The following is a 288,358-nucleotide window of genomic DNA, read 5'->3' on the forward strand; positions in this document are numbered from 1 at the left end:
GGGTTCAAACCCAGATCTCCTGCTTACTAGACAGATGCACTGACTACTACACTATCCAGACACAGTGGTCATAGTCACATGGACTACCCTAGCACGCCTCCCACCAGACTCAAAACTCAAGTCACGACGCACTACTGATGTAGTGCCCCGCAAATTAACCTTCAAGAGAACACACAACACAGATATACAATTAAGGCAATGGTGGCCATTGATCCCTTCAATGAAGATGAACAGCAAGTTGAAACTCTTGTTGGAATTGGCGAGATGCTGCAAGTAATGAGGCTAATGAACAGGGGCACTACATCAGTAGTGCGTGGTATAACTTGAGAATTTGGATCTGACAGGAATGTGCTAGGGTAATATGCCAAAAATCCGCCTCAGCTGCGAAATGTTACTGGTCTTTACCCAGGTTTTGCCTAGAGTAATCTAGCCTTCTTCAGAAGCACAAAATAAACTAATACATGCCAGAATAAGGCACGATCAATGTAGCGTCCGCGGCTAACCGACCGCATTCCATGGAGTGGGGCTGGGACTGTTCCTCAGCTAAGTAACATAGCTTGATATGGTACCATGGTACTTTAGTTTTTTAAGTTTTACTGTGCCTTATTCTGGCATGTATTAGTTCATTTTATGCTTCTGAAGAAGGCTAGATTACTCTAGCTGAAAATTGAGTAAAGACCAGTAACATTTCGCAACTGAGGCGGATTTTTGACATATTAATTTTTCACAGTTGCTGACAGGGCTGTAACATGTTAAAAATTCTTATATGTGCTAGGGTAGTCTGTGTTGTTATGTTGACCACTGTGTCTGGATGGAACAGACGTCAGTGTGTCTGCCTAGTAAGTACAAGATGCAAGTTCAAATCCCAACGTAGTACAAATTTTCAACTTACCCCACTGATATAAATCAGTGCCCACAGGCAGATAATATCTTTGATTCCTTTGTGTCTTGACTCATAGAAGCTGCAGGATAAAAAATGGTGCTCATCCATTTGGACATGTCTTTTTAACCACATTCAAAACCTCTTGGAATAAGTTCAAAGTCTGCAGCGAAATTTTTGCAAAAATAGCTGGGTAATTTTTTGAACAGAAGTGCATAGATATATGGCAAAATGTGTTTATCCTGTGTTGAAATAGTCTCAGACCAATGATAGAAATGGGACTTCACAGGTTAGAGATTTTTAAAAATACGTATTTCAAGCAGTTTTCATTTTTCAATTACAAGCTGAGAGCAGAGCAGATGGAATCCCAGCTAGAAATATTTGAGAGAGTATTTCCAGTTCTTACATTTGCCACACAACTGTGGAAAACCAAGGGATTTGAACGATTTTTAATTTATTTCTTGGATGATAAATCTTATACAAAAAACAGAAGACTTGGTGAGTATCCACATATGTGTTTAAGACAGGACTTGCTTGTCATGTGCATTGATCTGATGAGGGACTTATTTTTCTCTGTTGTTATTACAACTCCCCATGAGGGCATGGCTTGACACTGGATAAAATTGCTCTTCTGCTAAAGGTTTTACATGTTAAACAAAAGTTTCAATTACAGTGCCTGACAAAAAAATTGAAGTACCAAGAAGACACAGACAGATGTCAATACATGTGCAGTTCATTGGGACATATGTAAATAGTTAGAGTTGCAGTTCTCTGTGACAGGTAGAATGGCCACTGGAGCATTGTTAATCTTTAGCGTTGTTACCAGCCCTGGAAGGGTATACGGGAAATGAACAGTGTCAGATCTTGAGTGATCACAGTGTAGGAAACTGTGATGTTATATACTCCTGTGAGACAGTACATGACAGAGTATGAAAGGGGCCTCATTGTTTATCTCCATTTGACTGTCTGGTTGAATGGTACAGTATCTACATTAATCTGGCATTGAAATGGGACAGTGGCCCAATATTGGAGAGCATGAGAATGTGAGGACAAACATATTTGTCATCAAGTTTCCGATCGTGTCTGAGAAGTAGAAGGGACTCGCCACATTGTGCATGAAGCATATCACAACCCCTTTACATCTGTGCCAATCGACCAAGAACAATTAATGGACTCCCTGCAACATTTTGTATCATCCTGCACGACTGGTTGTTGACTAGCAGCAGCCGTACTAGCAAACTAATGTCCCATGGCGTAGCCTGCCATTAACATAACAACACAAATGACTGTATTTGAAGTAGATATTGACTGGGAAGCATGGACTGTTGGTGAATGGCATCACATTGTGTTCAGGAATGAAACATAATTCTGCACTATCCCAGATGACTACTGTTGGCAAGTATTTACATGGTCTGTGGGGAGGTCCCATTTTACAGTATTTCAGAGAGGTACTGTGGTGTACTCCTGGCATCATGGTGCAAGGAGCCATTGGGTATGCTTTCAGGTCATGGCTGGTAATGGCTGAGGGAACAGCACAACAGTACATCACAGACATCCTGCATCATTATGTGTTAACTCTCATGAGACAGAACCACAGCACCATTTTTCAAGAGGATCACGCCCATTCACACATGGTATGGTCTCTACGGACTGTCTTCATGATGTTGAAATACTCTCATGGCAAGCAAGATCACCAGGTCTATCCCCGATAGAATACCTGTGGAACCAGCTTGGACACCAATTCCATACCAGTGCCAGCATTGAGGATATCAAGGATCAGTAGCAACAGCTGTGTGACAGCCTGCCTCAGGAGATGATACAATATCTTTATTATAGCATTCGTGAGCAAATTGGTGTGTGTGCCCAGACCAGAGGGGATGTGGCATGATATTGATGAGCAGACTCATACTGCAAAGTTTTTTGTAAATATCATTAAGTTTTTTATAATCACTGAAATAACATCACATATCGTTTCAATCAGTGCTTTTTTTCTAAATAAAGTTTGAGGGTACTCCGACATTGGATATAATGCAGCGAAAATTACTTATAACTGAAGCATGGGATACCACCCATCTGCTTTTAGCCATGATGTCATCAACATGTCAAACTACAAAAAAAAATGGTATTGGACTCTTCAATTGACTTTACTACAGCTCAAATGAAGCAGGCGGTACCGAGAAACACCCAAACATACAAGAGAATGTGGTATCGAACGCTTCAGTTTCCATCACCTCAAATAAACCATGCGATTCCCATCAACCCCTGAACAATAAAAGAAAATGGTATCGTATACTTCAATCGACCTATAATACAACTCAAATGAAACAGGTGAGTCCAATCAATCAGTGCTCAGGTCTACAGTTTCACCTTCATCATCCACTGATGAACTTCCTGGCTTTTCACTCACACACGAATTACTGACAGTTTTTGGTTTTTTATATGCAGGAGAACAAGTAAAATAGTTTGTTAGTTTTCTGCTCATCTCTCACCTCCAACTTAACTTTCAAGTTGCAACGAAAGACAGGACATATTGTAAAACTTTGCACAACCGACAAGCATGGAACAGCAAACGCAAATGAATAAAGAACAACAAAAAAAAGATGGCAATGAGTCTAGCAGGATCATGGTAGTGGGACCATAGAGACCTTTATCAGTAGCTCGGCATTTGAGCGTACGCATATCCGTTTAGCACTACCATCACCCACTATTAACGGGTGAGGGCACTACATGCTTGTCGAACTGGCTGCCAGCGATTCAGTTGTCGAGAATGGTTGCCGCAGCTTCGAAATGCTTGAAACAGTCAATGACATCGCTTTTCCCACCAAAAACTGCACTAGTATCGTTCGTATTGCAATTACTAACACGAAAAAATGAAATAAAACATTTACGTCCGTGAAGTGGCACTCGTCTAAGTTCTCAACATCGTAAAAAAATTACTTTGTCGACGAAAACGTTTAGGGGCACGCATCCCCCAGCGTTCCCCCAGAAAAACAGCACTGCTTTCAATCCATAAACTTTCATTTCATTTCCTCCTCCCCTTCTTCATGCTTCACTTTTTTGTCATGCAGAATATACAAGAAATATGAAGTAAATTCTTTTTGTGAAGACGTAGATTGGTGAACATTTTTACAGTTTTCAATTTTTAGATGATTTTACATATCACTTAAAATGATGTAGGAGATGATGATAGTGACACTACTATGATATAACGGTGATGAATGAAAATGATAACGTTGGTGTGACAATTGTGTGAAATCAGTAGTGGGGAAGGCAAATAGAAGATTTAGATTTATTGGGGAAATGCAATCAATCTTTAAAGAAGTCTCATACAAGACTCCACTGCAACAAATTTTAGAGAATTCATCCAATATTTAGAGTCACTATCAAGTAGACTACACAAGACGTAGCCAACAAATTTAGAGACAAGCTATTAGGAGCGTCACGGAGTGGGACAGCACACACAAAAGTGTAATAGAAATGCCAGAGAGCTTAAAAGGTAATCCTTTAAAATGTGAAATTCTGCACTGCAAAAACAAGAAAGCATGGTACTCTTGTCTACGATATCAAAGAGTCTAAATTGGAATTAGTCAAGTCATACAAACTCCTGACTGAAAATTTCTAGACTTGCTCAAGTGTGTAGGACCCATGCCAAATGGGACTAACAGGGAATACTGAACATATGCAAAGAAGAGCAGATATGGAAGGTACTGAAAATTAAACATGGCAAACACTTGAAAATGGACATAAACAACAGACAGTGAAAGCGTAATTAGAAAGTTTCAAGAATCAGTTTTAAGAGACGAACTTAGGAATATACTAAAACCGCCTAACCTTCTATTTATCACTCCCACACAGATCGTGAAGACAAGTTTAATTTAATTAAGGTGTGCATGCAGATGTTTAAGTAACAATTCTTCCTGCACTCCCTATGTGAAGGGAATGGGAAGAAGCCTTAATAAATTGTACAATAGGAAGTACTTGTGGTGTCACCGCCAGACGCCACACTTGCTAGGTGGTAGCCTTTAAATCGGCCGCGGTACGTTAGTATACGTCGGACCCGCGTGTCGCCACTGTCAGTGATTGCAGACCGAGCGCCACCACACGGCAGGTCTAGAGAGAGACTTACTAGCACTCGCCCCAGTTGTACAGCCGACTTTGCTAGCGAAGCTGCACTGACCAATACGCTCTCATTAGCCGAGACGATAGTTAGCTTAGCCTTCAGCTACGTCATTTGCTACGACCTAGCAAGGCGCCATTACCAGTTTATATTCAGTGTCATAATGTCTAAACAAGAGCGATGTTCTCCAATTGTGGATTAAAGTTAAGTATTCCAAGAACTACGTTCTTTTCTTTATAGGCTAATTACTTTACCTTGTTCCAGACCTCACGCCAATCTGCGTGAGCTTAACGCATGCCTTTCGGCTACCTCCGAGTGGCTTGGCTGTCTTGCCACACCACTACAGTTGGCGACGAGCTAAATCGCGTTTGTACCAATTGATCTTGCCTTAATTTACTTGTGTCATGGCTTCGCCACAATCTCCAGATGTACTGTCCGAATTTTATCGCTTGCAGAATCAGCAGACGCAGGCCTTATTGGATGCCCTTGGACAGCTCGTCCAGGGTCAACGTGCACTGCAAAACGATGCAGCAGCCGCCCCTCCACCGCTACCGCAGCCACAACATGCAGTTGCACCACCTTTTTGTCCTTTTGATGCGGCACTGGAAAGCTGGACGGAGTGGTCACGCCAATTTGGATTCCATCTCGCCGCCTACAGAATTCAAGGTAACGAGCGGCAGCCTTTTTTGTTAGCATCCGTCGGGGTGCACACGTACCGAGTGATAGTGAAATTATTTCCCCGACGCGACGTAGCAACGCTGTCCTACGACGAAATTTTGTCTGCATTAGATGCACATTTCAAAGAATCAGTCAATGTAGTTGCCAAACGGTATACGTTCTTTCGTACCAAACGTACGGCCGGTCAAACTAATCGGGAGTGGGTTGCAACTTTGCAAGGCCTTACTAGGGATTGTGCTTTTGAGTGTGAATGTGGACTCCCTTATTCAGATACCATGGTACGTGATGCAATTGCACAGAACGCTTCTGATGTTCGTATAAGGGAACAGATTTTGAAACTAGTCAATCCCTCCCTTCAACAAGTGATGGACATATTTGATCGGCAAGACACACTTGACTTTGCTCAGGAATCATTTGAAACTTCGCCAGCCGTGTGTCACGTTAACCGGCCCGCCGGGCGCGCTGCACGGAACACTAAACAGCCCTCGCGCCCGTCCACGCAGCTGCTGCCAAGCTCTCCGCTAAGTGTGCCGCGCAAGCAGGCAAATGCAGTGCTAAAATCATGCCCGCGGTGTGCTACTAGACATTCATGTGAGAATTGCCCATCACGCCAGGCTATTTGCTTTTTCTGTAATAGAAAAGGACATGTTCAAAGTGTTTGCCAGAAAAAGCTCAGATCGGACACTAACAACCATTCCAGGCCCTTTGCTTCGCGCCGGAATCGGAGTCGTACCAAGAATACTCAGGCTCGTGAACCTTCGCCCATGGAAATTCATGTAGTTAATTCCACTCCGCCCAGTGCCACTCTCTCTAACAGTGACTGTGTTCGTCCCACAAATAGTGTGCGTCGTCATCGACGGAAATCCCGTCCAGTCGCAAGTGCTTCTGTACCAGTGTCCGTTCACGTTGCACGAGACAGTCGCTCTTGTTGTCAACAGGACAATAAACTTTTTGTGGACTTGCATATTAATGGCAATGTGGTCCCATTCCAGCTCGATACCGGAGCTGCAGTTTCATTGATCAATAAAAACACGTACAAACAACTGGGCACACCTCCGTTGTGTGCCGCAAATGTTAAGTTAACTAGCTATTCCGGTCAGAATATCCCTGTGTTAGGACAGTGCAGCCTTCTTGCAACATACAAGGGACAAACAAAACTTGTGTCTTTTTACATCCTTCGTTCTTCTTCTGCTGTGAACTTGTTTGGTTTAGATTTATTTTAGTTGTTTAACTTGTCTATAGTCAATCAGGTCCTATCAGTGAACCAGACTGTGCCTTCAGCCAGTTTTTCTTGTCTATGTGAAGAATTTGCAGACGTTTTTGCACCGGGCCTAGGTTGCGCTAAGAACAATAAAGCACATTTGGAACTGAAAGTCAACGCGCAACCAAAATTTTTCAGAGCGCGCAATGATCCCCACACATTGCGTGATGAGGTCACAAGAACATTACACGATTTGGAATCACAAGGTGTGACTGAACGTGTGCAGGCTTCTCTCTGGGCATCACCCTTAGTAATTTTGCCGAAACCTTCCGGAAAATTGAGACTTTGTGTGGACTTCAAGGCAACAGTGAATCCACAACTAGTGATTGCAACTTTTCCTTTACCCCGCCCGGAAGATCTTTTTGACAAACTGTGCCCGGGTAAATATTTTTCTAAGTTGGACCTCGCCGATGCGTACTTGCAAATACCGGTGGCCGAAGAATCCCAGCGTGTTTTGGTGGTTAACACGCATCTTGGTTTGTATCGATTCAAAAGACTGCCATTCGGGTGTGCATCCGCCCCTGCATTGTTTCATCAATATCTGCAAACTGTTTGTGCGTCTGTCCCTACTGCAGCAAACTATTTGGACAATATCGTGATCTCCGGAAAGACAGAAGAAGAACATTTAGCCAATCTCCGAACATTATTTCAGGTCTTGCGACAATATGGTCTTCGCTTGCGGAAGGACAAATGTGTGTTTTTTGTTCGGGACTTACCCTATCTGGGCCATGTACTCAATGCCCAAGGCATACATCCCAGTCCCGAGCATCTCCGTGCCATACAAGACTTGCCTTCGCCGCAGCATTTGAAGCAGCTACAGAGTGTGTTGGGAAAAATGAATTATTACCATCGCTATGTGCGCCACGCCTCTTCTATTTCAGCTCCGCTTCATCGCTTATGCCGTAAGGGTGTTCCGTTCGTCTGGACGACGGAATGCGAACGCGCCTTTCGCCAGTTGAAATCGGCGTTGCTTTCTAATACTTGCCTTACGCCATTCGATCCCCAGAAACCCCTTTTGTTGATGGTAGATGCATCGGATTTCGGGATCGGTGCTGTGCTTGCGCACAAAGATGGATCGCATGATCGCCCTATTGCCTTTGCGTCCAAATTGCTCTCGTCTGCGCAAAGAAATTATTCACAGATCGAGAAAGAAGCCTTGGCTCTCGTATTTGGTGTTACTAAGTTTCATGATTCCTTGTATGGTCGTCACTTTACAATCATCACAGACCACAAACCTTTGACGTCCCTTTTTCATCCGAACAAGCCTGTACCTCCACGTACAGTGCATAAATTCATTCGCTGGTCTCTTTTCCTCTCACAGTACCGCTACGATATCTTGTATCGGTCCACTGCTAAGCACGGAAACGCTGATGCGTTGTCCCTTTTGCTTGTTGCTGAGGATAGAGCATTCGATTCCTCCGAACTTGCTTGCATGTTCATTGATTCGGAAACCGATGACGTGGTCGAATCGTTTCCGATTGATTTTCGTCGTGTAGCTACAGCCACAGCTGCTGACCCTGTCCTTGCTACCGTTTTGCGTTTTGTTGCTACACAATGGCCCTTGTCAAAGTCACAGATCAAGGATCCGTTGGTTCACCGATTTTTTGCTCACAAGGAGAGACTTTGTACGACGTGGTGTTTTGCTGTTGCGTTCTGATAATGATCAGTCCAGGGTCGTGGTCCCACGTTCGTTACAGTCCTCTGTTTTACTGCTTCTCCACCAAGGGCATTGGGGTATAGTGAGAATGAAACAACTTGGTCGTCAGCACTGTACTTGGTTCGGAATCGATGCTGCGATTACGAATATGTGCTCTTCTTGCATGGCGTGTGCCGAACAACAATCCGCACCGCCGCGGAAATTCTTTGCATGGCCGAAAGCCACTTCCCCTTGGCAACGCTTACACATCGATTTTGCTGGTCCATTCTGGAATGCTCGATGGTTGGTTCTGGTCGATTCATTCAGTAATTTTCCTTTTGTTGTCCGGATGTCTTCCACTATTGGTCCGGACTTTCAAGTCACAGATGAAGTTGAAAGAGTCGCATTCTCGGGAGGACGCGTTATTGCTCTTTTTGTCCTCGTATCGCTCTCAGCCCGGAGATGGTCGCTCGCCGGCTGAGTTGCTTCACGGTCGTCCTCATCGAACCTTGATGTCTTTGCTGCATCCGCCGCATCAGGTTCCTGTGCTGCGGCAGCCACCTGCTTTTGCTCCAGGCGACGTTGTACACTGTCGCAACTATCGAGGTTCACGGCGTTGGCTCGCAGGGCGCATTCTTCGCTGCCTCGGCCGCGCTATGTATCTGGTTTTGGGGGCCTCCGGTGAGGTGCGTCGGCATCTCAATCAGCTGCGCCTCTGTCGTCGCACGGGTTCTGCCACTCCGCGTCTGCTTTCAGCGACAGTGCCGTCCAGTCAGTGCCCTGGGGACCCATCTACTGGCTCGCCTCATCCCCAGGTGTTCCCGACGCTGCCTTCCATTTTGCCCCATGACGACGCGCCGCCGCCGCCTGTTCTCCCGCCGGCGACGCCCGAAGTGGACGCGTCGCTGCAACCGCCGTGTGCCTCCCTGGGTCACGCGCCGCCGATCGCTTCCCGTGACCAGCTGTCCTCCGACATGGGACTCTTGCCCGCTCTGGACCAGATGTCGTCTTCGCCCGTCGGGTGCCCCGACGCGATGGAGGTCGACCCTACGGCCCCTCCTGTCTCTTTACGGGCGCATACACCGCATGTTGGCGTGCACCCTGGACTAGGTTTTCAGGCGTTTCCTAGCTCCCCTCGGACCGAATGGCAGGGTGCGGGTGGCACGGCCTCGCCTGTTGTTAGGCTCCCCACCTCGTCGCATACGTCAACATGGGGTCCTCCCCACGGCGGGCGGAAACCTTATAACACAACCGTACGCCGATTTGCGGGGGAGGAATGTGGTGTCACCGCCAGACACCACACTAGCCAGGTGGTAGCATTTAAATCGGCCGCGGTCCGTTAGTATACGTCGGACCCGCGTGTCGCCACTGTCAGTGATTGCAGACTGAGCGCCACCACACGGCAGGTCTAGAGAGAGACTTACTAGCACTCGCCCCAGTTGTACAGCCGACTTTGCTAGCGAAGCTACACTGAGCAATACGCTCTCATTTGCCGAGACGATAGTTAGCTTAGCCTTCAGCTACGTCATTTGCTACGACCTAGCAAGGCGCCATTACCAGTTTATATTCAGTGTCATAATGTCTAAGCAAGAGCGATGTTCTCCAATTGCGGATTAAAGTTAAGTATTCCAAGAACTACGTTCTTTTCTTTATAGGATAATTACTTTACCTTGTTCCAGACCTCACGCCAATCTGCGTGAGCTTAACGCGTGCCTTTCGGCTACCTCCGAGTGGCTTGGCTGTCTTGCCACACCACTACAGTACTCTCTGTTGTGCAATTTACCGTGCTTTTCAGAGTATATATGTATATGTAATGTGCCAATCTCAATGCTATTTAGCTTGCAAGTAATTGTAAACTTGTTACTGGAGCTGTTGGTGGCATGTGAGAGTGTCTGTCCTGTATATAAAGGTATTCCTCTGTAGAGACAATGGGATTCTTGGAAGACATAAAGAGCACTTGGAGACGCAGGAGATGACCATGGTAGGTAGTTCAGAATGGGATATGATTGGTAATTGATTTGTGTTGATGTGTTGTTGGAAAGCAGCCTTAGACTAAAATCATGCCTTTCAGTTAGGTTGCAGATTTGAACACAGTAGGTAATCCGGTCAGCATGTGTATGTCGCCGATTAGTCAGAGTGGATAATAAAGTGGAGGTTATGGGTGGGATCTGGAGAGGGACAGATAGGTGATCACTCCAAGTAGGATCCCGGTCTTGTGTTTTGCATGAAGAGGTTTACTATCAGGAGTGGTATGTACGTCAGGTATGGTGTGGGCATGGATTTGGATTCCATAGCCAGTGAGGATATCAGTCAACTGATACCACCATTGTTTCGCAGCAGGGGGCTGAGAGTGCAGGCCAAGATCAGTATCAATAATGAACGTGAAGGTATGTTCTGGAGACTGGGTTTGTGTTATCCGAGGGTTTTGCTAAGGAGACATTTGTTGGAGTGAAGAGACCGATGTTTTGGTATAAGATGCCGTCTGTCTCTTGCGCCATTTTCAGTCAATGAGCGGGTTTTTGAATGTTAGATTTAAGTTTGTACTTTGAAATGGTTCAATAAGTGGGCTTGATTTTGACGCAGATGGAGAGGGTTTTTTTGCTGTTGGGTGTGCGATTTTTTGAATGGATGGATACTCTGGAGAACTATGGTTGTGAAATGGGTGTTATCTTCTTTGGTAGATGGAAGAAAAAGGTTACTGGTACGAAATGACATGTCTACTGTAGTACCGCAAAATGGGGTCACTTAAAACACTTTCGAATTTATAATGCTTAAAGCTTTCCCAGCGTACTGATTGTTCCATAAAAACACGGGAGAACTGCCGGATATCAGTAACGTCCTGCCACAAAGTGTTTCAGAGTTACTGATATCCGGCAGTTCTCCTGTGTTTTTATGGAACTTTCGAATTTCCTCAACATCTTGCTTTTTCAATTTTACAAAAATAATGAGTTAATCAACTTTAAAGTGCAGGTGACATTGCAGTGAAGATCTTGCTGGCAGAAAAAAACTATTTCTTAAATTTCTTTATGCTGATTTTTTACAAAAATGTTGGTGTTTCAAGTTCCCCCATAGGAGGGTGTTACTAGAAACACCACTGATTTCATACTGAAAACTTGCAGTTTGAACTACTGTGGGGTACTTACAACAGTGAACTAACTACAAAAGAAGATATGTGACATATTTTCATATACCAAAAATACAAAACTGGGTACAAATTGTAAACATTAATGAAAAGTCTTATAGATGTAAATTTCAACTGGAATACATGAGGGTGAAATGAAGTACAAAATGCAAAATAATGATAGAAGTACCTCCAAATTAAAGTACAAAGTTATATTTCCAATGGCAAACAGTAACGTCCTCTTCCTTCAAATAACCACATGGATAGCGCTTTTTATGGTAATGGAGCCTATATCCTCTTCTTGAGGAAAAATATACAGGGTTATTACAAATGATTGAAGCGATTTCACAGCTCTACAATAACTTTATTATTTGAGATATTTTCACAATGCTTTGCACACACATACAAAAACTCAAAAAGTTTTTTAGGCATTCACAAATGTTCGATATGTGCCCCTTTAGTGATTCGGCAGACATCAAGCCGATAATCAAGTTCCTCACACACTCGATGCAGCATGTCCCCATCAATGAGTTCTAAAGCACCGTTGATGCGAGCTCGCAGTTCTGGCACGTTTCTTGGTAGAGGAGTTTTAAACACTGAATCTTTCACATAACCCCACAGAAAGAAATTGCATGGGGTTAAGTCGGGAGAGCATGGAGGCCATGACATGAATTGCTGATCATGATCTCCACCACGACCGATCCATCGGTTTTCCAATCTCCTGTTTAAGAAATGCCGAACATCATGTGGAAGTGCGGTGGAGCACCATCCTGTGGTACGTTTAGCTCCCTACTTGTTTTATTCGTCGACTTCCGCGGGCTACGCGTGAAACTTGCCCGCACGTGTTCAACCGTTTCTTTGCTCACTGCAGGCCGACCCGTTGATTTCCCCTTACAGAGGCATCCAGAAGCTTTAAACTGCGCATACCATCGCCGAATGGAGTTAGCAGTTGGTGGATCTTTGTTGAACTTCGTCCTGAAGTGTCATTGCACTGTTATGACTGACTGATTTGAGTGCATTTCAAGCACGACATACGATTTCTCGGCTCCTGTCGCCATTTTGTCTCACTGCGCTCTCGAGCGCTCTGGCGGCAGAAACCTGAAGTGCGGCTTCAGCCGAACAAAACTTTATGAGTTTTTCTACGTATCTGTAGTGTGTCGCGACCATATGTCAATGAATGGAGCTACAGTGAATTTATGAAATCACTTCAATCATTTGTAATAGCCCTGTATATATGTATGTTTGATGCGTTTGTTTATTTTCTCAAGAATTTCACATTATATTTGTCACCATTAATGCTCTGTATTTGAGCCACAAAGTGCTTCAGAGTCTGTTTTTTTGTCCCTTCATCATATATAAGACACATTAAGATGAAATCATTTGGCTTTAGCTGTCTGTGGTCAATATTTCCAGGGCCTGCAGTTGCATGTGTTGTATGCTGATGAAACTGATTCTCATACTTGTCCTGGTAGTAATATTCTTCAGTTTCATGTTCAGGAGAACTACCAGCAAGGTCTATGTCACTGTTAGAGTCATGCACAGAATAATCAACAGCATCACTGCTGCCGTCACTGACAGTACAAATCACCTTTGGTCTATTCTGTCCCCTCCTTTTATTAGTGTTCTTGACCTGATGTTGTCCAGATTGCATTTGTTGCTCCTTAGATGGGTTATTCAGTCTTCTCTTCTTCTGTTTGCCAGTGCTGGGACCAGAAGGCTGCAAGTTTTTCATGTCAGTGTGCTGTAGCTACTCGGGTAGCAGAGTACTTGTGGCGTGCACATGGGTTTTTTTAGGCTAGGCAGTAGTGCGACGTGTCCTGATGAACACTCACCAGTCGACATGCAGGCAGGGAAGTCAGGACGTGCTCAGTGTAAAGATACTTCAGCTATCAAGATATTAGCAGTAAATTTTCAGAGTGTTCGGAATAAAGTTCCTGAATTTACTGCCCTCCAGGAAGCGTGTGGTGCGCAAATTATTGTCAGGACTGAGACCTGGCTGAACCCTGAGATAGGAAGTTCTGAAATATTTAGTGAGGGTTGGAACGTGTATCGGAAAGACAGATTAGACACCGTATGAGGTGGTGTCTTCATTACAGTTGACAAAAATAATTTGTCTACTGAGGTCGAAGTAGAGTGTGATTGTGAAGTTATCTTGACACGTTTAACAGGGCTAGGAGAAATAAAGTTAATTGTTCGGTGTTATTACCGGCCACCAGGTTCCACCGTGACAGTTCTATAATCACTCAAAGGGAGTCTACACTGTATATCGCGGAAGTACCCGGATCATGCTATATTAGTCGGAGGCGACGTCAACCTAGCTAGTATAGACTGGGATGTCTATGAATTCATTACAGGCGGTACAGACAAGCCGTCGCGTGAATTACTTTTGAACACATTATCCGAAAACTGTCTTGAGCAGCTAAATCGACAGCCAACGCGTAATGGAAATATTTTAGATCTGGTAGCCACGAACAGACCAGACCTCATCGACCGTGTCAGTGTTGAGGCAGGGATTAGAGATCATGATGTTTTCATTAGGACTATGGTTACGAAAGTTAAAAAGTCGGTCAAGAAAGTAGGGAGAGTATTCTTACAAGGAAGAGCAGATAAGCAGTTGTTAGCATCCCACTCAGTAAATGAATCGACTACATTTACTTCCGGTACGATGGACGTGGAAGAATTATGGGCAAATATTAAAATTAAACACATTGTAAATCACGTATTGGACAAGTATGTGCCGAAAAAGTGGGTTACGGACGGAAAAGACCAACCGTGGTTTACCAGCGCAATTCGGAGAATGCTCAGGAAGCAAAGACAGTTGCACTCGCGGTACAAGAAAGATCGGGAGAATGAGGACAGGCAAAAGATAGCAGAGATTCGTGCTGCTGTAAAAAGATCGATGCGCGAAGCGTACAACCACTACCACTGTCATACCTCAGCAAAAGATCTTGCTGAAAAGCCAAGGAAATTCTGGTCTTACATAAAATCGGTAAGCGGGTCGAAGGCTTCCATCCAGTCACTCACTGATTAGTCTGTCCTGGCAACGGAAGACAGAAAAACGAAAGGTGAAATTTTAAATTTAGCATTTGAGAAATCTTTCACGCAGGAGGATCGTACAAACATACCGCTGTTTGAGTCTCGTACAGATTCCCGTATGGAGGACATAGTGATAGACATCCCTGGGGCTGTGAAGCAGCTGAATGGGTTGAAAATGTATAAACCGCCAGGTCCTGATGGGATTCCAATTCGGTTTTACAGAGAGTACTCTACTGCATTGGCTCCTTACTTAGCTTGCATTTATCGCGAATCTCATACCCAACGTAAAGTCCCGAGCGACTGAAAAAAAGCGCAGGTGACGCCTGTATATAGGAAGGGTACAAGGACGGATCCTTAAAATTACAGACCAATATCCTTAACATCGGTTTGTTGCAGAATTCACGAACATATTCTCAGTTCGAATGTAATGAATTTCCTTGAGGCAGAGAAGTTGCTGTCCATGCATCAGCATGGCTTTAGAAAGCATCTCTCCTGCGAAACGCCACTCACCCTTTTTTCACATGATATCTTGCGAACCATGGATGAAGGGTATCAGACGGATGCCATATTCCTTGACTTCCGGAAAGCGTTTGACTCGGTGCCCCACTGCAGACTCCTAACTAAGGTACGAGCATATGGGATGGCGCGAGTGGCTCGAAGACTTCTTAAGTAATAGAACCCAGTACGTTGTTCTCGATGGTGAGTGTTCATAGGATGTGAGGGTATCATCTGGAGTGCCCCAGGGAAGTGTGGTAGGTCCGCTGTTGTTTTCTGTCTGCATAAATGATCTTTTGGATAGGGTTGATAGCAATGTGCGGCTGTTTGCTGATGATGCTGTGGTGTACGGGAAGGTGTCGTCGTTGAGTGACTCTAGGAGGATACAAGATGACTTGGACAGGATTTGTGATTGGTGTAAAGAATGGCAGCTAACTCTAAATATAGATAAATGTAAATTAATACAGATGCATAGGAAAAAGAATCCCGTAATGTTTGAATACTCCATTAGTAGTGTAGCACTTGACACAGTCACGTCGATTAAATATTTGGGCGTAACATTGAAGAGCGATATGAAGTGGGACAAGTATGCAATGGCAGTTGTGGGGAAGGTTCATTGGCAGAATGTTGGGAAGATGTGGTTCATCTGTAAAGGAGACCACTTATAAAACACTAATACGACCTATTCCTGAGTAGTGCTCGAGCGTTTGGGATCCCTATCAGGTCGGATTGAGGGAGGACATAGAAGCAATTCAGAGGCGGTTGCTATATTTGTTACTGGTAGGTTTGATCATCACGCGAGTGTTACGGAAATGCTTCAGGAACTCGGATGGGAGTCTCTAGACGTAAGGACGCGTTCTTTTCGTGAATCGCTACTGAGGAACTTTAGAGAACCAGCATTTGAGGCTGACTGCAGTACAATTTCACTGCCGCCAACTTATATTTCGTGGAAAGACCACAAATATAAGAGAGATTAGGGCTCGTGCAGAGGCATATAGGTAGTCATTTTTCCCTCGTTCTGTTTGGGAGTGGAACAGGGAGAGAAGATGCTAGTTGTGGTACGAGGTACCCTCCGCCACGCACTGTATGGTGGATTGCGGAGTATGTATGTAGATGTAGATGTAGTTTCTGAACATCATCCACCGAAACACTTCTTCCTGGTGTTATAGCAAGGCACTTCTTCTTCCTGGACTGGGGTTTGGAGCACTGGCTGACTGAAGGTTTAGCACTGGTTTGTGAGGTTTCAGATGTCTTAAATTCCTCCCAAAACTCTTTTAAGCTGTCAGACCAAGATTCAACATCTTCAGTATCTTCATTTCATTTTGGTACGTTTTTCAGAACCTAATCTTTAGTCAAAGGCATGACGCCTGTGGCCTCAAACCCTGCCATCAGGTTTTGCTTAGATGAATCATCTTTTTCTAATTGAGTCAAACACTTCTTCAGCAGATGAGGGAAACAATCTTTTGGAATGGCTCCTCTGTGCTTTGTCTTATATCCATCGAGAACCTTCCACCAAGACCTCTTAAGAGGCCTGAAATATGCTACATCCAGAGGTTGACACAAATGGTCAGTGTTTGGGGGAAGATGAGCAAAACGAATGTTGTTCTCTTTGCACTCACTGATAACTGTCAAAGAAATGTGGCTGCTGAGATTATCTCCAGTGAGTACTTTAGCGAGTCTTTATCAAACTTCTTGAAGCATGGCAAGGCAACACTTTGAAACCAGTCCTCAAAAACAATTCAATTGAACCACCCATTTTTAGATCCGCTGTATCGAGAGCCAGTAGGGCCCCCTTCAGTCCATGAGTCATACATGTGTTGAGCTTTGTAACAAACATTGATTGCTAGAAGAACTCCTGAGGCTGAAGCACTAAACATTACAGACACACTAGACTTTGAGTGATCAATTATTCGGTCTGGATGCTTATATCCCCTGTGAGTAGTAACTATTTTTTTTTGTGGGTCATCAGTCATGTTGCTCTCACCATAATTTACAATTGCATCTTGAGCCACCCCATCCAGTGATTTTCTCAGTCCCTCAAAATACTCTACAATCATTTCTGCAGTGAGAGCTGCTCTTGCTTGAGTTATATTCTGGCTCAAACGCTATGACAGTACTGATCGATGTCTATCAAGGAACCCTCTGACCTAATCAAGGCCAGGCATATTGTTTGTTAAGCGATTCTCTACAATGCCTCTTCCATCTAAAACCACTTTCACAATGAGACGAACGTCTAAATGAATCAACAGAAACCTCAATTCACTTGCCAGACTCTCTGCAAGACCTTTTTCATCCTCAGGTGTCAATATTGTTGGTTGGCCAACATTTTATTGCATGTTTTCCAAATAACTTTGTGCTAAGAGTTCCTGCAGAGATTCTGTACTTTTGTGGTGCCTTATTCAATGAAATAACACCACTCTGTATTTCCTTCAAAGCCTCCTGTAAGGTTTCTTCTGAAAATTTCTGTATTTTCGAGAACCAGGGGTAGTTTTATACACTCTTGACATCTTGGACTGAAATAAACCAAAAGAAAAATATAAAATCACCATATTCTGTCTATCTAGCTATGTAATTACAGGGTGAAAAGGTATTTACATCTCTGCCTGGGGGAGCTTGAAATGTATAGGGATACTTGAAACACCCATTCAAGTTACCCCACTCCTGTCATTAAAAATTAAAATGAAATATATATAAAAAAGATGGAGAGCTATTGAAAGATTGATACTGTAGCGATTTTGACAATAAATGACGTTAGACGGCCTCAGAGTTTCAATAATCTTACTTCTCTGTGTTTCGTTTTACGGCAGAAGTTTACAGAGGTCTATTTTTAGGTTAAGAAATGTCCCTGTGATTAAAATTTCTTAAAAAGTACCTAAGGTAGTAGTTTATGACAAATTTATTCCAGACATCACATACAAAACTTCCTTCAACTGTCTGAACAAATGAAATACACTACAAATCTGCGTTGCCAAGAATGTAGAAGCAAGATATGACACAAGTATTTCAAGTAACCCCACTATTTCAAGTGACCCCATTTGACGATATATGATTCAAGTTTTTGGGGAGGGCGTTTGGATTTTAACTTGTGGGAGTAGCTATGTAGCAGGTAGGTGAGAATTTTTAGGTTTGGGCATTATTTATGAAGGTGATGTTGCTTAAGGAGAAAATAAGTATGCACCTTTGGCATTTGCAATTAGTCCCTGCGTCTACCCGCTTATATGCGGGCAGTCGTAATACACTTCTTGATTCCTACCATACAAGAAACCGCGAAGGATAGAAAACTGTGAAGAAATAAATATACGCTTCACATCCGTTTGAATCATTATTTCAACAACGTTTTACTTATCGCAATATTTTCACAGAATACCACAACATAGCATCGGAAATACTACTTCCTAAAACAAGTATATTAACTAAAGCATTAATAATAGCGCTATTGACACGAATGATCACCACTTTAAAGACTAAAGACGAAGTGTTGTTCGGCTTGGCTACTTTACTTTACAAACAATGCGATATACAAAATTATTAGTTATGAAATCAAGTACGTTTCTCTTTCTCAAGAAAAAACCCTGAAATATAATCTAATAACTGTCATGCTCTACTCATAATCCGGTACCAACTACATGCGCCTCTTGCGTGTGCAATGAAAATAAATAAATATGAGGGCAGGTTTCTTAAATCCATAAACTTACAGAAACGTTGGCAGCACTGTTGTAGTCACCATGTAGTTTCTACTTTTTTTTGTGCTACTTGAGAACAATTGACGACTAGCTTGTAAACATAATTTTATACGATGTTTGTGAAAGTTAGAGGACCTGGTAAACGAGTCGAAACTGTAACAACCACTTTGTCGATGCAGATAAAAGAATTGAAAGAAAAACTTGCCAATATTTTCTCTGTGGATCCAGAAGATCAACGTCTGACACATAGACGGAAACAGGTACAATGTAATTCTTTTGTGTGTGTGCGTATATACGTGTTCTCGTTTGACAGGTGTGTGGTTTTTTTCTAGTTAAAATAACATACCATTGTCCATTCCAGTTAGAAGACCAATATCAATTATTCGATTATGGTGTGAAAATTGGTGACCTGGTGTTGTTAACTGTAAACCGAATAGTAATTCAGAAAGAAGCTGTGACAGAAACCAAAGAACCTCTCAGTATAGAGAAACGTGTAAGTATAGCTTTTAACAGAACGTTGCTTTCGCTTTATTTCATTTGACAGCGGCAGTTGCGAAACAGCAAGAGAAATCATAACCGTTAAAATAATCGTTCACAGGAAGTACCCCCTCCCCGCCAGTAGCAATAGTTATTTTTCGCTGCTATTTGAACAAAAGCATGGACATGTGCTGCTGAGGACCGAAATATTGAAGATGTTTGGTTGGATTTCATTTTTGTATCTAATTTATTGATGGGCTGTAAGCACTGTTGTAGCCTATGTTCTTAAAATGTTTAGTTCTTTGTATTTTGTAGTTAGTTCAGCTAGAATTTTATATATACTAGACTTTGCTCAGACTACACTGTTTTTCAATGGCATCAACGGTGATAATTTGTGGGAACATGAAAATAAGGAATTATTCAAACGTTACTGACTGTAATGCCCAATGTACCTTGGGGTGAGTGAATGTTGTTTGTCATGTTTCATAGGTTTTTACATTTATCAGGACCTTTTTTTTAAGCACATGTTATAATTGTAAAATAATATAACAGTTGTGTTCATAGGCTAGGCATACAGCCAAAGGTAAGCATATAGTGACTTTCTGGTAAGCAAAATTCTTTTATTTAATTATGTACACACACATTATTGTATAGCACAAAGCTGGCCGGAAGAAATTACATTCACATTGAGAAGTTATGTATAGCACTGACATGTACTAACTCCCACCTGTCAGTTTATGCTGGAAATAATTCTTTTTTGAATATTTCGCAGAAACGATTCTGTCAGTATGTATGTATATTCCCAGATGACACAGCATGTTTTGTGCAAATGAAATACATCTCTGTTGCTTACACGCCATGTTTTATGCAAATGAAATACATTTTTGTTGCTTATAAATCCTCTCCAATAGTGACTGTATGGGAGTAGTTAGTTTCTAGGTGGTTTCTATAGCTTAGCGATGGATATGCAGACAGACCACACAGACAACCTCTGGATTGACTTGAGATGATGTAAGAATTTTACCTCAAGAGACAGAATCATTGCTATACTTGCCTATATCTGCATTGCACAACATGAGATATTCTTCAATTACGATTGTGTTCTCTTAATTTCCCACATTGGAGATGACAGTATTGTGGCTAGATATGGAAGTGTGTTAGCTGAAATGCACTTAGTGCCAGCAACTCTTGCGTAACATGTTGAATCGGGTGATAGTATAGGTAACCGACTAGAACCACTGGTGCTAGTGATTTCTTTCAACAGATGATACAAATTGATTACATTTGTTTTTAACATGAGGAGCAGCAGAGTAGCTTTTACTGACCTGGCTGTTATGAATTTTGAGGTTGGTTACAGATTTTCATATTTATTTGATGAAGGCGAAAGCAGGATGTGCTGAGAGACTGATCTGTATTGACGCTCAAGGCCTAGGTGAGGCTGGAATGTGAAAATTTGCATTAGAGTTGGTGAGGGCAATGAATCTGAACATGACAATAAGAGTACCTGAATAGATTGCTGTGTAGAGTAGTCCGAGATATATGTTTGACTTCGAAATTACCTATTTGAATGCCTTATTTCCGATTTTGTTGAAAATTATGACTCTGTGATTAAATTCTAACATGAAGGAACAAAATATATCTACACTTACATGACTGTTCTGTATGTCACCTGAAGTTTTTGGCAGAGGGTTCAGTAAGTCACCTTCTTGATATTCCTATACCATCCAACTCTTAGTCTGCAGGAAAAATGAATGCTTAAGTATTTCTGTCCTACTCCTGATTTTTCTTATCTTATTATGATTATCATTTCTTCCTATGTAGCTGGGAATCAGAAAAATATCTTTGCATTTGCAGGTGATTGAAATTTCATGAAAAGACCTTGCTGCAACAAAAAACACCTTTTTATTAGTGATAACCACCCCAGCTCACTTATTGTGTCTATGACCCTCTCCCCTACTTCATAATAATACAAAAGGAGCAGCCCTTCTTTGAATTTTTACAATGCCCTCCAGCTAACTTGATTTAAGGACTGCAGAAACTTACAAACAAATGTTTTGATTCTCTACTGACTGCCTTGTTCATCACACAAATTGTTATCAACATTGACATGAAACACAGCAGCTGCCAACCCCGTAAATGCTCTTTCACCAATTGTGTCGCAAACGGTGGCAACTTCTGTAAGGCATAATGCAACCTTTCGAAACTCAGAGGCTACAACTTCTGCTTATCCGTGTGGTAGTTTTCTGGTGGGTAGATACTGCCTTCAACAAGCAATGTGACAATATTGATGAACAATGACAATATTTCTTTCCTGCCCAAAATAGTTTTTGAAATGTAGGTTGCAGTGACAGACTGATCTGTAGACTAGCCCGAGGACTAAGTTAGGTTGGAGGGGGACAGTTTGATTGTGAGTAGGTGAAACCAACAAATGTGAGTATGAAATTTCAGATGTGACAACTTACTGAAGTGTGGCATTGTCAGAGGTCTAGGTTAGATTGAAAGGTGACAGTTTGGTTGTGAGTTGGCACACCGGTATCGAATTCTGCTGTTAATTCTTCATTTCAGTGCTGCTGATCAGAAAAAATTCCTTCAAAATCTCTGTCGATGGGAATGGACTACATTTTGTTGTGAGATATATCATAGCTCTATATATTGTAGGAATACCTTAGTTTTACACTCTTAATTGTGTGTCAAATGGTTGGTGACCAGCTTTAGTTATATGTAATAATCACCTTTAGATTGAGTGTCCGCCATTGTTGATTGTTGGGAATCTTGTTGTAAGTACCTTGTTTGGACCTGCAATATGAATTGATTGTAATAATGTATAATGTATTTACCAAGGATGTGATGTATTAGACTTATTTCTTGTATAATTTTGGGCTGATGATTTTTACCAGAAGATGTTGACCAGTTGCCAGTGATGAGTGCTCAAATCTGAAGATCAGTCTTTTGTTTGTGGTATACAACTGTAAAAATAAGCATTTCTTATTATTTGTACAGAATGTTCAGTACCTGTACTGATATGACATGATTTTTTTGCAGTAATATGTTGTGTAAAATGCTTTACTCACATTTGAGCGTTTTTACTTTCCATTAGTGCCATCCAATAAATCGTTAGTTAAATGACTATAAGCACAATATGTGCATACGTAACTTAGAAATAGATAACCGTGATATAACCAAGCAACTTAAGTGACTCAGTAAAGATAGATCTTCCGGTCCTGATTTTGTACCATTTGATTCCTTTCGGAGTATTCTTATGAAACAGTTCTATTTTTAGCAACCATGTGTGACCACTGGCTCAGTGAATGATCTGTACCTAAAGACTGGGAAATTGCTCAGGTGACACCACTACACAAGAAAGGAAATAGGAATAAGCCGCTGAATTATTGACCCACATCACTGACATTGATTTGTAGTAGGATTTTTGAACTTATACTGTATTCAAACATTACAACATAAACACCCCCCCCCCCCCCCCCCCCCCAAAAAAAAAATCTATTGACATAACCGGGATGGTTTCAGAAAATATCATTCTTGTGAAACTCGGCAGGCTCTTTATTCACACAAATTCATGAGGGCTATCAACCGGGGATCTCAAGTTGATTCAATATTTCTATACTTCCAGAAGACTTTTCCTCAAAAGTGACTTCTAATTGTATTGCCTGCCTATGGGGTATCATCTCAGTTGTCGACTGTATTTGTCATTTCCTGTCATCTGGTGGGATGGATGTGATGAATGCAGGCCACAACAATGTATTGACTGTCATATATGCATTACAGTTAATGTTTACTCACTCTGTGCAATGTTAGCCATGTTATGTATCTCACATACGCCCTCATATCATGTAATACGATGATAAATGTTATTTCAATTATGATAATGTGTCATGAGGGTAGGTCGGGCATTTTGACATTTCATCTTGCGCTTGAGAAAGGCTATAAAGATGAAATTGTGATTGCGTGAAAGAAATGAATTTGAATTTACAGTCAAATGTCGAAAATTTATTTCAAAATGGAAGGTCACAGTTCGTAGTAATCAACAGGAAGTCATAGAGTGAAAAAATGATGATATCTGGGGGTTCACAAGGAAGTGTTACAGGTGCTCTGCTGTTCTTAATCTATGTCAAAGACTTAGGGGACAATCTGAGCGGTCCTCTTACATTGTTTTCAGATGATGCTGTCAAGTACAATCTACTAAAGTCATAAGAAGATCAAAAGAAATTGCAAAATGACATAGACGAAATATCTTTATGGTGTGAACATTGGCAGTTGACCTGGAAGTAATAAAAAGTGTCAGGTCCTACACGTGAGTACTAAACAGGACCCATTAAATTTCAGTTATATGAGAAATCACAAAAATTTAAAATTTGTTGATTGAATCAAATGTTTAGGGATTAAATTGATGAACAACTTAGCCAGAATGAGATTTTCACTCTGCAGCGGAGTGTGCGCTGATATGAAACTTCCTGGCAGATTAAAACTGTGTGCCGGACCGAGACTCGAACTCGGGACCTTTGCCTTTCGCAGGCAAGTGCTCTACCAACTGAGCTACCCAAGCACGACTCACACCCCGCCCCGCCCCACCCTCACAGGAGACGAGATACTGGCAGAAGTAAAGCTGTGAGGGCGGAGCATGAGTCATGCTTGGGTAGCTCAGTTGGTAGAGCACTTGGGCGCGAAAGGCAAAGGTCCCGAGTTTGAGTCTCGGTCCGGCACACAGTTCTAATCTGCCAGGAAGTTTCAACTTAAATTAGAACGATCATGTAGATAATGTGGGGAAGGTGAACCACTGACTGTGTTTTATTGGTAGAATGCTTAGAAAATGCAACAGATCAACTAAAGAGAGTGCCTTCACTGTGCTTGTCCATCATATTTTGGAATATCGCTATGCCGTATGGGATCCTTACCAGACAGGAATGACACAGGGGGAAGTTCAGAAAAGGGCACAAGGTTTTGTATGTTGCGAGATGGGAGGGAGTGCATCACAGATGTGATAAGTGAGTTGGTGTGGCACTCAGTGAAACAATGGCATTTTTTGTTGCGGCAAGATTTTCAATCACAAGCATTATCCTCTGACTAGTATGTCAAAATATTTTATAGACTCCCACCTCCATAGGGCGAAATGACAGTTGTAATAAGAAAAATCAGAGCTTGCACAGAAGAATTTGTGTGTTCATTTTTCCCACATGCTGTTAGAAAATGGAGTGGTCCAAAAACAATCTGGAAGTGGTTCGATGAATCTGCCGCCAAGCTGTTAAGTGTGGATTGTGGAGTAGTTGTGTAGATATAGATGTAGACACAATAGTTAGCATTCTGTGTGGATGCAGATACTTGTGGATATATCAGCAGTAGTAATTACTTTGCAGATAAAATCCAACACAGATGTGGATATCCATAGATATGTTTGTGAATATCTGCAGTGATAATTACTATGTGGTTTTTGGAATGGACAGTTTGTTGGTAAACATAGATGTGTTATATATGCAGTGTCTAAACATGGTGACATGCTCTTCTTCCTGCTTTTCCACACATTTACACATGAAGGTAAATCTTATTATCCGCTATAGTTTTGATCCACAGAATATCTACACATATCGAGTTCACGTCAATCAAGAGCAATTTTATATATAAAATATGCGCTTAGGTTCTTGTTTACTGACATATTAACTTTAAGATAGCACAGTTTCTAAGTATTTCTTGTCAAAAATAAACCTTGCTGTCTTCCTGGAACATATATTAAAGCAAAATATAGACACTTTAAAAAATTTATCACTGAAACAAACAATAATGCGCTGTTATCAGAACCCTTCATTACCCTAGGATTTTCACAGACCATAAAGGGTTTTAATTTGCAATACCCTGCAGCGTTTCCTTCAAAAAGATATGTGCATCTGTCCTTGGTAGTCTTAAACCCAAGTGCTGTGTTTTCTTCTATAGAGCAATAGAAATGAGCATGCGGCTAGGCATTGGATTCCAAAATAAGCCCCTTCTTCAATTCCTTGGCTCCAACTTCATTTGCCACAGCTGCCTCTCTTGTCATTTTAATGTTGTAGAAGTCAGAACTATGCATCAATCAATCAGTCCAATCCAACCTGAGCTGGCCAAGAAAGGTGCTGGATTGTCCTCTTTTTTCATCATATCTGCATCCGAGCTCGTGGCTTTAGTTTGAATAGCAGCCCCAGAGAGAGGCATATGCTTTTGTTGTGGTGCTCAGTCCAATGGCTTACATTTTTTCCATTCTACTCATCGCCTCCGAGTGAGATTTGCTATCTCTAGTCACACTTAATTTAGTTGAGATTGAGCATTTTTTCGAACTGATACCACATTATCATGACTAGTTGTTACAGTGGAGTCACTAAGTCCTAAAGCATGCTGGAATGTGAATATGCTCATATTTTTCATACTGGTCCAGAAGTTCTATCTTCGTTTCTAATGAATAGGACCTTCATACGTGTTTTTTTTTTCTCTTGGCAAGCACACTTTCTTTCCTTTTATGTGACACTTTAAGTATAGACCCTGTCAAGTGCAACTTCACAGCACTACTGACCTGAACTAGTAATTTACATTTCATCAAACACTACAGAAGATGTGCATCAAGACGCGCTAATGCATTATTGCTTCCACATGTTGTTAACGGATTGCAGCACTGGACTTAAATCTAAAATCACATATATGCCAAAATGTGGTTGACAAATCCACACAATGCAGTCTGCCTGTACCTCCTGCTTCTGTAGTACTAGTATCTCACATAATACTAGGTACAAAAAGCTGGCTGAAACCTGAAATTGATAACAGTAAGATTTTTGGGTAAAATTTAAGTGTACATCAAAGGGGTAGGCAAATGGGAAATGAGGTGGTGTTTTGGTCATAGTAGACAAGAAACTCGAATCCACAGCAATAGAAATTGAAGCTGCATGTCAGACTGATTGGGCAAGGCTCAGTATCAGTGGTGGGCATAAAATAATAATTGGATCCTTCTGTCACCCATCAGGTTCATCTCCTGATGTAACTGAAATTTTTAGAGAAAACCTCAGTTCACTTGTATGTTAAGTTCCCCAATCATACTGTAATCATTGATGGAGACTTTCATCATCCAACAATTAATTAGAAAAATTACAGTTTTGTTGGTGGTGGGCATCCTGTGAAACATTACTAAATGCCTTCTCTGAAAACAACCTGGAATAGATAGTTGGGAACCTCACTCATAGTGCAAATATATTGGGTCTAAAAGCAGCATCCCTTTGAGGATGTCCAAATCGAAACTAGTATCAGTGACCACGAAGCGGTTGTGGGAACAATTACACTAGACTCTCGCTAATCCGGCCATTTCTTGTACGTATGGGTGCCGGATTAGCGGAAGTGCCATATTATTCAGAGTGTCTTAAATTTAGTGTAAAATAGGTGTAATACTGATCCAGAGACACATTCATTTTCATAGAAAACAAAGTTTTTGAGAGTGTTCTTATATGGTAATATCCCTCACTATGAAACATGTCCCAAATTTTATTTGTCACAATGAAGACACTCGACGGCAGTATGCTTTACCACGCAATGACTTTACAAGCATTACATCAGTATTGGACATTGGTAATCAAGGAAGATGTCTGCAGCTTTAGCTCCAACAGTGTGAGATTTCTTCATGGCCTCTCCTCCTGTGTCCCCTCCTTCATCACTTTCATCATAACTTTTCTGCACGCTTTTTATCTTTTTAGTTTTGTCGCAAATAGTTGCATCGCAACATTGTACTCAGCAACAGTGGCTTCCTGTGAAGAACCTCAGTTCACCTTGTGTCTGATTTCGAGTTTCTATTTGACATCTAACATAAGGTGCTTTTTTTCAGAAGCCTTGACAATGAACAGTAAAAAAGTGACAATTTCAAACATGTGTAGTATTGTTTAACATTGTATTTAATGATAATGTTGTTACACATTAGAACTCAGTATTGTATGCATCATCATTTCTGCTTGAGCAACTAGAAGCTGGATGCGAGCCGGATTACTGAGAGGCTGGACTACTGAGGGTCGCATTAGCGAGAGTCTAGGTTATTACCAAAGTACAAAGGACAACTAAAACAAGCTGAAACATATATATGTTCAGTAAATTAAATAAAAATATCAAAAGTGTCGTATCTCAATGAGGAACTTGAAACTACCAGCACAAATCCGGAGCATTTTGAGCAACTTTGGCTCAACTTTAAAAGAAAAGTTGACCCTGCTCTGGCTAGATATATACCCAGTAGAACAGTTCACAATGGAAGGGAACCTCCATGTTATACAGTCACTATAAAGAAACTTTTAAAGAAAGAGACATTATTGTATAATATGTGTAAAACAAAATGTTGAACTATAGATACAGAAATGCTGGATGAAACTTGTTTAGCTGTCAAGAGAGCAATGTGTGATGCCTTCAATGACCACTCTAGCAGTAAATTGCCGAATGACATTTCACAAAATCCAAAACAATTCTGGGCTGTGTAAAGGCTGTTAGTGGTACCAAATTTAGTGTCCATTCCCTAACGAACGAGGCAGGAACTGAAATTGAGGGTAACAAAGCAAGAAATGAGATGCTGAACTCATGTTTTCAATCATTCCATTACAAAGGAAAACCCAGAAGAATTACCCCAATTAAATCCTCATGACACTGAAATGATGACAGAAATAAGTATTAGTGTCATGGTGTTGAAAACGGCTGAAATCGTTAAAATAGAGTAAAGCTCCAGGCCTCGATGTAATCCCTGTCAGATTCTATATTGACTTTGTGGCTGAGTTATCTCCTCTGCTAAATATAATCTATCATAAATCCCTCAAACAAAAAATTGTGCCTAGTTCTTAAAAAAAAAAAAGCACAGGCCACACCCATCTACAAGTAGAAGTGATCCATAAAACTACTGTCCACTATCCTTATCATCAATATGCTGTAGAATCTTGGAACATATTCTGAGCTTAAACATAATGGGGTATCTTGGAACAGAATGACATTGTCAATAGCAACCAGCACGGATTTCGAAAACATCAATTATGTGAAACCCAACTCACATTTTCTCACATGACATACTGAAAGCTTTGGATCAAGGTAAATATGTAGTGTTTCTTGATTTCCAAAAAGCATTTGACTCAATACCACACCTACACTTATTGTCAAAAGTATGATCATATGGGGTATCAAGAGATATTTGTGACAGGATTGAGGACTTTTTGGTACGGAGGACACAGCACGTTATCATGGATGGAGAGTCAGTGTCGGATGTAGTAATAACTTCGGGTGTGCCCCAGGGAGAGTGCTTGGATGCTTGCTGTTCATGTTGTGTATTAATTACCTTGTAGACAATATTAATAGTAAAATCTGGCTTTTTGCAGGTGATACAATTATCTATAATGAAGTACTATCTGAAAGAAGCTACATAAATATTGAGTCAGATCTTTATAAGATTTCAGTGTGGTGCTGAGTTTGACAGCTGGCTCTAAATCTTCAGAAATGTAAAATTTTGCTCTTCACAAACTGAAGAAACATAGTATGAGCCACTGTTTGAATCAGCCAACTCATGCAAATACCTGCGTGTAACACTTTCTAGGGATATGAAGTGGAATGATCACATAGGTCCTGTCATGGGTCAAGCAGGTGCTAGTCTTCAGTTTCGATCCCTTCTTCTAGTCAAGTTGTGCCACAAACTCCTCTTCTCCCCAATTCTATTCAATACCTCCTCATTAGTTATGTGATCTACCCATCTAATCTTCAGCATTCTTCTGTAGCACCACATTTCGAAAGCTTCTATTCTCTTCTTGTCCAAACTATTTATCGTCCATGTTTCACTTCCATACATGTCTACACTCCATACAAATACTTTCAGAAATGACTTCCTGACAATTAAATCTATACTCGATGTTAATAAATTTCTCTTCTTCAGAAATGCTTTCCTTGCCATTGCCAGTCTACATTTTATATCCTCTCTACTTCGACCATCATCGGTTATTTTGCTCCCCAAATAGCAAAACTCATTTACTACTTTAAGTGTCTCATTTCCTAATCTAATTCCCTCAGCATCACCCGACTTAATTTGACTACATTCCATTATCCTCGTTTTGCTTTTGTTGATGTTCATCTTATATCCGCCTTTCAAGACACTGTCCATTCCGTTCAACTGCTCTTCCAAGTGCTTAGCTGTCTCTGACAGAATTACAATGTCATCAGCAAACCTCAAAGTTTTTATTTCTTCTCCCCGGATTTTAATACCTGCTTCGAACTTTTCTTTTGTTTCCTTTACTGTTTGCTTAATATACAGATTGAATAGCTTCGGGGAGAGGCTACAACCCTGTCTCACTCCCTTCCCAACCACTGCTTCCCTTTCACGCCCCTCGATTCTTATAACTGCCATCTGGTTTCTGTACATATTGTAAATAGCCTTTCACTCCCTGTATTTTACCCCTGCCACCTTTAGAATTTGAAAGAGACTATTCCAGTCAACGTCGTCAAAAGCTTTCTCTAAGTCTACAAATGCTAGAAACGTAGATTTGCCCTTCTTTAATCTTTCTTCTGAGATAAGTCGTAAGGTCAGTATTGCCTCACGTGTTCCAACATTTCTAAAGAATATAAACTTATCTTTCCCGAGGTCGGCTTCTACCAGTTTTTCCATTTGTCTGTAAAGAATTCGTGTTAGTACTTTGCAGCTGTGACTTATTAAACTGATAGTTTGGTAATTTTCGCATCTGTCAACACCTGCTTTCTTTGAGATTGGAATTGTTATATTCTTCTTGAAGTCTGAGGGTATTTCACCTGTCTCATGCATGTCGCTCACCAGATGGTAGAGTTTTGTCAGGACTGGCTCTCCCAAGGCTGTCAGTAGTTCTAATGGAATGTTGTCTACTCTGGGGGCCTTGTTTCGACTCAGGTCTTTCAGTGCTCTGTCGAACTCTTCACGCAGTATCGTATCTCCCATTTCATCTTCATCTACATCCTCTTCCATTTCTATAATATTATCCTCAAGTACATCATCCTTGTATAGACCCTCTATATACTCCTTCCACCTTTCTGCTTTCCCTTCTTTGCTTAAAACTGGGTTTCCATCTGAGCTCTTGATATTCATACAAGTGGCTCTCTTTTCTCCAAAGGCCTCTTTAATTTTCCTGTAGGCAGTATCTATCTCGCCTCTAGTGAGATAAGCCTCTACATCCTTACATTTGTCCTCTAGCCACCCCTGCTTAGCCATTTTGCACTTCCTGTCGATCTCATTTTTGAGACATTTGTATTCCTTTTTGCCTGCTTCATTTACTGCATTTTTATATTTTCTCCTTTCATAATTAAATTCAATATTTCTTCTGTTACCGAAGGATTTCTACTAGCCCTCATCTTTTTACCTACTTGATCCTCTGCTGCCTTCACTATTTCATCCCTCAAAGCTACCCATTCTTCTTCTACTGTATTTCTTTCCCCCATTCCTGTCAATTGTTCCCTTATGCTCTCCCTGAAACTCCGTACAACCTCTGGTTTAGCCAGTTTATCCAGGTCTCATCTCCTTAAATTCCCACCTTTTTGCAGTTTCTTCAGTTTTAATCTACAGTTCACAACCAATAGATTGTGGTCAGAGTCCACATCTGCCCCTGGAAATGTCTTACAAGTTAAAACCTGGTTGCTAAATCTCTCTCTTACCATTATATAATCTATCTGATACCTACTAGTATCTCCAGGGTTCTTCCATGTATACACCCTTCTTTCATGATTCTTGAACCAAGTGTTAGGTATGATTTAGTTGTGCTCTGTGCAAAATTCTACCAGACGGCTTCCTCTTTCATTTCTTAACCCCAATCCATATTCACCTACTATGTTTCCTTCTCTCCCTTTTCCTACTCTCGAATTCCAGTCACCCATGACTATTAAATTTTTGTCTCCCTTCACTACCTGAATAATTTCTTTTATCTCATCATACATTTCATCAATTTCTTCATCGTCTGCAGACCTAGTTGGCATATAAACTTGTACTACTGTAGTAGGCATGGGCTTCGTGTCTATCTTAGCCACAATAATGCGTTCACTATGCTGTTTGTAGTAGCTTACCCGCACTCCTATTTTTTTATTCATTATTGAACCTACTCCTGCATTACCTCTATTTGATATTGTATTTATAACCCTGTATTCACCTGACCAAAAGTCTTGTTCGTCCTGCCACTATATCTAACTTTAACCTATCCATTTCCCTTTTTAAATTTCTAACCTACCTGCCCGATTAAGGGATCTGACATTCCACACTCCAATCCGTAGAATGCCAGTTTTTTTTCCTGATAACGACGTCCTCTTGAGTAGTCCCCGCCCGGAGATCTGAATGGGTGGCTATTTTACCTCCGGAATATTTTATCCAAGAGGACACCATCATCATTTAACCATACAGTAAAGCTGCATGCCCTCGGAAAAAATTACGGCTGTAGTTTCCCCTTGCTTTCAGCCGTTCGCAGTACCAGCACAGCGAGGTCGTTTTGGTTAGTGTTACAAGGCCAGATCAGTCAATCATCCAGACTGTTGCCCCTGCAACTACTGAAAAGGCTGCTGCCCCTCTTCGGGAACCACACGTTTGTCTGGTTTTTCAACAGATACCCCTCCGTTGTGGTTGCACCTATGGTATGGCCATCTGTATCGCTGAGGCATGCAAGCCTCTCAACCAACGGCAAGGTCTATGGTTCATGGGGGGGGGGGGGGGGGGGGGAGTCGCAGTTAGGTGCAACAAAAAGACTGTCTCAAATAAAAAGCTTCCAGTGGTTAAGGCCTTTATCAACAATAGACGTGCGCGCACACACACACACACACACACACACACACACACACACACACACACACACACACACGTGCGCTCAAACGCAACTCTCACACATAACCGCAATCTCAGGCAACTGAAACCACACTGCGAGCAGCAGGACCAGTGCACAGGGGGCATAAAGGAGCGTTCTCCTCGTAACTCAGTACCACCCATGACTGGAGCAACTGAATTACCTTCTCTGCCAGGGTTTAGACTACCTGTAGTCGTGGCCTAAAATGAGAAATATCCTGCCCACTATCCTTCCCACCCCTCCCACAGTGGTATTCTGCCGTCCACTGAACCTACACAATATACTCATCCATCCTTACAAACCCCTGCTCCCAACCTGTACCTCATGTCTCATACCGCTGTAATAGACCTAGATTCAAGACCTGTTTCATACATCCTCCCACGACCACCTACTTCAGTCTGGTCACGAACTTCACGTATCCGGTCAAAGGCAGGGCTACATGTGAAACCAGTCATGTGATCTAAAAGCTAAGCTACAATCACTGTGCTGCATTCTATGCACAAGCTGTCTGTGTGCATGAATGGCCACCGACAAACTGTGGAAAAGAAATGAGTGGACCACCCTGTTGCTGAACATGCTGCCGGACATGACATCCTTCATTTCAATGACTGCTTCAAAGTCTGTGCCATATGGATCTTTCCCACCAACACCAGCTTCTCTGAATTGCACAGGTGGGAACTCTCCCTGCAGTACATCCCACGTTCCCATAACCGTTCTGGCCTCAACCTTCGTTAGTCACTGTCCTAACTCATCCGGCCCCTTCCCTGTTCCCATTCCAACACTACACAACCATCATTCCACCGTTACACTCAGTCTTTTTATTTCTCTCGTTTCCCACTACTTACTCCTCTTCCGCCCCCCCCCCCCCCCCTCCCGACCTCTTTCCTACCCTCCGTCTAACCTGCAGCACTTCACTGTCCACTATCCCCACCATACTATCCTCCCTCCTCTCCGCCCCAGCCTCCTCCTTACCCCCACCCAGTCTCCACTTCCATCGTGCACTGGTGCCGCTGCTTGCAGTGTGGTTTCAGTTTCAGTTGCCTAAGGCTGCAGTTTGTGTTGTGTTGTGTGTGTGTGTGTGTGTGTGTGTGTGTGTGTGTGTGTGTGTGTGTGTGTTTGTTTCTACTGTTGATGAAGGCCTTAATGGCCAAAAGCTTTATTTATATGTGGCAGTCTTTTTGTTGTGCCCATCTGCGACTCGGCACCTCCACTATATGGTGAGTAACAACTTTACGCTTCATAATGTTGTTACATCTAGATACAGATGTAGATAAACTTGTCCTCTTTATGACCCCTCCATATTCCTTCAACCTTGTGTACTGCTTTCTGATAGTTGGATGTTATGGTGGTGTGCTTCAGTAACGTGTCCAGAAGTTCTACTGAATCTTTGTGTCAGATTTGGTCTCTTTCAATCGTTCCACAGTGTTCCATTTGATAGTGAGGAAGGAGGAGACATTTAACCTGTAAAAACAGAAATAAAACCTCAGGAGAGTGTGTGAGGGGGGAGGGGAGGGGAGGGAGGGGGGGGGAGAGAAAAAGTTTTGAAAAGGTTTGAAATTATGTCTTAAATTTGTTGGGCATCAGTAAGTGCTCTCATTCTCAACTACAGCTGTTTACTTACTGCTGCTTAGGCCTAATTTTTCGAGTGTGCATATTTCGCGTTATACCGCAGTTGTAATTGCATTTGCTATAACTGATTAAATATGTCCATTAGGGTGCTTTTGAAGCTCACCATTAAAAGTTTTTCTTTTATTTGTGTATTGTTCCAGTAATCGCGAAAAGTTCTTTTCTTTACATTTTGCGGCTTTGCCTTACTTTCCGAGTGTGCGTACTTAGCGTTATACCGCAATCTTAAGTGCATTTGCTATAGATTAACTGATTAAATACGTTCATTAATGTGCTCTTCAAGCTTGCCATTAAAGGTTTTTCTTTTATTTTCATATTCTTCCAGTAATTGCAAAAAGTTCATTTTGGTTACATTCGGCTGTTTAGGCCTAGTTTTTGAACGTGCTTATTTAGCATTATACCACAAATTTAAGTGCATTTGCTAATAGTTTACTTACATGTTAGTTTCCAAAACATATTTAGTGTCCTTTTACATCCGTATTTAATAATTACCGTTGTCACTTAGTAAATCTCTTAACTAATTTCCAAACTACCATGGATACTAAATGTGTGAGCTGCAGTAGGAAAGTTAGTTCAGGGGTTTTGTGCACCTGTTGTGACAGGTGGTTTCATTGGGGAAATTGTAGCGGCATGGGAATTGGGGAAGCAAACGAGACTCTTCCATTATTTTGCAGGGTTTGTTAAAGAGATAGGATTGTAGCTGAACAGGAGGAGAAAATTAGAGCTCTTCAGGCTGATTTGGACAGTGTGTGGGAGGAACTGAAGAGGTTAAGGGGGGGAGGAGGGTAAACAGTGGTGGGAAGTGGTAGCTGGTAACAGGAGCCACAGAAAGAGAACAGTGTCTGACAGTTTCCCAATTGGCACAGCCAATAGATTTACCTTGCTACCACAGTTAAGTAAGAAAGAGGCTCCAGTAGAAGTAGATGATGTTAAGATGCAACACAATCTCACTAGGAAACCAACTGTATCAAAAAGAGTAGAAAGTAAGAGGAAAGCTCTGTTGCTAGGTAGCAGCCATGGAAGAGGTGTGGGCCAGATTTTGCAGGAAAAATTAGGTGACAGGTACCAGGTCACAAACTTTTTCAAGCCAAGTGCATGTCTTACCCAGGTGGTAGAGAATATAGGTTCCTTGTGCAGGGGTTTCTCAAAGCAGGATCATATGATGACAGTGGGTGGAGTGGGAAACAGTATTGATAGGGATCAGGGCTACAGTATTGAGTGTGACCTGGTGAAAATAGCCTCTGCAACGACCCATACCAATGTTGGGCTGGTGCCCGCTTTCGTGCGGCATGATAAGCCCCAGTTGAACCACTCTGTTAGGAGGGTAAATATAGAGTTGGATCAGTTGTGTAGGGCGGCTACTCTGTCAGACATTGGATCGGTTCCTGTCGAGGCTATTGATAGGGGGGATTTCACAAGGCATGGCCTAAACCTCAGTAGAAAAGGAAAGGGTAAACTGGCAGGGTTGTTAGCAAAATCCATAAGGGGGGGATACTATTACTCATGGATATACCTCTTTTTTAGACTAATATCAGTGTCCAATGAGAAGTTCAGGCAGGCAGGTGCTAAAGAGGTCCAAATCTCACAAGATTCTCACGGCAGTAAAGTAAATAATAATGTTACCATATTTAACCAAAATATTGGTAGATTAAAGAAAAAGTAGATTCTCACAAAAGTAAAGTAAAAAATAATGTTACCATTTTTCACCAAAATATTGCGGGATTGAAGAATAAAGTAGATGAACTCCTGGTTTGTTTAGATGACATTGAATCTGATAATGTAATAGATATACTATGCCTGTCTGAGCATCACATTGTGTCTGATATGGAAAAGGTAAATATCAGTGGTTATAAACTAGCTGCACGTATGTGTAGAGAGAATAAGGTGAGAGGAGGAGTTGCCATGTATGTCAAAAGTTATCACTGTGTAAAAAGCTTAGATGCAAAAAAGTTTTGTCTAGAGCAACATATGTAAGCATGTGCCTGTCAACTTAAACTGAAGGAGGGCTCTTTGATAATTGTAACAGTATATAGGTCCCCTTCAAGAAACTTTCATTTATTCCTGGAAAACTTGGATGCCTTGTTGTGCTATTTGTCAGATAGGGGAAAGCAAATTATTATTTGTGGGGACTTCATTGTTGATTCACTGAAAGAGTGTAATAGGAAGAATGACCTGCAAGTCTTGCTTGGTTCTTTCAATTTGACATCTGTCTTGATTTTCCTACTCGGGTAGTAAAGGACAGCAGCACATTGGTAGATAACACTTTTATAGACCAAGATAAGTTTTAAAACATAAATTCATGTCCTGTTGAGAATGGCCTTCCTGATCATGGTGCTCATCTAGTTACAGTATATGACATAGCTCCATTCAGTAATTCAAAACTACTCTCCAAAGTTGTGCTTTCAATTAATGACTCAACAATTAGAAATTTCAGGCAAAATCTTCAGCAGTTAGACTGGGATGAGGTGTACAAGGAACCCAATGCTAATTTAAAATATAGCTTATTTCATGATACACTTGTAAGAGAATTTGAAAACTGTTTCCCCAAGAAAGTAGTCGAATCTAATTATAAGAAACCATGCAAAAAACCTTGGCTTACTAAAGAACTAAAAATATATTGTAACCACAAAAGGGAACTGTATCTAACAACAAGAAAGAGTAATGACCCAGAACCAGCCAAATATTATAAAAACTACTGTGCTACATAAAGAAAGGTTATTAAAAAGTCCAGAAGCACATGAATCATGTCTGAGATTAATACCCCTGATAACAAAATCAAAACAATTTGGAATATTATTACAAGGGAGACAGGGCAACCAAGAGTACAGGATGACGGCATTACCATCAAAGCGAATGGAAACTTGACAGACAACAAACCGGAAGTCAAAAACATTTTGAATAATCCTCTTTTAAATGTTGTAGGGAAAATAGGATCTAAATATTCATTAGAAGATGCAAGGCAGTTAATGGAAGACGCCTTACCCACACCATTTGATACAGTTGAAATTCCACCCACCTTTTCTTGTGAAATTAGGAAGATGATAAACTCTCTCAAGAATAAGAGCCCACATGGAATTGATGGGATTTCCAGCAGGATAATACAAGCTTGTTCCCGAGAAATAAGTGGGATTCTTAGCCACATATGTAATAGCTCTCTGAAGCAGGGTATTTTCCCAGATAGACTGAAGTATGCCATTGTTCAACCACTGCATAAAAAAGGGGATATGTCTGATGTCAACAACTATAGTCCAATCTCTCTTCTGGCTGCTTTATCCAGAATTCTTGAAAAAGCTTCACACCTTTGTAAAAATAACATTTTAACAAATTGTCAGTTTGGTTTCCAGAAAGGTTTTTCAATGGAAAATGCTATATATATTTTCGCTAATGAAATATTAAATGCTCTGAGTAACTGGAAGTCACCCGTTGGCATTTTTTGTGATCTCTCAAAGGCTTTTGATTGTGTAAATCATGGAATACTTGTAGATAAGCTGAAGTACTATACCAAACTGGAAGAGTGCAGAAAGTTCACATAATATGCAAAAAACTGGTGATTTCTCAATCAGGGGAACAATCAAGAATGGGGTGCCGCAGGGTTCGGTCTTGGGTCCTCTGCTGTTTTTAATATATATTAATGACTTACCATTCTATGTTCACAAACATGCAAAGCTGGTACTTTTTGCCGATGATAAAAGCATAGCTATCACACCCAACATACAAGAATTAACTGATGAAATTGTAAATGATGATTTTCAGAAAATCATTAAGTGGTTCTCTGCAAATGGGCTCTCATTAAACTTTGACAAAACGCAGTATATACAGTTCCACACAGTAAATGGAATGACACCATTGAAAATATAGACTTCGATCAGAAATCGGTAGCTAAGGTAGAATATTCAAAATTTCTCGGTGTATGCATTGATGAGGGGTTGAACTGGAAAAAACACACTGAAGATCTGCTGAAACGTCTGAGTTCAGCTACATATGTTATTAGGGTCATTGCAAATTTTGGCAATATACAGCTCAGTAAATTAGCTTACCACACCTATTTTCATTCTCTGCTTTCGTGTGGCATCATATTCTGGGGTAACTCATCATTGAGTAAAAGAGTGTTCATTGGACAAGAGTGAGTAATCAGAGTAATTGCTGGAGCTCATCCAAGATCATCCTGCAGACACTTATTTAAAGAGCTAGAAATCTTCACTGTAGCCTCACAATATATATATTCACTTATGAAATTTGTTATTAACAATCTAAACGAATCCAAAAGTAATAGGAGTGCACATGGCTACAACACTTGGAGAAATGATGATCTTCACTACTCAAGGTTAAATCTAACTTTGGCTCAGAAGGGGGAAAATTATGCTGCCACAAAAGTCTTTGGTCACTTACCTAATAGCATCAAAAGTGCGACAGATAGCCATATAACATTTAAAAGGAAATTAAAAGAATTTCTGAATGGCAACTCCTTCTACTCATTAGATGCATTTTTGGATATAGTAAGTGGGTAATCTCCCCCCCCCCCCCCCCAAAAAAAAAAAAAGAAATTAAAAAATATTAAGTGTCATGTAATATTTTGTGTAATGTAATATCTTGTATAGACACCTTTTATTAACCTGACACGTTTCACAACATTACGAAGTGTTGTATTCATGATCTATGGAACAAGTACTAATCTAATCTACTGGATATATCAGGTTTGCCACAAAACAAACACAGTTTCAAACTGTGATATTTGCCTTTTTGTGTTAAACTTTTAATACAAGATTATAGCTGTTAAGGAGTAGATTATAACAGCATTTTTAAATTTGGTCAGTAATCATATGAAATATTGAAAATCAAATTTTTGTTGCCAGTGGAAGCCATTAGGTAGATGCCCAGCAACTGGCACTAGATTCTGGGTTCTAGGGTAGTCACTTAGTAATTACACTGAAGTGCCAAAGAAACTGGTGTAGACATGTGTTTTCAAATACAGAGAGATGAAAACCAGCAGAATACAGCATTCTGGTCAGCAACACCTATATGAGAAAATAAGTGTCTGGAGCAGTTGTTAGATCAGTTACTGCTGCAGCAATGGCAGGTTAATCAAGATTAAAGTGAGTTTGAGTGTGATGTTACAGTAGGTGCATGAGCGATAGGACACCTCTTCAAGGTACTGATGAAGTGGGGATTTTTCCGTGTGACCATTTCACGAGTGTATAGTGAATATCAGGAATCTGGAAAACATCTAATCTCTGACATCGCTATGGCTGGAAAAAGATCCTGCAAGAATGGGACCAACAATGATTGAAGAATCGTTGAATGTGACAGAAGTGCAACCCTTCCGTAAATTGCTGCAGATTTCAATGCTGGGCCACCAGCAAGTGTCAGCGCCCGAACCATTCAACGAAACATCATCGATATGGGCTTTCAGAGTCGAAGGCCCACTCATGTACCCTTGATGACTGCACGACACAAAGCTTTACACCTCACCTGGACCCATCAACATCGGCATTAGACTATTGATAACATGAAACATGTTGCCTGCTTGGACAAGTCTTGTTTCAAATTGTGTGGGTGTGGAGACAACCTCATGAATTTGAGGACCCTGCATGTCAGCAGGGGAGTGTTCAAGCTTGTGGAGGCACTGTAATGGTAATGGTGAGGGGCATGTGTAGTTGGAGTAATATGGGACCCCTGACATGTCTAGATAAGACTCTGACAAGTGACACATATGTAAGCATCCTTTCTGATCACCTACATCCATTCATGTCCATTGTACATTCAGATGGACATGGGCAATCCTAGCAGTTCGATGTGACACCCCATATGTTCAGAATTGCTACAGAGTGGCTTCAAGAACACTCATCTGAGTTTAAACACTTCAGCTCGCCACCAAACTCCCAAGACATGACCATTATTGAGTATACCTGGGATCCCTTGCAACATGCTGTTCAGAGGAGATCTCCACTCAGTCGTACGCTTACAGATTTGTGGACAGCCCTGCAGGATTCATGGTGTCACTTCCCTTCAGCACTACTTCAGACGCCGGCCGGAGTGGCCGAGCGATTCTAGGCGCTACAGTCTGGAACCACGCGACCGCTACGGTCGCAGGTTCGAATCTTGCCTCGGGCACGGATGTGTGTGCTGTCCTTCGGTTAGTTAGGTTTAGGTAGTTCTAAGTTCTAGGGGACTGATGACCTCTGAAGTTAAGTCCCATAGTGCTCAGAGCCAACCAACCAACTACTTCAGACATTAAGTCGAGTCCATGCCACATCGTGTTGCAGCACTTCTGTGTGCTAGCTAGGGCCCTACGTGATATTAGGCAGGTGTACCAGTTTCTTTGGCTCTTAAGGGTATATGTGATTGATTTAACATTTCCAGCTTTAATAATACAAATTTACACAAGATATCATTCATTTTTGACAAGGTTTATATTTCAGAATAAAAACAGCCTTGGTTGCAAAATGATTTAATATAAGTGACATGTTTCACCCTTTTGGGCATCATCATATTGTGTAAAAATAGCTGGATATGTAACTCATCCATCATAAAGTCATACAAAATGGAGAATGGATGTAACAGTATGTGGATATGTAATCCATCTATCATGAAATACAAGGTCGACCTTGACTACACTGACTGACTCCACCATAGCAGTACAAAATAGGGCCACACTTACAAAGCATATGCAGTATGAATTGCATGCAGCACAATGTCCATTTATATTACTGAATTTATTGCTTAATTATAAATAAAATTTTTTATATGAGATATCAAAGCTGTTGCGTATTATTAATTTTTGTGTACCACTTTTAATTCTTACCGTACTTGTTTTGTTGCAGTTGAGGGCTTTGCCTCAGATATCAGAGAGTAAACACTTCAAGGTGAGTGCTGTTACTTGAGTTTTGCTAGAATGTATTTTTCTTGTTGTTGCTGTAATTGGTGGTGGTGGTGGTGGTGGTGGTGGTCTGTACATTAATCTGTTCTGTGGAACAGATCCACTTCATCAGTAACTCGAAGATGATGTGTCCTATCACTCGTGCGCCTACTATAACATCACGCTCAAACTCGCTTAAATCTTGATAACCTGCCATTGCTGCAGCAGTAACCGATCTAACAACTGCGCCAGACACTTACTGTCTTATATAGGTGTAGCTGACCGCAGTGCCGTCCTATTAACAGCTTCCTTCTTTAAGTCAAGTGTGCCGTAACACTCCTTTTCCCCCAATTTGATTTAGTACCTTTTCATTAGTTACATGATGTACTCATCTAATTTTCAGCTTTCTTCTATAGCACAACATTTCAAAAGCATCTGTTCTATTCTTGCCCGAATTACTGACTGTCTGTGTTTCACTTCCATGCAATCCTACACTCCTAACAAATACCTACAGAAAAGACTTACAAACACTTAAATTTATAGTAGATGTTAAAAATTTTATAGTTTCCACAAATCAAACAATGGAAACTCCTGGGTGGAATATCAGCGGTGTAAGGAAAAGATTGCTGCTTACCATAAAAATGACACAGTAAGTTGCAGACAGACACAACTAAACGACACATGCATTCATAAAAGCAACCACATCTCACACACATGTGACTGTCGTCTCCATCAGCTCAGTCTGGAGTTAGGTAAGAGCGTAGGGAAGGAGATAGGACAGACAGGTACACTGGAACAGAATGGAACACAAAAAGAGGATGAGGAAATGTGGAAGGTGTAGGGACAATAGGTTGCAGTGGGTTGAGGCCAGGATAATTTCGCCCGCACCTCGTGGTCGTGCGGTAGCGTTCTCGCTTCCCACGCCCGGGTTCCCGGGTTTGATTCCCGGCGGGGTCAGGGATTTTCTCTGCCTCGTGATGGCTGGGTGTTGTGTGTTGTCCTTAGGTTAGTTAGGTTTAAGTAGTTCTAAGTTCTAGGGGACTGATGACCATAGATGTTAAGTCCCATAGTGCTCAGAGCCATTTGAACCATTTGAACCAGGATAATTTCAAGGGTGGATAATTTATTCTTAGGACAACTTCCATCTGTGCAGTTCAGGAAAGCTTGTGGTGGAAGGGGGCCATCTGGATCTTCTCCTCCACCACCAGCTTTTCTGAAATGCATAGATGCGAGTTATCCTAACAAAACATTCTCCACTCCTGATATTATCCCTACCTCAACCTACGGTAATCTACTGCCCCCACACCCTCCACCCAACAGTTTCTGCCCCTTTGTCATATCGCCTCCTCCCATCTTGCATTCCCTCATCCTCTTTGTGTGTGTCACCCTCCTCTCCTTTTCTGCTCCAGTCCACTCCACTCCCTGCCCTTCCCCTCCTTTTCCGCTGTTCCCTCCTTTTCCGCTGTCCCCGTCTTTCGCTCCCTGTTCCTTTGTCTTTTTCTTAAATGCTTTTCTTGCTATTGTGAGTCTGCATTCTATATCTACTTCAGTCATCATCTGTTATTTTGCTTCCAAATTTGTAAAAACTGTTATTTTAGTGATTAAATTATATATCCTGATATAATGTGACTGTATACTGTTACCTTTCTCACATTTTATGAGCATTTCATATCCTCTTCTAACTGTTCTTCCAAGTCATTTCCCACATCTGATAAAATTACAATGTTGTTTGTAAATTTTAAAAGTCGTCCTCCCCTCTACCTACCCCAGTTTCTCCTAGGTTTCTTTCACAGCTTGTCCATTGTAAAGATTGAATAACACCAAGGACTGTCTACAAACCTGTGTCATTCCCCCTCCACTACTGCTTCCCTTTCATGTCCTTGACCCCTTATAACTGTAGTCTTGTTTGTGTACAAGTTGTAAATAATGTTTGACTCCCTGTATTTTATCCATGCTACCTTTACAATTTCAATTAGTGTGTTCCAATAAACAATGTTAAAAGCTTTCTCTTAACATACAAATGCTATGCGCATTTGTTTGCATAGAATGCTGCATGCATAACATCTGCGCTGGACAACAACAAAAGAGTGGAATACACTGAAGGGAAGGAGGAAACTAAATTCAACTTCCAGGGTTGAGAGGGTATGGGATGTTATTTCAGTGGTTACAAAATTGAGTCAGTTTGACAGTGAGCTTGGCAGTATGAGCCCATTTATTAATATAATGTCGCACCCCTTTGTCCTGGATGCACGGGCTGGTTTGGTTGTGAAGGGTGTCATGACGCCATTTTAGCCTCTCGTGAGGCAAGCTGGCCCACAACTGTTGTAACTTTTCCACAATGTCCTGGGGATACTGGTACAGGGATGGAGTTGATGTCCAAGCTGGCCCCACCTCAACATCAAGGAAACAGTCCAAGGCAAAACTTGTCATATGTGGATGAGCATTGTCCTATTGAAAAATACATCATGATACTGTCACACGAGAGGTAAGACATGAGGATGCGGGATGTACTCGACATACTGCTGTGCCATCAGAGTTCCCTCAGTGACTACCAGCCGTGACCTGAGGTCATACCCGATGGCTCCCTACACCGTGATGCCAGGTGCGACTCTGCAAATCATTGGAACACTGGGACCTCTGCCCGGTGTCACTGTCATACTCACCAACGATGCCGATCTGGGGTAGTGCAGAACCACAATTTCTCACTTAACACAATGTGACACCATTCACTAGCAGTCCTCACTTCCCATACTTCCCGGTCATGACACCGCTCCAAACTCCAGCCATTTGTGTTATGGTGCAACGGGACCTATGCTAGGGATAATAATTACCTAGTCTGCTAGTATCTAATGGTGGTGTGGGGTGACACAGAATGTTGTGTGAAGGTTCCAATGACTACCATAGTAGAATATTACCAAATGATCATTCACAAAATCCAAAGAAATTCTAGCCATAGTTAATGGCTGTTAGTGGCATCAAAGTTAGTGTCCAGTCACTCAAAATGTTCCTTTACAAAGCTGTGTTGAGAAACAGCTGAAAGTGTTAAAATTGAACAAAGTCCCAGGGCCTGATAGAATCCCTATCATATTCTACACTCAGTTTGCGGCTGAGTTAGCCCCTGTCTTAACTGTAATCTATTGTAGATGTGTCGAACGAGAATTTGTGCACAGTAGCTGGAAGAAATGATAGGTTACAACTGTCTACAAGAAGTGTAGCAGAAGTGATCTGCAAAACTAACGCCCAATATCCTTGACAGCTTTGTTGCAGAATCTTGGAACATTTTTAAGGCCAAACACAATGGCCTCATACATGCCAACATCGTGCGAAACCCAACTCACACTTTTCGCACCTGGCATTCTGAAAGCTGTTGGTCAAAGCAGTCGGGTAGATGCAGTATTTCTTGATTTCCAAAAGGCATTTGACTCAGTATTGCATCTATGCTTATTATCAAAAGTATGATGATGTGGGTTATCAGTTGAAATATGTGAGTGGATTAAGGATTTCTTGGTAGGAAGGACACAGCATGTTATCTAGGATGGAAAGTCATTGACAGATGTAGAAGTAATTTCAGCTGTACCCCAGCGAAACATGTTGAGCCCCTTGATGTTAGTGTTATACATAATGATCTTGCCAACAGTATTAATAGTCACTTCAGACTTTTTGCACCTGATGCAGTTATCTAGAATGAAGTGCAGTCAGACTGAAGCTGTACAAATATTCAGTCAAACCTTGATAAGGTTTCAAAGTGGTGTAGTGATTAGCAATTTGCTTTAAATGTTCAAAAATGTAAAACTGGGCACTTCGCAAAATGATAACATACAGTAGCCATTGAATATAATATTAATGAGTCAAAGTTGGAATCTGTAAACTCATACCTCATTGTAACACTTGGTAGGGACATGAAGTAGAATGATCACATAGGCTCAGTCATGGGTTTATTGGTAGGTTACTGGGGAAGTGAAATCAGTCTACAAAGGAGATTGCTTACGAATCAGTTGTGCGACACATCCTAAGATATTGCTCAAGCATGTGGGACCTGTACTAGGACTAGCAAGGCATATTGAGTGTATACAGAGAAGGGCAGCATGAATGGTCACAAGTCTGTTTGACCCATGTGAGAGTGTCACTGAGATGTTGAAAGAACTGAACTTGTATACTCTTGAAAATAGACAGAAACTATACCAAGAAAGTGTGCCAACAAAGTTTCGGGCTCCAGCTTTAAATGTTGAGTCCAGGAATATACTAGAAGTTCAACATATGGCTTCCATAGGGATCATGAGGGTAAGATTAGATTAATTACAACATGCACAGAAGCATTTAAACCATCATTTTTCCTGCCCTCCAAATGTGAATGGAACAAGAAAAAGCCCTAATAACTGATACAGTGGGCTGTACCTTGTGCCATGCACTTCACAGTAGGTCATAGAGCGTGGATGTGGATGTAGATGTGGATGTGGACATAGATGTAGAGGTAGATACAGAGTCCATTACTGGCTCATGGATGGCAAGCAGATTTGGAGGGGTTACCGTGTGCTCAGTGCATAATACAGTGATCTTCCCATGTGGTGGTCAGAGGTATTCTACTGGAACCTCAATGATGAGTTTTCCTGCTGTCAATATCCCACACAATATATCTTAAAGCCACTGTCACATCTGAATCCCCCACAAATCTGAATATTGCACAGTTAAACCTGCCAGCCAAATGGAGGCCCACAATGAGGTCCTTTTCAAGCTACGTCAGCAGTTCTGTCTCACAAGAGTACATGAAATCTCTGTCTCTCTCACAGTAATCACTCGAGGCCTGATGCTGTTCACACCCTGTATATACCCTTATGGGCCTGGTAGCAACACTAAACATGAACACCACTAATATACTCCGATGCTCGTTTTACGTGTTACGGAAAATTGCACTATTTATGGGCGTTGGTTGGCTTTACTAGATATACAGGGAGCAGTACCTCACAACAAACTTAGTTTCGGTGCGGGCAGTGGCAGGTTAGACCTAAGCTGTTTTAGCTTCCCTGTTAAAATCAAATAACCGTTCTAGACGGGTCAAGTCCACTTGTAACAGACAACAGACTCAAGTGGCGAGTTTTCCATTACAATGGGGAGGGGAGAGATTCGTGAGTCAAGGCTCCGAGCACCCTGAAACAGTGAGTTCAGAGATAATGTCACAGGACTATCTGGTAAGTATATGGATCTCACTTATGTATTTATATGATTTAAACACACAATATGATTTAAACACACACACACACACACACACACACACACACACACACACACACACACACACACACACACACACAGCTACTGTCATCTCCGGATGTTGAAGTGCAAATGTGGTGCACAGCTGTCAGGTTTGGGGTGAGTAGTATAGGGTATAGAACAGAGTTGGGGCGGGGAGGGATAGCAGGTAGAGGTTTGGGAAGGCACTGTAGGGCTTGCCTGTAGTAGAGTGCTTGGACATGACAGGGATCTGTGAGAGAGGAGGCAACTGGAGAAGAGGTAAGGGCTGTGCAAGTGAGTCAGGGTGATAGCAGGTGTGAGTGAGGCTGGATTGGGAGCAGGGAAGGAGATAGAGGCAGTTGGGGACAGGATCTGGCAAAGTTTGAAGCCAGGAAGGTTACTCGAATGAATCGTGTGTTGTAGGGAGAGTTACAACTGGTGCAGTTCAGAAAAGGTAATGATAGTGGGAAGAATCCGGATGACACACAGGCTGTGTAGCAATTGTTGAAGTCGTGCCCACCGTGCTGTGCAACGTATGCCTACATATATACTCCGCAAGCCACTGTGCAGTGCGTGGCGGAGGGTACCCTGTACCATTACAAATAAAAAGAATGTTGGCAGCCGTGGAATTGTTCTGCAGTCAGCTTCAAATGCCAGTTCTCTAAATATTCTCAACAGTGTTTCTCAAAAAGAAAGTCACCTTCCCACCCATTTGAGTTCCCAGAGCATCTCCGTAATACTTATGTGTTGTTCGAACCTACTGGTAACAAATCTAGCAGCCTGTCTCTGAATTGCTTTCGTGTGTACCTTTACGAGGTGGCATCCAAAATTTTCGGGACTGGTGCTGCCATCTGGAAAGTAGGAGTAGTAGATCTTTTCACTGCTAAATGGCGCGAGCTGCATATCTGATGGGTCAGAGTGTGGAGTGGTATTCAGCTGGGAGGATGTGTTGCATGTCCACAGTGATTTCCGTAATAATCTGTGTTTGGTGTGTGCGATTTTACAATGGATCTGTGTACAGAACAGCGTGTGTGTATCAAATTCTGTGCGAATCTCGGGAAAAGTGCTACGGAGACCCTTGCAATGACTCAACAAGTGTTTGGGAGACAGAGCATGAGCTGTACGTGTGTGTTTGAGTGGCATGCTCAGTTCAGGCCGGCAGCACAGATGTCAAAGATGATGCTCACACTGGAAGGCCCGTTAGCCACACAACACCAGACATTGTTGCCAAATTTCTACAATTGGTTCGTGCGGATCGACTTCGAACAATTCGAGACCTTGCGGATGAAGTGGGTATTTGTTATGGGACATGTCAACGAATGTTGACTGATGAATTGGGTGTGCATCGTGTTGCTGTTTGTGCCAAGGATCTTAACTGCCGATCAGAAGGCACAGCATGCTGGAGTGTGCACGGACCTTCGTCAGACCACATCTGATGATCCAACCTTCTTGTCATGGGTTATCACCAGTGACAGGAGCTGGATTTACGGTTATGACCCAGAGACAAAGCAACACCTGGGATCAGTGGAAGAGCCTGGGCTCTCCAAGACCCAAAAAAGTGAGACAGGTGAAGAGCAATGTGAAGAGCATGATCATAGTTTTCTTTGATACCAAGGGAATTGTGCACAAAGAATTCATCCCACCCAACCAAACGGTGAATTCCGTGTACTACTGTGATGTTTTGCAACAGCTCTGTGAAAATGTGTGGCAACGACGGCTTGAACTTTGGCGTCAAAGGAACTGGCTGCTGCATCACGACAATGTACCCTGTCACAGGTCCTTGCTCACCAGGACCTTTTTGGCAAAAAACAATATGGCGGTTGTACCTCACTCACCGTACTTGCCAGATTTGGCACCTTGCGACTTCGCGCTATTCCCAAAACTGAAACTCAAGTTGAAAGGCCGCCGGTTTGACACTCTAGAGAGGATTCGAGAAGCATCACTGGCAGTGATAAACACCCTCAAAGAACAGGACTTCCAGAAAATGTTTGACCAGTGACAGAAGCGTTGGGACCAATGTGTACGTGCGGATGGGAACTTCTTCGAGGGTGATGGTGACCATTAGTCCAAAGGTAATGTTTTCGACAAATGGCAGCACCAGTCCCGAAAATTTTGGATAGCACTTCGTAATTCTATAGGGCACTGATCCTAAATGCTTGAGCAGTACTCACAAATAGGTCGTAGTACTGTCCTATGTGCTGTCTTCTTTATAGATGAACCACACTTTCCCAAAATTCTCCCAGTAAACCCAAGATCATCAACCATTAGCATTCCCTACAACAATCCTCACATGCTCGTTTCATTTGATATTGCTTTCCAACGTTATGCCCAACTTTGTAAATGTCATGACTGTGTCAAGCAGCACTCTGACAGTGTTGTATTCGATCATTATGGGATTGTTTTCCCTACTCATCTGTATTAACTTACATTTTTCTAGGTTTAGAGCTAGGTGCCATTCGTGACACAAACTAGAAATTTTGTCAAGTCATCTAGTATCCTCCTACAGTCACTCAACTACTAAATGTTCGTGTACACCACAGCATCATCAGCAAACTGCTCCAGATTGCTGCTCACCCTGTCCAGCAGATCATTTATGTATACAGAAAATAATAGCAGTCCTTTGACATTTCCCTGAAGCACTCCTGATGATAACCTTGTCTCTGAACACTTGCCGTTGAGGACAACATTCGAATCACTCGCACATCTGGGAACCTAATCCATACACTCACACCTTTGTTAACAGTCTGCAGTTGGGCACTGTATCAAAAACGTTTCGGAAGTCTAAAAATATGGGATCTGCCTGTAGCCCTTCATCCATAGTTTGCAGGATATTATAAGAGAAAAGGATAAGCTGTTGGTGGTGGCCATTCTTAAGGACAGATAGGTCGTCAGTGGTTGTGCCCACATAGAATTTCGCACACTGTTTACTGATAAGTTGGTAATGTTGTAGCTGCTTTCACAGGGAGTCTTGCCTTTGATGGCAGTTGTGGAGTTGGTGGTAATGGGAAGATGGCTGGGACAGGTCTTGTATGTAGGTCTCTTGGAGGGATATTAACTGTAGGGGCAGGGTTGAAATAGAGACAGACAAGGATATTATTTGGGTTTGGTTTGTGGTGGAATGCCACAGTCGAAGGAGTGAGGAGGATATTTCTCATTTCAGGGCATGACGAGAGGTGGTCAAAATGGTGCCAGAGACCATGATTAATTTACTCCGGTCCCAGATTGTACTGAATCGCAGCAAAGGAGTGGGGCTGGGGGACTTCTTTGTGATTTGTGGCTAGAAGAGACAAAGCATGAGAGTTCTGCTTCTGGATGAGGTAGGGAGAATAATTGTGGCCTGTGAAGGCCTCAAGGAGACCCCCAAAATTTGTACTGTGTAACACATAGGCTAGCATTGATGATGGTCTCAAATCAGCGAATACAGGAGTTCACAAGTTTCTAAAGATGTACCACATCCAGCCTGACCCATTCATTATTCTTAGATTGCTTAGGGCCCCACCACACTGGGAACATTACAGCAACACTGCAGTCTGGTGTTACCAGACACCTGAGGAATTTATAAGTTTGTGCACAGTTGAAGATCTAGTAGCTTCGTGTGTGACTTGGTTCATCGATTAATTGCTGATCATGACGTAAATTGGTTATTTCACACTCTACAATTATTTAAGAAATTACAGTGTTAGATTCTTCATTTTCGTGAGTGTGTCAGTATATTAATTTGACAAATTAGTGGAGATCTCCCAAAATGAACTGAAGAAAAAGGACGCTGTTTTAAGGAAAGTCATCTAATTATTTTTTGTTTGCAGTAATATTTACAGTTTCAGCTGTAGCTGAAAGTTATAGTTACAAGTGACGTTTCAGTTTTTATTTGAAATGAACCTTGTTATAAACTCAAATTCAGTTTACATATGTTTTAAACCAAAAGTAGGAAGCCTGCTTCAGATGTTTATTTCTTAAAACAATGCTACCGTATTGGACTGATTAACATCACTTGCTGCAGCAGGAGATGTAGCTGTGTTGTTTCAGTTTGAGAGTAGGTTTTGAGGAAAATTTTTCTGTCCCTGATAGTAAAGTGCTTCATCTGTGTTATAAAGTTCTTGTGACTGGAGTGAATCACCCAACCAACTAGTGTCCTGAAAATGCATTATTATAAGTATTTAGAATGTGATAGTAATGTGGAGGCACATGGTCTTGAAACTGGATTTCATTTATATGGCACTCATGATTCCTACTGCATATTACCCCCCCCCCCCCCAATTCCCCTCCCAATTCCCCTCCCAATCCCCATTTGCAATTTGAATAGATGTGAGATGAACTGTCATAAGAGGCGACTAAAAGGAGTCTCAAATGTTTCGGCCTTATGTGATGGTCCCCTCTTGGGTTTGACCTCCATCTTTCTAAATTGTTCCGAAGAGCGAGCCGATTGGGGAAGGGCGCCTTACTTGGTGCATTGTGTCCATCTTGCATTGAGAACTTTTGCCAGCTTATTCGTCGTTGCATTGCAGTCCTGCCCGCTCTCCATCTCTTGGGCTTGGATCCGTTCCTGCGTGCACTTTCCGCCATGCGATGAGCAGTGCCAGTTTCTGCACAGATGAAAACCATGGACGACGTGTCACCTAAAATCCAGCACAGTAGCCAGTCCGTTGTGGTGGGGCTGCCATGTACCCTCTTGGTTGTAACCCCCTGACAACACAGGGATCGCTCTACTGATGCCTGCGCCGTTAACTCCCCACGTATGCCAAGGAGTAGATGCCCATCTCCCTGGGGCATCGGGACTCCCGGCAATGGCCATCCTGCCATGTGGCCTTTGCTGTGGCTGGGTGGCGCCCGTGGGGAGGGCCCTTGGTCAGAGTAGGTGGCATCAGGGTGGATGACACGCAATGAAGTGTGGCACATCTTCTCTTGCTGGTGGCCAGCCACCAGCAGTCTCTAAGCGTTCGAGGGCCCATTTTAAAGGTAACGTTTATGACCCCAAATCGTTCCCCTCCCTCGCCACACCATGTGAGGAACGAATGGCATTAAATGCATGTGAGCCGTATTCGCCCAGGTATCTTGTGTGTACTCGAGCTGATGGGGAATCCTTTATATCCGTGAAGCCTCAGTTCTTTGTAGAGCATTTAGAGGACAAGTTTGGGGAGGTGGAGGGCTTGTCCAAGATGCGGTCCGGATCGGTGTTGATAAAAACGGCGTCCTCCGCCCAGTCGCGGGCCTTGCTCGCTTGTAATAAGCTGGGGGATGTCTCTGTAACTATCACGCCCCATAAAAGTCTGAATTTGGTCCAGGGCATTATCTTCCACAGGGATCTCCTTTTACAGTCTGATGACGAGCTGCGCGCCAACTTGGAGCGACAAGGTGTCCATTTCGTCCGGCGCGTCCACCGGGGTCCGAGGGATCATCAAGTTGCCACCAGTGCCTTCATCTTGGCCTTCGAGGGTGACACGTTACCTGAGAAGGTCAAGGTGATTGTGTACCGTTGTGATGTCAAGCCATATATCCCTCGCCCGATGCGGTGCTTTAAGTGTTGGAAGTTCGGCCATATGTCTGCACGCTGTGCTTCCGACCTCGTATGTCGCGATTGCGGTCGACCATCCCATCCTGATCATCCCTGTGCCCCGCCTCCCATCTGTGTGAACTGTGGTGAGCACCATCCGCCTTGCTCGCCAGACTGTCCGATTCTGCAGAAGGAGCGGAGAATCATGGAAATCAAGACCCTCGACCGACTGACGTACACTGAGGCGAAGTGAAAATATGATCGGCTTCATCCAGTGCATATGACATCTTCTTATGCCGCAACTGTCACTCCTGCTACAGTTCCATCAGCTCCAGTCAGCTCTCAGAGTCGAAGGCCCACACCTGCCCCCTTGATGGTGGGGGGCACTAAAGTCCCCGTTGCTCCTGCTCCATCTACTTCAGGAGCAACACCCCCCAACTAACGGGGACATCAGTTCCCCCTTCCCAGCCGGCGAAGCATAAGACTTCTTCGGCTACTCTCGCAAGGAAGGGGTCCCTTGGGGACCTCCCTCCGCCAGTTTCGACCAGCGGCACAGCAGACACCCGCAAGTGGCTTAAACAACCACCAGTCCCTGGTCGTAGGGCCTCACGGTCATCGTCCGTCCCTGAGACTGACCCTGTGAAGCCCTCCAAGCCTGAACCACCAAAGGCACAACGAGGGAAACGGACACGGAAACAGAAGAACGTCCCCAAGAATACCGACATTGCGGGGGCACCCGTCCCACTGCTTCCTACAAGCTCTGTGTCTGAGGACGAGGTGGAGATTCTGGCGTCCGCTGAGGACCTCGATCTCGCCGGTCCCTTCGACGCCATGGAAAGCACTAACACAGGTGCTCACTCGGAGGCAGCAGGTGACCCAGCGGCGTAATCTGCCTTCCCAGTCCCGTCACGCCTTTCCCAGCCGTGGACAACACCATCCTCCAGTGGAACTGCAGCGGTTTCTTCCACCATCTAGCTGAGCTCCGTCAACTTATCAGCCTTCATCCTTTCCTCTGCATTGCTCTGCAGGAAACTTGGTTTCCAGCAATGCGAACCCCTGCCCTCCGTGGCTATCGGGGTTATTATAAGAACCGAGCGGCTTATGAAAGGGTGTCAGGTGGCGTCTGCATCTATGTCCTTAACTCTCTTCACAGCGAGACTGTCCCTCTACAAACGGCTTTAGAGGCTGTCGCTGTTAGGGTGTGGACGCCGAGGGCTATTACCGTCTGCAGTCTTTACCTTCCACCGGATGGTGATGTCGCACTGCATGTCCTGGCTGCACTGATCGTCCAATTGCCGCCACCTTTCTTGTTGCTGGGCGATTTCAATGCCCACAACCCTCTATGGGGTGGAACTGTCTCCGATGACCGCAGTCGTGCCGTGGAGCATGTGTTGGCTCAGCTCGACCTTAGCCTCTTGAACACTGGTGGTGCTCCCACGCATTTCAGTGTGGCCCATGGCTCGTTCTCGGCCATCGATCTCTCTCTTTGCAGCCCCGGACTTGTCCCGTCCCTCCACTGGAGAGTGCATCCTGACCTGTGTGGTGGTGACCATTTTCCTATCTATTTGTCACTGCCACAGTGTTGTTCTTCTGGTCTCCCACCCCGCTGGGCTCTCCACAGGGCTGACTGGCCAGCTTTTACTTCCGCTGCAACCATTGAGTCTCCCCCACAGGGTGACATTGACGAGGTGGTCCGTGTCTTAACCACGTCAATCATTTCGGCGGCCGAGGCTGCCATCCCCCGCTCTTCTGGACTCCCTCGGAAGGCTGTCCCCTGGTGGTCGCAGGAGATTGCTGAGGCTATTCACGACCGTAGGCGGGCTCTCCAGCGTCATAGGCGGCACCCGTCTCTAGAGACCCTCATCGCCTTTAAGAGGCTCCGTGCCTTGGCCCGTTGCCTTATTGCACGGCGTAAGCAGGAGTGCTGGGAGAGGTATGTCTCATCCTTGGGCTCCCATGTCTCCCCCTCGCTCGTGTGGTCCCGGATCCGGCGGATTTATGGATACCAGACCCCTATGGGTGTCCCTGAGATCTCCTTGGACAGCGCTGTCTGCACGGACGCTGCCGCCATTGCTGAACACCTTGCTGCGCACTTTGCTCAGAGCTCTGCGACTGCAACTTATCCCCCCGCCTTTCGCTCTCTAAAGGAGCGAACCGAGCAGACGCCATTATCATTCCACATGCATCGTTCTGAAAAATACAATGCTCCTTTCAGTGAGAGGGAATTCCTTGCTGCCCTCGCCGATTGCCCTGATACAGCACCAGGACCAGACTGCATCCATGCGCAGATGCTGAAGCATCTCTCCAGGGACTGCCAGAGACACATCCTCACCATCTTTAACTGCTTTTGGAGCGAGGGGGTGTTCCCGTCGCAATGGCAAGAGGGTCTTACTGTCCCGATCTTGAAGCCCGGTGCGGACCCACTGGCGGTTGACAGCTATCGTCCCATTACCCTCACCAACGTTTTGTGCAAATTATGGATACCAGACCCCTATGAACGTATGGTGGGGCGGCGTTTGTGTTGGGTCCTTGAGTCGCGCGGTCTCTTCGCTCCATCCCAGGGTGGCTTCCGTCGGGGCCGGTCTGCTGCGGACAATTTGGTGCGGCTGGAATCTGCTATCCGTAAGGCCTCTGCCCGATGTCAGCATCTCGTTGCTGTATTTTTTGATCTGCGGAAGGCGTATGACACCACATGGAGGCATAACATCCTTGCTACGTTGCATGAGTGGGGTCTTCGTGGTCAGCTCCCGGCTTTTCTTCAAACCTTTCTATTGCGCCGCTCTTTCCGGGTGCAAGTTGGTGCCGCCTCTAGTTCATCTTATTCACAGGAAAATGGGGTCCCGCAGGGTTCGGTGTTGAGCGTCTCCTTATTTCTCGTGGCCATTGATGGTCTGGCTGCAGCCGTGGGGTCGTCGGTGTCTCCTTCTTTGTATGCCGACGACTTCTGCATCTCCTTTAGCTCCACGACTACAGGAGTCGCCGAACGCAGGCTGCAAGTAGCCGTTCGCAAGGCAGCATCATGGGCTCTGACTCATGGTTTTCAGTTCTCTGCAGCCAAGACTCGAGTTATGCACTTCTGCAGCATCGGATGGTCCACCCTCATCCTGAACTTTACCTCGACGGACACCTGCTTGAAGTGGTGGACACTTGCCGCTTCTTAGGATTCGTCTTTGATGCCCGGCTCACATGGGTTCCTCATATTACTCAGCTGAAGCAAAAGTGCTGGCAGCACCTCAACGCCCTCCGCTGCCTGAGCCACACATCTTGGGGTGCGGATCGCTGCACGCTGTTGCGATTATACAGAGCCCTTGTGCAGTCCAGGCTTGATTATGGGATCCTGGCCTATGGGTCTGCATCACCCTCAGTGTTGACGTTGTTAGACCCCATACACCACTGTGGGGTTCGGCTTGCAACTGGCGCTTTTCGTACGAGCCCCGTGGATAGTCTACTGGTGGAGGCCGGGGTTCCCCCGCTGCGGATTCGCCGCCATCGACTGCTCGCCGACTATGCTGTCCACGTGCATTGCTCGCCGGGCCATCCCAATCGTCGCCTGCTTTTCCCTGCCATGGTCCTCCATCTGCCAGACAGGCGGCCTAGGTCTGGGCTTCCCATAGCTGTCCGCGTCCAGTCCCTGCTGTCGGAACTAGCGTCATTCCCTCTTCTGCCTCCCTTCCGGGTCCGTGCACCTACGCCTCCCTGGTGTTTGCCCCAGCCGTCCGTCCGTCTGGACTTGGCACATGGACCCAAGGACTCAGTTCCGCCTGTGGCCCTCCGTCGCCGTTTTCTTGCGCTTCTCGCCTCATTTTCGGGCTGTGAGACTGTCTACACTGATGGTTCCCTGGTTGATGGTCGCACTGCCTACGCTTTTGCTCACGCTGCCCATGTTGAGCAGCGCTCCTTGCCGGCTGGCTGCAGTATTTTTACTGCAGAGCTGGTGGCCATATTGCGCGCTCTTGAGCATATGCGTTTCTGCTCAGGTACGTCCATCGTCATCTGTAGTGACTCCCTGAGCAGCCTCCAGGCCATCGACCGCTGCTATACCTCTTCTCCTCTGGTGTCCTCTATTCAGGAGTCTGTTTCCGTCATTACCCGCTCTGGTCGTTCGGTGGTCTTTGTTTGGACGCCAGGTCACGTTGGCATCCCGGGGAATGAACGTGTTGACAGGCTGGCCAAAGGGGCGATCGACGCCCCAGCTTTGGAGATCGGCCTCACGGCTCACGATCAGCAGCTGGTGTTGCGCCGTAAGGTGCTTGGGATGTGGACTGCTGAGTGGCGTGGCATGGCATCCCCGAATAAACTGCGGGCTGTCAAGGAGACGACCGATGTGTGGTGCTCCTCCCTGCGGGCTTCTCGCAGGGACTCTGTCATCCTGTGTCGGCTCCGCATCGGCCATACCTACCTGACGCACGGCCATCTTTTGCGTCAGGAGGATCCCCCTCTGTGTCGGTGTGGGTCCCGGCTGACGGTCGCCCACATTTTGTTGGAGTGTCCCCGACTGCGCCACCCTCCGGCAGTCTTTTAATCTCCCGGGCACTTTGCCTTTGGTTTTATGCGACGATGCCTCCATGGCTGATGACATTTTAAATTTTATCCGTGGTAGTCCTTTTTATGGATCCATTTAGGGAGGTCCTGCACCTTTCCCTTTCTGTGTCTCTTGTCCTCGAGTCTCTCATATTTGGTTGCAGATTTTAGTGTGTCGTAAGATGGTTGACTCTTTCCCTTTTTTTTTTGTTCTCGTGGTCAGTCAACCAGTCTCCGGCCTTCTTCTTTTCTTCTGTTTCTTTCTGTCTGGTGTTTATCTGTACTCTTCTTGTCTGTAGTGTTCGTTGCCTAATTTGTGTTCTTTTAATGCCTGGGGGGGAGTCTCCTTCCCCTTGGGGTTTTACCTGCTCCGCGAATTTATGTATTGCCTGTTTTTGGAATGGGGGACTGATGACCTTCGCTGTTTAGTCCCCATTAAACATCCCAACAACCACCACCACCCAAATTTCTAGTCTCATCTCAATCTTACAAATAAAAGATTCAGTGTCAAAACTATCTATAGCACAAATGCAGAATTGGCTTTTGAAAGTGAGATTTTATCAAGGGCACAAGTGTTTCACTGGCAAAAAATGTTTTCTGAAGACAGAGCCAATGTCTAAGATGAACATCGCAGTGGACAACTGTCAAAAGCATAATCGGATGACAGCAGAACCGGGGCAAGTGAAGCCGTATGAGCTGATCAAATGTTAACCATGAATATCGTTGCCCCGAGATTAAAAGTCTAAGTTGGCAGTGATCTTTGAAGGAATTGTGGAGACCAAAGAAAGCGTGCATGTCCAAGTCGAAGGTGAAATGTGTGATTGTGTGTTTCTTTGAATCCATGGGCGTTGTGCCCAAAGAGAGGCTACCTTATCTCCAGATAGTAAACCAATACTACAATTGAGAAATTCTCAACAGACTTTGAAAAAGGGTCTATTGTGTTCGTCGACACATGACTAATGACTGGAACCCACTTCATGATAATGAACTGTCCTATACTGCATTATCTATTGGGCAGTTTTTGACATCAGTGTCCATTGCAGTGCTACCATGGCCCCATGTCATACTTTATTTGTTCCCGAAAGACAGTCGTTAAAGGGCACCATTTTTTGCCAGAAGATGAGTTCTAGAGATGCTACCGACAATGGAAGCACTGGTGGAATAAGTGTTTGCAGACACAAGGGAATTGCTTTGAAGGTGATAGAAATGTAGTTGGTTGAAAATGTAAGGAAAGGTGTGTTGTGTGTTTTCCTAGCCAGTCTAGTTACTATATTGTTGCATGCCATTCCTCTGTGGTCATTATTGACTCAAATTCAAGTGACAACCTGATGCCAGTTCTGTACTATCTAAACTACCAGTCAAAAGTTTTTGATCACCTATCACTACTATGGATTTGTGCTTAAAAGAGGGATTTCGTTTTGAAAATTACGTCATACCTGCATTCTGATAATAAAATAAGTATAAACATGTAAAGACTAAGCACCCCTGTTGTGTATTTGATGGGCTTTTGCCTAGAGGGGTACTAAAGAGTACCCACAACAACACTGACGTATCTCTATGTAAGTCGGCTCAATTGAAACAAGCCTCATTCATTATACTGTATAAATCAGTTTGCTTTAGTTTACAGTACATTGTATGCATCTGACAGTGTTTGTATACCTGATCAGAATCCTACCATATTACGTCCTAACAGGAGACTGGAACTGAAAAACATGCTGTAATTGTATATTGGCATCAGGAAGGCTATTCTAGTAAGACAATAGGAACAAAAGTTGGCATAGCCCAATCTGCAACCAAATGAGGTGGCTCAGTAGTTAGCACACTGGACTCGCTTTCGGGAAGACGATTATTTAAATCCTCATCCGACCATCCTGGTTTAGGTTTTTTGTGATTTCCCTAAATTGCTTCAGACAAATGCTGGGATAGTTCCTTTGAAAGGGCATGGCCAACTTCCTTCCCCATCCTTCCCTGATTTGATGGGATCAATGACTGCGCTGTTCGGTCCCTTCACCCGAATCGACCAACCATCCAAATCTGCAGGGGTGTGCACATTGCAGCAATTCAAGCAAACTGGTGCCAATGCAAGTGTTTCATGATTTGAAGACAGCGAGTAACACCGTACAATGAAGACCGGTTCATATGTATACAGAGTAAATGTCAGAGGACTTGCACTGCACCTGAAATTCCTGAGGAAGTAAGTAGTATGCAAGCAGTTTCAGTCTCTGTCTCAACAATGCAATGGCGTCTCTGTGAGCAAGGTTTAAAGGGATGGATATTGGAAAAAAAAAACTTTGTTATTCAAGCAAAATAAGATGAAACAATTGCATTGGCACAGCAACATAAAAACTGGAGTGTACAGCAGTGGCCTAAGGTGTTATTCATGGACAAATTTAGGTTAGATATTTGGAAGCCGTCATCAAATGTCTGTCTGTTGACTTTGCAGAGAACGCGTGAAGAATCAGTGTGTGACACCAATGGTGAAGGACGGTGGAGGGCTAGTCACGGTTTAGCGACGTTTTGTGGGTGACAAAGTTGATCTAGTGAGAATTAATGGAACATTAAAGAAGGAAGGGTATCACATGACACTGATCAACAATGTTTTTCCATCTGGTAAGAGAATTATTAGTCATGAGTTTGTTCTGCTTCAGAACAGTGATCCCAAACATGCTTCTAAATTGTGCAGTGTGTATGTTGATAGAAAAAGGTCCGAAGAATAGGATTTGGCCAGTTCGGTCACCCGACTTAAATCCTATTGAACTCTTGTGGGCTGAACTTACCAGGAAGGTCGGAAAACTCAGATGATCTGATATTTGAAGATCTATGGAATAATTCATTGACGTGTTCGGTTGCAATAGCTACAAAAAATGCTACAAAATCATGTATCCAGAATGCCAAGAGTTCGTGCAGCCATATTGTACTAAATGTAGAGGGGGAAAATATTTATTTTGTTGGTCTTTTTAGTTTGTATGATGTGTTTGTATATTGAAATAAAATATACAGTTTTCTTTCGTGGGTGATCGAAAACTTTTGACCAGTAGTGCGTGATGCTGCAATATGATCTTTGTGCTCATTTAGGGACGTGACTCATATTTTGTCCAGTGAGATTTTATTGTTATTTACTAAGACAAGGAATAGCCATACTAATGAAAGGGTAGTATGCAGAGAAATATGGGAGTCTAAGGCTAGTTGCTGAAATTTTTTTTCTGATAATGTTTTTGTACAAGAAGGTTTTAGAGGTTTTTTTTTTTTATGCTCGGCTATCAAGAATATCACTGACTTGATATTATTTTTGGTCATGCACTCTGTAACAGTTTACACACAGTGGGACATGGTGGTACAGTGTGTGGGGTAATTTGTTATACATTGTGTAGCCCTTTAAGTATTGATAAAAAGTATTATATGGTTGTTGTTTTCTCTTACAAATAATTTATCAATATCAATGTTTTGTTTTTAGAAATTACTGATGCAGAAAGTTAAAAATTTTCCTTAATAAATTTTTTAATAGTCAATATTGGAATTAAATAATATTATTTACATACTGTTGTTTACTTGTGATATTGACTATTAAAAGATTTTAAGGACAATTTTTTTAAACTTTTTGTAAAATATTTAGATCATTTGTCCCCATCTTGACTATTTCAGGAATCAACAAGTTACTGATAATCTCAAATGTTCAAGATCGCTTTTTCTGATACACTAACATAAATTTCATCATCACATCGCAACTGCAGTTCTTGCAAATGCAATACTCATCAATATTTGCACAATAATCATGATCCCATTCTTCACTTGTCGTACACTGAAACCATTTTGTTGGTTGCACTGATTTAGTATAAGGCTCAACCAACGAGTTTAAATTTCGTAGAGTGAGTATATATGTCTGCCATGTTTGAAGCAAATCAAATACTCATTCACCACTTTTATCTGTAGTCAGGTATGTCGTTTGCTATGTCACCCCCCGCCCCCATTGAAATTGACTTTAACTAACTTCATATAGCTCATGCTAGCTTTATTTTTTTCTGAAAAAACAGTGATTTGTGTGTACACTGGCAGCAACGGTAAATGTTTAGTAAAAATATGAATAAACTTTTCGATGTAGATAAAACTGCAAAAGACGACTGAAAACATTTTTGTCCATCCACGATAACTTCTTGTTACTCACAAACTGAATGTAAAGCAATGCAAAATGAGCAGCTACCACCTAAAGATTACATAGTAAACTTCGATATGTTTTGGTTAACTAATAGAATTGGTATTTCTTTTAATGAAAATGTGTATAGCGCTGTAATTATTGAATTACCGGCTTACAGTGCGCTACTGCTGATTGATTAAGAGTATTATTGATCAAATTGTTGACAGTTCATTTTCTGGTGGGTTGGTTGGTTTTTGGGGAAGGAGACCAGACAGCATGGTCATGGGTCTCATCGGATTAGGGAAGGATGGGGAAGGGAGTCGGCCGTGCCCTTTCAGAGGAACCATCCCGGCATTTGCCTGGAGTGATTTAGGGAAATCACGGAAAACCTAAATCAGGATGGCCGGACGCAGGATTTAACCGTCGTCCTCCCGAATGCGAGTCCAGTGTCTAACCACTGCGCCACCTCGCTCGGTTCATTTTCTGGGCTGTGGTTGTGTGATCAATGTAGTCTGGTCTCACCTAATATCACTTTGTAGTTCTGTATTCTGAACTTGTTTTCCTCTTTTTGTTTGCAGGTTGGCGAGTACGTTGACTTTCTGGACACACATTTTGGAGCGTGGTTTCAAGGCAAAGTTAAAGTTATTTATGTGGAGGACCAGGCACGTTTAGATGCTATTAGTGAGGAAACTATCCCACCGACCCAGAGGAATGGGGAACGGGAAGCTGACTACAGCAACAAAGGTGTTGGTGACAAAACCAAAGATGCACCAGCTCCAAGTACCTTACATAGAGACTCACCTGTGGAAATCTCTGATGATGAAGTAGTAGATGTCGTGACAGTTCGATCGAGTAGCCCCGAATCGGTAATTTACATCCCATCAGAAGAAGAACCGGTAATTTACCTTCCCCCAGAAGATCCAGATGTTCAGGTAATATATGAACCAGAAATGTACGTGCCTCCAGCAATCTATGTTGCTCCATACCCACGTGGTGTAGAAGCAGTTGACTCGGTTGCAAATACACCAATGTCAAATGGAAATAAACAGGTAGAACTGCAAGAAATCACTTGTGACCAGTCTTCTCATAAAATATGTGCAGTGAGTGATACAGGTGGTAAAAGAACAGTTGACTCCATTGGTAATACACAGAGGACGAATGGAAGTAAAAAGGGTGTGCTGCAGAAAAAGACGTGTGGCCGACCTTCAAATAAAAAAAAATCAGTGAGTGATACAAATAGTAAGATAACAGGTGACACCATTGGAAATACTCTGAGGCCAAATGAGACTAGACAAGAAGCGCTGCAGAGAGCGCTGCATGAAGCACTGCAAGAAATGACTTATGACTTATCTTCTGATAGAATGAATGGAGTGAGTGATACAGATCATTCTGAAAGTGGTGACAGTGGACATTCTTCTCATATGTCACTCAAGAACACTTCACAAAGCAATGGATGGGCAGAATGTGAGGAAGCTTCCAATCAGCAAGCACTGCCAGATGATGGTTGTTTGTATGAGATAATTAATCTGAAGTTAGTATGAATTATTTTTATTATTATTATTATTGTTGTTATTATAATCTTTATTTTCATAATGATTAATTACTCACTACACTGTTTGAAATTCTGAAGTTGCAAGGGATGAAATACAGTGAGCAAAAGCTTACCTACTGCTTGTATAGAAATCATACTGAAGTTGCAACAGTTGAAGTAAATGCAAAAGAAGCAGTAATTGAGAGACTAGTGGGTTAGAGTACCAGCCTACGCCCATGTTATTCAATAAGTACAGAGAGCAAGTAGTACTGGAAACCAAGGAGAAATTAGGAAGAGGAATTAAAGTTCACTGAGAAGAAATAGAAGCTTTGAGGTTTGGCAGTGACATTGTAGTTCTGTCAGAGACAGCAAAGGACATGGAAAAGCAGTTGGTCAGAACAGGTAGTATCTTGGTAAAGAGGCTACAAGATGAAAATGAAATTTATGGCCTGTAGTCAAATTAAATTAAGTAATGCTCTGGGGGGAGTAGCTGCTGGATTTTGCTATTTGGGTAGAAAAGGAAGTAATAATAGAAGAAATAAAGTCCAATTTGCACTGGTCTTCACTTCATGTCACATCACCTCTAACCATTCCAGAATGCATTTCAAATGACAGTTTTCACACAATCAGTCAGCCAACATTCATTTCACATCAAGGTTCCTCCGGAAGAAAGTTTGAGCTTTTAGCCCAAAGGCCTTCTTGTAAAGTAGAAAGCGTACACGCACACAGCCACACGACGGTTGTCTCTGGCTGCAGAGGCCGGGTTGCATACAGCAACTGCACTCGATGGAAGAAGCAATGAGTGGTGGGGATTAGTGGCTGTGGCAGGGAGGGGGGGGGGGGGTCGGTGTAGTTCTGACTGTGGGAGCATGCAGGGACATGGTGGCGATGGGGTAGCACTGCTAGGTGCAGTTGAGTGGCTTGGGAGGGGGGGGGGGCAGAAAGGGAGGAAGAGGAAAAGGCTAGCAGGTGTGTTGGTGGAATAGAAGGCTGTGTAATTGAGTAGGGGCAGGGAAAGGGATAGGTGGCTGAAGGACAGGGACTAATGAAGGTGGATTAGGGACTAAGAAGGTGGATGCCAAGGTCGTTCCAGGAACATAGCATATATTTCAGGTAGAATTCCCACCTGTGCAGTTCAGAAAAGCTGGTGTCGATGAGAAGGATCCGGATTGTGCAGGCAGTGATGAAACTGTAGCACATTGTCTAGGGCAGCATGTTCAGCTGCTGGGTGGTTCAGCTGTCCCTTGGCCACAGTTTGTCAGTGGCCATTCATGCAGATGGACAGCTTGTTGGTTGCCATGTCCACAGAAAATGCAACACAGTGGTTGCAGCTTGGTTTATAGATGACATGATTGCTTTCACATGTAGCCTTTGATGGAATAGATGATGCCTGTGACTGGACTGGAGCAGGTGATGGGAGGATGCATGGGGCAGTCTTGCATGTAGGTCTGTTACAGGAATATGAACCATGAGAAAAGGGGTTGGGAGTGGGGGTGGAGTGGGGATGGACTAGGATATTGCGTAGATTCAGTGGACAGCAGAATACCACTACGGGAAGAGTGGGAAGGATAGTTGGTTGGATATATCTCATTTCAGGGCATGATGAGAGGTGTTTGAAATCCTAGCGAATAATGTGATTCCTTTGCTCCAGTCCTGGGTGGAACTTAGTCATGAGTAGAGTGCACCTTTGTGGGCAGACAGTGGGTGTGTGAGAGGTGGTAGGTGACTGGAGGGAAAGCCACAGGAGATCTGTTTTTGTATATGGTTGTGAGGTAATTTCAGTCAGTGAGAGGGGAACTACTCTTTACTACAATTGCTACAGTCACTAGTGGCTATGCTGTATGGAAGGGATGGGTGGCAGCTGTTAAAGTGGAGGTATTTCTGGTGGTTGGTTGGTTTTATATGGATTGAGGTACTGATATAGCCTTCTTTGAGGTGGAGGTCAGCATCAAGGAAGGTGGCTTGTTGCAATTGAGTGGGACCAGGGGACAAGCAATGATATTGGGGTTCCGGAGGAATGTCGAGAGGGTGTCAGCACCCCAAGCCCAAATCACGAAGGCGTCATCAATGAATCTGAAACTGTTGAGAGTTTTGGGATTCTGAGTGTTTACGAAGGATTCCTCTAGATGGCCCTCGAATAGGTTTGCGCAGGATGCTGCCATGCAGGCGGCCATTGCTGCACCGTGGATTTGTTTGTAGGTAATGTCTTCAAAGGTGAAGTAAAAAAAAGTACGTGGAGATATAGTTGGTCACGGTGACCAGGAAAGAGGTTCTAAGTTTGAAATCAGTCAGGCGTTGGGAAAGGTAGTGTCTAATAAGGGCAAGGCTGTTGACATTAAGGATGTTAGTGTAGTGGAAGATGGCATCAGTAGTTGTGAACAAGGCACCATATGGTAAAAGAACAGGAATTGTGGAGAGGCAATGGAGAAAATGGTAATTGTATTTTATGTAGGAGGGTAGGCTACAGGGAAATTAGCTGAAGGTGCTGCCCCCACAAGAGCAGAGATTCTCTTAGAGGGGGCACAATAACTGGACACAATAGGTTATTCTGGGCAGTTGGGTTTATGAATTTCAGAAAGAATGTAGAAGTTAAGAGTGCTGGGAGTGGTATGGGTGAGGAGAGAGATACTTGGGAGAGGTTCTGTGGTGGGACTAAAGATTTAAGGAGAAACTGGGAATGCTGTTGGATTTCGGAATGGGGTCACTATGACAAGTTTTGTAGGAATCTGATAGCTGACAGAGTCCCTCTGCCAGGTAATCCTTGAGGTTCAAAATTACAGTGGTGGAGTCTTTACTGGCAGGTGGGATTGCCATAAGCAATGTGGCCCCAGCAGCCAGAGACAGTGGTCATGTGTGTGTGAGTTGTGCTTGTGTGAATGTGTGTGTTTTCTACTTTAGAAGAAGACCTTTTTGCGGGAAGCTGAAATGTATGACAAGTCTTTCAACTGTTTACAAAATGGTTGTAGTTGCACAGTACTTTTATTAACTTAAGAACAATACATTTTGCCTGGATAAGGCATAATCAGGTTGTGTTAAAAAATCAGAAATTTTCTGCCAAAAAGCATCTGTCAAGGAGGCAAGATACTAGATAAAATGTATTGAAAGGCAACTTCATGGATACAATGACAGGCTTTTAGTATGTTTTATTTGGTGTCTTATCTTCTTGATGGATGCTTTCTGGCAGAGAATTTTCTGGTTTTATAACAACCTGATGATGCCCTATCTGGGTGAAATGCATTGTTCCTATCTTAATAAAGAATACTGTGCAACCTACAACTTTTTTTTTAAATAATAGCCATAGAAGGTTGCTGTACCACTACACAAGATGTAATGGATAATTTTTATAACAATCTTTTTGTTGTGCCTGTGTGTGACTCAATGTCTCCTTCACCCTGAGGTGACAAAAGTCATGGGATGGCAATATGCACGTATACAGATGGCAGTAGTATCGTGTGCACAAGGTATGAAAGGGCAGTGCATCAGCAGAGCTGTCATTTGTACTCGGGTGATTCATGTGGAGAGGTTTCTGATGTGATTATGGCCACACAACAGGAATTAACAGACTTTGAATGCAGAATGGTTGTTGGATCCAGATGCGTGGGACATTCCATTTCAGAAATTTTTAGGGAATTTAGTATTCCAAAATCTGCAGTGTCAAGAGTGTTTCGAGAATATGAAATTGCGGGCATTACCTCTCACCAAAGACAACTCTGTGGCCGATGGTCTTCACTTGATGACAGAGCAGTGATGTTTGCATATAGTTGTCAGTGCTAACGGACAAGCAGGACTGCAAGAAATAACCACAGAAATCAATGTAGGATGTACAACAAATGTATCCATTAGGATATTGCAACAAAATTTCATGTTAATGGGCTATGACAACAGATGACTGACGTGAGTGCCTGCAGTGGTTCTCCTTGGCTCTTGACCGATACAGTTGGCCTGGTCAGATGAGTCCCAATTTCAGTTGGCTAGAGCTGATGGTCGAGTTCAAGTGTGGCCAGACCTCACGAAGCTGTGGACCCAAGTTGTGAAAGAGGCACTGTGCAAGCTGGTGGTGGTTCCGTAATGGTGTGTGCTGTGTTTACATGGAGTGAACTGAGTCCTCTGGTCCAACTGAGCCAATATTTGACTGGAAATGTTTACGTTTGGCTACTTGGAGACCATTTCCAGCTGTTTGTGGAGTTTATATCCCCAAACAATGATGGAATTTTTACGAATGACAGTTTGTCATTTCACTGAGCCACAATTGTTTGATTGGTTTCAAGAACATTCTGGATGGTTTGAGCAAATGATCTGGCCACCCAGATCTCCTTACATAAATCCCATCGAACATTCGTGGGACGCAATCGAGAGATCGGTTTGTGTGCATAATCCTGCACTGACAACACTTCCACAATCATGGACGGCTGTAAAGGCAGCAGGGGATTTCCAACAACTTGTCAGAGTCCATCCCACGTCGAGTTGCTGCACTGTACTGGACTAAAGGAGGTCCAACACAATATTAGGAGATAACCCATGGCTTTTGTTTCCTCAACATGTATGATGAGTAGCAATCTGTCCTTTTTATAATATTATTGTTATTCTGTCCTGGATTTTACATTGTTTGAAAAATTATTTAGGTTTTCCAATAACAAACAGATCTGACATCCATACTGTATACAAATAAGAACACAAGTTAATGAAGCAATTGTCATTGAATAACATTATAAGTGAAAAAGTCAGCGCAAGTGAAGGAGAAAAATACAGTCATTTGTGACATTATTAGTTATCTAAGGAAGAAAAAGATGTGGATGAGGTAAACGGGCTCTGTTTATTCCCTCATAAGTATTGTTTGTATAAGTTTTTTCCTGCAAATAAATGTTGATGTATTGAAAAGTTGTTTCAATTCTCAGCACTTCACTACGCAAAAAATTATGGAGGACATATGTTATGAGATTTGCTTTGGTGATTGATAAACTTAATTGTTGTTAGTTCCTCAATTCCGAAACTATACTCTGACTCGTGTGTCGCAGATGATAACTCGTAACAACACTTTCACTGTTCAGTAATGGGTTAAGAGAATTAATGTGATTTGACATGATAGACAGTGTGAACACACCGCGATGTGACGGCCAGTGTGAATTGGCGTTAAGGAGTGGCAGGGGTGGAAGAGGGAATGGGGGGGGGGGGGGGGATTGGGAGGAACACAGCCCGTGAAGGCCCAAGGGATATCTACCAGCTGCCGTGTCATCCTCTGCATTGCGGCGTCATGTGGATGAGGTATGGATGGGTAGGTGCTCAGCACACCACTCTCTTGGCTGTTTCTCAGATTGTGAGCAGCTGCTACTCGGTCAAGTAGCTCCAGAATTGGTATCACAAGGCCGAGATCAGCAAAATAAGCTCATCTGAAAAAAGAAATATGTTAACAGTAAATATAAATTTAAGTGTTAGGAAGTCTTTTCAGAAGCAGTTTGTCTGGAGTGTAACCTTATAAAGTGAAACATGGATTATAAGCACTACGTACGAAAGGAGAATAGAAGTTTTTGAAATGTGGTGGGACAAAGAATGATGGAGGTAGGTGGATAGGCTGGGTAACGAATGAAGAGGTATTGAAACAAATTGGGGAGGAAATAAATTTGTGGCATAGCTGAAATGAATGAAGGCGTAGGTGCAGAGAACACTACCTGAGGCATCAAGGTATAGTTACGTTGGCGAGGGGAGACCAGGGCTCAAATACAATAAGCAGCTTGGAATAGTTATTTACAAATGAAAAGCGTAGGCTGGCAGGGTTAGCTGCATCAAACCAGTCTTCGCACTCATTTGGACCGGGGGTGGGGGGTGTTTAGGTCCCAACACCTGGAAAGATTATTTGATCTGATGACAGCATATGCTACCTGGGGGATAGTAGATGTACCAATAATGGTTTCAGTGTCACCTGCAATTGGGCGGCACTTAGCATAATTTTCAAAACATCACCTTCGTCTCTTCCTTGCGGATTAAAATTGCGCCACACGGAGACTCGAACCTGGGACTTTTGCCTTTTGTGCGCAAGTGTTTTACCAATTGAGCTATGTGAGCATAATGTGTGACGTGCCCTTACAGCTTTACTTCCACCTATACCTTATCTCCTATCTCAAAAAACTTCACATAAGTTCTCCAGCATACCTTGTGGGACTAATTAAGAATCATGTTGTGGAAATGTTTTTTTGTAAATCCCCGTAAATCATAGAATTCAAAGTCTCTGTCACATTTTATTCTGTTTTAACACACACCTGATTTTGGCGTTACAACCATTCTCAAATCTATAAGAAAAAATAAAAAAATAACATTATTTCTCAGTTTAGGAAAGATGAATGTGCAAATAGCTTTTTAACTTGTAAAGCAGTAACAAAGGGAACACAGTAATGTGACTGAATTGACAATAATGTACACGATACTTCAGTAATGGGTAACAGTTCCAAATCTTGGCACTGGCAGTACCAGCTGTGACAGATCTTTAATACATTGTCTGATCAAAAGCTTTTGAACACCCCTATGTATCGTGGAATTGAGCACTAGATGTCACGAGAAGCGGACCTGCCAGTATAAAACGAGGCAGGGAGTGTTGTGTTGTCAGCAGAGTAGCAGTAACAACAGAATAGGTCAGTCAGGAGAGCTTCGCGAGTTCAATTTGGACTAGTCGCTGGATGTCACCTGAGTAATAAATCCATCAGGAACATTATAACACTTCTAAAGCTGTGCAGGTTGACTGTTGGTAATGTGATTGTGAAGTGGATAGATGAAGAAACAACACAGCCAAAACAAAAGTCAGGCAGACATTCCAAAGAGTGGGTGTGTAAAGTCAGATGAAACCAGCCACCAGCAGTCCAGTTAGCATAATGACTGTCTACAGGGAGTTAAAAAGAATGGGATACAGTGGACGAACAACTTCTTGTAAGCCACACATTTCTGAAGTTAGTGCTAAGCAGTGCTGGAGGTGGTGTGAAGAGGGATGTCTCGGGACAGTGAATGAATCGCGGTATAACTTGTGGCAATCCGATGGAAGGGTTTGGGTTTGGCAAATGCCTGGAGAACGTTAGCTGCCATAATTTGTAGTGTCAACAGTGAAGTGCAGAGGTGGTGTTAGGCTATTGAGGTGTTTTTTTTGTGGTTAGGGTGTTGTCCCCTGTTTGCGCTTGAAAAACCACTAAATGGGAAAGGATACGAGCACATTTGACAGCATCATGTACTGCATACAGTACGGGAATGATTTGGGGACTAAGATTGAATCGGCTTGACAATGCACCCTGTTATAATGCAGCATATGTGAGGCAATGGTTTGTGGACAATAACATTTCTGAAACAGACTGGCCTGCCCAGTGTTCCAATCTGGAACCCAATGGAACATCTTTGGGATAATGATGGGATGAGTTACAAAGTCAACCTGGCTTCAGAACCTAGTGGCCAGGCCAACATCCCTAGCTTCTTTGGTTTCAGCTGTTGAGAAAGGATGTGCTGCTGTTCATGTACAGACATTGGAAATCTATCAAAAGTGTCGTCAGCAGAGTTTAGGCAGTCATAAAAGTGAAGGGTGGACATACTCCACATTAATGGCCACTAATGGGTGTCTGGATACTTTTGATCAGATAGTATAGAGTCCAAATGAGTTAATTTGGCTTGCCCTATGAGAGTGTGGAGTGCCTGAAGAGTGCGTTCAGTGAGTCAGACTGCTCTGCCAGAACCCAAAGTCAGCTGCTGGACCATCTTACGGGAAGTATTTCCGTGCGAGTTCATCGGGGATCTGCTCTCCGCTCCTATTCATCACTGTCATGGATACAGTCACTAGAAACTTGCAGGAAACCTCACCCTGGACATTACTGTATCCTGATGATGTGTTACTGGCTAGTGAAGATAAGAATGATCTACAACTTTAAATCCAAGCCAGGGATGACCGCTTTGTAGATGCAGGGCTGCGGCTCAATGTGTTCAAAACATATTACCTTTCCATAGATTTGAATGACTCTGTAACCATCAGAAACAATGATGTTGACTTCCCAACAGCAAGGACTTTCAAGTACCTGGGCTTGACAATTGCTGCCAATGGAAATCTCCAGCCACCTTAGCAGCGTGTGGTTCAAATGGTGTTCTTTTACTGGAGTAGTATGCAACAAAAAAATTCCAAACAGGCTCAAATCAAAAGTGAACTGATCGGTAATCCATCCAGTTGCACTGTATGGTGCTTCAACAAAGGAAGCAGAGCAAAGACTTGCTGTTACGGAGACGAAAATGCTTAGGTGGATGGCAGGATTAACATTGCGCAACCATGTCACAAATAATGTTCACAGGCTGTACGGTATTGCACCAATAGTAGACAAAATGAGAGAAAGCAGCCTATGTTGATACGGGCATGTCCTTAGAACAGACGAGACAACAGTGCCAAAGACTAGTTTCAATCTAAATGTAAATGAGAAACAGCCAGCAGGGCGGCCAAGGCAGTGATGGCTTGACACCCTGCTTGAAGACCTCACAGTCTAAGGCCTTCGCCCTGATCAGGCACAAGATTGCAAGAAGTGGTGACAACGAGTGAAAACGGCGGACCCAGCCAGCACATGGGACAAATGCTGAGGAGCAGGAGGAGGAAGAGGAAGGAGGAGGAGGAGAAGAAGAAGAAGAAGAAGAAGAAGTATGGTAAATACACAGTTGGAAAAAGATCACAACATCAAAATATAATTAATGGAAAGTAATGAAGTTTCAGGAATACATTTGTGTAGGTACCATATTTTAGTGATTGACATTGCAAGGTCACAGGCTAGTGCAGGCGTGAGATAGGCCATTGCAAATGTGAGATGCTTGTACATTAATAATCAGTGTAACTGCCAGAATATTAAGTGTAAGCATGCCAACTTATATGCATTGTGTTGTACATCTGCCAGGTATCAGTTTGTGGGATGGAATTCCACGCCTGTTGCATTTGGTTAGTTCAGTTTGTGGATGATGCTGGAGACATCATCTGATGATGTCCCATACATGCTCAATTAAGACAGATGTGGTGTTCCAGCAGGCCAAGGCAACCTGCAGACACCCTGTAGAGCACATTGTGTTACAACAGGAGTCTTTGAACAAGTGTTATCCTGTTGGAAAACAACTGATTGTATGCTATTCACGAATGGCAGCAAAACAGGTCAAGTCACCAGATTCATGTACAGTTTCATAGCCAGGGTGCACGGGATTGTAACCACGATGGTGCACCCCGGACCATCGGACCATAACTCCAGGTGTAGGTCCTGTGTGTCTAGCACACCGACAGTTGGGTTGCAGGCCCTTAACTGGCCCCCTAACTGACACGCGGCCATCACTGGCATCAACTTTCATCAGAATTCCACCCTGCCCTCCATTGATCTCTTGCTTGACACCTCTGAAGTTGCAAATGGTGGTGGTTTGGGGTCAGTGGAATGCACGCTGCAGAGCATCTGACTCGGAGCTGTCCCTGAAATTAACAGTTTGTCTTCTCTCTCGGTAGTGCCACACGACCATCCAGAATCCGGTCTTCTTGCGACCGTACATTCCTGTGACCACTGCAGCCAGCAGTTGTGTACAGTGGCTACATCCCTGCCAAGTCTGTCTCCAGTATCACAGGAGGATCATTCAGCTTCTTGTAGCCCAATTACACGACCTTGTTCAAACCCAACAAAGTGTTGATAATGGTGTTTTTCTTACTGAAAGGCTTTCATGACTAACATCATCTCACCACATCCGGTCGTAAAGGTAACTAACACTCAAGACCTTTACAGCATGTCTTAAAAGCAAACCTCATTTGCATCCTCATAGTGGCACTACTAGAGGCATTCTCGTGTGACTGCTGTGAAATTTGAATAGGCATCATCTTTCAGATGTTAGAAACACGCAGTCGTGTCACACAGTGCCTTCTCGGTGTTGCGAATTTTTTTCTGTCAGTGTATTTATTGATAGTAATTAAAGTCAGAAAAAGTAGTCAAAAGAGAGTTTCTTAACATTTACGGATCATTTTAGTAAAATTAAATAAGGAAGTGTGGTCCAATGGTCAACATCTGGATGTAATAGAGTCTGAATTAATACCACTTAAAACAAACTGGTATGCAATAGTGGTAGCAGTACTGTAAAATGAACCTGAAAGTGCAAAGGATATGAACTAAAACATGTACAAAAGATAACACAGTTTTGAGGATTTGGCCATCTATGTAAGTATCGTGTACATTATTAATCCATCCAGTTTCTGACTACCCGTCCTCTGCGTTGCTGCCTTTATAAGGTAACAAGCTTAAGAAATTTTTCTGTTTGTGTATAACAGAACAACCTTCATGTTTCAAAAATCCTGAAACGCTTTAATCTTTCATTTTACTCTAATAGATCTGATGGTGGCTGTACAACCAAAACTGGTTAATTGTAGAAATAATAAAATGTGACCCAGATTATGAGTTTTATGATTTATTAAATTTTCATTTGTTATTGACTGAGGAGCTAATATATAAAACATTGACAGTCATTTTAGCATTATGGATTACACGTTTAAATGCAATCTTCATGCATGTTTCAGATGATAATTATCTGAAAAATGAACCTGCAATGGTTTTTTCTATGATTCATGTTGCTTAAAATGCTGGTTTTATTGCAAAGAAAACTGGTGACTTGCAATCATTAGGGACAAACATGAAACAAGAAACTGAGATTCCACGAGAGCGCCTTTTTACAATTCAAGAGCGTGTGTTTAGATAGTACATTTGAGTCTTGAAAATACTTAAAGAGAAGATGCTCACTGAAAACTCCATTGTTGCAACAGCACTGCAAGACGCACAGTAATATTTTTGATGGCATTCAGAGATACAGAAGAAAGCCTCAAAAGGGAGAAACGGAGCGAGGTGGCGCAGTGGTTAGCACACTGGCCTCGCATTCGGGAGGACGACGGTTCAATCCCGTCTCCGGCCATCCTGATTTAGGTTTTCCGTGATTTCCCTAAATCGCTTCAGGCAAATGCCGGGATGGTTCCCTTGAAAGGGCACAGCCGATTTCCTTCCCCATCCTTCCCTCACCAGAGCTTGTGCTCCGTCTCTAATGACCTCGATGTCGACGGGACGTTAAACACTTATCTCCTCCTCAAAAGGGAGAAATATTCAACTGTAAACTGAAAGGTCATTATATCACAGGTCTCACCTACATAGACGATCATTTGCTTGAATTAGTCTTTTCTATAGGCTACATGCCTAACATGTGAAACAGATGTTAAACTTAATAGTTTTTTGCCTTGCAAAAAGGGTAGTGTCCATTCCTATAGGATGATGATGTCTCACTCAATGCCTGTGAAATTCGACAGTAATGTGCAAAATTCATATTGCTGTCTGTATTTTTTAGGCAATGAGAGTGCTGAAAGAGTTTTGTTCATCTGGTGGAGAAGAAAGGTGAAATTCAGGTGCCTCACTAAACCACATACACTCATTCAAGTACTCGCATTTGGACATGTGGTGTGTCAGAGTGGATGCAACCGAGTGAGTATGAGGAGGAAAATCTCATGTTGGTAGACTTCTACTTCAACGAGAAGCGTGTGGGCACTGTGGGATGACAAGTAGCTTGTGTGTCTTGTCCACCCACAACTCTTAACATAGCTACACAAACACATCTACATCTACATCCTTACTCTGCAAACTCTGCAAACCACTGCAAAGTGCATAGCAGAGGGTATGTTCCATTGTACCACTTATTAGGGTTTCTTCCCATTCCATTCATGTAAGGAGCACATGAAGAAAGATTGACTGAATGCCTCTGTGTATGCTGCAATTATTCTGACCTTGTCCTCTTAATCTCTATGTGAGTGATACATAGGGGATTGTAGTGTATTCCTAGAATCATCGTTTGAAGCCAGTTCTTGAGCCAGTAGGCTTTCTCAGGATAGTTTAAATGTATCTTCAAGAGACTGCCAGCTCAGTTCCTTCAGCATCACTGTAACACTCTCCCATAGTCAAACAAACCATTGACCATTCGTGGTACTCTTATCTGTATAGATTGAACATCCCCTGTTAATCCTGTTTGGTACAAGTCCAGAACACTTGAGCAATATTCTAGGATGGCTCTTAAGAGTGATTTATTAGCAGTCTCCTAAGACTGAATGCAGTTCCCTAAAATTTTAGCAATGAACTGGAGTCTACTACCTGCTTTACCCACAACTGTGCCTATATGATCATTTCATTTAATATCCATACAAAGTGTTACACCCAGGTATTCACATGTGTTGGCCAATTCCAGCCGACTGATCTTAGATTTATAGGATACTATATTTTTTCATTTTGTGATGTGTGCAATTTTAAATTTGTGAACACTTAAAACAAGTTGCCAATCTTTGCACCAATTTGAAAGCTTACCAAGATGTGACTGAATATTTACACAGCTTCTTTCAGACAGTAGTTCATTATAGATACTACATCATCCACAAAAGTCTGAGTTTACTAATATTGTCTGCAAGCTCATTAATATACACATGAACAGCAAGGGTTCCATCATACTTACCTGGGGCACACCTGAAGTTACTTCTACATCAGATGATGACTCTCCATCTGAGATAACATGCTGTGTCCTCCCTATCAAAAAGTCCTCAATCCAGTCACAAATTTTGCATGATACCCCTTATGATTGAACTTTTGACAATAAGCATAGATGTGATACTGAGTCAGATACTTTTCCGAAATTCAAAAATACTGCATTTACCTGACTGCCTTGAGCCAAAGGTATCAGTATGTCATGCGAGAAAAGTGCGAGTTGCGTTTCACGTGATCCAAGTTTTTGGAATTCGTGCTAGTTGACATTGAGAAGATCATTCTGTTCAAGATATCTCATTGTGTGTGAACTCAGAATATTCTGTAGCAAATCAGTGTCAAAGATACTGGACAGTAGTTTTGTGGATCACTTCTACTACCCTTCTTGTAGACAGATGTTACTTGCACTTTCATCCAACTACTGGTCACGGTTTTTGCTCTACGGACCTACAATTGATTATAGTTAGAAGAGGGGCTAACTTAACTGCAAATTCAATATATAATCTGATAGGCGTTCCATCAGGCCCTGGAGCTTTGTTCAGTTGTAACAATTTCAGCTATTGCTCAATGCCATTGGTACTAATCCTGATTTCACTCTTCTTTTCAGTGGTACGACTATTAAATTGTGGCAATTCTTGTGGGTTTTCCTTTTTAAAGGAACATTTGAAAACACATTTAAGCATTTCATCTTTTGCTTTGCTACCCTCAATTTCAGTTCCTGTCTCATTCATTAGTGACTGGAAACTAATGTTGGTAGCACTAACAGCCTTTACATATGACCAGAATTTATGTGGGTTTTGTGAGAGATCATTTGATAGTATTCTGCTGCAATAATCACTGAAGTCTGCTACAATAATCACTGAAGGCTTCACACATTGCCCTCATGACAGTCAAATGTGTTTCATTCAGCACCTCTCTATCTATGGTTTAAGCTCTGTTTTGCACCTATTATGCAGTACTCTCTGTTTCCTTAGAAGTTTCTGTACAGTGATTGTATACCACGACCAGTGATTGTATACCATGGAGGGTCCGTGCCATTACTGTTCTACTTGGTACATATTTATCCAGCGAATGGTCAACTATTCTTTTAAACTTGTCATAGTTCTTCTACATGCTCCTGTCCTGTGCTGAAAGTTTCCTCATTGAGATACGATACTACTGATTTTCTACCCAGTTTACTGAACATGTATAACTTTCTGCTTGTTTTAGTTGCTATTTTGTTCTTTGGTAATCATTGTTGCCACAACTGTGTCATGAACACTGATACCAATTTCCGTGTGGACGTCCTCAAAGAGATCAGGTCTGTTTTTTGTCATTAGATAGATTCCCCTGCAAGTCAGAGATTTTTTCCACTCGGAGAGTGAGTTTCATGTCGCCGTCGTCATTTCGTCACCGCCGATACACAAGTCTCCGAATTAGTGTAATATAAAAGACTTGCACAAGGCTGCCAAACTCCCAGAAAGTGGACTCCCTGCCAAATATGCCATACACACATTTCAGTTATTCTCTTCTTATCAGTACTGTTTATTGTCCATGCGTCACTTCCATAAAATGGTACACTGCAGACAGACATCTACAGGAAAGACTTCCTAACACTTAAACTTGTATTTAGTGTTAACAGATTCTTGTTTTTTTTGTATTATTTTATTGCTAATCTCAGCCTGCATTTTGTCCTTTCATTTTCGACCTTTAGAATTTCAAAGAGTGTATTGCAGTCAACACTAGTTTCTGTAAATCTGAATAAATTGGTCTTTCTTTTATTTACTTTTTTGTTTTCTGTGTGAAATCACTGTAATGACATTACCTTACATGCAATCAGTATTTTGTTTTTGTAAATCGTCATTTGTTGGGCAGGACTTGTACATTTTTTATGTAATCTTTTAAAGAAATTTGCTTCCTTAAACAACATGTTACCCCCTTTACAGCACCATCGATCAGATAGACATGTTGTGTAAGCTGTCACAAGTTCGGCCAATGTCGCGTAAACTTCTGGACATTACAGAGATTGAATGTGGCCAGACTGTTTTGGTTAATTACAGTCTGGATGGAACAGATAAATTGGGTCACTGGTTTGACTTCAAGGTTTCGAAAGTTGTGAACGGTAGTAAAAAGAAGTGGCTCGAAGGTATCATTCACGTGCTTAACTGGAATCCTTACGAGGTGACTGGTGTGAAGATTACGAAAGTGGACATGATATGGCAGATTGAGAAACTAACATTGCGGAAGCAAAGAGAAGATTTGTGCAGTGCTCATAATGTACAGAAACGTAAGTACCTATGTTCAGTGTTTGTAACTTTAGTTAAAATATTTATGTTACATACTTTCATTCCTCATAGACTTATCTTTTGGGATAGTGCATATAAAGAAAATAAAGTATATGCTTTGTAATGTATAGTGTATTCTAGCCTCTTCCCCACTACAGTATCTCTCTCAGCCTAGGATAGCTGAGTGACCTAACCTTTGTTTCTAACCTTCCACCCAATATATCCCATTCCCCTTCCGAAAACTAGTAGGTAGGCACCTTACCCTTTTACACACTATCTGATAAAAATAGATTGGTGAGCATTAATATGAGATGTGTCCACCATTCACCTATATGATGTCTTGGACTCTGCTGGGGACACTTTCAGTAGGCGTCTAAATGTCTGTACAGGGATGGCAGCCCATTCTTCCTCAAGTGTCAAAACAAGAAAAGGTAATGGTGTTGGAAGGTGAGGTCTGGAGTGAAGCCAACATTTTAACACCCTCCCAAAGATGTTCTGTTGGCTTCAGGTTGGGCCTTTGAGCAGACCAGTCCATTTCAGGTCTGTTATTGTCTACAAACCATTGTTACAGATGCTGCTTTATGGTAGGATGCAGTCACACTCGTGCACTCAGTTTTTGCCTCTGAAGTGTTCCTCTACTGTAAACAGTACACAATGCTGTATAATGTTTTCATATCATTCTGTGTTTAGCATTTTCTTTACTGCAATAAGGGAACCAAACCCTAACCTTGAAAAACACTCCATACCATAACATCATCTTCTGGTACTTTACTGTTTGCACTACATGATGATAGTTCACATCTTCAAGTATTCACCAAATCCTTCCATCAGACTGCCACAGCTTATAGCACGACCCATCACTCCAAATCACTCATTTCCATTTATCCACTGCCCAGTGGCATCACTATTTACATCAACTCGAGCATCACTTAGCATTGACGACAGAAATGTGCAGCTTATGATGATTTCCTTGACCGTTGTACCCCTTTTTTTTAGCTCCTTACGCACAGTCACTCTGTTAGCAGAAGTGTCAGTAGCATTTCAGAACTCGTGAGTGATTCCTTCTGCTGATTTCATGTGTTTTCTTGCAAGCACTCTCTGCATTGCTTGACGGTCTGTATCCGTCATTTCGTAACATCTGCTTGGTCTTCCTTTAACTGTGGATGTTCTTTTGCATTTCCAGTCCAGTCACATCACTAACAGTCAACTTGGGCAGCTGTGAAAGGCCTGAAATGTCCCTGATGTAGATGTTATACAGGTGACATGCAATGACTAATCTGCAGGGTGATTATAATTAAAGTTAAACTTTAAGCCCGCTGTAGAAACACCACCACTGGTCAGAATGATGTCAAATTGCAACGGAATGTTATCAGAGAAGTGGGAAAACGTATGGCAGTAGAAAAATAAATAGTTATCAAATTTAGCAATAGATTGGCACTGTAAGCTTTATATTTTAATAGTGGTCAACTGCAAATGATAACTGAATCGTACAGAAATGCCTATGATGTATGTGTGATGTTAAAGTAACTTACTACTCAGTGTGCATGGGTGTACAGGTGTGATACTGTTAGTTATGTAAGCCCATCCATCACAGCAAGGTCATATCATGTCAGATGGGAAAAATCGGTTTTTAATTGTTCTGAGGCCAAAAACCGCATAAAAAGCATCAATGGCATCGGTTTTAAATTGTCCTGAGACCAAGAACCGCATAAAAAGCATAAATCAAAATCAAATTGGATTATTAATTTCTGTGTGACTGGTGCAAAACACGTTCAATATGCTGTCCGCCATTTTCTGCAACAAGTTGAAATCGAGAATCAGCATGATCCATGACTGATCAAAGTGTTTCCAGGGTTACATTCAGATTGTGTTGCGCAATGTCTTCCTTCGATACAGCCAAGTTTGCAATCGGAACACTGAACGCAACATCTTACAGCCTCACAGCCAGAAGTCACACGGATTAAGATCAGGTGATCGGGACGGCCAGGCTGTAGAGAAATGGGGGCTGGTAATTCTAGGATTTCTGAAATGGCGCTTCAGCAGCTGCTTAACTGGTTTTGCAGTGTGCGGAGATGCGCCATCTTGCATAAAAATGATCTCATCCACACTGTCGGAGAGCTGAAATGATGTGGTTGTGCAAAAGACACTTGTAGCGCTTGCCAGTGACGGTACAGGTAACAGTACCGGAAGCACCTGTCTCTTCGCAAAAATATGGCTCGATGATAAATGATGCTGTAAACACGCACCACACAGTGACCTTTTCAGGATGAAGTGGTACTGGTTGATCCTGTCAGATGGAAGTGGGCTTCGTCTGCCCACAAAATCTTCCACAGCCAATCATTGTCCAGTTACATGCAAGCAAGAAATTCTAAAGCAAGGGTCTCTCTAGCTGGCAGGTCAAAAGGAAGCAACTCGTGCACATGGGTAATTTTGAATGGATAGCAAAGAAGGATGTTTCATATGATTTTACGCACCGTGTTCACAGGTGTGTCTAATGGTCGGGCAATTCTCTGTGCACTACACGTTTGCACACCACTACTAATCTCCTTCAGCATTGTTGTGGCCACTGCTTCCACTGATTTTGAATGAATTCGTTTCCTCCTCCTACCAGGTTGCACACCAAAAGAACCTGTCTTTTCGAATTTCTGAATCATTTTCTCCAGACCCACAGCAGTCGTAGGACTAACACCTTTTTTCAAACTCTTCAGTGTCTGAACTTCTGCAGAGCAATGCGGCACAGTCATAATTCTTGTAATACAGCTCTACAAGCAGAGCCGGAGCCTGTATTAAGGCAGCCATGGTGAATGTTGCAGACACGAAAGGAGGAAAAGCTGTGTATATGGCGTATTTGTACCAACTTTAATGGGTCATGTGCATGACAGGTGGTTTCATTTACGTTTTCTGACACATACAGCATCATCTGTTAATCAATTTTCACACTGTTTTTTTTTCTTCTGCCATACGTTTTCCCCCTTCTCCGATAATATTACATTGCAGTTTGATGTCATCGTGACCAGTGGTGTTATTTCTACAGTGTTTTGAAAGTTTAACTTTAATTATAATCACCTTGTACATTCAAAGTCACTGCACTCTCCCGACACATTCTGCTGTTATTGTTTCTCAACTGAGAATACAGTACTGCTCACTGCCTTTTGTACTGATGGGTCCTCCTCTTGTGACATCCAGTGGTCAATTCCACATTACACAGGGGTGTCTGAATACTCTTGATCAAATAGTGTGGGTGTGTCGATCAGCAGTAGTACTCATTTCACCTACTGAAGGTAAGTAGCAGCCAGCAATTCTGCCTACCAATTTATTAGTTTTCTCAACTGAATTTTCCTTCGATAAATTTACTCTGTTCCAACGTTATGGAAGAAGATATCTTCCTAGTGAAACAGAACTAGCTCTTTATTCTCGTGGTTTAATCAGTGCTGTTGCTGTGGGATCTTGAGTCAGTTACAGATTTCTACATTTCCACAAGACTTTTGACACCATTCCTCATAAAAGCAGGTTCTAATCAGATTGTGGGTGTGTGCAATATTGTCTCAGTTCTGTGACATCTTGAGATTCCTGTCAGAAGAGTGACAGTTTGTAGTAATTGATGGGCAGTCACCTAGTGAATCCAGCTGAATGTGGGGTGTCCAAAGGCAGAGGTCTAGGCCCTCTGCAATTCGTATTCTTTATAAATGATTTAGAGTACAGTGTGAGCAGCTCACTTACATTCTTTTCAGGTGATGCCATGTGTGAAGCCACAGCCAGTCTAGGGGATACCAGGATTATTTTATTGTTAATTCAAAATTTTTCTACACTGAAATTCCCTCCTCCAGTATATTTATGCATTAACTCTTGCATCATAAGTGCTGGATTAATTCATTACCTCATCAAAACGGCATTTCTCTCTGGAAAGGGTGCTGACAAACAGAGTTCTCCCACATTGTATTGGTCTGTCTCATATAGTGTGCAAGGATGTGTCCAGAAGTGTCAGTTTGCACGTCCCCCCCCATAATGATCATTCAGATTGGCTGCTGGCGTTCGTTCACCGACTCTATGATGCACCCATCTATATTCCAAACTGAAGAGTATAGCTTAGTTTTCCCTATTACTCCTCCTTTTTTTTATTGCTGTTGGCCTGGGATGTCCACAAATGTTTTAGACAAGATAGCTACTGGATGATAAAGTTATAGTGCTTCCTGAACAAAAACTATGTGATACCACCTCACAGTTTTTTTTTGGAAAATAGTTATTGTGCAATTCGTTTAAATTTCACAAATTGAAAGGTTAATGATTGACCTCATTACCTAGAGACTACAAGTATGAACAACTTAAATTGGAACAATCTCGAAGAAAATGTTGTGGGTCAAGGAAAACCAAAGACTGTATTCTGTTGACAGAATACTCGGAAAATATTCCTCGGCATCATAATTACCATCCCTGACTGGTACCAAAATAGTGAAGTGTTGTATCAAAACTTCCTCGAAAATGGTGATCAAGAAATATCAGATGAATTCCTACACAGGCTAGGTGCAGCAAAATGGCAAAAGTGAATGGACACAGCAGGAAGTCTGAATTTTGAGACCACAATGTAAATGAGCCTGAAATTTGTTAAGGAAACTAGGAATTGGTGTCCCCATACCGAGGAATAAGACAACAGTTAAACCAAATGCCATTGTTTCACATCTAGTAGTGACATCCAGAGCACCAAAAGACAAAGCACCTACATCAAAGCGAAACAAGCACACAGAACCCGAAAAGCCAAAGCCATAAAACCAAACAATCCTGCTCCTTTACTCGTGAAGTTGTCTCAACGGCACTTAAACACGTTAAGCCAGAAAAAGCTACAGGTTTTTACAGTATCCATGCTGAATACCTAATAAACTGTGGCAGATACACAAAATAAGGATGACTCATTTCTTCGTAGATATTATGCAAACCAGCAATATAACACGAGAATTAAAAATACTCTAAGGTAATCGCTGTATTAAAACATGCCAAACCAGCTGATACCCCTAAAAGCTATAGACCAATACACCTACTATCTGTGGGCTACAAGCTGCTAGAACAGCTCATCCATAATAGAATAAGTACAAGGTTACTTGAAGCAGTCCCGGTCGAAGAAGCATGTTTCCAAGCAAAACAAAGCTGCACAAATCAAGTTCTGTCACTCACCACTTACATCAAGGCAGGATTTTAAAGAACTCTTAAAACTGCAGCTGCAATCATTGAGTTATTAGTGACCTATGATAGTGTCGGGAGACGGCACAATTCCTTGCAGACCAGTCACTTGCCTGATTGACAATATGTTAAATGACCGGGTGTTTGGATCCAACATCAGCTCCCTACAAAAATTGATTAATGGTCTACCACAGGGATCAGTCCTTATTCCTCTTCTTTTCAGCTCGTACATACCATAAACAGAATCGAGGAAGTTTGGTTACACTCTTGATTGGGTACTTGCAACAAGATGTAGCTCAATTGAAAAGTCAGAAGAAATTGTAATGGAGACCTAGTTGTAGTGAGAAAATAGTTCCTTAAATGGAGACTCCAAACAAACACCACCAAAACTGAGGTTTCCTGCTGCCGTGTAAATAATAAAACTTGCCAGGAAAAAGCCTCAACATACAGTTTGGAACTACTTCAGTCATAATAAAACACCAAGGTACCTAGAGATAATGCTAGATAGAATTCTGTTTTTCAGAAGGCATCTAACAAAAACAGCTACAAAATTGGAGTGAGACACATAATCATTCAAAAGCTATATGGAATAACATGGTGAGCATCAGAGCATCATTATCCACCATACGTTCTTTTGCTCTGGGTCTTATCTTCTCAACTGCTGAATATTGTGCTAGTTTGGCTAAACAGTCGATTTGCACAAAAGATAGATGTCAAACAAAATAACAACTCGAGAATGATTGCTGATGTTATCAAATCAACATCTACCAAATGACTGAGAGTACTGGGCCCTATTACACCTTGCCATCTCACGAATGAGTACAAAAAGATCGTGGGTAATAAAAATCTACCAGTTCATCAAGGTGTTGATGATGAAAATGATAACGGACTCCACTCTACATCAGCAACAGCAAAAGTGATCGTTGCTGTGGAAGCTGAGTTTAGTATTACTAGAGCATGATAATAGTGTCCCATGTATCACCCAAAAACTGCTGGGTTTTGGCTTGCCATGCAAAACAGGGTCAGTACTAAAAGAAATGTGCGCACAAATGGGATAAATAACCATCCCCACATTGTGAATGTGGGTGAACCACAGACCATCAGACAAATCGCAGAAAATGCCCCCACAAGATCATCCGATGCTAGGCAAGGAGACTTCATGCTGCTGACTCCAAGTTGATAGGTTACATAAATGCTCTAGACGTTTGTTTATAAGATTTTGTGTTGTAAATATTATGCACAAAAAATTTGTTTCTAATGTGTCAAAATGCAATACAGTAAATAAATAATTTAGAAAGTGCAACAAATCCACCAAAGAGAATGCGTCCACTATGCATGCTTTTCTGTGATCAACTGAACCTACCAATACCAGATGTCGGCTTTGTCCTGTAACATAAGTGTTGCAGCATATGATTGTTATAACACCAAGTTGAACAAATATATTTCAAGGACGACGCAATACATGAAAGTCACAGATCAAGTAAACAGAGTAAGACGTGTGTCACTTAAGTAAACAGAGTAAGACGTGTGTCACTTTAACAGTCAAATCATAACTGAGTCAGAGTCTAGCGGCCGCTGGCTGGCTGGCTGCTTAGGTGGCGCTGCTGCTGTTGCATGGCTGGCAGACAGCGCCGCATGTAGAGGACGCTCGTAACTGCGTGGCGGCACTTTGAAAGATCGGTGAGTCACAACACTTTTCCCCCCTTTGAAGTTTTTGCACAGATCTTGATGGAGGTGGCCTGTAGATAACTAACGTCAATAGGTGGTGTTTGACTGGCCGTAAAGTCTCGAGGAGGAGGCTTCCCGTACGGACGGAAGTGCCCCCGATGATAACGGGTCGAGACGACTGGAGACGTGGGGATCGAATCTGCTGGATCCCCGTGCACCAATCTGCCCGTTGCGGCAAGTCTGGTTGTTATAACAGGAGACATGGGCAATGTGTCCGTGTCCGTAGGAGAAGGAGGCGAGTAGAGTTGCTCCGACAGATGGTGGTCATCTGGTTCCTACATGGGCATGTCTCCTGTTGGCGTCAGTTCTTGTGCTGGCACCGATGTGGTGGTGAGAGGATTGCGTTGTGACAAATGAGAGATTCCAGGATCCCGAGCGTCAGGTAGAGTCGAAGATGGTGTAGCGGCATCCGGAACAGGCGTTGCCGGCACACGAGGCTGAAGCTGGTCCGAATGACACACTGCAACATCCGTGCCCGTCTGGATTTCATACAGGCGTCGGCCATGGTGTCATAAGATGCGGCCAGGACTGCATTTTGGCCGCCTGCCATATCCCCGTACCCATACAAGGTCGTCGGCGGTGAACTGGCCAAGTGAAGGCACCCGCGGCTGTGAGGTGGAAGGCCGCAGAAGATGAAGTAGCTTGCAGTGCTGTCGGCCATGTAAGAGCTCAGGTGGGCTGTGGTCGCCCATGGGGGTGAAACGGTAAGAAGCCAGAAATTGGAGAGGCACATCATCATCAGCAGCAGAGAAGTCAGGAGTTTCCTCATCTGAGCTTTAAATGTGCAGACTAGTCGTTCAGCCTCACTGTTTGACTGTGGATGGAATGGAGGGGCCGTGACATGCATGACGCTGTGATGGGCACAAAAATCCGCAAAATGGGAAGAGGCAAATTGCGGACCATTATCAGTAACGAGAGTAGAGGGAAGGCCATCCAAAGAGAAAATGCGAGCTAGAGCATTGGTGGTTGCCGCGGTGGTAGGCGACATGCAACGGACAATGAAAGGAAAGTAAGAGTAGGCGTCAATAACGAGAAGCCAATAAGTACCTAAAAAAGGTCCCGCGAAGTCAGCATGAATATGCTCCCAGGGCTTCTCAGGCGGAGGCCACGGTGACAAAGATGACTTCAGGGGGGCGGCCTGTGATGCACAAGGGCCATGTATGTGATTTCAGAGTCGATACCGGGCCAGTACACATGACAGCGCGCGCCAGAGATTTTGTGCGAGACACACCCCAGTGCCCTTGGTGAAGGAGGCGCAAGACCGAAGCACGCATAGACGCAGATACCACAACACACGGTGAAGCATTTTCGGTGGAAAGGAGTAGAACACCTTCCCTAACCGTGAGGCGGTAACGTAAAGCGTAGTAGTTCCACAACGGATCAGAAGATAACGGGCGGACGATCCGGCCAACCCTTCTGAATACAGCATTAACCTGGGAGACGGTAGGGTCAGAACCCATAGCGGCTGCCAGCCGGTCCCCGGTGATGGGGAACCCATCCACAACCCGCTGCTCGGCAACATCCAGGTGGAAACACAAAAGTTCGTCCCTGTCGAATGCCAGATCAGGACCCATGGGAAGGCGAGACAGTGCATCAGCTTTCGCATGTTGAGCCATCGGCCGGAAATGAATCTCATAATTGAAACGAGACAGGTAAAGAGCCCAACGCTGGAGGCGGTGTGCAGCCTTGTCGGGAAGTGACGTTGATGGATGAAACAAGGAAACAAGTGGTTTGTGATCCGTAACAAGATGAAATTTGGATCCATAGAAAAAAACACCAAACTTATGAAGAGCATAAATAATGGCCAAAGCTTCATTTTCAATTTGAGAATACTTTTGTTGGGTATCCGTGAGCGTTTTGGAGGCATAAGCAATGGGTTGTTCAGAGCCATCTGAAAAACGGTGCGCAAGGACTGCACCGACCCCATATTGAGAGGCGTCCGTGGCAAGAACAAGATGTTGGCCAGGTCGATAAGTAGCCAGGCACGGGGCCTGTTTCAGCATAGTATTCAATTTGTGGAAAGCCGCATCGCGTGACGTGGACCAGTGAAAAGGCACGTTTTTATGCAACAGGCGATGCAACGGCTGAGCCACTGAAGCAGCAGATGGTAAAAACCTGTAATAGTATGCTATTTTCCCAAAGAAGGCGTGCAGTTCCTTAGCAGATGTAGGGCGAGGAAGGGCATTGATCACAGCGACGGTTTGTTGAAGTGGACGAATACCATCCTGAGAGAGTTGAAACCCCAAGTATGTGATAGATGCCTGAAAAATTGATTTCTGAAGACTACACTTGAGACCGGCAGTCTGCAAGACATGAAAAAGTGTGCGGAGATTCTGAAGATGTTCTTCAGTGGTGGAGCCAGTGACAACAATGTCATCCTGGTAATTTATACACCCAGGGACAGTGAACAATAATTGTTCCAAGAATCGCTGAAAGAGAGCAGGTGCACTGGCAACCCCGAATGGCAATCGTTGGTATTGATAGAGGCCGAAGGGCATGTTAAGGACCAGAAACTGCTGGGAAACAGCGTCAAGAGGAAGTTGATGATAAGCTTCTGGCAGGTCAAGTTTAGAAAAATACTGGCCTCCAGCAAGTTATAGTGAACAATTCTTCAGGTTGAGGCATAGGGTAAGTGTCGATAAGCCATTGAGCATTTACAGTGGCCTTGAAATCGCCACAGAGAGGAATAGCACCATTTGGCGTAGCAATGACGACGACAGGAGAGGACCTCTCACTGGAAGTGACAGGAAGCAAGACCCCTGAAGCAGTGAGACGATCTAGCTCCCGTTTGACCTGATCACAAAGGCCAAATATTTGCAGGTCTCTGCTGCTAGAGGATTCCAAGTTGCAGCCGCACGGTCCGTGGCTCCTTGCCATGGTTCACGCAGCTCACCCCTTCGGAGGTTCGAGTCCTCCCTTGGGCGTGTGTGTGTGTGTGTGTGTGTGTGTGTGTGTGTGTGTGTGTGTGTGTGTGTGTGTGTGTGTGTGTTGTCTTTAGCATAAGTTAAATTAAGTAGTGTGTAAGCCTAGGGGCCAATGACCTCAGCAGTTTGGTCCCATAGGAACTTACCACAAATTTCCAAGTTGCAGTGTGAAACATGGAGGTGTGTTACGTAACTGTCGGTACATGAGAAACAACATGCTGTAATTGAGTTTTGAATTGGAAGAGTTTGTCCACCCATGGGGAACACACTCTTTCGGTGTGACAATGGGACCACACACAAGTGCTGTGACACCTGCAACAATCTGATGCCTTGGATTCACTGTCATCAATCATCCTACATACAATCCTGATTTGGCCCTATCTGATTTTCATCTGTTTCCAAAACTCGAAGGTCATCTTTCTGGACTTCACTTTGAAAGTGCTGAAGCAGTGCAACCAGAAGTTACAGTGTGGCCCCGTCAACAGGGTCGAACGTTTTACAGTGGCAGTACCAACAAACTGGTCTCTTGTTGGGAGAAATGTTTGTCACCAGTGTGATTATGTTGTGAAATAAATATGTAGACATGAAAAATAAAGATATTAAGCATAAAAAATTTGGAGACATTACTTTTCAGCACATGGTCAGTAGCAGTGAGGGGTTAACCAACACAAATTCCAAGATTCGGGGAAGAAATTTCAAAAGATTTCACAGTAAAAAAAAAAGGTCTTAGACCAATGTGATCCTCAAGTACATAATGAGAATTTGGCAAAAAGAATATCTACTTAAAACAAATTTGGAGCAAAACCCTTAATAAAAACAGCCTACCTTGGGTTTGTGGATGACATGGAAAAGGTTCAAGCCCAGATCACCCATCTGCAAAACATTGCCTTAAAAATAGGATTACAAATATCCTTTGAGAAAGCTGAGATTGTGCCCATGAAACCATTGTATCATTATTCATAGTCAGTCAGAAAATAAACATAATAAAAAATTGAAAATTAATCAAACAATGGGAAATCTAGGAAAGAATGTAACAATATTACGAAAAGGACTGTGTTCATGTGTGTGTGAGTTGCTATTGCGTTTGCACACACGTGCATGCGAGTGTGTGTGTGTGTGTGTGTGTGTGTGTTTTTTGTGTGTTGTGTGTTTTTGACAAAGACCTTGCTGGCTGAAAGCTTATTTTGTGACAGAAAATTAACATAGTTCTACAATTTAAATAGCGTGGAGAACTCAACAAGCACAACTTACGTGAAAAAGAAATGCGGATAAACAGAAGCAGCAAAATGAAAAAAACGCAGTTTCTAACATGGTCAGTGTACAATAGAAATGATTGTGTATAACAGAAATGATTGTTAATAGACACTAATTTCCTACACGATAAAATTGTAGTTCTCTTGGAAGCCACTTATTCTAGCAAAATCCAGTTCCAAATCAAAAATGAAAGAACTAATCAAGTCCTAGAAACTGAAAGAAGAGTAAAAACTACCAGGGTGAAGGAGTCTGGAGGATCTTGCCCAGTGAAACTTTCTGTTGAGAGATTGACCCAGTCACCAGGATAATGAAGGAGAAAACCACCTCTGATTTCTGTCATACCAAGCGAATACAAGGAAACAGCATTTCACTATAACTTATGAAGAGAAATCTTAGAAATAAGACAAGAGGAAAATGGATCAGAAAAATTCCACATCTTCTAAAAGCGGTTGTAATCCCGAAAACAAACATTGAGCAAAAAAGATAGAATTATTAATCTTCTTGAGAACCACAAATTTTCAGCAAAAATGACACACAGAAGGGTTTCAAACAAATTGAGAAAATTAAAAAATTATGACTGGAAAGAATGAAACGGTATTGAGCGGATGGCAAGAACCAAACAGTACGAACTTCAAAGAGAAATTGAGTGTGGAATGTCTCAGGTGGTCTAATGTAACCAATAAACTTAGTAATAATAATGTTATTAGCAGTAATAATAATAAATAGTAATTATAATAATCTTAATAATGATGATGTAGGTTTTATCCATCTGATGCCTTTGTTGTATGTAAATGTATACTTTATCTCATTCCACATCGAAGAGGGTTCTCCTTCTTGATGAGATCTGTTTAACACAATGAATGAATGAATGAATGAGTGTAGTTCATTAATTTGTAAGTTATTTGTATGCTCCATGGATTGTGTTACATATCACCATGGAGGAGAGATGTATACCCGTATGTATTCCCATAGTTATTGCATTTGCATGTGGAAAAACGTGCTGAGGGATGACACACGTGTCTTCAGGATGGGATGGCGATTGTAGTAACTTCGTGGCAAGAAGTACCTCCCTGGATGCAAACATAGAAGCTCCTACCATCACTGGCCTTCTTTGGAGAAGTGCAAACTTCTCTTAGAATATATATTTTTTACAGTAGTTATGATGTTGGTCAGACAAATGAAATGTGATGTTCGTATTCATTCTTTCTTTGGATAGTCTTCTATATAGAGGTTTTGTGCTGGACGTTACGATTTGACAGAAATTTGATTTTATCCAGTTGTATATGTTTATTGACATTATGCAGATTATAAATATGAAAGGTGTTTGTATTAAACAGTGGAAAGCCCACATTGGAATGTCAACAATATTACGAAAAGGATAGATTGCTACTTACCATGAAGATGAAAAGTTGAGTTGCAGATAGGCACAATGAAAAATCTGTTAGGTGTTGGCTTTTGTCCAGAGCCTTCTTCAGAAAAGAAAAATGAGCACACACATGCCTCATGGACACATGACCACTATGCATGTCACATTGAATGAATGCAGCAACCCTTGGTAGGACAGGGAATTGGGAGGGATAGCAGGATACGGGTGGGGAGAGAAATTAGCTCTGTTTGGCAGAATGTTTGGAGACATGTGGTCTGGAGGTAGCATCTTTGACTAGTAATCAAAATATCCTTGGTCTTGAAACCTGCCACTGCTTAAATTTTGATTGATAATCAGCATCTGAATCCAAAGTCTTCCAGCATAAGAAGTCACTCTCTTTCTGCCAACTACCTGGTCAAAGATGGGTGAAGGAGCAGGCAGAGGTTCGGGGCACTCTCTTGTTCTTGGGGTGGGAAACTGCCCCTAAAGGCAGAAGAATTAGCAACAATTAACGGTATGACAATGCAAAAGGCAATGGAACCCATCACATTAAAGATACATAACGTGTATCCACAGGACATGTGGCCTGTAATTGAAAGAAGTGTCACGACGACCTCTCCATTGGTGGAAGATTCCGGAATAGTCCCCCCTTCGGGAGGGGACTGCCAATGGGGGTTGACCATGAGAAAAAGATTGAATAACCAACAAAAGGATAACGTTCTACGAGTTGGGGCATGGAATTCCAGAAGCTTGACTGTTGTAGAGAAGATAGAAAATCTGAAAAGGGAAATGCAAAGGCTCAATCTAGATATAGTAGGGGTCAGTGAAGAGAAATGGAAAGAAGACAAGGATTTCTGGTCAGATGAGTAGTGGGTAATCTCAACAGCAGATTCATAATGAATTGTATTGCATATGGGGAGTGGGATTGATTATGAAAAAGAAGGTACAGCAGAGAGTGTGTTTCTGTGAACAGTTCAGTGATAGGGTTTTTCTTATCACAATCGACAGCCAACCAACACCGACAACGATAGTCCAGCTTGTGCCAACATCGTAAGCTGAAGATGAAGAGACAGAGAAAGTATATGAGTATATTAAAAGGGTAATACAACATGTATAGGGAGATGAGAACCTATTAGTCATGGGCGACTGGAATGCAGGGAAAGGAGTAGAAGAAAAGATCACAGTAGAATATGGGCTTGGGACAAGGAATGAGAGAGGAGTAAGGCTAATGGAGTTCTGTAATAAATTTCAACTTGTAATAGCATATACTCTGTTCAAGAATCACAACAGATGGAGGTATACTTGGAAAAAGCTGGTTGATACGTGAAGATTTCAGTTGGATTACATCATGGTCAGGCAGAGATTCCGAAATCAGATGCTGGATTGTAAGGCATACTCACGAGCAGATATAGACTCGGATCAAAATGTAGTTGTATTAACACAATTCACGTTGTCTGTCACCCTTCACCTAGTGTAGACCGGGAACTGTCTGCTAGGCATGCCCGATGTAAAACTGACTGGGCACGGCTCGTGCTGCCTGAGTTGTTGTTGTTCCGCCGGCAGAGGGTGCAGCCAAATTCCCGTGTGCCCTCTGGTGGACGGGACTTTACTTGCGGCAACTACTGTCCGTGATGTGACGTGCCGATGTGCGCCTCCCGCAATCTTTCTAGTGGCTACTGCACTCCTCCTCCTTTGGGGGGTGAAACCACTGTGATCCACTGCGTCGGAAGGTGGAGCGTCGTGCAGTAGCGATGACCTCGACGTCCATTGGAATGCTGGAGTCGGGGGGGATCTGCCAACCCTCGAGCCGGAACCTTCGAATATGGTTGGAAGTGACCCACAGGAAGAGGCCCCCATTGTCTCACCACCCGAGCCCAGGACACAACGGGCGACAAGCTGGCAAACTCCGGATTCCGTTCCCCCTCGGGAGGGGCAAGACCCACTGGCGGGGACGGTGGGGAAGGCTCGACCACAGGTGAACCAGCCTCCTGAAAAACCGGGCCTGCGAGGGGGCTGGCTCTCGCCGGGGCATCTCTAACGATGGCGATGCCGGTGCTGGAGCTACTGGAGGTCGCCAAGGCTGAGAACCATCGCAGTGTGATGGAGTCACAGGTGGGAGGGGCAGTAGCGTCCCCTGAGAAAACAACACGGGTGCCGGCAATGCGGAAGCCGGCGCCTGAGGTGTCGGAGGGTGGGTGCCCAAATGTGGACGTAGCTGATTTTGGTGACGACGTACCTCCCGGTCCCCTGCTGCAAGGTATAGAGCTGGCGGTCATTGTGGCACAGGACCACCACCGGTATCCAACGTGGATTGCGACAAACCCACATGCCCAGACCGACATATGCAGTGAGTCCTAGGTTGGTGCCCGTGGAGGAGCTCTGCGGCACTGTGTTCTCCCATCGGTGTGGTCCATTATGCCGTCAGGAAATACGTCAACACCTCCCCCGCAGGAAATTCGTGCACATACTTTTTCATCTGCGTCTTATGTGCGCACCATGTGCTCGGTTTCCCCATTTGATTGTGGATGAAAGGGGGGAGAGCAAACGTGCCGAATACCGAAGAGCCTACAGGAATCCTGGAAGGTCTGCGAAATAAACTGAGGCCCATTGTCCAATACCAGGGTGACTGGCAGACCTTCCACAGAAAAGATTTTTGTGAGTGCCTGGATGGCAACTTCTGAAGTGGTTGAGGAGCAGCAAACCACATATGGGAATTGGGAATAAGCATCAATGACAATGAACCAATAGCCATTGAGTGGGCCCGCAAAATCTGTGTGAACACGTTCCCATGAATGGGTTGCAGGCGGCCATGAAAAGAACGCTGACGTGAGAGACGCCTGTTGGCTCGCACACTGGGAACAGGTGACCACCAAGTGCTCAATTTCTCTGTCAATACCGGGCCAGTACACATGTCTGCGAGCCAAGATTTTAGTACGGGAAACACCCCAGTGCCCCTCGTGTAATAACGTGAGGACCTCCCTTCGCAAACTTGAGGGAACAACCACACAAGGAGCTGTATCATCAGTAGCCAGAAGGAGAACTCCTTCCAAGACCGAGAGGCGGTCTCGTAGAACAAAATAATTACGAAGAGGGTCCGAGGCCCGGCCTGGAGGTCGGGACGACCACCCCTGCTGAACGAGGCGAACTACTTGCCGGAGAACCGTGTCAGCTGCCGTTTCCCTGGTGACTCTTGAACTAGTGATCGGGAAGCCATCAACCGCTTGGTGGGACGCCGCATCCAAATGAAAACACATAATCTCCTCCCGATCGAACTTAGGATCCGGGCCCACCGGAAGACGGGAAAGAGCGTCAGCGTTGGCATGCTGTCCGGTAGGGCCAAAATGAATGTCATAATGGTACTTAGAGAGGAACAAGGCCCAGCGCTGCAGTCTGTGGGCCGCTCTATCTGGAATCTGAGAGGCAGGGCCAAATAACGATATTAATGGCTTATGGTCAGTGATTAACTGAAACTTCGTGCCGTACAAGAAAGGGTGAAACTTGGTAACAGCATAGACAATGGCCAAAGCCTCTTTTTCCACCTGGAAGTAATGGGCCTGTGCGGGACTAAGAGTTTTAGACACAAACGTCAATGGCTGCTCGGAACCATCCGCGTTGCGATGGGCCAGGACCGCCCCCACCCCATACTGCGAAGCATCTATAGCCAGGACCAACGGCTTATTGGGGTCAAAAGTAGCCAAACAAGGCGCTGACGTGAGGAGGCCCTTCAACGAGGTGAACGCACGCTCGCATGCAGGCGACCAATCAAAGAAACACCCTTACGCAGAAGGCAGTACAGGGGGCGGGCTATGGAGGAAGGCCTGGGAATGAACCAGTGGTAATAGGCAATCTTGCCTAAAAAAGCTTGTAGCTCCTTCAGCGAAGCGGGCCACGGAAGGTCGACGATACCTTGGACCAAACTTCCTAGCGGCTGGACGCCGTGCCGAGAGATGGTGTAGCCCACATACTCAATGGACGGTTGGAAGAAGTTCGACTTACACAGGTTGCAATGCAGGCCCACGGATCTGAATTTGAGAAAGAGGGTTCAAAGGTTATGCAAGTGTTCCTTTGTGCTGCAGCCGTGACAATTATGTCGTCCAGGTAATTAATACAATGAGTGATTGTTGACGTGACGTGCTCAAGATAACGCTGAAATATCGCCGGGGCACCGGACATTCCGAAGGCCAACCGCTGGTATTGGTAAAGGCCAAACGGGGTGTTGACGACCGCCAGCCGTTTGAGTCATCATCAAGTGGTATCTGATGATAAGCCTCCGAAAGATCGATTTTCGAAAAATATTGGCCTCCCGCCACATCGGAGAACAATTCATCAGAACGAGGCAAGGGATAGGTGTCCACCGATTGGGAATTAATGGTGGCCTTGAAATCGCCACAAAGACGTAATTTTCCCGAGGATTTCCTGACAATAACGAGGGGCGTAGTCCACTGACTAGAAGAAATGGGAAGAACGACCCCGAGGGCTGTCAGCCAGTCTAGATCTGCTTTTACCTGAGGGCGGAGAGCCAAGGGGCTCTGCCTCACGCGTAGAAAATGCGGGTGAGCCGACGCCGTCAACGTTAAGTGAGCTAAAAAATCTGAAACACGCCCCAGGCCCTTCTCAAAGATATCCTTAAAGTCAGAGGTCAAAGATTCCAATGATTGATAGGGAACATCTTTGGAGACCAACTGTATGGTGTCTGCGATAGAAAAACCGAAGGCTTGAAAGGCATCCAATCCAAAAAGGTTAGCGGAGCTCGCATCACTGACAACAATAAAAGTAAGAGGCCAAGTGAATGATTTGTAAGTAACATCGGTAGTGAATTGACCCAGTAGGGGAATGAACTGTTTACCATAACCGCGGAGACGCCGATAAACTGGCGCCAATGGGGGCGACCCAAGGTCGGAGTAAGTTTGTGCATTCAACAAGGAAACTGCCGCACCCGTATCTACTTGCAGTTGTAATCGGCACGACCGAACTGACACCTCGATAAAGAGTTCGTGTGCCGATGCGTCGGGAGCCTGGCCCGATGAAACTTCCTGAATGCCAACATCCATGTCCTCTGTACCTGCTTCCTTCGATTCTTTTGAGGCTGAGTGGCAAACTGTAGCAATGTGTCCTTTTTTATTACATGTGCGACAAACGGCCCAACACTGGGGGCACTCTGACCAATCCTGATGTATATAGCATGATGCACAGGACAGTAACAGGGGCCGGCGGCCAGAACTCTGTTTACGCGCCGTGCGGGAGCGGCCGTAACGGCCAGATTGTACCGCTCGCACATCGTCCAACCCGGCCGCAGTGGACCCGGCCGCGCTGCCCCGAACTGCCGCGACGTTGCACCACACTTTCAACTGTTGACCGGAGGCGTGAGAGACTTCATACGATTGAGCAATGGACAGGACTTCCTCGAGGTAAGGGTCTTCTAACTGCAGGGCCCGTTGCTGGACCTCCCTATCAGGGGCCGAACGAACAATGACGTTGCGCACCATAACGTGGGCATACGACTCTTGCGACTGCTCCGTGACAAAATGACACTTGCGACTAAGACCGTGCAGTAAGACTGATGGGGCTGTTTCTTGCATTGATAGAACTCGACCCTAGCCACCACAACATGCGTGCGGCGGCGATAATATGAAGACAGCAATGAACACAATGCATGAAAAGACAAGGACGAGGGTTCCTGCAATGGCGCTAGCTGCCGCAAAACTTAATACAGTGTGGGAGATACCCGAGACAAGAAAAGAGCACGACATACCTCCGCATCGGCAACATGAAATGCCTGGAAATGCTGCCGAAGGCGATGCTCATGTGTGTCCCATTCCTCTGCCGTCTTGTCACACGGGGGAAAGGGAGGAGGGAACGGCGCTGGAGCAGACTGTGTGGAGAGCAACGCCGGAAGCGCTTGTTTCATGGTGGCCATGAGCGCCGTCTGCTGCTCAACCAAAACCCGCACTAAATCCTCCATGCTGTGGATAAGCTGCGAAACCGGAACGATGACGCAACATGCGAAAGAACGACCCTACTCGTTGCCAATTGTGTATTAACACGATTCACGTTGTCCGTCGCACTTCACCTAGTGTAGACCGGGAACTGTCTGCTAGGCATGCCCGATGTAAAACTTACTGGGCACGGCTCGTTCTGCCTGAGTTGTTGTTCCGCCGAAAGAGGGCGCGGCTGAATTCTCGCATGCTCTCTGGTGGACGGGACTTTACTTGCGGCAACTACCGTCCGTGACGCACCGTGCCGATGTGCGCCTCCTGCAATCTTTCTGGTGGCTACTGCAGTAGTAGTGATGAAGAATAGGCTGAAGTTTAAGAGATTAGTCAGCAAGAATCATTATGTAAAGTAGTGGGATGTGGAAGTACTAAGAAATGACAAGATATGCTTAAAGTTCTTTAAGGCTTTAGGTTCGGCCAAGATTCTCATGTGACCTTTTCTTCTACTTCTTCCCCTGCAACTGCTTTCCAGTCGCCCATGACTATTAGGTTTTCATCTCCCTATACATGCTGTATTACGCTTTTAATATCCTCATATACTTTCCCTGTTTCTTCACCTTCAGCTTGCGATGTTGGCATGTATACCTGCCCAGTAGGCAGTACAGTTGAAGAGGAATTGACGTCTCTAAAAAAGGCAATCATGGAAGTTGGAAAGAAAAAGAAGGTAACTGTGAAGAAAACGTGGGTAACAGAAGCAATACTTCAGTTTATCTATGAAAGAAGGGACAAAAATGTTCAGGGAAATTCAGGAATACAGAAATACAAGTTGCTGAGGAATGAAATAAGCTAAGACGAAATGGCTTCATGAAAAATGTGAAGAAATTGAAAAAGAAATTATTGTCGGAAGGACAGACTCAGCGTATAGGAAAGTCAAAATGACCTTTGGTGAAATTAAGAGCAAGGGTGGTGACATTGAGAGTGCAATGGGAAATCCACTGTTACCCCTCTATGAAGGGGAAGATTTGTTTGGTGTGATGGAAGAAGAAACGGGAATCTATTTAGAAGAGATAAGGGATCCAGTATTAGAATCGGAATTAAACAGAACTTCGGAGGACTTAAGAACAAATAAGGCAGAATGGATAGACAACATTTCATCAGAATTTCTGGAATAATTGTGGGAAGTGGCAACAAAACAACTATACGTGTTGGTGTGTAGAATGTGTGTGTCTGGCGACATACCATATGACTTTCAGAAAATATCACCCACACAATTCTGAAGGCTTCAAGAGCTGACAAGTGTGAGAAGTATCGCACAATCAGCTTAATAGCTCATGCATCCAAGTTGGTGACAAGAATAATATACAGAAGAACAGAAATGGAAACTGAGGATATTTAGATGACGATCAGTTTGGCTTTAGGAAAGGTAACACGAGAGAGGCAATTCTGACAGTGCAGTTGATAATGGAAGCAAGACTAAAGATAAATCAAACATGTTCATAGGATTTGTTGGCCTGGAAAAGGCGTACGACAACGTCAAATGGCGCGAGACTTTCAAAATTTTGAGAAAAATAGGAATAAGCTATAGGGATAGACTAGTAATATACAATATGTACAAGAGCCAAGGGGGAATGATAAGACTGGATGACCAAGAATGAAGTGCTCAGATTAAAAAGGATGTAAGACAGGTGTGTACTCTGTCGCCGCTACTTTTGAATCTGTACATTGAAGAAGCAACAATGGAAATAAAAGAAAGATTCAGGAGTGGAATTAAAATTCGAGGTGAAAGGATATCAGTGGTGTGATTCACTAATGACATTGCTATCCTTAGTGAAAGTGAATAAGAATTTCGTGATCTGCTGAACGGAATGAACAATCTAATGAGTGTAGAATTCAGATTGACAGCAAATCGAAGAAAGACAAAAGTAATGAGAAGTGGCAGAAACGATAACTGCGAGAAATTTAGCATCAGGATTGACGGTCACAGAATAGATGAAGTTATTGCGCTATCTAGGCAGCAAAATAACCAGTGATGGATGGAGCAAGGACGACATAAAAAGCAAGCCAGCACTGGCAAAAAGGGCATTCCTGACCAAGAAATGTCTACTAGTATCAAACATAGGCCTTAATTTGATGAAGAAATCTCTGAGAATGTATGTTTGCACCACAGCATTGTACGGTAGTGAAACATGAACTGTGGTTAAAAGTGGAACAGAAGAGAATCAAAGCATTTGAAATGTGGTGCTACAGACGAATGTTGAAAACTAGGTGGACTCAGAAGTTAAAGAATGAGGTGGTTCTGTGCAATATCAGAGAGGAAAGGAATATGTGGAAAACACCGATAAGGAGAAGGGACAGGATGATAGGACATCTGCTAAGACATGAGGGAATGACTTCCATGGTACTAGAGGGAGCGGTAGAGGGCAAAAACTGTAGAGGAAGACAGAGATTGGAATACGTCAAGCAAATAATTGAGGACGTAGGTTGCAAGTGCTACTCTGAGATGAAGAGATTAGCACAGGAAAGGAATTCGTGGCGGGCCGCATCAAACCAGTCAGTAGACTGATGACTCAAAAATATTCAGAGAGTAGATGGTGGCAGGACAAGACTGCCAGATGCAGCATCGGGAGGCTGTGGGAGACACGGGAGAAGGGGAATGGGGAATGGAAAAGGAGAGGAGCAGAGAAAGGTAAAAGACCAGTTGGTGCATTGGCAGAGAGTGGCACACAGTTGGGGCCAGAAGATTGGGTTTACTGTTGCTGAACTGAAGTCTACCAAGTGAGGTGGCGCAGTGGTTAGCACACTGGACTCGCATTCGGGAGGATGACGGTTGAATCCCGCTTCCAGCCATCCTGATCTAGGTTTCCCACTATTTCCCTAAATCGCTCCAGGCAAATGCCGGGATGGTTCCTTTGCGAGGGCACGGCCGACTTCCTTCCCCCTAATCCGATGAGACTGATGACCTCGCTGTTTGGTCTCTTCTGCCAAAACAACCCGACTGACTAAAGTCTAGAACGGGACAGGAACTGTATCCAAATGAGAAGATAGGCCAAACCAGTGCTGATTTAAAGGCTCAAAGCATTAAATTTCAAATAGTTCTTTCTGAAGCAACTACTGAATTAAATGCCAAATTAGATACAACTAATGCTAAAAAACAGACCAGCAAGTCAATAAATTAGAGGAACATACTGTTGAGTCTCACAAGGAAATGATTCAAATAAAGTAAAAGATATCAGATTTAAAAACAACCACACTTAATTTACAGGCTGAATTATATGCTAAGATAATTGAACAGTATGATCTAGTGAGGAACAAAGTATATTAATAATTTAGAGATCTGAATGAGGGTGTAAAAGAGATTATGGCATTTACTGAGCAAGGATTTACTGAAGTACATAAATGTCAAGACCTGATGGTGAGATGTAATGTTTTAGCACAAGGCAAAGAGTCATCAGATGTAGCAGTCTGATGTTCTACTTTCACAACTTTGGAGGAACAAGTAAGTGATTTAATTTATCAAAAGTCCAAGAAAAGAGAGAGTCATCTGTCAGTGAATCTAAGTTGATAGTTGACAGTAAGAAAAAATGAAAAATATGCCTCTGACAGGCACTTAAATGTGATTTGCAGAGTATCGATGTAGATGTAAGTTTAAAAGCAGAAAATAATTTTAATTATATTGTACATGAGGAATCAATATGGGAGAAATTATGTAAATTTAGTACACAGCTGCAGCTAAACAGTGGGAAGATATACACAGGGAAGTTCTTGGATAATTTAGAACTAATTAAAATGAATTTTGTTGTCAAATAGTATTTGATGTGTTTGATTTTGATATAAAATTACATGAAAGTAGGAAATAAAATTACTGATGCAAAGCAAATAGAGATGGGAGCAATAACTGAAATCTCTCTAAGAAAATAAATACATTGATAGAATTGCATGCAGTCACTATCAGAAATGTTTCCTTTGCTATTCTATGTGCTATCTTTCATATTACCTTATCATAACCATACTGCAGTTTTTTCTCCAATGTTATAAACACAGGTATCATTGTTTTATTGTGCACTGTAGTAGGATTTATTTTTTTGGATATTAGCAATGATGAGAAAGTTAGGTGCTAAGTCTACCTCAATTTAAATGAGAGTAGTAATGTCATCAGCGAATCTTATCATCGCTGTCGTTTCACCCTCAGTTTTAATATCAGTCTTGTACATTGGTTTTTTGGTGTACAGGTTGAACTGCATGGGAGGCAGACTGCATTCCTGTCTTAAACCTTTTATAAGCTGAGTACTTCCCTATCGGTCTTCCATTCTTATTTTTTCCTCACAAGTCTTGTGCATACCGTACGTTACTTGCCTCTCTCTGTAGTTTACCCATATTTTTATGAGAACTTCAAATATCTTGCACCATTTTACATTGTCGAATACATTTTCTACATCAGAGCTGCCTCTCTGGTGCCTTTACGTTACCTGAAGGTGAACTAATTTTGTTGTAACAGACCATCAGTTTCCTTTTCCATTCCATATACTAACATCTGAAAAATCATCTACTGCAATTCATCCTTTTGTGTCAGACATTGTAAGGCTCGGCATCTATACTGTGACCATAACAGAGGCAGTGTGTGATACTTGTACTTCCGTATGTCACAAAAGCTGGAACTGCCGGCTGTGTTTTTTCCACACGTGTGGCTTCTTTTCTGCCCACTCCTGATACTGACGCGTTAAAGGCATGAACAGAACCAAAGTCATCCTGAGCTGTAATAGACACCGATAGTGGGAGGAAGAAAGTCGGTGACCAAAACAGGTTCATTATCCAAATAGCAGCAAGGTGTAACTGGTAGTAACTCATGGAATGTTCTATATGTAGCTGTTCTGGTGCCTGCTTGCCTGACCTTGTCCCCACAAGACTGTGTGATATTTTGTATGTGCCTCTAGCGGTGATCGTCGATCATGAGATCGGTGCCTCTGAGCTGCGATAGACTTCTACAGTTGGCATAGATATTTTATTCCCCCCCCTCCCTCCTTTGAAATCAGCATGCAGGGCCAAAACTGTACAGGCTTATGCTGGTGAAGGTGAGAGGGTTGCAGGAGGTGCAACAGAACTCCCTACTAACAGATCGAGCTACAAGGGCTCGGGTCCGTCCTACCCAGACAGCCCGGCCAGTGACTACCGGTGTGGCAGAGGTGGCAGCATGCCAGAGGTGACAGTGTGCCACAGGCAGCAGGCTGCACCACTACAATATGGGTGAGGGAATGCTGAGGAGGAAGCAGTGGTTCCATCCTCACAAGTTCCCACACCATTAGTGGGTGTATAGGTTGCATTGCAGTGTAGGTGGTGCAGTGGTCGGTGGCCCTGGCATTTGACTGGGCAGTGGGAGGCGGCAGTGGGTGCGAGAATGCCAGTTGCAGATGTGGTTGCTGCTGGAGCAGATTGCGGTGGCGAGTCAGAAGTCTCGTCTGTCTGCGGTGTCATCGAGCTAATGGCCCCTATGGCCTATGGTGGCCCCAAAGGTTCATCTTTGACACCAGCCAAACTAGTGTACTCAGATGTAGGCACCTGCTTGTAGGTTGACCTGTACGCAGGCTGGGTACGCTGCACAGGACACGTGTGGTCTAACAGGGAACAATGACAGCACTCGTGCCGGCGGTGGACCGATACATAGTAAGGAAGCCGTGTAATGCTTCCTCATTAGACAATGTCGGCAAGACCTTCTGCACCTGTTTTTTAAAAGTATGAATCATCCTCTCGGCCTCTATATTGGGGGTGGAGTAAATTGGGATGGTGGTCAGTTGTTCAATGTGGAAAGACTATGACTGTGATGGTGAGAATTCGGGACTGTGGTCCGACACTAGGGTGTGCGGCCCTCCCTCTGTGGTGAATATCGAGAGGGCACGGACGGCAGCAGGCGTGGTAGTGGGCAGCACCTGCACCATGTAAGGGAAGTTTGAGAGACTGTCCACGACCAGCTGGCACGTAGCTCCCTGAAGTGGTCCCGCATAATCGATAAGGACTCTCTCCTACAAATGGTTAGGGTTGGGTCTTGGCGAGAAACGTTGCGCAGTAGCCGTCCGATTGAGGGAATGGGTGTGACCCGTCACTGAGGCTTTTGCAGCGAAGGTGAGCTGAAATGCCGATGTGTGTCCTCATTGGTTAATGACGTGGCAGATGCGCTGTCCAGCTGGAACTCTACTGACTGTATGGCAATAGGAAAGGCCAATGTCAGTTTCTGTGTTGCTGGTGGAACTGCCTGGTCAGCAGCCATAACTGCGCAGAGCTGTGCACTGTCACTGGGCCTTCTCGGCACAGGATGTCAGTGAGTAGCTTGTTTACAAACAGCTGTGAGGTGCTCGTGTTTGCCCCACACCTGACACTGCACAGTGAGGTGTGAGTGAAGACATCAAGAATAGTGTCTGCTGCAGTCCCATCGTGACCTGAACTTCGTCATTTTGCTTGATGGATGTTTCAGTGTCAATAAGAGAAGGCGTTTGTGACATGCCCATTTAGTATTAAAAGAAGTTACACTTGACACAGTGGGGGAGCATTTAGATTAACATACTGAAGTCTCTCAGAATACACTGGCAATCCAGGTGACCATGAACTTGGCTGAGCCTTAAGGCATGAAAAGGTGGCTGTCACATCTGATGGTGACTGAAACTATGCTGAGCAAAGATAGCAATGTTAAAAACTTCACTAAAACAGGGATCAGATCCGACCAACCGTTTGGCCTCGATGTCCCTATCTGAGGCTAGGTGCACAATCACAGCATGAATCAATCATTCTGCTTAGGAAACTTTAGAGTTCTGATAAGTGAAACTGTACTGACATACAAGATCCCGCAACTCAGCAGTTCACGCTGTGTAAATGTGTTCAAGCTGTTTATCACACTGATTAAATTGGAGTCTAGCTTCAGCAGGGTAAATTAAGTACAACTGTAGCATTTAGTTAACAGAGCACTTAGTTCATCGAAATACAAATTGGTGGGCATCGAAATACAAATTGCTGGGGTTCATAAGTGATCATAACTTTGCACTAGCGACTGCTAGAAGACGAGAATAAAGATTATGCTGCTTACCAGAAGTTCTATAAGCAAAACAGTGTAGTGCTCTCTGAAGCCTCATCAAAACAGACAAATGGCAGTGTGGACTTAGCCGTGATCACTGACATCGTTACTGCTATTGAGACAAGAGTTGCAGGAGGGCAGCATGCTGTTCTTGCTGTTGTGGCTACTGTTCTGGTGCTACTGCCGTTGTGGTGACAGTTGTTGCATTTAGTTGCTGCCATTGCTGGTGTTGCAGTGACAGTTCCAGAAACATAGGATTCATTGCACTGACACGGAGTGTGAATGGTTCACTGAAAGCCCAGTATGGTAAGACCTTATTGCCACTTTTCTGTCTGCTTCCGATACTAACATGTAATCTGTAAACAAAGCCAAATTCATCATAAGCTAGAAGCGAGGAAATCAGTGTCCAAAACAGAGTTCTCGTTGTGAATGGCAGCTAGGTCTGCTGGTAAAACTCGTGCATTGTTGGCTATCACAGTGAAATAGCAGCTGCTTGCCTATGCTTCTTGCAGCGATCATCGTCAATCGCAAGATGAAGCACCTCTTAAGCTGCGATTGTCGATCGCAAGATGCAGCACCTCTTAAGCTGCGATCGATAGCTGCCATTGACGTGAATACTAAAGTTTTTCAAAATCGATTTAGACATATGTTAGTTTTGTTCCATTGACAAGTCCTTTCGCATTCTGAGCTGACGCTCCATCTCTGATAACAGGATGGTAACCCCTAAGCTTTCTTCTGTTTAAGACTGAATAACCACTGCTTTGTGTGATCCTTGTCACAGCTACAGCGTTCCGTATCAGTTCAGCGGAGTAATGTGTAATCTTGTGTCTACCTAGCCAGCGAATGATGATTGTGACCGTTAAACCACGTAATAATTTAGTGGTTAAAAATTGGTAGCCATTTTCAGGTTTTTGTTACCTTTTTCACATGTGATGCATATTCAGATGAACACCGTGCGCCTTCAAGTTGGAATGGCGATTGCAGTATTACCATGAGTTGCTCTACCTGTGAGGGCTTTGTGCTTTCTCCTTGAGTCATAGTTCCATACTTGGAGTAGCACAGTGTTCCACCAAGTAAAAACACATGCAATAACAATGCGATGTGGCATTGGGGTACAACAGAAGAAGTCATTTGTAATGTAAAAAGTGTTTTTTGTTTTTCTAATGTCAGATCTTGAGTCATATACTTGTGTAATGTTCCCTTTCTTATAAAATACTGTATGGAAGAAGTCAGTGCATATTCAGAAGATAGTATAAAAAGTTGTTACAGAATATAAAGTTAAATGCTTTTTAAATTTTATCAGTTTGATCATAAGCAAAACTGCAAAGGTGATGAAGTTCACGAAATCTCCACTAGCGCTGTTGAAAGAGAATTTGATTTTCTAGGTGCAGATGTTCAGAATGAAGAGGAGACAATAAACTTGAATCTGAACACAATTATATTTAAAAGGGAAACATTGCACAGCCTATTTTCAGTGCCTTTTTACAGTAACGTGCAGTTGAATGAACTTCTGGTGTTTCTGCACGAGTAAGGAGGTCAAATTTCAAGTTTTAACATACAATCACTAGAAATTGCTATTCAGATAACATTAATGTTGTTTAACATTTGCTGTTAAACAGCAGTAGCTCCAAAATAGGCAGAGTCATTTGTTTGCAGTGAGTGTGTAAAGGAACAGGGTTATGAAAAAAAGGAAATGTCCATTGAAGGTTTTGATTGGATGACTTTTGTATGGTTTTTGTAAAGACCTAATTTAACAATAACATGGTGAACATTTTGTTCAACTTTTGGTAATCGGTTGTCTGTAGAAAGGTGATCTCCAATCGGTTTGTAGAATCTCCTCAGGACCGTTGAGGCGTGGCACCTTATATTGCCCCTTTCTAGAGCCTGTGTACCAGGAGAATGACTCATGCAAGCACAGTGACAGATGGTCTGAAGCGGATTCAGTCAAGTGCGTAGCTCAAAATGGTTCAAATGACTCTGAGCACTATGGAGCTTAACTTCTGAGGTCATCAGTACCCTAGAACTTAGAACAACTTAAACCTAACAAACCTAAGGACAGCACACACATCCATGCCCGAGGCAGGATTCGAACCTGCGACTGTAGTGGTCGGACGGGTCCTGACTCTAGTGCCTAGAACAGCTCGGCCACACCAGTCGGAAGTACATAGCTCTAATTTTTATCTGCTAGAGGACAGTAGTGCACACACACATTCAAGAGACAGGTAAAGAGAATGTGATTCTTCAGTTTCTCCCAGCGTATTTCTTGCCTGAACCTTCCACGGGTGTACTGCTGGTCCATAGTGTCCAACAGGCACAATATTTCGGTGATAAGACATGTCGCCATCGTCAGGTGTGCTGACAAACTGAGCTCCTGAAGGCAGGCGGCCGTATTAAATCCCCTCCCCTCACGAGGCTTTCTCTCCACGGCCCGCGACCACGCATCAGAGGTCGCTGAAATGCGGGCGTCAGCATCTGTGGTGGCGTCGGTGTAATTGCCTCGTCCGTTCTAGGCGCCCATTCGTTTCCTTTGCTGAGCGTCTTTTTAATTAGACTCAGTGCTGGTTCCCATGCCCTGCTGAGGTTGTAGCTGTAATCTTGGTTGATGAGTCCGTCCCTGGTACAAATTTCAGTAGCTTCTCTAACGATGCTCTCCCAGTATTTAGATGTCTATGCCAAGACCCTGGTATGTTGGTAGTCCATTTCGTGATTTTTGGACAAACAGAGCTCTGCGACTGCAGACTTGTTGGGGTACCCAAGTCGAGTGTGCCTCTGATGTTCTCCGCAATGATCTTCGATGGTGCGCACTCTCTGTCCGGTATAAGTCTTCCCACATTGACACGGTGGTATATGCTGGCCTTCCGCAAACCGAGATCGTCTTTGACACTTCCCAATAATGCTCGTGTTTTGTTTGGTGAGCAAAAGTCAGTTTCTACTCATGGTTTCCTCAATATTCATCCTATTTTCGCTGATAGTGTGCCAGTATATGGTATATAGGCAGTGGCTATCTCTTTCTCTGTGGCTCCTTCCGTCTCCACATGCTGTACTGTAGAGGGGGGTGGAAAGTGCATCTGATCTTCCATTTTGAGTACCCGTTTTTCCGGAATACAGTTTTGAGGTGTTCCAGCTCTTGGGGCAGACTCTATGCATCATAGATGGTGCGCGCCCTGTGCCCCAGTGTTTTTAGCACCCCATTCCTCTGCACCGGATGGTAGCAGCTATCCGCTTGCAAATACAGGTCGGTGTGTGTTTTCTTCCTGTATACCCCGTGGCCCAGGGTGCCATCTGCTCTTTTGACCTTGACGTCCAGGAATGGTAATCTTCTCTCTGCTTCGGTCTCCATAATGATTTTGATATTCGGATGTATGGAGTTCAGGTGTGTAAGGAAGTATAGGAGCTTGCCCCTTCCATGGGGCCAGATCACGAAAGTGTCATCCACATAATGTAGAAAACAAGTTGGTATCCATTTGGATGAAGCCAAGCTCCTAGTCTTCCTTACACACCTTAAATCCATACATCCGAACATCACATTCACTATGGAGACTGAAGCAGAAGGAAGATTACCATTCCTGGACGTCATGGTCGAAAGAAGAGCAGGTGGCACCCTGGGCCATGGGGTACACAGGAAGAAAATGCACACCGACCTTTATTTGCATGTGGATAGCTGCCACCACCCTGCGCAGAGGAATGGGTTGCTAAAAACACTGGTGCACAGGGTGCGCACCACCTCTGACACAGAGAGTCTGCCCCAAGTGCTGGAACACCTCAAAACTGTATTCCGGAAAAATGGCACTTGGAATGGCAGATAATATGTGCTCTCCGCCCAACCTGTACAGTACAGCGTGTGGAGACGGAAGAAGCCACGGAGAAAGAGAGGGCCACTGCCTATATACCATATACTGGGATACTATCAGGGAAAATAGGATGAATATTGAGGAAACCCTGAGTAGAAACTGTCTTTTGCCCACCAAATAAAACACAAGCATTATTGGGAAGTGTCAAAGATGATACCGGTTTGCGGAAGGCCGGCGTATACCAGATTCCGTGTCAATTGGACAGAGAGTGCGCACCAGCTAAGATCGTTGCAGAGAACATCAGAGGCACACTCGACTTGGGTACCCCAACAAGTAGGCGGTCGCAGAGCTCTGTTTGTCTGAATATCACAAAATGGACTACCAACATACCAGGGTCTTGGCGCAGACATCTTAACTACTGGGACAGCATCAAACCGAAATTTGTACCAGGGACGGACTCATCAACCGAGATTACAGCTACAACCTCAGCAGGGCATGGGAACCAGCATTGAGTCTAATTAAAAAGACGCTCAGCAAAGGAAATGAATGGGTGACTAGGGCGGACGAGACAATTACACCGACGCCACCACAGATGCTGACACCAGCGTCTCAGTGACCACTGACATGCGGGCGCAGACTGTGGAGAGAATGCCTCGCAAGGGGAGGGGATTTAATACGGCCGCTCGCCCTCAGGAGATCAGTTCGTTAGTGCACCTGACAATGGCAACATGTCTGATCACCGAAGTATTGTGCCTGTTGGACACTATGAACTGGCATTACACTCGTGGAATGTTTGAGCAGGTAAAGAGAATGTTTTTGTGAATTGTTCTCTTTATTTCTGGAAGTTTTTTTGTTTATTTGTATTTGTACAGTTTTGTATATGCTTTTAGTAGTGTGAATGATGCATGAATGTGGTCTAAAGCAAATATGTAGATCATTGTTCTTCTAATGAACGCTGTAGTGTGAGAAAGTTTTAAGACAGTGTGAATGCAGATGACAGGGAATTTTGTATCATAATATGTTAAGTAAGTTTATGGTAAAAGGAAAGCTCATTCAAGCGTAAATGAAAATAGTTAATAATGTAAAGTATAAACAAAATATCAGAATGTTAAATATTTATTTCAGGAAAAAGTACAGTTCGAAAGCATGTTATTTGTTGATGGGTTAGTCACGAAAAATGCGGACTAATGCAGGAGAATAATGTTTTTCTATTGGCTTTAAAGAAAACTGACTAATCAGAATGGAGTATTCTTCGCCCGTCTTTTCTCTTGGAGGTATAGAATGCTTACAACAGTCTAAAGAGTTAGAGCCAAGCCTTTCAGTGGTACATCCGTGTGTAGTATGAGCTCTGAAAGAAGTTATAATTGCCAGTTTTCATTGTGCTGCATGTTTCAAAAGTGTTCTAAAGTGGGGACATATTTATTTGTTGATGAGAAAAGACAGTAATTCCAAGTGACGTATTGAGCAGATCAGTGACTAAAAACTGGAGTGCATTGGACACTGATGAACTTAATAGAATGGTGTGCATTTTCATGTTAGAACAATTTGTGCTTAGTAGCTGTTCAGATTTTGGGAAATACACTACCATAAACTTGCTAATATCAATGAAAGGGTTGGTACATGACTGTGTTAAGATTAGCACGGGCGTAGCAGTGAACGTGTACATTATCAAGGTTCAGAATATAGTGAAGTTTTGCCAGTATTTCCACCTTTCATTCAAAATTAAGACCTTTTCCCCATTCTTGGGAATGTTATGTTGTACCCAGCATAGTGCGAGTTGCAGTACGATAGGTTTCTGCTCGGCTTTCCTACTGGCAATCTGCTCCAATGAGTTCAAGGTAGGTGCAGGTGATGGACGAAAGAAACCGTGCCGCCACACTGTGCTTCCATCAGCAGTGAAATTCGTGAATGTTTATGTAAAAATTTTGTTCCAAAAACCAGCAATGCTGAGCCCGATTTAATGACACAGGCCACAGCCAGAGCCCAGTGCCATATACAGAACACGTAGCAGAGGTAGCCATCGCGGCATTTCGACATACTGTCCACTTCCTGAATTGCAGCCCAAATCTGCAGACAGCGACTGACCTTCAGAAAGTGTCAACGGCACTGAAATTATGTGGCAGTGGTTGCCTTCCGCATTGCTGAGCTTATTTTTGGCGGCATATATATCCTAGGACTAACAGCGTGGGTCATGCACGACACCCTCCACATGTCAGCCTCTGCTGCAGAGTGGACGATGTCCTCCTGATGCAGCTACCCGTGCTGCACCTGTGTTGCAAAATGATGTCCACTGCCTTATGGCCATGTCATTGGGCCACTTCATCCTGCTGCTGCCCCGTGATCTGAGGCACAAAGAGAGATCCTGCCAGCTTCACACTGTGTATGTCAGTCGTTGTCTGATGCAGTACCGCAACTTCCGGTTGCAGGTTAGTTCCTCGTGGCAAATATGTGCATTCGCCCTGCAAGTATCTTGCCTTGTGGCTGTTTGCGGGAACTGCGAGTGTGACTGCCACTCCTGCCATACCGATGGGGGGGACATCCCAGGCTGCACCCGAAATGAGGATGCGCACATATAATTTTTAGAGTTTAACAGAATAATAAAAAATTATGTTTGCTGATTGTTTTGCTGCAACCACCTATTACGCACTCTGGTCTCTCTCACCAGCATACAAACCCAGCCTCCTAAAAAACACAAAGATGGCTCCTACTATCCACTAGCAGTTTTCACACCCCATCCTGCTACATTTCTCTGTCAGTGCTGAACAATCGCCACACACACATGTCTGCTGTGCCGATTACTTGCTCTGCCGTCCCCGAATGTGGCCAAAACGAGGTCGTCAATGTGAAATACAAGCACTGTTGCATATTTTCAATTCCGTAGAAACTTGCTGAAGATTAGTCACTGCCCATAGAACTGGGTCGTAATCCAGAAAGTGGCCATTATGTCAAAGTGCTGTGTTGGTTAGCTGCTACTCATGCCCCGGATAATGGCATTGGGACCTGGCTGTTGCTTCTGCCATTACAATAACATGATTGCTGAAGCTTGGCATGTGACTTACTGTGAGACATAGTTGTTTTTAGGCATGTTGAAGACTGCAGTATATTAGAGTTAGCTTGAACATTTACACTGATGAACTAAAACATTATGACCACTGCCCACTGTGAGATTGAATGCCTCCTGGTGGTGTGATGCAGTAAGGAAGGAATGTCAGTGGAAAAGAGATGAATCGACAGTCATTATAGTGAAAATATGGGCCGCAAATGCGTAAGTCCACTGATACGTGCAGTTTTGACAAAGGGTGCATTTTTGTGGCTCTGCTGCCGCTGGAAACGAGAATCTCTAAAATGGCAAAGCGGTCGCCTGTAGGCGTACTCCTGTCATGAGCACCTAAGGAAAGTGATTGAAGGATGGTGAAGCATAGTTATCAGAGGATCCCCCACTCTGTAATCCAGGATAGGCAGCAATCTGTGGTGGATCTGATGACACAAACAAGTGTTTCGGAGCACACTGTTCAAATGCCATCGTTGAACATGGAGATCCACATGACATAACCCCTATGTGTTCCTGGGCACAGCATAATTGAGTTTCCACCAGGCTGATGGTTGGGTCCTTACACAGCATCCAGGCGAAGGGTGTACAAAACGTGTGTCCATGTAAAAGATGCAGGTAGGAAAGAGAAGAATCATGCTATGGGTTGTACTGAGTTGGGCTTCCATGGGATCTGTGGTGGAATCATGACAGCAGCGAACTATGTGAACATTATTGTGGACCACCTGCATCGCTTCATGCTTGAAGTCTGTCTCTGTGGCACTGACATTTCCCAGCAGGATAACTGTCTATGTTGCAAGGTTATATTGATGCCTTGGCCAGCAAATGTGCTTTATCTATACCCATTGGGATACATATAGCGTGCCAGTAGCATGCCTGTAAACCAGTTGCTTGATTTGTGCGTAGACATCTGGAGCTGCAATGTCTGGAATCCTGTCAAGGACACGTAGAATCCATGCCAAGCAGAATCTCTGTTGCACAGTGTTTTAAAAAAGTGGAGCAACACACTTTTAAACAGGTGGTCATAATGTTTTGGACTGTCCTTGCAACTGCATGGTAGATCTGTTCATGATGGGCCTTACAATATTTGACTGAAACTCAAAACTGGGCTTGTGTTAATTTGTGTCAGGAAATAATCAGAATGCTGGCTGGGGGGCACGGGGGAGGGGGGGGGGGGGGGACCTTAGATATATTTGTACAAGCTGGTAACTATGCCGTAGTTGATTGTGTAGGTGTTCTGAGCTGAATCGTAACCGTTGGAAGGAGTTCACTTGTGTGTCATTCCCAAAAAAGATGATTACCTGTTTCTTTGGTTACTGTGGACATACCATGACCAGTACTTTAGAGGATCAAATAGCAGTTCATGGCAAATGATAGATGGCTTGTTTGCGACAAGACATCGACAAAATGAGGAAAAATGGCTAAAGTTCACTTATGCTGTCAGCAGCTCTCACTTTGCATGACGATGTTGGCAATTCATTGACGTCGATCATAGCCAATTGCGTGGTGGTATATGATACCCAATGAGAATCACTGACCCTAATGATTTCATTCAGCAGAAGATACGAATTGATGTCATTTGTTTTCGATTTGATGTTGTTGTTATGAATTTTAAGCTTGGGTACTGAGTGTTGTATATGCTACAGCACAGTCTGACAGCATATAACTCAGATTTTGCTGTCCTCTCACAGTGCATCTGAGCTATTTTATCATCACTGGCAGCAGGCTATAGTTCTTCAGACTACAGTTTACGAGTTTCTGTACCCTGTGCGATGTCTTTTGTGCATATTAACTGCACAGTTTGCTTTTAGGTCCGGTTCGTGCCATCTGTGACAATTGCAATGACAACCCAGCTGCACAGTGTAGAGCTTGTAGCTGTCGAGTGTGTGGCCTGAAGAGCGAACCGTCCAAGCAAATCATGTGTGACGAATGTGACTCGCCGTACCACCTGTGGTGTCTTACGCCTCCACTGGCAGAAGTTCCGGATGTGGATCAGTGGTGAGCAAATATAGTTCTTCTTATATTAATGTTATCAAATGAAAAAGTCAGTCATCCAAGCAGTTTTACCAGTTGAGACATTTATCCCACTAGTGGAAAAGATGTTCAATCCCTTACCTGTAAAACTCTTTAGGTCTCCAGTTAAACCTCAGTTACATTAGGGCAAATGGAAAATTTAATTGCCTAATGTAGATATTGCATCAATACAAATGCAATGAAATTGATTTCGATATCTTGTTACATTTGTTTAAATATCATAATCATCATCATCATCATCACCACCATCATAATATTTGGAACAGCCTTGCTTATATAGCTGTTTGTAGTATTTCAAACAATGGAAACTCCAGGAGGGAATGTAACAATATTATGAAAAGGAAAGTTGCTACTCACCATGCAGCGGAGATGCTGATTTGCAGATAGGCACAACGAAAAAGACTCTCACAATGTAAGCTTTCAGCCAACAATGCCTTTGTAAAAAAATAGACAACAGACATATACACACAAATGTAACTCACACACGACTCCAGCCTCTGGCAGCGGAAGCAACGCTGCGAGCAACAGTAGCAGTGCATGATGGGAGTGGCAACCGAGCTGGGATAAGGAGGCTGAGGCAAGGGGGGGTGGGGGGGGGGCGGATAGCAGGGTAGGGGTGGGGGACAGTGAAGTGCTGCTGGGAGCACGCAAGGACGAGGTGGAGAGAGGGTAGGGCAGCTAGGTGCAGATGGAGAGCAGGGAAAAGGTGTGTGTGTGGGGGGGGGGGGGGGGGGGGGCTTACGGAAAAAGGAGAGAAAATGACTGGGTGTGTTGGTGGAATGACGGCTGTGTAGTGCTGGAATGGGAAGAGGGTGGGGGTCAGATGAGTGAGAAAAATGAGTAACGAAGGTTAGGCTAGAAGGATTACGGGAACATAGGATATATTGCAGGGATAGTTCCCACCATTGCAATTCAGAAAGGCTGTACGCTCTAGAGATGGACAGTTATCACCCAGTAAATCTCACCAATGTTCTTTGTAAGTTGCTTGAATGCATACTGAGCCGGCAGCTGTGTTGGCTCCTTGAGTCTTGGGGTCCTCTGATTCCATCCCAGGGTGGTTTTTGTCAAGACCATTCCACTACTGGTAATGTGGCTTACCTGGTGTCTGCCATCTAAACGGCTTTTGCCCGACATCTTTTTTGACCTGCAACAGGATTATAACACCATATGGCGACGCCACATCCTTGCTACCTTACATGAGGTGGGTCTCCAGGGTCCGCTCCCGATTTTCATCAAGAACTTCCTGCTGTTGCACAGGTTCGAGTCGGTGCTTCGCATAGTACACCCCCCCCCCCCCTCCCCCACCACCCCCTCCAGTGTGCTGTCCTGAGTGTACCTCTCTTCCTAGTAGCCATTGATGGTCTAGCAGCAGATGTAGGGCCCTCAGTATCACCCTCCTTATATTCTGACGAGTTTTGCCTCTATTATTCCTCCTCTGGTGCAGGTGTGTTGCTGAATGTTGACTGCAAGGTGCCATATGAAAAGCACAGTCATGGGCCCTCATTGATGTCTTTCAGTTTTCCACTGCCAAGACGAGTCATGCACTTTTGTCGATATCGTACTATTCACCCACAACCAGAACTTTACTTCAGTGACCAGCTACTTTATGTGGTGGAGACTTGTCACTTTTTAGGGCTGGTCTTCGATTCTCGGTTGACGTGGGTTCCACATCTTTGCCAGGTTAAGCAAAAGTGCTGGCTACGCCTAAATACGCTTCGCTGTTTGAGTAACACCAGCTGGGATGCAGATCACACTACCCTTCTGCAGCTTTACAAAGTCCTGATACAATTCTGCCTTGATTATGGGAGTCTGGCATTTGGTCTGGAATTGCACTGCAGGTACTGGATCCGATACTTAGTGTGGGATTCGACTTGTGACAGTAGCCTTTCGAACTAGTCGTGTAAACAAGTTATTCGTGGAGGTTGTGGTCCCTCTGTTGCAGATCAGTCACCAACAACAGCTTGTCAATTATGCTACCCAAGTTTGTAGCTCCCCTAAGCATCCAAACTTTTATGTCCTCTTTCCAAACACTGTAATCCATCTCTTGCAATGGCAGCTCCTATCAAGGATTATGATCGCAATCTGCATCCAGTCTATCCTCTCTGAACTTCAGTTGTTTCCTCTTCCACCTCTCCTCTCAACCTGTTCTGAGACACCTCCTTGGTGCATCCATCGGCCACAGCTTTGTCTTGACCTGTCATGAAGTCTGAAAGACAGCTCATCCCGAGGCCCTCTGCCACCAATTTTTCTCCATTCTTGGTGCATCTTAGGGTTCAGAAGTCGTCTAAACTGATAGCTTGATGGTTGCAGGTCGTGTAGACTTTGCTTATACTCATGCAGGACATATTGAACTGCTCTCCTTGCCAGATGGCTGCAGTGTTTTCACTGCAGAGTTTGTAGCCACCCTCGAGCTCTTGAGCATATCCATTACTGCACTTGTGGGTTGTTTCTCACCTGCAGTGACTCCTTGAGCAGGTTGCAACCTCTCGGCTAGTGCTACCCTTGCCATCCCTTGTTCATTGCTATACACGATTCCTGTATGCCCTTGAACAGAGTGGATGCTCCGTGATCTTTGTCTGGACCATGGGCCACGTTGCAAACCCGGGGAATGAACTCACTGATTGCCTGGCCAGACGTGCTACTTGTAAACTGACTTGAGATTGGCATTCCAGAAACAGGACTGCAATTGGTATGACACTATCAAGTTTTAGGTGCCTGGAATATGGAGTGGTTCACTCTGACTTCACCAAACAAACTACGGGTGGTAAAGGAGACTATTAACCTGTGGAGGTCCTTCATGCCGGCCTCTCGCAATGACTCTGTCATCCTTTGGTGTTTTGGCATTGGCTGTACTTGGCTGACTCATGGTCATCTCCCCCATAGTGTTGTCGTTGTGACACCCATTTGGTAGTGGTCCACATTTTACTGGACTGTCCCAACCAAGCCACCCTGTGGCAGACTCTTAATCTCCCTGACTCGCTACCCTTGGTGTTAGGAGACGATGCCTCAGTGGCTGAAGCAATTTGATGTTTCATTTGTGAAACGAGGTTTTACCAGTCTCTTTAAGGGAGGACTGTTTAACCTTATTGGCCCGTTGAGGGGTTGGCAGCACACACTGTTGCCTCCTGTGCCCAAATTGGGCTGCAGTTGGCTGGGCATGGTGGTCGAGCCAGGTCCTCACCCTACCTGCTCTTTTATTCTTCTTCTCCCCCCCCCCCCTCCCACCCCCCCCCCCACCCCCGCCCCACCCCCCCCACCCCCCACTTGCAACTCCCCTCTCATGTGGGCAGTTTGACTTCTTGACTAGTTTCGGCAAATTAATTTGGCATCCTCAGATCATCATACATTTAAGCTTACATCAAAAAGCAGTCAATCAAACTCTGGAGAATAGTGTCCTACAAAAATGGACATAGAGTAATAACTTAGTGATTACCAAGGTTGGATCACAATTAACAGCAGATTAATAACAATAATCGTACAGTAATAAACAAATTAGAAACGTATGTTCATTAAAATTTTTACACAGTGGTGTCAAGCAGTTAAAAAGTAACGTAAAAAATGCGAAGATGTGGCGACAAAAAAAATTTTGCTTCATAATTAAAATATTGAAAAACCACAATGCATATGATGATTAGCACCAGCAGGCTGGTAGTTTGACTATAAAAGGTTTCACTTATATAAGAAGCAAGAAGTGCTACTGAGCCTAAAAACTTATGAAGATAAGCATAATGAGGGGACTCACATCTATTACATAAGTCAAATGAAACTGAACCTCAATCTTAAAAAAATGAAACACCATTAAGACCTTACATGACATTCTAAGGAACTGTATAAATTTTTACATGAAAATGATATAGATTGTAAAAAGGGCTGAAGAATGGGTTCAATGGTCAGGTTAATTTAATAATCAGCTGTTGATGGTGCTGAGGGCTGCTGGAGAAGTGATGCTGTGTTGAACTTTCCAGTATCGTGACATAGAGGCCGGCCGCTGGATGTGAGTTTTCAGCAAGGCAAGTAAGTGGGCACATCCCAGCTGAGACATCCGACTCGATGGCGAGTGTGAGGTCTTAGTGTGTATGTACAAGTTATCTTTCTGTGTAGGGCCTCTGCCTATAACTCTTGTAAGTGCTAGCTGTGGCACAGCACATCTATGTTAATAACTTAAAACATTAACCAGATAACAGCGTAACGTAGAAAAATGTAGTAGGCACACAGACTGCTATACAAATTGGTGGCCCGCAACTCTGGCTAGCCATCACAGTTAAAACATATAAAAAATAAATTACATTAAAAAGCACTATGACATCTTGACTAGATAACAAAGTTGAGGAAAAATGTGAGTAAACAACAGATGCAAATGGTCATTCTTAACCTGCAATAAAAGGTACTAAGCAAATAAGGAAGTCACAAGTCATTTGAATCAACACAAATGATTATTTTTACTGTGTGATGTAAACCATTGGTTAAGCAAATAGGCAGGTTAAAAATCATTTGAAAAGAGAGGAAATACAATCAAGAAACAACCTGTTTGTAAGTGAGAGCTGGTCATTCGTCAGATCTTTGGAGCTGAGACGGGAATGATTATAAATTTCTATCTCTTCTAAAGATTCATTTTGCAAATTGATTTGCTGAAACTAGTCAAGAAGTTAATTTAATAAAAAATTGTACAGCTGATGACTGATTATTTCTATTTATACAATATGCTTCACAGCTGCCGATTGACAGCCGTGAACAAAATTTTCAGAGTGGCAGACAGGGACTGTCGAGCAGTGATGAGGATGGTTCTAAAAGATCACATGAAGTCAATGTAGGGAATAACTTGTGAGCTCCAAAAGTGCTACCACAGACCAGCTAGCACAGTAACTGTGCATACACTGTTTAAAAAGTATGGGATACAGTGTTTGAGAAGCTCCTCATAAGCCGCACATTTGTGTAGCGAGTGCTAAGCGATGCCGGAAGTGGTCAAAACAATTATGCCGATAGTGGATGACAGGAAATGAACGATTTAGAGTGATGACTCACACTATCCCCTGTGCCAACCCGATGGAAGAATTTGGGTTTGGTGAGTGCCTGGAGAACATTAATGGCCATCATGTGTAGTGTCTACAGTGAAGTATGCAGGTGATGGTACTATGGTATGGGAGTGGTTTTCGTGGTTAGTGTGGTCCTCTTGTTGTGCTCAAGAAAATGCTAAATGTGTAAGCATTATACAGCACTGTGTACTGCCTATAGTTGAGCAACAGTTTAGATTCAGTAATTAATTGTATCAGCATGTGACAGTACACTGTACAATAGAACCTCGATTATCTGACCTTCAGTTAACTGACACATCAATATCCAACCACGTGTCTGACTGTCCGTCTCCACGCTGCATTGAAAAGCGTACCAGTGTCATTGGCCGATTTTACTCCTGTCACAAAAGGTCCAAAGCTATGAGTCACTTTCCTTCAAAAGAATAAGTATGTCAGCACTTCCTGTTTATAACAAAGGTTAAAAAATTCCTTTGATGAATGGTCTGTTTGTTTAAAGAATTGTTTTGTGGTGCATTTCTTCCCATTGTTAAAAAAATACTTGATCAAATAAATCTAAGACTCTGTGCTATTGCATTGTTAGACAGTACCTCAAGCTACCGCTCTGAATCGGAACTTCAACAAGGTGACGTAAAAACTATGTTTTTAGATATCCCCCTCCCATCCTGCCCTGCCCCACCCCACTCCATGTGACTTCAGTAATCCAACCAATGGGCAAGGGTGTTACTGGCTTATTAAAGTGATATTACAGGAGGAAATATATCAGTGCTTTGTTAGAGAAAATGAAGAGTGTTGTGATTTTTGTGAGACAATGAAGAGCCTCAACGTAAAAGATGCAATTTACACAGTTGCTCAAGCTTAGGAATAAGTTGAAAAAAAAAAAAAAAAAAAACCACTCTACAAAACCCACAGAGAGAAAAAAACGCTCTACAAAACCCACGCAAAAAGTTTTGTCCTAGCCTAAACCAAGAGCACGAACTTCCAGAAAGTAATGAGCCAATGAAGATTTACTGACTGATTTGCAAACACTTTGGAGTAATATTGAGCCTGCTGATGCAAAGGAATGCTTAGGAGGAGGTAATGTTAGTGCTGTCACCAACGAAGAATTTGAAGGGTATCAGATCATCAATCTTTGTTTGCAGCAGTGTAGTGTTGACCAAGAGAGTGAAGTGATGAATGAAAAGGCACACGACAGAAAGATCAGCCACTCCGCAGCAAAGGCAGCATTCGAGACTGCCTCAAATATTTGGAAAACAGCCAGCCCACTACAGGTATGCACATATTGTGGGGAAAGAATACCGTGATGCAGCTGCAAAGTCGAGGTTTAATAAATAGAAGCAAAAACCATTTTACACTTTTTAAAACCGGTTTTCAGTGTCTAAAATTTTGTGTTTTCTTTTTCTCTTTATTAGAAATGTATCTTTTTTAACTTTAATATACCACATAACATTATAAATGATTTGTTTCATTCCACTGTGATTATCTAACCTTTTTAGCATTCCGACCACTGCCCGGTCCCAAAAGTGACAGTTTATCGAGGTTCTGCTGTAGTACAAATTAGCATCTATTAGGAAAATAACATTCCTGTCCGGAGTCCCAACTTGAAGCCAAGGAACACCTTTGGGAGTAGTCAGAACATCGACTTCATTCCAGGCCCGAACGTGCAGCATCACTATCTTCTCCGGTTTCGGTTCTTGAAGTAGGTTGGGCTGCCATTCCTCCACTGACATTCAGACACCTTGTTGAGAATATTCCCAGCAGAGATCAAGCTGCCATAAAGGCAAAGGATATATGCAAGGAGTAAAGATAACATCTTGCCATGTCGTTGAGGTGTTGTTGTTGTTGTTGTTGTTGTTTTTACGCATGTAAACAAGACAGAATATTGCCAGCTTTCAGACAAATCCTTCTTCAGAACTAATAGGATTTTTTAAAATAAATTATGAGTTGAACAACAGGCCGTCCTCAGTTGAAGAAAGGGAAAATGGCCATTAACTGCATCAAATTGATAGAACATGGGAAAGTACCCAATTTATAGAGACTGAGTCTGGCCTTTTGTTTTACCCTGTTAATATACTGTCTAATATATAAATTGAGTGCTTTACTGGTTTTACAGATTTGATGCAGATAATGTGTAAAGTTGATCTGGATAGAAATGATCATGACTGGATGCCTGTTCTGGAGTCAGTGTTGTTTTTTAATGCATGAGCCCATTGTTTCAGGGAAACTGGTTGTCTTAATAAAGTGACATGCAGCTATTGTGCCATATCACGATTTTTCAAAAATACTTAAAAGTGTAAAAATGATGCTCATAGAATACACAAACTCCCCTTTCCTCTCTCACACATACAAATTCTTTTATAAATTAATGTTAATAGAATTGTAGTATTAACTTCTTCATTTTATTTTCATTGTAAGTGTATACTTTCAAACTTGCAGTTTATTAGAAAAAAAGTGTTCATAGAAAATGTGTAAAAACACCGTTTTCATGCACTCGGTTGACAACATGAGCATGCTTATTACTTACTCCGTCTTGTAGCTCACGACCGTGTCAGCAAAATGTGAGATTTCTCAATTATATAGAGGCTTGAAGACTGTCATTCTTCTCTTTCAAACAGTGTGTGAATCTTTTTATTGTGCCTATCACTACTCAGCATCTCTGCTGTATGGAGAGTAGCAACTTTCCTTCTCTCGTATTGTTACATTCTTCCCTTTCACCATTTTGTGGATGGAACACAAGAGTGGAATGTTCTACGGTCGTGCATTCTATCCCCTGGCACTTTCAGTAAGGTGTGCACATGTAAATATGTAAGTGAGGATGCTGTCCTCTTCTCTCCTCATACAACATACCACATCCAACGAGACTGAACTGTGGCCTTGCAAAACGGATTACACAGCAAGCATATGGAGGCAGATAGTGAACTGCAATTAAGATACAGCTTGCCCTACTGCTTGAGTTACTGAAGTGTCGGTCATATAGTTATTTTGATTGATGTGTGGAATGCCATCAGCAGGTTAGAGACTCAAATCCAAACAAGGTGACTGCTTTGTCCTCTAGAGTGATAAATGTCTGAACTGATACATTGGTAACGATTGTTTTAAATCTTAAGTAACATTATCTGACTGACTGATTGTCATTTGATTGCACTGATGTCCTAACTGTTTCATGACATGTTCCATTTTATTTCTTATAATAGAATAAGATGATATTTGGATAGGTTTTGTCACAACTGCAACGCCATCGCAAATGAGATTCTCAAAGCTGGTGAAGAGCCGAAAGTCAGCAAGAAGAGGGGACGCAAGCCCTCAGTGACGAATATCTCTAGTGAAGTGACGAGCACTTCTCCTGAGGCGATCAGCACCTCTCCTAAGGTGAAGACGCGCACTTCTCCTAAAGTGAAGGGCACCTCTCCTAAGGTGAAGACGAGCACTTCTCCTAAAGTGAAGGGCACCTCTCCTAAGGTGAAGACGAGCACCTCTTCTAAGGCGATGAGTGTCTCTCATAAGGTGACAAGCCCATCTCCAAAGAAGTCGGATATCTTTCCTCAAGTTAAGAGAGTCCACACCATTAGGCGGAGCATGGCGAATGCCTCGAGGACAAAAATGTGTACAGTAGTGCCGTCTAGCCACTTTGGACCTATACCAGGGGTGGAAGTAGGAACAACGTGGAGATTCCGGATACAGGTTAGTACAGCATATGTTAAAGCTCTTTGTAGTAGTAATCTATTTTATTCTTTATTTTTGTTGTTGTTGTTGTTGTTGTTGTTGTTGTTGGTGTTGTCTTCAGTCTAACATTGGTCTGATATACACTAATCTTTTTTTGTGAAAGCCTCTTCATCTCTGCATAACTGCTAATGCCTACATCCATTTTAACCTACTTGCTGTACTTAAGCCATAGTCTCCCTCTACAATTTTTACTCCACACAATTCCCCCTGTTACCAAACTGGCAGTTCCTTGATGCCTCTGGATGTGTCCTTTCAACCGATTTCTTCTTTTAGCCAGGTTGTGCCATAAATTTCTATTTCCTCAGTTTCATTCAGTCTCTCCTAATTAGTTATAAAATCTGCTCATCTGTTTTCTGTGTTCTATTGTAGCATTAAATTTAAAAATCGTCAGTCCTCTTCGTGTCTGAACTGTGAATCATTCATGTTTCACTTTCGTACACGGCTACATTTCAGACAAACACATTTAAAAAACTTCTTTCTAGCACTGAAATTTGTGTTCAGTATTAGCAAATTCCTATTTTTCAGAAATACTTCTGATGCAGTTGCCAGTCTGCATTTTGATTACTCTTTACTGTGGCCATAATCAGATGCTTTGCTGCCAAAGTTGCAAAACTCATCTACTATTTCCGTGTCTCATTTCCTAATATATTAGGTTGGTGCACAAGGTGGTAGCATTTTTCTTTCGCATATTAGTATTCCAGTTGCTATGGGTTTATTTGTTGATTGTCATTTTTATTTGTATTCACTTTTGCTATTTGAGATAGTGAGTGGAGCTGTGGATACTATAAAATTGAGTGCCAAGTGGAGAAATCAAAACATTTCCAACTTATTCTTCTGTTGCAGTTCAGTAGAGGGGAGACAGGAGCAGAGGCAGCCAGAAACATATGCACTGTGTATAGAGATAATGCTATTGGGAAGAGCAAGGCAAGAAAATTGTTTTCTCATTTTAAGGAGAATTGTTTTGACATTAGCGATTCTCCACATTCGGCAAGACCTTTAGGAGGATCGTTTTGACATTAGTGAGTCTCCACATTCAGGGTTTGATGAAGGTTATTTAAACACATTAGCCCACAATGATACTTGTAAATGTGCTCGAGAACCCTCAAATGTGATGAACTGTGATAATTCCACCATTGTGTGACTTCGATATACAATGGGAAACGTTCAGAACTCCGGCGTATGGGTACCACATGCTCTATGCCATGGATGGCTATATGTGTGCATCTCTGCTTGCTCGTCAGCAATCTTCTCATGGACACCACCATACATTCCTACCCTGCATTGTTACTGGTGACGAGAAATATTGTCTTTACGCTAACGTAAGGAAAAGAAAGGAATGGTTAAGTCCAAACAAAGCAGCAACTCCCCGTACAAAGACCCGTGCACATCCACAAAAGGAAATGTTATGCATCTAGTAGAACAGTGACGGTGTGGTGTACTATGAATTGCTTCCCTCAGGTGTAACAATCACTGGTGACATTTATTTTCAATGACTGAGATGTCTCACAGATGCAGCCGAAGAACAATGGCCAGGAACACTGTAGGAAGTGATACTATCCCATTGATGCCACTCCATGAAAACACTTCCCCACATTCTGACAGACTGGCAAAAAATATTATATAGTCTGGTTGGGAAATCATCCCACACCCGTCTATTCATCTGACCTTACGCCTTCAGAAGTTCTCACCTTTTCTGCTCTCTGTCGAATAACCTTCAAGGAGCTTCCTCTCCGATTGAAAATGCACTCCAAATGTGGCTTCATGAATTCTGTGCTCTTAAACCATGTGATTTCTCCGGTTGCGGAATTGAAAAGTTTCCCAGCATTGGCGGACTGTTGTAAATAGTGAAGGAGAGAATATATTATGATGACTAAAGTCTCTGTTATGTCTATCTGTTGTATTTATTAATCATATGGAAAAATGCTACTAACTTGTGCACCAATCCAATAATTCCCTCAGAATCACCTAACTTAATGTGACTAAATTTTGTTACTGTTAGTTTACTTTTGTTTGTGTTCATCTCATAACTTATTTTAAAGAGAACAATGTGTCTACAATTGTGAATACAATTAGGCTTCATCTTCACAATTTATTAGCGAAATATGGAAATTTTTTGCTAGAACAGGACTTGAACTTAGCTTTTTTGCTTTACATGAGCTGTCACCTAAACCACTTCAGCTATCTGAGCACAACTCCCAGACAGGCCCAAACCTCCATACATCACCATGTGTCCACACCCTGCACTTGCACAGTTGATGTGTTTCCCACACGTAGAGTTACCATCATTGTGATACAAACTAACATACAGTCCCTCCTTAAAATCTCAGACCCTTTAAAAGAGCTAACACCGCAGTTCACAGAACTTCGTACCCCATTCAAACCACGCACTTCCACCTTTTACCTTCTTTCTAACATCCACAAACCCAATCACCTTTGACGTTCCATAGAAGCCGACTTCAGAGCACCCACTGAATGTATATCTACCTTAGTTGATCAACACGTGCAACCTGTACTACAAGGACTCTCCTCCTATATTAAAGACACCTACCACTTCCTAACTCATCTGAAATATGTGCCCGTTGCACTCCCATTACACACCTCGGTTGTCAATATTGATGGCACCTCACTCTGTACCAATGTTGCCCATGTACAACGTCTGTCCGCTGCTCAACATTACCTCAACCAGCACCCACCTGATTCCAAACCTACGACATCCTTCCTGCTCACCCTAATCAACTTTATACTTATGAACAACTTTTTTATCTTTGAGCAGCAAACTTACAAAAACATCAGGGGTCAACCGTGAGAACTAGAATAACTCCTTCCTATGGCAAATATTTCATGAGTCATTTGGAACGGTTTCCCTGGAATCCATAATCTTTCACCCACTGGTTTGTTGTAGATACATTGATGACATATTTGCCATGTGGAATCATGGTGAGGCTGACCTGTTAACATTTTTGGAATATCTAAATACATTCTTCCAATTAGAATCCGTGTGGTCCTGTTCTGAATCTCATGTCACTTTACCTGATGTTGACCACATCCTCACTGAGTGACAGCTGCATACTTTCGTTTACAGTAAACATACTAACAAACAACAATACTTACTTTTTGACAGTTGCCATCCTTTCTTTATCAAATGTTCCCTTACTGTACAGCCTTGGCATTCAAGGCAAACGTAGTTCTTCAGATGTATACTCTTTAGAGGAATACACCACCACTCTCACGTCAGCCTTCACTGGGTGTAATTACCCCACCAGCCTAGTTCAAAAGTGTATTTCCTGCTCATCACTTCTTATACTAGAACTGCTGACCCCTCCAAAAAAAAAAAACTTCATAGTACACCACTTATAACTTAGTATTATCCTGGTCTTGAATGTACTAAACAGCTACTTTGAAAAGAACATGACTTCCTAAAATCATGCCGTGAAATGGGGTCCATTCTGTCTGACATTTTGCTCACCGCACCTAGAAAAGCTTTTTGTGACTCCCCAATCTCCGCGGTATACTGGTCACACCTTTTGCTTCTTCTCCACCCATTTCCCTACCCTGTGGCTCCTTCCCCTTTGACCATCCCTGCTGTAAGACTTGCGCTATGCACCATCCTACCCCCACCTATACCAGCCCTGTAACTGGCAAAACATATACTATCAAAGGGAGAGCCACCTGTGAAACGACATGTTGTGTACCACTTGTTTTGTCAACACTATTCAGCTTTCCACATTGGTGTGACTACCACCAATTGTCGGTTAGGATGTACGGGCAAAGGTGGATGATCTATACAGGCACCACACAGTATCCTTTTGCAGAGCATGCTCTACAACGTGACAGTCATGACGTCAGTGTCTGTTTCACCAAATATGCCGTTGGGATTTCCCCCCCCCCCCCCCCCTCAGTCCCCCCCCCCACCTCCCCTCCTGTATCCATACCCCTTACCCCCTGTCCCCCACCCTGACACCAGTTTCCCAGAACTCTGCAGGTAGGAACTGGCATCACAGCATGTCGTTGGTCATTGTCATCCACCTGGACTAAACGTACATTTATTTCTTTTCAGCAGCTATTCCTTTTCTTCACTCCCTTTAGTTTTCTATGTCTTCAGTTTCTGATGTGTATTTTGCATCAGCCACCCTATTTCCCCTGTCTATCACGTATAATGCAATTAGCTTTCCGCTTTTCTTAACTCTTGCTCGATGTTTTTTCAGTAATCTCTGTCGTGCTTATTACCCTTATCTTCCACTTTTAAGCTCTGAGGTTCTCAAATCTCATCCAATGCAGTTCCCCAACAATCAGTCCTTCCTTCTCATCTCATATCGTAAGTCTCTCCTGACTCAGTTGCAGAAAAATCACCCAGAACTCTGTCTCCATTTCCCTTTTTTCTTTTATCCCTCTTCCTTCCTCTTCAACCCTTGTGTCTGAAGAAGGAGCTACTGGCCCCGAAAGCTTGCACATTTCCGTAACTTCTGTGAGTTTCCTCCTGCCACTACTGGGTGAGTAGATATTTTATCCATCCAATCATACTACATTTTCAGAAATTGATTATTTTAGTTGAAGACAGTGTTTGATGTAGTTCTGTAACTTTGTCAGTTTTTCATCATATATTGCCTTTTTGTTTTTCAAACAGTTGAGTGCTCTCAATTTTTGGACGTGTCAGTTTTATTGTACCTCAGTTTTGTTTTTGGTTTAAAGTCAAATAGTTTTGTCCCACACTTACAACATACTCAGTGTGTAGGGAATGATAACTATAGTAGTTCAGTTCCTTAAAACTACATAATCGATCCTTATATTCACACACTTACTGGATGTGGACACTGACACTCGCGTGTCACATCGTGACACTGGTTTCCTCACTATCAGAGCCTGTGACATTTATTTGCAACTGTAGTGATAATTTCTGTGTATATTGGAATTATTTTTCAAACAGTTGTGGTGTTATTTTTACTAATTCTGTCACTAACTGCACTGAAGGCATCTGAAGCAGGAGTTCATAGGCCACCTGTGGGCGGAATGCACGGACGCGAGGACATTGGTGCCTTCAGCATCGTGCTGAGCGGAGGCTACGAAGACGACGAGGACTTCGGAGACTGGTTTTGGTACACGGGTGCCGGCGGTCGGGACCTCTCCGGCAACAGGCGTACGACTAATAGGCAGACGTGTGATCAGACGTTCACACATACTAACAAGTAAGTCTTACTTTTCTTACATGTCACTTTTGCTGCTTGTGAGACAATTCTCTGCAATTTAAAATTTTCATGTGTGGCTTTCTTTTATTACCTATTCCCTCGTGGTCCTGTAAGAGCTTGTACAATCAAAGTAGTTTCTATTCGAGAAACTTTATTGGATGTCTACACAGCTGTACCTTAACAACCAATTTCCATTCATATTTATGACCATTTTCAAGTTATCTGTATCCACAGAAAATACTATTACAAAGAATGCTTTCATGTGTGCTACTGCTACGGCTGGAGGAGTACTTATATACTCTGCCAGCCACTGAAATTGCAACACAATGAAGACAGCATGCAACAAATGTCAAATTGGCACAGAGTGTACTACATGTTTGGATATGCAAATGATTGGCATTTTCAGTGCAACTGCACGAACTAGGGTAATGCCATCTACATTCTGTATTGTAATGAATTAAATGGTGCCTTTAACCTTGTGCTGCATCCCTGACAACGCCCCTGCAGCACGTGACCCCTGCCAACACAGCACCCGTGGCTGTGAGCTGCTTTCATGCTCCTACCTGCTTCCTCATGGAAGTGACAGTCCTCAGATGCTGACCATCCTTCGAGAATCTTCCAACTTCCATGTGATGGAATAATGTGGCAGGGCTACTTCTTCTGTTTAATCAGCTACCTGACAGCAGTATTTGTCCACCCTCTATCCTCCACCTCCCAATGGGGCCAGCCTGCCTCGTATTGGACTATGCCATTAGACGACAACGTGCCGATGACGTAGTAGAGCCAACACTGTCAATGGTTTGCCTGACTGCTCGGGCTCTTAGCACCCCTGCATTCTCGGGCGCTAATGACCGTAGCAGTTTTGCGCCCTAAAACCATTAAAAAAAAAAAAAAAAAAAAAAAAACACCCTGCATTCTCACTCCACCACAGGGCTACTTGCTGGGCCCAGCCACTTTCCCACACTTCAGCGCTCGCATTAAGTTGCCACAAGTCACTGAGGCCTGACACAGCCATCCATTCGTCCATCCTCTGGTTCAGAGTTTGGGACACTGAGTCACCTGCCATAATTTGGTAGTCTTTGCTGGGACAACAGAAGCCACCACAGATGTCCGCCGGGCCTCACACATCGTCAGCACGCACTTACTACGTGTAACTGCCGACACGTATGACACTGCAAGGACAGCTATATCGGCACATGCTGCATGCTGCGACAGTTTATTTTCTGCTCTCTCCGAGGTTGCAGAGACCAACACCTGTGGTCAAGAAGACTGAATAGTTATAAATACACAGTCCAGTCACATAAATGCGACCATCTTGTATGTTTGACATCAGTATGCAATAAGCACTCACAGACAGCAGGTGGCCGCACTAGCAGCGGATGACACACAAAGTATATCTGGTGGGGGGGGGGGGGGGATGCGGAAAACAGTGCAGTTGTTGTCATAATGTGGAAACAGAGCAATTTATCTGGTGCCCAGAAGGGCACAATCACTAGCTATTTGGCCAAGGATGGGAGTATTTCTGAAACAATCATGTTTGTAAACTGTTTGCATTCCGCAGTGATTAAAGCATATCGTGCGCTGCAAAAAGGTGCTATATGAAACTGGCCGTGAGGCAACTGCGGTTCACCGTGGGCCATAGATAATAGGGACGAATGACAACTGCGGAGGTGTGTACGGGCAAATAGATGTGCAACTGCTGAGCATCTCATCACCCAGATGAACCAAGGGGCTACCGAGAGTATTTCCTCAATGACCGTTCTGCGAACATTGGTGCGTATGGGTCTCTGCAGGAGGCGTCTAGTTCGTGCACCCTTGCTGACTGCTCCTCATTGGCAACAAAGGCTGGAGTTTTCACACCATTACTGCAACTGGATGTCCACAGAGTGGCGAAAGATGGCCCTTCCAGATAAATGACTTTTTATGCTCCATCAGACAGATGGCCGTCGGCATGTACCGGGTGAGGTGTCAGAAAGCAAATTCCCTGCAAGACTCATTGGAAGAGTTCAGGCCAGAAGAGGAAGTGTGATGGTCTAGGAAATATTTTATGTGGCATTCCTTGAGTAATGTTGCCAATCTGGAAGACACTATGGGTCGACACAAATATACACCTCTCCTTGGGGAGCATGTACACCAAGAGCTGCTAGCTACCCTAAAGCTTTCTAACATTTTTAAAACTGTTAAACAATCTTTCGTAAGTTAGCACCCATTTGGTCCAGTGACTTTGATATATTTTTCTTGTGAAAGAATACTTTGCAGCTTGTCGATTTATTTATTTTTTTTTTTTTTATTTATATTTATTTATTTTTTTTTTTTTTTACATTCAGATGTAAAAAAAGGCTATTGTGTGAAAGATTTTATTGGATTGTTATGCTTATGAGTGCTGTGTATCGTGTCTTCAATAGGGAATCATTGGCCAGTTTCATTACACACTTCTGCACATCTCCACATCTTGCTCATGTAACAAAAGCTTGCACCCACACACGTGCTCATCAATCAGACTCTGAAGGTGAAAATCACTTGGAGCTAGGTCAGTACTCCACCAGTTTGGGTTGTTTTCCCAGCTATATGAGAGCAGCCATTACCCCGATGCACAGTTACACTTTTTAAATCTTCCCTGTCCTTGTCTCACTTTTGGGTTTCAGTGCACGCAGCAGCTGTCATTATTTGCAATTAGACGTTTAGGAGAGTAACGAATCAGCAGTGAACCTTTTGTATCCCAAAACACTATCATCGTCAGCTGTCCTGAAGAAGCTTGCCTGCTGAGCCTTATTGCTGTAGGTGAAGGTGATGTTTCCTCATCACACTCTGCTGCCTGTCTTATGTTAACGTATCACTTCACAATAGTGATAAGTTTCTACCTGTACATGTACCAGTTTCTGGCAAGTGATGATCATTATCTGCACATAGAAATTTCATTAAGTGGGTAATAAATATGGATGTGCATTTGTGCAAAAATTTATTGATGTATGCATGAAATCAGAAAGCTGGATGCTACATTTCTATGAGATGGAGCAGCTTTGACTGGTGTTTTACAGCGATTTTGTCACATGCTGGCTCAGTGGTTGTTCCATGGATGTGCGTCCCCAATGCTTCGGAGAATGCTTAAGCTTGTGACAATAGAAGGATGAGATGTCAAGGGCACAACAGAAGAGTCACTCTGTCTTCATCCCTTGAAGTGGGAAGTCTGTTCAGTGTAATGAATGTTAATGTTTATCAACAGAAATGTGTTGGAAGAAGTGTTTCCTATGGCAATATTCAGTTAATATTTTACAGTGTTTCATGAAAAAACTGTGTCTCTTATTTTGTGGATTCGAGAGACTGAAGTTTTGAGACTCAAAATTTCAGTCCATGGAGATGAAGTCAGCAACAAGTATAAGCGTAGTACATACATACGGCAAAGCAAAAGGGGATCTCAGATGGTCATATTATGGTTTCTGTACCCATCTAACTACAAATTATGTGAGGCAAAACGCAGGTAATGTTGTGAACTGGCAAGACAGCCAATCCACAGTGACGGGTAACCGAAAGGCACGCGCTTAAACTCACGCAGGCTGGCGTGAGGTCTGAAACAGTACACGTAATGAATGCTATAAAGAAAAGTACGTAGCTTCTGGAATACTTAACTTTAATCCACAATTGGTGAACATTGGTCTTGTTACTGTACATGCTTCATTAGATACATAGCAAAGGATAAATGGCGCCTTGCTAGGTCGTAGCAATTGACTAAGCTGAAGGCTGTGCTAACTATCGTCTCGGCTAATGAGGGCGTAATTCTCAGCGAACCTTTCCTAGCAACGTCGGCTGTACAACTGGGGCGAGTGCTAGTAAGTCTCTCTAGACCTGTCGTGAGGCGGCGCTCGGTCTGCTATCACTGATAGTGGCGACAAGCTGGTCCGACGTATACTAGTGGACCGCGGCCGATTTAAAAGCTACCACCTAGCAAGTGTGGTGTCTGGCGGTGACACCACAGGTAACACCTCACTTACGGTCCGTAGTGGTGGACCCACCTGTCATCGATGGCTATTACGCCAACAAGTAAGTCTTCATCTTCGTCTTGAAAACCCTGTAAATGTGATTCTGATTTTTCCAAACGTTCCTATTTCTTTGCGTGCATGTTTGTATGAACAGACATTATTGACGAAAGACAGCCATCCGAAATAACTTTTAAATACAGTCACTGAACGCGAATAATTTGGCTTCATCTGTGTTAGGTATAGACGTACCACATACAGGTGACGTGAAAATTCGTGCTGGATCAAGATTTGAACCTGGATTTCCCACTTTCACAAACAGTCACCTTAATCATTAGGCTATCCGTGCATGCATATTTCTGAGAAACACATTTCCCAAAAGTTTACCTATGAGGTCTGTTTTGTTTAGGTGCTTGTCTATCACTCAAAACCTCAAAGCCTCAACTATAGAGTGAGTGGCTACTTTTGCATCCTCTTTGGTTTACATTACTTATAACTGTGTATTTCAGGGCTCTCGCACTTAATTGTAATACTGAACTGAGTGAAGAAGGAGGGAAAGCTGTCGACTGGCGAGCGGGGAAACCAGTACGTGTACTTCGAAGCTACAAGTTCAGGAAACGCTCCATATATGCTCCTGAGGAAGGCTTGCGGTAAGATATCTTCACATATTTATTTTACTATTTTGTGTAGTTTATTCGAGTTCCTTGGAACTGCCACTAAGTACTGTGCTATGGAGCATGTATAAAGATCAATTGAAGCCAATAACTTCTAACACTTCATCTTTCTTATAAAATTACTTGCGATATTCTGTTCTCTACGGATCCATCATTTCATGTTTCTATGTTCAGGTTACTTTATACGCATATTTTGGATAGAATCCCCTCTAATAAATATTAGAGCAGGCAGTTCTGAGATTTTGGATACCAAAGATGATTGTAGTATATTTTGTAGGTTCTGTAAAGGTGGAATGTAGGGCTTGCTCCAAATTTTGTTGTTGTTTTTTTATATGTGTTAAACACAAGTATTTCACTAAATCTATGACATGTATGACATGAAAATGATATTAATGATGTACAATCTCATGAACTTCAACCGCAATTGTAACTGATTGTCTAGAATACTGGCATAGTTATGAGAGACTGGGATTAGTATAATAGGAATTAAATGTGGGAGCAAGGCTATGTACAAAACAACAAAGGGAGCAATTCAAAACCATTAGAAAAAATTTGCGTGTTCCCCAAAATGTGATTATTCTAAGTGTGTAGTGGGACTGTGTTATAAGGAAGTATCATAGCACTGTGCGCATACCTGTGCGACCACAGGCATAAGGTAGAACATAGACTGTCTGACTCTGGATCACAGGGTCCCGGGTTCAATTCCCGGCCGGATTGGGGATTTTCTCTGTCCAGGGACTGTGTGTTTGTGTTGTCCACATCATTTCATAATAATAATAATAATAATAATAATAATCATCATCATCATTCGTGACAGTGGCTAAATTGAGCTGTGGAAAAGAAATTGGGACTTTGTATGGGCGCTGATGACCGCACGGTTGAGTGCCCCACAAACCAAACATAGACTGTCTGACAAAAATAGTGAAGAACCCAGATGGGAGGATGAAATGAAATAAAACTTCACAGGTTGAGAAGGTATGTGATTTTATTTCGATGATTAAAACTCAAGTGAAATACATAAAGAAATTGCCAGTATGAAACCACTTTTTAGTATGACATTACACCCCCTGTGACCCAGATGGACGCTCTGATCCAGTTGGAAAGGGTGTCGTGCTGCTTTTGTGTCTTCTCCTGAGGCAAGCTGGCCCACAACTGTCATAACTGGTCATCCGTATCATGAATATTGGCACTGGGATGTAGTTGAAATTCGAGCTGGACTCACACATTTTCTATTGGGGATAGATCAGAGGATCTTGCCAGCTATGGTAGCACATCCACATCATGGAGACAGTTCATAGAGACATGTGTCGTATACGGATGAGCATTGTCCTCTTGAAAAATGGCACCACGATACTGTCATATGAGACGTAACACATGAGAACACAGTATGCCCTTGTGTAAAGTATTTGTACCATCAGAGTTCCTTTAGTCATTGCATTACCAGCTGTGAACTAAAGTAAACCAGAATGCAGGCAATAACAGTGATGTGCTTTTCAAAAAAACCTTGGAGAAATCTGAGATTTTCCAGGTCGTCAACATTCTTGCAGACGATGCTGTCGAGTAGTGCAGAATCACGACTCATTGCTGTATACAATGTGACACTGTTGATCACCGGTCCGTGTTTCCTGGTCGTGACACCAGACACAGCCGTTTGATGTGCTTATGCTTGGGACGACAATTCCCTAGTCCTGCTGCTGCTGTTAATCTCCGGCCAGTGGTGTGTGTTGATACAGAATGTTGCAGGGAGTCAATCACTTGTTCTCAGAGGGCATATGCAGATGTGAAGGTTTTACGATGTGTGGTATGCTTGGTGCACAATACGGTATTCCTGCCCTGTGGCAGTGAGACATGGTCGATCGGAAATTTGATCACAATTATGCCTGCCCTCACACTTTTATGCAGGCTGACATCGGCCCACTACTACATCTAAATGCCCCACACATCTGGATCTTCCATTATTCGACCAGCTGGCCAAATGGAGACTTACAGTGAGGCCCCTTTCAGACTCTACCAGGTGCTGATAATGCTGTCTCACACAAGTACATGATATCTCTGTAGCCTTTCACAGTGATCACTCACAATATGATGCTCTTCTTGACCCTTATACAACCTACCAATCTGATAACAACACTAAACACGAACAACACTAATGCAGTCCATTGGCCCTCCTGCCTGTCAGAGAGTGATCTGCAACTCTAATCATTTACGTACCTGTCGACGGCATCTGAAAGTATAAAATTACTTTGACATCTGATTCACTTGTTTTTTCTGGAATGTATAAAAAAACTTAACAATGAATCATGAATTGAAATAAAATGTAGAAGTAAAGGCTTCCAAGTGTTGGGAGACACTGCACTCGCATTCTGGAAGTCAGCAATTCGAAACCTCAAACAGTTATCAGGAATTGGGTTTCCATATCTCCCTAAATTTATTAAAGTGAATGCTATGATGATTAGTTTGCAAAGAATATTCCTCCTTAACCACCTCCAGTCTGAACTTGTGCTTTGTGTGAAAGTTGTCAGTAACTCACAGTACAAAAGTAGCAGAAAACAGAGTCTGACTTACATATGGGAGATGTGTGAAATTGTAAAAGAGTGAAATGTGCTTGCAAGTGCTTGAAGAACAGCCTACTGCTCTGCACTGATTAATTACAAACCTTTCCAAAGGAGCCCTCTTGTGGAAAAATCATGAGGAGGAACAGTGAGGTTTAAAAATTTTTTGCTTGCATTGTTGCCTAAACACGCGACTTGTCTCTGTATAGACAATGCAAAATCTAAAAATTCCATAAATGAAGCAGGCAAAAGGAAATGTTTTTGAGCCAACACACTTTCTTCCATTACCAAATCGAAACCAACTCTAGTGTGTAGTGGAATTGTGCCATAACCCATAGCCTAGTTAATAATATTATCAGATAATCAAATGTCACAGAGTCTCTTGGAACACATTCACAGTAGTGAGACAAAGGTGCGATCATTTGGATCTCATTCTGCAACATCTTATGTCCCTTGCTAAGACAGGAGTCTGCCACTGCGCATTTCTCTGGCTGGAGTAAAGAAGTGTGCTGATGGTGTTCTACACATTGGTTCTGAATAGTACAGATTGTTTGGCCTTATAAGTCATCCCACAATGACAGCAGATTTTGTTTTATCCATGTTTCCTCAGTCTGAAGTCATCCTTTACCGATCCAAGGACAGCCCTAATCTTAGCAAGTGAGATGAATACACTTTTGATGTCATATCTTCTTAAAATTCTTGAAATTTTCGAGGTTCTACTCACAACAAAAGGTAGAAAAGCATCAGGTTTATGATTATCCTCTGGTGATTTCACTGGCAGCCTGAACTGAACACTATCGTCACATTCGTTTGCTCCAGCCAGAGTAATCCACAGTGGCAGAATGCTGTCTTAATGAGGGAAACAAGATGTTGTATAATGAGATGCAAATGATCATTCCTGTGTTCATGAGGAATCTGTTGAGACTCAATTATAAGATAATATTATTAATGGGAATAAGGGTTTCCCTTTAAGTAAGACATTGAATCCAATTTGTTCAATATTAAACAACAGTCTTCATTTCGACCAGAATATTCTTTTAATTATTGTTCTGCTAGCAACATATAATTTTGTCTATTTCTACTAGTTCATGGCGGTGCTGCATGTGTGTGCTTGGTGTGCAAGCCGCGGTCTATAAAGGAGCCACTGATTCTGTTAGAAACTCAGTTCCGGTGAGATTTTGCTTCAGCATACTCTCCTGAAGATGACGGACAGTTGGTCCATTGAAATATCGTGTCGAGATGGCTACAATATCCGGCTGCGTACCTGAGAAATGCATCCTCAGTCATTATGCCAGAAAGTCTACATAATCAATAACATCTTAGTTTCAAAACCTTCATATAGGTACTATTTGTATATGTCTCACAAGCTGCTTATGATGTTACAATTAAGGAGTGTAATTCATTAACACTCCAAGATCACTACTGTACCTCAGGTGCTAGCCAGCTAAAAACTTTGCAGGGAACAGTCGCTCGATCTCTGTTGGTGTTGTCCACATTCCAACTGAAGAGTGTAATTTCATATGCATTACTTGCGAAAAGTATACTGATTGAAAATGGTGTCTAGGGTGGGATATGTTTTGGAGTCTGAGCAGTGAGTGGTGAGGGTTTGCAGCTAACTTATTGATTCATTGATTGCCCCAAGAGTGTGTCCTGCTGCTGCCCTCCAAAGGTGCAGTCCAGTGGCCCATCAGGTTGCCACAGTTAATGGCCCAGGCTTCAGATTTATTGTTGGCTCCAGAAGAGTAGTATTATACATAAAAATTACAAAGAAATACAAATGCAAAAAGAAAATAAGATGAAATTGTAAACAGAAAGAAGTAAAATCCTGAGTAAAAACTAGCTTTTAAGCTGCTTATAAAGTAACTATCAGAGAGAGTCATCATTTCAATTCTTGCCCTCATGGATGACTTGTTCTGTCTAGATACAGTGCATACCTACTAGTAGTCATTCCTATCCTGTGCCACTTGCATATATAGTGATGGAAAAAATCTGTACAAGCCCTAATTTCTCGTGTCTTAGCTTCGTGGTCCTTGTGCGAAATGTACATTGGCAACAGTGGAATCATTATGTAGTTGGTTTCAAATGCCAGTTCTATAAATTTACAAAATTGTGCCTTGTGAAAAGCGCGTTGTCTTCCTTCCAGGGATTCCCATTTGAGTTGACAAAGCACCTCCGTAATACTTGCGTGCTTATCAAACCTACTGGTAACAAATCTAGCAGCATACCTTTGAATTGCTTTTATGTCTTCATTTAATTCGACCTGCTGAGGATCCCAAACACTCGAACAATACCCACGAATGGGTTGCACTAGCAATCTGTACACTGTCTCCTTTATGAATGTGTTACACTTCCCCAAAATTCTTCAAATAAAACGACGTCGAGCGTATGCCTTTACTACTACCAACGTAATGTGCTCATCCAATTTCATATCCTTTTGCTTCTTTATGCCTAGATATTTAATGGACGTGGCTGTTTCAGAAAGCTCCTACTAATGCTGTATTCGACTTTGCATGATTGTTTTCCTACTCGTCCACATTAACTTATATTTTTACAAAAGTGACACTTTGGGTATCGGCTCAACTGTACTTTGCACAGTCAAAACAATAGTTGAGGAATCTTTTCATCGTATCACTGCTGGTTGTTTTCTATGTTGACAACAGTTGCCAATTTGTGACTTCCTGTTGTCTTTCTGACCACACTACATACAGAAGATATCTCCCTCTTCACTTCTTCCTCTCAGTGTTATAGTCAGTTAATTATTGAGATCGTTTTTTTCTTACCTATAATGGTGTTGTGTTTCAGATACGATGGTATATACAAAGTCGTCGAATATCTCCCACATAGAGGATGTTCTGGATTTATTGTCTGGCGATACTTGCTGCGTCGAGATGATCCCACACCCGCCCCGTGGACAGAGGAAGGAAAGAGGTTAATAGAGTCTCTCGGCCTTCAAATTGAGGTCAGTAAATAAAATTGGCTCTGAGCTGAATCAGTTTCAGTGACTTTACCATTTATTCTATTCATTTGTTTCTTCATCATAATTGTGAGAGAGCAGTCTTATCATGTCAACCCCAAACTAACAGGTCTTCTAGAAAGAATGCAACTTTGGAGTGCACAATAACATACAAATTGAAGAAATGAAGTAATTTACATATTACTGCAGTGTATGCTACCTGTGGTTATATGTGAAGTGTGATGCTACTCAAATGCCCGTGATGACTCTGCAGTCACACATTCGTTTGTTTGATCAAGTTCTCCATAATGTTTTGGCATACTTGCATCTCTATTTCTGATATTACACGCTGCATCTCACCGTTGTGCTGTGGAAGGGATCCTCATTTGTTGGTGTACACATGAAATTTCAAGTGCAACCACAGAAGTAAATCACACAGTGTCGACTCAGAAGAGCTGAGCGGTCAATTAGCATTACCACTGTGAGGAAACACCCAGCCATGGAACCTCTCATAACAGCTCCTTTGTTGTAATTGAGGTGTGACAGGCTGCCCAACTTTTTGAAACCAAACTACTTCAGCACTCACTCAGTCAGAGATCAGACCAAAAAAGCTTTAACATTTTATGGTAGCATTCACCATCCACTGTGTATGCCTGTGCAGTGCCATCTTAAGACGTGTGGCCAATTGCACCATCAGCCCAACTGCCACACTACACAGTCATTTCTACAGGTAACGACATCTCCATAATTACTTGAATGTTTTCTGTGCCCCAAAGCCTGCGATTATGTTTGTTCACGAACCTATTCAACTCGAATGTGTGCTTCATCAGTAAATGTTATTTTCTGGATGAAATTTTTGTGCATTATTCATTTTGGAAACACCTAATGGACAAATTCTCGGTGCTTTACACGATTGTTTGGATTCCATTCATGTATCAGTTGAATTTTATAGGTCCAAAGGTGCAAATTTTCTTCAGCATTTGTTGCATGCTGGTTCTGCAGATATCTAATTTTTGTGAATTTTGTTGTATAGAGTTCACTAGACTAACAGCAACATTATCACTCCCGACAGTGACGTTTTACACTTAACAACTAACACAAGCATGCCCAAGTGTTTAATGTCCACAAACAAACCACTTTTATCAAATTTAACAATCAGTCTCATCACAGACGACTTACTCAATGCATTGCGTTGACCAAACGTTCTACAGAGTTTGTGAACATGTCCTGTGCAATGTTCACTGTAAGTAGAGCCCACATCCCCCCCCCCCCCCCCCCCCCAACATGTGAAATACATTGGTATTTATTTAAGGAAAATAGTAGAAGTATGTACAAAAAATGTAATATCATGAAAATATTTTGTTTAATATTTAACATAAACGGTAATTCCAACTGAAATCAAATTCTCAGTTACACTATGCACTTAAAATACCAGAAACATGAAAAATACATTAAGAAGGTAAGTTTTACATTACTTAATTTTTTATTTTGAAAATCTGCGACTGTGCTGTTAAAATAAAGTTGCATTGAATCATATAACTTTACTAGAATGTCCATCTACACTGAAATTACTAAGTTACTCTACCTTACCTCTCATTCTGAAGTGCAATGAGCAGCCAGGTACTTCTCCAAATTCTCTGACAACCAGAAAGAAATGTTTTGCAGGAGGAAAATGACCCTTGCATATTACAGGACAGTGTTGCAAATTTTAAGATATTAAATATTCCTGAAGAGATGTCCATTAGAGTGCCTTCATCTGCGCCACTGAGGCTATTTCAAATGGTAGTAAAAGTCTAGTAACGTGGAGACCTTGCCAAAGTAGCATCAAACTTATTCTTCTTTGCCCAATATCATCTCTAATGTTAGCCCACATTTGACAGTGTTAACAGTTCCTAAAAATATAATGTAATTGGTTAGACAGAAAATCTACTCACCAAGCAGCAGCAGGAGAACACACATATAAAACGCATAATATACACAAGGGTTAAAGGGGACGGAAGAGGGCTGAAGGAAAAGGACTGGTGATATTTAGGAAAAGCGGTATAGTTCAGAAAAGTCACCCAGAACCTGGGTCAGGGGTGACGTACTGGGTGGGATGAGAAGGACAGGCTGTCCTGTAAGTCTCCTCTGACCTAGAGTTCTTGGTGACTTTTCGGAACTATACCCCTTTTCCTAAATCTCACCAGTCCTTTTTCTTCACACCTCCTTCCTTCCTGTCCGCAGCTTGTGGGTGGCTAGCATTGCTGCCTCTGGATCACGGGGTCCCAGATTTGATTGCTAGCCGGGTTGGGGATTTTCTTTGCCTGGGCATTTGTGTTGTCCTCCTCCTCCTTATCCCCATAATAATCATTATAATCTTTCGTGACAGTGGCTATATCGGTCTGTGAAAAAATTGGGACTTCGCACGGGTGCTTATGGCCACACAGATGAGCAGCCCACAAACCAGTCATCATCATCATCATCATCATCATCATCATCATCATCATCATCCTTCCTCTTCAACCCTTCCATCAGAAGGAGGAGTCACTGGCTCTGAAAGCTTGTATACGTCATACGTCTTTTACATGTGCTGCTGTGTGGTGAGTAGATTTTTTTATGTACCCCATTACATTATACAGGGTGAGGCAGTGAAACGGCACGATTTTGTAAAACCACCAAAGATTTATTTACAAGTAAAATCATAATAGTTGAACATGGATCTCAAGTACAAGAGTGGAAATTAAAGATTTAACTTAAAAACAATCATTTTTTAAATATGGTGTCAGTGAGGTGTCGTCCTTGGTTTTGCACACATTGTCTAAGCCTGAGATGAAATTGTCCCATGACGTTTCGTAGCATCTGTACTGGAATGTTGTTAATTTCCTGTCGAATTCGCTCCTTCAGGTCTTCTTTTGTTCTTGGTGGATTTTCCTGGAAGACTTTGCACTTGAGGTAGCCCCAAAGAAAAAAGTCTGGTGCCGTCAGATCTGGTGAACGGGCAGGCCAGGGGAAATCGCCATTCCTGCTGATTAGACGTCGTGGAAATGCAAGTCTGAGCAATTCCATTGAGACATTAGCAGTATGGCTTGTTGCACCATCTTGCTGGAAGAGTGTTTCAGCATCTGGATCATGTCGATCAATTCCAGGCAGACCAAAAATGGTCAACATGTCAGCATAACGTCCAGAGTTTACCGTCACTGTGTTGCCATCTTCATCTTCAAAAAAATAGGGCCCCACGATTCCACGAGATGACATTGCACACCAGACTGTTACTTTTTCAGAATGGAGAGGTTTTTCATGAAGTTCGTGCGGGTTATCTGAGGACCAATATCTGAAGTTTTGCTTATTTACGTACCCACTAAGATGAAAGTGGGCTTCATCACTCATCCATAAGTTATGCACTCTTTCTTCATTTCGTTCAATAACGTTATGCATTGACTGGCAAAAGCGTATACGGTTATTGTAGTCATTAGGTTTAAGGGCTTGCACTACCTGAATTTTGTATGGATGATAGTGAAGGTCACTCTTCAAAATCCGTCTTACTGATCGATTGCTGAGACCAAGTTCTGCGCTGTGCCGTCTCACAGATTTTCGCGGACTTCGTCCCAACGCTTCGCGCACACGATTAATGTTCTCGGGTGTCCGGATTGTTTTTTGTGCTGCCGCCTCTTTTCTTTGTTGTGCTAGCAGTAGCTTCAAAGGTTTTAACCCAAAGGAGAATGGCTTTCCTTGATGGCACGGGAGCCCGTGGCGGCAGGTTGAATTCACGACGAAAGGCGCGTTGAGCACCAACCACACTATCCGCGTTTTTGTAATATGCCTTTACGGCATATGCACGTTGCGCACTCGACCAACGCTCCATGGCTACTGAAACTTCCACCACTCTAGACGCCCAAGGTCACTTCCCCCACTCCCGCAACCCCCCTCCGCGCCCGACAACCACTATCGAAATCGTGCCGTTTCACTGCCTCACCCTGTATTTTCATAAATTGATTATTTTTGTTGAGATGTTAACAATTTGTAATGATTTCTGCAGAGGCAACTGACAAATTCTTATTCTCTTACACTGCTGGCAAATAAGTCGAAGTTGCTGTGAATGTATGCCAGAGAATTTTCAAATTTAGATTCAGTGGAAGCATTTTATGCTTTTTGTAGTGATACTGTAGACTCTTTTGGAAATTGATTAGTCACAGATTTAATGGCTCGAAAAATTGTCATCACAAAAACTGACAGCTACAATCCAGGTGCTGCATCTCGTTAGGACAGGCCCAGGTGGCAACACTAGTTTCAGCAGCAGTTCTCTCGAAAGTGGCACGATGTGCACCTTTCAGACACACCTTGGTATATGAAATTATTTTATTTTGTTTGGGTTGGCTGCTGCACACTTCTTCGGAAATACGTTGCAGCGCACAGAGCAAACAAGTGAAGGGCATTAAATTCGGATAGAATATGCAGAGGGCAGTTGCTGCTTTTGGCATGTATGCTTCAGCATCCAAATACATAACAGGAACTTCTCTGCTTGAATTCTCCCAGGCCACAGCAATTGAAGACTGTCTGGCTTTTACAAAATGAGCTACTGTTGAATGAGTCATGCATTCCAGTCCTTTACAAGAATCAGTAGTGGCTTTGAGGGTTTTTCTCTGTCGAGATTCCAACAGTGGGTTTGCCAGTGGAATGTCCACATACTTCCTTTGTTTTGTCGATGGCTGTCCACCTGTGGTGGTTACTTGTATAGTGTCTGCCCCCTAAGCCTAGTGTTCAGTGTGTCTGACAGCCATACAGCGGGCCTGGGTTTGATTCCCAGCCAGGTCAGAGATTTTCTCCTCTCGGGTACTGGGTGTTGCATTGTCTTCCTCATCATTTTATTGTCATCGAACCGTAAGTCACACAATGTTGTGGCAACTGAAAAGACTTGTAACTCAGCAGCTGAACTACCCCAGGTGGGGTCTCCCGACCACCTACGCCATACGATCATTTGATTTTCATCTGTATACTGCCGCACACTCTTCAGAGCCCACCGTTAACAAAAATCGTATTAATTTTTCCTTAATGTTGACTTATCAGAAATCTGTTGCCCACACCACTTTTGTAGAAACTCACAATATTCAGGCAAATGAAGTTTACACCACAAAATGTTGTCAGCCACCCTGGAAGAGTACATATAATAGAAAAATTCACTTGTTGAATTCTGGAATATTTTGCATCTGTGTCAATTACATTTTCATCCTAGAAAATTGCACTGCTTTTTGTTTTTGTGTGCTCATCAATACAAACAAACTGAGGTGACAAGAGTCATGGGATAGCAATATCCGTGTATACAGATGGTGCTAGTATCACCTAAACAAGATAGAAAAGTGCAATGCATTAATGGAGCTGTGGTTTGTACTCAAGTGATACACGTTAAGAGGTTTTTGACATGATAATGGCTGCAGGAATTAACAGACTTGGATGCGGAATGATAGTTTGAGCTAGATGCATGGAACATTTCATTTTGGAAATCATTAGGTAATTAAAGATTCTGAGAATATTCACAGTATCGAGAGTGAGCCAATAATACCAGATTTCAGGCATTACCTCTCACCACGGACAATGCATTGGCGAGTGGCCTCCACTTAGTGGCCAAGAGTAGTGGCTTTTGTGAAGACTTTTCAGTGCTAACAGACAACTGTCCCTCCATGCAATAACCACAGAAATCTGTGTGGGACGTACAACGAACGTAGAATGTAGCTGTTAGGAAAGTGCAGTGAAATTGGGCATTAATGAGCTGTGACAGCAGACAGGTGGCATGAGTGAGTTTACTAATAGCATAACGTTGTCTGCAGCACCTCTCTGGGCTTTTGAAGATATTGGTCGGACCCTAGACAACTGGAAAATGGTGGCCTGGTCAGATGAATCCCAAATTCAGTTGGTAGGAGCTGATGGTAGGGTTAAAGTATGGTGCAGGCCCCTTGAATCCATGGACCGAAGTTGGCAACAAGGCACTGTGCAAGTTGTTGGTGGCTCCATAATGGTACGGGCCATGTCTACACGGAATGGACTGGGTTCTCCGCTCTAACTGAACCAATACTGTGCAAGTTGTTGTTGGCTCCATAATGGTATGGGACATGTCTACACAGAATGGACTGGGTTCTCCGGTCTAACCGAACCTATCATTGACTGGAAATTTGTATGTTCAGCTACTAGGAGACCATTTGCAGCCAACAATAATGGAATTTTTACGGTTGACAGTACACCGTATCACCAGGCCACATTTGTTTGCGATGGCTTGAAGAACATTGTGGACAATTTGAGCAAATGATTTGGCCACCCAGATCGTCGTACATAAATCCTGTCAAACATTTTTGGGCCATAAATGAGAGGTCAGTTTGTGCATAAAATCTTACAAGAGCAACACTTCCGCAGTTATTTCTGCAGTTATGGTCGGGTATAGAAGCAGCGTGGCTCAGTATTTCTGCAGGGGACTTCCAATGACTTTGAGTCCATGCCGCCTTGAGTTGCTGCCCTATGCTGAGCAAAAAGAGCACCAACGTGATAGTGGGAAGTATCACATGACTTTTGTCACCTCAGTGTGGGCTATCTGATGTGTTTATTGCATGCTCAGTGTGGAGCAATGACACCACCAGTAGTGAAAGCACCACCCATCATAGCGCAAGATCTTAATTTAGATAAAAACATTGATGCACCAGGAAGCAACAATAACTCAAACACTTGTGAAATCCGGACATGGGTGTGAGTGTTATTTTTAGCATAAGTTAGTTTAAGTAGTAAGTCTAGGGACCACTGGCCTCAGTAGTTTGGTCCATTAGGAATTCTCACACATTTCAATATTTGAAGTAGTGAAATCTTTAGTAATATTTGGCATTCTTTTATTGATACACACACTCTGTGGTTGAGGATCAGTGGCAATTGCTAATAGTTGGAAACATTTTGGGCCAAAAGTCTTTTGTATGCCCCACTTTCAGTCCTGAAAGCACATGAAGCCCTGTACTGCACATAATAATGGATTTAACAATGATACACACAATACTGATATTGTATCTGCTTTGCTTTTGGGAACTGAAATCCTCTATCATAAGAAATTAGTCAGAAACATGTCGTAGATGATCCAGCTCAAAGTGCAGTTAAGCACAGTTTATTCCATTAGAACTGACTGTAGATTAGATTCAGATATTTTTCTAGGGGAGAGGTTTGCCAAGGGTATGACAAAATATGAAAAAGGGTGAAAAAGCAATAACTTGTAATTTTATGTAGCATAAAGTTAAAAAAACACGTAATTATAGTGAAATGTTTAAAAAAATATTTAATGATAAATTGAAATACATTGTAGTTGATGATATAATTCATGAACATGTACATTTTTCACATGCGTAGGAGTGTAATAAATTTTGACTATGATAACACACTGTTCTGTAGTAATGAAGCACTCCACTACTTACCACACAGAAACAGATGAAAGATTTACCAAAAATCAGAAGTAGTGGGTATTTCAAAAGTTGCATTTTTTATGTGATACTCTTCATATTTAATTCCTAGTACACAGGCTACCTTTGTTAAAACACCTTTAATATTTAAAGGCAATTTACAGTTAATGTATCATTTTACAAGCACAAAATAAAATATCAGTAGTAAGATTCTGAGTCCACTAACTGGTCAGTAGCAACTTTCCTTTTCATAATATTGTTACATTCTGGAATTTTCATTGTTTGATATCAGTAGTGTGCGTGTGCGTGTGTTGATGGCTGATGATCCCTTCAGTGTAGATGCACCCTAAGCTGGAACACTTACTGGAATCGGCAAGATACTGTGAGTAGTGAAGTTAACAATCAGGGGCACTACGTCTGCAGTTTGTGGTGTAAGTTGAGAGTAGTTTGGTTTTGATGGGAGATGTGATAGGGTAGTCTGTGCAGGTGAAGTGACCACGTTGTCTGGATGGTGTAGTGGTTAGCACAAGTGCCTAGTAAGCAAGAGATCCGGATTTGAATCCTGGTCTTGCATAAATTTTCAATTTGCCTCATTGATATAAATCAATGCACATTGGCAGCTGATGTCTTTAATTCTTTTCTGTCTTGCTCAGTAGTCAGTATTTTTTCATTTGCTATTTCCTCCTCGAAGCATTTTACTTTGTAATTCACTTCCCATTCAATAAGCTGATGTTCTATGGAATTTACAGCACAGCTGACAGATGTCTCATATAATACTTTCTGATAAGAATACAGATAGGTGTGTTATGTAACTCAACAAAGGCAGAGAAGATATTGCTATCTGGAAAGTGAAAGAAATCATTAGTGGAGTTACACAAAGTTCACACACTGCTCAACCACTGTTTCTCATATGTTATGACCTCCCAGTCAATATGCAACAAGCAGAGATCATGTTTTTTTGCAAGTGATCAGGTGCGTGTATTGTATAGTACAATGTCTTTGTTTCGGACATGCATGTCTGAAAGAACAAACACCATACCTATATATCTGACAGCATATAGATCTTTCATTGCAAATGTACAGACATGTCTGATGTATCACATAAAGACAGTAGGGCTGCAAACAAAGAGGAAGAGTAGTTGTGGACTCTACTTTCTAGTGTGCAGCATTTGGAAATTTGGGTCAGACAGGAGACGAGCTCAGGTAGCTGAAGCAGTAAAGGCAAATGCTTGTATAAAGCTGGAAATCCAAGTTCGAATCCTGCTCCAGCACAAATTTTCATCTGTCACTAGTGATTTATGTCAGTGCCCCAGTGCAGCTGTAGCCAGAAATTTCTTTCATCAAATGTGTGTTAAATAACAAGAAAGGTTAACAGTTGTGGCCTCACATAGGTTGTTGCTAAACAGAATATAGGTTAAAAACAGAATAAAATAAATGATTATTGCAGTGCAAGCAGAGTATTTGCAGGCATTAACAAATGTCAACTAAAGACGTGTTGAGCAGCAGTGATGATGTTAATTGGAGGTAAGTGTCAACGAAGTAAGTTAAAAGAAATTTGTAAAAGAGATGACAGGGAAATGAAAGAAACATGTTGACATTAAAACAAAAATTAGAATTAATTAGAAGATTTGAGGAGAGGGAAACTACTGCAAGACTTGGAACGCAGGTTGTTGGAACATTAAAAAGAATAAGCAGAAAATCCAGAATTTTACCAGGAAGTGTAATTCTGGTTGTGGACCATCTGCATGGAAAAGAATGAAGAGATCTACATCTGATGAATCAGATGCTGATCTCTTGCAATATTTTAGCCAAAAGCAAACATAAGGTGTCATTGTTTCAGGCACAGGCAGGTGTGCCAAAAAAGCTGAATTTTTTCATGGAGCTCTAGGATTAGAGGCAGAATTTAATGCCACGTCTTGATGGTTAACCAGACGGAAACAGTGGGACTCACAAACTTACTGTGCAAGGAGAGTGGCTTAGTTCAAATGCTGTGGCAGCTGGTTCCTTCTGGGAAGAGTTACAGGAATTTATGAAAGGAAATAATTTCACATCAGATAATGTTTATAAAGCAGACAAAAGTGGTCTATATTGGAAATGTTTAACAACCAGCACTGACGATTTAAGAGTGAAGTTGGTGCTCCCAGATGTGTCATCTAAAGAATGCCTAATAGTTTTGTGCACTGCTAATGCTTCTGGGAATCACAAAATGAAGCTACCAGTGATTGTAAAATAAAAAAAATGCCTGAACATGCAAGGATATCAGAGCTAATGATCTTCCTGTGCACTATTGCAACCAAAAAGGAGCAGGGGTGAACAGTCAAATTTTCAAAAACTGGTTCTACAAACATTTTGTACCATAAGTTTGGCGATTTCTAGAAGAGAAAGGTTTTTCACAGAAGGCTGTTCTATTGCTTGATAATGCTCCTTCACACTCTATGAGAAGATTCTCACAATTGATGGTGGTCTCATTCTAACAAAGTTTTTCCCTCCCAGCATGACTGCCACTGTGCAACCAGTGGACCATGGCGTAACTGCATCGGTAAAGCAATAGCCTACTGATAATACTAGTGGGTGAAGATGATTTGGTGCTGTTCTAGAAGTAGTTGACAATTCTAGATGCCATTTGTGGAAATTTTTATGTCTGGCAGGAAGTCAGACAACATAATACTAGTTCAGTCGAAGAAAATTCTTCCCAGATATTGAAGGAAGTGATTTGCAAGATTTCCATGATGAAGAAATAACAAATGCACAAGTAATGGATCTGGCAGCAGTTTTAAATGGTTTTGATGAAGAAAACTTGAATGATTGAATATCAACACATGTGAATCCAGCTTCCAGTACAGGAGTGATGCCAAAATTGTGACTGCTGCTTCACAAAAAAATAAAAGAGAAAAGAATGAATGTGGAAGTGATGACGAAGAAGTGACCTTGTCAGTCATTGTACTGCATTTCAGTATGTTGGTACTCTTCTAGATTATATGGACAAGAGGAAGTCTCTGTAGAGTGGTATTATTGTTGCAAGAAAAATTCAAAACACCTTGCAAGAAAATGTCGACTTCTGTCAGAGGCAGACCAACATCACAGATTATTTTAAGAAATAAACAGGCCTGCCGTATCTATGCACAGAAGTTGGATTAACTTTTGAACAAAGAATATATGTGTGAAAATAACTAAATTATTTGTGTCTTTTCAATTATTTGTGCATATTCGTCCCCAGACTATCCCGAACAGTCAGCTGTGTACTGTGTATAGCAAATACTCGTGGTTGATTAGCAACTCCATATCACATTATTCAATGTTAAATGTAGCATAACTGACTTCATTCAATTTTTATTTGCCACAAATGGAACTGCGATAAAACTAGTCAACATAGCAACTTTATAAAGCTTATCATTGCAGTCCTAACATTAGTGAAGTTACAATCTTGCATTTATTAAGTTACCAAAATCTTTTTTAAAAAACATGTACACGAATAGGACATCGGAGAAACTCTTGTGCTGGCAGTACTTGTGGAATAATCTTTGGATTGGCCTCATTATTCAATAAATAATTTGTAATTATTTATTTGACAATAATAGAAATATACAATATTATGAAAAGGATATAGCGGAGATGCTGAGTCGCAGATACGCACAAGAAAAAGACTGTTAGAAAATGAGCTTTTGACCAACAAGGCCTTTGTCAGAGATAGGACACACACACACACACACACACACACACACACACACACACACACACACACACAAACGACTGCAGTCTCTTGCTGCTGAGGCCACAGCAGCCAAAGAATGCAGTCGTGTGTGTGTGTGTGTGTGTGTGTGTGTGTGTGTGTGTTGGCCGAAAGCTCATTTTCTGACAGTATTTCTGCTCTGTGTCTCTGTGATTCAGCACCTCACCTATATGGTGAGTGGCAACTACCCTCATCATAATATTGTACGCTTCATCCTGGATTTTCCATTGTTGAATTATAGAATTAATCTGCCAGGAAGTGTCATATCAGCGCGCGCGCGCACGCACACACACACACACACACACACACACACACACACACACACACACACACACACACACACTGCTTGGAGAGTGAAACTTTAATTCTGGAAACATCCCCCAGGCTGTGGCTAAGCCATGTTTCTGCAATATCCTTTCTTCCAGGAGTGCTAGTTCTGCTAGGTCTGCAATAGAGCTTCTGAAGTTTGGAAGGTAGGAGATGAGGTACTGGTGCAATTGAAGCTGTGTGGATGGGTCGGGAGTCGCATTTGGGTTGCTCAGATGGAAGAGCACTTGCCCGCAAATGGCAAAGGTCCCAAGTTTGAGGCTAGGTTTGGCACACATTTTTAATCTGCCAGGAAGTTTCTAGTTTCAATAGAAATACAGTTATTCACGTCAGACGTGATACAATAGTGTCTCGTGTGAAAATACTTGTCTGTATAGTGACAATGTTAATAACTTAATAATAATGTTGTGCACATGTAATAATTTTAGTGAGATCATTTCGCTTCTTTGTTTTCGACACTGTCTTTAGGTTTTTGTAGGGTATCTATAAACATTTTTAGTGAGTGTATTAGGTTTCATTTTTAACACCGTTTCTGTCAATTCTGCCCCATTCCCGCAACTACCGTGACAGCACATTCTCCTCTTTGGGATTTACAAATCACTGAGCCACTGTAACCTGCTGTGTGGCCCTCTCCAACTGTTCACAGCTTGCTGCAGTGGCCCGGTTACTCTACCCGGCCCCATGTGTGACTTGCCTGGCTCATTCACATCTCGGCAACTAGCCAGCCGTACACCGATTGACCAAAAAATCTGTATTTACATACAAATCTTAGCGGACATGCCGGTTGTAATGTCACACCTGATACCAAAATACTTAGAAAATATTTGTAGACAACTTCCGAAATTTTATCAGGGGTGTACTTTTTCACTCTGTATGTGATTTAAATCACCATCTGCTGTGGTGGTGGTGGTGGTGGTGGTGGTGGTGGTGGGGGGGGGGGGGGGGGGGGGGAGTCTGGAGTAACCCTTTATACGTGTAATGTAATAAACTCGAATTTACTTTCTGTTGCAGTATCCAGAAAATTACAGTCCGACACTGTCCGAGAAGAAGTCGGGGAGAAGTTCCAAGAAGTTAGAAAAAAGTTCCAAGAAGCCGATAGAAAAACCTGTGACGAATGAGAATGAAGAAAACAGTTTGCATATGAGTGTTAGAACTGAAACCGTGATGAATGAGACTGAAGAAAACAATTTGCATATAAGTATTAAAACTGAACTGTCTGAAAATTATGCAAGCATAGAAGAAAGCCACATGATGGATGAGAATGAAGAAGGCAGTTTGAATAAAAGGATTAAACCTGAACCGTATGAAATTGATCCGAGAATAGCAGACATCATTGCTAAAGATGAGCAAAATGAGGAGCTGTGGCAGCACTGCAGCTTTTATGTTAGAGATGGGAAGATGGTAAGGTCTAGTGTAGCACTCTGTCACGTCATTTGTTAGCACTGATTGCCACGTGTGCCACTGAACTGCCTTCACTGTATACAGTTTGTGTAATCATGTATGAATTGTAATAAAACTGCTCTTGTTCTGGGAATCTGTTTAGGTACCAGGTGCTGAAATTGTAAGTACACTGGTGAAAATGGAAAGTGTTACAGTTGAAGCAGCAGTCTGATATTTCTGAGATTTTGTGGAGTCGTTCATCACACGGCAGGTGTTGCATGATTAAATTGCCTGTATTCAATGTGGCATGAAAGCAGGCAGCTTTCAAATGTCACCTTGAGGAATCTCTTGCCATTTCTGAAACACTTGTTGTATGGATTCATAAAAATTGCTGGCTGGAGGCTAGTATGAACTTGTCTTCCCATTGCATTCCAGATGTAGTCTTCTTCTTCATCTTCGTCTTCATCTTCAGCGTTTCCTGTAGGAGTTAGCCATTTTCGATCTCCACAGGCCTCTTTTGTTCCAGCCACCTGGTTTTAGATTTCAGTGTTCCATTGATTCCCTGTGTGTATTTTCGCTGTCTTCTCTCCTCATTATTCTGGGTGCCACCCAGTTTAAAATCTTCTGTGGGAATTCTCTCTACCTGCTGTTAATGCTGAAGCATTCTTCTTCTCCAAAGGTTTTGTTACGCAGCATGTTATCTCTGTTTGTCTCCACACTTCTTTGTTTCATATCCTATCTTGTCTCAGTAACTGTGGACATCTTCTCATTTCGTCCATTTCCACTGTTCTAATTTTCTCCCTAACTTTCCTTGTTTGAGGCCATTCCCTACAGTACTAATTTCTCCACCACACTGAATTATCCTTTTATGTAAAGGAAAGTTTACCCTCACCATATAGCGGAGATGCTGAGTTGCAGATAAGCCCAATAAAACGACTGTCACAAATAAAGCTTTTGGCCTTCATCAGAAATAGATATATATATATATATATATATATATCTCACACACACACACACACACACACACACACACACACACACGCACATGCAAACGTGCACGCACAAACTCACCTCATACATACGACTGCAGTCTCAGGCAACTGTAGCCACATTGACACACAGAGAAAAAGAGAGAGAGAGAGAGAGAGAGAGAGAGAGAGAGAGAGTTGTCTGTTTTTGATGAAGGCCTTATGGGCCGAAAGCTTTATTTGTCACAATCCTTTTGTTACGCCTATCTGCAACTCAGCACCTCCGCTATATGATGAGCAGCAATTTTCCTTTTCATAATATTGTTGCATTCCATCCTGGATTTTCCATTGTTTGAATTATTATTTTCTTAGTGTCTTGCCAAATATTATTATTCCATGTTATATCATGCAAAGCTTTGGTAACACACTTACCTGTTGCTACTCTGAAACTAATATCCTCATCCATGCACCAGAATTTCCTGTTATTGCTCCCAAATATTTGTAGCTTCTGCAGGGTTCTGTTTCCCTTCCTCCATATCAATTTTCACCAAATCGTGTCCCAAACACACAAACTCTGTCTTCTCCTGAATTATCCCCAAATCCCATTTGCTATACTCTTCAAGCTTTCTGGGTATTTATTTCATATCCTCTTCATCTTGGAAGAATATTACGTGCGATCCTCAAATAAAAGAGAGTGGAGAGTATTGTTACCGATCTTTATTCCCACTGCTGAGTATTTGCTATACCAGCCATTCATTACCTGTTGCAAATAAATGCTAAACAAAATAGGTGACAATCCACAATCTTGTTTTAGGTTTCTGTCAACAAAGATGTTTTGAGATAAAGTTGTTTCGCATTATAAACATTACTTTTATGTTCTTGTGTAACTTTTTAACAGATTAATTCATTCTTCTCTCACATTAACCTTTTAATTGCTTCCCATAATTTCATTCTGTGGACATTGCCATACACTTAGGTCCTCAACGAAAAGCAGAAGCATTGAGTTGTCAACAGGCAACTCGCACACACTTAGGTGTGCATGCATGCGCGCATGCGCATGCGCCCACACACACACACACACACACACACACACACACACACACACACACACCTCTGTTCCCCCATGTAGGGGGTTAGGTGTCGTATACTTTTTTTTTTTTTTAGCTCGTCAGAGAATAATTCTGAAAACTAGCAAGTTTTCTTTCTTTTGTGTGTGCCTATTATTCCTTACTTATCACTGGCATCTGGAATTTTTTGAAGCTGTGCATGCCTTTTCTATGGAGGGAGCATTGTCTCGCTGTCAACAATGCCCCAATGCTATTGGTCACGTACTGAGTTAGTGTGAGAGAGCCATTGGGCTTCACCATGCAGTGGTTACGCACAGCTGCATCTCAGGTAAATAGTATGAAGCACTTCTTACAAAGTTTAACTAAGAGTTGAAGTGTTATTTTGGTTTTTAGGGGAAAAGTGTTCGAATAGTTCAGTTATTTTGTGGAAAGGCTTGCAGGATCACTTAAAGCGTTTGTTAATGATTCTATCAACAGTGCAGTATTTATACAGGGTATTCAAAAAGTGTGTCTGCAGTGCTGTATGATTGTTTGTCGCACGTGCCGTATGCTGCAGTGAATATACCGAAATGAAACTCGGTGAAATACAAGTTATTAATTTATTGAATATTCATTTTTACTGAGGTAAACGAAACAGTGGAATGTTGGGAGAGTCCATTTGTAGGGAAGTAATCCAGGCAGGCGAACAATCATACGGCACGCGCGGCTAACAGTCATACGGCACTGTGGAGAGACTTTTTGAACACCCCATTTTAGGTGACTAGTTTCGAACCTTACATATTCATTTTCAAGCCTGGCTTGCTAGTCACCTAATATAAATACTGCAGCTGTTGACAGAATTGTTAATAATCACTTTAAGAAGTTTAATAACGTTGCTGGTTCCTGTAAACAAAATGTTGAAACTGAAGGAATATGCTGTATTGGTTATGAAATTTATGATGGAAGAAATATTGTGTTTCGTAATAAATAACTTTTGTGGAGGAACATATATTGATAGTAAAATGTAAATGAAAAGGCTTCCATGATCAGTGATTATCTCTTTAATTAATGTGGAAACAATATAGAAATTCTTGCTTCTGTGTGAATTTGAAACGAGCTTAACTATTAAGAGAAGACTGGAAGAATTTAGCCATTGAAAGGGAAATGTGTGGCATACAAAATGGACAGTAAAACAATGTAATTTCACCAGTAGTTTGAAATTCTCCATCTTCAACAAAAAAAAAACATAATATTTGAAAAGTAGGACACATGTTTGTATAAGGCAAATGGTCAGGTTTGTTTCGTAACCTAGTGTGTTATCTCAGTAAAGCCACTGAGCTCTTGTCGAATAGCTTCAGGAAACGCTGTATATCTTCTTACTGTAACAACAGACAAGATGAGTAATATTACAACCTCAGTCTTTTTTCCTTCTTTCATTTCCACAATGACAGCCACTAGGAGGTGGTGTGTTTTCTCGAGTGTTTGGTCTCCTGATAGGTTCTGGCACTCATAGAATATCTAGATAATTTTTGCTGTGGCCGCAATGTTGTAGAGTTTCCAGTGACACCAGGAGAATTTTTTCATTATAATATAAATAATAGTAACAGTAAATCATGTCAGGATATTACATACTCATAACACAGCTTGCCTAGTGTTGTATGTAATCACTGGCTAACTGCAACTTACCTAAAAACATGATTATAATTGTAATGAAAACACTGGCCAATGAGGGAAAACTTTTTATAATAATGTGATTAATTCTTTTGGTTTTTAGTGTGTTGAATGCTAGTTGCTGTTGTTGTGGTCTTCAGTTCAGAGACTACTTTGATGCAGCTCTCCGTGCTACTCTTGGTGTGCAAGCTTCATCATCTCCGAGTACCTACTGCAACCTACATCCTTCTGAATCTACCTAGTGTATTGATCTCTTGGTATCCCTCACCAATTTTACCCTCTGCGCTGCCCTCCAATACTAAATTGGTGATCCCTTGATGCCTCAGAACATGTCCTACCAACTGATCCCCTCTTCTAGTCAAGTTTTGCCACAAATTCCTCTTCTCCACAATTGTATTCAGTATCTCCTCTTTAGTTACATGATCTACATCTAATCTTCAGCATTCTTCTGTAGCACTACATTTTTAATGTTTCTATTCACTTCTTGTCTAAACTGTTTATCATCATTACTTCACTTACTACACTCCCTACAAATACTTTCAGAAAGATTTCCTGACACTTAAATCTATACTTGATGTTAACTAATTTCTCTTCTTCAGAAACACTTTCCTTGCCATTGCCAGTCGACATTTTATATCCTCTTTACTTCGACCATCATCAGTTATTCTGCTCCCCAAATAGCAAAACTCACCTACTGCTTTAAGTGTCCCATTTCCTAACATAATTCCCTCAGCATCACCTGATTTAATTTGACTACATTCCATTATTCTCATTTTTCTTTTGTTGATGTTCATCTTATATCCTCCTTTCAAGACACTATCCATTCCGTTCAACTGTTCTTCCAGGTCCCTTGCTGTTTCTGACAGAGTTACAATGCCATGGGCAAACCTCAAAGTTTTTATTTCTTCTCCATGAATTTTAATTCCTACTCCATGTTTTTCTTTTGTTTCATTTAGTGCTTGCTCAGTACATAGATTGAATAACATCGGGGATAGGATACGACCCAGTCTCTCTCCCTTCCCAACCACTGCTTCCCTTCCGTGCCCCTTGACTCTTATAACTGCCATCTGGTTTCTGTACAAATTATAATAGCCTTACGCTCCCTGTTTTTTATCCCTGCCACCTTCAGAATTTGAAAGAGAGTATTCCAGTCAACATTGTCAGAAACTTTCTCTAAGTCTACAAATGCTAGAAACATAGGTTTGCCTTTCCTTAATCTGTCTTCTGAGGCAAGAGTCGTATGGTCAGTATTGCCTCACATGGTCCAATATTTGTAAAGAATATAAACTGATCTTTCCCGTGGTCGGCTTCTACCAGTTTTTCCATTAGTCTGCAAGGATTCGTGTTTAGTATTTTTCAACTGTGACTTATTAAACTAATAGTGCGATAATTTTCACATCTGTCAACACCTGCTTTCTTTGGGATTGGAAGTGTTCTTCTTGAGGTCTGAGGCTATTTCACTTGTCTCACACATCTTGCTCGCCAGATGGTAGAGTCTTGTAAGGGCTGGCTCTCCCAAGGTTATCATTAGTTCTAAAGGAGTGTTGTCTATTCCTGGGGCCTTGTTTTGTCTTAGCTCTTTCAGTGCTTTGTCAAACTCTTCACGCAGTATCATATCTCCCATTTCATCTTTATCTACATCCTCTTCCATCTCCATAATATTGCCCTCAACTAAATCGCCCTTGTATAGACACACTATATACCTACTTCCACCTTTCTACCTTCCTTTCTTTACTTAGAACTTGTTTTCCATCTGAGCTCTTGATGTTCATATAAGTGGTTCTAGTTTCTCATAAGGTCTCCTTAATTTTCCTGTAGGCAGCATCTATCTTACCCCTAGTGATATAAGCCTCTACATCCTGACGTTTGTCTTGTAACCATCCTTGCTTAGCCATTTTACACTTCCTGTTGATCTCGTTTTTGAGATGTTTGTATTCCTTTTTGCCTGCTTCATTCACTGCATTTTTACATTTTCTCCTTTCATCAACTAAATTCAATATCTCTTCTGTTACCCAAGGATTTCCACTAGCCCATGTCTTTTTACCTACTTGATCCTCTGCTGCCTTCACTATTTCATCTCTCAAAGCTACCAATTCTTATTCTACTGTGTTTCTTTCCCCCATTCTTGTCAGTCATTCCCTAATTATCTCTCTGAAACTCTCTACAACCTCTGGTTCTTTGAGTTTATCCAGGTCCCATCTCTTTAAATTTCCACCTTTTTGCAGTTTCTTCAATTTTAATCTACAGTTCATAACCAATAAATTGTGGTCAGAATCCACATCTGCCCCTGGAAATGTCTTACAATTTAAAACCTGGTTCCTAAATCTCTGTCTTACCATTAAATAATCTAGCTAGTATGATAGCAAAAACCTATTTCACCCACCATTTTATATAATAAAGACTCAATATAGTATTTTAAAAACTTCATTTTTAGTGATTTCAATTTAATCACATGCTAGTGGTTATTAAACTTTCCTATTATGCACCATTGGCATTGCTGAGGTGATGTGGCTTGCAGGTCTCAACAGTACAAATAGCTGCACTGTATGTGCAACTACAACCGAGGGATATCTGTGAATGGGCCAGACTAACCAGTCATTCCTGAAGAGTGGCAGCAGCCTTTACAGTATTTCCAGTGATATGAGATGATAATGCCTCTTGTTTTGTCAATTATACTATTTCTCCAGATCTACACATGTCCTGGTACCCAGCAAAATCCCACCCCATCTGCCTTGGTTTTGGATCTGCTGTAAGGCATCTTTGATGCTCCAAATCATGTTTCCTACTGGATATATTTGTTGTACCATTTGCAGGCCACTGAGAGGGTCAGTGTAGATGAGAAACTTCGTACTGCGAAGGTGTCCCGCTGTACCATTGCCTGTAGGACTCTCTATGCTTTGGCATCAAAATTTGTTAGTTGTTCTGGGAGGCAAACTCTGAAGACCCTACCGAGGAAAACAGCTTAACGAGCAGTTGTATTACCCTGTGTAGATCCATCTGTAGCTTTCTCTCGTATATACATGTGGGAACAATAATAGCCTTATAACATTCTCTCAGAAAACTCCGAATGTGACTTTTACATCTGACAACTTTACACCATTAAGAATGACACGCTACATTCTGCCTTGTAGGACATTTTGGATCCACTCACAAAGCTAGTCTAATATTCCGTAAGCTAATATTTGGTTCACTGCAGAATACTATTTAAAGCCTTCTGGGTTTGAAGGAATAGAATATCAACCTGAATGCTGTTGTCTGCATATCTCCGGATCTTGTGGACGAATAGAGCAAACTGTTTTCTAAGATCTCCATTTTTGGAATCCTTGTTAATACTTGTAGAGAAGTTTTTCTTTCCCTCTGTCATTTGGTTTTATACTTTTCCAACGTATACTTCCTCCGCCTTTGTGGTTCTTCTCTCCAGTTCCATGAAAACTGCCCTCTTCTTTTACCACATCGTGCCTGCATTGTTTCATGTTTAGTAATCTCCTCCAGGAATATAGACCTCACTGCATTTTTATTTCTTGAATCTACATTTGTGCTTTATTTTGCAGAAATACCTCAAAGCTATTCAGGAGAATTTTACGTGCATCTGTTGCCAAGAATTGTTGTACCTGCCAATAACGACTCCGTGCAGCCACAATGTATGTTTGGTAAGTGACAAAAAGATTATGGTGGATCAGTTAATTCTTTTCATTTTCTGTCTATGGATTCTCTTCACAATATTTATTTATGGTGTGGTGCAAATCAGTTGATTTACAAAAATTTTTCATTTTTCTCATGGAGTTTTAGAAATTATATTTAACTTAAGACTTTATATGCAAGGAGTGTATGGAAATCAAACAATGGAAAATCTAGGATGGAATGTAACAGTAGTAGAGAAGGAAAGTTGCTACTCACATATAGCGAAGATGCTGAGTTGCGATAGGCACAACAAAAAGATACACACCATTAGAGCTTACGGCCATTAAGACCTTTGCAGCAACACAAACACACACACACACACACACACACACACACACACACACACACACACAATTTGCACACATGTCTGCAGTCTCAGACAACTGAAATCACACTGCGAGCAGCAGTACCAGTGCATGATGGGAATGGCGACTGGGTAGGGGTAAGGAAGAGGCTGGGGTGGGAAGGAGGAGGGATAGTATGGTGGGGGTGGCAGACAGTGAAATGCTGCAGTTTAGGCAGAGGGCAGGAGAGAAGGTGTTTGGGGGGGGGGGGTAAGTATCAGAAAGGAGAGAAATAAAGACTGGGTGTGGCGGTGAAATGAAGGCTGTGTAGTGCTGGAGTGGGGACAGGGAGGGGGCTGGATGAGTTAGGACAGTGACTAACAAAGATTGAGGTCAGGAGGGTTACAGGAACATAGGTTGTATTGCAGGGAAAGTTCCCACCTGCACAATTCAGAAAAGCTTGTGTTGAAGGGAAGTATCCATATGGCACAGGCTGTGAAGCATTTGCTTCAACTGGTCCTACTCAAGCCAACAAGCCACCTTCCTAGATGTTGACCCCCACCTCAGAGATGGCTACATCAGAACCTCCGTCCATATCAAACCAACTAACCACAAGCAATACCTCCACATAGACAGCTGCCACCCATTCCATACCAAGAAGTCCCTTCTGTACAGCCTACCCACCTGTGGTTGTCACATCTGCAGTGACAAGTAGTCCCTCTCAAAATAGATTGAGGGTCTCACTAAAGTCTTCACTGACCATAATTATCCTCCCATCCTTGTACAAAAGCAAATCTCCCGTGCCTTATCTTTCCAGTCTCCCACCACTCCCAAAGTCCCACAGTCCAGCCACAGAGGAGCATTCCCCTCGTAACTCAGTACCATCCAGGACTGCAGCAACTGAATTACATTCTCCGCCAGGGCTTCGATTACCTCTCGTCGTGCCCTGAAATGAGAAATGTCCTATCCACTATCCTTCCCACCCCTCCCACAGTGGTATTCCTCCGTCCACCAAACCTACACAATATACTTGTCCATCCTTACACAACCACTGCTCCCAATCCCTTACCTCATGGCTCATACTCCTGTAATAGACCTAGATGCAAGACCTGTCCCATACATCCTCCTACCACCACCTACTCCAGTCTGGTCACTAACATCACCTATCCCATCAAAGGCAGGGCTACCTGTGAAACCAGTCATGTGATCTACAAGCTAAGCTGCAACCACTGTACTGCATTCTATGTAAGCTTGACAACCAACAAGCTATCTGTCCGGATGAATGGCCACTGACAAACTATGGCCAAAAAAAAACAAAAACAAGTGCACCACCCTGTTGCTGAACATGCTGCCAAACATGATATCCTCTTCTCAGTGACTGCTTCACAGTGACTTCTTCACAGCTTGTGCCATATGGATCCTTCCCTCCAACACCAGCTTTTCTGAATTGTGCAGGTGGAACTTTCCCTGCAATACATCCTACATTCCTGTAACCCTCCTGGCCTCAACCTTCGTTAGTCACTGTCCTCACCCGTCTAGCCCCCTCCCTGTTCCCATTCCAGCACTACGCAGCTGTCATTTCACCACCGCACCCAGTCTTTTAATTTCTCTCCTTTCTGCTATTCCCCCCCCCCCCCAAGCGTCTTCACCTTCTCTCCTGCCCTCAATCTAAACTGCAGCACTACATTGTCTTCCACCCCCACCAAACTATCCCTTTCCCACCCCGCCCCAGCCTCTTCCTTTCCCCCTCCCAGCACTGGTGCTGCTGCTCGCAGTGTGGTTTCAGTTGTCCGAGACTGCAGACATGTGTGCAAGTTGCGTTTGTGTGTGTGTGTGTGTGTGTGTGTGTGTGTGTGTGTGTGTGTGTGTGTGTGTGTGTGTGTGTATTGCTGACAAAAGGCCTAAATGGCCGAAAGCTATAATTGTGTGAATCTTTTCGTTGTGCCTATCGTGACTCAGCATCTCCTCCATACGGTGAGTGTTTGGAAATATTGTACAATTGCATTGTTTTACAAATACTGCCCTGACTGCGGGCACATCCTCTTGTAGGATGGTGAATTGATTCTAGTACTCTGCACAGACTCTATAGATGTGAACAGTGCGTATGAAAAGCAGTGCTCGTTTGTAGTACGTAGAGAAAGATATGGGAAAGATGGAAAGTGACTGTCACAGACAAAGGTGGACCATATGATTTTTGTGGAATGATGGAATCAAAACAACAGATACTCATAAACATTTAACTGTGGTTAGTGATCAAGAAACTCCCGCACAGAGGACTGTTTACAACTGGATAACTGGGTTCACTAGTGGAAGGGGATCTGTATGCAAAAATGTGAATACTGGTCATCCATCAACATTGTTGTCTCTGTGAAATATTAAGGTCATGTTTCAGTTGATTATGGTTGATAGGCACATAACCTTTGTTGAACTGGAATGGCAAACAGACCTGAACTGCCCATCACCACACACTGTTATTAGTGACAAATTATATGTGAAAAAGTTGTGTGCATATTTGATTCCGTGGGACTTGATGCAGGCCTAGTAGGAGCACAGAATTGAAGTTTGTTGTCAACTATTGGAAATGAAGAAGGAAGATCAATCCAAATTTTTTTGAGGAACTGGTGACTGGTGACGAATCATGGTGTCGCTACCATAGACCTGAGGAGAAAGTCCAGTCCATGCAATGGAAACACCCTGGGAGTTCTCGGCCCAAGAAATTTCATGCTGTTGTGTCTGCAGGTGTGCAAATGGTCTCCGTCCTTTGACACACTTGTGGCATACTACTAATGGACTGGCTTCCACAAGAACAACTGTCAACAGCAGGGTGTACTATGACACCCTCACACAACTCAGAGACAGAATTTAGGGAAGGTGACAGGGAAAGTGGTTGAAGGGAGTGCTCCTGCAGCACAACAGTGCACAACCCCACATCAACAGTGCCATGGCTCCAGATTTGACATCAATGGGGTTCATTGTTGTGCCATGTCCCCCTTATTCATCAGATCTCGCTCCATCTGATTATGCCGTATTCGATAACATAAAGCAAGCGCTACGAGGTAAAATATTTGTTATCAATAAAGATTTGCAGGCAGCTTTCTATGAATGGGTGCATAGTACCTCCAAACAATATTTCTGTGATGCAATAGTGAAGTTGCAAGGGAAGTGGCAGCAGTGTATTGGTTTTGATGAGGAGCACAGGGTGTCTCAAAAGATTGTTTATATTTGATGTGCCAAATAAAGTAGAGGTTGAAGTCTATTGACATAATCTTTATTTATTATTGAAATATACAGTTTAGGAATTTACTTTTGAAAAGTAATATCATTTAAATGCATTCCATGATGCCTATGGCGCTCGTTTAAACGATGAACAAAATTTGGCATAACAGCTTTGCGGGTGGACACTGGGATGGCTGCCACTTTGCTACAGATATTTTCTTTCAGTTGCTCCAGAGAAGTCAGATTATTGGCAAACACTTTAGATTTGCCATATCCCCAGATGAACAAATCCACAGGGGTCAAATCTGGACAGCAAGGAGGCCAATTTATGTCACCCTCCTATAGATCAATCTGCCCGGAAAAATTTTGCCAACTTGCAGTATAGACACATTGGACGTGTGTACTATGGCTCTGTCTTGCTGGAACCATGTCCTTAGGTTATAACCAGGAAAGTTTTGCGATTCAGGCACCAAAAACAAACAGTGGAAAATCCAGGCGTGCAGGCAAGCATCTGCCAACAGCAAAATATGTCAAAGACTTTAGGATGAAGACTATGGAGTACTTTTTGACAACAAACTGCTTTCGATGAGCGCTACTTAAGAGTGATTTTGCTCTTGGATGACTGCATCGCGCGTCATATCCTCTGGGTATTTGCTGTCACTGGCTAGCGAGGTCACGTGACACGAGCTGTGATTGACTGACAGAAATGCATCATGCAGGGCAGTCTTGATTTCAGTGCTTCAGAAGTTACTGTGCTGTGTTTGGTGGAATTTTTATTTATAGCTTCCTAATACGAAAATATGCAGTGTACATGTTGCTGTGCATGAAATACTTTCCAAAACACGTTATTTTTTGCTGTATTTTTTTTCCTAAAATGCCATCAAGTTCTACACTGGTGTATAAAACCCTTAACATTCAAAGGATTGATAAGTTTTACAGCTCCAGGGAATGTATATTGTCATACGACATGGAAAAGAATGTGCTTTCATATAGGGTATAGTGTATTTTCACCTGGGAAAAAAGTGTATTGTTAACTGGGAAATCAAGAAATTCTTTTTCCTTGCCCATATATATATATATGAATTAATAGAGGGAAACATTCCACATGGGAAAAATATATCTAGAAACAAAGATGATGTGACTTACCAAACGAAAGCGCTGGCACGTTGATAGACACACAAACATACACACAAAATTCAAGCTTTTGCAACAAACTGTTGCCTCATCAGGAAAGAGGGAAGGAGAGGGAAAGACGAAAGGAAGTGGGTTTTAAGGGAGAGGGTAAGGAGTCATTCCAATCCTGGGAGCGGAAAGACTTACCTTAGGGGGAAAAAAGGACGGGTATACACTCGCGCACACACACACATATCCATCCACACATATACAGACACAAGGAGACATATTTAAAGACAAAGAGTTTGGGCAGAGATGTCAGTCGAGGCGGAAGTGCAGAGGCAAAGATGATGTTGAATGACAGGTGAGGTGTGAGTGGCGGCAACTTGAAATTAGCTGAGATTGAGGCCTGGTGGGTAACGGGAAGAGAGGATATATTGAAGAGCAAGTTCCCATCTCCGGAGTTCGGATAGGTTGGTGTTGGTGGGAAGTATCCAGATAACCCGGACGGTGTAACACTGTGCCAAGATGTGCTGGCCGTGCACCAAGGCATGTTTAGCCACAGGGTGATCCTCATTACCAACAAACACTGTCTGCCTGTGTCCATTCATGCGAATGGACAGTTTGTTGCTGGTCATTCCCACATAGAATGCATCACAGTGTAGGCAGATCAGTTGGTAAATCACGTGAGTGCTTTCACACGTTGCTCTGCCTTTGATCGTGTACACCTTCCGGGTTACAGGACTGGAGTAGGTGGTGGTAGGAGGGTACATGGGACAGGTTTTACACCGGGGGCGGTTACAAGGATAGGAGCCAGAGGGTAGGGAAGGTGGTTTGGGGTGGTTGTCTACCAACCCAAGTTCACCACAGGATCAACATAGCCCAGCTTTATCCAACACTTTTTCGCCTTTTTTCACAACAGATCTCCAGTTACTTTCTCCAGTTATTTTCATTTTCATTTCAACCTCATGTTACACTTTCCACCTTCTAATATCATGTCACCCTCACAACATCCCCACAACAACCCCATTAAGTTTTATTTACATTCCCTCCGCAAACATGCCTTCACCCTAGCCAGATTACGCTCGCATATTTTATTTTCTCAGGCTTGTCTGACATTTGGCATTACCCCCAAAGGCCTCACACTTAAAGTTCCCATCTCTGGCTGCAACCCTTCTTTCCATCAGTCCCTATACCAGTTCCAAACTGAACAATCCATTGCCCTCACCCACCTAATCCTTCACCTACACATCAACTCAGCCAATGAACACACCCGTCAACTCCTATCCTTAATAAAAGTCCTCAATCTTTCCTCTCCCACATCCACACCGGCTGTTCAGAGCATCCTCCTACAGGCCAACCGCGAATTAGAACAGCATGCCACCCTTCACCTCAAAAAACTATCCAATCTCCTGGTTTCCCACCTCCGGAGAGGCAACTCACTCACTTTCCAGCAAACCTCAACCTCCTCTCATTGCACACAAACCCAGTCTCTCCCATCTACTCAACCTCCCACTTCCAGCTCCACTCCCTCCAAAACCTCAAAATTCCAATCAACACAATCTGGAACCACAACACCCCAATTCAGTAGTTAACCTTTCCTCCAAACCTCTCTCCCAATCCGAAACCTCTGTCCTATCCAAAGGCCTCACCTTCAGCCCCACTCCCAGATTCAACCAAACAGCCCTCGTCAAAGATTTACTGTCCCACACTCGTACTCTCTGCTGGAAGTATCACTTTGCCACGAAGAAAAATGATCCTAATCCTACTCCTAATGATCCAACTCCCCAAGACACTATCCAAATTGAACCCTGCCTGGAACAGTTCCGTCCTCCGTCACAGCGGGACCCACCTCCTCTTCCTCAAAATCACCCTCTCCAAACCTTCCAGGAATTTCTGACTTCCAGCCTTGCCTCTCAATCCTTCTTAAAAAACCTTAATCCTACTCCCAACATCACCACTACTGAAGCCCAGGCTATCCGTAATCTGAGGGCTGACCGGTCCATCGTCATTCTTCCGGTGGACAAGGGTTCCACGACCGTGGTACTTGATCGTCGGGAGTATGTGGCTGAGGGACTGCGTCAGCTTTCAGACAACACCACATACAAAGTTTGCCAAGGTAATCCCATTCCTGATGTCCAGGCGGAGCTTCAAGCAATCCTCAGAACCTTAGGCCCCCTACAAAACCTTTCCCCCGACTCCATCAACCTCCTGACCCCACCGACACCCCGCACCCCTACCTTCGACCTTCTTCCTAAAATTCACAAACCCAATCATCCCGGCCGCCCCATTGTAGCTGGTTACCAAGCCCCCACAGAACATATCTCTGCCTATGTAGATCAACACCTTCAACCCATTACATGCAGTCTCCCATCCTTCATCAAAGACACCAACCACTTTCTCGAACGCCTGGAATCCTTACCCAATCCATTATCCCCAGAAACCATCCTTGTAACCATTGATGCCACTTCCTTATACACAAATATCCCGCACGTCCAGGGCCTCGCTGCGATGGAGCGCTTCCTTTCACGCCGATCACCTACCTAAAACCTCTTTCCTCATTACCTTAGCCAGCTTCATCCTGACCCACAACTTCTTCACTTTTGAAGGCCAGACATACCAACAATTAAAGGGAACAGCCATGGGTACCAGGATTGCCCCCTCGTACGCCAACCTATTCATGGGTCGCTTAGAGGAAGCCTTCGTGGTTACCCAAGCCTGCCAACCCAAAGTTTGGTACAGATTTATTGATGACGTCTGACTCACAGTGAAGAAGAACTCCAGAATTTCCTCTCCAACCTCAAATCCTTTGGTTCCATCAGATTCACCTGGTCCTACTCCAGATCCCATGCCACTTACCTTGACATTGACCCTCATGTGTCCAATGGCCAGCTTCACACGTCCGTCCACATCAAACCCACCAACAAGCAACAGTACCTCCATTATGACAGCTGCCACCCATTCCACATCAAACGGTCCCTTCCCTACAGCCTAGGTCTTCATGGCAAACGAATCTGCTCCAGTCCGGAATCCCTAAACCATTACACCAACAACCTGAAAACAGCTTTCACATCCCGCAACTACCCTCCCGACCTGGTACAGAAGCAAATAACCAGAGCCACTTCCTCGTTCCCTAAAACCCAGAACCTCCCACAGAAGAACCACAAAAGTGCCCCACTTGTGACAGGATACTTTCCGGGACTGGATCAGACTCTGAATGTGGCTCTCCAGCAGGGATACGACTTCCTCAAATCCTGCCCTGGAATGAGATCTATCCTTCATGAAATCCTCCCCACTCCACCAAGAGTGTCTTTCCGCCGTCCACCTAACCTTCGTAACCTCTTAGTTCATCCCTATGAAATCCCCAAACCACCTTCCTTACCTTCTGGCTCCTACCCTTGTAACCGCCCCCGGTGTAAAACCTGTCTCATGCACCCTCCTACCACCAGCTACTCCAGTCCTGTAACCCGGAAGGTGTACACGATCAAAGGCAGAGCCACGTGTGAAAGCACCCACGTGATTTACCAACTGACCTGCCTACACTGTGAAGCTTTCTATGTGGGAATGACCAGCAACAAACTGTCCATTCGCATGAATGGACACAGGCAGACAGTGTTTGTTGGTAATGAGGATCACCCTGTGGCTAAACATGCCTTGGTGCACGGCCAGCACATCTTGGCACAGGGTTACACCGTCCGGGTTATCTGGATACTTCCCACCAACACCAACCTATCCGAACTCCGGAGATGGGAACTTGCTCTTCAATATATCCTCTCTTCCCGTTACCCACTAGGCCTCAATCTCCGCTAATTTCAAGTTGCCGCCACTCACACCTCACCTGTCATTCAACATCATCTTTGCCTCTGCACTTCCGCCTCGACTGACATCTCTGCCCAAACTCTTTGTCTTTAAATATGTCTGCTTGTGTCTGTATATGTGTGGATGGATATGTGTGTGTGTGCGCGAGTGTATACCCGTCCTTTTTTCCCCCTAAGGTAAGCCTTTCCCCTCCCGGAATTGGAATGACTCCTTACCCTCTCCCTTAAAACCCACTTCCTTTCGTCTTTCCCTCTCCTTCCCTCTTTCCTGACGAAGCAACCATTGGTTGCGAAAGCTAGAATTTTGTGTGTATGTATGTGTTTGTTGGTGTTTCTATCGACCTGCCAGCGCTTTCGTATGGTAAGTCACATAATCTTTGTTTTTAAATATATTTTTCCCGCATGGAATGTTTCCCTCTATTATATATGCCCCGAGTCAGCACTCACATACATGTAAGATGCATTGACTGAAAGTCATATAGTAAATCCTGATTATTGTGTACACCCCGAAAATGTCTTCATCTTCTATTCTCCCCAGTACATTCACTCAAATTACCTACACTCTTCCTTTTCTTCCAAGAAGACTAATCAATTATATTCTTGAAAATTTCATTTACTTTCTATTTTGTTGGTGAAATTTTGGGCTTGACTGTCATGCTTGTAAGAAAAGAGAGTTAATACCACTTTATCAGTATGCTGTTACTGTTATAATAAAGCTGAGTCATTGCAGATTTATTGAAAAAACAGTAAACTGACATGATAATTATTGGTGTTGATCATTTTGCATTTATTTCTTTTCAGGGATGTCTACAGAACTCTTTCCAGGCAGAAGTGTACAAGTGCCCAACATGCAAGGAAGACTTGCCTGACAGTTTCCCATTTGTTGTGAATGAACACTTGTTTGAAGCCCTGAAAGCATTCTTTCCGGGATACAGACCCAGCAAGTAGGTGTTCGTTGTACAGGCTCTGTGCGGAGCTAAAAAAACTCATTCCACACTTGGAAAGTAAAATGTGACCATATTTTTAAAACTATTTAATTATCTTTTCCCCTCTCTTTTCCTCGTACACATTCATTTGACACCTTATAATGTAGAAATATTTAGTCCAACCTATAAAAGGCATTTCTTACACTTAATTCTGATTCCACATATTCTGTGTGTTTCTTTGTTTGTTCAGTGTTGTTTCAGTTCCTTTTGTCCTTATAAGGTGAAACAGAAGGACTTGTCAACTGTGGAACAATAAACAAATCTATTGAGCTGACTTACAGAATTGGTAGATGTCTCATTTTGTAGCAAACAATCTCAAGTTTCACATAAAAATATCAAGTGCCATTTTAGTTCAATGTAATTACCATTTGTGATGCAGCAGACATCCCACTGGTAATTAATTTCTTCCCACACTTGTAGCAGCAAATTGGCTATAACTTGTGCAATGGCAGTGTAAATTCAGTTTCTCAGGTTGGCTAAGTTGTTTGTTAGGGAAGGAACATACACATGGTCTTTAATGAAACCTCAAAGAAAGAAATCCAGTGGTGTCAAGTCTGGGGAGCGAGGTGGCTATGCGATTGGCCCTTCTCGGCCAATACAGCGAGCTGGGAAGTGATTGTTGAGACACATCAAATTTCCATGAGTAAAAGAGGTGGTGCACCGTCTCAGTCATTGATCTGTAAAATTAAAATGTTTCCAAGCATATCTAAATGCACAATACGCCCTGTACGAGAACTGCCACCTATAACTTCACGTAACTAGCAGACACAACCCAGCCCCGATAAGAGGAAAAATTGAGGAAAAAAATAAATTTGTAAATAGTCTTAAAAATAATGATTTATAACGTGAAGGAAAGCGGTGGTAACTCTCTCGCTACACAAAAGCTCAGGTTCTGGGAAATTACAATCAAGCACACAAATGGCTGTTATTTACGTAGATTGTGATTGATGTAGTTTTTAAATACTTTTTCCATTTAGTGTTGTTATTGATCGAAATTAATCTGAAATTATTTTGTCTAAACATGTATGTAAGAGGTTGCACTGTACAACTGTTCCTGTAACAGAAAAAAATTAATTTTTTTTACTTGTAATCTTTTAGAGTAGCCAAGAATCACTACTAACAAAACACAACTCAGATCACTTGTTAACATAAGTCACAGACCTTCAGTGCACTCACCTCCCTATTGAACTTTTAGTAAAATCACAGTAAAGGTAGTTATATTTTGCTACCTTCTTATTTACGCATAATACCTTCACCAAAAATCCAAAGTACTTTAGATGTATGAATTTTGATAGGTACAGTTGGTGATCTATTTTGTTGGTATGGCATCGCCCGTCAATAATATAAATAATGTCTCTGTCTTTATGATACAAAACTGCATTTGTAAACTATCAACTTTGGAACAAAAAGAAACCAGTCCTTCGTATTTTCTGTACCTTAACTGACTCTTACATCCTTACTGGTAAATACTTTGGATCGCCTATCTTGCATTCATTTGTCACTCGGGAATCACTTACTTTGACAGGTCTTTTCTACTTGTTAATATTCACAGTTTAAGACCTCGCTTGTTTCTGCTGTAAGTTATTATTTCTCTCAAATAACAATTATTTAGTAACTTTGGGCTAAATGAGAATGCAGGGCTTTTAACTTTTAAACAAAATAACAGTTTATTCTTTTCTTTTTGCTAACTCTGTACAGACAAAACTAATCCCCACTGTAAGTGAAATGAAGTAATAAAAAAAAATCAAACAAAAATTGTAGGTGCTACCACCTCAATTTAAAACACATTTTACAGAATTCTCAGCCACTTCAGATGTTAGCAATCCTCGATCCTACTAACAAAACCTCAATGAAAATGTCACTCATCTCTATTTATTACAAGAATAATGGTTGCAATGGAATTCCACTTAAATATGGTTCAACTAGTGTCTGGATTACCATGAAATGTTACAATCACAACTCTGAGTGAGGTAAACTTTAAAGAAAAAACCACCGGTCTGAGTGTTCCAGTAACAACCTTCAAATCTCTTCAAAAATTGAGAACTCCTCTCGACAATAAAATAATTCAGTATCCACAAAATCCTACTCGCCTATCACCTCAAATACCAAATCCATCCAATACATTCATGACTGTTACTCTATACCTCAGAGAATGCCTTCATAAACTTTTACATTCAATCACAGTATCTAATTTATAGGCATGCTACAAATACACCATAACTGGAACCCCAACTTAAATAACTTCAGTCGACTCGCTGAAATAAAATAATATTTCATCGATTCATGACTCTCAGTCCTTAAATAGTTCATAACTGTATTACAAATACAAACTTAAAACCCCATTCAGCTAATTGAAGAATATGTCACTGTGATAATTCTTCAAATCAAGGAGCATAGTAAAATTAAATTATTTCCAATCTTTAATATCCATCCCTATGTCAGATGCTGCAATCTTTCACCAAAGTGCAGGCACTTTCAGTCATATTTCTAAAATTGTGGAAACTTTCCAATTGTGGAAACTTTCCACTTGCACCATAAATTGATACAACTGTCCAATTAAATAATATTGATAGCTAATCACATCAGCTCAAGTTAACGAACAAACAGCAACTATATGACTGGTCCTTCTGACCCTCTACACATAATCTTAATTCCTCGTGTCTTTCCCTGTTCCTCAATAGTAACTGCCTTTCCTCAGGCATAAAACCATAGCTGAACCATTGACAAATGTACGGCATCACCATTATTCCTCAACAATTACCAATAAGCAATAAATGGCCATCGATTGTTTTTGTAGCAGCTAGCTGGTGCACAATGGTCTCTAGCTCCACTGCTCTGCAGTTTTCTTTGGGTTCACAGATGATCTTTGCTGCAATCTCCTGAACATGCTGTACAAGGTACTCGACTATCTGCACAAATACACAAGACATACATTACATAAAGAAAGGTAAAACTTTGTTACATAGAGAAAGCTGTTTCAATACTGTGAAAGAAGCTTAAAAAACTTACATCACCAAAATGTGCGAAATTATTCCATCCCGGCACAAATAATAGTGATAGTTTTCTCTGTAAAGAAGAAAGTGCCAGAGCTAGTGATCTATCATGTCATAGTGAACAACCCATCTCAACAAAGTTATTGTGCCAAGGGTAAATTGTAGGCCTGCTTGGAGGTTCTGTAGCATATTCAGTGTGAAATTCACACTGAACAGTTCTTGCAGAGCTCGTTGTTTGAAATCGAAACACACAGTGAGCACATTCCTCACCAGTGAAAGTAGACATCTTAACTGTGCATTACGCTGATGCTCCTGGTGGCAGAATGGGGTACGGATGTACTACATGAATCAAACTTGAGACTGTAGCTACAAAATGATGAATATACGGATTCTGTAAGTTATTTCTATATCATTCCAAAGTTGTAAAGTACTTTTTGTTTCACCTTGTATTTATCTTTAATTTATTATTATTATTATTATCTTTATTTATTTATCTTATTTTATTTTTTAAGTGGGACAGTGCTGCACTACAGTTGAGCTTCAAAGAAGGCCACGAGCAGGGTAGAATCATCAAGTATTAAAAGGGCTGTGTTGTATAGCTTAGGAGTTTTTGTGCTTGACTATACATTTAGTTGTAAGCATTTCGTGTCATTTATATTGAATTTTAAAACAAATATAAAACCAAATGTCCCTTTGAATGTGTTGCAAGTGCTGAGAATTTCTTTCTCATGTTGTGTACTATTACTGGAGTGATTTCACTTCTCAGATTTTTAATGATTTTAGTTCAGATTTGCTATGTTTTTATGTGTTACTGTCCAGTTATACGTATACTTGGCTATCCATTGTACCAAGAAATGCCCTATTCTGTACAGGCAGTTCTATATTGAACAGTGTAGACACTAATTAGCAGTACATTGCTTATTTTATAGTTGGTGGTTTTTTGACTTACGTACCAACTGTTTCTATTGTGCTCATGTCGGGACTGCTTTAATAATTAGTTATGAAGAGATCAGTGTGTTATCTTTCATTAATATTCTGTTTTGTAATGAATTTATTGCTAAAGAAGCTTGAATCAAATGTTACATTGTTTTTAATGTATACATCTTAATTATCAGTGTTCATATAACACACGTATTTTTGGTTAATATTGTGACTGTGATGATAAGTATATTGTTAATGCTATATTGCTGTATGAAAGGCATTGTATGCATCATAAATTTTGGAAATGGTGGTACAAAATAGCTAGTGTGTTTCCATGGATCCTTTTAACTTCCTTGGTAATATAAATAATTTATATGTATAGAGTTTTGTGTAGCATTGTGAAATTTTAAAAAATCTCTTAAATAAAATATTACTTGATAGTATGTGTGTAGCAATAATTGTAACTACATAGTATTTTAATTGATATTACTGATGTATATTCATTTTTCTTTATGAAATATTGAGTAGCCATTCTTGCAGTATGCTTCATTCTGAAGAATTACGTTTTATTCTTCCATTTTGATGTATCAGTAACTATGATTTGTAATCAAATTTTAGCGCCTTTCTTGCCATAGTTTTCCTTTGGTCTGTAAAAATAGAGTGGCAGCTATATCTACCACCTCTCATATTCCAGGACTGATTTTGAAAGCATACTTTTTAACAGACTAAGTTGTCACCTACTTAACTTTCAATTTATCCCTATTTGTACTCACTATAGATATATTATGGCTGTGCCAACCAGGAGCATATTTTCCCTACATATGTTTATAAATATGATAAAAATATTGCTAATTTCATACAGAAATCTCTCTCTTCCCCCCCTCTCCCCCTCTCTCTTTTTCACCCCCCCCCCCCCCCCCCCGCGCTCTCTCTCTCTGTGTGTGTGTGTGTGTGTGTGTGTGTGTGTTCGTCCGTCCCTCCCTTTCTCTTTTTCTTTGGATAAAAATTGTGCTGGTAATAGAAAACAGTGCTACATACAATGTTTCAAAAGTGTTATATTTATTCGTGTAGTAGCACAGTTGCAGACACTGAAATGATATTTATTACATAGCTGCAAGATCTTATATACACAGTGATTTAACAAAGATCTGATATTTTTGATTTTTTTATTCTTTGATTGATTTATATTGTAGGTTATTTAAGAAATGTATTGACACGACAATGAGTAATCTTAAATATTCACATGTTCTAACTCAATTGCACAAGGGAAGGGACTTAGTACTTAATATTTTTGATAGAGAGAATTATTTTAGCATATATGTTATGATAAGAAACATATTCTGTAGAATGAAACTTGTAGATGGCTCAATTACTAGGTGTACTGCTCTGAATGTTAACACATGGGACTGACTGCTGTTATTTTTGGTATATATTATATTTCCATGGTTACATATATTTGTTTGAAATATATTGACAACAGTGTGGTAATTTACATCTGCTAGTGTAAAAGAATCAGGCAGATTTCAAGTAAAAATACTGAAATATGAATTTAAATTCAGAGTATGCAATTAAAGATGAATAGTTCCACAAAACAGAATAGTGTATCAACCTACTAATTTCTGAGACAGGAATGACTGGAATAAGGCCAACATACATGTAAATTTAAAAACACATAAACTCTAGCTTTTGAAACTTCTGAAAATTGCCCTACTCCAGTTGTTCCTATCAGTGTGCAGAGACAGTTTCTGTGTTCCATACTGTGATGCTGACTTTTACCTGTGCAGAAGATACTGACTTAAATAAGATGAACTGCTGCCTCGATTGTTCGTCATCAGCAACGATCTACTGTATATAATGCTCAGACTGTACCATTTACGAAGGGTAGTCAGAAAGTGAGTTACACTTGCATATTATCGGCCTATAACAGTTTATTGGTAAGAGCATTATACCACAGATGGTACACATTCACTAATCTGTTTCTCTATGCACTGTCAAAAGGAAAATTCACTTAAGAAAACTGTAAAATTTGGCACTAGTCTGTAAGTTCAGGAGGCAAAATTCTTAGTATGGCCATAAACACACACAAAAGTTAAGAAACCATCACAGCTTTCAGAAATATGTGTCTGTAGGGAGTGCTAAGAATTTCTTTCCCTGAATGCAGGGACTAGTCCAGAATTCTATCCTGAAATTTTGTGTTTCTCTATGTAATCACACAGATTCAGTAATTAAACGTGTGCCGGAATGTAGCACTGAGCATTCCGTGCCCTCCCAATAGAAATCTGTGCAATATTGTAGGTGGCAATAGGGTCCACATCCACCGTAAACCATGTGAATGGTAACATTCTCCTGCGCTGGCATTGGTTGGAGTAAAATAGCTCTCTACCTTGATTTCATTGCTCCACATTTTCTGTCATCGAGGCATTTTGAAATTTTTGTGTAGTGAAACACATCAAAATGGTCACACTCCGGTTTGAGCCCAAGCACCCACGAAACAAAATGGTTCTAAAAACATAGGAGGTTCACTGGAGCTCACAAATGTAGGCATGGCACCAAGTGTATGTAGAGCTAAAGTGAAAGAGTATGCCACCCACGAATGTAAGAACTGATCGGACTGCATATAGGGATGTCTTGCAAATCTGGATGCCCTTGATGTCATGTCCTTAATTGTGATGTCTGGCGGACCCTTGTGCTTTTACCATTGTGAGATTTTATGGTAATTATGTTCATCTTGATGAGTTGTACTGTACAAAAATTTGAAAATGGCTTCACAGCTGAAAGTTTGCAGCAACTAAACCAAAATAAAGTGACATGCATCTTTGTGTTTCCTTGGTGCATTGACTGATCTTTAGATCGTGGGCGTCACCTGCAAAAAGCTCCATTTCTTCAACTGGGATTTCAGCCTTGTGGTCATCTTTTGTGTGAGCCAAACGAATAAAGCTAAAGCACTTGCACCCATCCTTTTAAAGCCGAGTGCCATACTACTGCGCTTGCAGTCACAGATACGTGGAGATCAGATGTATTGCTCGCCAGCAAAGAACTTTTTACGAATAGAATCTGTGGGTAGACACTCGACCTGCCAATAGTACCTGAGCTGTAGCCACATCCTAATTAAATCCTTTGGCAAGCTAAATTCCACTGCTTTATTGACCAGAGTCCCAGAATGGTGAAGTTTGTGCTAGAATTTTTACTTTGTGAAATGGTATAGAATGGCCAGTATCAATGCAATCGTCTGCCACATGTGATTCGGTGGGTTGTAAGAGCCGGGTGTACCTACAGTTTTCTGAGCATCTCTCTCTCACGGGCTGTATGCATCAGCTGCTCGATGTATCAAAACGGGCTACATGTTTCATCTGCCCAAAGTATGAAAGGATGCGGCAGAAAAGTGCATCAACACTGAACACTCTACACTGTTTGACAGTGTCGAAATTCTGGTGTTGACTTCACTGTTCAGGAACCCAGTGGTGAACTAAGCAGTGGAAATTCATTTGGTGGATAATTTAGTTTTTAGCGCCTGGGCAATGTGTGGAACCCAGTAGTTCATTTGATTAACTCACAGAATTGTTGTTACAGTGGAAGTTCTATTGGTGCATTGATATCCAAATGTGGATCGAGTATCTAGCCATATGGTCAACTTGTACTAAGCTTTTTGCCACCAAATGGTATCTCTGGCCCTCGTGTATCTGTGATCGCATACATAGTGATCCGGAAGTTGGGTTTAAACAGACTGAGCTGTGTGCAATAACTTCAGATGGCGGCACACTCGAAAGGTGGCCAAAAGATATACAGCCGAAATATTGGTTGAAAAAAAGAAGTTTGTACATATGAACATCCTCTGGAAAAGTTAAACCTTCCAGTAACAGGGAGAATGGCAGAATATTATCATTCAGAAATCTGTACCTCGATCATGGAGCTAGCGTAAGAAGATAGATTGCTACTGACAAATTGGTGACCACGCACCTATGTATTATTTCAATTTACTCCTGCAAGTGGGAAATCACACCTATCAAAGCCTGTGCTGTGCTGGCCTTATAAGGAGGTGCTGCACTGTCTTGTAAGAGAGCAATGCTTCTGTTTGTCTTTCTACACACCTTGTTCCACAGAAGTGTGCACATGGCCTTTTGTATAATATCACATTATGATACACAATTAATGAGTTCCCCTTTCAGGATTAACTCACTGTACGTAACACATTCACAGTCATAGAAAACTATTCCCTGTGGGGAGTGGGACAACTTAAAATTTTATTTCTATTGGTAGTGAAATGTGTCTCTCTCTCCCTTGCCATTGTCTCCCAACGGTTATGATGCAGCTTAAGAACACATTATCATCCACAGCATATTGTCTCAGGAAATGCATGGTAGTCTCAGACCTTCTCAACTTTGCACATCCGGCACGTCAGTCCAACCACTTTTTTATGGTGGTGACTGTTTCACTACAGCGGAACCTCATATTTTTACATATTATGTAATACACTTTTGGCACCACTATGAGACAGGTGTGACTCACTTTCCAGACACTCTACATATCTGTTTTTATACTATATATGTTTTAATTGTTATGTTAGTAATCAATATCATCATCATATGTATATCAGGTGAATAAAACATGCTTTTGTACATAAGCATTCATTCTGTATGTTTGTGTGAGATATATGTCTGTTCATTGTATGTCATAATAAGAAGTTACCCTACATTTTCACTTTGAATAAAAAATGAGAGGAACAGAAACTTTTATCATTTTGTTGAACTGGATCCGTATGTAGAAGAATGCTAAAGACATAAACACTTGTGGTAGCTACTGTTGTTTGGCTTTTTCTACGTTAAGTGTACTGGTAATTAAAATTGGTTACCTTCAGAAGTGTTTCACTTTATGGTAAAGCATCATCAACAAGAGTTTTGTAAACATTTTGCAAGCTTAATCCTTTTTAACATTTTGAGAGTTACAAAAAAGTTTTGTTTGTGTATATGTTTTGTGCACAAGACTTGTGTTTATTGCTCCTTTTCACATGTGTTTTGATTACTACTGGAATTTCTCTTACCTTTTTTATTTTGCAGTCATTATGAGACATATATTGTTGGCAGTAGTATCATATTGCTTCTTGTCACTAATGACAGTTCTCTGAGCATTCTCACTAGTGTTTTGCAAAAAAAGTCTTCTTCCCTCCAGGAGTTCCCATTTTATTTCAAGGAGCTTTTCTGTAGTACTCGTATGTTGATAGAAGTTATTGATAACAAACCTAGCACCATACCTCTGAATTTCTTTTAACCCAATGTGATGGGGAATCCGAACACTCAAGTATTAGTAAAAAATGTCCCATATACAGTATCCTTTATAAATGAGCTACACTCTCTTAGAATTATCCCAACAAGCTCAAGTCGACCTTACGCTCTCATTCCATCTTGTGTCACATTACAGCATTACTTGCCATAGCTGTGTCAATGAGCACATTACTAGTACTTTATTTGTGTATTACACTATTGTTTTCCCTTCTCATCTTCATCAGCTTTGATTTCCACACATTTAGAGGAAGTTGACATTCATCATGTCAAATAGAAAGTCTGATCAGATTGTGCTGTATCCTCGTACAGGCACTCAAAGATGACACTTTCCCATACACTACTGTGTCATTAACCAACAGTCACAGATTGCTGCTCAACCTGTCCATCAGTTCTTTTATTGGAATAGGAAACAATAGCAGTTCTGTTCCACTTTCCTATGGCTCTCCTGATGATACCCTTTGTCACAAAGGAAGACTTGTTCAAGAGAACTTACTGGTTTCTGTTGCTTAAAAAGTCCACTGTATGTGTGTGTGTGCGTGTGTGTGTGTGTGTGTGTGTGTGTGTGTGTGTGTGTGTGTGTGAGGGGGGGGGGCATCTTATTTTAATATGTGTGAAAATTACAGCAGTTTCCAGAATGAGATTTTCACTCTGCAGCGGAGTGTGCGCTGATATGAAACTTCCTGGCAGATTAAAACTGTGTGCCCGACCGAGACTCGAACTCGGGACCTTTGCCTTTCGCGGGCAAGTGCTCTACCAACTGAGCTACCGAAGCACGACTCACGCCCGGTACTCACAGCTTTACTTCTGCCAGTACCTCGTCTCCTACCTTCCAAACTTTACACAAGCTCTCCTGCGAACCTGGCAGGAAAGAAAGGATATATCCTTTCTTTCAGGAGTGCTAGTTCTGCTAGGTTCGCAGGAGAGCTTCTGTAAAGTTTGGAAGGTAGGAGATGAGGTACTGGCAGAAGTAAAGCTGTGAGTACCGGGCGTGAGTCGTGCTTCGGTAGCTCAGTTGGTAGAGCACTTGCCCGCGAAAGGCAAAGGTCCCGAGTTCGAGCCTCGGTCGGGCACACAGTTTTAATCTGCCAGGAAGTTACATATCAGCGCACACTCCGCTGCAGAGTGAAAATCTCATTCTGGAAACATCCCCCAGGCTGTGGCTAAGCCATGTCTCCGCAATATCCTTTCTTTCAGGAGTGCTACTTCTGCTAGGTTCGCAGGAGAGCTTCTGTAAAGTTTGGAAGGTAGGAGACGAGGTACTGGCAGAAGTAAAGCTGTGAGTACCGGGCATGAGTCGTGCTTTGGTAGCTCAGTTGGTAGAGCACTTGCCCGCGAAAGGCAAAGGTCCCAAGTTCGAGTCTCGGTCGGGCACACAGTTTTAATCTGCCAGGAAGTTTCATTACAGCAGTTGTTTTAGCAATGACAGTAGGTATGCTCCAAACTGGGAGGCTTGCAGGAAGAAAGGAGTGCATGAAAGGCTGAATGGGTATGTGACAAGGAGAAGAGTATGTGTTTGATTTTTTAAATATGCACTTCACCTGAATTTCATAAAACTTTGTGCTATAGGGGCTTCATACTAATGCTACTGTATCTGATTAAACTCTGTACTAACGAAAATGTAAAAAAAAAATGTGATATGGATGCAAAAGGTTAACAGTGTCACCTCTTGTGATGATGGTTTACCTATAGCAAATACACATCCGGTGAATAGCCTTCTTAATCTGTAATATGTATAAGAAATAAAAAGCCAAATAAAACTTGTTGTATAACAGCTGCTGTGAAAGATGACCATTTAATCAAATGTTTAGTAACATTTATGATTAAAGTCAATAAAAATACACGCATGCCTGTCCAAAATTTCATTTGCAGGTGGGTCAAACAGTTTGAGGGCTAGGAAAAGCATCACATGATATGCAGATGTAATAATTTTAATTTTGAAAATCAATTTCAGTCAACGCTGACTATTCTCAGATAATAAAAGACATATAGGTATTGCTATTGTGCAACACACAGTTAAATGTCTTTCCTGCCATGAGAACACTTAGAGTGTAACTGAAATTGATTGTCAAAATAAAAATAAGTTCAGCTGTGTGTTACGCAACACAGTTCCTACTATATATATTTTTAAGAAAACAGAAGTAATAATTTTTCACCTCCCAGGAGGCTTACCACTCTGCTGAGTTCATGCTTGGCTACCACAGGGCCCCAGCATTTGCAGCACCTCTTCACTTTTCACGCTGCATGTCTACCCTCCTGCTATTCTTTTTCCCCTCTCTTTGGGAAAATGTCAGATCTGGGAATGTGTTCTGAAGTTTCGGTAGCCTGACATCAGAACAGTCACTAAACCATTTTTTTTTTCTTCCCTTCTTTCTTCATCTCCATCTCCTACCCTTCCTCCACTTAAGCATTTGAGTTTTCTCTTTGTTTCTTCTTCGTCCCTGTGTGCTCCTGATGGTCGACCCACACGTTTGACGTGTAACAGGCGGCTAAGTAACGCGTAATTCGCATTTGTGTGTCAACAGTTAGGGTTCACACGTGGAGTCTGTGCAGGATATGGCAGCTGATGCGCAGTGACCCATTTTTCTCCATGCCCTGCAATATCTCTCAAACAATTTTACAGAATCCTACTATTTTGTCAATGGTCGTAGTTATTATAATATTTACATAGAAGTAACACTGCACGAAATTTGAAAAAGTTTTCAATGAAAAAATAGGAGTCACTATGATTTTGAAGTTGATGTATGTTATTTTTTAATGTGTTATTGTGTATGAAATTAATTAACATATCAAATTTTTCTTTAGAATTGAGTGGATGTTTCAGTCCATCACCAATCTCGAGAAAACTGATATAGAACATTCATTTGCAGTCGTGCTGTGCGAGCAATAAAGACAAAGTGAAATACCCACAACATTCCTCATATTTCATAAATGGTTTGAGATACTCAAATGAGATTTTGGCAAATGATAGCATGCAAAGAGGAGAGTATTTTGCCATATGGCTATTATGGAAAAATTCATTATGTACAGTGTTATTCCTCCAACTACAGTCTTTTTTATTGAAGAATGTAATTTTTAGGGACTATCGATAGCTGGTGGAATGAGAAATGCTAGGATTTTTGAAACAACATAAGTGAAGACATCACACATTTATTTTGTACTGAGGATATGCTTTTCCTTCAGTTCCTCTCTTAATAAACTTAACAAATCACTGTTTCAGAATTCTTTCACGATTGCATCTCCACAACATGTTAGTGAGGTGAAACGGTGTAAACTCAGCCGTGTTTTGGCAAAATAAGCAAATTTTAATATGTTAACAAAAGAAATGTGTAGGTCGTGCTCAAAATTCACCAATTATGATACTTCTTTGAAAGCTACAAATGATTAACAAGCCAAGCGAAAATAAATTGCTACATTTTCAGTGGAATCCTTTTTAGATACTAACCAAAGCAAAGGTGACAGACATTTTTGAATGGTCACTGCTACATTTTCAGTGGAATCCTTTTTAGATACTAACCAAAGCAGAGGTGACAGACCTTTTTCAATGGTCGTCGCACAAGTGTGTGTGTGTGTGTGTGTGTGTGTGTGTGTGTGTGTGTGTGTGTGTGTGTGTGTGTGTGTGTGTGGAGTGGCTCTACTTAATTTTTACAACTTGAGCACAGTCTTCAGTTTAGAATGGCACTTCCCCTAAAGCGCTTGGCATTTCTATTACGGTATCTGACCATAAGCCTCACCACTGCCACTCTCCCCACACGATCCATGCCGACTGTGAATTTGCCGGCCACAGTATTCCATTCAGACTCTACGCCCTGGTACAGGCCAGGCCCAGGGAGGCGTGATTGTCTGAGCTGTTACCTCCCCAAATTGCCAATTGTCCCTATGTCAGGAATCCAGGGGGGTGTGGGCTGAGGTGTGAACAATCACTCACCACCTCTGAGGGGCCCCCAGTTCGAAGGAGTGTGCCATTGGAGATGCTGGCAATCATGGGGGACTACTACTTTTTTTTTTTTTTTGCTGAGCCATTCATCTTCATCTCGGTCTACGTCTGTTAAACATAATGAGGCTAAAGATTCACTCTCCCATCTGAACTTCGGTCCCTCAAAGTATCATGTACTGAGGTTCAGTCCCTTGCTATGGTTAATCTGTTCATTATTCAGAAAGTTGTTAATGCAGTTGCAGGCACCATGAAACCCTGCTCTCATTTATGTAATGGGACTTAGTTTCTGGGGACCAGTTGTGGTTTTCAAGCCCAACAACTGCTTACAGCTTCGCTCCTCCATAGCAATACTGTTCGTGTCAAGTCCTACCGAATGCTAATGCTGAATTCTTTGCATGATGTTGTTTACATTTGGCTGCTTGATGGTCAGATGGAGGGAGAAATCCAAACTTGTCTCTCTGATCAGGGCATCACTGTTATCGATTCCATTGAAGACCAAAGCAGGCTATGAAGTCATCACAGTCTGATCAGTGTCAATGCACAACTACACTCGCATGCTCTGTCAAAACACGGTCAAATGTGTTGCTTGTAGTAGGGGTGCTCATGAGAATGATTGCCCACCTCCTCATCATCACTTCGTTAGTTATAATCGCAACCATGCTGCCACATCCCAAGAATGTCCTGTGTATCTCAATGAATGCCCTTCCAGGAGATCCGGGTGAAGGAAATAGTACCTTACTCTGTCACTCACAAATTGTCAGCTAGTCAAAAGCCCTGCATCTTACTCTCTGGCACTTGCAGTACTGTTCTTGCTACACCTTGCTTCATGGCCACCACACAGATGTGACCTCCATTTCAGCACTGCAGTTGTAAAATTGCCCAGTATCGTGGTAGTGTCCCTGTCTCCTCCTCCTACAGCTGTGCTACAAGCCAGCCTGTTGATGATGATATCTGCTACACAAATGGCAGGCCAGTAAGGACAAAAGGAATACTCCTGCAAATACTTTTTATGTCCCTCCAGCCAACGAATGTGAGTATTCATCTGCCAACTGCAAGGGCTCTAAGAAATCAAACAAAACCAAACGGTCTTCTTCCCCGAATTGGAGATCCTTGTGAAGGGTGTTGCTGTGTAATACCCACAGCTGGCCAACCTCCACTTTGCCAGTGCACACCACATACTGTTTTTCTGCCCCGGAATCTGCAAGCTGACCCAGGGAGAATGCCGACACCTCGAGATGTCGTGGGAAAGCATCCTCCGGCCTCTAGGCCCTGTAGCAGTGAGTCATTGAAGACTGGCACTTGGCAGCTGCCATGGTGACTACCTTTCATTTGTTCCCTCTTTCTCATTTCCCATTATGACTCTTCACCAGTGGAACATTCGTGGCATTAGACCCAACACAAAGGAATTACGGCATCTCTTAGAATTGTAGCATCCACTTGGTTTCTGCCTTTCTGAAACAAAATTGTGTTCTCGCAACTGCTTTGACCTCACGCATTTCCTTCTGGGCTGCTTTGATCTTCCCCCTGAGAACCGCATTCCATCTCATGGGGGAGTCATGCTGCTCATCTGGGATGATGTTCACAGTCACTGAATGCTCAGCTGGAAACTGCTGCAATGTGCATTTTCCTTCCTCACTTCACCTTTCCTCTTTGCAACATCTACATCCCTTCATTCACGGTCACCAGGACAGATTTCCTCCAGCTTATTGGTCAACTCCCTCAGCCCTTTTTGCTGCTCGGTGACTTTAATGAGCTCAATTCTCATTGGGGCTCTTCGAGAACCTTTCTGAGAAGTGCCCTCTTGGCTGACCACAATCAACTTAATCTCGTATGTCTTAACATGTCCCTTTCAGACTCTGAGCACATTTATTCCCATTTGGACCTCTCATTGTGCACTACCCAGCTTTCCTGTCATCTCGAGTGGTATGTTCTCTCTGACTTTGTACTTGAGCTACCATTTCCTGTGCACTATCTGTTTGATTAATCATATCCCACCTATGTGGAAACCCAATTGGCAGCTTTCTAAGGCTGACTGGAGTTACGATGACCAGGTAGGTACCTTACAAAATTGGATAGTGCCACAGAATGTTCCATATCTCGCACTTCATCTTTATCATGCTTTGTCCTAGACCCCCCCCCCCCCCCCTCCTACTGGACTGAGGCATGCCGTGACACGATTTGCGAGCATAAACAGTTGCAAGCACATTGTTGTCACATTCTTTGGGATAGCAAAAGAGCTAGCTGGATCTTATTTACTATTCCTTTCAATAGTTTCACTCGCTCTTCTGTCACGTGGGGCAACCTCCATTGGACTGAGGTTCATTCATCGATTTCCAACCTGACTGTAGTAGGTGATGTCATTGTGGACCCTATTGCTATCTTCAACACCTTAAGCTGCTAGTTTCGGGGGTTTTTGAACTCTACCTACTACCACCCTGCCTTATTCACTTGTGAACGAGTGGAGGAGGCTCAGGCGATATCCTACTCCTCTCAGATTAGTGAATTCTACGTCGACTTTACTATGAGGAAGCTGGATCGTGCTCTTAGTTCATCCGAATCTTCTGCCCCAGGGCTGTGAAATGTTCACATTCGAATGTTGCAGCTCCTTTCTCTTGCAGGCAAGCAATTGCTCCTTCACACATACAATCACATTTGGGCAGGTGGTACATTTCCCAGATGATGGTGTGAAGCCAGTGTGCTAGCCATACCTAAGCCTGGTAAGGACTAACACCTTCCTTCTACTTACTGCCCCATTTCTTTCACCAGCTATGTTTGCAAGGTGATGGAACATATGGTTCATGGCTGACTGGTATGATGGCTCGAATCTCACAATCTACTAACCACTGAACAGTGTGGATTTCGAGCATGCTCATCCGATTTTCAACCAATGTCATGAACAGTTTTCTGTGGAAATACCGGACTGTGGCCATCTTTTTTGAGTTGGAGAAAGCTTATGACACATGCTGGAGGACTGGTATCCCCATACTTCGTACACATCGGGCTTTTGAGGCCACCTGCCCCATTTCCTTCAGGAATTTTTATAAGACATTTTTGAAGGTCCATGTGGGTTCTGCCTTTATCCAGGAACACGGGGTGCCTCAGCTCTCTTCCTGTTCACCATCCTCTTGCTATAGCCGTTAACCCTATTGTGGCCTGTGTCCCACCAGGCATCTGTCATTGATGACTTTTTGATCTACTGCAGTTCTCCACAGACGTCTCCTCGAGCAGCTTCTTTGGCAATGTCTCGACAGTCTTTGCTCGTGGAGCATCGACTATGGCATTTGCTTTCCCACTGACGAAACCGTTTGAATGAGTTTCTGGTGGTGCCATGGGCCGCTTCTGCCATCTCTACATTTTTGGCCTACAGCTCTTCCATTCGCCGGAACTACAAAATTCCTGGTGCTCACGCTTGATAGAAAACTTTCTCGATCCTCCCATGGGTCTTGCCTGGCCACATGCTATACACAGTCCCTCATTGTCATACATGTTCTAAGTGGTACTTCAGGCAGTGAATCGGGCCACCCTCCTCAGTTTCTATTGATCCCTTGTCTGTTTGAAACTACACTACTGGCCATTAAAATTGCTACACCAAGAAGAAATGCAGATGGTAAATGGGTATTCATTGGACAAATATATTATACTAGAACTGACGTGATTACTTTTTCTCGCAATTTGGGTGCATAGATCCTGAGAAATCAGTACCCAGAACAACCACCTCTGGCTGTAATAATGGTGTTGATATGCCTGGGCATTGAGTTAAACAGAGCTTGGATGGCGTGTACAGGTACAGCTTCCCATGCAGCTTCAACACAATACCACAGTTCATCAAGAATAGTGACTGGCATATTGTGACGAGCCAGTTGCTCGGCCACCATTGAAGAGGCATTTTCAATTGGTGAGAGATCTGGAGAATGTGCTGGCCAGGGCAGCAGTTGAACATTTCCTGTATCTAGAAAGGCCTGTACAGGGCCTGCAACATATGGTCATGCATTATCCTGCTGAAATATAGGGTTTCACAGAAATCGAATGAAGGGTAGAGCCACGGGTCATAACACATCTGAAATGTAATGTCCACTGTTCAAAGTGTGATCAGTGTGAACAAGAGGTGACTGAGACGTGTAACCAATGGCACCCCATACCATCAGGCTGGGTGATACTCCAGTATGGCAAATACGAATACAATGAGCGTTCACTGTGATGTAGCCAAACACAGATGCGACCATCACAATGCTGAAAACAGAACCTGGATTCATCCGAAAAAATGACATTTTGCCCATTCATGCACCCAGGTTCATCGTCAAGTACACCATCACAGGCGCTCATGTCTGTGATGCAGCGTCAAGGGTAACTGCAGCCTTGTCTCCGAGCTGATAGTCCATGCTGCTACAAACGTCATGGAACTGTTCGTGCAGATGGTTGTTGTCTTGCAAAAGTCCCCATCTGTTGACTCAGGGATCGAGACGTGGCCGCACGATCCGTTGCATCCATGCGGATAAGATGCCTGTCATCTCGACTGCTAGTGGTACGAGGCCGTTGGGATCCAGCACGGTGTTCCGTATTACCCTCCTGAACTCACCGATTCCATATTCTGCTAACAGTCATTGGATCTCGACCAACGTGAGCAGCAATGTCGCGATACGATAAACTGCAATCACGATAGATGCCTGTCATCTCAACTGCTAGTGGTACGAGGCCGTTGGGATCCAGCACGGTGTTCCGTATTATCCTCCTGAACTCACCGATTCCATATTCTGCTAACAGTCATTGGATCTCGACCAACGTGAGCAGCAATGTCGCGATACGATAAACTGCAATCACGATAGGCTACAATCCGACCTTTATCAAAGTCGGAAATGTGATGGTACACATTTCTCCTCCTCACATGAGGCATCACAACAACATTTCACCAGGCAACGCCAGTCAACTGCTGTTTGTGTATGAGAAATCAGTTGGAAATTTACCTCAGGTCGGCACATTGTAGGTGTCGCCACTGGCACCAACCTTGTGTGAATGCTCTGAAAAGCTAATCATTTGCATATCACAGCATCTTCTTCCTTTAGGTTAAATTTTGTGTCTGTAGCACGTCATCTTCATGGTGTAGCAATTTTAATGGCCAGTAGTGTAGACTATGGGTGTTTCATTTATCATCTGCACATCTGTCCCTCATATGCCATCTTAATGCAACTGACCATCATGGAATCCGTTTGGCTACTGGTGCCTTTTACACTAGCCCAGTTGAAAGTCTCTGTACAGAGGCTGCTGAACAGCCAGTCATACTGTCGTATGTTCTCCTCAGAGGATATGCGCACTGTTTATCTGTCACGTCTGGCCACCCATCCGATGCTTACTTTTTTGACGACTTCCTTGACCGCCAGTATGGGGTGCGCCGTTCTTTTCTGTTACCTCCCACAGTTCGCTTTCAGCTGCTGCTCTGGTAGCTTAACTGCACACTACCTGTCACATTCCCGGTGGGTGTGAATCCTTCACCACCTTGGCTTCATGTGGCAGGCTGTGTCCATCTCGGACTTCATTCACTTCCTAAAGAAACTACTCTGGATCCGATCTATCACTGTGTGTTTCTCGACCTTCACACACGACTTAGTAATAGCACCTTTGTGTGCACTGATGGTTCTAATAGTGACTGTGGTGTTGGGTGTGCCTTCATCATTGGCACTGTCCTTTCAGAACACTGCTCTATACTTACAGCAGAGCTCTTCGCCCTCTATGGGGCCACCCAGCACATCTGGCGACACGGGCTTCTTAATTGTGTCGTATGCTCCGACTGTGTCAGTGCCCTTTACAGCCTCTGTGTGCTGTACACGGTCCATCCCTTAGTGCAACAGGTCCAAGAAAGCTTCCAGACACTGCTGAGGGAGCCACTCTGATGTTCATGTACGTTCCTGATCACATTGGCCTGATGGAAAATGAGGCTGCTGGTGCTGCTGCCGAGGCTGCGGTCCTCCTACCTCGGCCCACTAGCTCTTCTATTCCTTTGTATCGTCTCTGTGTTGCCATCTGTCAGCAGATGGTGTCACTTTGGCGTCGCCACTGGTCTTCTCTTCATGGTAACAAACACCAGGAAATTAAATTTTTCCCAGTGGTTTGGCTGACCTCCTCTCAGCCCTCTCACTGAGAGAAGATCATTTGAGCTAGGTTGTGTATTGGGCACTGTCTTTTTAGCCATCGTTATTTGTTTAGTGGTGATCCCCCACCACTTTGTGATCACTGTTGTGAAACCTTGACGGTTCACTATTTATTGTCCAAATGCCCTTTTTTTTTACTGCTTACAGTCTAGTGTATGTTTGCCACCTGAGTTATTGGCCCAATTAGCTAATGAAATGCAGGCTGTCAACTGCATTTTACTTTATGTGTTGTAGCAATATCGCAAAGAGCATTTAATCTTTGGTTCGGGACCTCTGCTGTCTCTGCGGCATATTTTGTGGACATTTCTTCTTATGTCTCTTTCCTTCCATCAAGTGGGCATAGCAGGTAGTCATTTTCAACTTCTTTTTCATACTAGTTCTAAGGTTGTGACATGGGTGATTATGACCTCAGTTGTTTTTGTGCCCTAAAACAAAACAAACCAAAAATTGGGTTTGTAGGTTTCTTCATAAATGCAAAAAACATGGAAATGAAGGGATACAGGTCACTTGGAACCCTTTTCAAGAGGGACCCATGAGGTATAAGGAGGAAAGAAGGCAATGAGGAAAGTGAGGAAATGTTAATGGGGCGCAGAGATCTAAATTACTACATTAGTAAACAGAGGACCTGCATAAACTGACATTTTACAAATACAGGGCAGCCCAAGAGGAATGATCAGTATTCAAGGATATGACAAAAACAATCATTTGAAGCAAAAAGGTCTGGTAAACATGGGCTCTAAAATGGACACTTTAAGAGATATGAATAAGTCAATCACACCTGTGGCAAGGGAATGTCATCCTCCATCCCCCCAATCCTCTCCATCTCTCAGGGAAAGGAAAAAATATAGTGTAGTCATGTGTTTTTCTTTCAAGAAAATTATTTAAAAGTAGTTGTTATGCAGGTTTTTGACAGGGGCTGAACTAGATCAGTTTTATGCCTACTTGTAAGTCATCATTCATCTTCCAAAATATTAGAAATACTCTATACCCTCAGGTCTAGAGCACCCCATAGATTACCTAATGGGCATCCTCAACTATGAGCACTTATTAATCTTCACTACTATGAAATATGTCTCTTCTACTGGGAGCTCTTAAGGTATTCATTTTAGAGCCCATGTTTAGTAGACATTTTGCTTCAAATGGTCTTTTTCTGGTATATCCCTGAATATTGACCATTCATCCTGGGCATCTTGCGTAAGCAGTAGACCTTCAAGTGAAGATGAAGAGAGACAAATACAGGAGCAGTCAATGAAATCAAGTACAGCAGTAAATCGATGTTCAGCTTATCTGTGCATAATCTGGTGATTTTTGAAAAAATAGGAAGGAAACCTGAACTGATTTGATGTAATTAGAAAGAACATTTTCATTCAGAATGCACTATATGATTCTTGTTTTACTGCTGGAAGATGATACAGACCACGGTTGGATGTACTTAAAATATTTTTCCATTATTTCCAATTTAATCTTTGGCTAAACGTTGGGATTTTGTAAATAAGTTGTCAGATTTTGACTAGAAACAATATGTAATGGAGCAGGCTTTGAAATATAAACAGCTAAATCAGTTCATGGTGCATTATTCTCGGTGCATGTTGTCTGTCTTAACAGCTTCCAGTGGCAACAAAAAGTTGATTTTTTAATATTTCATATAACTACTGTCCACATTTAAAAATTCTGTCATGATCTTCCCATTAAGAGGTACATATAATCTTATGTTAAAGGTTTGACACAGTAAGACAAGTTTTACATTCATAAACTTTTGAGACATCTTAACTTGTGATGCAAAATTTAGGCAGACTATATTCATCCAATACTTAAGAATGAGAGCACTCAGAGACTTTCGATAGACATTACACATAATTTGAAACTTTTTCCCATTGGCAGCCCCAGAAAATAATGAAAGGCAAAAAAAAAAAAAAAAATTATGACTTGCTACCTTTTCGTTGTTAATGTGGGGAAACATCAGCGTCAAACATAACATTATCACTTCTGTAGTGGTTGGGTTGTTGGGCATCAAGATGGGTGGCAGTGATGGGAAGATTGAAGGTGGGAGGTCGAAGCACCACCACCCCCAGGGCGAGGGTGAGCAGTGGTGAGGTGAGTGGGTGCCTGTTATACACACAGTGACACATCATGTTAATGCTGTTGACTACATAAGCATTTATTATTCAGAGTACAAAAGCAGTTGGTGTGTTGCTCCAGGCAGGCAGGCAGCCAGCCAGCCAGCTAGCTCTCATGGGTCAGAGCAGCATATGCCCAACTGGAGGGTTGTCAGTGGGTGGCCAGCATTGTCACAGTTGCCCAGTGCACTTCTGCTGCACTGCCTGGTGGTGGCCAGACCTCTCTGCAAAGTGTGTCGAGGCACACCCAATCACACCGTGGCCCACCAATGTAGGAGAGGCAATGTTCAGCAGTAGAGTCTGCCCACAGGAGCAGAAGTGGACAGCGGAGTGTGTATTCACCTATACAATGGCAGATGAGTCCTGCGTGTCTCCGGGTTCATATAAAGCCACCGTAAAGTCCTCTGGTTATGAGTCAGTAAATTCACCACATCAGATGGGGGGTACTGCTTTCTCCATTTGTGGCATTTGATACGCTGCATGTGCCCAACCCCCCCACAGGCTAAATAGTGAGCACCTTAGGGAATTCAGGGTTACTTTGCTGGGTACTGGTAAGCACCACGAGTCCCTTTCACTGTAAGCTCTGGATAGGCCTCAGCGACCACCATATGGCGAATGGTGGAATGTTGAGTCTCACGAGGAATGGGTATCTTGACTCAGCCAGTGAGGATCATATGGATGATAACAAAGCCTATAATAACACCTCAGTCCCAAAGTGCGCTGAGTGCTGATGAGATACATGGCTGTTGAGGCAGAGTAGTTGTTAGTAGGCAACTGTTAGGGAAACTGCTGCACCTCAGTTGTGTAAGGCTTAACTAGGCTAATAGCACTCTGGCTGGACCCCTTTGTCCCTAACTACTCTTGGGAAGATTATGACAAATCTAATCAACACTTCACTCCCAATTTCGTGTGTGTACCATCTGGGAATATTCCCATTCACTCACATAGATGAATTAGGGAGGCTAGTCCTCTTGATAATCACTTTGTCTTCAATAACGAGGGTCAAGGACTTCCGCAAGAGTACGGTGCCCCGCAGTCGTTTAATGAACAGTGACTATCAGACCAATCGTGTGATTGGATTGAAGAGTTCTTAGATAACAGAATGCAGCATGTCATTCTCAATGGAGAGAAGTCTTCCGAAGTAAGAGTGATTTCAGGTGTGCTGCAGAGGAGTGTCGTAGGACCGTTGATATTAACAATATACATAAATGACCTTGTGGATAACATCGGAAGTTCACTGAGGCTTTTTGCGGATGATGCTGTAGTATATCGAGAGATTGTAACAGTGGAAAATTGTACTGAAATGCAGGAGGACTGCAACGAATTGACGCATGGTGCAGGGAATGGTAATTGAATCTCGATGTCGACAAGTGTAATGTGCTGCGAATACATAGAAAGATCCTTTATCATTTAGCTACAATATAGCAGGTCAGCAACTGGAAGCAGTTAATTCCATAAATTATCTGGGAGTAGACATTAGGAGTGATTTGAAATGGAATGGTTGTGTAAAGTTGATATTCGGTAAAGCAGATGCTAGACTGAGATTCATTGGAAGAATCCTAAGGAAATGCAATCCAAATACAAAGAAAGTAGGTTACAGTGCACTTGTTTGCCCACTGCTTGAATACTGCTCACCAGTGTGGGATCCATACCAGATAGGGTTGATAGAAGAGATAGATAAGATCCAACAGAGAGCAGTGTGCTTCGTTACAGGGTCATTTAGTAATCGCGAAAGCGTTATGGAGATGATAGATAAACTCCAGGAGAGACGCTCAGTAGCTCGGTACGGGCTTTTGTTGAAGTTTTGAGAACATACCTTCACCGAGGAGTCAAGCAGTACATTGCTCCCTCATATGTATATCTCACGAAGAGACCATGAGAATAAAATCAGAGAGATTAGAGCCCACACAAAGGCATAGCGACAACCTTTCTTTCCACGAACAATACGAGACTGAAATAGAAGGGAGAATCGATAGAGGTACTCAAAGTACCCTCCGCCACACACTGTCAGGTGGCTTGCGGAGTATTGATGTAGATGTAGATGTAGATGTAGATGAATCAGTGTGTCTTTCTAGAGATCAAGAGAAAGGTGGGTACATTTGAAAAATTGTCCTCTTTTTCATATTCGTAAAGGATTAGACAGTCTATTAAACGGTTGCAAAATGGTTCATTGTTGCTTGTAACTAATAGGTCAAAGCAGTTGGGACTGCATGGGAATTGTAAAAAACTGGGTGGCTATGACACAGTTGTTGCAGTGCACAACTTCTACAGCTTGAGCATGAGTGTGGTCGCATGCTGCGATATTATGGATATAAACATCTCATAACTGAAATAAGAATGGGTATCTCGCTGTATGGTTGACATGGAACAAATGACAAGAAGGTATAATCGAGAGATTGAGAAGGCTGCCACCTTAATTGGAATCTTAAATTCTCCAACCCTGACGGAATATGTAATGCCAGGGTTACTCCGACTTAGGGTTAAGTCTTATCTGTCTAACTCTACGAGATGCTCCAGATGCCAGCAATGTGGAACACAATGCTGTGTTACAGTGGTGTAGCGACTTGCAGGAAATGTGGAAAAGCAGCACGCAAATCTGACACTGTGTGCACTTTTCCAGCAATAGGCACCAACTGTTCTGATAGCCACCCAATCTGGAATCAAGGCTGTCCAATTTTTGCTGAGGAACAAAAAATTCAGGAAGCAAAACTAACCAAGTGGGTGTCCTATGCAGAAGCCTATTACGAGTATGGAGAAACTGCTTTTGCAGTGCAAACACTGCCAAGCAAGCATCTTGGACCAAGCTGCGTAGTTGTATACTGTAAGGCAGGCCTGCTGTATGAGAATAATGTTGTATTTCCCCTTGAGCAAGCTTACGACCTAGATGCAGGTTCACATATGAATGCTGTATGTGAAAACACGACATAGGCTAGAATTTAGCACATCACGAAGGACTTAGGAGAACTATTTCACTTTTGCATATCCTCCCAGATTTACGTGAGCTGAAACAGACAAATCAATTGTTTATTCTTCAGAAATAAAGAGTTCTTATATGCTGCAAAAAGCAACTACTGTATTAAATTTCTAAATGTCAGAAGGAAGATTCGACCTCTCTTTTTCCCGTATGTTGCTGTCTCCTTCTTAGAAATAAAATACGTGCTGTTGGACAACCATCTCTACCTATACTGCTCTAAATTATGGCATTTGAGCTACATTTGTTGAACTAAACATTTTAATAAAAATACTTTGGTGACCACCTGTACACCACAGAATAAATATTCATGTTGCCGAAATGTCGTTTCATGCTGAACGTAAGCAGTCAAGTGTAGCTACTTGCTGTACATGCTGTCGACTTATTGCAATGCAATTTCATACACACATAACTGAAATAAACAAGTTACTAACAATGATTTGGTAACCACCCAAATCACATAACATATATTTTGTCTTCCAAAAACATAACTTTATCCTTTATTCAAGCATGTGTTCAAACTGTTGACCACGGACTGAAAGGCACATTAGCAATTGCCATTCGAAAGGTGGATGATATGGTTGAGCATGCACTGGTGATTCGATGACACGTATCTTCTGGTGTAGTTGGGACTTTGTCATAGACTGCGTCTTTGAGTTCTCCCCAAAGAAAGAAATCAAGAGGAGTCAGATCGAGGGACCTCACGGGCCACTTGACAACAGAATTTCGTCCTATCCATAGCCGAAGAAAGTTCTTATTCAGTGTTTGCGTTGCAACACAGACGAGTGATCTGGACAACCGTAGTGTTACAGTCATGTACACTGTTGAATAGCCAGTGGTGCCTCTTCTAGGAGAACTGGCAGAATGTTCATAAGAAAGTTTGTGTACCTGTTCATTTTTAGAATGCCTGAGATGAAGTAAGGCTTCACAATGCAATTTCCTATGATGCTGCACCATACGTTTACCCTCCGCTGCCGTTGATGTCACATCTGATGAAGCCAGTGTGGATTTTCGGCTGCCCAATAGCGCATTTTATGCAAATTTACATTAGCGTGGCTAATAAATGTTGTTTCATCAGTACAGGGCACACACTGGGAAAACGTAGGGTCGCCTTTCAGTTACTGAAGGGCAAAGTGACAAAATTCTGTACGATGTTCGAAATCATGATCGAGTGCCTGATGTACTGACAGTCGATAGGGATGCAGGAAACGAATGACACTTGTCTGGCTGATTCCACATTCCTTGGCAATACATATCACTAAGCGGATTCATTAGCGTCTTAACCCAAACAGCTTCTTTATGTTCTCTGTCAGTTGCTGTCTTCTTTTGTGTCCTCTTTTTGATATTCAAACAGCCTGTCTGCACTAGAGTCTTAATAATTTGTACAATTTACTGGCGCGTCAGACATTGGTGATCCAGATGGATAGCCCTACACCGCTGTACTGCTTTTTAATGGCATTTCTTTTACAGTCTCCATATAAAAGCAGTATATCCAACTTCTTAGTGGTGTACATTTCTGCACCCAACGAGTGTAGAAGCAGAAATTTGCAGCCCACAGTGCAGACAAGTAAACAGGCGAATGTGCTGGCATTCTGACACAGCATAGCATGAGAGCTCTGCTTGGCGGTGTCAGGAAGTTGTTTCTGAAAGTATTTGTATGGAGTGTAGCCATGTATGGAAGTGAAACATGGATGATAAATAGTTTAGACAAGAAGAGAATAGAAGCTTTCGAAATGTGGTGCTGCAGAAGAATGTTACAGATTAGATGGGTAGGTCACATAACTAATGAAGAGGTATTGAATAGGTTTTGGGAGAAGAGAAATTTGTGGCACAACTTGACTAGAAGAAGGGATCGGTTGGTAGGGCATATTCTGAGGCATCAAGGGATCACCAATTTAGTACTGGAGGGCATTGTGGAGGGTAAAAATTGCAGAGGGAGACCAAGAGATGAATACACTAAACAGATTCAGAAGGATGTAGGTTGCAGTAGGTACTGGGAGATGAAGAACCTTGCACGGAATAGAGTAGCATGGAGAGTTGCATCAAACCAGTCTCTGGACTGAAAACCACAACAACAACAATAATAATAATAATAATAATAATACTTTATTCAACATCAACTGATTCATTGCATATGTATAAAAACGTGTTACAATTCTCGATACATACCGCAATAATACATTCTTCTGAATACGTCATTGATTAACAAAATGATTAAATTACAAATAAAATGGTTTGCTTAACACTATTTATATTTTCTTTTTAAGCACTTCTTATCCTGCATGTAAATATGGCATTCTTTTAATGTGTAATATAGACTTTGTAACAGGAATTTTAGCTGAAATTTAAGCTTCATTGTGTGTAGGTTCATAACTTTACTGGGCAGTGCATTGGCTATCTTTAAACCTGCATTTTGTGGACCCTATTCATAGAGTGTTGTTCTGTGGCTGCTGGTGTAAAATTTTTCTTTGTTTCTGGTATTGTACTGATACAAATTGGAACAAATGTTGGGCTGCAGTCTCTTAACAAGTAATAAGGCTTTTAGGATGTACATGTTTACTACGGTTAGTACACCAGTTTTTGGAAACAACCACGGTATGATTCCTTATACTTTGCTCCACAGATCATTCTTATAGCCCTTTTCTGGTTTAGCTTATTTAGATTTGCTATGGTTGTTGCTCACCATATTTCTATTCTATAATTAAGCTGCAAGGAAAATAGAGCTAGGACAACAGTGTTTTTGCAGAACTTGCTAATCATATGTGTCCCACTTTAGATTGCTTTGAATTGTTAAACCAAGGAATTTTACACTAAACTATTTTTTTACTAAATCATTTCCTATGTATAGTTTAATTTCATCATTAAAACTACTGTTGTTAAACTCCATGAGACATGTTTCACTACTGCTTACATTTAAGTGGCTTTCATTAAAGTACTGTACAATTTCATTTGTCACTTTATTACACTGGGTCTCTAGTTCGTTAAATGATTCCTTTTTACACACAATGGATGTGTCATCTGCATACAGAACTATTTTGGAACTCTGAGTGCAATATATTATGTCATTTACACTACTGGCCATTAAACTTGCTACACCACGAAGATGACATGCTACAGACGCGAAATTTAACCGACAGAAAGAAGATGCTGTGATACGCCAATGATTATCTTTTCAAAGCATTCACACAATGTTGGCGCCGGTGGCGACACCTACAACATGCTGACATGAGGAAAGTTTCCAACCGATTTCTCATACACAAACAGCAGTTGACCGGCATTGCCCGGTGAAAACGTTGTTGTGATGCCTCGTGTAAGGAGGAGAATACCATCACATTTCCAACTTTGATAAATGTCGGCTTTTAACCTATCGCGATTGCAGTTTATCGTATCGTGACATTGCTGCTCACGTTGGTTGAGACCTGATGACTGTTAGCAGAATATGGAATCGGTGGGTTCAGGAGGGTAATATGGAATGCCGTGCTGGATCCCACCGGCCTCGTATCACTAGCAGTCGAGGTGACAGGCATCTTATGTGCATGGCTGTAACGGATCGTGCAGCCACGTCACGATCCATGAGTCAACAGATGGGGACATTTGCAAGAGGACAACCATCTGCACGAACAGTTCGACGACATTTGCAGCAGCATGGACTATCAGCTTGGAGACCATGGCTGTGGTTACCCTTGACGCTGCATCACTGACAGGAGCACCTGTGACGGTGTACTCGACGACGAACCTGGGTGCACGAATGGCAATACGTCATTTTTTCGGATGAATCCAGTTTCTGTTTACACCATCCGTGTTTGGCAACATCACGGTGAATGCACACTGGAAGCGTGTATTCATTATCGCCATACTGGCGTATCATCCAGTGTGTTGGTATGGGGTGCCATTGGTTACACGTGTTGGCCACCTCTTGTACGCATTGATGGCACTTGGAACAGTCGATGTAAAATTTCAGATGTGTTACGACCCGTGACTCTACCCTTCATTCGATCCCTGCAAAACCCAACATTTCAGCAGGATAATGCATGACTGCATGTTGCAAGTCCTGTATGGGCCTTTCTGGATACATAAAATGTTCGACTGTTGCCCTGGCCAGCACATCCTCCAGATCTCTCACCAATTGAAAACGTCTGGTCAATGGTGGCCAAGCAACTGGCTCATCGCAATACGCCAGTCACTACTCTTGGCATCGTGTTGAAGCTGCATGGGCAGCTGTACCTCTACACGCCATCCAAGCTCTGTTTGACACAATGCCCAGGTGTATCAAGGGCATTATTATGGCCAGAGGTGGTTGTTCTGGGTACTGATTTCTCAGAATGTATGCACCCAAATTGCATGAAAATGTAATCACATGTCAGTTCTAGTATAATATATTTGTCCAATGAATACCCGTTTATCATCTGCATTTCTTCTTGGTGGAGCAGTTTTAATGGCAAATAGTGTACATAAATCAAAAACAAAAGAGGACCCAATACTGAGCCCTGGTCACTCCATATTTTATGATGTTAGGATCCAAAGCTATCCTGAGCGCCTCCAGACATCTTTCTGGCATCTCTGACTGATGAGAAGGACATCATCATGGAGTTAGATGCCTCATTACCAGACCCAAAAAGCCCCCTAACTTCGGCCCCACTGTAAAAGTGTCTAACCACCAAAATTTAAACCACAATGCTGAAACAGCGCTCTTACTTTAGTGGAATATGAACAGGTACAGAACTCGTCTGAAAGAATTGAGACTACTTGTATGGGAAGACCCATTTGCCTCTGTCTCCAAGAGACTCATTTAAACAGACTAGCACACCTGTACGTGGAAGCTATCACCGCCACAGCAATGACAACTTCACTGCTGACAGGGTGAAAGATGGGGTGGTGATGTTCATTAACGACACACTCCACTCCACACCTGTGCTCTAAACCACTATATTACAAATTTTCACTATTAGGAAACTGGCCCATGTTAATGGCACTGTGTGCTCTGTGCACCTAACACCCTACAAGCCTGTTGACAGTGAAATCCTTGCACAGCTTATTACTGAACTCCCCTAGCCCTTTCTTCTTTTAGGAGACTTTAATGCACACAACATACTACAGGGATCCAACACCACTTCTTCCAGGAGTTGGATACTTGAGGATTTGATATGAACTACAGACATCATGAAAATGAAATGAAATGATCGTATTGCATTTATTGGCTGGGATATCCCTTTTCGGGATTCGGCTCCCATATTGCTAGTCTTCTAAGTTGACACCACTTCGGTGATTAGCGTGTCAATGGTAATTAAAATGATGATGAAGGTCACACAACACCCATTCCCCTGCTAGGAATCGAACCCAGGCCCCCTCGTGTGGTAGACGGTAATGCTACCGCTGTGCTATGGAGGCAGACTACAGACATCATGATAAACATTGATAAAGTTATGCATTTCAGCATTACGGAGTGGTCTACAGCCACAGACCTCTCGTTCTGCTCATATGACAACTGCTACCCTACCTGGATCCACCTGCCAGATGGAGAAGATCCTGAAAGGAGCCACTGAGATGGCTGTTCAGAAAAGCTAAACTGATGCTTTACAGTCAGTCAGCTGTTTTCTAGCAGTGTGAAAGTGTCCAGAAAAGGATGGATCACATTAAAACTGTGATTCATCATGACAATGATGCATCCATCTCAAAGCCAAAGGGAGAACTTGGGAGGCAGCCTACCCCTTTGTGGAATGCTGAGTGTCATTCTGCAGTCAGGGACAGGAGGGTGACTATGCATAGATTCAATTGGTGCCCTGTGGATGTGAATCTTTCAAAATTTCGAATGGCGAGAGTAAAGGTGTGGAACATAATTCAACATAGTACGCAGAGGTCTTGGTGAGAGTTCCTGAACTCCATCAGATGTCTACACCCACAAGCAAACTATGGGAAGCCATTAGGAGGCTCTCACAACCGCCAATAGCAACCGTACATGAGCTGTGTATTTGCTAACATCACCAAGAGACACTGTTCAGGCAATGGCTTAATTGTAAAAGACTGCAATGGCTGATTCTAGCCAGAATCCAGCTTTCTGTTGTTATTGGGAGACACAGGAGAAGGTTGGTTCTGATTTCCATTTCACCAGCATGGACGAATACTGTATGTAGCAAGAACATGGTAACATGCAGCATGTTGATAAATTTAAATCCCTGGACGAAGGAGGTCCTTCAGCTCTTTAATGTGATTTGCATGACAGGAGACTTTCCCAACTTGTGGAATGAATCTGTTTTAGTCCTGATTTTAAGGGGCTCCGGAACGCCCTATACTTGCAATGTTAAAATAATGCTTATAAATTACATCTTTCCTCACAAAGTATTTGAGGTAGGAAGTTGAATTTTTTACAGATTATTTATTGGAATATGGGCTACAACTTAACACAGGGATTTTACAAAAGTTTAGTTCAGTTATTAAAGATGATTTTTTTTTCAATTGTAATGAAAATTCACAACATTTTTTTGCAATTTTTTATTTATATATTCAAAAATACACAGTTTTTTGGAAAAAGGCTGTGTTAAATTATGCAGAAGGTACTGTGTAACATTTACTGAAAGTTTGAAACAAATATGTATGGAAGATCCTTAGAAAACATGTAATTAGTATGAGAAAATAAAAGTTTTGGGAATCGAGCGACAAAGATTGGATTAACTTTTTAGTGCATTCCAGGTCCATAGGATGGATTATCTTCATCCTCTGCAAACTCCTCCTCCAGCTTCCTCTTGTTCCTCCTCCTGTTTACTCTTGCTTGTATTTCTAGACTCTTTACAGCCCTGTCTGCAGCCCGAAGGCGTTCCTTGTCTAAAGCAAGCATCGCTCGTACCATGTTAGAACTTATCTTCATTCCCATATTTCTAAATACCTTGCACCTTACAATGTTGCCATCACTGAAAGTCGCAACAGCATCATACACACCAAAGTGAAGTGTTTCTATTCCAACAAATACAGTCTTGGGGATTCTCGACCATATAACACTATTTACACTTTCATTGGGGTTTTGAGTTTTTCCGTGAATACACTTTTTCGACAGTTCAGGTGCTGCTAAGTCTCTGAAAATAGGTTTTATCACCTCCATTATTGCATGAGGCAGACTATGCTTATGAGTGTACACTTCACCAGTTAGCAATCCTTTGTTATATTTACACCAACTGTCTTCTTCTTTGGGACACAAGCTATGTTGGGGATTTTCATCGGTTGAAGAAGTATGAAAAAAAAGAGCCCAAACAGCCTTCTTCATTTCGTCGACACTTTGTGTATTTTGCCTAATAGCCATTCCATAATAGTTCTGTATTTTGTCAATTACACTGTCAGTTAACCTTCCCTTCCCATCCAACCCTTTACCATCACTGAGTTTTTGTTTTTTGTACGAAGCTTTCAGTCGCCGAAGTCTTGTTCCCATTTGCTTCTGTACGTGTCCAATACACTCAAATTTCTGCACTACAACATCATCACCATAGGGCTTCAGTCCTTGAACATGTTTGAAACTTTTAGAATCACCATCACCAAGGTAATTAACATATCGCACTTTATCACACGCCTCAGAACGCTGGAATATACTGGCAACACCAGCCACTTCCATTCCTCCACTACTGCCACTACAGTTAGCTTTGCAATTATTTTCATGTGTACCTTTATATTTTTGTGGACATCTACAATACTTTGATATTACTGCTACATCTAAAACTTTCCCTGTATACATACTGGTGGCAGATACTACACCATGAAGAGATGTGTGTCCCCGTTTATGCCAGGTACCATCGAACGCTGCAGTCAAATCTCTGTTACCATTATTTTCCATTACTGCCTCTTCCACAGCGTTCTTCATAGATTCTATACAGACATCTTCTACTTTAGACCCTATTAATTTATTATAGGTCGTAAACTTGGTTGGGGGATTTGGAAGATTCATGATGCCACAGAAAATTGCACCTGCAGTAGCACCCTTACCAACTGAACGCAAGGAATAAACAAATCTAATGTTGTGTTTGTAGATTTTGCTACCATTTTCTTCAGTTGCAGTTACTGCAACACTGTTCCAAAAGGTGGTCATGTATGAACACTTATCACATTTCAGTTGTATTTCACTAGCAAGTCCTACATGCTTTATTATGGAGAGTTCCAGACCAACTTCACTACAATGAATACATCTTACACAGTTTGAAAAAATTCCTTTGAGAACCGACATATCAAATATTTCATTCACATCCGTATCGCCCATAAAACATTCATAGTTTTCACTCATTGAACCAAGCTTCTTCTGTGAAGTATTTTCTTTCCCACTTTGACTGCTATGGGCAGGTGTACTTGAGAGGTTAGGTTCACTCACTTGGTTATCGTCTTTATTGTTTACAGTAAAAACACATACCTTTGGCTTTCCAACATTTCTCCTTTTCTTAAAAGCCTTCAGAGGATTTCTAATAACTTTATTTTTACTTATTATTATACTTCAACTAAACAGAGACTCAAGAAACAGAATTAATTACGAATATTTTCGAGATAACGACAGAGTAAATAAACACGAAACAATCGACAATCACACCAGTGATATATATTGAACCATCACAGGTTAGCCACAACACATACTTTATCTCACATCACTAAAATGTACCTGATGAACACGGACGTTAATAATAATACCATTTGACAGCAGTTTAACAGCGCCACAGTGGGTCACGCCCATGTAGAACACATTTCAAAAAAAATTTAAAAATAGTTGTAGTCTTCGGAATTGAATAAATTATATATCTATTAAAAGGTAATAGTCTGCAGATTCAGAAAACGCAAAAAAGTAAAAATTGAACTTTTCATGATTTTGAGCCTTTCCGGAGCCCCTTAAAACAAAGCAGGGATCCAACTAACCCCAGTAATCATCACAGCACCAGTCCCACAAGCTGCATGGGAAAGACACTTGTGTGTGTGGTCATGCAGCTCCTGGTGTGGATTCTCAAAACAAGGTCACTACTCAGTCATTCCCAGTGCAGGCTCAGGAGGTATCACCCCACACTTGATAAACTGACCCTATTTAAAACAGTGATTCAAAAGAGCTTTCCTATCTAAGCAACAGCTTGTCAGTGTAGTCTTCGATTTGGGAAAGGCTTATGATACAACCTGGAGGCATAATATTTTGTTGCAGCTCTTCAACAGGAGTTTCTGCTGACTTGTCTCCACATTCATACCATCCTTCCCATCTAAAAGGTATTTTTGATATGGGGTCAAAAATGTCTGACTGACTGTTCTAAGCCGGAGGATAGCATCTCTCAAAAGAGTATTGTAAGTGAACAGCATCTGCTCAGATTCCCAAAGTACTCTTCTCACTGTTGGCCCAATATACCCAGAAGATCATGTGGTGGAAGAAGTACAGGATGCTCATCTTCTCTTGCACAGACAGAACAAGGAAACAATTTTCTGCTAGGTTCCAGGGCGCATAAGGTTCCAGAGAAATGAACTTGCTAATGTGGCTGCCAAGGAGGATTGCTCTCTTCCATCTCCTGCTCGCTGTTCAGTCCCCCTGCAGGCTGTTACCTCACTTGTGACACAGAAGACCATGTGTTGGTGGGAGGCCGATGGCAGATCTGGATCTCCTATAGAATCAAAAATGGTTCAAATGGCTCTGAGCACTATGGGACTTAACATCTGAGGTCATCAGTCCCCTAGAACTTAGAACTGCTTAAACCCAACTAACCTAAGGACATCACACACATCCATGCCTAAGGCAGGATTCGAACCTGCGACCATAGCGGTTGCACAGTCCCAGACTGAAGCGCCTAGAACCACTCGGCCACACCGGCCGGCCTACGGGATCTGCCCCCTATTTTAACTGATAATTAGGCAAGTGTGATTTGGGTTTTAAGATTTTGTGTGATGTCCAGACTTCTTCTCAAAATATTGGGTGGAAGATTTTAATGTGTTGCAGACTGGCTCGATCACTCATTGTGTGGAAGTGGTCACCCAGCCAAAGTCATCTGTCCTTTGTCTGTGTCTGTACTGTTCTGCTGTGCTTTTTCTGACTTCTATGTTTTGTCTTTTACGAATACTACAGCATCAGGGTTGTATTTTCAATACTTGAGTGATGATGCAACTTGATTTAGAAATTTAATGTGGATGCTTAATAGATTTTCACCATTCTCATCTGTATTTATTTCAAACATGGACGCTGTTGACCTCGCCATCTAGTGTCCTAATTTACTAATCATCATTGGACTTGACACAAAAGAGAGTGCGCAGCATCCATGTCCCAAGAGTGGGACTTGCAGGTCCATAGATGCTTGTAGACTGCTAGATGAGTTGACAGCATGCCAACATAGGCTCCTCCTACGTCTTAAAAAACTGAAAATGTTATTGGAAATGTTTGACTGTATTCGCAGTCTTCTCAGTTTTACTTGATGTTGGGCACTCGTTTTAAGTTCTTTTCAGACGTGTTAAGACTCCCTTTAGCAGCATTTTTTGTCAGTGCCACACCTCTGAGCATATTTGTACACACACGAAGTGCTCATTATATAGAGACAGCGCGTCCTTAAGTTTATTGTTGAAAAAATGTTGACTAAAAACAATCTGGTGCCCTCAGAAGCCTTACAATGACGCTGTAACCCCTGCCATGTGTTTCACCATGTCAGTTAAAACTGCATTTACGCCTCAGTCCGGATATTACATGTATAATTTACATGCATAAGTATGATAACTTTACACCTCTGGATCTCGATAATGGATAAAGACATCAAAAAAATTTCAAGGTCCCCGGAGAATATCGTCTGAAGAACATATTGTACAAATTTCGATTTGCCATGAATGGAAATTATAGAAGTGGCATTTTTGGTACCCTAAGAACGCATGGAAAAATTTCGATGAGGAGGGCAGAGGAGCAGATCGACAATGAGGTCATTGAAGACGGAGCACAAGCTCGGATTAGGAAAGGGTGGGGAGGAAAATCGACTGTGTCCTTTCAAAGGAACCGTCCCAGCATTCGCCCGAAGTGATTTAGGGAAATTACGGGAAACCTAAATTAGGATGGTCGGACGCCAGTGTGAACCATCGTCGTCCTAAGTGGTAGTCCAGTGTGCTAAATTCCGACGACCTTCCATGAACAGAAACATTACAAGTGGCCATCCTCATAATTGCTGCTTATCATTACCAAAAATCATGGTTTTTCGGAGTTTTCTCTAGAAAACACTGATGAAAAAATGGTGCTTTTAGAAGATGCGATTGGAAAGTTGTAAGAAAGGAAATGATAATTAAATGGACACCATAGCTGCAAACAGGCGTTGATGTACTTCATTGGGGACATGTTGAAAATGTGTGCCCCGATTGGGACTCGAACCCGGGATCTCCTGGTTACATGGCAGATACTCTATCCATCTGAGCCAGGGACTTATCCCTTGCACACTCCCAGTGAGACACACATTCCCGGTCTAAGGTGCTGCAGTCATTGACTGTGTGGCTGGTCCCGGTGGAGGTTTGAGTCCTCCCTCGGGCATGGGTGTGTGTGTTTGGACTTAGGATAATTTACGTTAAGTAGTGTGTAAGCTCAGGGACTGATGACCTTAGCAGTTCAGTCCCATAAGATTTCACACACACACACACACACCACATTCCCAACATGTCCACACCACTACATTCGTAGCATGCCTAATAGATGTTTGCCCATCATACTCATTACTCGTGGTGTGGACATGTTGGGAATGTGGGTCTCACGGGGAGCGTGCAAGGGATAAGGCACTGCAGTCGTGCTGTTAATCTGTGTTCTCGGTGGCTCAGATGGATAGAGCGTCTGCCATGTAAGCAGGAGATCCTGGGTTCGAGTCCTGGTCGGGGCACACATTTTCAACTCGTCCCCAATGAAGTACATCAACTACTGTTTGCAGCTAGGGTGTCCATTTAATTATTATTTCATTTCTAGCAAAGCTGCATAGTCATCTACGATAACTGTTCTTTCGAGAACTGATGCTACCGTCATATATAGTTAAAATATGGCTTCCTGGCCACTGACCTTCTTGTGCGAACGCACAAGCTATGCCTGAACTCGTATGGGACTTGGTAGATTAATCTGCCACGAGTAATGAGTATGATGGGCAAACATCTATTAGGCGTACTACGAATGTAGTGGTGTGGACATGTTGGGAATGTGGGTCTCACGGGGAGCGTGCAAGGGATAAGGCACTGCAGTCGTGCTGTTAACCTGTGTTCTGGGTGGCTCAGATGGATAGAGCGTCTGCCATGTAAGCACGAGATCCTGGGTTCGAGTCCTGGTCGGGGCACACATTTTCAACTCGTCCCCAATGAAGTACATCAACTACTGTTTGCAGCTAGGGTGTCCATTTAATTATTATTTCATTTCTAGCAAAGCTGCATGGTCATCTACGATAGCTGTTCTTTCGAGAACTGATGCTACCGTCATATATAGTTAAAATATGGCTTCCTGGCCATTGACCTTCTTGTGCGAACGCACAAGCTATGCCTGAACTCGTACGGGACTTGGTAGATCAATCTGTCACGAGTAATGAGTATGACCCTCTCAGGGGACACCGCCTTATAGTAGGCACCTTCAGTGCCGGGCGGGAGGGTTTGCGTGCTTCGGTGAAGTCGAGAGCTATGCTGGCGGTAGCATAGCTACTGGCAGGGTCTCCCAAGCCGGACTGGTCCCGACAGAGGAGCCAGACAAAGTGTGTCCCACAACATAGGGCAGGGAGGGCTCTAGAGGCGTAGTGAAGCCAGCTTCCCTAGAGGAGTAAACCTCATACAAATCCTGGTCCTCCAGGTTGGGGGTTGGGCATGGGGCTAATAACCCCATACTGTAAAAAAAAGAATATTACGGAAATTCAACAGAAGCCTCGGAAACTGGATGGAAAGCATGTATCACGACCCCGGCAAAGGAAACAGATAAAGGATCTAACAGTAGCATCCTGGAATGTAAGGACGATGCTTCAGCCTGGAAAGATGAAAGAAATAGCCAATGAAATTTTAAAATTCAAATATGATATTGTAGGGCTACAGGAAATAAGATGGCAGGGGAATGGGCAGATAGATAAACCTGAGTACTCATTGGTATATAGTGGACCGGAAGAAAGAACAGGCCAACTTGGAACAGGGTTTATAATAACTAGGGAAGTTAGGAAAAGCCTTCTAGAATTTGAACCCATAAATGAAAGGATGTGCAGACTCAGACTAAAAGGTAAATTTAGGAATATATCAATAGTTAATGCACATGCACCAACAGAGGAAAAAGAGGATATAATTAAAGAACAGTTCTACGAAGACTTGGAAAAAGTATACAGTGCAGTACCTAAATATGTCCTGATGCTAGTAATAGGAGATTTTAATGCAAAAATAGGGAGGAATGAACATCTGTATGGAGTTTCTGGAAAATATTCACTACATGAAGAAAACAATGAGAATGGAGACTTACTATGCCAATTTGCAGCAAGGAATAATATGATTAATAAAAGTACCTGCTTTCCACATAAAAGGATCCATCTGGGTACTTGGAAGTCTGCAGCCAATGGAGTAGTCAATCAGATTGATCATATTTTAGTGATTGCACGCCACTCCACGTCAGTTACGGATGTACGGAGCTGCAGAGGACCAAACTGTGATTCAGACCACTTTCTGATAAAATCAGTCTTGAGAGAGAAACTGTCACTAACAAATGGCAACAGAATGGGAAAGATGATGAAATGGAATACAGACAAACTGAACATCCCTGATGAAGTAAAAAAATACCAAGTAACACTAAGCAGAAAGTTGAGCAATGAAGAGACCACAGTAGGAGTAGATGAAAGGTGGAACAGGTTTGAAAATGCCATTAAGGATGCTACAGAGGAAATAATAGACATAAGAAGGAACAGAAGAACCCAGGAGTGGTTTGATGAAGATTGCAGGTCAGCAATAGAGGAAAAGAACAGGGCAAGAACAAAAATGCTACAGAGAGAAACCAGAAATAATGTGGAACAATATAGAGAATTAAGGAGAAGAGCTAACAGACTGTGCAAGAGAAAGAAAAGAGAGTGGAATAAGAAGAAATTTCAAGAACTAGAAGAACTAAAGGAACAGAGTGAAATAAGAAAGTTTTATCATGCCATAGGCAAAATGAAGAATAGATTCCAACCAAAAACAATGGCCTGTTCCAGTAAAGATGGGAAAATGATAAGGGAGGAAGAACAGATAGTGGGAAGATGGGCAGAATATTTCAAAGATACACTAAGCACCAGCCTAGAAGATGAAGAGACAGCTGCACAGGAGGGAAGAGTGGAGCTGGAAGTAGACAATGAAACCAATGAGGCAAGAAAACCAACACTACAAGAGGTCTCCCAGGCTGTGCACAAGTCAAAAAACAATCGAGCCCCTGGGGAAGACAGCATAATGGCTGAATTAATAAAAACTGGTGGTGAGGCTGTAATAAAGGAACTGCACACATTTATATCAGATATATGGGAAACAGAAACTATGCCAGATAATTGGAAAATTGGAATAATAGTCCCCATTTATAAGAAAGGGGACAGAACAGCATGTGAAAACTATAGAGGTGTAACACTCCTATGTACAGCTTATAAGATCTTCACAAGTATATTAAACGAAAGGATACGGAAGTGTGCAGAAAGCATACTAGGGGAATATCAGTGTGGCTTTCGACCGGGCAGAGGAACAACTGATCAAATATTTGTGATAAGGCAAATGATGGAAAAGTGCTATGAATATGATATGGATCTGCATTTCTTATTCATCGATTTCAAGCAAGCCTTTGACAGCATAAATCGGCAAGAACTATACAGAGTACAGAAAGAAGTTGGTATATGTGCTAAATTAATAAGACTAATCAGAATGACAATGACAGAGACAAGAGCAAAAGTAAAGGTCCTTAGCAGAACAAGTGAAAGCTTTGACTCTAATAAAGGTGTGAAGCAAGGGGATAGTCTCTCCACTGTCCTATTCAACATTGCCCTGCATAGTGCAGTAAATAAAATCAACAAAAGAGGCACCATATTTATGAAAACTAGCCAGATATGTGCATACGCTGATGACATTGCTATAGTAGGAAGAAATATCAATACACTCCTAGAAACATACCGGGCAATGGAAACAGAAGCCTTAAAAATTGGCCTCATAGTAAATGTAAACAAAACAAAATATATGGTAATGTCACAATCTGAGGCCAGAAGGACCCCTAAAAACCTAAACGTCAATGGGAAATACTTCAATGGAGTGTCCTCTTTTAACTACTTGGGAGCCCTAATAACAAATGATAACAGTATTGGAAAGGCTATAAGGGAAGGAATACAAGCAGGAAACAGAGCTTACTTTGCAAATATGCAGCTTTTCAAAAGTAGCCTTGTTACAAGAAAAACTAAATTGCTAATATATAATTCCCTAGTCTGCCCAGTTATCACATACGGCTCAGAGGTATGGACGTTGACAGAACACGATAAAAATGCTCTAAGAAGCATTGAGCGGAAAATACTACGCAAAATCTGTGGGCCAATAAGGGAGGAAGAAGGCTGGAGAATACGCTACAATGCTGAATTACAGGAGTTAATACAAGGCAGGGACATAGTAAAATTTGTTAAATCACAGCGAATACGATGGCTAGGACACTTGGAGAGAATGGCAGAGGATAGAATTCCAAAGAAAATGATGAAAGGTATGATCCATTCAATTAGGCGTAAAGGGAGACCTAGAAGAAGATGGATCGATGAGGTAATAATGGATATCAGCAATATGGGAGTCCGGGGGTGGAAAAGAGCAGCAAATAACCGAGAAGTGTGGAGGAAGATTGTTGAAGAAGCCAAAGCTCACCAAGGGCTGTAGAGCTACTGAAGAAGAAGTAATGAGTATGATGGGCAAACATCTATTAGGCGCACTACGAATGTAGTGGTGTGGACATGTTGGCAATGTGGGTCTCACGGGAAGCGTGCACGGGATAAGTCCCTGCAGGCGCACTATCCTCTGTGCCCTCGGTGGCTCAGATGGAAGATTCCGCCGGCGGCGGCCGTGCTGTGCGGAAGTGCGGAGCGGCTGTTTGTGGTGTTTGCATCGTCGCTGTGAGCGGCCGGCGCTGTGTGGTGAGTGCGCGCTTTCTGCGTTAGTCATAGCCCACGATCACATTTCTAGAATGACATAATGGAACAGACAACGCGACGCGATACTTTGAAGTTGATTTTCGATCCGGACTACGCCCGACCGAAATCTTACGAAGTTGAGTCATTTATCGAAGAAACCTTTCAGATCAAGGTGGATGAATTGATTGGAATTCACCTGTCGATTGTCAGTCCGACTGTGTTCCTTAAGATATCCAGTTCTTACAAGTGCGACCAAATTGTAGAAGCATGTGGTGGGATGGCAAAATTCAAACATTCAGACGGACACATGGTTTCGCGTGCCGGAATGGGAATAAGAACGGTTCGAATCTTTGAGCTCCCCTTTGAAATAACGCCTGAGGAGATTAACAACAAACTGAGAGACTATGGTGCCATTATCAGCAATGTCGCCGAAAAATGGTATAGCTTGCACAAGTATCCAGTATTAATTGGAGTCAGGCAAGTTAAGATTGACATGCTGAAACATATCCCGTCGTATCTCGGGATTGGTGGATATCGAGCGATCATCATTTACGATGGCCAGCCGAGAACCTGCTCGGGTTGTGGTTCGACCCAACACGTCCGCGCGCAGTGTGTTCAACGGCGTGTGACGCAACTGCCGACTGGGGAGCGAGACCCGCCTAGTCAGATGGCCACGCTACCCGTCACGTAAGCCGCCGCAATTCGCAGTGACGTCGCCCCAGACATATGTTTCGACAGGGCGGTAGTTGCTTATGCCGACATTCCCGACGATAACGTAGCCATGGATACTAGCAGCACAGAAGCTACAGGTCCAGCACACTCACAAGACGAGGAAACTGACAGGCGTGAAGAACAAGACCAGGCTAAGAAGAAGTTGGGCAACACAAAGAGGACACGGTTGAAACATCGGAGGATAATGACCAGCAGCCTACAACTGTTTCACCAAAGAAACGGAAGAAACGTCGAATAGCCCGTCAGGGAGCAGCAGAAATCGCGCCAATCCTGCGTGAAAAGGCGAAACAGATAGGCCAAGGACTGGCGGAGACGACACAGGCCACTCCTCTGGAAGATCGAACAACAAAAAAGAAGACCCGAAATGAGGACACTGAACCTGACCGTGGAATCCACATTCCAGACGGTACAGCTAGTCCGAAGGACCCTCCACCTGTACCAAAAACGGACACGCGGGAAGTTACGTGCACGCGAGATTGGGCGGATGACATGGAGGAGCAAAGCCATGATGCAGGGATGGCTGACATACCACAACATTCAGGACGGACGGCACCCGACCGTCGACAAGATGTGTCCACCCGGCAACAAACCACCATCAGAGACACTCGTGCAGCAGATGATGATGCCGACTTCTTCTAAGCAGAGCAAACATCCACTTCACCTGGCAAACAGTATCCCACCTGACGCGGTATAGTCGACATGACGTCCTTGCAGGCGTACAGAATTGCGACCTTGAATATAAATAAAATTAGCAGCACCCTCAATCTGAGAAATCTCCAAGATTTTCTGTACGCCGCTGATGTTGACATCTTAATGCTGCAAGAAGTAACGGCTATCCGTTTGGACGACATCACTGGCTACAACGCCGTCATCAGTTCTGGCAATGACAATACCCTCGGCACAGTGATTATGACTAAAGAGGGGATCCTACTTACAGAAGTGGCGAAACTGCCGAACAGTAGAGGTCTCGCTGTCACGATAAACAACACCAGGTTTATCAACATATATGCCCCGTCAGGAGCCGGAAACAAGCGCCGCAGGGCCGAATTTTTCAAGGAGGACATCGCCCCCCTTTTCGCGGTGCGATTTGAACAAATAGTATTTGCGGGTGACTTTAATTGCGTGCTGAGTCCCAAAGATCAGACGCCAAATTTTAACAAATCTCTGGAGCTGGAGAACATCGTCAGAGACTTCCATCTGTTTGATACGTGGGAACTAAAACATGTTGATAAGCTAGGTTTCACCTATATCACCAGTCATTCTGCCAGTCGTATCGACAGGATTTACGCAACATCCAATTTAAGGAGGCGCGTTTTACAGTCCGAACTATGGCCCACTATTTTCTCTGATCATATCGCGTACATATGTACGATAAATTTAGAGAAACAAGGAACTTACAGGGCGAGAGGTCAGTGAAAGCTCATCTTTCGGATCCTGGATGTCACGCCGCCTTCCACACCACTTGGACAGAATGTGATAGGAAGTTCCACTTGTATGGTACGGCGCTGAATTGGTGGCTAAACTGCGCGAAGCCCGCAATAATAAAGACAATGAAAACTTACTCCCGTGAAAAAGTCGCCTGGCGGAAGCGGACATTTGACTTTTACTTCAGCTGTCTGAGAGACTTGTGCGTTCGGGATGCTACAGTCATAACAAATTATGAGCAAATCAACAGAATAAAAGCAAAATTGCTCACCCTGCAGAGACACCATCTCGAAGGCTGTAAAATACGAACGCGTTTGCAGAACGGTACACGAGAAGAAACAACATCGATGTACCACATCCTCCAAGAGAACAAAAGACAAAAACGGAAAAGTCTGACGGAACTCAAAACTTCAGACGGGAGACTCTTGACAGCTCAAGCTGCAATACGAGACGAGATCCATCGACACTTTAGTGAATTGCTGGCCAATACACAGACAGATGAGACAGCGCAGCAAGCTCTCACTGCTAGGACGACAGAGCGACTCACTCCAGAAGAAGCTGATGTGCTCGCAGCAAGAATAACGGACGAAGATGTCGAAGATGCCATCTCGAGGAGCCCAAAGAATAAATCACCTGGACCAGAGGGCTACCCGCTGAATTTTATCAAACTTTTCGCAAACAGATAATTGATAAATTGACACTAGTCTGCAATGAAATACTAAATGCCGACACTGACCTTCCGAAGGAATTCTGTGAAGGTACAGTGGTCTTAGTCCCCAAAACACCAGGAGGCAAAACCGTGGAGAATCTTCGACTCATAACACTTCTCAATAGTGATTATAAAATCTTCGCCCGTATCATGATGCAAAGGTTTAATTCAGTTATTCGTACAGTGACAGGAGCTTACCAGACAAGTGCGGGAAAGGATAGAACGATATTTCAGACCTTATGCGACTACAGAGACATTATAGCGATATTGGAAGCCTGCAACATTCGCTGTGCTCTGATGTCGCTTGACTTTGAAAAAGCTTTGGATAAAGTTAATCATTCGTACCTGTTCCGGTGTATGACATCCATGCACTTCCCACAGAAAATTATAGCCTCCGTCAAAAACATACTGACGAATAACACGTCAAGGATCAGTGTCAACGGACAACTCAGTCACCCGATCAATATTCAGAGTTCGGTAAGACAAGGTTGCCCCATGTCCATGACGCTTTTCGCGATTGCGCTTGAACCTCTCTTAGTATCCCTGACTCGGCAACTCCGTGGACTACATATACACGGCCAGAAAATCATATGTCAAGCCTACGCGGACGATGTAGGGGTACTTGTGACTGACGAAAGCGAGGTGGAAACAGTACTTGAAGTTGTGGCGACCCACGAACTGGCGTCAGGAGCTAAACTCAACCGCAATAAATCAGATATTATGAATCTTGGTCGGGGTATAGAGATCAGAGCCGCTGGACGTATCAACACTGTGGAAAAAATAAAATGCCTTGGAATAGAATATACGAGTAATATCCGCCGCACGGCCGCTCTCAATTATAGAAAATTACTTGCCACATTACGAACATGCATAAAACAACACAGCTTGCGTAATTTAAATGCAATACAAAAAGTGCAACTAGCCAATACCTATATAACCTCCAAAGTAAACTATGTTGCTCAAGTGCTGCCTCTGACACGAACCATAGCACACCAAATGCAAGCAGCGCTTGGTTATTTTGTCAGCAGAGGTTAGATATTTAAGGTTTCATATGATACCTTGAAGCTACCGACACGCAATTGAGGGCTACATCTGACAGACATCTACCTTAAAACGCAAGCGCTATACGTTAGCAAAACTTATAAACAGTGGCAACGATCCTCGCGGACCTTAGTGGCTCTTCTCTTACGTGAAATCACCCCAGTCAGCAGAGATCCACCAATCGATGTGCATCACATCTCCCACGAGCTGTACCACTATAAACATTTTATTGTGGAATACAGCTATGTACGCCATCGAATACCGGAGAAGGACATATATCAGGTTAAGGAGGTTTACAACACCTTGCTGGAAGGGAAATTGCGCAATCGAATAGAAAGCAAGTTTCGACATTATAACTGGAAAAACATATGGGAAAACATATCTGACCCCCATCTACCATCCAATGTGCGATCGACGTGGTACCTCGCAGTCAATAGAAAAATCCCCAACAACTCTAAATTGCACGCGATACGTCTGGCACACACACCAAACTGTTCCAGCTGCAGTGTCGTCGACACTGAAGAACATCGCTTCGTCTGTGACGATGTGAAAGACGTGTGGAATCTCTTCAGGCAAAAACTAGCACATGTGCTCCGCACGTCACCTAACACGATTACACCGACACACGTCCTTCTGCCTGATGACGTGCCATATCCTAACACTAAAAGAAGGTCAGCTAACTGGCTCAAAGGACTGAGAGTCCATTACATCTCAACGGCTATGACGAAGAGTGAAGCAGATTATTGGAAGTACCTGATGACTGAACATCAAAAGCTCGAACGACAAAAGAAATACAAAGAAAATTACGCAAATTTCTTGAACCGAACATTGTCTTACCGACAGAGCTGAAGAACGATCAAACGATATTTTGTTCACTCTCAGGATTACTTTTTTTTCTTTATGAAATTATCTATTAAGTTTCTCATTCATTTTACGCCAAGAAGGTGGCTATTTCGTTTACCCTTTGCCCTCGTGTAGCAGCACTAATAGGTTGCTGACGCAAACATGCGACGCCAAGACGCCAGCAGGCTGCAGTACGCCTGGCTCTCCTATAAAAATGGAGGAATGTAGAGGACGTATTTTCTTCCCACAACCCCAAAAGAAGAGATTTTGTTTACTTGTATACATTTACTTCGTTGGTCAACTATCTCTTATGGAACAAACATAGCACAGAAGCTAGCCGAAGAAGGCTAGCGGAAGGACGGGATGTAGGGGAGGAAAGAGCCCCGAATAAAAAATAAATAAATAAAAAATAAAAAATAAAAAGATGGATAAAGCGTCTGCCATGTAAGCAGGAGATCCTGGGTTCATGTCCTGGTCGGGGCACACATTTTCAACTCGTCCCCAATGAAGTACATCAACTCCTGTTTGCAGCTAGGGTGTCCATTTAATTATTATTTCATTTCTAGCAAAGCTGCATGGTCATCTACGATAGCTGTTCTTTCGAGAACTGATGCTACCGTCATATATAGTTAAAATATGGCTTCCTGGCCATTGACCTTCTTGTGCGAACGCACAAGGTATGCCTGAACTCGTACGGGACTTGGTAGGTTAGTCTGCCACGGGTAATGAGTATGATGGGCAAACATCTATTAGGCGCACTACGAATGTTGTGGTGTGGACATGTTGGGAATGTGGGTCTCACGGGAAGCGTACATGGGATATGTCCCTGCAGGCGCACTGTCCTCTGTGCCCTCGGTGGCTCAGATAGATAGAGCGTCTGCCATGTAAGCAGGAGATCGTGTGTTAGAGTCCTGGTCGGGGCACACATTTTCAACACGTCCCCAATGAAGTACATCAACTCCTGTTTGCAGCTAGGGTGTCCTTTCCAGTCGGCCCTCGGCGGCCGTGGCGAGCGGACGCGCGCTGGTGTTTATCTCTCTGCTACTGCCGGCTGAGCGCTGTTTACGGTGAGTTGACGCTCTTGTAGCGTACACAGCTAAGGGTTATTGTGTGAAAAATGTCACGAATTGACTATGAATGAACTAGCACGAAAAGATACTTTGAAATTAAGTTTCGATCCGAAATATGCACGACCTAAAGCTTACGAACTCGAAGCATGGATTGAGAATGATTTGAAACGATCTTTTGACGAAATAATCGGTGTACATCTTTCGATCGTTAGCAGCACTGCGCACATAAAGTTTAAAACTGCTGAAATATGCAATCAAATTGTTCAGTCATGCGGTGGTAGCCTTAAATTTACTCACAGCGATGGTAATATTGGCGACGTTCATGTATCTCGTGCAGGATTTAGTGTCCGCACAGTTAGAATTTTCGAACTACCTTTTGAAGTTCCTGCCGACGAAATAAATACAGTTTTGAAAAATTGTGGCACGATTATCAGCAATATTGAGGAAAAGTGGATGTCCTTCAAAGTTCCTGTCTTGAACGGTGTTCGACAGGTGAAAATAGAACTGGAGAAACACATTCCATCATATACACTCCTGGAAATGGAAAAAAGAACACATTGACACCGGTGTGTCAGACCCACCATACTTGCTCCGGACACTGCGAGAGGGCTGTACAAGCAATGATCACACGCACGGCACAGCGGACACACCAGGAACCGCGGTGTTGGCCGTCGAATGGCGCTAGCTGCGCAGCATTTGTGCACCGCCGCCGTCAGTGTCAGCCAGTTTACCGTGGCATACGGAGCTCCATCGCAGTCTTTAACACTGGTAGCATGCCGCGACAGCGTGGACGTGAACCGTATGTGCAGTTGACGGACTTTGAGAGAGGGCGTATAGTGGGCATGCGGGAGGCCGGGAGGACGTACCGCCGAATTGCTCAACACGTGGGGCGTGAGGTCTCCACAGTACATCGATGTTGTCGCCAGTGGTCGGCGGAAGGTGCACGTGCCCGTCGACCTGGGACCGGACCGCAGCGACGCACGGATGCACGCCAAGACCGTAGGATCCTACACAGTGCCGTAGGGGACCGCACCGCCACTTCCCAGCAAATTAGGGACACTGTTGCTCCTGGGGTATCGGCGAGGACCATTCGCAACCGTCTCCATGAAGCTGGGCTACGGTCCCGCACACCGTTAGGCCGTCTTCCGCTCACGCCCCAACATCGTGCAGCCCGCCTCCAGTGGTGTCGCGACAAACGTGAATGGAGGGACGAATGGAGACGTGTCGTCTTCAGCGATGAGAGTCGCTTCTGCCTTGGTGCCAATGATGGTCGTATGCGTGTTTGGCGCCGTGCAGGTGAGCGCCACAATCAGGACTGCATACGACCGAGGCACACAGGGCCAACACCCGGCATCATGGTGTGGGGAGCGATCTCCTACACTGGCCGTACACCACTGGTGATCGTCGAGGGAACACTGAATAGTGCACGGTACATCCAAACCGTCATCGAACCCATCGTTCTACCATTCCTAGACCGGCAAGGGAACTTGCTGTTCCAACAGGACAATGCACGTCCGCATGTATCCCGTGCCACCAAACGTGCTCTAGAAGGTGTAAGTCAACTACCCTGGCCAGCAAGATCTCCGGATCTGTCCCCCATTGAGCATGTTTGGGACTGGATGAAGCGTCGTCTCAGGCGGTCTGCACGTCCAGCACGAACGCTGGTCCAACTGAGGCGCAAGGTGGAAATGGCATGGCAAGCCGTTCCACAGGACTACATCCAGCATCTCTACGATCGTCTCCATGGGAGAATAGCAGCCTGCATTGCTGCGAAAGGTGGATATACACTGTACTAGTGCCGACATTGTGCATGCTCTGTTGCCTGTGTCTATGTGCCTGTGGTTCTGTCAGTGTGATCATGTGATGTATCTGACCCCAGGAATGTGTCAATAAAGTTTCCCCTTCCTGGGACAATGAATTCACGGTGTTCTTATTTCAATTTCCAGGAGTGTATTACGATCTGTGGATACAGGGCAATTGTTATATACGATGGACCGCCTCGCACTTGCTCTGGGTGTGGTGCTACTGATCATGTTCGCGCACAATGCGTACAGAGAGGAGTGACACAGTTGCCACCGGGCGAAAGTGTTCCTAGTAATAAGATGTCATCAATGCCTCTAACGTATGTGGCGGCAGTCCGTTCGACCATGGCAGCGGCGGAGGTCACTCACATGGACACAACTGTCAGCACCACCGAAGCTGACCAGACACCAATGGAGACTGCCACCCCAGAGGGCAACGCTGACACCACCCCCGACGTGACGATGAAACTGAACGATCCGGAGGCTACGTGTTTGGTTAGCGCCCAGGTTGGCGAGAAAACCCAAGACGTTGAGAATGATGCACGCACCGACAAAGGAGCGGATTCCAAATCAATGGGAAGCGACGACAACACCGGATTACCAATCTGCAGGTCTTCCTCAGTGACTGTGGCAAATGAAAGGGCTGACGTTTCTCCTAAAAAACACAAAAAGCGACGGATTGCTCACAAGGATGCTGAGAAAACAGCTCCACTGCTGCGCGAGAAAGGTGCGCAAATTGCCCGCGAATTAACGGACGCAACTCTTGGCAGGACAGGTGCGAAGAAACCGAGTGGCGACGACCAGGCGATAACAGTGACCACGCCGAACTCTGGGGTTGGAAATCAAGCTGCAGCAGACGAGGATCGGGTCTCTCAGCAGCTCCTGAGAGAGGGGCGAAAAGAACAACGTCCAACGGGAAAGGATTCAGATCAGAAGATGGACATGTCAAATGCAGGCAACTGGGCTGATGATATCGAGGACATGTCGGTGGATCGAGAACTGACTACGTCTGAACCACCAAAGGAGGCTATGCCAGCCGGGAGAGCAGAATTACTTGTGACACGACAGCTTTCAACGAACCTGAGAAAAGATGATGATTCGGATACGTATTAATTTCTTCACCGACGTCGTGCTTTTGCTGACTGGTCAGAGACTTTTAACATAGAGAACTTCATGCCTCCTTTTCAGGACTACAAGATAGTCACTGTAAACATAAATAAAATAACTTCAGAGCAGAAGATACACAGTCTCCGCGATTATTTGTATAGCTGTGATGCGGACATCGCGATGCTACAGGAGGTGGCTCACCATTTCCTTCCTGACTTTTCTGGGTATGACGTACTGACAAATACCTTCCCAGATAGCTCCTCAGGCACAGCTCTGTTATTCAAAGAGGGTATTATTGTCCCGGACGTGGAAAGACTAGAGTCTGGCAGAGGAATTTCGTGCCTTATTAATGGAGTTCGATTGATAAACATCTATGCTCCCTCGGGGAATCAAAATAGAGCTGCCAGAGCACATTTTTACTCTACTGACTTACTGTATCTTTTACGGAGGAATGAGCAGGACGTGACCGTCGGCGGGGATTTTAATTGTGTTTTAAAGCCTAAAGACCAATGGCCGAACTTTAACGGTTGTGCGACACTTGCCGAAACTGTCCGACTGACGGACCTAGAAGACACCTGGGAAATTCTGAACGGGAACCGACAGTGTTTTACGCATTTTACCGCTCAAACTGCCAGCCGAACAGACAGAATTTATGTAGGAAAACGCCTGCGGGATAAGTTCTCTGCAACGGAGACGTGGCCGTTGTACTTCTCCGACCACGAGGCATACCACAGTACAATCCGAATGGTACGGCAGGGAACGTACGGTGGCAGAGCGGATTGGAAGCTGAATGTTTCAATACTCAATGATCAAGGTCTAAGAGAACGGGTGCAGGAAGTATGGGATCTCTGCTCACGGCGCCAACAAACTTTCCCGTCGGTCACGCTGTGGTGGCGCCACTGCGCAAAGCCCAAACTTATTAATTGCTTGAAAGGCTACAGCTATGAAAGGAGCCGGCAGCAGAAAGAGCTTTTCGAATTTTATTTCCGATGTCTCCGTGAGCTGTATTCTGCTCCTCATGCCACACAGGAGAACTTTGTACAGATCAAAAGGATTAAGGCGAAGCTAACGCTATTGAAACGAAGACAACTGGAAGGAATTAAAATACGTTCTCGCGATGGTAACAGCGCCTATGACGAAAGCCCATCCTCCTTCCATCTTGCGAAAGAGAAACGTCGCGCAAGACAGAAATTGATTCACAGATTAAAAACAGAAGATGGCAGTGTCACCACAACCCAGAATGAGATAAAGGAATATACACTCCTGGAAATGGAAAAAAGAACACATTGACACCGGTGTGTCAGACCCACCATACTTGCTCCGGACACTGCGAGAGGGCTGTACAAGCAATGATCACACGCACGGCACAGCGGACACACCAGGAACCGCGGTGTTGGCCGTCGAATGGCGCTAGCTGCGCAGCATTTGTGCACCGCCGCCGTCAGTGTCAGCCAGTTTGCCGTGGCATACGGAGCTCCATCGCAGTCTTTAACACTGGTAGCATGCCGCGACAGCGTGGACGTGAACCGTATGTGCAGTTGACGGACTTTGAGCGAGGGCGTATAGTGGGCATGCGGGAGGCCGGGTGGACGTACCGCCGAATTGCTCAACACGTGGGGCGTGAGGTCTCCACAGTACATCGATGTTGTCGCCAGTGGTCGGCGGAAGGTGCACGTGCCCGTCGACCTGGGACCGGACCGCAGCGACGCACGGATGCACGCCAAGACCGTAGGATCCTACGCAGTGCCGTAAGGGACCGCACCGCCACTTCCCAGCAAATTAGGGACACTGTTGCTCCTGGGGTATCGGCGAGGACCATTCGCAACCGTCTCCATGAAGCTGGGCTACGGTCCCGCACACCGTTAGGCCGTCTTCCGCTCACGCCCCAACATCGTGCAGCCCGCCTCCGGTAGTGTCGCGACAGGCGTGAATGGAGGGACGAATGGAGACGTGTCGTCTTCAGCGATGAGAGTCGCTTCTGCCTTGGTGCCAATGATGGTCGTATGCGTGTTTGGCGCCGTGCAGGTGAGCGCCACAATCAGGACTGCATACGACCGAGGCACACAGGGCCAACACCCGGCATCATGGTGTGGGGAGCGATCTCCTACACTGGCCGTACACCACTGGTGATCGTCGAGGGGACACTGAATAGTGCACGGTACATCCAAACCGTCATCGAACCCATCGTTCTACCATTCCTAGACCGGCAAGGGAACTTGCTGTTCCAACAGGACAATGCACGTCCGCATGTATCCCGTGCCACCAAACGTGCTCTAGAAGGTGTAAGTCAACTACCCTGGCCAGCAAGATCTCCGGATCTGCCCCCATTGAGCATGTTTGGGACTGGGACTGGATGAAGCGTCGTCTCACGCCGTCTGCACGTCCAGCACGAACGCTGGTCCAACTGAGGCGCCAGGTGGAAATGGCATGGCAAGCCGTTCCACAGGACTACATCCAGCATCTCTACGATCGTCTCCATGGGAGAATAGCAGCCTGCATTGCTGCGAAAGGTGGATATACACTGTACTAGTGCAGACATTGTGCATGCTCTGTTGCCTGTGTCTATGTGCCTGTGGTTCTGTCAGTGTGATCATGTGATGTATCTGACCCCAGGAATGTGTCCCCTTCCTGGGACAATGAATTCACGGTGTTCTTATTTCAATTTGCAGGAGTGTATAACCGACTATTACCGACGGCTGTACATGTCAGAGCCCACGAATGACGAGGCAATTACGACCATGAAAAACTACCTTACAGCGACCATCGACGAGACGGACAGACAACTATTGCTGAGTGATATCACTGAGGAAGAACTTGGGGAGGCTTTGAGGAAGGCTCAGGGTAATAAATCGCCCGGGGCAGATGGCCTACCCATTGAATTCTACAAACAAATCTGGTATTTACTCGAACATTGCTTTCTGAACATGTGTAATGAAATTAAAGCAGGTCGGCAACTACCAGCAGGATTCAGTGATAGTCTAATTGTACTCGTCCCCAAAGAATACCCACCAGATGATGTCAATAAATTTCGTCCTATTTCCCTCCTCAACTCCGATTACAAAATTGTGGCCCGCGTTCTAGCAGCTAGAATTAAACATGTTCTACATAAAATCATACATGATTGCCAGACAGCAGCCGTCCCTGGTCGAACGATCTTTAGAAGTCTCGCAGATTATAGGGAGATCATCTCCTTTAGTGCTATTACCCAACCGGAGGCTGCAATATTAGTTCTAGATCAATGCAAAGCCTTTGACAGGATCTCGCACAGCTACCTTTTTCAAATTATGAACCATTTAGGTTTTGGTGGCGGTTTTATTACGATGGTCAAAAATATGTGCACCTCTGCTTGCTCTAGGATCGTCATCAATGGGCAACTCTCCCGGCAAAAAACTATTGAGCGATCTGTACGACAAGGGTGCCCCATGTCAATGCCTCTTTTTGTCATTGCCATTGAGCCACTTGTTCGTTTGCTGAACGGTACACTTGAGTGCTTAACCCCGTATTCGACGACTGTAAAATGTGTGGCATACGCGGATGACGTAAATGTCATTGTACGTTCGGGGCGAGACCTACAAGAAGTCACTAATAGTGTACGGGAGTATGAAAGAGCCTCATGCTCAAAGCTCAACTATCGCAAGACTAAACTAATGCCGATCGGTAGAGGGTTTAGAATCGATAATAACTGCCCATATGTAGCACACGAGAGTATCAAGCTGTTGGGAATACGAATGAGCCGCTGCCCTCTGAAAACTACTACGGACAACTGGCAAAGAGCTTCTGGCTATGACGAGAGGTTGTCTCCAGCAAAATAAAGGCAGAGCACAGGACCTCATACAAAGAGTGCAGTTTATCAATAAAATGATACTTTCAAAAATCTGGTATGTAGGGCAGACAATCCCTGTGGTCAACAGCATTTCCAAGCAAATAGTGACGGCAATTGGTTGGTATATTTGGAGGGGCGAGATATTCAAAGTGGGAATTAATATTATTACTCTCCCACCAGAGAAAGGGGGCCTAGGGCTAATAGATGTTGAAATTAAATACAAGGCCCTTCTTATACGGAGAACTATTCAGCTGTTTCAAGACTACCCAGACAGCGCGCTCCATATGGCCCTACGGATGTATACACCTACTAATATGGCAATACTGATAAACCTGGGGGAAACCCACTACAAAGCCAACCACATCAGGATGTTTCTGCTCGAAGTTAGTTACCTCTGAGTGAAACTCAGCGCACCAATACAGGACCTTACAACAGCCCAACTATACCGGATAATGAATACTGGTGGAAGAGTAAACCGCATGGAAACGAAATATCCCCTACGGGATTGGGCTCAAATCTGGAAGAACATCCACAACAAAGTGCTCGGAACAAATATCAGATCAATGTGGTATAAAGTAGTTTATGAGACCATACCTACGAAAGAAAAATTACACAGAATACGATTGTCGGCAACTGACAGATATGGCGAGTGTGCCCTCATGGACAACTTGCTACACAGATGCTGGGAATGGTGCAGAATGAACCTTGCCTCTATCTGCAGGACAGCTAGACAGACAATCTCCATCACATCGGTGTTGCAACCTGATGGCACTTACTACCCCATCACGAAGAAAAATATGTGGACATGGCTGACAGGACTTACTCTGCATTACCTAATTCAAGCCGAAGATGCGCCATTGCACCAGGGCTACAGAGTATATCTAGCTACACAAGCGCAACTGCTGATGAAGGATGACAAATACAGACAAAAGTTCGCGTACTATATACCAGCATTGAGAATAATGACACTATGAACGACGACGACGATGAAAAAAAAAAAAAAAAGCGAACAAGGAACGACGAAGTAGATGTATGCACTGCGTCCGACTGTTAATAACGTTGATGGCAGTGGGTTTTTTTTTCTTTTTTTTCCACATCACAACCAGTGTGTGGCGTCCGGCAATTGGGCACTCAGTGCTAAGAGAAGACAACTGCCGACATAGGAGATCACAAACAAACGGGGAAAAAGAAACGAGACCAAGCTATATGCTTGGGGTGTACCATAATAGGCAACCCTCGAGAAGACGAGCGTTGAGTGCCGTCAACAAGCCGAGATGTCTCACGCAAAGAATAGTGGTAACAAACAATTTAAAAATTTTTTTTTGTATATTAAAAAAGTAAAAAAAAACAAAAAAAAACAAAATATCAACAAAACATGATGAAAATAAAAGTTTTACAGCGAAGAGTCATCAACAAGGAATGAAACGTTTCCTTTGCTGCAGAAGCAACGCACCTTGAACTTTCCACTGCAGTGACAACACGTTTTCCTTTCTTGATGCAGAAGGAGCGTCCTTTGTGTTAAACGTTCTTTTAATGGCATAGAAGCCAGGCCGAGAAGGCTGAAATTGGCGAGCGCAAGGAAGGGTTGAAGGGGAGGAAGGAGACCCAAAAAAAAAAAAAGATGGATAGAGCGTCTGCCATGTAAGCAGGAGATCCTGGGTTTGAGTCCTGGTCGGGGCACTCATTTTCAACACGTCCCCAATGAAGTACATCAACTCCTGTTTGCAGCTAGGGTGTCCATTTAATTATTATTTCAATTCTAGCAGAGCTGCATGGTCATCTACGATAGCTGTTCTTTCGAGAACTGATACTACCGTCATATATTGTAAGAAAGGATCCGCTACTGCTTACTGGTTTGACCGGCAGGTACATGGAGGGTGGGGAGTGAGTCATTGCCTTGTCCTTGAACGCCCTCTGACAGGAAACTGCGTTTCCTTTATTTAGATCGTTGAGGTAGCTGGTTGAGTGCAGGTCTGTTAGGACTTATTGCTAGATTCTATCTGTGTGAAAATGAACATAAAAGCGGAGCAACGAGTTTGTGTGAAATTTTGTTTTAAAACCGGGAAATCAGCTTCTGAGACTTACGAACTATTAGAAACAGCTTTTGGGGATAATTGCATGAGCCAGTCAAATGTTTTTGTCTGGTTCAACAGATTTAAAAATGGCCTCGAATCATTTGAAGATGAACCATGGTCTGGCCGTCCTTCCACCTCAAACCGAATGAAAATGTGAAAGTTCACTGCTTAGTGCCCTCCAATCGTAGACTTAGAATTAGGCAGATGGCTGATGAACTTAATTTAAGTTTCTATGCAGGTCAGTTAATTTTAACTGAAGATCTGAACATGCATCGAGTGTCCATAAAATTCATTCCAAAAGTGTTGTCAAGTGACCAGAGGCAATACCGACTTGAAATGTGCCAAGAACAGATTAATCCGACTAAAAATGACCCAGATTTGTTAAATAGGGTAATTACAGGTGACGAATCGTGGGTATATGGATATGAACGTGAAACAAAAGTGCAGTCTTCGCAGTGGAAGACTCCCCCACGACCGAAAAAAGCATGGCAAAGTCGGTCGAAGGTGAAGACAATGTTGGTAATTTTCTTCGATTCTACCGGCATTGTGTATCATGAATTTACCCCTGGAGTACAGCCAATTAACCAGGAATACTACAAATGTGACCTTGAGCGCTTGAGTGAAAAGGTGGGGAAGAAAAGGCCTGCATTTTGGAAAGACAGGAAGTGGGTGCTACACCATGACAATGCTCCAGCTCATTGTGCCTTCTCCATCGTTGAATTTTTGAGCAAATTCAAAATTACTGTGCTTTCACAACCGCCATATTCCCATGATTTGGCCCCTGATTCCTAAATTGAAATTTTCACTGAAAGGGGAGCGATTTGACTCGATTGAAGACATCCAGGCACATACAGAGAGCGTCCTTAACACATTTCAGAAAAAAATTTCAAGTAATGTTTTCAAAGTGGAAAGACCGTTCTAGATGGTGTGTTCAGTCAGAAGGGGACTATTTTGAAGGTGTGCATCACAGTAGCACGTAAATACCACCATTCTACAATTACAAGCCATTCTTACACCTTTTGAATCACACCTCATATAAGCTGCCTAAGATCCATCCAGGATCACACCTAACACAAAAGAACCAATCTATTTGCTCAGTTTGCTTGGGCTGGAGGAAGTGCATAATGTTTAAATTTTGACCCCGTACTGTAGGGTATAGTATGCCTGTTCTTCTGACAGGTATGTAAATTGTGACTAGGCCAAGGCCCTTCCAAAACATTTAACTCCTTATCTCTGTCATCAACAGAACCGGATATGTGATTGCCTGAAAAATCGCATTTTCGAGCGCGTCTTTTGGGAACATACTGGTACCGTGCGCTGTCGTGCACGGACTGATACACAAGTGGAGTTTATTTATACTTCAGTATTGTTCACTGTTCTTTCTAAAACTGCTAATCATATTTTTACTCGTTGTAATTGAGCTCACCATACAAAATGTTAGGCACCCCGCTTAAAAACAGCACGCTGGTCAATTTGGAGTGCTGTAGATGATGTAAAACTGGTACCAAGCAGTCATGTGACCCTCTAACTCCATAGTACTGAAATAGTGTGAAGTGACAGTTGGTTGTATGAAACCAGCGCAGTAACAAAGGTCAACGTGGAGACAGGATTCATCGTGTTTTGATGCGCCCGTGATCTCACTGTGAATGAAATTGCCCGGTTTGTCGGTGTATCAGTGCCGTCTGTCAAACGTGTTCTCAGGGAATGGTGTACCCATTGAAACACTTATTTATAAAACAGGAAAACTCACGTGTTATAAATTATTCAGGAGGAAAGAAAATGTTCCACAAACATGGGCTAACAGTTTCATGGTGCGTTTCTTTCTGCTGCATGAAACCATGCATTTTCTCGAAAGTGTAAGACTTATATTGCGTAGTTCGAAAAATGTTTCTAGCTGCTATTCTGACTTTTATCCCATGAAGTTATCCCCTAAGTGAGGAAAGAAAAAGACATTGCTGGAAAAAAAAATTGTACACCCTTTTAGAGGTTTCCAGTTCACTCAAGATTTATTGTTGCAAGAGTGCATATGGAGTACATGAAATTATTACATTTACAGATCAATAGCACAAGCAGTTCTGAGGTACCAGGCACTGAGTGCTGAAACGCACAGGAAACGTACATGGTGTAGCCTCCATGGGCAGCAATGCAGGCACTAGACTTGGGTATCCAGTTGATCGTACATATGATGAACACTGTCCTGGATACGTTATGCCACCCCTGTTCGACCTGTTCATGTAGGCGAAGGATGGTAATTCCACGTACAGCTGCTAGTCTCTGACCAATGATGTGGGGCGATACAGAATGTTGGAGGGAATGCATTACTTATTCCTGAATGGCAGATGTGAAGAAGTTACCATGTGAAACTTCCTGGCAGATTAAAACTGCATGCCAGGCCAAGACTCGAACTCTGGACCTTTGCCTTTCGCGGGCAAGTGCTCTACCAACTGAGCTACCCAAGCACGACTCACGCCCCGTCCTCACAGCTTTACTTCCGCCAGTACCTCGTCTCCTACCTTCCAAACTTTACAGAAACTCTCCTGCGAACCTGAAAGAAAGTATATTGCGGAGATATGGCTTAGCCACAGCCTTGGGGATGTCTCCAGAATGAGAATTTTCGCTCTGCAGCGGAGTGTGCGCTGATATGAAACTTCCTGGCAGATTAAAACTGTGTGCCGGACCGAGACTCGAACTCGGGACCTTTGCTTTCACGGGCAAGTGCTGTACCATGGTTTGCAGGAGAGCTTCTGTAAACTTTTATAGTCCTGTCTTCCTCAGTTGTGTGTAATATTACGGTATATTAATAATTTTTACTTATGGACCATCTGACAGCAACTGAATAAAACACAATTTTAGTGCCATACGCGTTTCGCCTTTATTTTCTGCAAGGCATCATCAGTGGCAGGTTGCGTGGACAATTTCCTACATATTACGCTCCTGCTGCATTTTTGGTGTTGCTTTTCTTCTTATGAACGCCAATTTGCGGTTTTTTCCCCATTCCACAACACTATGCACTGAACGCAGCTACAGTGAGGCAGATATTCGAATGGGTATACAAGTGGCGGCTGATCCAGGTTCCACATTTATATCTACAATAGAAACCGAGCACCAAGACACTGCCCCCTTCCCCCTGCCCAACAAACTGTGATTCTGCGTGCGACCTTTTTAATCTTATTTGCGCTTCTGCGCTTCAACGATGAGACACCTGTGAGCTATCAAATAAGCAAACAGCCTCAAATTAACCTACACTACTGGCCATTAAAATTCCTGCACCACGAAGATGACGTGCTACAGACACAAAATTTAACCGACAGGAAGAAGATGCTGTGATATGCAAATGATTAGCTTTTCAGAGCATTCACACAAGGTTGGCGCCGATGGCGACACCTACAACGTGCTGAGATGAGGAAAGTTTCCAACCGATTTCTCATACACAAACAGCAGTTGACCAGCGTTGCCTGGTAAAATGTTGTTGTGACGCCTCGTGTAAGGAGGAGAGATGCGTATCATCACGTTTCCGACTTTGATAAAGGTCGGATTGTAGCCTATCGCGATTGCGGTTTATCGTATCGCGACATTTCTGCTCTCGTTGGTCGAGATCCAATGACTATTAGCAGAATATGGAAACGGTGGGTTCAGGAGGGTAATACGGAACGACGTGCTGCATCCCAACAGCCTCGTATCACTTACAGTCGAGATGACAGGCATCTTATCCGCATGGCTGTAATGGATAGTGCAGCCACGTCTCGATCCCTGAGTCAACAGATGGGGACGTTTGCAAGACAACAACCATCTGCACGAACAGTTCGGCGACGTTTGCAGCAGCGTGGGCTATCAGCTCGGAGACCGTGGCAGCGGTTACCCTTGATGCTGCGTCACAGACAGGTGCGCCTGCGGTGGTGTACCCAACGATGAACCTGGGTGCACGAATGGCAATACGTCATTTTTTCGGATGAATCCAGCTTCTGTCTACGGAATCATGATGGTCGTATCCGAGTTTGGCGACATCGCGGTGAACGCACATTGGAAGCGTGTATTCGTCACCGCCATACGGGCGTGATGGTATGCGATGCCATTGGTTACAGGTCTCGGTCACCTCTTGTTCGCGTTGACGGCACTTTGAACAGTGGACGCTATATTTCAGGTGTGTTACGACCCATGGCTCTACCCTTCATTCGATCCCTGCGAAACCCTACATTTCAACAGGATAATGCACGACCGCATGTTGCTGGTCCTGTACGTTCCTTTCTGGATACAGAAAATGTTCGACTGCTGCCGTGGCTAGCACACTCTCCAGATCTCTCACCAATTGAAATCGTCTGATCAATGGTGGCCGAGCAACTGGCTCGTCACAATACACCAGTCACTACTCTTGATGAACTGTGGTATCGTGTTGAAGCTGCATGGGCAGCTGTACCTGTACACGCCATCCGAGCTCTGGTTGACTCAATGCCCAGGCGTATCAAGGCCGTTATTACGGCCGGAGCTGGTTGTTCTGGGTACTGATTTCTCAGGATCTATGCACCCAAATTGAGTGAAAATGTAATCACATGTCAGTTCTGGTATAATATATTTGTCCAGTGAATACCCGTTTATCATCTGCATTTCTTTTTTGTGTAGCAATTTTAAAGGCCAGTAGTGTATAAATGAGCCACATAAGCTACGGTACGTTTTTGTGTCGTCTCGTTTTGATATCCTGTCGCCCTCCTACGCCCCCGACTTACGGTAGTACTTTCAAATCGTAAAACCGACGCCTGTGCAAATTTTATCTCACAATTTTGTGAATCTCACAGCGTGAAATTAACAATTATATCGTCTTTTTCGTGTGGACTTCTTACTACAACTCTAATTTCAAAAGTTAAATTTGATCGAATTGGAAACTTAGTTAGTTTTTGCATAACTTTTTCAAAAGTTTAATATAATTCAATTTTCCTCAAGACATTTGATTATCATCTTTACCTACGAAGCTGAAGAAATAATTAAAATTCGAGCTCTGGCTGGGATTTGAACCCTTGACTACAGGGCAGCTATGCTAGCCATTACACCAGCACAGCATTGTAGCTAACATAGCTGTACAGACGACGCTAGTCCAACGCCCTCCCTGTCAAACTTCATGTCTTCAGCTCATTTTCCTCTTCTGATGATCTGAGTTGAAGCTTGTGACAGGGAGGTCGTTAGGCTAGGGTAGTGTGTATAGCTCTGTTAGCTACTCGTATAATGGTGTGGTGCTGTAATGGCTAGCATACGTAGCCAGTAAGCAAGGGTTCAAGTACCAGGTATAGCACGAATTTTAATTCATTTTTTTCAGCTTCGTAGTTGTTCAAAAGCCTCTTCCTTTCAGATGTAAGGTTAGCTTATTGATGTTAACGAAAGACAGTGGCGTAAGAGGGCGAGAGGATACTACAAAACTAGAGTGGTGTGCATGTACTATCATGTACGTCTTTTTTTTTTTAGGCGAATTTGAGGTTGTTTCCCAGCTTGACCGCCGTAGGTGGTCAAAATGTAGAAGCCCAGGTATACAATGAACACTATGTTTACTGAATTAAGAGGACACAATTTTCTTTTTTCGAAACAATTCTTGAAATAGTCACAAACAAATAAATTCTTCTGGTTTGAATACCAACAGCACTAGAAGCAGAGGGCCTATTAATATTAAATAAACAAAGAGTTCTAACTGAAGTCTTCGCACACAAAGTGTCAGAATCAGAGTCCAACGGGGACTAGCAAAATCTGTCAAAACTGTGTTTCATGCAACTGGTGACAATAAAGATCTGACATGAAAATAATCCGCAGGCAGAAGGCCTCTACGGGATGTTTCTGTAAGAGCGTACAAAAATTTAACAGGTCATTGAGGATTCTCCACCGAAAAATTTGTGGTGGGGAACCTGAGGTTGGAGATAATAGGAATAAAATCACGATACTGTGGGCTTTTCATTTACATTAGTTACAGTTAACTGACAATACCATCATTAACACACCGAACATTCAATTTGTATTTTATCTGGCAAAATGTGCTGAAACTGACGGCCATCAACCTCAATGCAAGCATGACATTTACAATCAAGATTCTAACGCACCCTGAAAAATATGCCTGAAGTGTTTCGAGTAACATTACAGGCAGCTACAATTCTGGCAACTAATTCCATCTCTGTATCAAATGGCTCTGAGCACTATGGGACTTAACTTCTGAGGTCATCAGTCCCCTAGAACTCAGAACTACTTAAACCTAACTAACCTAAGGACATCACACACAACCATGCCCGAGGCAGGATTCAAACCTGCGACGGTAGCGGTCGCGCTGTTCCAGACTGTAGCGCCTAGAACCGCTCGGCCACATCGGCCGGCATCTCTGTATCCATTGGTGCCTCAGACACAAGTGACTTTAGATATCCTGATAGGCAAGGCTTTTGGGACGAAGCTTTTACACTTGAAAAAAAAACGCTCTTTCCTTATACCAAAGTTCTGTTTGTATCATATGCGGAAAATTTTTCTGTAAATAATAGGTGTGGTAGTGGAGGTTTCTACTGCGCTAGCGTATTTCGTGCACCTGTGTCTCTATCGAACATATAACTAATTCTTTGCAATTTGTAACAGTAGCTCTCAATGATGAGTACGCTAAATGATCTCTGCATCCACAATGTGCTTTTATATCATTCTGATTTTCATAATTATGATGATTTTTTTGTAATTAAGGCTCAGAAACAATTATAATGTGTTAACATGTCCAGACAGGACGAATGAGATGTGTGTAGCATCATGTCGTTAAATACGATAAAAAATTGTTAGTCTGCACCCTAAAAAAATTGTTTGCAAAGAATATTGTGTTTCATGACATTTTGACCTGTTAAATCGTGGCATATATTGTACAATCACCACTATTTATGTATTTGACTTCTTGGTTTCAACGTAATATTTTACCTAAATTAAGAAATTTGCACCTCTGACTTCCCACGCCAGATCGCGGTCACTGTGGTATAACAAATTCTGTTATATGTGATGTCATGTTATTTGTATATTTTTCTTTTTTACTAGACCTGTAATCTGACGCCTTATAATTTACCTGCTGATTTTTATTCTTGCATGTTTTTTTTTTTAAGTTGTTTTGAAAATAACACGCCAATGTATGTTGGCAAGATGTGCATTTCTCCCTTCGTTTTTGCTATGCATTTTTAATGTACAATTTCAAATTTGAAATATTCAGTTAATGATTTGCAAGTCCACATTTGGTATTTTGTGGTAATCTCTTGCCAAATAAAGTAATGTTAATTCTTCAGGTGACACATGTCACATAGAGGGCGTTCCAAGTCCCTGTCACACCGAGGTCTGGAATGTAGGTGAATGTAAACAGCGGCTTCAGTTATTGTGTTCGTTTCATAGCTTCTGTGACTGCTTCTAACTAGACACCAGTGCCTACGAGCTTTAATTGGTGCGCTAAAGGTATGCTCTTGCCAACAGTTGGTTTATACTCAGGTGTACTTGTGGTCTTTTGTTTCTTATTCACTGATCGATATGTGAAAATTTTTAACTTCCAGCGCTGAAGATGATCATTATGTGATCGAAAACCGATTTCGCTGTTAATAAACCATAAAAATTACGGCCAGTGCTGACCCTCCTTCTAATTTTATTTATCATATGGCCGTTGTGCACACAGCACTCTATGGAGTCGCCAATCAATCCCCATAGGAAATAATCATGGGGATTCAGGTCAGGAACCCTCACAGGCCGTGGAATGGGACCACCCCTTCCAATCTAGCGACCAGGAAATACAGCACTGAGATAGTTGCGGACAACCACACTGAAGTGGGACTTTGCACCGTTTTGTTGTTGAAAAATGGTTCAAATGGCTCTGAGCACAATGGAACTTAACATCTGAGGTCATCAGTCCCCTAATACTTAGAACTACTTAAACCTAACTAACCTAAGGTCAGCACACACATCCATGCCCGAGGCAGGATTCGAACCTGCGACAGTAGCGGTCACGAGGTTTCAGACTGTAGCGCCTAGAACCGCTCGGCCACACCGTTTTGTTGTTGATTCATAGCACATTCTGTGATGGGAGAATATAAATACGATACAGCAACCTTATGGATAAGTAAAGTCAACAAAACCTGCATCATAGCGTCCTAGTAGTCAGGCTTGTCCTTGTTTCCTTGCAGGAAATAGGGAATGTACATGTAAATAAACTGCACAGTACGTGTAAATTTGTACGCATCTTAGTTGTAGATAAAATGGAAAATAGTAATGCTAGACAAAGCGGTAGACAAGTTTACTTTCATACCTCCATAAGCTGGCTTCCCGACCTCAGGTTGGCTACCTCAAATTGTTCGGTGAAGCGTTCTCTATGTCCTCTTGCATTTTTGCACACTCTTAGGGAAATATCCTGCAGAACGAAAACCAATACTGTTAGAAGAAATCACTAACTAGTAATTACACTAATCACTGCGCAACGAAAAAGTTGAAGTCTCGGCAAGACAGTTACGAGTTGAAATACATGAAATGTTTTCGCAGTTGCAAATATAGACAATCGTTCTTCTAAACAACACAGCCACTGCAATATTGTATCTCCAGTTAAGAGGCTGAGAATTCACACTCAGCTCAAGTTAAACTCCCCAGAGTTCCAGTATGAGGAAAACGTAGTCAAGTTTGGTGTACCGCAAACGAAAACGAAGTCTGGAAACCCTACAGTTCACTCGCAGAGACACTAACTCAAAGCTCTGCGTCGTCGTTGCGACAACTCCCAAGTGAGTTCCTGATTGAAGAAACGCATAAGCATTCAGCGCCTGGCCCAGGGAGCTCTCGCGGAACTGCCTCTCTCAGCGCCCATGCACCGGCCTAAGTACAGCCTTCGGCACCAGGATACAGTCGGTTTTGCCTCCTGTCACGTGGCCGGCATAGGAGAAAGGTCAATGGGGCCTGCAACTTCCGCTGGTGCTTCAGTCGCCATCTGGTGGCCGTCCGTAGAATGGCAGCATTCAAGGGTTGTCTGTGAGGATTTAGGCTTCCTGCATAACTTGGTTGTAATGTGGGTTGCTGGCAAAATAAGCATAAGCCCACAATACAGCAGATACACTGCAAGTGTCCTGTGTCAAACTGTTCGTCAAGACTTCCCCTACACCAAGTTTCCTTTAATTTATGTCTATGGTCACAAGCGTTTTGTTAACAGATTACCGGTTTCGGTCTGTAATGACCATCATCAGATCTGCAGCAAACAATGGGAAAAGAACAAAAATACACTCGCAGATTGTCTACAGCTTAAAAAGAATAAATAGACCCTAATGAAAAGTACTGCTGACCCTTCTGCCGCCTCTTCCTATCGTCCCATCTGCCTCACCTCCGTCTTCAGTAAGGTCCTTGAATCCATCCTCTCCCACCGTATCCATCGGCACCTTGCTCAACACCACCTCCTCCCCCTTACCCAGTGTGGCTTCCGACCCTCCTTCTCTGCTGACGACCAACTCCTCAACCTTGTTCACCTTCTGTCCCTCCAGCTCAACTCCCGTCGCTCCGCCATTTTTGTTTCCCTTGACCTCCAAAATGCCTATGACCGTGTATGGCATCCCGGTCTCCTCTTTAAACTCCAAACCTACGCCCTGCCTATCAATTTTGTCCGTCTGGTCGCTTCCTTCCTCTCGCACCGTCCTTCCTATGTCACCCTCCACAACACCAACTCCCGTATCTTTTATCCCACGGCTGGCGTCCCCCAGGGTTCTGTCCTCTCCCCTCTCCTTTATCTCTTGTATACAGCTGATATGCCCAAGCCACCCCCACCAGTTCACCTTCTCCAATATGCTGATGACACCGCCTTCCTGGCTCTCTATCCTACCCTTCAACGGTCTCAACGTACCCTCCAAACCCACCTTAACCAGTTCACCACTTGGTGTAACCAGTGGCTCCTCCGTCTCAACCCCTCCAAAACCCAGGAAATCATCATAGGCCGTACCACTCGCTCCTTTCGCCTCCAAGATTTCTACCTCACCCTTTATGGTCGTCCTATCCAACTCACCCCCACCCTGAAATACCTTGGCCTCACCCTTGACCGACACCTAACCTGGACCCCTCATCTCCTGACCATCCAGCAGAAAGCTCATTCCCGCCTCCGCCTGCTGAAACTCCTGTCCGGCCGGACATGGGGATTGCATCCTTCTACCATCCTCCACACCTACAAATCCCTCATCCGTCCTATCCTCTGTTATGCCAGCGTCGCCTGGATCTCCGCCCCCACCCGCTTTTACAAGGCTCTCCAAATCCTTGAACGCCATGCGCTCCGCCTTGCCTTCCGTATCCGCCTTCCTTCCCCCACACGGCTCCTGTATGAACTGATCCCCTTCCCCCACCTCCTCTTGTTCCTCCAACATCTCCGCATCCTTTACATTGTTCGCAGGGTTGATCCCCCCCACCCTCTGGTTTCCTCCTTCCTCTCCACCCCTCGCCCGTTGCCGCGCCTCTATCGCTGTATCCCTCCCTCTCTCCACCTCCACACCCTCCATCTCCTTCATCAGGGCAATTTCCAACGCCTCCCCCTCCCGGATGACGAACTTCGCCGTGACATATACCCTTCCTTCCAACTATAACCCGGCCTTGTTCCCCCCCCCCCCCCTCCCCAGGGCCCCCTTCTCCTCTTTCCTCCTTCTCCCAGAGCGGATTTTCCTCCATCCCCCCCTCCCCTGAGACCCTGCACCCCATACTTGCCTCTCTCCTTCCCACATCCCTCCCTACCTGGCCCTCTTCCGAGCGCCCCCCATTCCCCTCCCCCATCTCTTCCCCTCCCTCCCTTCTTCAGGTCTCCCTCATCTCCTTGAACCTGGCAGATCCTCTGTATTGATCGTCATCAGTGTGCCACGTCAGTGTTGTGTTTCGTGCTGTTTCTCGTGTGCGTCCAGAGGTGTGATTTTAATTGTGTACTGCCTTGAGGTTCGCCGTCAGTGTTACGTTGTGTGCTATGCCATCCGTCAACACCTTTATGCTCCAGTCATACTGTGCCTTGAGTTCTTTTAATCGTCGCAGAGTGTGGCTTTTTGTGTGTGCTACTTTTAAACAGTTTTTTTTTTATCTCCATTTTACAGTCACCCCGTTTTTTTGTATATTGCCTTCCATGATGTTCTCCCTTTTTTTATATCTATGTTCGCCTTCTTCTCTCCTTTGCTGTTTTTAAATGTCTTCTATTGTTTTGTTCTATGTTTTTCGGCTGAAGAGCAGCGCATATGCTGCTGCCAGCCCGCCCCGATGGGGAATTGAAATACAATAAAGAAAAAAAAAAAAGTACTGCTGACATGTGTATGTATTTGTGCGCTTTAAGTATGAAGAGGCATATTTGTTTTTATAAAACAAAGTCCTAATGTACTGCAGCCATAGTTAAGTGCAAAATCAGCACCAGTATCGTCAAATATATATAAATAACATCATATGCACGAATCATGTTGTCAATAGTACTACTGTTCAAAACAATCTGCCCTACAATAGCCACAAGATGTTTGTGTTGTAAGTTCACCAGATGTCACTAATGTAGGCATACACTAGTTTTCAATGATTAATTGAACAGCGTAAAATAAAGAGGGATACAATAGTTGAAGTCTGTAATGAGCTCATAACGTATAAAAGGCATTGCAGTAATAAAAAGCGATGAAATAGAACACGACAAAAGTCAGATTGTTGAAAAGAGGAAGAGTTAAGAGGCAGTAGTTGACACATGCTCAAGTGCCAATATTCTAGATAATGACATAAGTAATAAACACCTTTGATAGTGCACAGAATAATATTAAAAAAACTATGAAACAAATCGCTAAAGAAGCCACATGTAGTGCTGCATATAATCAGCGGCCTCTGTTAGCGCTAACAATCTGCGAGTGTATTTGTGTTTTTTCTCATTTTTTGCTGCTGATCTGATGATGGTCATTACAGACCGAAAAAGGTAATCTGTTAACAAAATGCTTGTGACCATAAACGTAAAAAATGGTTCAAATGGCTCTGAGCACTATGCGACTTAACTTCTGAGGTCATCAGTCGCCTAGAACTTAGAACTAATTAAACCTAACTAACCTAAGGACATCACACACATCCATGCCCGAGGCAGGATTCGAACCTGCGACCGTAGCGGTCGCTCGGTTCCAGACTGAAGCGCCTAGAACCGCACGGCCACTCCGGCCGGCTGACCATAGACGTAAATTTAAAGGAAACTTATTGTATATACGGGTCACTGTTTTATTCGCAACAATGTCGCAGCTTGTGGTTCCCCTACACCATAGTGGTACGCTGTAAACAGTTATCTTTTGCATCATATAAAGTTCTGCATTTGAATTCTCGAGTTCAAATCCAAGAGAGGTGGTACTTTTTAATTTTATTTTCTAATTTCATTCTGTGTAAGGTGGTATCTGAGCCAACCGGCTTGCCGCAGTGGTAACACCGGATCCCGTCAGAGCACCAAAGTTACGTGTTGTCGGGATTGGCTAGCACTTGGATGGGTCACGGTATGGTCTGCCGGGTGCTGCTGGCAAGCAGGATGCACTCAATCATTGAGAGACCAATTTAGTAGCAGCGCCAGCCACAAAAGCTGAGCACGGCTGGGAGAGCTGTGTGCTGCTCACGTGCTCCTCCGCATCCACGTTTGCTGATGCCTGCAGCTGAGGATAAAACGGCAGCTTGTCGGTACCATTGTGCCTTCAGGGCCTGTTCAGGCGGTGCTCGTCTGTTTGTTTTTAATGTGGCATCTGGCTTCTTATCGTTGCATCATTACACAATACAGCGTTTTTCAAAAAGGACTTTACAACTACACGTATATTTCACATAAATTAATCCATAGTGTCTACAGAGGTGATTGTAGTGTTAATTTGCAGGGAAATACATCGAGGGGCGTGAAAGGGAAGCAGCGGTTGGGAAGGGAGTGAGGCAGAGTTGTAGCCTGTCCCTGACGTTATGCAATCTGTATATTGAGCAAGCAGTAAAGGAAACAAAAGAAAAATTCGGAGTAAGTATTAAAGTCCATGGAGAAGAAATAAAAACGTTGAGGTTCGCTGATGACATTGTAATTCTGTCAGAGACAGCAAAGGACTTGGAAGAGCAGTTGAACGGAATGGACAGTGTCTTGAAGGGAGGATATAAGATGAACATCAACAAAAGCAAAACGAGGATAATGGAATGTAATCGCTTTAAATCAGGTGGTCCCATGGGAATTAGATTAGGAAATGAGACACTTAAAGTCGGGTGATGCTGAGGGAATTATATTAGGAAATGAGACAAAGTAGTAAAGGAGTTTTGCTATTTGGGGAGCAAAATAACTGATGATGGTCGAAGTAGAGAGGATATAAAATGTAGACTGGCAATGGCAAGGAAAGCGTTTCTGAAGAAGAGAAATCCGTTAACATCGAGTATAGATTTAACCGTCAGGAAGTCGTTTCTGAAAGTATTTGTGTGGAGTGTAGCCATGTATGGAAGTGAAACATGGACGATAAATAGTTTAGACAAGAAGAGAATAGAAGCTTTCGAAATGTGGTGCTACAGAAGAATGCTGAATATTAGATGGGTAGATCACATAATTAATGAGGAGGTATTGAACAGAACTGGGGAGAAGAAGAGTTTGTGGCACAACTTGACAAGAAGAAGGGACCGGTTGGTAGGACATGTTCTGAGGCATCAAGGGATCACAAATTTAGCATTGGAGGGCAGCTTGGAGGGTAAAAATCGTAGAGGGAGACCAGAAGATGAATACACTAAGCAGATGCAGAAGGATGTAGGTTGCAGTAAGTACTGGGAGATGAAGAAGCTTGCACAGGATAGAGTAGCATGGAGAGTTGCATCAAACCTGTCTCAGGACTGAAGACTACAACACAACACACATAGACTTTTTTCTCGCGTTTTTCGCTAGTGCGAAATCGCACCGTAAGAAGCGCTAGCGGCAATTGCGTTTAAGATGGCTGCCTTGCTGTGTGTTTTGGTTTGAAGAATCAAAGTCGGCGACAACAGTTCAGCGTTATTTCTGTACCAAGTACGCTAAAGATCCACTTGGTAGGTCTACAGTTTATGGGTGGCATAAGTGTTTTGTAGATACAGGGTACTCGGTAAGACATGGGAAATCATCGGGTCGTCCTAGCACATCTGACGACGTCGTTGAGGGAGTGAGACAACGTTTTGTCAACAGCCATACGAAATCGAGCAGGGGTGCAACTCGCGAATTGCAAATCCCACATATGACTGTTTGGCAGTGTTGAGAAACCGTTTGCTTTTTAAAGAGTACAGGTTGACGATCGCACAAGCAGTAAAAGATACTGATAAAATTGCTCGCAAGAATTTCTGTGCGGACACATTAAATCGATTACATGTGAATGAACATTCCTCGGACAAAGTCATATTTTATGACGAGTCGACTTTTCACTTAAGTGGCAAGAGTAACACACATAACTGTAGGATTTGGGGCAGTGAAAATGCACATCAGACATTGCAACATGTTTGTGATAGACCTAAACTGAACGTTTTTTGTGCATTGAGCAAGAACAATGTCTATGGCCCCTCTTTTTCTGTGAGAGAACCATCAATGGGATAGTGTACCTGGCTATGTTACAACAATTTTTGATGTCACAGATCGATGAGGATGACCAGGAAGGAAATGTTTACTTCATGCAAGATGGTGGACCATCCCACTACTGGGTTCACGTCCAGGATTTTCTCAGTGACCGCTTTCCAGGTCAATGGATTGGCCATTACGCGCAAATGACATGGCTTCCACATTCCCCAGAACTGACACCACTCGATTTTTTTATGGGGATTCATCGAGGATATCGTGTTTGTACCTCCTGTGCCCGCTTCTCTACCTGAACTTAGAGCAACAATTTACGCCGCAATTGAGCAAGTTACACCTCCAATGTTACAGCGAGTTTAAGAAGAAATTGACTTCCTATGGGATACGTGCAGGATAACCAGTGGAAGATACATCCAACATCTTTAATTTATGGTAAAAAACCTTGATGTGTTTCCCTACAAAATAACGCTAAACCCAGCTCCATATCTTCTTCCAATAAATTTATATGAACTTTTAAAGTTGGAAAGTCCTTTTTGAAACACCCTGTATAGCGTAATTATTGAATACTGACACAGAGAAGACTGCAATCGCTTTTATTATTCCGCTTTTAAAGAAGTAGATATTTAAACGCTTTTTTCTGTTTATTACTCTCTGGTTATTACTGTTCATGAATACTTCTGACATCTCTGACATATTATTGTTATTTTCAAAAATAGAAAAGCTGTTGTTGTAATAAATGAAATGCTTGAGAAGCAGAGTAAAAATCTAAGAAACTCTCTTTTGGATATGCATTCTGACATTTAACTACACTCAATAATACACACACCAAAAAAAGTTTTGCTCAACCCGGTTCACAGAACTCCTGAAGATAGATGTCGACTGTGGATATTGTATCGCAGACACAGTCCCTTTCACTATTCAGAGATGTTACTAAACCCGTCCAAAGATGTAAATAACCATGCATGAGGAGCTCCTGTTAAACGGAGGGGGTCCGACAGCCGATCAGTTCCAGTCATTCCACCAGGAAAGGAGGTACACGGCTCGCGTTGTCTGTAGTTTAACCACACCTAGACGGACAATACCGCGGTTGGATCGTGACCGCATTGTTACTTTGTGCCAGGAAGGGCTCTCAACGAGGGAAGTGTCCAGGTGTCTCAGAGTGAACCAAAGCGATGTTATTAGGATATGGGGGAGATACAGAGAGACAGGAACATGCTTCGCTAATGCCGCCAAGTGCTACTACTGCAGTGGATGACCGCTACCTACGGATTATGGCTCGGGGGACCCTGACAGCAACGAACCATGTTTAATAATGCTTTTCGTGCAGCCCAGTACGTCGTGTTACGATTCAAACTGTGCACAACAGGCTGCATGATGCGCAACTTCACTCCTGACATCCATGACGACGTCCATCTTTGCAAACACGACACCATGCACCACAGTACAGGTGGGCCCAACAACATGACGAATGGATCGCTCAGGATTGGCATCATGTTGTCTTCGCCGATGAGTGTCGCATATGTCTTCAACCAGACAATCGTCGGAGACGCCTTAGACGCACTTTCCAGCGGGTGCAGCAAGGTGGAGGTTCCCTGCTGTTTTGTGGTGGCATTATGTGGGGCCGTCGTACGCAGCTGGTGGTCATGGAACACGCCGTAACGGCCGTACGATACGCGAATGCCATCGTCTGACAGATAGTGCAACCATGTTGGCAGCATATTGGTGAGGCATTCGTCTTCATGGGCGACAATTCGCGCCCCCGTCGTACACATCTTGTGAATGACTTCGATCAGGATAACGACATCGCTCGACTAGAGTGGCGAGCATGTTCTGCAGACATGAACCCTATCGAACAGGCCTGGGATAGATTGAAAAGGACTGTTTATGGACGACGTGACCTACCAACCTCTCTGCAACATGCAGTGTGTGGTTTCCATGAGGAATAAAAAGGGCGGAAATGATGTTTATGTTGATCTCTATTCCTATTATCTGTACAGGTTCCGGGATTCTCGGAACAGAGGTGATGCAAAACTTTTTTTGATATGTGTATTTACGTACACTATCTAGTCAAAAGTAGCTGGACACCTATCAGCAATGTAGGGTGTATTCAGCCTTTGACATTTATCACAGCTTGAACTCTGCTGGTGATACATTCAATGAGGTGTCTGGTTCAAAATGGCTCTGAGCACTATGGGACTCAACTTCTGAGGTCATTAGTCCCCTAGAACTTAGAACTAGTTAAACCTAACTAACCTAAGGACATCACACACATCCATGCCCGAGGCAGGATTCGAACCTGCGACCGTAGCGGTCTCGCGGTTCCAGACTGCAGTGCCTAGAACCGCACGGCCACTTCGGCCGGCGAGGTGTCTGGATGTCTGTGGATGGATGGCATCCATTCCTCCCTGAGGGCCGAAACCAGAGAGGTTAGTAATGTTGGATGCTGGTGCTCGGAGGAACCGTCGACGTTGTAACCCATCACAAAGGTGTCCCACTGGGTTCAGATTGGGACTCTGGACAGGCCAGTCTATTCTTGGAATGTCAACTATCTACAGACCATAGCCTCACAAAATGCTGCTTTGTAACAGGTTGTACCATCATGCTGATACGATCACCGCATCGTAGAGTACACAATGGTTTAAAATGTTTTCACATCTCTTCGCGTTTAGCACTTTCTTAAGTACAATAAGAGGATCACACCCTAACCACGAGAAACACCCCCATACCATAACTCCACACTCGCCATACTTAACTGCTGGTAGTATGCATGATGCCAGCTAATGTTCTCCAGGCTTTCGCAAAGACCAAGACCTTTGCATCGCATCACCACAGGGTACAGCGTCATTAATCACTCCAATTAATTCATTTACAGTCGCCCACTGTCCAGTGGCATCGCTGTGTACCCTACCTCAACCGTCGCATTGCATTGTCTCCAGAAATGTCTGGCCGGCGATGGAGTGCTCGAGCATTGCACTCTGTTTAAACTCCATACACACAGTCGTCGGGCTTAATAGGTTGCTGGTAGTATTTTGGAACCCACGAGTGATTCCTTCCACTGATTACCTGTTGACTTTTAACAACTTTCCTCCGCAGTGTTAGATGCTCTCTGTCCCTCAGTACAATGGGTCTTCCTGGTCTTGTTTTAGCTGTGATTGTTTCTTCGCGTTCAGCTTCACAGTTACAGTCACAACAGGTGACTCGGGCAGCCTTAGAAGGGTCGAAATGTCCCTCGTGGATTTGTTACTCTGGTGACCTCCAGTGACCAGTCCAAGTTCGAATCCAAGTCTGGCGAACGAGCCGCCCACGATACATCTCCTCCGCATCCAGTCCAACGATTTGGGAATTACCTCTGCAACTCATTTCTAGCCATCAGCGAAAAATGTGCCGGACACACATCGTATTGATGTCACATTCTGTTCCTTGTTCCTAAATGTATTTCTTCCATTAACAGACCTAATGTTTCTTGAAGGAAAGTGGTGTACTTCCCACCATTAAGATTTGCTTAGATGAAATAGGGGCCTATAATTCTGTCCTCCAGTACCCCACACCATACATTCACTGACCATTTAGTGTGCAACTTGCCGCCGCCAACATGGATTTTCAGTAGCCCAATAATGCATGTTATGCAAATTAACATCTCCATGGTTCGTGAATGTAGCCTCGTCAGTAAATAAAATAAAATTAATAAATGTGTCATCCCTCTAATCTGGAGATGAGCCAAAGCGACGCATACAACCCGTACCAGATAATTCTTGGTGGAGATTGATAGGATGATATTTATGGCGATGTAGAACACGAACAACACTACTCTGGCTCATGCCAGATTCCCTTGTGATTTGACGCTAACTAACACAAGGATCTAGAAACACAGTGGCAAGAGTACCAATTTCCGTTTCCCCGTTAGTAACTTTCACCAAATGCGACATGGTCGCGTATACAGACAGTGATCCAATACTGTCAAATGTTTTTATTCTAGTCTTTGATCAAAATATCAATTATTTAGACGATGACCGGTTTCAGTCGGTAATGTCCTTATAACTTTAGGACATGGTGTAAAAAAGATCTGAGGATGGTCATTACGGACTGAAACCGGTCATCGTCTAAAGAATTGATATTGTGATCAAAGACTGGAATAAAAAACATTTGATTAGTAACTTTCCTTTGTCGTATAAATGTTTCCGATGCGTTTATCATACACATATTTAAATGTACGACTTATAGGGTGAGTACGTTGAGGATATCTTTCAGCGTATAAGTCTCTAGCTCTCACTGAATTTCGTTGGCATTCTCCGTAAATGAGAAGAATATCGACTTGTTCTTCGAAGGAATACATTATTCACATTCGCTTGATTCGACGGTACTAGTCTTACCATTCCTATTAGTGTGGTATTGCGAAATCGTCGAATGGTATTTACATGTCAATGGCACGTTAGATGGATACGCCGTATTCGGCGAATATTTACTATTTGCACGATATACGAGAGAGAATTGTCAGAGCATGTACTTTGATTAGTGCCGAAGTGATAAGGAATACCACTCAATCCATGATAAGAAGACGGCAGCACTGCATTGACACCAATGGTCAACACTTCAAACCTCTTCTGTAAATGGACGTTCATGCCACCTTTATGACCTTCGTTGACATTCAAAGACCTTACTGTTGCACAACATTGGATTCTTCTCGATAGCTGCTATCAGAAAATAAGTACCAAAATATAGCACCCCATTTAAAAAAAAAGTTGACTTTCATATCTCTCCAGCGACCCCATCTAGCAACATAAAACCAACGTCATATTATGATCCCCGTTGTCCCATGCAACATTTTTCCCACAAACTTTTCAGCTATTATCATACTTTCGGAATTATTATAGCTAGCAATAATTAGTGACTCACCCTGTACAGGGTTATTACAAATGATTGAAGCGATTTCACAGCTCTACAATAACTTTATTATTTGAGATATTTTCACAATGCTTTGCGCACACATGCAAAAACTCAAAAAGTTTTTTTAGGCATTCACAAATGTTCGATGTGTGCCTCTTTAGTGATTCAGCAGACATCAAGCCAATAATCAAGTTCCTCCCACACTCGGCGCAGCATGTGCCCATCAATGAGTTCGAAAGCATCGTTGACGCGAGCTCGCAGTTCTGGCACGTTTCTTGGTAGAGGAGGTTTAAACACTGAATCATTCACATAACTCCACAGAAAGAAATTGCATGGGGTTAAGTCGGGAGAGCGTGGAGGCCATGACATGAATTGCTGATCATGATCTCCACCACGACCGATCCATCGGTTTTCCAATCTCCTGTTTAAGAAATGCCGAACATCATGATGGATGTGCGGTGTAGCACCATCCTGTTGAAAGACGAAGTCGGCGCTGTCGGTCTCCAGTTGTGGCACGAGCCAATTTTCCAGCATGTCCAGATACACGTGTCCTGTAACGTTTTTTTCGCAGAAGAAAAAGGGGCCGTAAACTTTAAACCGTGAGATTGCACAAAACACGTTAACTTTTGGTGAATTTCGAATTTGCTGCACGAATGCGTGAGGATTCTCTACCGTCCAGATTCGCACATTGTGTCTGTTCACTTCACTATTAAGAAAAAATGTTGCTTCATCACTGAAAACAAGTTTCGCACTGAACGCATCCTCTTCCATGAGCTGTTGCAACCGCGCCGAAAATTCAAAGCGTTTGACTTTGTCATCGGGTGTCAGGGCTTGTAGCAATTGCAAACGGTAAGGCTTCTGCTTTAGCCTTTTCCGTAAGATTTTCCAAACCGTCGGCTGTGGTACGTTTAGCTCCCTGCTTGCTTTGTTCGTCGACTTCCGCGGGCTACGCGTGAAACTTGCCCGCACGCGTTCAACCGTTTCTTCGCTCACTGCAGGCCGAGCCGTTGATTTCCCCTTACAGAGGCATCCAGAAGCTTTAAACTGCGCATACCATCGCCGAATGGAGTTAGCAGTTGGTGGATCTTTGTTGAATTTCGTCCTGAAAAGTCGTTGCACTGTTATGACTGACTGATGCGAGTGCATTTCAAGCACGACATACGCTTTCTCGGCTGCTGTCGCCATTTTGTCTCACTGCGCTCTCGAGCGCTCTGGCGGCAGAAACCTGAAGTGCGGCTTCAGCCGAACAAAACTTTATGAGTTTTTCTACGTATCTGTAGTGTGTCGTGACCATATGTCAATGAATGGAGCTACAGTGAATTTATAAAATCGCTTCAATCATTTGTAATAGCCCTGTATATTTGGGTCACTGTTCGATTCGTGACCATGTCGCAGGGTTGTTCTGATTGAACGGGTAGTGTATGTATAGATGTACATGCCTGAGAAAACAGTGGATCCAGCCTCTCCACAATTACTACCCTGTGGCGAATAGCAGTGGCAGCTACAAAAATTTGCGGGTGTTGAATTCTGCTCTCTCACCACTGATTGGTTGCAATTTTACAGCCACAATTCCACCTTATTGCAAATTGTAATCGATCGCCCTTCACTAATCTGATCTGATCTTCTATCAGTTTTTTATTCTGCAACCTATAAACCGCCGGTGAAAGTGCGTGCCTGTCAAGATTGGGAGAACCTTAATTCTTTATCGATGTTTACAGTTAATGTTTGCTGGGTGATAACGGAGCCATGATGCAGCATGTGATCCTGTTATCTCGGATGGGCGGTCGTCAACAAATGCAGCACGTAATCTTGTTATCTCTGATGAACCTTCATCAAAAGATGCAAAAGTTACTTCAGGTGTGCCCCAGAGAAGTGTGTTTTAACGCTTACTTTGCATTTCTACATTAACGATCCGACGCAGATCGTGTAAACACACGGTCCAATCACATTAATGTGACTATTGACAGTGTAATGACTTGTGCATTGTTAAGCTTAAGCCTATTGGTAGCCATCCACTTAACCAAGAATGAGTTAAAGCCAGACCCAAACAAGTTAGAAGCAGTGGCGGAACATCCGCAGTCCAATACAACGAAGGTGTTGAAACGTTTGCTTGGGTTAGTCAGCTATAAACGCGATTCCTAAGTGAATTTAGTACGGTGGCAAAACCCCTACATGAGTTGTTGAAAAATGGTTCAAATGGCTTTGACCACTATGGGACTCAACTGCTGTGGTCATAAGTCCCCTAGAACTTAGAACTACTTAAACCTAACCTAAGGACAGCACACAACACCCAGCCATCACGAGGCAGAGAAAATCCCAGACCCCGCCGGGAATCGAACCCGGGAACCCGAGCGTGGGAAGCGAGAACGCTACCGCACGACCACGAGATGCGGGCATGAGTTGTTGAAGAAAAGTGTTAAGTATTAATGGGGCGTTAAGCAAGGAGATGCATACCAAGTGCTAAAAGAGAAGGTGCTCGACCCCTTGTATTGCAGTACCCATATTTTTCAAAACAGTTTATAATCACGACTGACGTTAGCCAGGATGCTATTGGCTCGGTTCTTAGCGAAGGGCGATATGTAAAGACGTTCCAGTTGCATATGCGTCCGGAACTCTGAACAATGCAGAGGGAAATTAAGGCACATTGAGAGAGAGTTGCCGGCCGGGGTGGCCGAGTGGTTCTAGGCGCGCAGTCCGGAACCGCGCGACTGCTCGGGCATGGATGTGTGTGATGTCCTTAGGTTAGTTAGGTTTAAGTAGTTCTAAGTTCTAGGGGACTGATGACCACAGCTGTTAAGTCCCATAGTGCTCAGAGCCATTTGAGAGAGAGTTATCAGCCGTAGTTTGGGTGGACAAGCATTTCACACCATACGTGTCTAGTCGTAAGTTTACCATTTGTACAGTTCATAAACAATTAGAGTGGGTTGGAAATATTAGCGATCCGTTCTTCCGTTTAAAGAAGTCCAGATTGAAATTAGAGGAGTATGATTATGAAATTGTATACAAAAAGGGCAAAGTGCAAGAACAACTGTGTAACAGATGCATTGTCGAGGCGCACAGTCAGCTGGTACTGAAACTGGGGCAAATGAAAGAGGAAGGGCTGGCAGTCAAGGAAGACGAACAGCAGGAGATAACTGTCGAAGAAAAGGCGGAAATCCATGACACACCCGTAAGTGGTCATCAAGGGCTCTTGAGAACGTACGGTCGAATTAGGAAATAGCGAACTTGGCCCGGTACGAAGAAGGATATTGAGGACAATAACAGAAAATGCGTTAGTTGTAAAAAATAAACGCAAGAAAGACAAAAATGTCGTTGATTATTACACCAACGCCAGAAGGGTGTTTGATAGCTGTGATATTGATCCTGTCTGTCCTCTGATGGTAACAGACAGAAATAATAGTCACATACTAACATTCCAGGCGGCAGAACCGGTAGAAGAAAAGAACGCAGATACAGTGGTTCGAGTTCTGGTGGAAAGAGTAATTACAAAATTTGGGAGACATTCTAAAGAGAGTGTGCAGGTTGTCATAAGGCTGGCAGGGTATTGACCTCCTGTTACCCTCCCCAATCGAATGGAGCATTGAAGTGATGACACCGAACTACAACAGAATTACTGAGATACTGTATCAATAGGGCTCCATCACATTGGGATGAATGTCTTCCATTCGCTGTATTTGTGAGCAATACCACACTCCATTGCGCCCTCGATTATACACCACAAAAGTTATTTTTCGGTAAAGCGTGTAATATACCTAGTATCTTCTAAAGAGATTCCGCAGATGTTACTCATAATTACGATGATTATCTGCTCGAGTTAAAGGAGAAAATGAGACAGACGCACCAGTGTCCAGGAATTATAATAAACAGTGTCAAGAGAAGAACAAAGAGAACTATGATGGAGATCAGAATCCGAAATATTTTTAAACAGGTGATCAAGTTTCTAATAAACGATGAAAGTGTTAAATGGGCAAAAACCGTAAGCTAGACACGCAGTGGCGTGGCCCATATTCTGTTGTAACGACAAAGGGCCCAGATGTGGTCATTCACTTGGAGAGAAACAAATTTTTAACGGTGCACGCCAATAAGTTAAAGGAGCTCTACTGAAGTAGAACTTTTCTAGAATTTCAGATGAGGAAAGAGACGGGAGTTTTGGGCCTGGTCAGCTTTCTTGCAGCAATGCACAAACGTGGACAATCTCAAGATTTTAGTATAGAGAAGTTTCCTTCGTCACCTTGGCTTATATTGTGGTAGTACTGACAAGGTACAAATCTACAACGTGACGTGGAACATCGTTAGCTGTATTAATCTGGGACAACTTTAGGGAAATGCTGATAAGACAGAAAGAGTTGCACATTTGTCTGTAAGATATTATAAACAGAAGTTATCAAGGGATCAAGAGTTTACAGCTGTAGAGCAAGCCTCAGAACGGCATTTTAAAAAGATCCGGAAATCGCAAGATCTAACTGGACAATTAACAGGACGTGAGACACGTAGGAAACGAGATGTCTTAAATTTTGTGGGTGTAATCAGTAACATATTGTTTGAGATATTAGGTGAACAGGATGCCTTCTATTTAAATCAAAGATTGACTTAACTGAAAATAAACAGAGGCAATTGCTTAAATGGATCCAAGAGCAAGTAACAAAAGTAAAAGCAACTTCGACGAGTTTCAATCATACAGTAGCTACTCTTGCACACAACGTGGAAATGACTATTGAAAACACGAAACAGCTCCACAGATACAGAAATGAATATACTAATAGTAATGATTAGAAGATAAAGACTTCAGTTATGATCACTACTGTTAATGAACAGTTAATGCAGTTGATACTGATTTACGGTAAGTTAGAAAGAGAATACGAGATTTAATTTCTCCTATAGTGCATGCACCAAAAGGAATACTGGTACCTCATGTAATTAATACGGTGCAAATAGTTAAATACTTGCATTTAATTCGAGATGATATTAAAGACAGAAAGTTCTCAGTTGCTGTCATGGAACAGAGCGGATACCAGTATTTACGCTTTATATGTTGGTGTGTTTATGTCTGGACATATATTAAGCTATGTACTGGATGTCTCATTAGTAGAAAAGAGCTGTTTAATTTGTACAGAATATTGCTTCTATCTACCGAAGTTGATGGAAATCAATGTTTATTTGTGTACATACAGCCAGAGGAAGGTCACCTGTTAATTGTTCAAACCAAGCAGCACTATGCATATCTGACTCTCAACTGTTGTGTAAAGAGATAGATCACGATCGCAAAACTTGTTAACAAAATTTTGTTTTAATGTCCACATCTGATAACTAAACGTGTGAAGCTAGGATGTTGCAACTGGCAAGGGAAATTCCCAAGGATTGTGTTAAGATGACTGCGGTACGGAATGATAGTATTTGGAGTCCACTGAGTCAGGACCATTCGTTATTCGTTGCCCCAAAAGAGGAAGGCTTGACAATTTTGTGTAATGACAACAAGCCAACAGATATTCGGGTCAAAGGTACAGGGAAACTAACGTTTTGTGGAAAATGTGAAGAGTACAGAACACAGGTGTTCATACATCCCGAACAAATAATAAGAATTAATGTGACCACTGAAGATATAGTGCCACCTTTAAACATTGAGATTGACTGCCGTATTAAAATGGGAACATTTCTGAGTTAAAATTAGACATGTCGTTGGAACACGTAATACAACATATAGATGTCCTTAAAGGAACAGGTCATAAAATAGCATAGTTTCTTAGAAGTATCTTGGTATCATTATTCATTCTGATCTTACTTATGAGGTGTAATACTTACCATCATGTTTATACGTTGCTTGTGCAGAAACTGCGTTGTTTTACGTACATATGGAAAGGCATGGGCGATGATTGTTATGGTTCAAATGTCTCTAAGCACTATGGGACATAACATCTGAGGTCATCAGTCCCCTAGACTTAGAATTACTTAAACCTAACTAACCTAAGGACATCACACACATCCATGCCCGAGGCAGGATTCGAACCTGCGACCGTAGCAGCCACGTGGTTCCGGACTGAAGCGCCTAGGAACGCTCGGCCACAGCGGCCAGCTGATTGTTATGGCAGTGTGTATGTGGGGTGCGGGGGGGGGGAGTGGGGGGTGCGGGAGGACCATAATAACACTTGTGAAGGGTCGGAGATGAGATGAATTTGCAGTAGACGGCCTCTTAGGTGAAGCAGAAGAAATACTGAAAAGCGAGATGAAATCACCATTACGTTTGAACACATTGAGGAAAAAAGAGCCTTGTTATCTACGCCAGCTCCATGCAGAGATCAAAGATAATGCAAGGCACTGAAAAACTCACTTAATACATAAGAAATTACTATTGTGAATCATATAAGGAAAATATAAAAAAGAATCTTGTGTGTTCTTTTCAGATTTATTATCATAATTATGATATGTGATGTTGTTTATTGAAGTGTTTATGTACATAGAATGCGAAGAAAAGTAATATAAATGTAGATAGGTATATGTAATGTGAAGAAAAGGAGAGACAAAAGTATTTTATATTTGTTGTGTATAATATATATCTGTAATGTGAAAAACAAAAGTTATTTTATCAATGATTAAAATTGATGTTTCTACGTATCTGTAAGCTACAGTGAAAAATGAAGCAATGATTTACATTAATACTTTTATGCGTATGTGTCTATGTGTGTATAAGTGCAGTGTAAAATGAAATTATGTTTTATATTGTATTTTATATGTGGGCAAAAGTGCAGCGGAAAATGAACTTTACAAGGCCCGAAATGTAAACACGACCAAAGTGATTAGTCAAGAATGTATATAATGCCATTTTTAGAACTTTGACGTTTTTTTCACAACAGAAATCAAATTACAAATGTGTCGTTAAGTGACTGACAACAAATTTTTCCCGCGGGGAGGGATGTCATGTATTGACTATGTAATGGCTTGTACATTGTTCAACTAAAGGTTGTAGGTAACCAGCTAAGGTACTCCAAGGTAGGAAATCAGAGACATAATGCAGATGGGAGGTAAAAGTGGTAGTGTTTAGGTTACCAGAGTAGTAGTAGTAGTAGTGGTAGTATGGTATTCTGCATTACGGCAGGCCTTGTCAGGGGTTAAGCCTCTTCCACTTTTGTCTGTTCATAGCCAGTCTTTTCATTTCTGAATATTTGTCTACTTTTATATTGTCCAGCATTTGATATCTTCTTTTTCGTCTTCCTCTTTTTCCCTCCACCATTCCTTCTATTCCTTCCTTCAATAAACAGTCCCTCCTCAAACAATGTCCAATCCAGTTCCGTTTTCTCTTTCTGGTAACTTTCAGCATGTTTCTTTCTTCTCCAACTCTTCTTAATACTTCTTCATTCCATACTCGGTCTTCCCATTTCACTTTTTCCATTCTTCTCCATATCCACATCTATAGTGCCTCCAATCTAGTTGCATCTTCCTTCCTCAATGTCCAGATCTCCACACCATATAGTGCAACGCTCCAGATGTAACATTTGGTCTTTTCCTCAGATCTTTGTTTAGTGGTCCACAGAGTAATTTCTGTTTCTTCTTGAATCCTTCTTTTGCCATTGCAATTCTTTTCCAAATTTCTGTTGAGCAATACATATCATCCATTATTACACATCCCAAGTAATTGAGGTTATGCACTTGCTCTATTTCCTCTCCCCCTATTTTCAAACGTAATTTCCTCCCCTTTCCTCCAGTTACCATGCTTGACGTTTTCTTCATGCTAATCTTCATTCCATATTCTTCTAATTTTGTGTTTAGATCATCTAACATTTGTTCCATATCTCTTAAAACAGTAAAGCTAGAGCCCTGCGAATTGCAGACGCTCTGGGCAGCTGTCCCAGCAGAGAAGTTTCATTTGAGAGAATTAACCAGTAATTCCATCCACCGTCTAAACGCTATCGTAATGCGTCACACTAGAAGATGACCACAAAGAGGCACGTCTAAGCAGAGGCGACAAGCTTGATACTTGACCCTGAGAACCGCAACCGCGGTGTGTGTACACTGGCCAGAGTGCTACAACAGCAGTGCTCACTCACGAAAGGCTTCTGGAATGGGTCCAAGTGATGTGAAACACTGTTTTTGCTGGCCGCGAGAGGAAGGCCAGTGACGTTTAGTTTTCAGCTGAGCGCTGTTGCTACCAAACTTGGAGTTTGTTAATGATGAGTCCAGATACATCCCTCCCTACCGGGTAGGAGAAGGGGAGGACTCAGCTTGGACAGAGGCGCCCTAGAAGTGCAGAGTAACTCATCAGGTTGGCTGAAGCCTGTAAAGTGAAGGTGGATTGGTGGGCTAACTATAGGTAGGGAGAAACAGTGCACGGACCAAAATTCCTTTAAAAACTTATACACTACTGGCCATTAAAATTGCTACAGAGATGAAATTTAACCGACAGGAAGAAGATGCTGTGATATGCAAATGACTAGCTTTTCAGAGCATTCACACAAGGTTGGCGCCGGTGGCGACGCCTACAACGTGCTGTCATGAGGAAAGTTTCCAAGTGATTTCTCATAAACAAACAGCAGTTGACTGGCGTTGCCTCGTGAAAGGTTGCTATGATGCCTCGTGTAAGGAGGAGAAATGCGTATCATCACGTTTCCGACTTTGATAAAGGTCGGATTCTAGCCTATCGCGATTGCGGTTTATCGTATCGCGACATTTCTGCTCGCGTTGGTCGAGATGCAATGACTGTTAGCAGAATATGGAATCGGTGGGTTCAAGAGGGTAATACGGAACGCCGTGCTGGATCCCAACGGTCTCGTATCACTAGCAGTCGAGATGACAGGCATCTTATCCGCATGGCTGTAACGGAACGTGCAGCCACGTGTCGATCCCTGAGTCGACAGATGGGGACGTTTGCGAGACAACAACCATCTGCACGAACAGTTCGACGACGTTTGCACAGACAGGGGCGCCTGCGATGGTGTACTCAACGACGAACCTGGGTGCGCGAATGGCAAAATGTCGTTTCTTCGGATGTATGCAGGTTCTGTTTACAGCAACATGATGGTCGCATCCATGTGTGGCAACATCGCGGTGAACGCTCATTGGAAGCGTGTATTCGTCATCGCCATACTGGCGTGATGGTATGGAGTGCCACTGGTTACACGTCTCGGTCAGCTCTTGTTCCCATTGACGGCACTTTGAACAGTGGACGTTATATTTCAGATGTGTTACGACCAGTGGCTCTACCCTTCATTCGATCTCTGCGAAACCGTACATTTCAGCAGGATAATGCACGACCGCTTGTTGCAGGTCCTGTACGGGCCTCTCTGCATACAGAAAATATTCGACTGCTGCCTTGGCCAGCACATTCTCCAGTTCTCTCACCAATTGAAAACGTCTGGTCAATGGTGGCCGAGCAACTGGCTCGTCACAATACGCCAGTGACTACTCTCGATGAACTGTGGTATCGTGTTGGAGACGCATGGGCAGCTGTACCTGTACACGCCATCCAAGCTCTGTTTGGTTCAATGCCCAGGCGTATCAAGGCCGTTATTACAGCCAGAGGTGATTGTTCCGGGTATTGATTTCTCAGGATCTATGCACTCAAATTGCGTGAAAATGTAATCACATGTCAGTTCTAATATAATATATTTGTCCAACGAATATCCGTTTATCATCTGCGTTTCTTCTTGGTGCAGCAATTTTAATGGCCAGTAGTGTACATGGGCTACCAACAGTGCGCGACATCTGGATGTGCAACATTCCTGCTATAAGCAGCAGCACGGGGTACGTTCACCAGTGTCCTGTGCGCGAGCAATACACTGCCACAACAAGGCGGCTACAAGAGCCGACTTTCTGTTTCAAAGACATGGGGCCCATAAACCTTAGAATATTGTAGCTCGACAGTAGGGCAGCAAAACTATAAAAGCTGATCAGAAAGTTTCCGTGTAAGGACGTTCCAGCAGCTCATATGCAACGAAGCATGCCTCTAATCTTGATATACACTGAAGAGCCAAAGAAACTGGTACACCTGCCTAATATCGTGTAGGGCCTCCGTGAGCACGAAGAAGTGCCGCAACACGACGTGGCGTTGACTCGACTGATGCCTGAAGTAGTGCTGGAGGGAACTGACACCATGAATCCTGCAGGGCTGTCCATAAATTCGTAAGAGTACGAGAGGGTGGAGATCTCTTCTGAACAGCACGTTGCAACGCATCCCAGATATGCCCAGTAGACTTTGGTGGCCAGCGGCAGTGTTTAAACTCAGAAGAGTGTTCCTGGAGCCACTCTGTAGCAATTCTGGATGTGTCGGGTGTTGCATCGTCCTTCTGGAACTGCTCAAGTCCGTCGGAATCCACAATGGACATGAATGGGTGCAAGTGATCAGATTGGATACTTACGTACTTGTCACCTGTCAGAGTCGAAGCTAGACATATCAGGGCTACCGTATCACTCCAACTGCACACGCCCCACACGATTACACAGCCTCCACCAGGTTGAACAGTCCCCTGCAGGGTCTATGATTTCATGAGATTGTCTCCATACCTGTACACGTCCATCCGCTCGATGGAATTTTAAACGAGACTCATCCGACCAGGCAACATGTTTCCAGGCATCAACAGTCCAATGTCGGTGTTGACGGCCCCAGACGAGGCGTAACGCTTTGTGTCGTGCAGTCACCAATGGTACACGAGTAATCCTTCTGCTCAAAAAGCCCATATCGACGATGTTTCGTTGAATGGTTCGCACACCGACACTTGTTGATGGCCCAGGATTGAAATTTGCAGCAATTTGCGTAAGGGTTGCACTTGTATCACGTTGAACGATTGTCTTCAGTCGACGTTGGTCCCGTTGTTGCAGGATCTTTTTCCGGCCGCAGCGATGTCGGAGGTTTGATGTTTAGCTCGATTACTGATATTCAGATTCGTGAAATGGTCTGCGGGAAAATCCCCACTTCATCTTAACCTCGGAGATGCTGTGTCCCATCGCTCTTGCGCCCACTATAACACCACCTTCAAACTCACTTAAATCTTGATAACGTGCTAGTGTATGAGCAGCAACCGATCTAATAATTCCGACAGACATCTGTTGTCTTATATAGAAGTTGTCGACCGCAGCGCCGTATTATGCCTGTTTACATATCCCTGTATCTGAATACACATCCCTATACCTGTTCTTTCGACGCGTCAGTGTATAAGTATCGACATGTAGGCAAAGCATTCGTGTGGCATCTGCGTGCAGTAAATGCAGAAATGTGAACTGTGGTGACGTTATTAGCAAATGTTTCCAAATAGTACCAACATACTGTTGTTTTTTCTTGGCTGCCGAAGAACAAACAACAGTAGACACCCATCAACCAATGAAGAATGCGTATAGGGCAGCGCGTCTGTCGAAAACCACCCTTGTGTAATAGTGCGCCAAGTTATGCGCCGTTCACGATAACGCACATCACTACATCTGAAATGTCGTCACGCAGAACTTGCGCTAACTCAAGTGGGAACACTCGAGCAGCTGCCCTACTGTCCTGATCCCTCCCCATGTGATTATCACGCTTCGGTCCCTTAAAGAAAGCCTGTCACATGAGAACGTGCGCACGCTGCTTTGGACTTGTTCACGCAACAGGACACTGCGCTTTACCGAAGGGGTATCTTCAACCTCGTGTGTCGGTGGGGTGACTGCCTTAATGCTCACGGCTATTTTAAGTGATTTGCATACCGACTCTGGACTGTACAGTCTCCGAAGTGAAACTTTTCGATAGCCTCCTATAACTTCACCTAGCAAAATAAGGAGATAAAACAACGCTGCGCATGAAATTTACAAACACAGTGAATCTTAATAGAGAATTTGTTGATTTATATCATGATCTACAAAGATCATCAGATAAATTCTTCGAATCTTCGACGAAAGATCCGTACCCAAAGACTGGAAAGTTGCACGGGTCACACCAATATTCTAGAGAGGTAGTAGGGCTAATCCACTAAATTACAGGCCCATATCGTTAACGTCGATATGCAGCAGAATTTTAGAACATATATTGTGTTCGAACGTTATGAATTACCTCGAAGAAAACGGTCTGTTGACACACAGTCAACATGGGATTAGAAAACATCGTTCCCAGTGAAACACGACTATCTCTTTATTCACATGAAGTGTTGAGTGCTATTGACAAGGGATTTCAAATCGATTCCATATTTCTGGATTTCCGGAAGGCTTTTGACGCTGTACCACACAGGCGGCTCGTATTGAAATTGCGGGCTTATGGAATATCGTCTCAATTATGTGACTGGATTTGTGATTTGCTGTCAAAGAGGTCACAGTTCGTAGTAACTGACAGAAAGTCATCGAGTAAAACAGAAGTGATTTCTGGCGTTCCCCAAGGCAGTGTTATAGGTCCTTTGCTGTTCCTTATCTATGTTGAGTCATAAGCTGATTTACCAAAATCTTTACTACCAATTTCAAACAAATGATAGGTACGATAGACAATTACATCTCTATCATTAAAACTTTCAAGACCAGGTACACTAGGAACACAGCTACCACCTCTTACTATGGCAACGGTGAACCATCCATTTCCACGTGAGAAAGTGTCGTTTATACCGAAGCTAAAATTAAGAGAACATCCAAGAAATACACAAGGTCCATCGACGAGCGAGTGGGCTGCAACACTCTTCACTGGAATGCGATTCTTCTTGTCCTCTGATGTTGTTGTGAGTTCAATGTTTTCTATGGTTTTGTAGACTGTTGTGCGGGTACGACGATATCTCCTGTAGGGCATGTTGGCGGCATACCACTGCACTGAACTCGTTACAGTTCGGTTACACCATAAATCAGTCTAATCTAAAAGCCGTAAATTCAATGAAATACCTAAGTATTACAATAACGAACAACTTAAATTGGAAGGAACTCATAGAAAATGTTGTGGGGAAGGCTAACCAAAGACTGCGTTTTATGGGCAGGACACTTGGAAAACATAACAGACCTACTAAGGAGACTGCCTACACTACGCTTGTCCGTCCTCTTTTAGAATACTGCTGCACGGTGTGGGATCCTTACCAGATAGGACTGACGGAATACATCGAAAAAGTTCAAAGAAAGGCAGCAAGCTTTGTATTACCGCTAAATATGGAGAGAGTGTCACAGAAATGATACAGGATTTCGGCTTTCTTTTAAGAAAGGCGTTTTCCGTTGAGACTGAATGTTCTCACGAAATTCCAATCACCAACTTTCTCCTACGAGTGCGAAAATATTCTGTTGACACCGACCTACATAGGGAGGAACGATCACCAAGATAAAATAAGGGAAATCAGAGCTCGTACGAAAAGATACAGATGTTCATTCTTTCCGCGCGCTGTAGGAGATTGGAATAATAGAGAATTGTGAAGGTGGTTCGATGAACCCTCTGCCAGGCACTTAAATGTGACTTGCTCAGTATCTATGTAGATGTAGATACGATGGTGAGTGCAGATATGTTCGACTACCTCATTGGGGAATTAAAGACGAATGTTTCTTACGTGACTACAAACGTTCAGCAGACAAGAAGCTGCGGAAGAATGACAGGAAAGGTCAATAAGCCCATCACCGATGTGTTCGTGATGTAATAGAAGCGTCCTTCGTTAGTAATGTGAATTGTTGTGGGTCCCGGATTCAGACCCAACTGTTTGTTCTATTTCAGCTGCTTCAGCTGCAACCCTGTCACCTGTTCTGTGTACTAAGTTTTATCTACACTAATTACACTGCATTTCAAATTATATTCTCAAGATCTTGCGAAAGTATTTTAACTGTACTCCCACGTACCCCATTATATCACACACATTAAATTCCTAACAAAATACATTGAACAACCATAAAATTTTACTGATGTTTGAGTGTCTTGGAAAGTAATTCACCCCAATCAATGTTAGTGTCAAGCGTTTCAATTTAGCTAAATAGTTTCCATAAATAAAGCATAAAAATATTTTTGAGAAAGCGTCAATTGCTTCGTGGAATAATTTGTTTAAAAGTAAGAAATAAAACAGATTATAGAAACATTTCATCATCTCATCTGCTGTACTTGCTACCGAGCATCATTCAAAGGCATATAAATTTTTCTCTAATGTATTTTATTTCTTTCACACATATCATTTCACAAAAAAATCTAGCAACTGCTTTTTCATTTTGTTTTTTATTTGCAAGCTTTATTCAGAAACCGTGATCTTATTGACACCTCATTTGCCTTCCTAGTCTCTCATGTTGTCGAAATGTCCATAATTTAATACTTGATTCGAAGGAAGCCTTTTTTATGCACAAAATAGCTAGGCCTTGAAGAGATGAACTTTTTGACAGTTCATTTACTTAACTAGCAGCGTTCGTAAAATACTTCAATTTTTCCTCAACGCACCAAGTTTTCCTTAATTACCCTAACTGTTTCAAGTTATTAAATATTTCTTTGAGAACTAGACCTCATCATAGTCAATTTGATACCCCATTCGGCCATATCCCACTCTTCGTTTTGCTATGAAAACTTGCACAAAAACCCACTGTGTAATTTACAGGCAGCCTTTTTCTCGCTTTGTTCAATCATTTGAAAAAAAAAAACATTTCAAATGTTAATTATGTGACAAAATACGACCCCTATGAGTGCTGTCATTTTCAAAAATCCTTCTTCCGATATCTTGGATGGTTTATACAATATGACTATTTTTACGACAGCAAGATTCCCGATTCACAGGGACGGAACTGAGCACGCCACATGCAACTTATTTGCCACAATATAATACAAAATATAGAGAACTAAGAGAGATATATTGGCTACATTTCATAAGCAGTAGTGTACGACTTAAAATGAACTACACACATCAAAAAAAGTTTTGCATCACGCCGGTTCCCGGAACTCCTAAAGATAGACATTGATTGTGGATATTTTATCAGAGACACAGACCCTTTGACTGCTGAGAGATGTCACTAAACCCGCCCAAAGATGTAAACAACCATGCATGAGCAGCGCCTATTAGACGGAGGGGGTCCGACAGCCGACCAGTTCCAGTCATTCCGCCAGGAAGGAGGTAGACGGCTCGTGTTGCCTGTAGTTCAACCATGCCTAGACGATTAATACCGCGGTTCGATCGCGTCCGCATTGTTACTTTGTGCCAGGAAGGGCTCTTAAAAAGGGACGTGTCCAGGTGTTTCGGGGTAAACCAAAGCGATGTTGTTCGGACATGGAGGAGATACAGAGAGACAGGAACTGTTGAATAATGCTTTTCGTGCAGCCACAGGACGTCGTTTTACGACTCAAACTGTGGGCAGTATGCTGCATGATGCGCATCTTCACTCCCGACGTCCATGGCGAGCTCCATCTTTACAACTACGACACCATGCAGCGCGGTATGGATTGCCCCAATAACATGCCGAATGGACAGCTCAGGATTGGTATCACGTTCTCTACACCGATGAGTGTCGCATATGCCTTCAAACAGACAACCGCCGGAGACTAGTTTGGAGGCAACCCGGTCAGGCTGAACGCCTTAGCCACACTGTCCAGCGAGTGCAGCAAGGTGGAGGTTCCCTGCTGTTTTGGGGTGGCATTATGTGAGGCCGACGTACGTTCCTGGTGGTCATGGAAGGTGCCGTAACGACTGTTCGATACGTGAATGCCATCCTCCGACTGATAGTGCATCCATATCGGCAGCATATTGGCGAGGCATTTGTCTTCATGGACGACAATCCGCGCCCCCATCGAACATGCGTGGGATCGATTGAAAAGGGCTGTTTATGGACGACGTGACCCACCAACCACTCTGCGGAATCTACGGCGAATCGCTGGTGAGGAGTGGGACAGTCTGGACCAACAGTTCCTTGATGAACTTGTGGATAGTATGCCACAACGAATATAGGCATGCATCAATGCAAGGGGACGTGCTACTGGGTATTAGAGCTATCGGTGTGTACAGCAATCTGGACCACCACCTCTGAAGGGCTCGCTGTATGATGGTACAACATGCAATGTGTGGTTTTCATCAGCAATAGAAAGGGCGGAAATGATGCTTATGTTGATTTCTATTCCAACTCTCTGTATATGTTCCGGAACTCTCGGAACCAAAGTGTTCCAAAACTTTTTTTGATGTGTGTATAAGCAGGGTCTATGCAATGCTTTTTTACCTCTGTAAACTCCTTGATATTTTTGGTAGTTATTTACTTAGTTTCGTGCAGCACAGTAATTATAACGAATGTTGTAGTTGTTGTGGTTCAAAAATGGTTCAAATGGATCGGAGCACTATGGGACTTAACTTCTGAGGTCATCAGTCCCCAAGAACTTAGAACTGCTTAAACCTAACTAACCTAAGGACATCACACACAGCTATGCCCGAGGCAGGATTCGTAGCGGTCGCGCGGTTCCAGACTGTAGCGCCTAGAACCGCTCTGCCACTTCGGCCGGCTGTTGTTGAGGTCTTCAGTCCAGAGAGTGGTTTGATGCAGTTTTCCATGATACCCTATCTTCTGCAAGTTTCTTTATCGCCAAGTAACTACTGCACCCCACATCCTTCTGAATCTGCTTAGTGTATGCATCTTTTGGTCTCTCTCTACGATTTTTACCCTCCGCGCTTCCCTCCAGTACTAAACTGGTGGTCCCTTGATGCCTTGGAACATGTCCTACCAACTGATCCCTTCTTCTAGTCAAGTTGTGACACAAATTCCTTTTCTCCTCAGTTCTATTCAGTACCTCCTCATTAGTTATGTGATCTACGCATCTAATCTTCAGCATTCTTCTGTAGCACCACATTTTGAAAGTTTCTGTTCTCTTCTTGTCTAAACTATTTATCTTCCATGTTTCACATCCATACATGACTACACTTCATACAAATACTCTTAGAAAAGACTTCCAGACACTTAAATCTATACTCGATGTTAATAAATTTCTCTTCTTCAGAAACGCTTTCCTTGCCATTGCTAGTCTACATTTTATATCCTCTCAAATTCGACCATCATCAGTTATTTTGATCCCTAAATAGCAAAACTCATCTACTACTTTGTCTCATTTCCTAATCTAATTCCCGCAGTATCACCTGATTTAATTACACTACATTCCATTATCCTCGTTTTGCTGTTGTTGATGTTCATCTTATATCCTCCTTTCAAGACACTGTCCATTCCGTTCAAACTGTTCTTCCAAGTCCTTTGCTGTCTCTGACAGAATTACAATGTCATCGGCAAACCTCAAAGTTTTTTATTTCCTACTCCAAATTTTTCTTTTGTTTCCTTTCTGGTTGTTCAGTATAGAGATTGAATAACATCTGGGATAGGCTACACCACAGTCTCTCTCCCTTCTCAACCAGTGCATTCCTTTCATGCCCCTCGATTCTCATAGCGGCCATCTGGTTCCTGTAAGAATTGTAATTAGCCTTTCGGTCCCTGTATTTGACCCCTGCGACATTCAGAATTTGTAAGAGACATACGCAGGCAAATTTTCAAAGAACCGGCAGTGCTGTAGATGGTCAACAAAAATTACCTGTTTCCAACCTGGAAGTTAATTCCGTTTACACATGAGCGGGTGAACACGCGCGCGTTCCCATTGGCCTGGTGATTTTTCGTTGGTCGCTTGGTCAGAGCTGGAACAACCTGGTGGGGATAATGCAAAACCCTGTGTCGTTTCCGTTCTCGCGTGAGGAAAAAGCCGGGACTCGAGGCGAGGTTGGCGGGTCAGTGTTGGTACGATCCGGCAGTAGATACGGATGCGGGGGACAGTCTGTTGACTTAGGGCCGGCTGGGCCCTCTTGCTGTATTCGCGGCCGTATGCGCGATAGCATCCATTGAGGCTGATATCTGGGTTTTGGAGAGAGAGTGCACCAACGATCTACCTTCTGGAATGTTCTCGCAGTGTGCTGTTTGGGTGTTGGCGGCCAGAATAGTGATTTGAATGATGGCAAATGGAATACTAAACAACTTATGGTACGTATTGCGTTTACTTCCTCAGTGAAGGCCCGCCTATGGAGTTTGAAAGATGAGGTTTTCTTTCAGTTAATGTAGCCTATTTGAAGCACTGAGCGTAAATTTGCTGATTTGCTTAGTGATTTCCATTTAGGTGTGTATAAGTGGCGTTGTACAGGCATCTGGTCTGTTGGAATCTCCGATTTAGTCTCGGGCTACATGAATGTTTTTTTATTGTGTATTAAACTGGGGACCTAGAAACGATGGAGTGGCTTCGTCCCTCCATAGCGCCGGCCGGAGTGGCCGAGCGGTTCTAGGCGCTACAGTCTCTAGCCGAGTGACCGCTACGGTCGCAGGTTCGAATCCTGCCTCGGGCATGGGTGTGTGTGATGTCCTTAGGTTAGTTAGGGTTAAGTAGTTCTAAGTTCTAGGGGACTGATGACCTCAGAAGTTAAGTCCCACAGTGCTCAGAGCCATTTGAACCATTTTGAACCCTCCATAGCCCTCAGTGGCTCACAACACCACAACAGGCGACAGCAGTCCACCTATCCCACCACCGTTGTTGTGTAGTTCAGTACCCAGTGGACCCCCTGGAAGGTCTCATACCAGACGAGTGTAGCCCCAAATGTTTGCATGGTAGAGTAATTATGGTGTAATGGTGTACGCGTATGTGGACACAGTGTTCGCACAGCAATAGCCGACCTAGTGTAACTGTGGCAGAATAAGGGTACTGTGGTGTCACCGCCAGACACCACACTTGCTAGGTGGTAGCCTTTAAATCGGCCGCGGTCCGTTAGTATACGTCGGACCCGCGTGTCGCCACTATCAGTGGTTGCAGACCGAGCGCCGCCACACGGCAGGTCTAGTCTAGAGAGACTCCCTAGCACTCGCCCCAGTTGTACAGCCGACTTTGCTAGCGATGGTTCATTGACTACATAAGCTCTCGTTTGCAGAGACGACAGTTTAGCATAGCCTTGAGCTACGTCATTTGCTACGACCTAGCAAGGCGCCATATTCAGTTACTATGTATGAGAATGTATTCTGAACAGATACTATTGTGAATTATGTACCGTCAAGAGCGACATTAGTCATTAATGGATTGAAATTAAGTATCACACTAGCTACGCCCGCTTTCTAAATTCTAATTCCTTGTCATGTTCCAGACCTCACGTCAGATAGTCCTTCCCTCCTCACACCATCCTGCGTGAGCTAAATCGCGTGCATTTCGGCCTCCTCTAGTAACACGGTGTTGGCACTTCTGCCAACTACAACAGGTACCAGCCCGCATTCAGTGAAGTAGATGGAAAACCGCCTTAAAAACCATCCGCAGGTTGGCCGGCACACCAGACCTCGACACTAATCCGCCGGGCAGATTCGTGCCGGGGACCGGCACGCCTTCCCGCTCGGGAAGCAGCGCGTTAGACTGCGCGGCTAGCCTAGCGGGCTACATGAATATTTAATTAGATGGGCCACTGACTGAAGTGGTAAATTTATCTCTGAACTGCTCTGCTCAGATATAGCTGGCGGTACTTAAAGTGCACTGGTATTTCCGTTTGTTGTTCCTTATAAGGAATGACACAAAGGTAAGGAACAACATGGCTCAAAACCTACAACATATAAGGAATATGTTGTAGGTTTTGAGCAATGTTGGAAAAGCTTATCATGTTTTAAACTAATGTTCTCTTAAATTTGTTTTGGATGGGTTTAAATCTTTAGGGTCTGCAACCCCAGTCTTATCCGTAAATGTTTAGTCTAAATCCATGCCAGGCGGGTAAATTTGTATCTATTATTCTTTAATTTCAAAAGAGCATTCGATGTCTGTTGATAAACTCGCTATTGGTTGTCACATGTGTCTTATTCTTATATTAGCAGTTTTGGTACAGTGATTGAAATTTCTGCTTACAATTAAAAGATTTAAGCCTAAGTAATTGCTTAGCGAATAAATATATGTATCTACGTTATTGTTCCTAAGGCTCCCACAATGTCATAACGGGAGTGTTAAATGCTTTCCTTTTATTTATTGTCACTCTATCTAAGGACGCAATTAATATTGATATTTTACATGTTGCTTCAGTACGCCAATCGGCACATAGTTCGCGACCTGAGCGCCACCTGCCCTGGCTGCAGTGCTACTACGCTGGCCGATTTTACCCAGTCGCTTATGCGCTCTCCAACTTCCATGTACTTATTTTTATTTGTCTGACGAACCCTATTCTCAGGGCTATATTTTATTTGGACTAATGGAGCTATGCAGATGTTTGTAAAAACAATGACATATCACTCCATGTTAATGTAATACTGTAAGTACCAGGAATCCTTCTCATATTTTGTAATACAAGATTCTCCTAATATATATTAAACTCTATTCTTTACTTACGCGTCATCTTCTGCATCTCCCGCATGCATCACGTTGCGCCGAGCCACCATCGCCACCACTGAACCAGCTGCTTCTCCCGGTGCCTCCACTACGCCACAGGGATCTGCCACCCGCCACCTCCCTCTCCTCCCCGTCTCTCTCCCCTCCTCCCAGCCTCCAGTCTCCAAAAAACCCCAAAAGCGCGTCCTTACCGACTCTGCTCCCGCCACTTCCCACAAAAAATCAACGCCACCTCCCCCTCCCCCTGCCGTCACCATGGACACCACCCCTCCTCCTGCCACCCCTACCTTTGCCCCCACCCTCCACACCTTTGTCCTGTCAACTCCTGATCCTAAGTTCCTCGACGCTCGTACCCTCACCAAGGAAATACGAAAGTACTTACCTGGTGCTCCCATCTCCCAACTCATTCCCCGCAGGGACTCAGTCCTTATCAAGTCCCCGTCCCCATCATTTCACACAGACCTCCTGCGAAAACTCCCACGAGTTATGTTTGGCCCCCACGCCTCTCTGACACCCTTCCTTTCCGCTTCCACTCCTCGTCAGCCCCAGCCTCCCCGTCGCCCCCCCACCTACACCACTGTGATCACCAAGCTCAGCCCGGTGATCACAGAAGATGAAGTGTTGGTAGAACTGAACTCCCACCCGGACTTGGAAATCCGCTCTGCCCGCCGTATCCACAATGCCTCTGGTCCACCTACCTCATGCGGGTATTCTCAGAGTCCGCCCCGTCCATAGACCATCTCCTCACCCAGGGTGCCCTGATATACCACTGTCGCCACCCTGTTGAATCCTCCAAATCCCCTCCCCAATCCTACCGTTGCCAGCGGTGCCTGATGTACAATGACCACCTGACTCCCAACTGCAAAAACCCCCCCACCTGTCCCCATTGCAAGGCCTCCCACTTTCTCAAGAACTGCCCCAACCTCGCTGCTCCTCCTTCCTGTAATACCTGCAATGGCCCCCATCCCACATACTCCCACAAGTGTAAAGCTAAACCCCCTCCAGCCACCCCTGAACTTACAGTCCCAGTTCGTCCCGTCGATCCTCCTGCCCATCCTAACAATTCCCTCCGTCCACCCCCCACGGCCGAGGACATCATCCGGTTCATTACCGTTGTACTCCAAAACATTCACCCTTTTCAGCGCCCGCACACCTTCCAACAAATATCCCTTGCTGCTCGCTCTGTTTTCCACCTGAACACTTTCGCCACTTACTCCCACAACCAAGCCCACTTCACCTTCACCCGCCTCGACACCCTAGTTTAAGTCTCTTCCCTTCCCTCTCTTCCCCCCCTCCTTCCCATCATGGCGCGGCACGAGTGTCGCATCCTCTTCCAGAACATTCGCTCCTTCCGCTCCAACAAATACCTCCTCATGCACACCCTCTCCCACCACCAGGTCGACATCTTCCTCTTGAACGAAACCTTTCTCCAGCCCCACCATTCTATCCGCACCTCCCCCTATATCCTCCACCGCACTGATGCTCCTGGTCCTCGTGCGCAGGGTGGAGTCGCGATTGGCCACCTTAAGCATATCCCCGTCCGGCCACAACCTCTCCTCAATGACCCCACTGAACACCTTATCCTTAGCGTCTTCTTCCCCTCCCTCACCATTACCTGTGCCACCATCTATGTCCGCTCCACTGCTCCTCTTCCTTATGACTTCGTCCCACACATTGACCACATCTTCTCCACCTATGTGATTGCCGCCGACCTCAACGTCCATAGCCGCACTCCTGCTACCCTTCGGCGGTGGCATCAGTTCCTCTCCACAATCCAGGGTGACCTTGTTCCCATTCCCCAGCACACCCGACCCGAAAGTAACACCACCCCCGATGTTGTCATTGCCTCCGCCAACCTCCTTGGGCGTATCACTGTCGCCGTCCTTGACCCCACAGGTAGCGATCACCTCCCTGTCCTTCTCACCATAACGTCTGCAAACCGCCCCCCTCCGGCTCCGCAACCTGCACCCCCTCCCAAGGTCGTCCATGACTATCGCCGTGCCAACTGGGATGCCTACCGGGACTCCATCTCCACCCAGGTCGAAAGCCACCCTCTTACCTATCGCCATCCTGACGACATCATCCGCGCCTCGTCCTTCCTTCAGACGGTAATTACTGACGCCGTGGAGGCCCATGTTCCTACTAAAACCATCCACCCACACCGTCCCACTCTCCCTCCGCGGGCTGTCCTCCTCCTCCGTGAATCCCGCCGCCTCTATCGCTCCTTCCTCCGCACTCGTGACAGGGATACACTCCAACGCCACCGGCAAATACAGCGACACGTACGGAACCTTATTACAGCAACGAAACGCCGGGACTGGCGCCAGACCTGCACACGACTTAATGCCACCCTCCCTATCAACTCCTCCAAGTACTGGTCTGCCTTCCATCGTCTTACTGGTTCCCTTTCCGCTCCCCACTACCCCCTTCTCCATAACGATCGCCCCCTTCCAGACAACCTCAGTAAGGCCAACCACTTCGCTTCCCACCTTTCCGAGGTCTTCTCCATCCCCGATGATCCCCACTTTGATTATTCTCTTTTCCCCACTGTCATGGAACGTGCTGATACCTCAGTCGCTCCACTTGCTCCTAGTCTCCAGTACTTGGGGCAGTTGCCCCCCTCCGACGTCAACACTCCCATCACAGCACAAGACATTAAACTTCTCCTCCAGTCCAAACGCAACACGGCCCCTGGTCACGACTGTGTCACCTACCGTCACCTTCGAGAAAGCCCCTATTCCTTCCTAACTGTCCTCGCCCATCTCTATAATGTCATCCTCTCTACTGGCTTCTACCCTGACCTGTGGAAGACCTCCCGCGTCCTCCTCTTCCTCAAACCCAACAAACCCCCTTCTGCCGCCTCTTCCTATCGTCCCATCTGCCTCACCTCTGTCTTCAGTAAGGTCCTTGAATCCATCCTCTCCCACCGTATCCATCGGCTCCTTGCTCAACACCACCTCCTCCCCCTTACCCAGTGTGGCTTCCGACCCTCCTTCTCTGCTGACGACCAACTCCTCAACCTTGTTCACCTTCTGTCCCTCCAGCTCAACTCCCGTCGCTCCGCCATTTTTGTTTCCCTTGACCTCCAAAATGCCTATGACCGTGTATGGCATCCCAGTCTCCTCTTTAAACTCCAAACCTACGCCCTGCCTATCAATTTTGTCCGTCTGGTCGATTCCTTCCTCTCGCACCGTCCTTCCTATGTCACCCTCCACAACACCAACTCCCGTATCTTTTATCCCGCGGCTGGAGTCCCCCAGGGTTCTGTCCTCTCCCCTCTCCTTTATCTCTTGTATACAGCTGATATGCCCAAGCCACCCCCACCAGTTCACCTTCTCCAATATGCTGATGACACCGCCTTCCTGGCTCTCTATCCTACCCTTCAACGGTCTCAACGTACCCTCCAAACCCACCTTAACCAGTTCACCACTTGGTGTAACCAGTGGCTCCTCCGTCTCAACCCCTCCAAAACCCAGGCAATCATCATAGGCCGTACCACTCGCTCCTTTCGCCTCCATGATTTCTACCTCACCCTTTATGGTCGTCCTATCCAACTCACCCCCACCCTGAAATACCTTGGCCTCACCCTTGACCGACACCTCACCTGGACCCCTCATCTCCTGACCATCCAGCAGAAAGCCCATTCCCGCCTCTGCCTGCTGAAACTCCTGTCCGGCCGGACATGGGGATTGCATCCTTCTACCATCCTCCACACCTACAAATCCCTCATCCGTCCTATCCTCTGTTATGCCAGCATCGCCTGGATCTCCGCCCCCACCCGCTTTTACAAGGCTCTCCAAATCCTTGAACGCCATGCGCTCCGCCTTGCCTTCCGTATCCGCCTTCCTTCCCCCACACGGCTCCTGTATGAACTGATCCCCTTCCCCCACCTCCTCTTGTTCCTCCAACATCGCCGCATCCTTTACATTGTTCGCAGGGTTGATCCCCCCCACCCTCTGGTTTCCTCCTTCCTCTCCACCCCCCGCCCGTTGCCGCGCCTCTATCGCTGTATCCCTCCCTCTCTCCACCTCCACACCCTCCATCTCCTTCATCAGGGCAATTTCCAACGCCTCCCCCTCCCGGATGACGAACTTCGCCGTGACATATACCCTTCCTTCCAACTATAACGCGGCCTTGTTCCCCCCCCCCCCCCCCCCCCCCAGGGCCCCCTTCTCCTCTTTCCTCCTTCTCCCAGAGCGGATTTTCCTCCATCCCCCCCCCCTCCCCTGAGAGCCTGCACCCCATACTTGCCTCTCTCCTTCCCACATCCCTCCCTACCTGGCCCTCTTCCGAGCGCCCCCCATTCCCCTCCCCCATCTCTTCCCCTCCCTCCCTTCTTCAGGTCTCCCTCATCTCCTTGAACCTGGCAGATCCTCTGTATTGATCAACATCAGTGTGCCACGTCAGTGTTGTGTTTCGTGCTTTTCTCGTGTGCGCCAAGAGGTGTGATTTTAATTGTGTACTGCCTTGAGGTTTGCCGTCAGTGCTACGCTGTGTGCTATGCCATCCGTCAACACCTTTATGCTCCAGTCATACTGTGCCTTGTGTTCTTTTAATCGTCGCAGTGTGTGGCTTTTTGTGTGTGCTACTTTTAAACAGTTTTTTATCTCCATTTTACAGTCACCCCGTTTTTTGTATATTGCCTTCCATGATGTTCTCCCTTTTTATATCTATGTTCGCCTTCTTCTCTCCTTTGCTGTTTTTAAATGTCTTCTATTGTTTTGTTCTATGTCTTTCGGCTGAAGAGCAGCGCATATGCTGCTGCCAGCCCGCCCCGATGGGGAATTGAAATACAATAAAGAAAAAAAAAAAAAAAAAAAACTTTACTTATGTTTCATACCTTTTAATATAAATTACGATGTTCATTGTCCTCAGGCCGTCTTCTGAAGAAGATAGATTTAAATCTATCGAAACCTAGGTAAAGATTACTTTATCCTTTGCAACTGGTCGGCTGTTTTTAATCCTATTGCTTAGCGAACGTTACGTTTCTTTATTATGTCTCGAAAGCCGTCAACACCTTGTTGCCGGAGTCCTTGACTTTAGTGGCGTAATCTGTATGATATTTGTTGACAGCCTTGGCTTTTGAGTCGTGACACCGTAATTCACTCGGCGCTTCCATGCGTCTACGTACTCCTGGTTTTCGGTTTGTGCATGTACCCGGACGTCATCTCCGCTGGTCGTTAGCTCTCGCTAGAGTTGATTCCAGCTGCAGCTGCTAAACAAGTTAAGTTTTCCGATTATGGTATTTGATGGGTGGTTTTCAGTAACTGCCTTTTCGAGCTTGCTCTGTCTTGTGGTCTATCGTATCGAAGCTAAGAATATATATTCTGTACTCGAGTTTACCAACATATACCGTACTCTAGTTTTGAACGTTTAAATTCCATCTGTAATCCACTGCTCTTGACAGCATGGCCTAAATCGGTTGGACATTTCTTGTAACTCAGTCCATAATCACCAGACTTAAAATTATGAACGCCTTCTTTCTCAGGGGATTGATTCTTGTTCTTAGTTGTTGTGTAATTTAATTTGGGAACATTTACTTAATTCTACTGCTATACCTGTGTGGGTTTTATTTAAGGGCCTTACGGCTGTTTAAAATTGTGTGTGACTTTAACTTGTTGTCTACTGCGTTTTAAGGTTGGCCCCTGTGGCGGTAAGGGTGCTTCGGTCTACTTGTTGTGATAAACAGAAGTTATTGCACTTATTGCTCCTCCGTTTTTAATTTGTTTGTTTGTGAAACTGATATTTCTCTTTTCTAAAGACTGTTTATGTAAGAGAAATTTGCTGTTTATTATTATAGAGAAGATTGTGGTTTTAACTACCGTTCTGATTGTTTGCGTATTTCAAATAATTTTCTTATGTTTTGAATTTCTGGAGAAATTGCCGTCACCTGTCCTTTGTCCATCATATGCATGGACATTTCAGCTGCTTTATTTGTTTGCCGAAGTACGCGGCACCAGTTCCTTTGCAGTAACGTTTATTCTGAGTATTGGTTACAAAGTACGAGATTCATACTTTTCATATAGTTACACTATACACAGGTGCATTTGCAAATTCTTCTGTCTTTCCAAATTTGTCCACAACGTAATAATAATTTTGCATTTTTCTGTGAAATAATATTGTGCTACGAAAATTAGTAATCCTATAGATTCCATTTTACACGAGTTACAACAAATGTCACACATTTCAAATATTTTTTCGAAATGTAATTTACGTAATTTTCCATGAAGTTTCATTATTCAGTTTATAGGAAAGTACTGCTATGTTTCTAAAACATATTTAGCTTTTCATAAATATATGAGTATTCACGTAGTAGGTAAAGCTAAATCTTTACCGTCTTTTACATGTGACATATTAAATGTTTCAGAAGCTGTATTTCATAATTTTTAAAACAATGTATATTACTGTTTTTAGCCTTAGCCATACATATTATAAAAATAGATGTATGATTGTGAGTATATTCCACATCTCCGCTTAAACCAGTGGGCCGATTTCAACCAGACTTGACATACATATCCCTTACGGTAAGGCAACGATTGCTGTGATGGCAAGAACCACCTACCTATCATAGATGAGGAGATAAGATGTCATAAACCTGAGATGCGTGGAAAACTGCCGCAACATGCATGACGTTTAAATTTGTTACTTCTTTGCTACTAAATCTATTCGCAACATATTTTGGAGACCGTATCTACATATGCCGCTGAGTGTATCTACAAAATTACATAACTGTGTGACTCATAGATCAGGAGATTTGCCATAAACATTACGAGGCTTGAAAAACTGCGTCACTAAGGATGACGTTTAAAGATATTACTTCTTCGTTAGCAACTCTTTTTCACAACAACTTCATAACATATGCCACTGAATGAACTTGGCACACGTATCCTTTACTGCCAGGCAACAATCGCTCTGGTGATAAGAATCACCCGCCTATCATAGTTCAAGTTCAAGTTCAAGCCGGCCGCGGTGGTCTAGCGGTTCTAGGCGCGCAGTCCGGAACCGCGCGACTGCTACGGTCGCAGGTTCGAATCCTGCCTCGGGCATGGATGTGTGTGATGTCCTTAGGTTAGTTAGGTGTAAGTAGTTCTAAGTTCTAGGGGACTGATGACCGCAGCTGTTAAGTCCCATAGTGCTCAGAGCCATTTGAACCATTTTTTTCAAGTTCATGACGTCATAAACCTTGAAATGTGAGAAAAAATGCTGCATCATGCACGAAGTTTTAATACATATCTTTTTTTACTTCTAAGACACTCCTAGATTCGAGTCAGCTTAAGGACATCGCTGACAACTGGCAGCTCTTTTGACAGCTTCCAACTGCGAAGCGCAAACGTTAGTAGCCGAAAACAGTGGCCCTCTGTAGAGGTATGATGAGGCATGCCATAGCGTTGTAGACACGCGAGAAAGCTGGGCCCAGCGTACGGAAACTGTATTGTAATTTCAAAGGTGTGTTAAAGAATACGTGGAAATGAAAATTTCTCGATATTACGTTACAAAGACAGTCCATTTTTCTTTTCGATGCTAATACTATATTGCCAAAATGAATACCCAGGTAACCCTGCCTTTGTCAGCAAACATGAAAATATGCAGTCTTTTTAAAGTGTTCATCAGTCAAAAACAGGAATTTAATGCAATTATTAATTTGAGCAATTACCGCTTCCAGAACATTCCAGACGCTCATGTTCTAATACGAGGCCTGTTCAGAAAGTAAGCTCCGATTGATTGCCAAATTGAAACCACAGTGAACATCAGAAATGTTTTACTTGTGACAATTAGCTACACCTTTCAGCTACTTCTCTACGTAGTCGCCGTTCTGACTTAGACTTTTGTCATAGCGTTGTACCAACTTTTCAATACCCTCATCATAGAAGGCAGCCGCCAGTGCTTTCCGCCAATTCTCCACGCTGGCCTACACCTCGTTGTCTGTGTCAAAATGTTGTCTTCAAAGACAGCGGTTCATGTGACCAGAGATGAAACTCAGGGGGAGACAATTGCGGACTGTATTGTTGGTAATCTCACATTTCCATTTGAAAACGATGCAGGAGCATCTTCATTGCCCCTGCAGAATGCGGCTGAGAATTGTCTTGAAGAAGAAACAGCACGACAGTTATGTAATGTTAGCTGCATAGCTTCAGGCGCAATTTCTCACCAGGCCCTCGTACTTGGCGGCAGACACTATTTTCTAGACATCTATACGCACTCACTGCGAGCTCAGAAATGAGAAGAGCGACGTGATGCTAACTGGGGTTATACTAGAGACACTACCCAACACATCTGTGCAAAGCTTTATCGGATTTTCATAGTCGTTTCCATTTCGCGACCGATCGGAGCTTACTTTCTGAACGCCCCTCGTATATACACTATGTCATCAAACGTATCCGGACACCTGGCTGAAAATGACTTACAAGTTCGTGGCGCCCTCCATCGATAATGCTTGAATTCAATATAGTGTTGGCCTACCCTTAGCCTTGATGGCAGCTTCCACTCTCGCAAGCTTACGTTCAATCAGGTGCTGGAAGGTTTCTTGGGGAATGGCAGCCCAATCTTCACGGAGAGCTGCACTGAGATATCGGTCGGTGAGGCCTGGCACCAAGTCGGCGTTCCAAAACATCCCAGAGGTTTTCTATTGGATTCAGGTCAGGACTTTGTGCAGGCTAACCCATTACAGGGATGTTATTGTCGTGTAACCACTCCGCACAGGACGTGCATTATGAACGGGTGCTTGATCGTGTTGAAAGATGCAATCGCCATCCCCGAATTGCTCTTCACTTGTGGGAAGCAAGAAGGTGATTAAAACATCAATGTAGGCCTGTGCTGTGATAGTGCCATGCAAAAGAACAAGGGGTGCAAGCCACCTCCATGAGAAACACGACCACATCATAACACCACCACCTCTGAATTTTACTGTTGGCACTACGTACGGTGGCAGATGACGTTCACCGGGCATTATCCATACCCACACCCTGCCATCGGATCGCCACACTGTGTACCGTGATTCGCCATTCCACACAACGTTTTTCCACTGTTCAGCCGTCCAATGTTTATACTCCTTACACCCAGCGAGGTGTCGTTTAGCATTTACCAGCATGATGTGTGGCTTATGAGCAGCCGCTCGACCATGAAATCCAAGTTTTCTCACCTCCCGCCTAACTGTCATAGTACTTGCAGTGGATCCTGATGCAGTTTGGAATTCCTGTGTGATGGTCTGGATACGTGTCTGCCTATTACACATTACGATCCTCTTCAACTGCCGGCGGTCTCTGTCAGTCAACAGACGAGGTCTGCCTGTGCGCTTTTGTGCTGTACGTGTCGCTTCACGTTTTCACTTTACTATCACATCGGAAACAATGGACCTAGGGGTTTTTAGGAGTGTGGAAATCTCACTTATAGACGTAGGACACAAGTGACACCCAATCACCTGACCACGTTCGAAGTCCGTGAGTTCCGCGGAGCGCCCCATTCTGTTCTCTCACGTATAATGACTACTGAGGTCGCTGATACGGAGGTGGCAGCACAACGCACCTAATGTGAAAACCGTATGCTTTTGGGGGTGTCCGGATACTTTTGATTACATAATGTACAAAGCTATGAATCTGCGCCAGACGAGTCAGCCGTAGTACAGTCGTTATTGAGTCATCATGTAGCATGTGCCAAGTGCGAGTTCTTCACCTCAGTCAGTAGTGGGCAGCCAATAAGTGCGGTTATTGTCCTTTCTTTATCTCAGCTCTCTATGAAAATTTGTTCTCATGAAAAAGTTGCGGTGATGGAAAAGCGCTCTTTCGCATAAAAAGATTATTTATCACTATTTTTCGATGTTCTGACAACACTCAGAACTGTTATGTGGTGACAAGAATCAGAATTGTTCGATAAAAACCTCCTACAATGTAATTGTGAAGTATTTTTACTATGCAATCAAAACCCAGGACGTCAGGTGTACCTCTATAAAAGGACAACGGGCTTGAAATTTTACTCACATTATCATTTTTCTATGATCTACACACCTACTACAGTAGTACAAGTTTATATGCCAACTAGCTCTGCAGATGACGAAGAAATTCAAGAAATGTATGATGAAATAAAAGAAATTATTCAGATAGTGAAGGGAGACGAAAATTTAATAGCCATGGGTGACTGGAATTCGAGTGTAGGAAAAGAGAGAGAAGGAAACATAGTCGGTGAATATGAATTGGGACAAAGAAATGAAAGAGAAAGCCGCCTGGTACAATTTTGCACAGAGCACAACATAATCATAGCTAACACTTGGTTTAAGAATCATGAAAGAAGGTTGTATACATGGAAGAACCCTGGAGATACTAAAAGGTATCAGATAGATTCTATAATGGTAAGACAGAGATTTAGGAACCAGGTTTTAAATTGTAAGACATTTCCAGGGGCAGATGTGGACTCTGACCGTAATCTATTGGTTATGACCTGTAGATTAAAACTGAAGAAACTGCAAAAAGGTGGGAATTTAAGGAGATGGGACCTGGAAAAACTGAAAGAACCAGAGGTTGTACAGAGTTTCAGGGGGAGCATAAGGGAGCAATTGACAGGAATGGGGGAAAGAAATACAGTAGAAGAAGAATGGGTAGCTTTGAGGGATGAAGTAGTGAAGGCAGAAGAGGATCAAGTAGGTAAAAATACGAGGGCTTGTAGAAATCCTTGGGTAACAGGAGAAATATTGAATTTAATTGATGAAAGGAGAAAATATAAAAATGCAGTAAATGAAGCTGGCAAAAAGGAATACAAACGTCTCAAAAATGAGATCGACAGGAAGTGCAAAATGGCTAAGCAGGGATGGCTAGAGGACAAATGTAAGGATGTAGAGGCTTATCTCACTAGGGGTAAGATAGATACTGCCTACAGGAAAATTAAAGAGACCTTTGGAGATGAGAGAACGACTTGTATGAATATCAAGAGCTCAGATGGAAACCCAGTTCTAAGCAAAGAAGGGAAAGCAGAAAGGTGGAAGGAGTATATAGAGGGTCTATACAAGGGCGATGTGCTTGAGGACATTATTATGGAAATGGAAGAGGATGTAGATGAAGATGAAATGGGAGATACCATACTGCGTGAAGAGTTTGACAGAGCACTGAAAGACCTGAGTCGAAACAAGGCCCCCGGAGTAGACAACATTCCATTGGAACTACTGACGGCCTTGGGAGAGACAGTCCTGACAAAACTCTACCATCTGGTGAGCAAGATGTATGAGACAGGCGAAATACCGTCGGGCTTCAAGAAGAATATAATAATTCCAATCCCAAAGAAAGCAGGTGTTGACAGATGTGAAAATTACCGAACTATCAGTATAATAAGTCACAGCTGCAAAATACTAACACGAATTCTTTACAGACGAATGGAAAAACTAGTAGAAGCCAACCTCGGGGAAGATCAGTTTGGATTCCGTAGAAACACTGGAACACGTGAGGCAATACTGACCTTACGTTTTATCTTAGAAGAAAGATTAAGGAAAGGCAAACCTACGTTTCTAGCATTTGTAGACTTAGAGAAAGCTTTTGACAATGTTGACTGGAATAGTCTCTTTCAAATTCTAAAGGTGGTAGGGGTAAAATACAGGGAGCGAAAGGCTATTTACAATTTGTACAGAAACCAGATGGCAGTTGTAAGAGTCGAGGGACATGAAAGGGAAGCAGTGGTTGGGAAGGGAGTAAGACAGGGTTGTAGCCTCTCCCCGATGTTGTTCAATCTGTATATTGAGCAAGCAGTAAAGGAAGCAAAAGAAAAATTCGGAGTAGGTATTAAAATCCATGGAGAAGAAATAAAAACTTTGAGGTTCGCTGATGACATTGTAATTCTGTCAGAGACAGCAAAGGACTTGGAAGAACAGTTGAATGGAATGGACAGTGTCTTGAAAGGAGGATATAAGATGAACATCAACAAAAGCAAAACGAAGATAATGGAATGTAGTCGAATTAAGTCGGGTGATGCTGAGGGAATTAGATTAGGAAATGAGACACTTAAAGTAGTAAAGGAGTTTTGCTATTTGGGGAGCAAAATAACTGATGATGGTCGAAGTAGAGAGGATATAAAATGTAGACTGGCAATGGCAAGGAAAGCTTTTCTGAAGAAGAGAAATTTGTTAACATCGAGTATAGATTTAAGTGTCAGGAAGTCATTTCTGAAAGTATTTGTATGGAGTGTAGCCATGTATGGAAGTGAAACATGGACGATAAATAGTTTGGACAAGAAGAGAATAGAAGCATTCGAAGTGTGGTGCTACAGAAGAATGCTGAAGATTAGATGGGTAGATCACATAACTAATGAGGAAGTATTGAATAGGATTGGGGAGAATAGAAGTTTGTGGCACAACGTGACCAGAAGACGGGATCGGTTGGTAGGACATGTTCTGAGGCATCAAGGGATCACCAATTCAGTATTGGAGGGCAGCGTGGAGGGCAAAAACCGTAGAGGGAGACCAAGAGATGAATACACTTAGAACATTCAGAAGGATGTAGATTGCAGTAGGTACTGGGAGATGAAGAAGCTTGCACAGGATAGAGTAGCATGGAGAGCTGCATCAAACCAGTCTCAGGACTGAAGACCACAACAACAACAACATGAATTTTAGTATATGCCGTCTCTTTCTTGCCGTACTAAATATGTACTATATTGACAGAGTCTAATGGTAGGAGAGTACATCTTTCAGATGTATAATTGGGCCGCGTATTTATAACCGGAGACAACTCACGGCTGGTAAATGATTCATTATGAATATTCAAATTTTGACCGTCGCTTCTCTTTGGGACGTTACTGACCTACCCAAACTGACTACAGCGGTACTGGACTGAGAAAACAGGGAGAATGCAGTGTGGAGAATCATCGGCAGATGTATCAGTAAGTTCAGGTGTGGCCGTTGGAAGTGTGTTGGGACGCTTGTTGTTCATATTGTATGTTACTGAGATGGTAGACAAAGGGGTCCAAAGATTGCACTATGGGACTTAATATCTGAGGTCATCAGTCCCCTAGAACTTAGAACTACCTAAACCAAACCAACCTAAGGTCATCACACATCCATGCCCGAGACAGGATTCGAACCTACGACCGCAGCACTCGCGCGGTTCCCGACTGAAGCACCTACAACCGCTCGGCCACCCCGGCCGGTAGACTGACGAAACACAACATACAGGAGTTGGGTTGGGAATCCATTCCGCGCCCGCCTAATTCACTGACCTTGCACCCTCAGATTTTCACGTTTTCCGCGCTCTACTGAACAACATTCAAGGAGCGTCCTTTCCGGATGTAAATGCTCTCCGAACATGGTTAGACGAGTACTTCGCCTCAAACCACGTGATTTTCGCAGTAGCGGAATCGAAAAGTTACCACAACGTTGGCAGAGTTTAAGCAGTGAAGCAAAACATATTATTGATGAATAAAGCCTCTGTGATGTGTATTTATTGTGTTTATTGAACTTTTGGAAAAACGTTACGAACTTATGGAACAAAGTAATAGTACGCCCACGTACCCTGTTAGTCCAAAATGTTTCGAGAGTGGATTAATAAAATTGAGGAAAGTTGAAATGGTGGTTTCAGTGTTTCAGGTGTTCTACGCAGTCTCCCCTCACTTGAGTAAAAAGCACAGAACGTTCATAAAATCACGTGAAACAGTCAGAAAGGTCATTCTTTGGGCTATTGTTCAACTCGTGTCTCACATTGGCTTGAATATTGGTTGTGTCGTCAAAACTTAACACTTTCTGTTCACAACTGACAGGTCGAATGCACAGCTGTTATTTACAATTTTTAGTTCCAGCTGCCATTTCAGTAATTGCACAAATGTCCCTTACGCGCCAGGTTCGGAACTTTTTGGACGGACGGTGTAGCCTCAGTCAGGGCAAGTAAGAGAATACAGTTCGTTGGTTGGATACCGGGAAAGTCAGTCAGTCTACAGTGGGTGATTAAAAACACTTGTGCGTTCGATCTTAAATTATTGCTCAGCCACTTGCACCAAACAAGACTAAATTGGGACATTGAACGTCTAGTTTTATTTCTTTATTGTGATTCATACCCCTGCACCATATGGGCAGGGGAGGGCTGTCAGCGGCATAATCCACCGCTCTTCAGACGACAACTAAAACAAGAATAAAATGATACATACATAAGGTGATAAAAAAGGGGAACATAAAACAGAGTAAGGGGAGAAATTGGAGGTAAAAATACACCGACATGGAGACGTTCATGGGGGACAGTTAAAAAAGTCACCAGAAAGATAAAAAACACAGTTGGCGATTCTTAAAACACAGAGAAGACACTGAATGCGCATGCACAGGTTAAAAGTCAGCCACAGTATTAAAAACACTGCGGAACAACACACTTAAAACCAACTTGGAGCACACACGATGAAAAATAAAACTGTCAGGTGGGACCTGCCGAGGGAAAGGTCAGAGAGGGTGGAAAAGGAGGGGTGAGCAAGGGGCAGCAGGGGATGCAGCGGAATGAAGAGAGTAGGGGCGTCAGCGGGTACACTAAGAGGCAGGAGACAGGTGGGGCGGGAGATGAAGAAGGAAGACAAGGCAGGAGGGAGTGCAGAGACACTGAAAGGAGGCACAAGAGAGGGAGGGGAATAGGAGGGGGAAGCCGCTCAGGAGAAGGGAGGGGGAGGAGAGGGAACCCTGAGGAGGAGGCAGGAAGATGGGGTTACAGTTGGTAGGAAGGGTAGATGTCAGGGCGAAGCTCGTCATCCGGGAGGGGTAGATGGTGGAAGTTGCGTCGGGAAAGGAGATGGAGGGTGTGGAGATGGAGAGAGGGTGGGACACAATGGTAAAGGCGCGGCAACGGGTTGGGAGTGGAGAGGAAGGGAGACACCAGGGGGTGAGGGGGATCAAGGCGGCGGACAATATATAGTGTGCGGATGTGTTCAAGGAAAAGGAGAAGGTGGGGGGAAGGGGACGAGGCCGTAGAGGATGCACGTGGGGAACAGAAGGCAGATGCGAAAGGCGAGGCGGAGCACATGGCGTTCGAGGATTTGGAGGGCTTTATAGAACGGGGAGGGGCGGAAATCCAAGCTACGCTGGCATAACAGGGGATGGGGAGGATTAAGGATTTGTAGGTGTGAAGGATGGAGGAAGGATGCAAACCCCACGTCCGGCCAGACAGGGGTTTCAGGAGGTGGAGGCGGTTGTGAGCTTTGTGTTGGGTGGTAAGGAGATGGGGAGTCCAGGTGAGGTGGCGGTCGAGTGTGAGGCCAAGGTATTTGAGGGTAGGAGTGAGGTGGATAGGACAGCCATAAATGGTGAGGGTAGAAATCATGGAGGTGGAAGGAGCAGGTGGTGTGGCCTATGATGATCGCCTGTTGAACGTCTAGAAGGAAGGGTAGCACATATGGTCAGAAGTGCGTTTACTCCACGTTAGTGCGTCGTGGAGATGTTGAAAAAAACTGAGTTGGCAGATGCTTGAATATCAACATCAGTTACCCCAAGAAAAGCGTATTTAGTAAGTTTCCAGAATCAGCTTTGAGTGAATAATCTAGGAATGCACTACAGAGTCCCATCACATTAATGTGACCACTGTTATGTTCGACGTCAAAGTGCAATAACCACTAACAGACGTCAGGTGGCAGCACTAGCGCTGGAGGGTATAAAATGCGTTCTGGGAGGACGCGGAATACAGTGCTGCCGTTGTCATTGGTCTTTGGGACAAGGGTGGAAGCATTTCTAAAGTGCTAAAGTTTGTGAACTGTTCGCGTGCCACCATAGTTTAAACATACTGTAAATGACAAAATGGCTGTATCAGAATATGGTTCCCCATGGGCCATAGGTGATGAGAGCGAATGACGGTTGTGGAGACGTCTACGAACGTGCAACTGTTGAGCAACTGATCAGCGAGATGAACCCAGGCACTATCAACAGTTTCTCCTCAAAAACCGTTCAGCGAACGTTGCTGCGTGTGGGCCTCCACAGCATGCACCTGGTTCAGGCAACCGTGCTGACCGCCGTTCATCAGCGATGAAGGCTGGTTTTTTCATGACAACAGTGCAACTGGAGGTCCATCGAGTGGGAACAGGTGGCGTTTTCACACGGATCATGTTTGACTCACTGACATTAAACTTCGAAAAGACTCACTACATGCAATTCATAACCTGTAAGAGGTTTCCACCCAGCATATGCATAAAGTATGAAGAATTGCAGATAGAAGAGGTTGACAGTCTTAAATTCCTGGGATTACAACTTGATAATAAATTCATTTGGGAGGAGCACACCACAGAACTGCAGAAACACCTTAACAAATCTGTATTTGCAATTCGAGTGTTAGCAGGCATAGGCGACATAAAAACGGAAAAAGAAACACGTAATGTTTGAATACTCCATTAGTAGTGTAGCGCTTGACACAGTCGCGTCGATTAAATATTTGGGCGTAACATTGCACAGCGATATGAAGTGGGACAAGCATGTAATGGCAATTGTGGGGATGGCGGATAGTCGTCTTCGGTTTATTGGTAGAATTTTGGGAAGATGTGGTTCATCTGTAAAGAAGACCGCTTATAAAACACTAATACTACCTATTCTTGAATACTGCTCGAGCGTTTGGGATCCCTATCAGGTCGGATTGAGGAAGGACATAGAAGCAATTCAGAGGCGGGCTGCTAGATTTGTTACTGGTAGGTTTGATCATCACGCGAGTGTTACGGAAATGCTTCAGGAACTCGGGTGGGAGTCTCTGGAGGAAAGGCGTTCTTTTCGTGAATCGCTACTGAGTAAATTTAGAGAACCAGCATTTGAGGCTGACTGCAGTACAATTTTAATGCCGCCAACTTATATTTCGCGGAAAGACCACAAAGATAAGAGAGATTAGGGCTCGTACAGAGGCACATAGGCAGTCATTTTTCCCTCTTTCTGTTTGGGAGTGGAACAGGGAGAGAAGATGGTAGTTGTGGTACGAGGTACCCTCCGCCACGCACCGTATGGTGGATTGCGGAATATGTATGTAGATGTAGATGTAGATTTCGCTCTTCAGTGTGCCCATTTTTGAAACGTCCATTATGCTGCAGACTGCCAAACAGAAACAGTGGAGGGCCCAGAAGAAATGGACATCGCACAGGTACAAACCATCGACTGGTACACAAGTGATTGCAGTTGCAGTTCGCTGTCACATGCAAACTGTCCAGTCACATTAATGCGGCCACCTGACAAAGTTTTAATATGGTTCCAAAAGGTAGGTGCATACTTTTGTTGACCCAGTGTACCTTCCAGAATGACGAGATCACCTATGGAATGCCACGGAAACGTTTTCAAGGCTATAACGCATGGCATGGACCCTTCCGCTGATTTTTGCGGGGTGTTTACTTTCAGACGTTTCACACTGTACATGCCAATGGCTGTCTGACGGAGCATAAAACGTGATTCGCCTGCAAAGGCCACCTGTCGCCACTAGATGCATGTCCAGTTGCGATACTGGCGCACCAATTCCAGCCTTCGTCGCCAATGAACAGTAGTCACCATGGGTGCATCAACAAGGCGTATGCTTCGCAGGCCCACATGCACAAACGTTCGCTGAGCGGTCGTTGACGAGACATCGTTGGCAGCCCCGTGGCACACCTGGGTGATCAGGTCCTCAACAGTCGCACGTCTATTCGCCCCTTCACACCCCCTCAGCCGTCATGTAATCTGGGGCCCGTTATGCACCACAGTTGACTCGGCGCCTGTCTTAGATCTACATCTACATCCATACTCCGCAAGCCACCTGACGGTGTGTGGCGGAGGGTACCTTGAGTACCTCTATCGGTTCTTCCTTCTATTCCAGTCTCGTATTGATCGTGGAAAGAAAGATTGTCGGTATGCCTCTGTATGGGCTCTAATCTCTCTGATTTTGTCCTCATGGTCTCTGCGCGACATATACCTAGGAGGGAGCAATATATTGCTTGACTCCTCGGTGAAGGTATGTTCTCGAAACTTCAACAAAAGCCCGTACCGAGCTACTGAGCGTCTCTCCTGCAGAGTCTTCCACTGGAGTTTATCTATCATCTCCGTAACGCTTTCGCGATTACTAAATGATCCTGTAACGAAGCGCGCTGCTCTCCGATGGATCTTCTCTCTCTCTTCTATCAACCCTATCTAGTAAGGATCCCACACCGGTGAGCAGTACTCAAGCAATGGGCGAACAAGTGTACTGTAACCTATTTCCTTTGTTTTCGGATTGCATTTCCTAAGGATTCTTCCAATGAATCTCAGTCTGGCATGTGCTTTACCGACGATCAACTTTATATGATCATTCCATTTTAAATCACTCCTAATGCCTGTTCCTAGATAATTTATGGAATTAACTGCTTCCAGTTGCTGACCTGCTATGTGGTAGCTAAATGATAAGGGATCTTTCTTTCTATGTATTCGCAGCACATTACACTTGTCGACATTGAGATTCAATTGCCATTCCCTGCACCATGCGTCCATTCGCTGCAGATCGTACTGCATTTCAGTACAATTTTCCATTGTTACAACCTCTCGTTATACCACAGCATCATCCGCAAAAAGCCTCAGTGAACTTCCGATGATATCCACAAGGTCATTTATATATATTGTGAATAGCAACAGTCCTACGACACTCCTCTGCTGCATACTTGAAATCACTATTATTTCGGAAACTTCTCTCCATTGAGAATGACATGCTACGTTCTGTTACCTAGGAACTCTTCAAGCCAATCACACAATTGGTCTGATAGTCCATATGCTCTTACTTTGTTCATTAAACGGCTGTGGGGAACTGTATCGAACGCCTTTCGGAAGTCAAGAAACACGGTACCTACCTGGCAACCCGTGTCTATGGCCCTCTGAGTCTCGTGGACGAATAGCGCGTGCTGGGTTTCACACGATCGTCTTTTTCGAAACCCATGCTGATTCCTACAGAGTAGATTTCTAGTCTCCAGAAAAGTCATTATACTCGAACATAATACGTGTTTCAGAATTCTACTACTGATCGACGTTAGAGATATATAGGTCTATAGTTCTGCACGTCTGTTCGACGTCCTTTCTTGAAAAAGGGGATAACCCGTGCTCTTTTCCAATCCTTTGGAGCGCTACGCTCTTCTACAGACCTACGGTACATCGCTGCAAGAGCGGGGGCAAGTGCCAGTTTGCCATGCATCGTATGGTTTAACCATTTCAGAAGTGTTTCCACTCTTGGCTCGAAAGCCAATGATCCTGACCTTTTAGACGTCAGATAAATCGCTCCGTTTCTGCGTTACGACGATTAGGACACTGTTTCCTGTACACTCAAGGTATGAATTAAAAAACGCCTTCAGTACACGATGCATTTCGGAACCTGTGGGTCCATCTTCAGGTGTGTCTCAGTCTTAATACATGTTTTATTTGTTTTCTTGAATGAGATGAAATGCGTATTCCTGTCACGAAAAGTTTTGATGTTATGTTACGAATTTCGTAAGTCAGATGTGGAAAATATGTGCGAAATTGTGGAAAAGATCAATAGTGTAAACTTACCAAATAATCCAAGAAAAGCCTTTTTAACGTTTTAGCAACAGCATGAGTTTTTTCCTCCGTCGTTATCAAACATATCACTTCATTCAAGAGGCACATTCGCAAACACGTTTGTAAACACTTCACAGATGTTTTTGTATATGGTGCGGTCAAAGATGAATTTTTCATAGTGCTAAAGATATAATTATTAAACAATTAGCATATTTAGGAAACAATTGACATATGAAGGAAATAACTTTAGAACAGATCTTTAAAATTACTGAAATAGCTGTGGCTTGCCAAATCTGTTTGTTCATTTAACATCGATTCTTGTTTTTTGATTTTGTGGAGATATGTCTCCAGCTATTCTAACAGAGTTAGGGTCTTATCATTGGGTTCATTACGTAATACTACCAAATTGTGTTCTAGATTGTTGATGACATGTTTCGTTTCCAACATATGTTGTGCCTGAAAAGCTGGTTTTGAAGTTTCTGCCTATTTTCCCTACATCGTAGGCAGGACAACCGGGGCATGATACTTTGTACACTCTGCTGTTGTTGTATGTTTGCGTATTTGATTTTATGTTATGGATGAGTAAGTTTCCTAATTTATTATAAGTTGAGAATGAAACTGTTACATTTATTTTTTTTTATAAAAGGTTAGTTATTTTTTGTGATACGGGGCCCAGGTATGGGATACTGGTGAATATTTTCTCTTCTTTCATAGTGTTTCTATTCGTTGTCTTGCTTTTGTGTATTTGTCTGTCTAAATTGTCAGTTGTTTTGGCTGTGTAGCCATTGCTTATGGCAATGCCCTTTATTGTATCTATCTCATACGTCGAGTGTGTTGAGTGCAGTCACGTTTGAAGCTGCAACATATGGATAAAATTAAACTGTTTCCTTTTTTCTCGACACACTCTCTATACAAATTGGCTCAAGTAGCTCCAAGCACTATGCGACTTAACGTCTGAGGTCATCAGTCCCCTAGACTTAGAAATACTTAAACCTAACTAACCTAAGTACATCATACACAGCCATACCCGAGGCAGGATTCGAACCTGCGACCGTGGCAGCAGCGCGGTTCCGGACTGAAGCGCCTAGAACCGCTCGGCCACAGTGGCCGGCACTCTCTATACCCTCCACTGCAAATGCTGCCATTTCCCCTCTGTGAGTTATTACTGCACATCGACGCCGACCATAGGTGGTGGTCACATTAATGTGACTGGACCATGTAGAACGGCCACATTTGTGTTGTTCAGGTGTAGTGTTGCTACCATGCATCCAAAGTTATTGCACACTGACATCGAACATAGACAGTGGTCACATTAATGTGACTGGACCACAATGAACAACCACATTAGTGTTGTTCCTGTTTAGTGTTGCTACCATTCCTGTGGCTGGTCCAGGTGGAGGTTCGAGTCCTCCCTCGCGAATGGGTGTGTGTGTTTGTCCTTAGGATAATTTAGGTTAAGTAGTGTGTAAGCTTGGGGACTGATGGCCTTAGCAGTTAAGTCCCATAAGATTTCACACACATTTGAACATTTTGAACCATTCCTGGTACGAGGTGCATTCAGGTTCTAAGGCCTCCGATTTTTTTTTTTCTAATTAACTACTCACCCGAAATCGATGAAACTGGCGTTACTTCTCGACGTAATCGCCCTGCAGACGTACACGTTTTTCACAACGCTGACGCCATGATTCCATGGCAGCGGCGAAGGCTTCTTTAGGAGTCTGTTTTGACCTCTGGAAAATCGCTGAGGCAATAGCAGCACGGCTGCTGAATGTGCGGCCACGGAGAGTGTCTTTGTTGGAAAAAGCCAAAAGTCACTAGGAGCCAGGTCAGGTGAGTAGGGAGCATGAGGAATCACTTCAAAGTTGTTATCACGAAGAAACTGTTGCGTAACGTTAGCTCGATGTGCGGGTGCGTTGTCTTGGTGAAACAGCACACGCGCAGCCATTCCCGGACGTTTTTGTTGCAGTGCAGGAAGGAATTTGTTCTCCAAAACATTTTCGTAGGATGCACCTGTTACTGTAGTGCCCTTTGGAACGCAATGGGTAAGGATTATGCCCTCGCTGTAACAGAACATGGACACCATCATTTTTTCAGCACTGGCGGTTACCCGAAATTTTTTTGTTGGCGGTGAATCTGTGTGCTTCCATTGAGCTGACTGTCGCTTTGTTTCTGGATTGAAAAATGGCATCCACGTCTCATCCATTGTCACAACCGACGAAAAGAAAGTCCCATTCATGCTGTCGTTGCGCGTCAACATTGCTTGGCAACATGCCACATGGGCAGCCATGTGGTAGTCCGTCAGCATTCGTGGCACCCACCTGGATGACACTTTTCGCATTTTCAGGTCGTCGTGCAGGATTGTGTGCACAGAACCCACAGAATCTGTTCAACAGTCATTCGGCGATCCCCCAAAACAATTCTCTCCACTTTCTCAATCATGTCATCAGACCGGCTTGTGCGAGCCCAAGGTTGTTTTGGTTTATTGTCACACAATGTTCTGCCTTCATTAAACTGTCGCACCCACGAACGCACTTTCTACACATCCATAACTCCATCACCACATGTCTCCTTCAACTGTCGATGAATTTCAATTGGTTTCACACCACGCAAATTCAGAAAACGAATGATTGCACACTGTTCAAGTAAGGAAAACGTCGCCATTTTAAGTATTTAAAACAGTTCTCATTCTCGCCGCTGGCGGTAAAATTCCATCTGCCGTACGGTGCTGCCATCTCTGGGACGTATTGACAATGAATGCGGCCTCATTTTAAAACAATGCGCATGTTTCTGTCTCTTTCCAGTCTGGAGAAAAAAAATCGGAGGCCTTAGAACTTGAATGCACCTCGTAGGGTACACAAGCAGCATGAGCAAGGTCAGATGCTGAGCGACCACTGTGAAGGACGTGGAAATGCTGTGTACTCGCGTGAGAGATCATTATCAGCATCCGATAGAGCTTTTGGGTGTCCATTTGGTCACCTAGTCTAATTGTACAGTGTCAAAATTTGGGAGGCACTCAGATGTGACTGTGGCCTGATGTTGGACTGCGTGGAAACAATAGGGCAAGCATACTTGTCGTCAAGCATTCAGTCTACTGCGTCAGCCGACCACAAGGTAGGATCATTGTATTGTGCCTGAAGAAGATCATAACCCCTTCACATCCGCGCATCTATCCAGAACAAGTAATGGATTGCCTGCAAGATTATGTGTCGTCTTGCAGAGTTGTTAAAAGGCTAACAGCAACTGGACTACACAAATGGCTGTGTCTGGAGTTGGTGCCGTGACTGGAAAGCAGTGTCTGCTAATGAATGGCGTCACATTGTGTTCAGCGACGAATCGTGGTTCTGCTGTACCCTGGATGATCAATTTCGGCGGGTCTGGTGGTGACATGGGAGAGGTACATTTTTCCAATGTTTTGGAGAGACAGAGCGTGTTTACTCCTGGTCTGGGGTGCCATTGGGAATGACGTCATGTACCGGGTGGTAGTGACTCGGGGAACTCTGACGATACAGTGGTACGTCATGGGTGTACTGCTTCCTCATTTGTTTCCTCGCATACGATAATATTGTGCTCCCATTTTTCTACAGTGCAATGTTCACCTACACATGGCAGATGTCTCTACGAATTGTCTACTATCTTGAGGTACTCCAGTATCCAGCAAGATCCCAAAATCTGTGCCTGGTAGGACATGGTTATGATCACTTCAGACGTCAACTCTGTCCCGATGCCAGTACCCAGGATATTAAAGATCAGTTACAACAGTTATGAACCAGGTTGCCTCAGGAGGGCATACAACAGCTTTATGATCCCCTCTCTAACTGATTCAGTGAATACATCGAGGCCAGAGGGTGTGTAACGTCGTAGTCATACGTGTGCTCATCCCATCAAGTTCTTTGTAAATCTAACTCGATTTCTAATCATTGGAATTACATCACATACCCTCTCAACCCGTGGAGATTCGTTTCGTTTTCTTCACGCCTTCTGGCACTTTTTTTGGTCAGGCTTTACGGAAGTTAATGGTGAGCTCCCGTCTGTTGTATTGCATAATAACTGAGTGGTGCCAAAGGTGAGTGCGAAGTCGGCCGCTCCGTCATCTGTATGTTCCTTTTATCTTAACTTCCAGGGGAGCGCCAGCCGTTACTTATGTGTGTTTTGAACGATTTAAATGTGCTGTAGCGGCTGTACCACCTGGGCGGTACTTTGGTATAAGCGGCTACTGGCACTTGCTTAATTATCCACTGTTCGGCCAAATGAATCGTACAGTAACTGATTTTTCATGACTGAATTCATTTGAACAATTCAGAGATGTTAAATACACAGACTCCTCCCATGATCCATGGACCTTTTCCGCTGGTGGAGAGGCTTGCGTGCCTCAGCGATACAGATAGCCGTACCATAGGTGCAACCACAATGGAGGGGTATCTGTTGAGAGGCCAGACAAACGTGTGGTTCCTGAAGTAGTTACAGGGCAACAGCCTGGATAATTGACTGATCTGGCCTTGTGACATTAACAAAAACGGTCTTGCTGTGCTGGTACTGCGAGCAACTGAAAGCCGTCATTTTTCCCGAGGGTATGCAGTTCTACTGCATGGTTAAATGATGATGGCATCCTGTTGGGTAAAATATTCCGGAGGCAAAATAGTCCCCCATTCGGATCTGCGGGCGGGGACTACTCAGGAGGATGTCGTTATCAGGAGAAAGAAAACTGGCGTTCTACAGATGGGAGTGGGGAATGTCAGATCCCTTAATCGGGCAGGTAGGTTAGAAAATTTAAAAAGGGAAATGGATAGGTTAAAGTAAGATATAGTGGCAATTAGTGAAGTTCGGTGGTAGGAGGAACAGGACTTCTAATCAGGTGAACACATGGCTATAAATACAATATCAAAAAAAATGGCTCTGAGCACTATGGGACTTAACATCTATGGTCATCAGTCCCCTAGAACTTAGAACTACTTAAACCTAACTAACCTAAGGACAGCACACAACACCCAGCCATCACGAGGCAGAGAAAATCCCTGACCCCGCCGGGAATCGAACCCGGGAACCCGGGCGTGGGAAGCGAGAACGCTACCGCACGACCACGAGATGCGGGCAAATACAATATCAAATAGGCATAATGCAGGAGTAGGTTTAATAATGAGTAAAAAAAACAGGAACATGGATAAGCTACTATGAACAGCATACTGAACGCATTATTGTAGCCAAGACAGACACGAAGCCCACACCCATCACAGTAGTACAAGATTATATGCCAACTAGCTCTGAGATGAGGAGGAGATTGAGGAAATATATGATGAGGTAAAAGAAATTATTCAGGTAGTGAAGGGAGACGAAAATTTAATAGCCATGGCGGACTGGAATTCGATAGTAGGAAAACGAAGAGAAGGAAAAGTAGTAGATGAAAACTGACTGGGGGAAAGGAATGAAAGAGGAAGCCGCATGGTATAATTTTGCACAGACCATAACATAATCATAGCTAACACTTGGTTTAAGAAGCATGAGAGAAGGTTGTGTATGTGGAAGAGACGTGGAGACAGCGGAAGATTTCAGGTAGATTACATAAAGGTGAGACAGAGATTTCTGAACCAGGTTTCAAATTGTAAGAAATTTCCAGGGGCAGATGTGAACTCTGACCACAATTTATTGGTTATGAACTGCAGATTAAAACTGAAGAAACTGCAAAAAGGCATGAATTTAATTAGATGGGAGCTGGGTAAACTGAAAGAACTCGTGGTTGTAGAGAGTTTCAGAGAGAGCATTAGGGAACGACTGACAAGAACAGGGGAAAGGTATACAATAAAAAAGAATGGGTGGCTTTGAGAGATGAAATAATGAAGGCAGCGAAGGATGAAGTAGATGAAAAGACGAGGGATAGTAAAAATCCTTGGGTAACACAAGATGTATTGAATGAAATAGAGAAAAGGAGAAAATACATAAATGCAACAAATGACGCATGCGAAAGGGAATACAAACGTCTAAAAAAATGAGATTGACAGGAAGCGCAAAATGGCTAAACAGGAATGGCTAGAGGAGAAAAGTAAGGTTGTAGGAGCACGTATCAATAAGAGTAAGATATATGCATCCTAGAGGAAGCCGGCCGGTGCGGCCGTGCGGTTAAAGGCGCTTCAGTCTGGAACCGCGTGACCGCTACGGTCGCAGGTTCGAATCCTGCCTCGGGCATGGATGTGTGTGATGTCCATAGGTTAGTTAGGTTTAATTAGTTCTAAGTTCTAGGCGACTGATGACCTCAGCAGTTAAGTCGCATAGTGCTCAGAGCCATTCCTAGAGGAAAATTAAAGAGACCTTAGGAGAAAAGAGAACCACCTACATGAATATCAAGAGCTCAGATGGAAAACCAATTCCAAGCGAAGGAGGGAAAGCAGAAAGGTGGAAGGAGTATTTAGAGGATCTATACAAGGAAGATGCACTTGGGGACAATCTTATGGAAACGGGAGGGGACATAGTCTAAGATGCGAAGGGAGATACGATACTGTGAGAAGAACTTGACAAAGCACTAAAAGACGAAACAAGGCCCCAGGAGTAGACAACATTCCGTTAGAGCAACTGATAGCCATGGGAGAGCCAGCCTTGACAAAACACTTCCATCTGGTGAGCAAGATGTATGAGACAGGCGAAATACCTTCAGTCATCAAGAAGAATATAATGATTCCAATTCCAAAGAAAGAGGGTACTGAGATATGTGAAAATTATGGAACTGTCAGTTTAATATGTCATGGCTGCAAAATACTAACACGTAATCCTTTACAGAAGAATGGAAAAATTGGTAGAAACCGATGTCAGGGAAGATTAGTTTGGATGCTAGAGAAATGTAGGAACACACAATGCAATATTGACCCTACAGCTTCTCATAGAAGGTAGGTCAAGGAAAGGCAAACCTACGTTTCTACATTTGTAGACTTAGAAGAAGCTTTTGGCAATGTTGACTGGAATACTCTCTTCCAAATTTTAAATGTGGCAGGGGTAAAGTACAGGGAGCGACATGCTATTTACAATTTGTAGAGAAACCAGATGGTACTTATAAGAGTCGAGGGGCATGAAAGGGATGCAGTGGTTGGCAACGGTTGTATCCTATCCCCGATGTTATTCAATCTATATATTCAGCAAGCAGTAAAGGAAACAATAGAAAAATTTGGAGTAGGAATTAAAATCCATGGAGAAGAAATAAAAACTGAGGTTTGCTGATGACAGTGCAAGTTTGTCAGAGACAGCAAAGGACCTGGAAGAGCAGTTGAACAGAATGGACAGTATCTTGAAAGGAGAATATAAGATGAACATAAAAAAGCAAAACGAGGATAATGGAATGTAATCGCTTTAAATCAGGTGGTCCCATGGGAATTAGAGTAGGAAATGAGACACTTAAACTAGTAAATAATTTTTGATATTGGGGAAGCAAAATAACTGACGACAGTCGAAATAGGAAGGATATGAAATGTAGACTGGCAGTGCCAAGAGAAGCGTTTCTGAAGGAGTGTGTAGCCATGCATGGAAGTGATACATGGATGAGAAATAGTTTAGGCAAGAATAGAACAGATGCTTTTGAAATGTGGTGCTACAAAAGAATGCTTAAGATTAGACGAGTAGGTCACGTAACTAATGAGGAGGTACTGAAGAGAATTGGGGAGAAGAAAAATTTGTGTTACAACCTGACCAAAAGAAGAGATCGGTTGGCAGGACACATTCTGAGGCATCAATGGATCACCAATTTAGTATTGGAGGGCAGCGTGGAGGGTAAAAATCGTAGAGGGAGACCAAGAGTTGCATCAAATTAGTCTTTGAACTGAAAACCACAACAACAACAAATATGCAAAACAGTTTCCTTATTTCAAAATGACGTGGGTGTTGTAACACTGTTTTTGAGGTACTGTACGTCGATCGGTAAAAGCTGAAACTTTATAGGACCACATTGTTATCTGGCTGTGAGATGGTCTGTCTGTCAGTCCGACTGATAAGAACCCTTTTTCTCATAAACGAAGAGACGCAACAAGCTGTAATTTATGTCGTATTGAGGTCTACGCTACCTTGACAGTCTAAGATATTTAAGCTTCTAATTCAGTGCAATCGAAAGACAAGGTCATTTACGTCACGTATTTTGATACTCGCAAACTCACTCATGAATTATTGTGAAGGTGGTTCGATGAACCCTCTGCTAGGCACTTAAATGTGCAGTGTATCCATGCAGATGCAGATGAAAGCCTGTACGGTACTTCCCAATGAACCACAATCATGAAATTTGCCAAGGAGCAAGGTTTCACAGTACATTTAAAGAAAGAAATCCGAAAATTGTTAATTTGTAATCGCATCAGACGAAAATAATTTGGCATTTGTAATCCAGTTGTCCGTCTGTTATGACCCCTTTTCTCGGTTTTTACAGTAGCAAATTCGAAATTAAACCAAAAATTTAAACCTAAAATTAAAACATTCTCGAAATTCTTGGAATTCTCTCGAACAATATCTTGCCAGTATCGATAACAGGCGAAAATCGTAGAGTCTCCATTCGAGGGATGGCTGAACTGTCTATATGCAGTGTTAAGTTTGTAGGGAAACCTCAGAGCGCGGGTGATAGTCGCACTTGGCCAATTAATTTATGTTTTAGAGCTCTAAAGTTCAATTGTTCTTACTATGTCCATGCAAAACTAGTGGGACGTCCGATTGCGACAGGTGTCAAACGTAACTGCCTGCTAGGAAAAAAATTCTGACAGACGTTGACATTCTATGTCGACATAAGACGTGGGTTGTAATTTAATCTGCGTCTTTTCTAAGTTTAATTCCATGGAACGGTACAGTGTTTGTCCTATTTTGTTTTGTATTATGTTGTATTATTTATGTATTATGTTATGTATTGTGTTATGTATTATGTTGTATTATGTTATGTTGTATTATGTTGGTTGATTTAGCATTGAGGTCTTTCGATGCTGCGCTGCCTTACTGTGGGTGTGCAGTCCCAAAGCATCGACCGCACACCGACCAGCGCAGCGCCGCAGAACGTCATCAAGAAGGCGCTGACACCGCGCGCCAATTGAAAGAGTGGGCAGTGCCACACCTCCAGCGAGACAGGGTTCAGCGCCCCCTGTCAACGCTGACTTAAGCAGCCGCCAACCGCTGGTCGGTCCGAGTTCGGTCGCAGACTTCGAGAGCATAACTACTGAGTAATAGGTAGACGATACTTAGCCTGTGTTCTGCAAATACTAATAGTGTGTAAAAGTAATTGCATGTAGGAGGAACAGGAAGCACATCAAGTCATCTCAGAGCGAGAATTTTGTTACTTTTCTATCTAAAAATAAAATTTTCTACTAATCTGTAAGTCTTATGTACAGATCATTTTGATTTCCTGCCACTGCCCATCGCAATTTCTCTGCGCCCTTGTTTCTGTTGGTGCTGACTCCCTCAGTAACCAACACATCAATGGGCGTCTTTAAATACCTTTTGATATTATATTGTCCAGTCTTGTTTTTTAAGCCAAAGTATCCTTTTATTAGCGGCTGTAAAGTACACTCCTGGAAATGGAAAAAAGAACACATTGACACCGGTGTGTCAGACCCACCATACTTGCTCCGGACACTGCGAGAGGGCTGTACAAGCAATGATCACACGCACGGCACAGCGGACACACCAGGAACCGCGGTGTTGGCCGTCGAATGGCGCTACCTGCGCAGCATTTGTGCACCGCCGCCGTCAGTGTCAGCCAGTTTGCCGTGGCATACGGAGCTCCATCGCAGTCTTTAACACTGGTAGCATGCCGCGACAGCGTGGACGTGAACCGTATGTGCAGTTGACGGACTTTGAGCGAGGGCGTATAGTGGGCATGCGGGAGGCCGGGTGGACGTACCGCCGAGTTGCTCAACACGTGGGGCGTGAGGT

At 43.3% G+C, this 288,358-nt stretch overlaps 1 protein-coding gene across 1 annotated transcript; it reads left to right on the plus strand.

Moving 5' to 3' along the window:
• The first annotated feature begins 18,992 nt into the window (after window positions 1-18,992).
• On the plus strand, window positions 18,993-168,540 carry LOC124551202 (E3 ubiquitin-protein ligase UHRF1-like). The gene is made up of 14 exons (XM_047126193.1): window positions 18,993-19,167; window positions 19,269-19,400; window positions 40,647-40,688; window positions 60,633-61,585; window positions 76,032-76,372; window positions 110,456-110,642; window positions 118,924-119,389; window positions 124,400-124,614; window positions 129,098-129,238; window positions 134,617-134,773; window positions 147,236-147,625; window positions 154,841-154,939; window positions 164,203-164,345; window positions 167,893-168,540. Exons 1-14 carry the CDS (start codon window positions 19,021-19,023, stop codon window positions 167,915-167,917), a joined length of 3,438 nt encoding a protein of 1,145 aa, XP_046982149.1. The 5' UTR covers window positions 18,993-19,020; the 3' UTR covers window positions 167,918-168,540.
• Window positions 168,541-288,358: the final 119,818 nt, after the last annotated feature.

This window comes from Schistocerca americana, chromosome 9 (genome assembly GCF_021461395.2).
Source record: "Schistocerca americana isolate TAMUIC-IGC-003095 chromosome 9, iqSchAmer2.1, whole genome shotgun sequence".
Lineage (NCBI taxonomy): Eukaryota > Metazoa > Arthropoda > Insecta > Orthoptera > Acrididae > Schistocerca > Schistocerca americana.

Coding starts and splice junctions, on each gene's coding strand:
- LOC124551202 (XM_047126193.1), top strand. CDS start 19,021: ATGTTTGTGAAAGTTAGAGGACCTGGTAAACGAGTCGAAACTGTAACA. Junction 19,401..40,646: donor CTCTCAGTATAGAGAAACGT/GTAAGTATAGCT, acceptor GTTTTGTTGCAG/TTGAGGGCTTTGCCTCAGAT. Junction 40,689..60,632: donor CAGAGAGTAAACACTTCAAG/GTGAGTGCTGTT, acceptor TTTTGTTTGCAG/GTTGGCGAGTACGTTGACTT.